The 288,358-nt window shown below is 43.5% G+C and overlaps 9 protein-coding genes, 3 long non-coding RNA genes and 1 other non-coding gene across 27 annotated transcripts; 8 read left to right on the forward strand and 5 right to left on the reverse strand.

Annotated features, from left to right (window-relative positions):
* Positions 1-8,723: 8,723 nt before the first annotated feature.
* On the reverse strand, positions 8,724-40,595 carry LOC140457209 (uncharacterized). 9 transcript variants are annotated; one of them, XM_072551297.1, is made up of 4 exons: positions 40,477-40,595; positions 30,509-30,616; positions 10,461-10,521; positions 8,724-10,296 (listed from the first exon to the last, which is right to left on the reverse strand). In XM_072551297.1, exon 4 carries the CDS (start codon positions 9,955-9,957, stop codon positions 8,863-8,865), a length of 1,095 nt encoding a protein of 364 aa, XP_072407398.1. In that variant the 5' UTR covers positions 9,958-10,296; positions 10,461-10,521; positions 30,509-30,616; positions 40,477-40,595; the 3' UTR covers positions 8,724-8,862. The 9 variants fall into 9 exon arrangements, with proteins under 9 accessions (XP_072407398.1, XP_072407391.1, XP_072407399.1 ...); XM_072551290.1 differs by having other exon boundaries at positions 8,724-10,521; XM_072551298.1 differs by lacking the exons at positions 30,509-30,616; positions 40,477-40,595 and adding an exon at positions 14,305-14,911.
* LOC140457170 (uncharacterized) lies at positions 14,423-99,545 on the forward strand. Its single transcript, XM_072551232.1, has 5 exons — positions 14,423-14,500; positions 17,350-17,512; positions 21,427-21,643; positions 26,631-27,691; positions 91,657-99,545. Exons 3-5 carry the CDS (start codon positions 21,601-21,603, stop codon positions 92,785-92,787), a joined length of 2,235 nt encoding a protein of 744 aa, XP_072407333.1. The 5' UTR covers positions 14,423-14,500; positions 17,350-17,512; positions 21,427-21,600; the 3' UTR covers positions 92,788-99,545.
* Positions 40,620-47,165, forward strand: LOC140457235 (uncharacterized). Its single transcript, XR_011953339.1, has 2 exons — positions 40,620-40,714; positions 43,318-47,165. It is a non-coding gene; the product is annotated as an uncharacterized lncRNA (long non-coding RNA).
* LOC140457202 (uncharacterized) lies at positions 72,530-79,958 on the reverse strand. Its single transcript, XM_072551268.1, has 2 exons — positions 79,797-79,958; positions 72,530-77,356 (listed from the first exon to the last, which is right to left on the reverse strand). Exon 2 carries the CDS (start codon positions 77,192-77,194, stop codon positions 75,530-75,532), a length of 1,665 nt encoding a protein of 554 aa, XP_072407369.1. The 5' UTR covers positions 77,195-77,356; positions 79,797-79,958; the 3' UTR covers positions 72,530-75,529.
* On the forward strand, positions 79,673-82,037 carry LOC140457231 (uncharacterized). Its single transcript, XR_011953334.1, has 2 exons — positions 79,673-79,770; positions 81,076-82,037. It is a non-coding gene; the product is annotated as an uncharacterized lncRNA (long non-coding RNA).
* Positions 99,546-103,950: 4,405 nt separating the features above from the next.
* Positions 103,951-169,582, reverse strand: LOC140457227 (uncharacterized). The gene is given in 4 exon segments (XM_072551363.1): positions 103,951-106,652; positions 154,935-156,095; positions 156,097-156,284; positions 169,425-169,582. Coding segments are annotated over 3 exon segments (2,202 nt in total). The 5' UTR covers positions 156,198-156,284; positions 169,425-169,582; the 3' UTR covers positions 103,951-105,712.
* LOC140457206 (uncharacterized) lies at positions 120,355-131,408 on the forward strand. Of its 2 annotated transcripts, none has more exons than XM_072551284.1 (2): positions 120,355-120,421; positions 127,393-131,408. In XM_072551284.1, the coding sequence occupies exon 2, from the start codon at positions 127,887-127,889 to the stop codon at positions 129,186-129,188; it is 1,302 nt and encodes a 433-aa protein (XP_072407385.1). In that variant the 5' UTR covers positions 120,355-120,421; positions 127,393-127,886; the 3' UTR covers positions 129,189-131,408. The 2 variants fall into 2 exon arrangements, with proteins under 2 accessions (XP_072407385.1, XP_072407383.1); XM_072551282.1 differs by lacking the exon at positions 120,355-120,421 and adding an exon at positions 126,992-127,061.
* LOC140457213 (uncharacterized) lies at positions 145,431-192,874 on the forward strand. Of its 5 annotated transcripts, XM_072551307.1 has the most exons (9): positions 147,117-148,168; positions 152,232-152,238; positions 171,006-172,420; positions 172,515-172,611; positions 177,805-177,898; positions 187,320-187,442; positions 190,165-190,268; positions 190,820-191,000; positions 191,111-192,874. In XM_072551307.1, the coding sequence occupies exons 1-3, from the start codon at positions 147,135-147,137 to the stop codon at positions 171,588-171,590; spliced, it is 1,626 nt and encodes a 541-aa protein (XP_072407408.1). In that variant the 5' UTR covers positions 147,117-147,134; the 3' UTR covers positions 171,591-172,420; positions 172,515-172,611; positions 177,805-177,898; positions 187,320-187,442; positions 190,165-190,268; positions 190,820-191,000; positions 191,111-192,874. The 5 variants fall into 5 exon arrangements, 4 of the variants coding, with proteins under 4 accessions (XP_072407407.1, XP_072407406.1, XP_072407405.1 ...); XR_011953327.1 differs by lacking the exons at positions 147,117-148,168; positions 152,232-152,238; positions 171,006-172,420 and adding an exon at positions 169,547-169,669 and having other exon boundaries at positions 191,111-192,870; XM_072551306.1 differs by lacking the exons at positions 152,232-152,238; positions 171,006-172,420; positions 172,515-172,611; ... (3 more) ...; positions 190,820-191,000; positions 191,111-192,874 and adding an exon at positions 145,431-145,488 and having other exon boundaries at positions 147,025-148,295.
* A 9,839-nt stretch (positions 192,875-202,713) lies between these two features.
* trnaw-cca (transfer RNA tryptophan (anticodon CCA)) lies at positions 202,714-202,785 on the forward strand. Its single transcript has one exon. It is a non-coding gene; the product is annotated as a tRNA-Trp (tRNA).
* Positions 202,786-215,616: 12,831 nt separating this feature from the next.
* On the forward strand, positions 215,617-220,767 carry LOC140457220 (uncharacterized). The gene is made up of 2 exons (XM_072551336.1): positions 215,617-215,773; positions 216,954-220,767. The coding sequence occupies exon 2, from the start codon at positions 217,065-217,067 to the stop codon at positions 217,854-217,856; it is 792 nt and encodes a 263-aa protein (XP_072407437.1). The 5' UTR covers positions 215,617-215,773; positions 216,954-217,064; the 3' UTR covers positions 217,857-220,767.
* A 903-nt stretch (positions 220,768-221,670) lies between these two features.
* LOC140457212 (uncharacterized) lies at positions 221,671-237,140 on the reverse strand. Of its 2 annotated transcripts, XM_072551301.1 has the most exons (4): positions 237,006-237,140; positions 235,747-235,849; positions 225,989-226,093; positions 221,671-222,966 (listed from the first exon to the last, which is right to left on the reverse strand). In XM_072551301.1, the coding sequence occupies exon 4, from the start codon at positions 222,857-222,859 to the stop codon at positions 221,822-221,824; it is 1,038 nt and encodes a 345-aa protein (XP_072407402.1). In that variant the 5' UTR covers positions 222,860-222,966; positions 225,989-226,093; positions 235,747-235,849; positions 237,006-237,140; the 3' UTR covers positions 221,671-221,821. The 2 variants fall into 2 exon arrangements, with proteins under 2 accessions (XP_072407402.1, XP_072407404.1); XM_072551303.1 differs by lacking the exon at positions 235,747-235,849.
* A 4,093-nt stretch (positions 237,141-241,233) lies between these two features.
* LOC140457171 (uncharacterized) lies at positions 241,234-251,747 on the reverse strand. The gene is made up of 2 exons (XM_072551233.1): positions 251,611-251,747; positions 241,234-243,716 (listed from the first exon to the last, which is right to left on the reverse strand). The coding sequence occupies exons 1-2, from the start codon at positions 251,745-251,747 to the stop codon at positions 242,783-242,785; spliced, it is 1,071 nt and encodes a 356-aa protein (XP_072407334.1). The 3' UTR covers positions 241,234-242,782.
* A 20,522-nt stretch (positions 251,748-272,269) lies between these two features.
* On the forward strand, positions 272,270-278,887 carry LOC140457236 (uncharacterized). Its single transcript, XR_011953340.1, has 2 exons — positions 272,270-272,678; positions 277,977-278,887. It is a non-coding gene; the product is annotated as an uncharacterized lncRNA (long non-coding RNA).
* Positions 278,888-288,358: the final 9,471 nt, after the last annotated feature.

Raw genomic sequence — 288,358 nt, forward strand, 5'->3', positions numbered from 1 at the left:
GGGTGATGGTCTAGTGGTATTATCACCCAGCTACACACTCATTCCTGTTACAAACGAAAATGTGCAATTCACCCACTTCCCGTCCCAATCTCAGATTGGGAAGGCTGTGTTTGCTCCCAGCGCAAACGTATTCAGTACATTTTTGCACGTAGCAATAAGGGTTGTACAGATTCCAGTCTCAATGCGATGGAAGGAGATGGTTGACTAAAAGGATTCCAGTTGTTCAGTAGCTGAATCCGAAGTGCGGCCCTGGTATTTCAGAGCACGCACCACATTCATGGTAGTGACCGTCTCTCACTTGGCAAGTCCAGTATTGGTAACTGCATTCCAATCGCACTTTTCAGGAAGATTTTCAGTATGCTCACACATCCCAAGATCTGCTTGATCCCAGCATGGCAAGCCAAGTACCAGATTGTTGATGCCCTTGACATGATCACAAAACACTTTGCGGGGTTCACTTTCCTCGACACTTTACCTAGCACTGTGCCTCCTTTCTTTCTGCCAGACATGGGGATTCCTAAATCAGAATACTGAAGAATGAGTGTTATGAAGCCCTGAGAAAGGCAGAGTGAGAGTAGGGAGATGAGGAGGTAATGTGAAGTTTAAACGGACCATAGGGGGAAGGACAGTCACAGACTGACAGAGGGACAGTGGCCCCTGATCTTTCAACTCTACATCCAGTTTTTTACAACACCCAAATTCAACATTTTGTTGTAATTTATTCGTAGATGTGGGTATTATTGTCCATCCCCAGCTGCCCTGGAGAGAGTGGTAGTGAGCTACCTTCTTGAAAAATAGCTGACTTTGGGGTGCAGGGACATCCACAGTGCTGTTAGAAAGTTCCAGAGTCTTGACCCTTACAAACCTTCACAGTAAAGAATAGAATCATCGAATCCCTCGTGTTGAAAGAGGCCATTTGGTCCATCAAGTCTGCACTAATCCTCCGAAGAGCATTCCACCCAGACCAAACACACAACGTATTCTGTAACCCTATATCTACCTTGGATAATCCTCCTAGCCTGCACATCGTTCGTCACTATGGGACAATTTAGCATGGTCAATCCACCTAACTTGTACATCCTTGATCTGTGGGAGGAAATCAGAGCATCCAGAGGAAACCCACACAGACGTGAGTTGAACATGCAAATTCCCATATAGACAATTATCCAAGTTTGGAATCAAACTAAGGTCTCTGGTGCTGTGAGGCAGCAGTGTTTACCACTATGCCCACCTATAGCCAGGTAATCAAGAGCTCCCATAAACTGGAAGCTTTTAATTGCTGCCTGCTATAATAAACTGTCAGTAATATTCTGACCTAAGCACAGTGGGGCATTCTAAGACAGGAAACATTGATTATAACATCTTCATCCTTTTACCTGTATTGTTCCAGCAGTTTCCAGACACCTATTACAACTGTTACAAAGCAGCCTTCACCCATCAGTGTTACTGTCTCACACTTAAGAAATGCTAAAATCAAATGAAATTCAGCATCTTGGTATTTTGCTGTAGTACTAATTTGAAATGAGCCCTATTGAGAATATTCCATTTTGTTTAATCATTTATAATCCACAATATGCATTGCTAGATCAGCTATGTATGCTTTCAAGATTTATTGTCTTCTGTAGACAGAGGTTTGCAGCAGGATAGGTGGAAGCAGAGAAGTTCGAGCTCAGCAAATATCTCTTCCCCTTTGATGCATATGAAGGCACACCAAAATTGAAATTATACACAAAAACAGACTCCTCACTTGAAATGGTATGTGGTCAGAGAGATTTGCTATCTGGTTAGTGGCATTATGAATTGCACTGCAGCAGCACAAGTGATATCTGCCACAGTTGACGCATGAAAACAAAATCCTGTCTATTGTAGAAATTAGTATGATTATTATATGAATTTCAGTGCAAGTGTAAAGATAGATATTTAGGTCGTTCATCCCAATGAATGACAGATTTTCTAAAACAATGTGTCCCTCGACGTTTTGCAGTAATCAAGGTACTGACCATTACCCAACCAACACATGCTTGCGAAGCCTATTACACAGCATCTAATATTTGATGTGATTCTGTTTTTGGACAACAATTAATTACTGAATAATTTTGAATGTGCAGGAATTATGCACATTGTGTCACACCTTTGGGTACTGGAAGCAACTGGCCCTTTTTAAATTTTAGACAGAAAGTTTGTGTACATGTACCGCAATTTTTTCAGATCAACAAAATAATACCCTGACCAGAGTCAATTTGCCTAGTTTAAAACTTAACAAAGCCTGGCTGTTTGTCAATCAGAATTGTAATGCCCTAACCAGAGTCCAACAATCACATCTCATGCAAGATAAATTTCAATTTTACCCTTGAATTTGTATTCTTGCAACATACCTTGATGAGTACAAGTTAATAATGCTTCTACAAAATGTGTCTTTTTCAGCAATATGTTCACAACAGGGAGAAATGGTACCTGTGTGTGCATGGATAGGACTTCAGCTGAACATTCAACCTGGAAAGACACAAGGATGCTCACACCAAAGAGAAACCATGGAAATCTGCAGACTGTGGTAAGGGATCCAATTATCTGGTGGAAACTCATCAACATAGTCACATTCAGAATGAGAGATTTAAAATGTAACTGCATCTGCTGACACATCAGTGAGTTTATACTGGGGACAAGCCATTCAACTGCACTTTGTGTCAGAATGGATTTGCTCAGGCAAACAACTTCCTGAGATACCAGCAAGTTCACACACAACAGCAGAGGTTGTATTCCACTGTTAATGCTGCTATTCACCACATCCAGGAATAAACCATGTATCAACACCTGCTTCCAGTTGGAATCCACATTTTCTGACATATCAACGATTCAGACTGAAATGTTAAATTGATTTGGGTCCATTTGGTTAATAGTTCAATAACAAAAGGAAAAAAAAGCCAGGGAATCTCAGTTGTGTTTTTTTTTTGTCTTTCATGTTTAACATGACCCAGTTGGAGCTCAGATAAACAATTTTTTCACAAGAAGTTGCTGTTTTGGTGGATGAGGGGAATCCAATCGACATTATCAATCTCTGTGTGTAATCTGAAAGGTGAAAAATAAAACAAAGGTTTGATAAATTTTAGGTAGAATAGAAGTTGGACCAACTAATATGGCTTAGCAAAAATAGTTAATTTATTTCTGCATGTGGTCAGACGTGATGACAAACCAAATAGGGCACACAGAGGAGTAAGGTTTAAAACAAGTAGTCACATCCCAGAGTTATAAAGAATCACACAGGACAGTGAAATGACAACACTCTCATGTGAGCTCTGCTAGGCTCAGATTAAAAGGCTTCTTTCCCATGAGAAGGTATGACACCCTAAGACATTAGGCATTAGGACAACATCCAGACAGGTTTTTACAATAAGTAAAGATTAGGTGTTCCATCAAAACAAGATTAAAGCCATAACAGTAGGTTATCTGTTCATCTCTCTTCATTCCTGAGCATATGTCCTGATTTAACAAATATCATTGATGGAATTTGATCATGACTGGGGATGAAAGAAATCATGTGTATTAAAGGTGATTGGTGCATTCAAATATCATAACATCCATGTTTAAAAAATGTATAAAATCACCTTTTCACAATAGATCAGGGCGAGCAAATACTTTGTATTCCAGCATCGGCAGGTTTTTTTTGTCTCTTCTCACAATCGGAGCAGGTGAACAACCTCTTCCCAGTGTGGATTTGCAGGCATAGTCAGTGGAGACGATTTCTTGAACCGAGACTTGCAGTAAGAGCACCTTTTCATTGTGAACACTTTGATGAGACATCAGCTCCTCGGAGGCTTTCTACTTTTTCCTGTACTCCAGGCATTTATAAGATCTCGTATCAATGTCATAAAGCCATATAGCATGGAAACAGAACCTTTTCCAGCTACTCCATAATCCCAAACTAAACTAATCCCACCTGCCTGGGCCTGGCCCATATCCGTCCAAACCTTTTATTCATGTACTTATCCAAATGTCTTTGAAACATTGTAACTGTACCTGCATCCACCACTTCTTCTGGAAGTTTGTTCCACACCTGAACCCACTCTCTGTGTGTAAAAAAAAAGTTGCCCCTCATGTCCTTTACAAATTTTTCTCCTCTCACCTTAAAAATATGTCCCCTAGTATTGAAATCTCCCACCATAGGAAAAAGAAACCTGCCATTCATCTTCGCATTTTTTTTTAAATTATGAGAATCGATATCAGGTCACCCCTCAACCTCCCAAGCTCTAGTGAAAAAAGTCTCAGCCTATCTAGCCTTTCCCTCTAAGTCACATTCTCCATTTCTGACAAATAATTTCTGAACCCTTTTTGATAATATCCCTCCTAAAACAAGGCGACCAGAATTGCACACAATATTCCAGAAGAGGTCTCACCAAAATTCTGTAAAACCTCAACGTGTGCTTCCAACTCCTATATTCAAAGGTGTGTCAATTTGCTGGTCTGTCAGCAGGTGTATTCCCTTGCTGGGAGCTGATGAATGGCTTCTCCTCAGTGTGAGAATGTCAGATCAGACTGACCAAACCTGTTCCCAACTTAGAGCACATGCTAGTGTGTTAGCAAGTCAGGACCATTTAAAGATCTTCTCACATCCAGAACATCTCAAATTCCCTCACCACAGTGAATACATCAATGCTAAATGTGTTGGGAGGATTGAGAACCTCCCTTGTCCTTGTTTATGTCTCATCAGGTGGGATGACCGGGTGAATCCCATCTGACACATGGAGCAGATAAGTAGTCTTTCTGCACTGTGAAGGCTCTCGCACTGCAGAAGGTGTAAGGAGCAAGTGAATGGTCTGTCCCTGGTGGGTGCACCAAGGAAATAAAATTTCACTAATAAAATTTTATTAGTGAAATAAAATTTCACTACATCTTCAAATTTTAAATAATTCTTACATTCAGAGCATTTAAAGGTTACTTAACCAACTGGAACAGCTGGTGGTCAGTGTAATGGGAGGATTGAGTGAACCTCTTTCTACATTGGGAGAAGCTGAATGTCCTGTGCTTAGGGAGGCATGGTTAGTAAATTGCTGAAGTTGCTCGTAGTGGACAGTGAAGAAGGTTATCTCAGAGTCCAACAGGAGTTTGATCTGATGGGCCCATGGGCCGAGGAATGGCCAATGGAGTTTGATTTAGATAAATGTGAAGTGCTGCATTTTGGCAAGGCAAATCAGAGCAGGACAAATACCTTTAATGGTAAGGTCCTGGGGAGTGTTGCTGAGCAGAGACATTGGGGTGCATTTTCATAGTTTCTTGACAGTGGAGTTGCAGGGATACAGGATAGTGAAGAAGGCATTTGGTGTGCTTGCCTTTATAGGTCAGTGCATGAAAAATAGGAGTTGGGGGGTCATATTGTGGCTGTACAGGACATTGGTTAAGCCACTATTGGAATTCTGCATTCAATTCTGGTCTTCCTGCTATAGCAGAGATGTTATTAAACTTGAAAGGGTTCAGAAAAGATTTACAAGGATGTTGCCAGGATGAGCTAAATGGTGCGATGAAGGTGTAGAAATGTACTGTACCTTTAAGAGAATGAAGGACATGGCAAGCACATTGAGTGCTGGAGAATTTACAAAGTAACATTTGGTTCAGAACAAATAGCACTGGCTGAGTTGCGAGGAGACAAAAACAAATTTGAATTCAGCCAATCAATTTAAATTATACCCCGAAAATCCCAAATCCCTCTTTAAAAGGCACCTAAGGGGCAACATTTTCATGCAGAGGGTAGTGCATGTATGGAATGAGCTGCCAGAGGAAGTGGTGGAGGCTGGAATGATTACAATATTTAAAAGGATTTAGATGGATATATAAATAGAAAGGGTTTAGAGGGGTATAGGCCAAATGGGACTAGATTAATTTAGTATATGTGGCCATTGTGGACAAGTTGGACTGAAGGGTCTGCTTCCATGCTGTACAACTCCATGACCTAATAACTTGCTGGTGCTCAGAGAGATGCACTAACTCACCGAAACACTCCCTGCAGCGGGAGTAACTGTCCAGTCTCTCCTGAGTGTGAAGGCCTATGATGCTGTTCAAGGCAGGGGTGGGAGGTCGTGGGAATGGCACCTGCCTGAACCTCTGCCTGCAATCAGAGAAACTGGACGATCTCTCATCACTGTGATCTTGCTGGAGTTGGAGCAGTTCCTCAGACATTTCAATGGTATCCCCAATGGCAGAGCAATGAAAAGGTCTCGCACCAAATTTGAACAAGTTGCAGGTTGGCTGAAGAGGTGAAGTCTCTCAACATTGCAAGCTCACTGGTCTGTCAACATACTTCCCAGCTGGGTCAACAGTAGTAGTAGTAATTGGAATCTCACCAGTTTCAAACCAAGACAGTCAAATAAATCCTTTCAGATTTACAAATGCTTCAGATCCCAATGGATCGAGACTGACGGATTTCAGCATGAGGTTTTGCTTGGTAAATTCTAGCCCTGAATGCTGAAAGACTCTATAATTATATGGTGCAGTCATCATTCTGTAAAATCAGATCACTAGGTGAGTGAGTCTATATAAATCTTACTCAGATAGACAGCTTGTTAGAACAAACCTGGGAGAAAGCAGCTCTGAACTTATCACTGGACTTTTTGTTTCCTACAATTAGAAGAAATAAGTTTGTCTATTCAAAATTACAAAAATTCGTAAAAGGTGACTTGTTGCAGTGAACTGTATTATCTCGTATAGTGAGATTGAGGTGAGCCACAGCCTGAGTCACAAATTTAAGGACAGGAGGACTGAGAAGAATAAGTTGGGGGATGTGAGAACACATGGATTCTGGAGCAAGGAGCAGAGAGAAAGAGAGAAGAAGGATTGTTTGAGACAAGGATTTGTAGATTCACAGAATAAAAGGGGAAAACAATGCTCCATAGAACAGATTATTCAAGTTCCTATCTTATACTGACAATGGTAGATGCTGTTTGCATGGTAATTGGAGGGAGGCAATTTGCTGATGAGAAACTGAAAAATCTCAATGAGATCTTGAGTTCTGATTACAGAATCCCTACAGTGTGGAAACATTAGAACGTTACATTGCAGTACGGGCCCTTCATCCCTCGATGGTTTCACAGGTCGGTGCAACAATCTAAAGCTTTTCTATCCTACATTATTCCATTTTCATCCATATATTTATCCAATGACCATTTAAATGCCCTTAAGGTTGGCGATTCGACTACTGTTGCAGGCAGAGTATCCCACACCCTTACCACTCTGAGTAAAGAAACTGCCTCTGACATCTGTCCTATAATTAATCACCCCTCCATTTAAAGTTATGTCCCCATATCACTGTCCACCCTATCTAACCCTCTGATTATCTTATCTCAATTGTCACCTCTCAACCTTTTTCTCTTTAATGAAAACCTTAAGTCCCTCAGCCTCTCTTCATAAGACCTTCCCTCCATACCAGGCAACATCCTAGTAAGTCGCCTCTGAACCCTGTCCAAAGCTTCCACGTCCTTCCTATAATGCGATGACCAGAACTGCATGCAATACCCCACGTGCAGTTGCAACATGACCTTGTGGCTCCATAACTCAATCCCTCAACCAATAAAAGCTAACAGACGGTATGCCTTCTTAACAATCCTATCAACCTGGGTGGCATCTTTCAGGGATCTATGTACAAGGACACAGAGATCTTGCTGCTCATCTACACTATCAAGAATCTTACCGTTATCTCAGTACCCTTTATTCCAGTTGCTCCTTCCAAATGGAATCACCTTAGACTTTTCCACATCTGGCCCATAAAATGTGCACTAATCCTCAAGACAGTATCCCACCCAGAAAAATCCCCCACCCTATTCCCATGGCAAATCCACCTAATCTGCATATCTTGGACTGTGGGAGGAAACTGGAGCACCAGGAAGAAACCCACACAGACATGGGGAAAACATGCAAACTCCACACAGTTGCCTGAGGGTGGAATTGAAACTAGGACCCTGACATTGCTAAACCATCCATTGTGGTGAGAGAAATGTTTGGTCTGTCTGCAGGGATAGTTTTACATCATCAGTGTGAATGGTAAACCACAATCTTGCATATCCAAGGGCAGGTGGATAACAATGCAGAGGCTTTGGTGGGAGATAGTGTGATCAACTTTGACAAAGTCTGTAGACAGGATGAGATGGACTTTTGCTTAAATCACATTGGATGTAATTTGCATCTTTATTAAAACTGCTTCAGTACTGTGACAGGGCAGAGACATGAGGTGGGGGGGGGGGTCAATCATGGAGTGCCAGGGGAAAAGGCATAGATTCAGGGAGTTGATAAAATGATCAAAGGCTTTTGGGAGGAAAGGGAGGTTGCAGATAGAGGTTGTAGGGACCTAAGGCTAATATATTGAAGCAGTGATATTGATTTCAGATTTTTTGGTGAGTGGGTGGGGGGCATGGTACCAGAAGATCAAGACCAATGAACATGGGTAAGCTGGGTGACCAGCAGTTTAGCGGGAATAGGTTGTCATACGGATAAAAATGAGCCGCAAGAGAACATGAGAGAAATATAAACTATAAAAAGGCATAGGTTCGGGACTAGTGGGAAATGTTCAAAGCTGCTGTGGGAAGCAGCAGAAACAGCTGATCATATTTTCTCAAACTTAGGTAACAAAGATGTTCCTTGAGTTCCTTGCACTTATTAGGTCAGGAAGGAAATAAGACCGGGAGAAGACCCATTCAAAAAAGTAACTTGTGTAAGCTATTAAAAAGATCTGACAACATATGTTTGTAGAAAAGAAAAGTTTTATTTGACTTTGATCCAGAAAACATTAACGCTATGAATTGTGCTCAAGTTGATTAACCTCAGCAGAAATGTAAACCAAAGACATGGTTCAGGCCTGTTTGCGACAAACAAGAAATATCCTTATTTGTGAACTCGCTGGTGACTCAGCAAATGGGATGACCGAGTGAATCCTTTCCCACATCGAGAGCAGATAAATGGCCTCTCTACAGAGTGAACTCGCTGGTGTCTTAGCAGGCTGGACGAAAGTGTGAATGCCTTCCCACACTCCAAGCAAGTGAATGGCCTCTCCCCAGTGTGAACACGCTGGTGTATCCGCAGATCAGATGAATTAGTGAATCCCTTTCCACACCCAGGGCAGGAAAATGGTCTTTCCCCATTGTGAAGTCGCCGGTGTCTCAGCAGGTGGGAGGATGAAGTGAATCCCTTCCCACACTCGGGGCAGGGGAACGGCCTCTCCCCAGTATGAACTCGCTGGTGCCTCAGCAGGGTGGCTGAGTCAGAGAATCCTTTGCCACAATCAGGGCAGATGAATGGCCGCTCCCCGGTGTGAACGCGCTGGTGTTTCAAAAGGTGGGACGAATCGGTGAATCCCTTTTCACACTCTGAGCAGGTGAACGGCTTCTCTCCAGTGTGAACGCGTTGGTGTCTAAGCAGGGTCGCTGACTGAGTGAATCCCTTCCCGCACTCTGGGCAGGTGAACGGTCGCTCCCCAGTGTGAACTCGCTGGTGGATCATTAGGTCCGATGAATTAGTGAATCCCTTCTCACACTCCGGGCAGGTAAACGGCCTTTCCGCAGCATGACCTCGCTGGTGTATGAGCAGGTGGGATGAGGTAGTGAATCTTCTCCCACAGACTGAGCAGGTGAACGGCCTCTCCCCTGTGTGAATTCGCTGGTGAACAGTGAGTTCAGACGATCGCCTGAACCCAGTCCCACAGTGAGAGCACCTGAATGGCCTCTCCTCAGAGTGAACAAGGTGATGGGACATGAGTTCCCGGGCACTTTTGTAGCACTTGCTGCAGTTTGGACATTTAAAAGGTCTCTCATTAGTGTGAACGCGCTGGTGTGTCAGCAAATGGGAGGACTGAGTAAATCCCTTCCCACACTTGGAGCAGTTAAACAGTCTCTCTCCAGTGTGACTGCGTCGGTGGGTTTCTAGCTCAGAAGGAGATCGAAATCCCTTCCCACAGTCCTGACATTTCCATGGCTTCTCCATTGTGTCGCTGTGTCATTGCAGATTGGATGATTAGTTGAAGTCTTGTCCACACACAACACACGTGCAGTCTCTCACTGCTGTGAAGCATAAGGCATTTTTAACTAGTTAAAACTCTTTCCATAGTCAGTGCACTGGAATATTCTCACTCAGTGTGAGAGAGTATTTCAATGCTTTTGTGGTCACATTGATGTTTAAAACTTTCTCCCATAAATATAATGGAGAAACACTTTATCCTGCCACACTTCAGGGGTGATGAAATCTGGTTACTGAATCACTGAGTGACTTAACCATGATGTTTTATCTGAATTTTGTATCTTCAAGTCTTTGCCTTCTCACACCCTGTAAACAGTTTACAAAGAGCATCACTAAGTACAGGATAGAAAGTGAGAACAGATTATTCCTGTTTTGCTGCAACATTTTTCTTCCTCTTGCATTTCTCCAAAACTCTGAAGTTGGTCTCCCACATTTTACCTCCACTGAGTGCAAAAATCCAACAGTCCTACCATTTCTTTGCTCCACTGTCAGTTTTCTTCCTCCTTTCAGTCTGGCTGGTTTCTCAAGGTCCTGCAGACAGAGGGAGATTGTCATTTGGCACACAGAACACAGGCATAAGCTCTTGCTTCTATGGAAGGGTCACTAGACCAGAAATATTAACTCTGATTTCTCTCTCAGATGGTGCCAGACCTGCTGAGCTTTTCCAGCAATATCTGCTTTTGTTTCCAATTTCCAGCATCTGCAGGGTTTTAAATAAAAAAGGTATAAGCCATTCAGCCCAACAAATTTGTCCCACTATTCAATCAGATCATGACTGGTCAGCTACCTCAATGCTATCCCCATCTTCCTCCACATTCTTAGTATCTTTCAAGTATTGTCTTGTACATACTCAGTGATTGATCTGCCACAGTCTGCGGGAATAGAGAATTCCAAAAGGTTCAGTAACCTCTGAAGAAATTCCTCCTCATCTAGGTCTTAAATAGCGTACCCCTTATTCACAGACTGTTCCCCCTGCTTATAGGCACATCAGCCAGGGGCAACATTCTACCTACATCCACCCTGTAAGAGTGGTGTAAAATAGAGTGAGACACAATCTCATTTCTTTAAAACACTAAAGCATATAGGCCTAGTTTCCTCAATCCCTCCTCTAAAAGCAATCCTGCTATCCAAGGTATTTGCTGCAATCACTCTATGCGAAGTACATCTTTTCTTAGATATGAATGCACAGATGTGGGTTCACCAAGGTTCTTTATAATTGTACATTAAAAACCCTCACAATGAAAGCCAACATGCTATTTGCCTTCCCTAGTTGTTTGTGGCACTTATACCTAGCTTTTCACAACTCAAAAAAAAGGTCACAGTCACACAGCCACAGAGCCTAGAAACAGGCCCTTCGGTTCAACTCATCCATGCCGGCCAAGTTTTCCAAACTAAACACAGAACATAAGAACCAGGAATAGGAGTAGGTCATCTGGCCCTCCAAGCCTGCTCCGGCATTCAACAAGACCATGACTGATCTTTCATGGACTCAGCTCCATTTACCCACACTCTCACCATATCCCTTAAACTAGTCCCACTTGTCTGCATTTGGCCCATATCCTTCTAATGCTTTCCTATTCATCAAGTCCCTTTGGAGATCAACACCTCCCACTAATTAACAAATACTCCTGCCTTTTTTTCCCACCAAAGTGGATCACTTCACACTTACTGACATTATATTCTAGATACCATATTCCTCACCATTCACGTGGCTCACACAAGTCTTCTTGAAGCTCGTTGTGTCCTCATATCTTGCATTCCTACCCAATTTGTCATCAAACTCGTGAAGTATAGCTAGTTAATCACAGAGTTCCTGAAGAATAGCAAGCAAAGCTGACTCATCTAAGTCACAAGCAGTAATATACATAGTGCCTGTGGAGTGCAGCCCGCACTGAGTACAGCAGGCACAGAATGAGCTGGAAGTCTGGCAGCTATTGGAGTGCAGGGAAAGCAAGTGTATCTTTGGTTTTCCTGTCTTAACTTTTTTACAGCGCGGTACTTCAGGAGTTGGAAGCCAGTACATGCTCAGTTTAGAAAGTCCAGACTGAAAAACAAGAAACAATATCGGATTCTGGAAATTTACAAGGGTCTTACAGTTTAAAAGGATTATGTAAGTAACCTGATTAGGACACTAGTTAGGGGACGGGCTATGAATTTTAAACAGTATTAAAGCTTAGTGTATGTAGCTGAAACAGTTACTTGTTTAATTAAGGGCCAGATAACTTTCAGATATGTGCATTAATTAAACTGTGGTAAGGAACAGGAATTAATTTTACATAATGAATTACTTTTAACTATTTAGCCCACAGACAACAGTGATACAGGAATTGTCAGCAGCTGCTGAATTTGGACATTTCTGGATCCAAAGAATGTGTTGGGAATGGTCTCCTTATCTGATGAAGGATGTTCTTGTTGCAAGGGAAATGCAGTTAATGTTTACCAAATTGATTCTTGTGATGGCAGGACTGATGAATGAGGACAGACTAAGTCAGTTATTGTTGTACTTTAGAAGAATGGGAGTGGAAGAATCTTTAGGACCAAGGTAAGGAGAACTTGCTTCACCCAGAGAGGGATGAGCCTATGGAATTCACTATTACAGAAAGTCATTGAGGCCAAAGCATTTGAGTTTTCAAGGAGGTGGTAAATACAGCCATTGCAGCTGGAAGGATCAGTTTGTAGTAAGGGACAGGAGAGTCTGACTGCCATTGAGGCAAGTACGGGTCAGGGAATACTGGAGTGCAGGAGCATCAGACCTTACAACGATGAAACAAGTTCAAGGTACTCAACTGTGTTAACGAAAGCAAGGTTTGTAAAGACGAAAGATGGACAGACTAGGACATTTTGGTCAGGATACCTTATGTGAAAAGGGGAGTATTAAGGAATGCAGTAGCAATAAGGGAAAGTATGGGGGGGGAATACACATGGTTTGGTGCAGCCAAGAGCACAATTCCAGAAGGCTATGTTAACTCTCCAGTGCCAGGTTTTGGAACATTTACTCAGCACTGGACAGGAGGCTGTAGTGATAGGATCCAGCTGTCATTACCCATGTAGATACCAAACATACAAGGAGGGTTATTAAGAAGGCTCATTTTAGACATCTGGAGAGTAAGGCACCAAATTTAAGAGCAGCACCTGAATCTCTGCATTATTACTTCAGCCCGTTGAAAATTGACAGCATTAGGCTGGTGAAATAAATACAGCATATACAGAGACTAGTATGGGAGGAGTGGGTTCCAGTTTGTAGGGCAGTAGGGGCAATGGCATCAATGGGACAGTCTGCATCAGAGTCCTGATGGGGCTAGTATTCCATGGAACCATATAACTAAGTGAAGTAGGGAGGCCTTTTAAAAGAAAACAATGGAGGTGAGGGATCCAGCTTGGGTAGATGTGGCAAATCATGGGGTAGAACAAAACAGTGAAATATTGTTTTTATTATTAAAGGTCAGAGAATGGCAGCAAGGAACAGGGAGGATAAACATTTCAGTGTACCTACAGTTAACAACTTTGTTGACACCCCCACACTAGCAAATCTACATATTTGTTGAGAATCTGCTAAGATGCAACTTTTCCATCTTGTACATGTTCTATTTGCCACAGAGCCATTCTAGTACCTCAAATCTAATGCCCTCTCTTTGACCTCAATTCTCCAGCCATGCATTCACTCAATTTTCCTTTTCCTACTCGCACTAGCATGTGGCGTTGGGAATATTCCTGCTACTATTGGCTTTTAAAGTCCTGCTTTTTACCCAATGAAAATGGAGCACCCTTTAGCGAGTTGGATGATCTCAAGCTGCATTGGTGCTGGTAGACTGTGGCTTTCCTTGACTGGTTACCTGTGTCGCTTTAATGTCCACGATAGCCCCACTCCAGGAGGCTGAGTTGTCCCATCATACCATCACCTTACGTTACGTATTTTGACTTTATTTCACCTTGCATGGTTCTTGAGTTTATATGAGTAATTATAAAAATAGATTTCTGAGTTTTAGGCTAATTTTATAGACGCTGTAAAAACAGCAGCTCCCCACCAATGAACTAATTTAGGTACTACTTATCTCAGTGAATCAATCCATTCTGTCCTGAACCAGGGTGCCGGTTATTAACGTGGACCTTTCAGATTTCCTGCATCCACAGTATTTTAGTTTTACCTGTCCCTATTCCGAGGTAGAAAGCACCTGAGCTGCAGATTCACCTTCAAAGCGCGCGACCTCCACCAAGTGCCTATACAACATCCGTACCCCTCCCGGGGAAACCAGCTCACAATGCCCAAGGGCGTGATTGACAGCAACCGAGGACCAATAGAAAGAAGGTGCATACCCGGAGCAACCAAAAGCATTCGGTCCTCCAGCCAAAGCAGAGAGCCCTTCGGAGGGCGGGGCTTGTTGGTGGAGCCGTCCCCGTCGTTGCGCATGCGCCTCGCCGACGGCACTACCCTGTAAAAATGGCCGCCGCGTACTCGGCGTTATTTGTAGAGACAGTTCGAGTAGGTGCTGTCGCTTCAGTCCTCGGACCGGTAACGTTTACTCAGAGTTTGAATATTGTTGTCGAATTATAAGTCCACTGGCGGTCTCCGTCACTCCCATCCGAGTGCAGTCACCCGCACGATTTGGGAGGCCACCTCCTCAGCGGACGTTATGGGCAGCGCCCGGCTGATGGACGGTTCTTGCGGTTTTTAATTGACAGCGGCTAGGGGCCAATCGAAAGAGGGATTGGGCTGGAGGACCAGGTGGGCGCGTCTGGTCCTCCAACCAATCAGGGTGAATGAGGGGCGGGACTAGTCCGTGTCAGAAACAAACTGCTGGAAAAATTCAGCTGGTCTGGCTGCATCTGTGGAGATAAAGCAGAGTTCACGTTTCGGGTCCAGAAAGGGAATCCTTCGCTTTCTAGCAATTTCCCAATAGCCTTGAATGTTATGACATTTCAAAGTTAAAAATCACAACACCAGGTTATTGTCCACAGGTTTATTTGGAAGTACAAGCTTTTGGAACTTTCAGGTAAACCTGTTGGACTAAAATCTGATGTTGTGAGATTTTTCTCTTTGTCCACCCCAGTCCAACACCGGCACCTCCACATCATGACATTCCAAGGGAGTCAGAGTCATAGAGATGTACAGCACGGAAACAGACCCTTCGTTCCAACTTGTCCATGCCGACCAGATATCCTAAATCAATCTAGTCTCATTTGCCAGCACTTGGCCCATATCCCTGTCAACCTTTCCTCTTCATGCACCCATCCAGCTGCCTTTTTCAAGCAGAGGGTGGTGCATGTATGGAATGAGCTGCTAGAGGAAGTGGTGGAGGCTGGTACAATTACAACATTTAAAAGGCGTCTGGATTAGTACATGAATAGAAATGGTTTAGAGGCATATGAGCCAAGAGTTGACAAATGGAACTAGATTAATTTAGGATACCTGGTCGGCATGGATGAGTTGGACCAAAGGGTCTGTTTCTGTACTGTACATCTCTTTGACTACATTCACCCAGATTGTGAAGTTTTCTGTCCTCCCAAGCATTACAATTCAGATTTCAATCACTCTCTTGGTTAACTTTATTCCTCAAATTCCCCCTGAACCTCCTGCCCTTCACCTTAAAATTAATCCCCCTTGATCTTAACTAAGGAGAACAGCTGCTTCTTATCTGACCTGTCCATGCCCCCTCACAATCTTACTCATCTCAGTCAGGACCTCCACTGCCTTCTCTACTCTAAAGCCTATCCAGTCTCTCTCCATTGCGAAAATGCTTCATCTGAGTCCACGTCCTAGCGAAGCTCCTCTGCAACTCCTGCAATCACCTTCTTCCTATAGTATGTTCCTATACCAGAACAGCACACAGTATTTCAACTGGGGCCTGATCAAAGTTTTCTACATCATACCCTCCCTGGTCTTATAATCTATACAATGACTGATAAAGGCATATGTTCCATATGCTGCCTTAACTACCTACTAACCTGTCTGCTGCCTTCAAGGATCTGCGGATAAGCACCCTAAGATCTCTGTTCTTCTGAGCTTCCTAGTAACCTGATATTCATTGAATACACCCTTATCTTGTCACTTCTTCCAAAGTGCATAACTTCACACTTGTCAGGGTTAAATTCCATCCGCTACTGATCTGTGCATCTGAACAATCTGTCTATATTTTCCTGTAATCTCAGACCTTTTTTCCTCACTATCAACCACTCAGCCAATCTTTGTGTCATCTGTAAACTAACTTATTCTCCTCCAGTTACCTTCTCATCCATATTGTTTATATTTTTCACAAAAAATAAGGGACCCAGCACTGATCCGTCTTGTACCCCACTGGATACCAGCGTCTGGCCATAAATACAGCCTTCTACCACAATCCTCTGTTTGGTTTATTAATTTGGTTTTTTAATAGTATTATTATTGTCACGTACTGAGATAAGTGTTATATTGTGTACTAACCAGACAAATCGTACCTTATATAAGTATGAAGATCTTGACCCCCGGTGGGGTCTCTTGGTTCCACGATTGGTTAGTAAGCACTCACAATCTGTCTGGCTGTTTAAGACTTCACTTTTTATTTTTTCATACAGTCAGGTGCAGAGCACCCGGAAACACAGATGTGGAACACGTCCGTATTCCTTGGAGGAGCTGCACACGACAACTTAATACAAAGACATTTTTATACTTTTCTTAAAGCAGGGTTCAGGGCGTGATCGCATAGTAGATTCAAACAATTACCAATCAATACGTGATATTGCTTCATTGGCAATTACTTGGTCCAGTGACACTAACTGGGCAACAACTATTATCCCAAGGCTTAGGTCACTTTTAGCTCACGACATAGAACTGCTGCACCTGTGCCCAAAGGTCAGCCAGAACAGTTAGTACTCTCTTGTCTTGTCAAGTTACTTATGTATTCTATAGGACGCATTGTCTGCTGATCTTTTTTTTGCAGCAGTCTGTGGTTAGATGTTTATGCAACTCTAGCAGAATTAGCAGTTTGCAGCCAAGAAGCCATTTTGTCATGCGAACTTGCATCGAGAAGCCATCTTGTTGCCGTCTAAATTACCAAGAGCATCCGTCAGACGGTTTCTCCTAGCGGCAACTAGTCAACTAGTCATGTAGGCACAGGTCATGAATTTCCATGGCCTAGCTCAGTTTGTATTCAGGTTTCAGACTCTCAAGTACATCAAGATAATAGAACAGAATGCAGAATATGGTGTTACAGCTACAGAGAAGGTGCAGAGAAAGATCAACTCTAATTAATATATGAGAAGCCTGCCTATTAGTCTGATAACATTGGGGAAGAAGCTGTTCTTAAACCTGTTGGTGTGTGTTTTCAAACTTTTGTATCTTCTGCCCGGAGGGCTTTGATTATGTTTACTGTTTTCCTAAGGCAGTGAGGAATATTGGTGGAGTCAGTGGATGGAAGGCTGGTTTTCATGATGGACTGGACTGTGTTCACAACACTGTAACTTCTTGTGGTCTTGGGCAGTGCAGTTGCCATACCAAGCTGTGATGCATCTGGATAGGATGCTTTCTATGGTACATCTTTAAAAATTGGTAAGAGTCATTGGGAACATGTCAAAGGGGGAGGGAATACAGAGCTTTAGTACAAGAAGAACAGACATAGTAAACTATAACACCGTAGTTGCATTACAGCGAAACTTCACTTAATAGACAATTGCTTAAGAAAATAGTGGGACTAATGCGGAAAAGTGGGGTTGGGGCAGACCAGCAAAAAATATCACTCCAGTTCGCTTAAAAATCACCCAAAAGTCTAACACAAAGTATATCACAGTCTGAATGAAGATTGAAATCATATTTATTGACAAAAGTAAATTTAACAAAGTACATTTAAAAAATCTAAGAAAGTTGCTGTCTGTACAGGAATCATGCTATTGCAGACAGAGGTAAGCGTTCTCGATGATACCGATCCCTAATTCTTCAGTGACGTTCTAGCCAAATCGTGCTGCTGAAACGCATGTTATCCCAGAACTACTCGAATAGCAAAGGAACCAAGACAGAGGGAGTAGGATGAGGCTGGATGATCTATCCTTTAAAGCTTGGTGTATTATAGGTCCAACATGGGAGACTGATGAAAGGAAAAGAGCATGCTATTCAGGGTCACTTGGCAGGTTGGATCCAAAATCCATGAAGGATTGACATAGTGGAAAGACATTGAAACTTCGGAGAGCTCACAGTAACAAGATACTTTTATTCTTCCCTCCTGTTGAGGATCAACGTAGTGGGTATTCATTGCTGATGCACCAGCAAGCTCCCAATAGTAAGAGGCCATTCAATTACTCAATACGTGTGAAGAGATTCAGCAAGTCACTTCATCTTGTGGAGCATCAAAACCTTCATACTTTCAAGAGAGAATTCTGCTACTCTCAGGTTGGGGGTGTAAAAATAAAATGTCCAGTAACTGCTCAGGCAGTATCCATGGAGAAAGAAAGAGTTGAATGTGACATGTCTTTGAAGCTCTCAATGAGGTGCTGGATTTTGGAAGAAGATAGAGTGAGAGGAAATGTACACATCATGGCAGAGCTGTATGGAGTGTGTAAGGACATAGGGACATAAGGACATAGGCAAGAGCCTTTCATCAACTAGGAGAAAGTGAGGACTGCAAATGCTGGAGATCAGAGTCGAGAGTGGGGTGCTGGAAAAGCATCCAAGGAGCAGGTGATTCAAGACCTGCCTTAGTTTGTCCTAGCAAAATGCAACACCTCACATTTATCTGAATTAAACTGGCCCAGTTGATCAAGATCCTACTGTATTCCTCGATAGCCTTTCTTACTATATCACCAATTTTGGTGTCATCTGCAAACATTCCTGCTATAATCTCACCTCAATCATTTACCAAGTGCTTTGCTATTAAATCTTTTATAATGGACTCTTAGTGTTTTCCCTATTAACTATGTCAGGCTAACCAATCTATAATTCCCTGATTTCTCTCTTCCTCCTTTTTTTAGATAGTGGGGTTACATTAGCTGCCCTCCAGTCCGAAGGAACTGTTTAAAGTCCATATGTTTATAAAAGCTGGAACCTCTTCCCCACACCCCCCTGCCCCCCCCCCCCCCACCCCGGCCACACCAGGGTGCGGCCTCAGGCCTCTACTGTACTCCCTGTACATCCACGACTGTGTTGCCAAATTCCAAACAAACACCATCTACAATTTTGCTGATGATACCACTGTGATAGGACAGATATCTAACAATGATGAGTCAGAATACAGAAAGGAGATCGTGGGCTTGGTGGCATGGTACAATGAGAACAACCTCTCTCAACATTGGCAAAACTAAAGAACTGATCATTGAATTCAGAAAGAAAGGAGAACAAGTCCCTATCTACATCAGTGGAGCTGAGTTTGAGAGGATGGAGGGTGACCTCCTAGTAGTGACCAGAACCGACAATCTGTTCTGGACTTCCCACATAGATGCGACACAACGCCTCTTCTTCCTCAGGTGGCTCAGGAAATTTGGCATGTTCATAAGGACCCTCACCAAATTTTACAGATTCACCACTGAAAGCGCACTGTCCGGGTGCATAACAGCCTGGTATGGCAACTGCTGTGCCCAGGACTGTAAGAAACTACAGAAAGTTGTGTGCACACCACAGGTCATCATGGAAACCAACCTTCCATCCATGGACTCCAATTACATGGCTTGTTGCCACACAAAGGCTGCCAACATCATCAAAGACCCATTGCACCCCGGTAATACTCTTCTACAATCTCTCCTGTCAGGCAGAAGATATAGAGAGATATGAGTTAAGTGCTGGCAAATGGGACTAGATTAATTTAGGATATCTGATCGGCATGGACGAGTTGGACCGAAGGGTCTGCTTCTGTGCTGTACATCTCTATGACTCTAAAATTAGGTAATTAGTATTGTAAAGTTTTAGAATAGAAACAGTAAAGATTTACTTAAAAATGAAACTTTAGTTTAAAATGCACTTTCAGCATACAAATAGCAAGGGTAGTAAACTGCAGCTGCAAGTCAGAAAGACTGTTATTTGATCTCCCAGACTGAAGTGAGAGATTGTTCTTAATTTGTCAGTGTGTCACAGAATTGTAGTAACTTTACATTAGAGTTTAAAGATTTTATAACAACACATAGAAATTAATATCCTTCCTAATCTGCCATACTGAAGTTAGTACAAAATTAGTACTGAAGAGTTCTCAGTGATAAGTATTTAGATTAGATTAGATTACAGTGTGGAAACAGGCCCTTCGGCCCAACAAGTCCACACCAACCCGCCGAAGCGCAACCCACCCATACCCCTACATTTACCCCTTACCTAACACTACGGGCAATTTAGCATGGCCAATTCACCTGACCTGCACATCTTTGGACTGTGGGAGGAAACCGGAGCACCCGGAGGAAACCCATGCAGACACGGGGAGAACGTGCAAACTCCACACAGTCAGTCACCTGAGGTGGGAATTGAACCCTGGTCTCTGGCGCTGTGAGGCAGCAGTGCTAACCACTGTGCCACAGTGCTACCCACAATTAGATTATTGCAGTGCAAATGGCAAATGTCTGGGAAGAAATATAACCATCAGACTATTGTCATCTTATTTCCCTATCCCCGTATCAGTTGAAGCAAACACTCAGAGACACAGTGTGGCTTTACCTCCTTCATCTGTATTCAAGGTCCTGGAGGGAGAGAGAACGATCACCCATTTGCACAGATACATGAGTTCTCGGTCTTCTCTTGAACAGCAGATTCTTAATGAATTATATAGTCACTTACAGGGAGCAGCCTCCAAATAAGGCAATATCTATATTGATTGGGTGACCGTTACAATCAGCAAGCATCAATAGTAAAGATTAAGCCATCGGGAATTACACAGTGGATGTTCTTAACCTTGTTAGCTGGCTTCACATAATGAATGCCTTTTGCCTTGTTAACTGGCTTTACATAAGGAATGCTTTTTCACCTCATCAACCCACTACCCTTGCCCCTCAGCACCGCATTATTTACTGCAAGTTCTTATCTGATCCAAGTCATGCGAGTTGAGCCTTTGTCTCACACAACCCAAAACTTAACTCTTTCCCTATCTGCTCATACCTGATACACTTTCTCAAGACACAATGTAAGATCCCAGAGACAAATGCTGGAGGAATCTGGTGGCCATCATGAGATTTTGGGAGAACCTAGGGCTATCCATAAACTTGTCCACCACTGATTGCGTGCTTATTGGGTTGGATTTATGGATTAGGAGACGTGGCTAACAATGACATGTAATTATTGTAATGCAAAAGATATACAAATGTTGTATTCAGCTGGAGCACTGTCACTGTCCTCCAGTCCGAGCTATATTTAAGAGGGCAAACAGTCCCCATGTGAAAACTAGATTTGGCGTGGTCTCTGGCCTCTCACACATGTGGCAAAACAACTCTGATTAAAGATCACCTGTACTGCTGAACATAGAACTTAAGACTCCTCTTTGATATTTCTCCCTACAACAGAAAGGGATTCACTTGGTGAGTCAGTCTGCAGATATACCAGTGAGTTCACACTGGGGAGATGCCATTCACTATTGTGGGAAGAAATTAAATTCAGTCATCCCAAGCACTGATACATCAGTGCATTCATATTGGAGAGAGGCCATTCCCTGGATCCTCTGATGCACTAAAACACCAATGATATGCACTAAGGAGGGATCACCAGGTCGTGAACTGTCAGGTCAGTGGAAGTAAGTGATATTTACCCTCCAGTCACCTAAATATGTTTGCTTCTGCTGTTACTCACATCTCAAACTGAACCATGTTCATTCTGATAGTTTACATTTATTAGCCATGATGTGAAGGTGCTGGTGTTGGATTGGGGTGGACGAGGTCCGGAGTCCATTGACACCAGGTTATAGTCCAACAGGTTTATTTGAAATCACAAGCTTTCGGAATGCTGCTCCTTCACCAGGTGAAGTGTCAGTTCCAACTAAACCTGATGGACCATAACCTGGTGTTGTGTGACTTCTGACATTTATTAGTACTGACGTGCATAGTTTTTGTCACTTTGCTTGAGTTTGATATCTTTATATTGGTTAAGTAAATCAGCTTTGTTTTAAACTCACAGTCTGTTAAATCCATGATTTCTCCACGATCGGAGGAGATGAAGTGAAGTCCTGTTACAGACTGGGTCTACAAATAGGGGTGTATTTACCCACACCTCCTTACAATTGAGAAGACCTATCTAGTCAAAGTCAAAAATCACACTCCGCCAGGTTATAGTCTAACGTGTTTATTTGAAAACACTAGCTTTCAGAGCGCTGTTCCTTCGTCAGGTGCTAGTGTTGGACTGTAGCCTGGTGTCCTGTGATTTTTGGACCATTTCCAGCACCACCTCTAGACTCTCCCCATCCCAGCCAGACCACTGCAGAGCAATGCGCAGGCGCAGTGCCAGACGTTGTGCAGAGCATGCGCAGACTCAACGGCAGCGAGGTGCTGGTGTCTCGGGACCGCAAACGGTGAGAATGAAGGCGGAGACAGAGGGCGTGATGGATCCGGTGGGTGAATGGGAAGGCTCCGAAAACTCGTCGCTGAAGGCGAAAATCACCAGAAATAACTGATGGATTCCCCCGTTTGCGCAGAGTGAGGGTACACAGCTTCATTCTTCATCTAGGCGCCGGTCCCCACCGCCATTTTTGTTGCTCTGCGCGCATGCTCAGACAACAGCTCCAGTGCAGCCGGCCCTGGACAGGCAAAGGTCTTGAGATTACTTTAACAGAATGGGAACAACTCCCCCCCCCCCCCACCCCCCCAATCAAACTGCTTCCCTGCCCCCATGTGCCCCAAAATTGTGGTTCAGGTCCATCCACCTGAAAACCCTCAGCAGCAACACGTGACCCTGAGGAGTCAACAGCCTTGAATTGTGGGTCAGTCGACATGTAGCAGGGTTCCTTCTGGGGCCAGGCAGCAAAGCGAGAGAATATTACGAATTTCTACCCTGGACTGACACTGATGGGAGTTTATAAGTTTCTTTTTCACCAGATTAAAAGAGAAATTTGAAAATAGGGCCCTCAAATCAAACAGCATGTCAAAATATGACAATCATTCAATACATCAGGACCTGGATATTAATGGCATTTAAGTGTAAACGTTGAGCTCCAGGTCATTAAAACTTGGAAAGCTTTTTCATTGAATTCCCATGTACACATTGTTAAAACTGTGTCCCTTAATCCTTTGTGATCAGCTAATGGGAAAAGTTTGTATTATCCACCTTATTTCTATATGCCCTAATTAGATTAGATGCCCTACAGTATGGAAACAGACCCTTCGGCCCAACAAGTCCACACCGACCTCCGAAGAGTAACCCACCCAGACCCACTCCACTAACACTATGGGCAATTTAGCATAGCCAATTCACCTGGCCTGCACATCTTTGGATTGTAGGAGGAAACCAGAGCACCCGGAGGAAACCACGCAGACACGGGGAGAATGTGCAAACTCCACACAGACAGTCGACCGAGGCAGGAATTGAACCCAAGTCCATGGTGCTGTGAGGCAGCAGTGCTAACCACTGAGCCACCGTGCTGCCCCAAAAATATGGAATGTTCCACGAATTTGTTTCTCTTTTTATCCAATGTCCTTCGAACCACCTTTCCTCCAAAGAGAACAAACCCAGTTCCTCCAATCTAACCATGAAACTGATATCTCTCAAAATAGATTTACTCTGGTAAATCTATTGTACACCCACACATTCTTCGTGATGCGTGCTGATCACAGTTTGTGTTGATGCAGATGCTCTGCATTCTACATGCCCTTTCAATATCTTTCCAGCTGCAGATTTCAGTGCTGTGCTCTGTTGCCATTGAGAGATTGTAAAGCACTGGGCCTGGTGTGACACCTGTACTGTGGACTTGAACATATGTAAATTCATTGTTCTTTTTCCCACTGTCCTACCTGATCACTTCCTAGCCATGGCAGAACTACTTTTCCTTCGGGTAGATTTGCTATGTTTAGGACTCTTCTGTTATTTTCACTCATGGTATCTGAATGAGAATGCCACTGTTGCCCATCTCCTGACCACATGCTGCTGACTTACCACCTCTATCTTCTAGTGTGATCTTTTTTAATCAGGATTTCATAGACACATAGAATCCCTACAATGTGGAAACAGGCCATTAGGCCCAACAAGTCCACGCCAACCCTCTGAAGAATAACCCTCTCAGACCCATTCACCTACCCAATTACTCTACATTTACCCCTGATTAGTGCACCTAACCTACACATCCCTGAACACTATGGGCAATTTGGCACTTATCTTTCCAAGCTTATATTGACCATTGAATTCTGCTTGCTTATTACCCGTAATTCATTCTACACACCTTAAATATTAAATTTGTTTGTCCACAAATACTGCTAATTTTAGTATTTCTTTTCAGATTTCCAGCAGCTGCAGTCGTTTGCTACTATTTTATTGCAGGCTTGCTCCCAGAACTGAGTCTAGAAACATGGACAGGCTAGTTAACAGTCAGTTTGTATTAGTATGGACATCAGTGGTTGGCTCCTCTTGATTTTTTTTCCACTGAATCTTTGAATGACTTCTTTGCAACAGAAATCTGCTAGTACCTGCTCCCGTCCCTATTGCCTAAGTGTGTTTGATCTTCTTGAATTGCTGCAGTCAGTATTTTGCAGGTGCTGTCACAAAGCTGTTAGGCAAGGAGTTAAGTTTATGCTTGTGGTGACAAAGAAGGTACAGGGACATTTGTTTAAAACAATAGTACCCTCTGTTAATATAGCACCTTTCATGTTAAAACATTCCTGTGTGTTTAGGGCAATATTTGACACTCAGCAAATATGGAAAATGTAAGTTATCAACTTTGCTGGGAGGCGCAGATGTCCAGAGATAAGATGTTGGAAAGTGTAGTTGTACAGAGGGGACTCGGTATCCTTGTCAATAAGACATGAAGAGCTGACATGCAGTTTCAGCAAAGTATTAGAAGGGCTAATGGAATGTTAGCCTTTCTTGCAAGACGATTTGAGTCCAGGAGTAGTAAAGTGTTGCTTTAATTGTATAGGGGCTTAGTTTGACCGTACTTGGAGTACCATGCGCAGTTTTGATCTCTTTAACTTAGGAAAGATATTACATTTCCTCTGTGGCCATAACGCACATTCACTAGACTTGTTCCAAAGATGTCAGGACTATCATATGAAGAGACATTTGGCAAACTGGCCTACATTCACAGAGGTTTCACAGAACGAGAGGCAATCTTATTAAAACTTACAAAAACACTTGCAATCATAGAAAGGATAAATTCAGGTAAGATGTTTCTCCTGGTTGGAGAGTCTAAAACCATTCGGCGGGAGGGGGTGGTTTGCAATTTAAATCTAAGGGGGATGTCACTTAGGTCTTTGAAGAGAATTTTGTTTAGTCAGAGGGTTGTGAATCTTTGCAAGCTCTACCATAGAGAACTGAGGAAGTGCAGTCTTTGAGAGTATGCTTAAGGTTGAGATTGATAGATTTTGGATTACCAGTTGCATACAGGATTTTGGGGTTGATGTGGATGCAAGCCATTGAAATGTTTGGTCAGATATAATCGTACTGAGTGGCAAGCTCAACAGATTAAATGTCTTACTCTGGTTTCTGTTTTTGTATTAAGGATAGATGAGCAAGGCTTTGTTCAGAGGTCAAATTTAAGGAGTGTTGTAAAAGAGATGGAGAGGTTTGTGGAGAAAATTCCATTACTTACTGAAGGCATGACTAACAAAGGTGGAGAGAATAAGAGTGGGAACAATGAGGAGGCTCGAATTTGAGGAGCACATATATGTGGGAAGGTGGAGAAGCTGGAGGATATTGTCGAGATTGTGAGGGGTGAGACAATGGATGGATTTGAAAATAGGCATGATAAATTTGAAAACACATGCTTCTTAAGCCAGAGTCTTCACTGGTCAAGAGAGGTGAGTGAACAAGATTTGGTGTGAGGCACAATGGACTGAAGCGCTTTGGGTGACCTCAAGATTACAGGGAGGTTGAATGCTGTTGGGAGTGCTTTAGAATGGAAAAGACAAAAGGTAGCAGTAGAATGATGGGAGTTTCAGTAGCAGCTGAGACTAAGGTGGAATCAAACAAAATTACGGACGTGGAAAAGGCGATCTTGGTGATGATGGAGATACGAGGGTGAAAGTTTATTTTGAAGTGAAATATTTCACCATGGTCCAGCCTTAGACAGTTGTGATGGATAGACTCGAGGGAATGGGGTTTTTAGGAGGGACTGAAGACAATGGCTTTGTTTTGTTCAGTACCTAAAAGAATGAAATTTGTGTTTATCCAGTATTGGATATCAGATGAGTCAATGCTGTGTGAGACCTGAAGGAGATGGCGTTCTTTTTACCTGCTAATCTCATCTTTCAAGTTGATTGGTCTGTCAAAATTCTGATTGATTTGTAGTTTATATAAAGTTCCTCTCCTTCATTACCAGCTGCAGCTTTTCTCTCTCTCTGTCTGTCTCACACATCTGTCCTCAGAAGAAGCCTGTTGCATTCTCCTGGACTAGATGGCAGGTACCCTTCCCTGAAGAACACTTCGTGAAAGACATTCAGTTTAGTGACAATGCATGGTCACTTTCCCCTGATGTTGGCCCCACATATGACCAGATTCGCTCAGCTCTATCACACAACATGCTATGTTTTAGTAGGTTTTCTCTCTCACTTCCTTTGTTTTTTGTTTTAAGTTAATTTCACGAGATATCAGAAGGGGAGGATATGCAGACAGAGACTTCAAACTGAACATCACATTACATCAGGATCTGGCAGAGTTGCTCAACTTATCATAAAGTATCATAGCATTTTGAACATGGAAGGAAGTAGTGCCATTAACATTGGGGAGAAACCGTACATTTGTGCTGTATGCAGACGAGGCTTCAGCCAATCATCTGGTTTGTCAAGACACAAATGCAGTCACAATGGGGAGAAACCATGGAAATGTGTGGACTGTGGAATGGGATTCAACTACCAGTCGAAGTTGGAAACTCATCGGCGCAGCCACACTGGGGAGAGGCCATTTGCCTGCCCTGAGTGTGGAAGGGGATTTACTCAATTGTCTACCCTGCTGACGCACCAGAGAGTCCATACTGGGGAGCGACCGTTCACCTGCTCCATGTGTGGAAAGGGGTTCATTAATTCAACCAACCTCCTAACACATCAGCGGGTTCATACTGGAGAGAGGCCATTCACCTGCTCCGAATGTGGGAAAGGATTCACTCGGTCATCCGACCTGCTGACACACCAAAGAACCCACACTGGCGAGAGACCATTCACCTGCCTTGAGTGTGGGAAAGGATTCACTTTGTCATCAGATTTGCTGACACACCAGCGATCTCACACTGGGGAGAGGCCGTTCGCATGTCCTGAGTGTGGGAAGGGATTTGCTCGGTCATCCCATCTGCTGAGACATCAACAAGTTCACACTGACAAGAGACCTTTCAAATGCCCAGTTTGCGGGAAGTGCTATAAAAGCTCTGGAGACCTGGTGTCCCATCAACATGTTCACTCTGACGAGAGACCGTTCAGGTGCTCTCACTGTGGGTTTGGATTCTTGAGGTCATCTGACCTCCTTGCACATCAGCGAATTCACACTGGGGAGAGGCCATTCACCTGCTCAGAATGTGGGAAGACATTTACTCAATCATCTAACATGATGAGACACCAGCGAGCGCACAATGGGGAAAGAGCCATTCATCTGTTTCGAGTGTGGGAAAGGCTTCATTCAAATGTCCAACCTACTGACACAGCAGTGACTCCATAGTTGGGGAGGACCTTCTAGATACGCAGTCTGTCAGAATTGCTGTGAAATCTTCAGAAGTGAGATCTGATCAGCACGTCCACACTGACCCAGAGACTCTGCACATATCCTCCATGCAGGGCTGAATTCAGGAGATCATCTCAACTCAGCGTGCACCATTAACTTCACAGTGAAGGAGGCTGTTTTCCTGCTCCAGGTGATGATAGGAACTTGTTTATTTACTCCCACTACAGTTATTGGATTTTTCTGTTAAGTATACCCTGAACATGACCATTTTTATTGGGAATATGTCTGCTGGTTATACTGGGTAATATTCTTTATAAGAATCAAATAAATCAGCTTCATATTAAATACAGGGTGTCAAGTCTTTCTTATCTCTGTGATATGTGTCAGTTCCTTTCAAAGGACTATCTCTTCCATCCTCTCCTCCAGTGACAAGGACGATGAGCTCATGGAGTTTCTTTAACACAAAGATTAAGACAATCTGATCTGATTCCTTCAGGGATCTACCTCGGTCTCCTGCTGACGTACCTGGCATCATAGACACTGGTCTTAAATCAATTTGCTTCACTCCATGTGATGTCAAAAAGAGGCTGAAAGCACAAGCTGATCTAGTCCAACACCAGAAACTATTTCCATGTCTGACAGATTTCAGTGTGAATCATATCATTGTTACAGCATTGAAGGAGGCCATTTGGTCTTATTACGACACAGGGTAAAGACCCCCCCCTGCCAATTTAGACCAGGAGCACAGAAAAGATCTACCCCATGCGGTAGGTAATCTGTGAAAATTCGAGAGGCAAAGAACTATCCCAAAAGTCACAATTTAAAATAACAACTAACAACTTTATTTTTTAAAGTCTAACAGAATAATTAACTGACAACTATTTACAACTCCTTTCTCTAACCTATCTTTTACTTTCCCTTCTACAATACTGGTCTGATAAAAATTCCGATTAAAATTTACAAAAAAAAATCAAATTTCAAAACCAGCCAACAGTCTCTTTGTACCTTCCTCTGTAGATTTGCTGTCCTGGTCAGTGTCGATGTTTTTTCTCTGTGCAAACTCCTTCTCCAGATAGGTACCTCTCAGAGTTCTTACTAGCAGTCTCCATCTATTGGCAGTTCTCCTCTAACTGTACAATTTGTTTAATATTAATACCCCAAAGCATTGGATCATTTCATTGGTTTTAATGTTGTCAAAATACTAAATTCAAACTTGATTGGAGTTTAGTATCTTGGGAGCTTAATTTAAACTGATTGGCTGAATTTGAATTTGTTTTTGTCTCGTAACAACCCAGGTACTGCTAGCTGCTGGACCAAATGTTATATTGTAAATTTTCCAGTACTCTGTGTGTCTCTCTATGTCCTTTGCTAGCTTTCAACTTTTAAAGATACAGTACCCCTTATACCTTCGTGACAGTCCATTGTGTCTGCATTGGTTCTGTCAACTCGTGCCAATCTCCTGCCTTTTCCCCATATCCCTACATACCATTTAGATCTAAATAATCATCCAATGTCTTCTTGAATTTTCAATTGATTCTGTGTCCACCATATTTCCAGGCAATGCATCCCACTACCTGTGGGGAGAAAGGTTTTTCCTCACACCACCTTTGCTTTGTTTGCATATTACTTTAAATCTATGCCCCTTATTTTTTTTCTTTGACAAGCAGGAAACTTGTTCGGGACAGCATGGTGGCTCAGTGGTTAGCACTGCTGCCTCACAGCACCAGGGACGGGAGTTTGCACATTCTCACCGTGTCTGCGTGGGTTTCCTCCGGGTGCTCCCGTTTCCTCCCACAATCCAAAGGTGTACAGGTCAGGTGAATTGGCCATGCTAAATTGCCAAGTCAGGGGTAAATATAGGGTAGGGGAATAGGTCTGGGTGGGTTATTCTTCGGAGGTTTGGTGTGGACTTGTTGGACTGAAAAGCCTGTAGGGAATCTAATCTAAAATCCAATCTAACCGCTTTTCCTTATCCAGCCCACTCATTTTGGAAACCTTTATTAAATTTTCTTTCAGGCTTCTCTCCAAGGAGAACAACCCTAATTTCTTTGATCTAATCGCAGAACTGAAATTTTGATTATTTGAGTTTACAAATGCATTCTCTCAGTGTATCCAATATCTTAACCACTTGACCGCAACAAATCCATATATTTGTCGATTTAAATGTTGCTAAAGAAGAAGGATATGGACCAAATGCAGGCAAATGGGACGAGTTAAGTTTGGGATACTTGCTCAGCATAGACGACTTGGACTGACAGGTCTGTTTCCATTTTGTAAGATTCTGACAGTAAAAGTCATCTTAAGCTTTGTAAAATGGGAGTACTTAATAACTGATCACTTCCCACAAAAAAAATACAAGTCAAAATTTCATGTTATATCTTTTATACTTGTTACTTGCCTTTCCTTTCATCCTCCCACTTCTGAATTTTTGAGTAGGATGGAAACAATATTTTGTTTTATGGATCAGCTGTATTTATCAGCTATTACTGCTGTCTGTCCAGTAGTTGCAACCCTTTTGTCCTCAACATGGGTATTATTATGGAAGGTAGTGAGGTTTTACATTTCTTTAAGAGGACTTCATAAATGGCTTCAACTTCTATTGCACGTACCCACTTGACAAATTACTTTGCTTAACTCTTTCAAATCGAATGTAGGTTTGCCTAAATTATTTCCTTAAATTTCAAGCTATTTTACCATATACCTCATTAACTCATTTACAATCAAAAGTTTTTTTTAAAACAGTCATAATCCCTAGAAATTTCTGACAATGAAGCATAAATTTCCAGTGCTCTGTCAGCTTACTCTGCATCGATAAAGTCCAGTTTCCTTTGGCCAATCCATTTGTCCCACTGTTTTCACGAAGGACGCGAAGAACATCTCCACATGCTTTTCCTTAAATTTTGATAGAACCTGTACAAATTCAAAAAAATTAATTACTGGACTTTATGACTCAGATTTTCTGCACTAGGGCCCACATCAGCATCTGATGTCTCTTCTTTTAAACTGCAGCATTTAAAAACCTCTACTTGGGTTCTTTCTCTTTCTCTCCCCTTTCCAATTCTAATCTGAATTTTCTCACTTCCACTTCCTACCTTTTTAATTCCATTTCCTTTCCTACTTCTGTCTCCAGCTTTTCTTCATGCTCACACTGCTTTCATGTGATTCTGATGTTTTGCCAGGAGGAGTATCTTTTCTTGTCTTTCTGCTGAATTCAAATGCTGTGCTAATGCTTTAATTGTATCTGTTTTCCTAGCTTTAGCAGGCAAATGCACACCCCACCTTACTTGCCAATTTAATTAATTGGATCTTTGGAAGTTCACTTAGTACAGTCAGGGGCAACTCTTCTAAATGCAGTCAATTCATTGCAATTTCTAGTCCACCTCTTATTTGCAATTTTGATGTTTTCTTAACTATTATCACTAATTAATACCCCAAGAAATCCTCATTATTTCTGTTTCAAAATAATTCTGAACTGCCATATATTGTTGTGACCACTTGGGAAAGTGCACAGATTCTCAAGCCTCACTCCCTTATGGTTGCGACAAAAGTCAATGATTCAATCGAAGTACACTGTTATAGACCAGACCAAAACCCCTTCAAATATATCAAGATGATAATCTAGAACCTAACTTTTATTTAAAGGCAAGTATAAGGTGCTGTGTTCCAGATGTAATTCGATTGGTTACACCACTTGGCTTTAAGCAAAACACAGTTAAAATACAAGCAAAAGAAAGAATTGTTATAATTTTAAGTATATTAGAAAACTTAACAGAACAATTGATTATTTAGCTACTGAACAGCAACTGTTCCAATATTGTAACATTCTATTCTTGACAAAGGCAAATTTAGCAAAATAGTTTGTCTGAAATGTGATGTTTCTCCTGTCCAGGAGTAAAGCACCAAGAGAAAGTTCTGGCAGAGGGAGATGTATGGCTGCTTCCGCAACCAGCTTGAAAACCCAACAACTACTGAAAGCTAAACTAGAACCCTGGTTCTGTGGGAGCCTGACTCCACCCATTCAGGCTGCTTCCATTGTTCCAACTCAAAAAAACCTAAGGCCTCACAAGTTGTTTATTGGTTTTGAGGAGACAGCTTGTTACCTATGGGTCAAAACCTCTCTTCAAAATCAAGGATAAAATACATCGCTTAAAGCCATAGTATTGTCACAACACAAAGTCCCAATATACCGTCTGATGGAACAATTTCATAGAAAACATTGACCAGGTTCCTGTACTTAACAAGAACTTCTGTTTATTGTAAATAATTATAGAAGTACTCAGCCATGAACTATCTATACCTGGCTGTACATGTTAAAACGTCCTTTAAAATCCCTCCACACAATACAGGCAGGGACAGACAAACCATGGATGTTGTGGATGCAGGAGAAAAGTACTAGGGAATCATAGTTCAAAAGCACACATCCACAGGCTGAGATGAAGTATTCCTTTTTCTTTCCCAAACCCTTGTCTTCCAAAGTCCATCCTTTCAGATCTTTGGTTCTTTGCTGAAGACATAGGAGATTTAAACTTTAATTGTTCATTTTCACAATTATTGGTTGAAGGTAATAAGATATAGCAAATGGTGGGAGAAAGTAACTGTCTGTCTCCAGGCGTGACTGAGTTGGCTTAAGCTGTCTGGAAATTTTCAGCTACTATATACTTCAGTTCTCCAGGTACCAGAGATTGTTGCTAGGCTAATGACCTTTGAAATCCACAACTAGTCACAAAGGAGCAAATGAATCAGTTACCTGTTACTGGCTGAATCTCACTTTGCACACACACTTCAGTGCCATTCTGTCGAACCTCTCCTCTCAAATTCCTCCAAAGCAACCGTGTAAACACAGCTCACAATGAGTTGCACCAGTCCTTGGTTCCAAAACAGTCCCGTTCTCATTCCAATCCACAATCAACATTACAGAAAATAAAAGGATGCAGTCTTTACAGAACCTCAACTGTTTACAATATATGTAAATGTTAAGATATAAAAGACCAAAAGGAAATTTTACCAAATTTGCTAATGAAGCAGTGATAGGTAGAAAAAAATCTAAGCTGTGAAGAGGACATAAGGAGGATACAAAAGGATACAGATAGGTTGAGTGTGTGGGAAAGACCTGTTAAATTGAGTATAATGTTGGAAAAGGTGAAATTGTCCATTTTGGAAGAAATAATTTCAAAAAAACATTATCTACATGGTGAAAGATTACAGAGCTGAGATGCAGTGGGGAATGTGTATCCTAGTTCATCAATCTGAGGAGGTTAGCACTGTAAGTAATTAGGAAAACTAACAGAATATTGTCATTTATTGTGAGGGTAATTGAATACAAAGTAGAGGGGTCACACTGGGTACTGGTGAGAGTTATATCAGATACATAAAAGGTAAGTGAGAGGCTAAAGTGGACAATGGACCGCTGGAAAATGAGGCTGGAGAAGTCCATATCGCAGTAGAGGAGGTGTTGGGATGTATTAGAATGTATGAAAGTGGATAAATCTGGTTCTGATCAGATATAGTTAAAAATCACGTAACACCAGGTTATAGTCCATCAGGTTTATTTGAAAGTAGAAGCTTTTGGAGTGCTACTCCTTCATCAGTTGGGTAGGTACATCAGACACAGAATTTATAAGCAAAAGATCAAGGTGTCATACAACTGAGGTGATGTATTAGACAAACCTAGATGGCTGTTAAGTCTTTAATCACTTGGAATGGGCATACAGGTTTTGATTAATTAATATGTAAATTCCAGAATTTCTTTCAAGTCACAGCCCCAAGGTAACTTAAGGTTTTATCAGTGGATTAAAAAAAGGTGACATCTCAGCTCAGACAATGCATTAAAGGTGTGAGGTTAGAGTCTGTCTGTATTCCAACCTGGAATTGGTTTTACTTCCAAAGTAGAAATTTATAAAATGTCACATTGACTGACTGCCTACAGATTGTGTTTTTTGAACAAAATAGAGTGTATCTGCAAATGCAAATTCACCCCATAGACTTGTATGTGTGTGTAAGTGAGAAATAGAAAGAGTGTATGGGAGAGAGTGAGATAGTGTAAGTGTGTGTGTATGTCAGTGTGGTGGAGTATATGCCTGTGAGAGGGTGTGCGCAAGTGTGTGAGAGAGAACATGTATAAGTGAGAGTGTATAATGTAGCGTCTGCATGACTTGGCCAACATTGTCCATCGCATATGCTGAAGGCAAGGATGCCCCAGGGCATGGTATATTGACAAAATCATGACAATGGACCCCGCGCAACAATCGCCAGACAGGGATGTTCCCTCCCAGTTGAAGGATACTTTAGCGGTCAAGGACATTTAGCCTCAGGTGAAGGTCCTCCAAGGCGAACTTTGGGATAATGCAACAATGCAGAGTCACTGAGCAGAGGCTGGTAGTGATATTCGGCACCATGAGGATGGCCTCAATGGGGATCTTACTACAGGTGACCCCACTACACGATACATTCTCAGACACACAATCATACACAAGCACACACACGCATACAAACTCTCTCTCATACACATGCTCTCTCTCTCACACACACATGTGGGCGGCACGGTGGTTAGCACTGCTGCCTCACAGCGCCAGAGACCGGGTTCAATTCCCGCCTCAGGCGACTGACTGTGTGGAGTTTGCACATTCTCCCCGTGTCTGCGTGGGTTTCCTCCGGGTGCTCCGGTTTCCTCCCACAGTCCAAAGATGTGCAGGTCAGGTGAATTGGCCATGCTAAATTGCCCGTAGTGTTAGGTAAGGTGTAGATGTAGTGGTATGGGTGGGTTGCGCTTTGGCGGGGCGGTGTGGACTTGTTGGGCCGAAGGGCCTGTTTCCACACTGTAAGTAATCTAATCTAATCACACACATTCACTCAAGTGCTCACAGTCTCACAGGCATATACTCCATCACACTCATGCACACACTGTATCAAGGATGCACACACACTCTTTCCTCTCTCTCTCTCACACACATACCAGCGCATGCAGACATACACTTAATTCTATGGGGTGAATTCGTAGATTGCAGAATTGTAGAATTTGAAGATGCATTCTATTTTGTTCAAAAAGTACACAATCTGTAGGCAGTCAATGAATGTGACATTTTATAACTTCCTACTTTGGAAATACAACCAGTCTGACTCCAGATTGGGATACAGACAGACTCTAATCTCACACTTTTAACGCATTGTCTGAGCTCACCTTTTTTTAATCTATTGATAAAACATTAAATTATCTGGGGCTGTGACTTGAAAGAAATTCTGGAATTTACATATTAATCAATCAAACCTGCATTCCTATTCTAAGTGATTAAAGATTTAACAGCCCATCTAGGTCTGTCTAATACATCACATCAATTGTATGACACTTTGATCTTTTACTGTGTCCTATGTACCTTTGAAGTATTCCAAAAGCTTGTCCTTGCAAACAAACCTGTTGGACTATAACCTCTTGTGTGAATTTTAACTTTGTCCAATACCGGCACCTTCACATCCTGACCAGATACATCTAATAACACTGCTAGAGGCGACAGAAGAAATTGCAGGGGTCCTGGCTGATATTTTTGCATCAGCGTCAGCCATGGGTGAAGTCTCGGAAGACTGGAGGGTAGCAAATGTTGTACCCTTATTGAAGAATGGCTGCAAAAAAAAACCTGGAAACTATAGACCAGTAAGCCTATCATCTGTGGTAGGTAAGTTACTTGAGAAAATTCTGAGATAAGATATACATGCATTTGGAAAGACAAAGTGTGATCAGGAGTGGTCAGCATGGCCTTCTGCTTGGAAGATGACCCCTCACAAATTTATCAGAGTTCTTTGATGAAGTGACCAGGAGGACTGATGAGGGCAGGCATTAGACATAGTCTGTATGGATTTCATTTCAAAGGCCTTTGATAAGGTTCCACACGGTAGGCTGCTCTGGAAGGTTAGATCACATGGAATGCAGGTGGAACTGTCTTATTGGATACAAAATTGGTTTGGTTAGAGTGAGGAAAGTTGCATCAGAAATTGCATCAGGATCTTGAGCAGTTGGGGAAGTTGGCTGAGAATTGGCAAATGTAATTTACTAGAGATTAGTGTGAGGTCTTGCATCTTGGAGAGTCAAATCAAGATAGGAGTTTCATGGTGAATGGTAGGGCCTTAAGGAGCGTATGGAACAGAGGGACCTTGGAGTTCAGGGGCATAGTTCTCTGAAAGTGGAGTCACAGGTAGACAGGGCAGTAAAGAAGGCTTTTGGCAAACTGGCCTTCATCAGTCAGGGCATTGGGTATGGAAGGTATGTTGCAGTTGTAAAGGACATTGGTGAGACCACACTTGGAGTATTGTGTTCAATTTTGGTCACCTTGCTATAGGAAAGGTGTTATTAAATTGGAAAGAGTGCACAATAAATTTACAAGGATGTTGCCGGGACTCAAGGATCTGAGTTATAGGGAGACATTGGACAAGCTAGGACTTTTATCGTTAGAATGTGAGAGGCCAAGGGGGATCTTACAGAGGTATATAAGATAATCTGAAGCATGGATAGGGTGAATGCTCTCAGTCTTTTTTCCCAGGGTTGGGGAATTGAGGACTAGAGAGCATCAGTCTAAAGTAACAGGGGAATGAATAAAAGGGAACCAAGGAGCAACTTTTGTTTACACAAAAGTTGGTATGTATATGGAATGATATGCCAGATGAATTGGTTGGGTTGGTTACATCAACAACATTTAAAAGGTATTTGGACAAATACATGGATAGGAAAGGTTAAGGAGGATATGGGCGAAGTGCAGGGAAATGGGGTAGCATGGATAGACATTTTGGTCGGCTTGGACTAGTTTGGGCTGATGGGGCTGTCTCTGTACTATAGGGCTCTATAAGTAGTAATGGGAAACAAAGAAATGTTGGAGAAACTGAATAGGTACTTTGCATTAGTCTTCATGGTGGAAGACAGCAGTAATATACCAGAGCTTCAGAAGAATCATGGGGCAGTGGTGAGTGCAGAGGCCATCACAAAGGAGAAGGTGCTGAGGAAGCTGAAATGTTTGAATGTGGCTAAATCACCCAGATGAGATGGGCTACACCCCAGTATTCTGAAGGAGAGGGCTGAGGAGATTGTGGAGACATTGGTTGTGCTCTTTAGGTAATGACTAGAGTAGGAGAGGCTGCAAAGGTGGCTGCTAAATAAGATATGAGCCCATGGTGTTTGGGGCAAGGTAATGGGTAAGGAATGGTTGACTTGCAGAAGGCAGAGAGGGTGGGAATGAAGGAGTCTTTTTCAGGATGGCAGCTGGTGACAAGTGGTGGATCGCAGGGGTTGGTGTTGGGACCACATCTATTCACGAAGTTGGCATTCACAGTCTGAATGAAAGAACCTAGGTCACCATTACTGTTTGCAGATGACACCAAGATAGGTGGAGGGGCAGGAGTGTTAAAGAACTGGGAGTCTGCAGAAGGACTTGGACAGACAAGGAGAGAGGGAAAAGAAGCGACAGATGGAATACAATGTGGGCAAGTGTGAGGTTATGCACTTTGGTAGGAAGAATGGAAGCATGGACTATTTTCTAAATGGAGAAAAACTTTGGAAATCTGAAGGACAAAGAGACTTAGGAGTCTGAGTTCAGGATTCTCTTACGAATAACATGCAGATTCATTTGGCAGTGGGAAGGCAAATGTAATGTTAGTGTTCATTTCAAAAGGATAGAATACAAGAGCAAAGATGTACTGCTGAGGCTGTATAAGGCTCTGGTTAGATTGCATTTCGAATATTGTGAGACATTTTGAGCACCGTATCTAAGGAAGGATGTGCTGCCATTGGAGATGGTTGTTATGGACCAGGCCAGTCCCCCTCAAACTATTTTCAGAAGGTAGCCTAGACCCTAACTTATTTTAAAGGCAGATGTGATGTGGATATTTAGGTGTGATGCAACTGATCAAACCACTTGGCTTTAAACAAAACAGAATTTATTTAAACACTATAGTTGAAACACAAATAAAAGAAAACAGAATGTAGAGTATGGGTAGTTCTTGAAAAACACGCCATTTGGCTATAACATTGCTGAAGAATTACAAAATGGTATTTTTGAGAATGCTTATCTCTGTTCGCAATAGCAGATTCCAGTGGGATTGGTTCGCATGCTTGTTCTGCACATGCGCCAATGTCTCTGCACCGGTCTTCGTGCCATTCTGCACATGTGCAATGTCAGCTGCTGACAGAGCAGCTTTCTGTGAGAGGTACTGCACAGAGAAAAGCTTTCTTCCATTTTTAAAATTTACTTTTGTTTTGTTAATAAATATGATTTCAACCTTCATTCAGGCTATGCTATGCTTTGTATTAGCCAATTGGATGATTTTTGAACGATGTGAGTGATATTTCTTGCTGATCTACCTAACACCTAACCCCACTTTTCCCATAGGCTCCATTATTAAGCAATTTTCTATTAAGTGAGATTTTGCTGGAACACAGCCTTGGTGTTATAAGAGAACTAACTGTAACTTAACTATTGGAAAACTTAACTGACCTGATCTTGCAACTATTACTAATTAACTGTTCCATTCCAGTAACATTCCATAAACACACCCCTTGGCAAAAAGGTAAATTCAAACATAGATTCTTACAGGCAGGAGGGAACAAAATCCAAAGAGAGATTTCAGAATAGGGTCAGAGGAGTTCTTTACTGAAGCTTGAAACTCCCCTGGACTCTCCTCTTCTGATGGCTACAGCTAAAAACAAGTTAGAAAAACTTGAACTGGGCAAACTGGCCACTCCTCTCCCATTGTTGAACAAGACTCTTTGGCATCTCTGCCTTTAGAACCTTTCTTCAAAAATTGCCTTTTTAAAGTGACAGCATTGTCACAGGTTCCAGAGGAGGTTTAGGAACTGCGAGTCTGACTTTGGCGGTGGTAAGTTGTTGACATTGATTTTGAGAGATAGGATTTATATGCATTTGGAGAGGCAAGGAATTATTGGGGATAGTCAGCATGGTTTTGTGTGAGGGAAATTGTGTCTCACAAACTTGAATCAGTTTTTTGAGGAAGTAACCAAGAAAATTGATGAGGGCAGAGCAGTAGACACTGTTTACTTGGACTTTAGAAAAGCCTTTGACATGGTTAAGCATGGTCAACTACAGGTATATAGTAAAATTAGATCACATGGGATTCAGGGTGAGATTGCCAATTGGATACAAAATTTGCTTAATGGCAGGAAACAGTGATGGTGGAGGACTGTTTTTCAGACTGGAGGCCTGTGACCAGCAACGTTCCAAAGAGATTGGTGCTTGGTCCACTTTTTTTGTCATTTATATAAATAATTTAGATAAGAATATAGAAGGCATGGTTCGTAAGTCCATGGATGACACAAAAAATGGTGATATAATGGACAGTTAAAAAGATTATCTCAGCTTACAAGGAGATCTTGATCAACTGGGCCAATGGGGTGAAGAGTGGAAGATCGAGTTAAATTTGGATAAATGTGAGTATTGCATTTTTGTACAACAAATAAAGGCAGAACCTATGCAGAGTGGTTAAGAAGGCATTTAACATGCTTGCCTCATTGCTCAGACATTTTGAGTATAGGAGTTGGGAATGTCATGTTGAGGTTGTACAGGATGATGGTGTGGCCTCTTCTGGAGAATTGTGGTCAGTTCTGGTCACCCTGTTATTGGAAGGATGTTATCATGCTGGAGAAGGGTTCAGAAGAGATTTATCAGGATGTTGCTGGGAATGAAAGGTTTGAGTTATAAGGAGAGGCTGCTTAGCTGGGACCATTTTCATCAGAGGGAGGAGGTTGAGAGGTGACCTTATAGAGGTTTGTAAAGTCATGAGGGGCATGGATAAGGTGAATTGCAAGTGGGTTTTCCTGTGGGTGGGAAATTTCAAGACTAAGGGACATGTCTTTAAGGTGAGAGGAGAAAGATTTTAAAAGGACATGAGGGGCAATTTTTTTTTACATGGAGAGTGGAGAGGAAGTGGTGAATGTGGGCACAGTTACAATGTCTAAAAGACTTTTAGGTAAGTACAAAACAGATAGGATTAGTTTAGTTTGGGATTATGTTCGACATGGACTAGTTGGACCAAAAGGTCTGTTTGCATACTGTATGACTCTATATAATAAAGATCCTGGGGATGAAGGACTTGTCGAATGTGGAATAGTTGAAGACTCTGAATCTGTACTGGAGTTTAGAAGATTGAGGGGTATCTCATTCAAACTTACAGTAAACTGAGGGGCTTGGAGAAGATGTTGTCTCTAATAGGAGCTATTAGAATCCAAGGGCACAACCTTGAAGTGAAGGGACAATCCTTTGCAACTGGCATGAGAAGGAATTTCTTCAGCTAGAGGGTGATGAACCTCTGGAACTCATTGCTGTGGAGGCCAAGTCATTGAGTATATTTAAGACGGAGATAAATAGATTTATTATCAGTAAGGGTATGAGGAGTTACAGGGAGAAGGCAGGAGAACGAGATTGAAAAACATATCAGCCACAGTCAACAGATGGAAGCCTTCATAGCCAGAATGGCCTAATTCTGTTCTAGTGTCTTAAGGTCTCTCAGTCACTTTATTCCAGAAAATGTGTGACTATAGCAGTTCAGAGAAGGCTGAGTTGTCTGATCAGGAAAGGGAGGTCAGGTTGTATTGATTGGAGTTTAGAAGAGTAAGAGCGAACTCAAATTGTAAAATATTTATGCATTCAAAAGAGATAATACCAAAGTTGAAATATGAAACAAAAAATACTACAAAAACTCAGCATAACTGAAGAAAAGCAGCTGAGATTTCTAGTTTAAAGCTTTCAAATTGTGCTGTTCTGAAATAGGAAATTAACCTTTCACTCCACATAGTTCCAGGAATACTCCCGCTTCTCATTCATTGTGATTGCTTGGAGGACCAGAAGCTTCCAGCCGGTCCGCCGACTCCGCCCCTTCTTCCTATTGGTCCCGACCTACCATCAATGACTGAGGCTGGCCGGCCCTTTGATTTGGAGCATGCGCAAGTCCGACGTTACAGCGTAGCTTGGCTCGGCCGGCCCCAGCTGGGCGGAATAAAACCAGCGAATGGATGAGGTGAGGTGGAACGGCTTCATAGATACCCTGCGCAGGCCGGAAATCATGAATAGGACGGTATCGGTGCGACATTCGAACTAGCGTGCTCCGGCTTTTTCCGGTCGAAGGCCGGACGCCCCCATGTTTAAACGAACAGCGGAACGTTGGCGCTCAAGGAAGCCCCGCCCGCTGCGCGAGTCTAGCCAAACCGTTGCACTTCGTTCTGATTGGTTGGTTCAGCGTGTTCCGGTGCCGTCAAGCCAAACCGTTGCACTTCGTTCTGATTGGTTGGTTCAGCGTGTTCCGGTGCCCTCCCGCCACGTCTATTGGTCTATACTGCCGTCAATCACACCTTTTTGTGAACATGCGCAGTGATGGGGAGGCTTTCTGGAGGGATGTGATTGTCCATGCATAGGCAAAACTTGAACATCCATTTCAAATTTCCCAGAGGTTAAAGAGTCAGTTATATTTCTCTGGGTCTGAAATCATGTGTCGGCCAGACCAAGTAAATAATGCCTTCCCTAAAGGGGAAGCTGATGGATTTTTCAGACAATCGACAATGGTCACAGGCTCTTAATTCTAACCTTTTATATTGAATTCAAATTCCACGACTTGCCATGGTAGGATTTGAACTCGGTACCCAGAACATCACCTGGGTCTCTGGGTTCATACTCAGCGGGTCTGGTAGCATCTGCAGATTTAGCAGCGTTTCACTTGTACCTCTTTCAATTTGGTCTGTTGCATTCGTTGCTGCCAGTGCGGTCTCCTCTATATCGGAGAGACTGGGTGATCGCTTTGCTGAGCACCTTCGGTATGAACGCAGTCAGGTCCCGGACCTTCCCGTGGCTTGCCACTTCAACACATAATCCTGTTCCCATGCCCACATGTCTGTCCTTTGGCCTTGCTGCAATGTTCCAGTGAAGCTCAACGCAAACTGGAGGAACAGCATCTCCTCTCCCGACTAGGCACGTTACAGCCTGCCGGTCTCAACATTGTATTCAACAACTTCAGATGATTATCCTATCTCGATTCCTCTGTTTTCATACTGCTCCGTAATTTTATTTTTTATATATTTCTTTCACTCTTCTGTACCTCTTATTTCTTGATTGTCTCTCTTTTTCTCGGTCCCCAATCTCATCACCTTTTTCCTCTCCTCTTCCCCCCCCCCCTTTGCTACCTTTCTCCCCTGTTTTCCATTTTGCCTCTGCTTCACCCATCCCCCACGTATTTTGTCACATAACACTGGCTTCAGCCTTGGTCATTCACCGCTCCTAATCTCCCTATAATCTTTCTATGCACTGTCATTATCACCTTTGCTTCTGGATCCATGACTCACCTTCTCTCAGCCTAGTATGAAGGGCTTTTGCCCGAAACGTTGATTTCGCTGCTCGTTGGATGCTGCCTGAACTGCTGTGCTCTTCCAGCACCACTAATCCAGTATTTGGTTTTCAGCATCTACAGTCATTGTTTTTACCTAGTATAAATACCTCCCTATTCCTTTTTTTAAAGCTTTGACAAAGGATCAGTTAGACTCGAAACGTCAGCTCTTTTCTCTCCTTACAGATGCTGCAAGACTTGCTGAGATTTTCCAGCATTTTCTCTTTTTTTTGGTTTCAGATTCCAGCATCCGCAGTTATTTGCTTTTATATTAGAGAGTTAACGCTTTGGGTCCACAGATCCTTCTTCACAAATTATCGTAGCCAGGAAAAGATTGGAGGATAAAAAGCAAAGAACTGTGGGTGCTATATAACACAGATGCTGCCAGGCCAGCTGAGTTTTTTCCAGTAGTTTTCTGACTTTTGTTTCTGATTTCCAGCATCTACATTTCTTTGTTACTTTTCTCTCTGGATTAATAGATGGCAATAATATCTTTCGGCCACTACCTCCCACTGCTAGAGCATAAGGCATTGGAGCAGAAATTAGGCCATTCAGCCCATTGAGTCTGCTCTGCCATTCAATCATGGCTGATAAGTTTCTCAGCCCCATTCTCCTGCTTTCTCCCCATAACCCTTGATCCCCCTGATACTTAAGAACCTATCTATCTCAGTTTTAAATATACTCAATGACTTGGCCTCCACAACCTTCTGTGGTGATGAATTCCATAGATTCACCACTCACTAGCTAAAGAAATCTCTCGTGGTCTCTGTTCTAAAAGGTCTTCCCTTTACTCTAAGGCTATGCCCTTGGTCCCTAGTCTCTTCTGCCAGTGGAAACATCTTCTCAACATCTAATCTGTCCAGACCATTCACTATTCTGTATGATTCAATTAAATACCTCCTCATCCTTTTGAATTCCGTCAAGTATAGACTCAGAGTCCTCAAATGTTTCTCATATGTTAAGCTTTTCATTCCTGGGACTATTCTCGGGAATCTCCTCTGAACATGCTTCAAGGCCAGAATATCCTTCCTGAAATATGGGGCCCAAAACTGTGCACAATTCTGCAAATGTGGTCTGACCAAAAGTGTTGTTGCCTCTCCAGCATGTGGAGGATACAATGGAGCTGGTAGCTGGCCCAGGTGGTACTGAGAGCACTGTGAAGCCAGACCCTGATCCAGAGCCATCAGCTCCTGGTCTTATAGTCATTTTTCTCTCTGTGTCTCTCTCTCTCTCTCTCTCTCTCTGAGGTACAGTGGAACAGCAGTCACCCTGGAGCAGCAAGTTCACATGAGTGGCGGGTTTGGAGGCGAACAATATTTGCCCTCTAGTTTTTGACACCCCCACCTCAGGGAAAAGACCATGTCTATTTACACCATCTATGCCCCTCATGATTTTATAAATCTCTATATAAGGTCACCCCTCAGCCTCCGAAGCTCAAAAGAAGATTGAACGTAGCCACTTCATTGAAGTTAAGTTGTTCCTTGGATTTGTGTTTTACTTGTTTTAGAAACCACCCAGTCCTATCTGATTTATATATTTGGTAAATAGGCATAAGATTAGATTACTTAGTGTGAAAACAGACCCTTCGGCCCATCAAGTCCACACCGACCTGCCGAAGCACTACCCACCCAGACCCATTCCCCTACATTTTACCCTTCACCTAACACTTCGGCCAATTTAGCGTGGCCAATTCACCTAACCTGCACATTTTTGGACTGTGGCAGGAAACCAGAGCACCCGGAGGAAACCCGCACGGACACAGGGCGAATGTGTAAACTCCACACAGTCAGTGGCCTGAGGTGGGAATTGAACCTGGGTTTTCTGGCTCTGTGAGGCAGCAGTGCTAACCACTGTGCCACCATGCCGCCACTAATCAGCTAATTGCTGATTATGTTGGACAGTGGAGTAGGGAGAACTATAACGGTTCTGATTTGCATTGTGGGTGAATTGATGTTCAAAACACATCAACATTCTTACTGCACCCACAAAGATCAGCTCAAGGGGGAGGGGGTTTCTGTACATTTTTTTTTCTGAACATTAGAAAACTAATAATTATGATTAAGAAATTAAATAGGAGGATCTCAAGAGCAGTAAGCTCAGGAGTGCTCTCCGTGCTTAATGAATATAAGAACAGGAAGATCGAGCAATTGCACTCATGGCAGTGGAACAGGTGTAGGAGGGAGAGCATCAGGTTTCTGAGCAATTGTGACCAGTTGTGAGGCAGTGAGACCTGGACAACCTGGATAGGTTACACCTCAATGGGACTGGAATGGATATCTTGCTAACAAAACTCATAAAGGCGAGTTGATGTATGTAATATATTTACTTTTTCAGAAGGCTTTTGATTGTCCTCAAAGGAGGCTAGTTAGAAAAATTAAGATGGAATTATAAGTAATCCTGTTGAAGCAGGCCATTCGGCCCATTGAGTCCGCACCAACTCTCTGAAGAGTGTCCACCCCATCTCCACAATTCTGCATTTCCCATGGCTAGTCCACCTAACCTACACATCTCTGGACATTTTGGGCAATTTATCATGGCCAATTCACCTAACCTGCACATCTTTGGATTGTGCGAGGAAACTGGAGCACCAGGAGGAAACCCACGCAGGCACAGGGAGAACATAAAAAATCTATACAGACCGTCACTCAAGGGTGATATTGAACCTCAGCACTGTGAGGCAGCAGTGATAACCAGTGAGCCACTGTGCTGCCTTGTACTGGCATGCATTAAGGATTGGCCAACAGATAGATAGAAAACAGATTAGAAATAAATCCATCGACCTCCCATTGGCAGGTTGTGATTGGTGGAGTATTGCAAAGATCAGTACTTAGGGTCTGATCACTAATCAGTGATGAGTGATTACTAAATATAAATATCAGTGATTTGGCGTTGGGGACCAAGTGTAATGTTTCCAAATTTGCAAATATTATAAAAGGCAAATGTGTAGTGAGGAGAATGTTAAGTGGAACTAAGCAGATGGAACATAATGTGAAATGTCAGGTCATCCACTTTACTAGGAAGAACAGATGCTGGATATGATTTAAAAAGAAAGGCTGGATCGACTGGGACTTTTTATTCGAGCACAGAAAGTTGAGAGATGATCTGAAAGAGGTTTGGAAAATCATGAGGGGTATGGATAAGGTTAAAGGTAGGTGTACCTTCCCTAGGAGGGGAGATTTCAATACTAGGGTTTTATTTTTAAGGTGAGAGGAGAGATATTTAGAAAAGACGAGAGGCAAATTTTTTACCTGGGGTGGTTTATTTATGGAATGAACCACCTGAGGAAGTAGTGGATGTGGGCACAGTTACAATGTTTAAAAGACATTTGGTTAAGTACATGAATAGGAAATGTTTGGAGGGATGTAGGCAGAGGGGTGGACTAGTTTAGTTTGGGATCATGTTTTGCATGGACTGGTTGAAGGTTCTGTTTCCATGCTGTGATTCTATGTGGAGTATTCTACAGGAAGATCGAGCAATTGCACTCATGGCAGTGGAACAGGTGTAGGAGGGAGAGCATCAGGTTTCTGAGCAATTGTGACCAGTTGTGAGGCAGTGAGACCTGGACAACCTGGATAGGTTACACCTCAATGGGACTGGAATGGATATCTTGCTAACAAAACTCATAAAGACGAGTTGATGTATGTAATATATTTACTTTTTCAGAAGGCTTTTGATTGTCCTCAAAGGAGGCTAGTTAGAAAAATTAAGATGGAATTATAAGTAATCCTGTTGAAGCAGGCCATTCGGCCCATTGAGTCCGCACCAACTCTCTGAAGAGTGTCCACCCCATCTCCACAATTCTGCATTTCCCATGGCTAGTCCACCTAACCTACACATCTCTGGACATTTTGGGCAATTTATCATGGCCAATCCACCTAACCTGCACATCTTTGGATTGTGCGAGGAAACTGGAGCACCAGGAGGAAACCCACCCCATCTCCACTAAAGGTCTTTAGTGTCCCTGTTAGTAAATAATTAAGACTAATATGTAAGTGTAGCAGGCTATTAAGAAGGCTCATAGAATGGTAGCCTTTATTGCATGAGGATTTGAGTACAGGAGCAGTATCACTTGTACAGAAACTTTTTTAAACCACACCTGAATTACCAAAATTCACCACTGAGAAGGACCAGGTCAGAAATCACACAGCACCAGGTTATAGTTCAATGGGTTTATTTCAAATCACAAGCTTTTGGAGCACTGTTCTAACATGGCTTCACCTGACAAAGGAGTATGCTCTGAAAGTTTGTGATTTCAAATACAGAACAACCTCAGTTTTCTGAACAAGATCTCAAGGTCCCATAAAATCATTACATCAAAGAGGCATTACCAACAATGGTGCGACGATTGTGTCTTTTGTTTACAATGATTAAAAATGAATTTGGATTACCTGTCCTGAAGAACACATGAAAACACTGCAAAAACAAAGAAACACAAGCAATTCAAGCAAAAGCGACTGGATATCTTTTACATAAGGGTTAGTTATGTAGCCCTTTACAAAAGTAAGTGCTTTATTCCAGTCACTTTAGCAGGCTGTTCATGAAAAAAAACGGCAGAGAAAGTAAACGCATGAATGAGGTGGTGCTTCTGTCTTTCTTCCAGACACTGAGTTCAGAGGAAACTGACAAATGCTCTTTGTGATTTTAGAAGCTGTTGAGGACCTTGGTTAATGCTGGGATTTCCATACTTCTGTGATGGTGAGGGTTTCCTCCTTCTCGGTTTAACTGGACTTGGCAATTTGCTCCTCGCAGCCTGAAATGTTGCTTTAGTATTATTTCCTGCTGCTAAAATACCAATATACTTCTGAACAAAACACTTAAAAATCTACAACTTGCAGAACGCGAAGATTAGTTTGTTTAAATAGCAGACTTGTCAAATTATAGATTTAAACAAACTCTGGTAGAGCACAGCGTTAGATCCTCAAGTCTCCACTGGACATATGTAGAGCGCTTAAGGAATATTTGAAGATTTGGCTCCCACCTCAATGAATTTTATTTACACAAGAAGTGATTTTATTTGTAACGTCATGAATTTTTAAGCAATATCCAGTGTTTGTACACATTTTACTGAGTGAATGAAATAAAAACTGTAAACGTGCTTTTTTAATGTTTTATGTTCAGTATGGCTTCCTTTGTTTACGATCTGATCAGTTATCCGAACAAAATATTTCCCCGTCCGTAACGTTCGGATAATCAAGGTTGTTCTGTAAACCTGTTCCAACTAAAACCTGGTGTCATGTGACTTCTGACTTTGTCCACCCCAGTCCAACACTGCCACCTCTACATCATAGAAGTACCAGGGTAACAGGTGGATGTGAACATCATCACCTCCAGGTTCCCATCCAAGTCTAACACTAGCCTGACTTGTCTGACATCCAATGCTGCATGAGCAGAAATTTTCTCCATTTAAATATTGGAAAGATCAACTCCATTGCCTTGCCACCGGCTCCATTGCCCTTCCTACAGCATGAAGACAGGCCCTTTGGCCCAAACTTGGCCTATATCCTTTTAATCCTTTCCTATCCATGTATTTGTCCGAATGCCTTTTAAATGTTGTTAATGTACCCGCCTCAACCACTTCCGCTGCCAGCTCATTCCACGTGCGTACCACCATCTGTGTAAAAAAGATGCCCCTCAAGTTCCCTTTTATTGGTTCCCCTCTAACCTTAAACAGATGCCTCATATGATCTTGTACACCTCTGTAAGGTTCCCCCTTCGGTCTCCTACACTCTAAAGAAGAAAATCCCAGCTTGTCCAATCTCTCCCTACAACTCAGACTATTGAGTCCAGGCAACATCCTTGTAAATTTCTTCTTCACTGTTTCACAAGGTGACCAAAACTGAACACAATACTCCAAGTGTGGCCTCACCAATGTCCTGTACAACTGCAATATAACTTCCCAACTTCTATACTCATGTCTGATGAAGGCCAGTATGCCAAAAGCCTCCTTCACCTCCCTGTCTACCTGGGACTCCATTTTCAGAAAACCGTGCACCTGAACTCCAGGATCCCTTGATCCCACGATACTCCTTCAGGCTCTACCAATCACCATGAAACTCCTGCTTTGATAGGACTTTCCAAAATGGAAGACCTAACATTTATCTATATTAAATTCCTTTGCCATTTCTCAGCCCACTTCCCCAATTGATCAATTAATAGAGTCATTGAGTCATACAGAATGGAAACACACCCTTCAGTCCAACCAGTCCATGCTGACCATAATCCTAAACTAAACTAGTCCCTGCTGCCTGCATTTGGCCCATATCCCTCCAAACATTTCTTAGTCATGTATTTATCTAAATCACTTTTAAACATTGTAAATTTACTCACATGCACTACTTCTAGAGATTCATTTCACACATGAACCACTCTGTGTAAATCTTTCTCCTCTCACCTGAAAAATACGCCTGAGTCTTGAAACCCTCCTTCCTAAGTAGAAGACACCTCCATTCACCTTATCTATACCCCTCATGATCTTTTAAACTTTTATAAGATCACCTCTCAACCTCCTGTGCCTATCCAGTCTCTCCTTATAAGTCAAACCTTTCATTTCTGGCAAGATCCTGGTAAATCTCTTCTGATTTAATTACATCCTTCCTATAACAGGACAACCAGAACTGGCCACAATATCCAGAAGAGGCATCACCAAGGTCCTGTATAACCTTAACATAATGTCCCAACTCCTATACTCAAACATCTGAGCAATTAAAGCGTGCTAGAAGCCTTCTTAACGACCCTATCTCAATGTGATACAAAACTTCAAAGAATTATGTACCTGAACCCCTAAGTCTTTTTTTGTTCCACAACTACCCAAGGCCCTACTTTTCATTGCAAAAGTTCTGACCTTGTTTGTATTACCAAAATGCAATAGTTCATTTATCAAATTAAACTCCATCTGCCACTCTTCAGCCCATTGACCCAACTAATCAAGAGCTATTTGTAATCTTCGATAACCTTCTTCACTGTCCACTATACCACAATCTTGTTGTCATTTCCAAACTTACTTAGTCCATCTACATCAACGGTGCAGAGGTTGAGATCGTCATGTTCTGAGAAGTGACGATAATCCCCACATAGATGTGATGGTCAAGAAGGTACAACGACACCCCTTCTTCCTTCGGCAGGTTAAGAAATTCAGCACGTCCATAAGGACCCTCACCAACTTTTATAGATACACCATAGAAAGCATACAAAGCGGGTGCATAATGGCCTGGTATGGCAACTGCTCTGCCTAGGACCAGAAGAAATTACAGAAGGTTGTGTGCACAGCCCAGACCATCACGGAAGCCAACCTTCCATCCATAGACTCCATTTACACTTCCTGATGCCGCAGAAAGGCTATCAACATCATCAAAGATCCCTCCCACCCCGTTAATGCTCTCCTCCAACCTCATCCGTCAGGCAGCAGATACAGAAGCTTGAACACACGCACCAACAGATTAAAGAACTGCTTTTTCCCTCCTGTTATTACACTGATAAATGGACTTGAGGAATCGAGGGCTTATGCCCGAAACATCGACTCTCCTGCTCCTTGGATGCTGCCTGACCTGCTGTGCTTTTCCAGCATCACACTTTTCGACTCTAATCTCCAGCATCTGCAGTCCTCGCTGTCTCCTGATAAATATACTCTCTAACTTCAAATAATGTTGATCTTGATAATACTGATCTTGCTTCACACACTGTTTGTGCAGTGTAACCTGTATTCCTCACTCTGTCCAAGCACCCTATGATCTGTATGTCTTTGCCTATTATGATCTCCTGTACTGTTCACAAACAAAGCTTTTCACTGTACTTAGGTACATACGACAATGAATAAAATCAAATCAGATCCGTTCTATATTTTCATCGAAATCGTTATATAAATGACAAGTAAAAGTGGATCCAGCACCAATTATTGTGGACCACTGCTGGTCATAGGCCTCCAGTCAAAAACAACCCTCTGTATCCTGCTGTTAAACCAATTTTGTATCCAACTGGCAAGCTCACCCTGAATCCAGTGACCTAACTTTACTAGTTACTCTACCATGCGGAACCTTGTCAAAGTCCAAGTAAACAATGTCTGTTGCTCTGCCCTCATCAATCTTCTGGGTTACTTCGTCAAAAAATCTCAGTTAAGTTTGTGAGACACTGTCTTCCTCGCACAAAGCAGAAAAGGGAAATCCCTGGGAATTACAGGCCAGTCAGTCTTACGTCAGTGGTAAGCAAGGTACTAGAAAGGATTCTGAGAGATAGGATTTATGACTATTTGGAAAAAAACATAGTTTGATTAAAGATAGTCAGCACGGCTATGTGAGGGGCAGGTCATGCCTCACAAGCCTTAATGAGTTATTTGAGGATGGGACAAGTTGATGAAAGTTGAGCAGTGGATGTGGTTTACATGGATTTCAATAATGCATTTGATAAAGTCCCCCATGGTAGGCTCATTCAAAAAGTTAGAAAGTACAGGATACAGGGGAATTTGGCTGTCCGGATACAGAATTAACTGGCCGAAAGACGACAGCCAGTGGTAATGGATGGAAAGTAATCCGCCTGGAGATAGGTGACCAGTAGTGTCCGCAGGAACCTGTTCTTGGGCCTGTGCTCTCTATAATTTTCACAAATGACTTGGATGAGAAAGTGGAAGAGTGGGTTAGTAAGTTTGCCGATGACACAAAGATCGGCGGTGTTGTAGATAGTGTCAAGGGCTGTTGCAGGCTACAACATGACTGACAGGATGCAGAGCTGGCTGAGAAGTGACAGATAGAGTTCAACCTGGATAAATGAGAAGTGATTCATTTTGGAAGGCCAAATTTGAATGCTAAATACAGACATAAATACAGGATTCTTGGCAGTGTGGAGGAACAGCGGGATCTTGAGGTTCATGTGTATAGATCCCTCAAAGTTGCCACCCAAGTTGATAGGGTTGTTAAGAAGACGTATGGTGTTTTGGATTTCACTAACAGGGGGATTGAATTTAAGAGACACGAGGTTTTGCTGCAGCTCAATAAAACCCTGGTTAGACTACACGTGGAATATTGTGTCCATTTCTGGTCCCCTCATTATAGGAAGGATGTAGATACTTTAGAGAGGGTGCAGAGGAGATTTACCAGGATTGGAGGGCTTGTCTTATGAAGAGAGGTTGAGTGAGCTTAGGCTTTTCACACTGGAAAGAAGAAGGAAGAGAGGTGACTTGATGGAGATGTACAAGATAGCATAGATAGCCAGAGACTTTTCCCCAGGGCAGAAATGGCTGTCACGAGGGGTCATAATTTTAAGGTGATTGTAGGAAGGTATAGGGGAGATGTCAGAGGTAGGTTTAACACGGGAGAGTGGTGGGTGCACTGCCAGCGATGGTACTAGAGTCAGAGACATTAGAAATATTTAAGTAACACGTGGACGGCAGTAAATTGAGGGGTGCATTGGTTAGGTTGATCTTAGATTAAAATAAATGTTCAGTGCAACATCGTGGGCTGAAGGGCCTGTACTCTGCTGTATTGTTCTATGTTTGAAAGCCATGCTGACTATCTCTAATCATTCCTTGCCTTCTAACTGCATATAAATCCCATCTTTCAGAATCATTTCTAACAACCTATCCACTACTGAAGTCAGACTCACAGGTCTGTAGTTCCCAAGCTTCTCCTTGTATCTCTTCTTAAACTAAAGCATATTTGCCACTCTCCTGTCATCCAGCACCTCACCTTAGTTATAGATGAGACAAATATTTCTGCAAGGGGCCCTACAGTTTCCTCGCCAACTTCCCACAAAGTCTTGAGTTACACTAGATCAAGTCCCAGAGATTTATCCACCTTAAATTTTCTGAGACCTTCAGCACTTCCTCTTCTGTTCTGTGAACTGCTTTTAAAATATCAGTATTTATTTCCCTGAGGTCTCTAGCCTCCATTTCTTTCTCCACAGTAATGTTAGAGCCTTGGGAAGTGTTGTCGAATAGAGGGACGTTGAGGTGCAGGTACATAGTTCCTTGAAAATGGACTCACAGGTAGACAGGATGCCCTCATCGGTCAGACAGCACTGACTCCAAGAGTTGGGATGTCGTGTTACTGCTGTGCAAGATATTGGTAAGGCCACTGGGCACAATTCTGGTCATCCTGCTTTGGGGGCAGCATGATGGCTCAGTGGTTAGCCATCTGCCCCAGGGACCAAAGTTCGATTCCAGCCTCGGGCAACTGTCTGTGTGGAGTTTGGATATTCTCCCTGTGTCTGCGTGGGTTTCCTCCCACAGTCCAAAGATGTGCAGGTTAGGTGGCCATGCTAAATTGCCCGTAATGTTAGCTGTATTAGTCAGGAGAAAGTGAGGACTGCAGATGCTGGAGATCAGAGCTGAAAATGTGTTGCTGGAAAAGCGCAGCAGGTCAGGCAGCATCCAAGAAGCAGGAGAATCGACGTTTCAGGCATGAGCCCTTCTTCAAGAATGAGGAAAGTGTGCCAAGCAGGCTAAGATAAAAGGTAGGGAGGAGGGGCGTTGGAAATGCGATAGGTAGAAGGAGGTTAAGGTGAGGGTGATAGGCCGGGGGGGGGGGGGAGAGGTCAGTAAGAAGATTGCAGGTTAGGAAGGTGGTGCTGACTTCGAGGGTTGGGACTGAGACAAGGTGGGGGAAGGGGAAATGAGGTAACTGGAGAAATCTGAGTTCATCCCTTGTGGTTGGAGGGTTCCTAGGCGGAAGATGAGGCGCTCTTCCTCCAACTGTCGTGTTGCTATGGTCTGGCGATGGAGGAGTCCAAGGACCGGCATGTCCTCAGTGGAGTGGGAGGGGGAGTTGAAGTGTTGAGCCACGGGGTGGTTGGGTTGGTTGGTCCGGGTGTCCCAGAGGTGTTCTCTGAAACGTTCCAAAAGTCTCCCCAATATAGAGGAGGCCACATCAGGTGCAGCGGATGCAGTAAATGATGTGTGTAGAGGTGCAGGTGAATTTGTGGCGGATATGGAAGGATTCCTTGGGGCCTTGGAGGGAAGTAAGGGGGGAGGTGTGGGCGCAAGTTTTGCATTTCTTGCGGTTGCAGGGGAAGGTGCTGGGAGTGGAGGTTGGGTTGGTGGGGGGTGTGGACCTGACGAGGGAGTCACAGAGGGAGTGGTCTTTTCGGAACGCTGATAGGGGAGGGGAGGGAAATGTTTCCCTGGTGGTGGGGTCCGTTTGGAGGTGGCGGAAATGACGACGGATGATACAATGTATATGAAGGTTGGTGGGGTGGTAGGTGAGGACCAGTGGGGTTCTGTCCTGGTGGTGATTGGAGGGGCGGGGTTCAAGGGCGGAGGAGCGGGAAGTGGAGGAGATGCGGTGGAGAGCATCGTCGACCATGTCTGGGGGGACAATTAGTCAGGAGTAAATGTAGGGTAGGGTAAGCTGCGTGGGTTACTCTCCAAAGAGTCGATGTGGACCTGTTGGGCCAAATGACCTGTTTTTCACACTAGGTAATCTAATCCAAAGGAAGGATGTTACTAAAGATTTATAAGCATGTTACTGAGACTGAGGGGTTTGAGGAGAGGCTGGGACTTTTTTCCTTGGAGCATAGGAGGCTGAGGGGATTATCTTGCGAAAGCATAGATAAGGTGAATAGCCAAGGTCTTTTCCCCAGTGTAGGGGAGTCAAAAACTACAGGGCATAAAGTGAGAGGGGAAAGAATCACAAGAGGTGGAGAGGCAACTTTTTAACACTGCGGGTGGTGAGTGAATGGAATGAGCTGCCAGAGGAACTGGTAGAGGCGGGTACAATTCCCCATTTAAAAGACATTTGGACAGGTGCAGGGATAGGAAGAGTTTCTACGGATATGGGACAAATGCAGGCAAGTGGGACTAGATGAGTCTAGAACACCAGGTAGGCCTTGCAGGTGTTGGGCTGAAGAGTCTGTTTCCATGTGGTATGACTCTGAGACAGATTATAGAACACAGGCCCTTCAGCCCTCAATGCTGTGCCAGCCTTTTATCCCACTCTAAAGATCAAACCTACATATCCTTCACTTGTTGATCTATAGCGAATCAGTAGTTACAGGGAAAGTGGACGTGAAGAATGTCGGATCAGCAGTACTCCTTATTGAATACTGGAGGAGGCTCGAATAGCTAAGTGGCCTACTCCTTTTTCCTATGGTATTATCTCAGCTCCATTTTAAACCACTCTCAGGAAGCTTCTGCTGATGACACTGAGATGGCTGCTGCGCATGCTCCACTCGGCCATTCTCCCCCAACAAACATGGTGGCCTTACACGCGCGACGTTGCGCGTTGCCCCGCTAAAGATGGCGACCGTTGACAAGGGCCTAGCACACAGAGCTATCGCAACCCCCCCCCCCCACTCAGTGCAAATAGGGGACCCGTAGCTCCTTTTTGAAGTTTAAAGCTTATATAATATTTCATCGAAAGCTCTCGGTCGACGCGCCAAATAGAATACTTTTCCCCCTCCCACAGAGTCTCACCGTTTATGAGTCCGTGAAATAAAACCTCCCCCGTCGCCATTACTCGCTGAGCGCATGCTCCCTGTAGTATACGGAACTGCGCCTGTGCACTGCTCTCCCATTGTGGACACTCACCTCGGAGAATGCTGGGTAAATCCTCCACTGTTGACCATTGCAGTAAGGCAATTGTGACTTGTTGCTGAATGTCATCAACTTGTGGAAGGGAAACTTGATTTGGAAAGTCTAATGATCAATCTTGAAACTATAGTGCATGCATTCTCCCATCAGCTGCCAGAAAGAAGGCAATTGGTGATGAAGCAGGAGTTAAAACAACTGGTTGGTGTTCTTGCACAGATCCCTTAAAGCGAATCGCCAGTATGAATATATGGAGTAGACGAACGCACAAGTTGGAGACAGGAGTTGCACACTCATTCACTGATCCACCATCCAATGAGTTACAGAGTCACAAAACAGTTCGGTCCAACTCGTCCATATCAACCAAGTTTCCCAAACCAAACAGGTCCCTCTTGCCTGCATTCAGCCCATATCCCATTAAACATTTCCTATTCATGTAACCATCCTTTTAAATGTCTTTAAATGTGACAACTGTACCTGCATCAACCACATCCTCTGGCAGTTCATTCCACATATGAACCACCCTCTGTGTGAAAACATTTCTCCTCAGGTCCCTTTTAAATCTGTCTCCTCTCACCTTAAAACTATGCCCCCTAGTTTTCAACTCCCCCACCTTTGGGAAAAGACTTTTGCAGTTCATCTTATCCATGACCCTCATGATTTATAAACTTTAAGGTCACCCCTCAGTCCCCGCCTATCCATATAACTCAAACCCTTGAGTCGCAGCAGCATCCTGGTAAATCTTTTCTGAAACCTCTCCAATTTAATGATATTTTTCCTACTGCAAGGTGACTAAGTTCATGGCTAATATTATCAGTGTGATCTTGCGGTACAATTGCAGCATATCTGACTCTGCATCAGAAGGCTGTGTGTTCAAATCATGTTAGGGTCACATGTTTGAATGTAACTAAACTGCCTGGGTTTTGTATCAGCTTAGAGCTTGTTGTCCACTGATTTCCAATTATCCAAATCCTTTCAGATACGGTGTAGCAGCACCAGTGATGCAGGTTCAACTCCAGCCTTGGGCAACTGTCTTTGTGGAGTTTGCGGTGTCAGTGCAGACTCAATGGGCCAAATGGCCTCCTTCTACTGTAGGGATTGTATCAACTGATGACTGAATATTCTGGTCTCTCCCAATAACTTTCTATCTCCTTCCTTACTAATCTACCACTGCCTAATAAAACATACAATGATTCTGCTTCTACTACCTATTGAGGAAGAGAGTTCTTAATAATTGTGTCTTTCTGTGAGAAAGTATTCTTTCTTATCTCTGCCTCAATAGGAAGATACTTTATTTTCCCAACAGTGATCCCAAGTTCTAGAGTTTACAAAAGGAAAATTGCACTTTGGCTATTATCACTCTTTGTTATTCATACACTTGGGTCAAATCTTTCTGCATCTTAGAAATCTGCAATTTCTCACCACTTAAATGATATATTTCTTTCTTTTATCCTTTCTGCCATTTTCTCATACTAAACTGCATTTACCAAATATTTGCCCCATCATTTAACTTATCTACTTCTCTTTTGTATCCTCCTGATGTCAAAGAACAATACAGCACAGGAACGATCTCTTCAGCGCTCCAATTCTGTGCTAATACATTTTGCCTTTCCATACTAAAGCTTCTCACAATGTTGCATTCTATCTATCTTTGTGTCCTGATCAAATGTCAAATCAAATTCTGTGAAAGCCTTCATCCAAATGATTTGTATAAATTGTGAAAAAAGTTGAGTTTCATGCTCTGGCGTATCACTTCATTACATCCTGCCAATCAGTAAAGCCCTCATTATGCCTACTCTCTGTTTCCTAATTAATAGTCATCTGTCCATACTTGCCCACGTCACCAAAACAGGACCTTTGACCTCAGAAAGAGCAGCCATGCCATTATAACAAGCAGCACCTCAACTATTAGTATCCAGTCAGATCATAATGGACTCCATCCTCGGTATCAAATTGCCATGTGCTCCTACAGATCCTGATTCCCTTAGACTCCAAAACCTTTCTCTCCAGCTGAAACTTCAATATCCTCATTGACTGATTATCTACTGACTTTTGGGTAGGAGAATTCAAATGATTGACAAAACTATCCAGTGAAGAAATGTCTCCTCACCTCAGTCTTAACTGACTGACCCATCATCTAGTGAATATGAACTCAGTTCTTGACTCTCCAGTTGGAGGAAAGCAGTTTCTTGGTGCAAATACCTGAAGTGTATTACTGCACAGATTCACGCTTGAGGCAGATCACTGGATTTATTGAGTGCAGCATTTCGACGAAAATGGTGGTTATCATGTTGGCCTGACATGTGCAGTTTCCAGTGTGAAATCTGAATGGATCAAAGCTTATGCAATTATTATTATTATTATTATTAAATAATAACTGAACACAGCATCATACAGCCACATGACTACTTCTCTACCTGAAGTGCTGGAAAATAATCTGCAATATAAGAAGAGGTGAAACTTCATGGTACACAAAACAGTAATATTATGGACCAGACCAGACCCCTTCAAAATATTTTAAGCAGGTAGCCTAGACCCTAAGGTTTTCTTATCTTAAAGGCAGACGTGAAGTGGATGTTCCTCTTGGTCAACCCACTTGGTTTTAAACAAATTAGAATTTATTGAAACACTACAGTTGCAACACGAACAAAAGAAAACAGAATTTAGAATAACTTAACTATTGGAAAACATCACCACCTAATACAACAACTATTACTAATTAACTGTTGCAATACAATAACATCCCATAAGTACCCCTTGGCAAAACGATAAATTCAAACACAGGTTCTTACAGGCAGGAGGGAACAACATCCAAAGAGAGATTTCAGAAGAAAGTCAGAGGAATTCTTTACTGAAGCTTGCAACTCCCCTGGGTTCACACACCTTGTGACTGCTACAGCTAAAAACAAATGAGAAAAAACCTGAAGTGGGAGAACTGGCCACTGGCTTTTCAGTGTTAAACGTGACCCTCTGCCTTTACAACCTCTCTTCAAACAAACCAGGAACAAAATAACGTGATAGCATTGTCACAGTAAATATTGTCAAAAATTTCCATGGTCACTCAGCAGACCTATTAGCATAGAGTCCTAGAGTAATTTAGCATGTAAACAGTCCCTTCAGTTCAAACTGATGCCCACTCAGCTAGTTCCAACTGCCTGCATTTGGTCCATCTCCCTCTAAACCCTACCCGTCCATGTACCTATTACAAAAGTTTTTAAAAATGTTGCTATTGCTTTGCCACAAACACGTTTTCTGTCAGCCCATTCCATATACACAGCACTTGCTATGAGAAGATGTTGCCCCTCAGGTCATTCTTAAATCTTTCCCCCCTCACCTTAAACCTATGCCCTCTAGTTTTCAATCCCCCATCCCTGGGAAAAAGATTATATGCATTCTTCTTATTTATGCCCCTCATGATTTTATTCACCTCAATTCACTTTATTCTCCTATGTTCCGAGGAATGAAGTCCTATCCTGGCCAACCTCTCCCTATAACCCAGCCTACTAGTCCTGGCAACATCCTTGCCAATCTTCATCACACTCTTTCCAGTTTAACTATGTCTTTCCAATAACAAGGTGACCAAATCTGTACATAATACGCCAAGCGTGGCTTCACCAACGACTTATACAACAATAACATAACATTCCAACTCCTATACTCAGTGCCTCTACCAATGAAGGCCAGCATGCTAAATACCTTCTTTACCAACCTGTCTACCTGTGACGCCACTTTCAAAGAACAATGTTCTTGTGCTCCTCGGTCCTTCTGTTCTACAATACTCTTCAGGATCTTACCATTTACTGTATAAGTCCTACCTTGGACTGACCTCACTTATCTGTGTTGAATTGGATTTGCCAATCCACAGCCCAATTCCCCATCTGATCAAGATCCCTCTGAAATTTTTGATAACATTTTTTCACTATCAACCACACCTCCTAATTTTGTATTATCCGCAAACTTACTAATCATGTCTCGTACATTCATATCCAGATCATTTATTGAGCTTGTACACTCAGCAACTGATGCCAATCTGTTTGTTGACGAAGATTAACGTCACAGCACCAGGGACCCAGGTTCGATTCCAGCCTTGGGTGACTGTTTGTGTGGAGTTTGCACATTCTCCACGTGTCTGCGTGGGTTTCCTCTGGGTGCTCCGGTTTCCTCCCACAATAAATTGCCCATAGTATTCAGGAATGTGGAGGCTAGGTGCATTAGTCATGGAAAATGTAGAATAATAGGGGAGGGGTAATGGGTCTGGGTGGGGTACTCTTCTGAGGGTCGGTGTGGACTTGTTGAGTTGAATAACCTGTTTCCACACTGTAGGGATTCTATAAACCCACCAACTCAAAGAGTGATTGATAGTAACATGCACTCCGAAAGACAAATAGAGGTGATACTGGAATTGAAACAGATGAAACTGCAGGTAGGCTGCCAAATCAATTTGTATTGATTTTCATAAGAGAGGAAAAGGAAAAAATTGCCAGGTTGGCTACAAAACTGAAGTTCAGTGCAGGTGTGGTGAGACCCTCCTTTCTTATTCAATCTGGAAAGATAACACATGAATGGGTTATTTTTAGGTGCCAGAATGTCAAAAATCACTTGAGAATATTTGGAAGACGAGTAGAGGAATTAACACCAGTGTCCTGCTCAATGGCTATCCACTGTCACATCACAAAAACACATTCTCTACTCATTCTGCCCTTACTGTCTCTGAGAGTTTGCTTGATGGATATTCCCTGCCATGTTTCTAACATTACAACAAAGAAAAAAAAGATTCCTGAAGAAGGGCTCATGTCCGAAACGTCGATTCTCCTGCTCCTTGGATGCTGCCTGACCTGCTGCGCTTTTCCAGCAACACATTTTCAACATTACAACAAAGTCAACATTTCAAAAAGGACTTCAAAGCACTTTGAGATTTTCACTGGTGGTGAAAAGCATGACATAGAGGCAAGTCTGTCTTACCACAGTCCTCTGTTTAGGTGAAAGTGAGGACTGCAGATGCTGGAGATTAGAGTCAAGATTAGAGTGGTGCTGGAAAAGCACAGCAGGTCAGGCAGCATCCAAAGAACAGGAAAATCAATGTTTTGGACAGGAGCCCCTCATCAGGAATGAGGCTGGGAGCCTCGGGGTGGAGAGATAAATGGGAGGGGGTGGGTCCGAGGAGAAGGTAGTTGAGAGTGCAATAGGAGGATGGAGGAAGGAAGATTGACAGGTGGGACAGGTCATGAGGATGGTGCTGATCTGGAAGTTTGGAACTGAGGTAAGGTGGGGGAGGGGAAATAAGGAAATTGGTGAAGTCCACATTGATGCCCTGGGGTTGAAGTGTTCCGAGGTGGAAGATAAAGCGTTCTTCCTCCAGGCGTCGGGTGGTGAGGGAGTGGCAGTGGAGGAGGCCCAGGACCTGCATGTCCTCGGCAGAGTGGGAGGCGGAGTTGAAATGTTGGGCCACAGGACGGTGGGGTTGATTGGTGCAGGTGTCCCAGTGATGTTCCCTGAAGTGCTCTGCAAGAAGGTGTCCAGTCTCCCCAGTGTAAAGGTGTCCAGGTCTCTCCCACTGCATCAGGAGCAACGGATACAATAAATGACAGTTGTGGAAGTGCAGGTGAAACTTTGATGGATGTGGAAGGCTCCTTTGGGACCTTGGATGGAGGTGAGGGGGGAGGTGTGGGCACAGGTTTTGCAATGCCTGCAGTGGCAGGGGAAGGTGCCAGGAGGGGAGGGTGGGTTTTTGGGAGGCTTGGACCTGACCAGGTCAGGTTGGAGGTCTGATCTCCATCCAAGGCCCCAAAGGAGCCTTTCACATTGTTCAAAGTTTCACCTGCACTTCCACGAATGTCATTTATTGTTGAGAACATGCAGGTTCTGGGTCTCCTCCACCGCCACTCCCTGGGGAGAAGGTAGTTGAGAGTGCAATAGGTGGATGGAGGAAGAGGTGAAGGTGATAGGTCTATCACCTTTACCCCTTTCTCCAGCCACCTATTGCAATCTCAACTACCTTCTCCCCAGCCCCACCCTCTCCCATTTATCTCTCCACCCCAAGGCCCCAGCCTCATTCCTGATGAAGGGCTCCTGCCCAAAACGTCGATTTTCTTGCTGCTCGAATGCTGCCTGACCTACTGTGCTTTTCCAGCACCACTCTAATCTTGACAGTCCTCTGTTTACTGACCCTCATCCATGGACATGGTTTCTCACTATCTGCTGTGTCAAGCTCACTGTTACCCCATTCCCCATCTCCATCATTTCAATGGGGCCATGGAATGTTTGTTTAACCTTTCTGCTCTAAAGGAGCAATCCTGGAGTCTGCATCCTCTCCATAAAACTGAGTTCATTCATCCCTGGCAGTGGATATGGGGGCTCAGTGGCCCCACTGCGCTAAGAACCCAGGTTCAATTCCAGCCTTGGGTGACTGTCCGTGTGGAGTCTGCATATTCTCCTCATTTCTGCTGTCATAAAGCTAATCCCTTTTTTTCTAAAAGCTGTCCCTTGGCTCAAGGAGACTCTGTCCTTGATTTTTCTCAGGAGGTAATAAACGGGGCTGGGCTCCAATCAGTCTGGTGTGGTACAGAGATGAAAAGGATTTTGAGAGGCCTTTTGTTTATATGTAAACAGATGGGTCTTCAGGTCAAAGTGGTCATGCTTTAGAAGTGACCTCTATAAATAGAGAGGAGTGGTCAGCTCTTTAGCTAGCTGAGCTGAGCTAAACAGTTTTTAATTCAGTCCTGAACTGGGAAGTTCAACAGGAGCTGTGTGGAGACTCTCGCTCCTTTCTGCCCCTCAACTTCAACCTGTAAGCATGTGTTCCATTTATGCTGGTTTTTAAAGGGAGTTTGCTTATTGGGACTGTTGTGTGTATTCAGAATAGTGTAATTAAGTTGAGCTGGATAGGTTGAGTTCTGTGGGGGATCATTATTCTGTTCTTTGTGTTTCATTGTGTAATTTTGTGAATAAAGATTTTGTCTGTTTTAAAATCTAGTAGTCAACCTAGCTATCTTACTCCAGGTAGTTTTCACTGTATACCTACCAAAACAAATTGCAAAGTTAGGTCTAGGCCTACCTGCTTAAGACTGTTTTGAGTGTTCTGGCCCAGTCCATAATACTGCTGGGTGCTCCAGTTTCTTCCCACAGTCCAAAGGTATGGTAGTGACCATGCTAAATTGTCTGTAATGTCCAAGGGTGTGCAGGCTGAGTGGATTAGAGTCAAAATTAGAGTGGTGACGGAAAATCTGATTCCTGATGAAGGGCTTTTGTCCAAAACATCGATTTTCCTGCTCCTCAGATGCTGCCTGACCTGTTGTGCTTTTCCAGCACCACTCTAATCTTGACTCTGATCTCCAGCATCTGCAGTCCTCACTTTCGCCAGGCTGAGTGGATTAATCAGGGTAAAATGCATGGTTACATGGATATGGTAAAGAGCTGAGTTTTGGTGGGATACTCCTTGGAGGGCCAGTACAAACTCGATGGACTAAACTGCCTCTACCCGCACTGTAGGAAATTTTATACTGCAGGCTGAAGGATGTGGTGAGATTTTTGGAAAATATTATCCGTTGGCAGGTGGAAACATTGAAACAAAACAAAATAGTCAGTCTGTAGCTTGTGAACCTTTCAAATCTCTTTGTGAATCAGACTCGAAGAAGAGTGAAGGGTGATCTGTCTGATTGACCACAGCTAGTCAAGTCACCTTTCCCTTCTTTAAGATGCTGACATTGTTGGCAACTTTACCTGATCTGAGACATTGAAAGAACCAGGATTAATTGACAAGATCAGGAATTTAAACTGAATCTCGGCTGTGAAGTGATCAGATACGTGGCAACAGACAAGAAGCAGAAGTGCAAGAAGGAGATGGTTCCAGTTGTAGGAGAGCTGGATCCCAATGACATGGATGACTGCAGTGAATGGGATCAGAAGAGTAAACTGATAGAGGATGATTATCATTCCTGGAAGAGACCATCTGGAGCTTGAACTCCCTGACTTCTGAAGAAGAGTCACTCTGTCTGTCTCTGCAGATGCTGCCAGAATGGCTGAGTTTCTCTAGCATTCTCAAAATCTGTTTGAGGGAACCTTGTAGATTTCACTGCCTCAGTTTCTGCAGTGCAGTGTCTCAATTTGTTCCATTATGAACTTAAAGGTTGGTGGATTGAGTCAATTTAAGGATGAGGCCTTCACCGTTTCAGCGCATCAGCATTCAACACCAAGAAAGGCTAAATACTGCGGATGTCGGAAATCTGAAACAAACACAGAGAATGCTACAGAAACTCAGCAGATCTGGCAGCATCCGTGGAGAGAAAAACAGAGTTGATGTTTCGAATCTGGCATTACTCTTCTTTAGATCTGGTATGCCTTTCTTCAGTTCTGAAAAAGAGTCATACAGACTCAAAATGTAAACTCTGTTTCTCTCTTCACTGAGTTTGCCAGATCTGTCATAATTCACCAGCATTCTCTGTGTTTGTTTCAGCATTCACTGTCGCACAGTTTTGGATTGTCATGGAGACTTTGGCTGCAAGAAAATGTTCCCCATCGCTTGTTAGTTCTGCCGTTGTCCAGTAAATTTCTTCCCGTTTTCTTCAAATGAATATTCCTTCAAATATGTTGAGAAAATAATTAGACCTCACACTTATGTGCATCCAAGCCACTAGAAATCTATGAAATGATTCGACCAAATCCTTCAATGATTCACTCTTCCTCAGGTTCAAATGAAGCAAGACAGGGACAAGCTGAGATACAATCCCTCCAATACTCTGCTGCCAACAGAAAGTGATGCCTGCACCTGCACCCAGTAAGTTATTGCCCATCCCTGGGACGCGATGAGACCCCAACATGGGCCAAATCTCCCATTCACTGAGCACAGGTTCAGAACAATGCAGGGAGATTACATCAAGCTCACTAAACCTCCAAGTAGCATTAACGCAGTCCCCGAATGAGAATGACAGATAAAACTCACAATTTTCTAAATCATTTCACTGCAAAATACTTTCCTTTTGTTTTTGAAAGCTGATAGGTGAATCTGACAATTAACACCCTCTGATTTGTGCTATCAAGAGACTTGTTTTCCATCGTTTATCAGTCAAGTTCTGTGTGAGCTTCTGAAGGATGTGCAGGTTATTGAATCCCAGAGGAAACATGAGCTAGGGTGAAATCAGTGTACTTCCACTGTGTGGCATGAAGAAAGTCAAATGTTCCTGAATTTAAAAAAAGGACAAGAGCATTGAGGATACAAAATTAACTGAACAATAGGAGACAGAGAGTAATGGGTTAAAGGACAATTTTGGGTTGGCAGAGGTTTGTAGTGGAGTTCCCCAGAGGTCAATATTGGGACCACTGCCTTTCCTGACATAAATGATCTAGTTCTGGATGTGCAGTTGACAATTTCAAAGTTTGTAGATCACACAAATCTTTGGGACAAAAACTCTGAAGAAGCAATATAAACATTTAAAAGGCATCTGAGTAGGTATAGGAATAGGAAGGGTTTGGAGGGATATGAGCCAAGTGCTGGCAAATGGGATGAGATTAATTTCGGATATCTGGTTGATATGGACGAGTTGGACTGAAGCGTCTGTTTCCATGCTGTACAACTCTATGTGACTCTAATATAAATCAAAAGGGATTATTTTGGGGCAGCATGGCGGCTCAATGGGTTAGCACTGCTGCCTCTCAGCACCGGGGTCCCAGGTTCGATTCCAGCCTCAGGCGGCTGTCAGTGTGGAGTTTGCACATTCTCCCCGTGTCTGCGTGGGTTTCCTCCAGGTGCTCTGGTTTCCTCCCACAGTCCAAAGGTGTGCGGGTCAGGTGAATTGTTAAATTGCCCGTAATGTTAGGTGCCTTAGTCAGGGGTAAATGTAGGGGAATGGGTCTGGGTGGGTTGCTCTTCGGAGGGTCGGTGTGGACTTGTTGGGCCGAATGGCCTGTTTCCATACTGGAAGGAATCTAAAGGAATCTAATTCTAAAGAGTGTATGGAAGCAGAGAGGTCTAGCTGTAAATGTACACAAATCACTGGCAGTGACAGAACAAATGGAGAGATTTGTTAATAAAGCATACAGAATCCTAGCCTTCATTAATAGGAATCTAAGAGTACACAAGGAGGGAATTTACGATGAACTTAAATTGGACTCGTTAGACTTCAGTTGGAGTATTGCATACAGCTCTGGGTGCTACATTATAGGAAAGATGTGAATGGATTGGAGAGAGTGTGGAATAAGTTTATGAGGTTATTCCAGCATTGAGAAACTTTAGTGATGACGGAGAATTGGAAAAGTTGTGTCTGCTGTCTTGCAGAAGTGATGGTTAAAAGGAGATTTTCTAGAAATTATCAAAATCATGAGTGGTCTGAACAGAGTAGGTAAAGAAAAAACTGTCCCTGTTTGTAAATGAGAACCAGAGAGCACAGGAGCAGCCAGCAAATGGTACTTCATGTTTGTGGACTCAATTCCCGCAATCATTAACCAGATCTTGACTGATTCCCCGGCCTCAGAGAAACACATTTCCCGAGCGTAAAGGTTTATGTTTCAGATGGGACTCTCGAAGAGGAATACCTTCTGCACATATTGTATCCAAGCATCAACAACCAGCACCAGAAACATGTTTGTCTTACAACTTTGTTGACATAATCTGAACACTTGGGATGGATGTGGGTTGGAAACAAAATATAAGAAAGGGTACTGAGGAAAATAGTGAGCTAAAATGTAAGTGAGGAACAGAAATGGGTTCAGCTGGATGGATGAGCAGTACAAATGAACATGGGAGGAGAAAACTAAACTATTCAGATATTTTAATAAAATAGGTACATGTGTGTAGCAGTATGAAATACACAAACAATGCCTTCTACTCTCAGCAGGCACGGCACAGATCATATTTATCTACTATTTTACAACCATCATACAGGTAATTGTTCAAAGACACTGATGTACATTGGTAAAATATGTATTACCATTTTATTTGGATGAACATTATACCATATGACTGAGAGTAAACTGAGACACAAGCAGAGCCTGTCTTAATATGAGAGTATTAATACCCAAGTGAAGCAATTCAGGATACTTTTATTATGATAAAAAGGTGATATATAAAAGCACTGCATTGTTGTTGACTAGGGAGTGATTCCATTCTCTGTCTCAGCTGGAAACTCATGGACACGTTCACACCAGGGAGAGTATTTTCACTAGCTAATTCTGTAAGTAACTTATTCAACTCCCCCATCTCTAGAGAGAGAAGCACAGTCGCATTGGAGAGATACCATTCAGGTATTTTGCAAGTGTGAAATGATTTACTTCATTTTCCCACCTCCAAACCCGCTAACTTTGAATGTTTAAAGGATTTGACGGATAATAAACACCTTCAAACAGGATTGAATCTATTAAACATTCAGTAATTCATTCCTGCATCTCTCCTACTGAGACGCAGTGAGTTTACATGAGTTTAGGCTGATATTTGTGTCATTTTAGGGACTCTTTCTTCCTGACTGATAATGGTAGGTCCATATAGATAGGTTTCTTGTTAAAAAAATATTCAGAGGTTTGGTTTTGCTGGCTAGGCCAGCATTTGCTGCCCATTCTATTTTGCCCTCCAGGTGGTGATACGTTGCCTGCTTGAACCACTGCAGTCCATTTTGTATCAATACACCCACAAAATGCTGTTAGCAAGGGAGTTGCAGTATTTTAACTAAAGGAACAGTGACATATTTCCAATGATGAGTGAGTGGCTTGGAAAAGAACTTGCAGATGGTGTTGTCCTCATGTACCTACTGCCCTGGTCCTTCTGGATGGTAGTGATCATGGCTTTGGAAGAGGCTTTGGTGAATTCCTTCAGTACATCTTGTTGCTCCTACTGAACATTAGCAGTAGTGAGGAATGAATGTTTAAGGATGTGGTGACAATCAAGTGGGCTGCTTTGTCCTGAATGGTGTCAAGCTTCTTGAGTGTTATTAGAGCTCCACTCATTCAGGCAAGTGAAGAATATTCTGCCACACTTGTACCTTGTGGACAGTCTTTGGTGAGTCAGGAATCAAGTTACTTGCTGCAGGATTCCGGACTTCTGTTAGAGCCAGATAATTCTGAGGTAAAAATTGTCTTGTAACTTTATTATAGAATCCTCTAATCTCAATATTTATCTTATGAAAGAAAGTAAATTATGATAAATAATTCACACTTCCCATGGCAGGGTCTTTCCCCGGTATTCCCGTGGTGAGGAAACTCCTGTATCTCCAGACTACGAAAATGAATTGCGGGCGTAGAATCAGACAGAGCTTGGAATGGAGTCAGTAATGGCAGGGAAGAGGTTTTTTCCACAAACAGTAAGAGAATGGCGGCCGAAAGGAGGGTTGAGTCCAGACAGTAGTTGGGAAACCTTCATAAAGGTGTCTGCAATACGCAAGCAGGGATAAACAGTTTCTCAGCCCCTCAGTTTGCAGCAAGCAAAGGCCACAGCTGCCAGTAAGCAAGCCCATTAATGGCTGCCATGTGTGGCTGCCAACTTTATAGGGAGCAATGTCTCTGATGATGGAAAAAGTTTGCCGCTTGTTGTTATATGAGACTCACAGGTACTAGTTTTACCACAACTGGAAGTCTGTGAACATTGGAGGCAACGCAGAGTATGTTCACCAGGCTGATCACACATATAGAGGGAGTTTCTCATGGGGAGAGGTTGGGTACTTATCAGAGTTTAGAAGAATGAAAGGTAACCTGATTGAAACATGCAGGACTGGGGACTCGACAGAGATGATGTGGAAAGGCAATTTCCCCTTGTGAGAGAGTCTAGGACCAGAGGGAATAATTTCAGTGTAAGTGGTTACCCTTATAAGACAGATGTGAGGAGTTAATTCTTCTGCCAGAGGGTAGCGAATCTGTGGAATTCTTTACTGCAGAATGCTGTCAAGGTTGTGTCATTGTGCATATTCAGGACTGAGACTGATAGTTTTTAATCCATAAGGGAATCAAGGGTTAAGTGGGAAATGCGGGAAAGTGGAGTTGACAATCATCAGATCAGCCTTGATCTCATCGAATGGTACAGATTTGATGGGCTGAATGGCCTATTATTGCTCTTATATATAACGGACAAATGCTAATTAGTACAAATCCTACCAAGGCGGTTGATGGAATTTAAATTCAACCTAAATCCAATCTCAACAATAGTGACTAGTGAAACTATCTTTGATCTTTGTCAAAGCCTTTGGCCTAGCAAGCCCAGTCAAGGGGAAATTAGGCACGGACAGCTGCTGACCTTGCCCACATCCCATTGTAGAATAAAGTTCATTCTGAGGAGTTTCACAGGAATGATAGTAACCAATACTGGAGATGTATTAGGAGATATCAGGGCAGATGACTTTGTATTCTTGAGATTTGGAAAAGTTTATCGATTTCACTTCCAATTTTCACGCCTCCCTCACTTTCACCTGGTCCATTTCTGACACCTCCCTCCTCCTCCTGAAAACATCTGTTTTCATTTCGGGGATAGACTGGCCACCAATATCCACTACAAACTCACCAACTCCCACAGTTACCTCCACTACACATCCTCACACCCTGTAGATATTCTATTCCATTCTCCCAATTCCTCTATCTTCGTTGCATCTATTCTGATGATGTCAACTTCAATAAGGGAGCCTCTGAAATGTCCACCTTCTTCCTCAACTGAGGATTCCCCAGCACTGTTGTTGGCAGACCCTGAGCCAGGTCCAAACTATCTCTCATACTTTGACCTTCACACCCTGTCTTCCCTCCCGCAACAGCAACAGGGTGGCCTTTGTCATAGAGTCATAGAGATGTAGAGTATGGAAACAGACCCTTCAGTCTAACCCGTCCATGCTGACCAGATAGCCCAACCTAATCTAGTCCCACCTGCCAGCACCCGGCCCATATCCCTCCAAACCCTTCCTATACATAAACCCATCCAAATGCCTCTTAAATGTTGCAATTGTACCAGCCTCCACCGCTTCCTCTGGCAGCTCATTCCATACACGCGCCACCCTCTGTGTGAAAAAGTTGCCTCTTAAATCTCTTTTATATATTTTCCTTCTCATCCTAAACCTATGCCCTCTAGTTCTGGACTCCCCGACCACAGGGAAAAGACTTTGTCTATTTATCCTACCCATGCCCCTCATAATTTTGTAAACCTCTATCACCAACCATCCCACCAGCATCCACATCCTGAGGATCGTTGGCTTCCATTTTCATGACTTTCAGAGACTTGCTACCACCAGATACATGTTTCCCTCCCGTCCTTTGTCAATCTTCTGCAGGCACCAAGTGCAGGAAGGGATTCACTCAGTCATCCAGTTTGCTCATCCACCAACAAATTCACATTGGGGAGATACCGTTTACCTGCACTGAGTGTGGGATGGGAATCACTCAGTCACCCAAACTACTGACACATCAGAGAATTCACACTGATGAGGGACCATTCAGATGCTCCCAGTGTAAGATTGGGTTCAGGTGCTTATCTGAACTCAGCATACACCAGTACTCTCACACCAGAGAGAGGCCATTTACTTGTATTTTGTATGGGAAGGGATTTACCAATTCATCCACCTTGCTAAGACACCAACGCCCTCACACTGGGAGGAGGCCATTCGTCTGCTCTGACTATGGGAAGGGATTCACTCAATTATCCAGTCTGCAGAGACACCGGTGAATTCATACCAGAGAGAGGCCATCGATCTGCTCAGAGTGTGGGAAAGGATTCTCCCATTGAAACAATCTTCTGAGACATCAGCAAAAACATCCAGGTGAAAAGTTGTTCATCCATTCCAAAGGATTCAGTCAATTGTCCAACGTTGTGACACACCAGCGAATTCACACGGACAAGAGGCCCTTCAAATGTTCAGATTAAGGAAAGTGCTATGAAACTTCAGGGGAATTGATGTCTCACCAACGCACTCACACTGAGGAGAGATTATTCAGGTGCTGGGCTCAAGGCATCATCTCAACTTGCTGCACACCAGCAAGCCCACACTGGGAGAAGCCATTCACCTGCTTTGAACCAACAACACTGAAGAAATGATTATATTAGATTAGATTCCCTACAGTGTGGAAACAGGCTCCTCAGTCCAACAAGTCCACATTGACCCTCCGAAGGGCAACCCACCCAGACCCATTCCCCTGCATTCACCCCTGACTAATGCACCTTACATTACGGGCAACTTAGCATGGCCAATTCACCTGACCTGCACATCCTTGTTCTGTGGGAGGAAACCAGAGCACCCAGAGGAAACCCACGCGGACACGGGGAGAATGTGCAAACTCCACACAGACAGTTGCCCGAGGGGGGAATTGAACCCAGGTCTCTGGCACTGTGAGGCAGCAGTGCTAACCCATTGAGCCACTGTGCTGCCCATTGGTGAAGTATCTCCAAAAAAAAGACGGTGAGGGATTTGGAGTAGAGCCTGCAGGTGGTAATATTCCCGTGTCTCCCCTTGTACTGACAATCAAACAAATGCTTTGTCCTGAAATAAAAACAGAAGTTGCAGAAAAAAGCACAGCAGGTCTGGGGCAGAATCTGTGAAGAGAAGTCAGAGTTAATACTTCAGGTCCAGAGACCCTTCCTTAGAACTGACAGTAGCTAGGAAAATGTGGATTTTTATGCAGAAGATAGGGTGGAAGAGGGGATAAGAAATAAATGATAGGTGGGGATAGAGCCCAAAGAGAGAGAAAACCAGTTGGACAGACAAAGGAGTGGATAACGATCTGGTTAGGAGGATGAATAGCTATTAATGGGGACAGGAGGGTTTGAGTTATAAGGAAAAAGTAGATGAGTTGGGGAAAAAAAGAGAACTAGGGAGAAATGAGATGATGAATAGAGGGATGAATAAAGGGATGAATAGAGAAATGAGGGATAAATAGAGAAAAATTAAACAATAAAGTATAGACAGAAGAGACATTGAACAGCAGATAAGGAAATATTACATTTTTTATAGTTTCAAAGTGCATGACAGCCAGGGAAGTCCCAGCATATAAGAGGCTGGATGGGCCGAGACCTTTTTTTCCCTGGAGTGTTCGAGGCTGAGAAGTAACCTTATAGAAGTTTGTAAAATCATTAAGGGCATAGATAAGGTGAATAGCCAACGCCTTTTCCCCCAGAGTAGGGAATACCAAATCTAGAAGGCCTGGCTTTAAGTTGAGACAGGAAAGATTTAAAAGGGACCTGAGGGGGAACTTTGTTCCCCACAGAGGGTAGTGTGTATATGGAATAAGCTGCCAGAAGAAGTGCTAGAGGTGGGTACAATCACCCTATCTTCTACAACACTTAAAAGACATTTGGACAGGTACATGGATAGGAATGATTTAGAGGGATATGGGCCAAGTGTGGGCAACTGGTTGGCAGTGACGAGTTGGGCAAAAGGGCCTGTTTCTGTGCTGCACATGACTCTATTGTCAAATAGTTGTCAGTATTGTAGCTGTCTTGAAACAGCATAGCTAGGGACACAAGAAGCTCTGGTGTCCTGTCAGGGTACATTGCCTTTGCAGTGTCCAATGCCTCCAGTTGTTCTTGGCCTCACAGCAAGTGAATTGAATTGGCTGAAGACCGGCAATGGAGATGCTGAGGACCTCTGGAGAAGGCAGAGATTTTTTTTTCATTTTGTGGGATGTTTAATCACGAGCTGACCAGCATCTATTGCCCATCCCTAGTTGTCCTTGAGAAGATGGTAGTGAGCTATGTTCATGAACTGCTACAGTCCACCTGCTGTGGGTTGACCCACAATACCATAACAGAAGGAATTCCAGGATTTTGACCCAATGACAGTGAAGGAATGGGGATATATTTCCAAGTCAGGATGGTGAAGTGGTGGTGTTCCCATACATCTGTGTCGGTGGGGGAGGCAGCAGATTCTTGTGGATGTAGTGCCAATCAAGCAGGCTGCTTTATCCTGGATGGTGTCAAGCTTCTTGAGTGTTGTTGGTGCTGCACTCAGCCAAGCAAGTGGGGAATATTCCATCACACTCCGGCCTTGTGCCTTGCAGATGGTGGAAAGGACTTGAGGAGTCAGGTGTGAGTTAACTTGCTGTAGTATTCCTAGCTTTTGACCTGCTGTTGTTGCCACTGTGTTTATGTGGTGAGTCCAGTGAATGCCTGGTCAACGATAACCCCAAGGATGCTGATAGTGGGGGAACTCAGTGGTGGAAACACCGTTGAATGTAAAAGGCCGGTGGTGAAAATGACTCTTATTTGTGATGGTCATAGCCTAGCATTTGTGTGGCATGTTACTTGCCACTTGTCAGTCCAAGCCTGGATACTGTCCAGATCTTGTTACATTTAAACATGCACCTTTTCAGTATCTGCAGAGTCACTAATAGTGCTGAACATTGTGCAATCATTGGCAAACATTCCCACTTCTCACCTTATAATGTAGAGAGGGTCATCGATGAACTGTGGTTGAGCAGAGGACACTACCCTGAGGAACTCCTCCAGAGATGCTCCGGAGTCGAGATGACTGACCCCCAACAACCACAACTAAGTTCTTATGTGTCAGGTATGATTCTAACCACTGGATACCCATTAGTTACCATTGCAAATGTTTCAGCCTTACATTTTGCACTTAAAAGCTGAGCTCTCACATCTTGTTGAGGGCTTTTGTTGCTTCCACCTCCAGAGAGTCGTTCAATTGTCACTTCATGACTGGACATAGTAGGACTGCAGACCTTACTTTGCCCTGTCTACAACTTGTTGCTCATGTTGTTTGGCACACAAATGATCCTGTTCTGCAGCTTCACCAAGCTGACGCCTCATTTTTAAGCATTCCAAGAGTGCAGCTCTTGGTATGCCCACATGCACTCTTCATCGAAGGAGAATTGATCCCCTGGATTGATGGCAACGGCAGGGCATGAGATTGCAAATTGTACTGGTACAATTCTGCTGATAGCCCACAGTGCCTCATGAATACGTTTCTTTGTTCATTCTGTAGACTCTAAATATTGCTCCTTTTGATTTCAGACACCACATAAATCAAGCTCATCGCAACAGATTGTCGTCTACTGACTTTATTAATAGCAATTCAGTAATACAAACAGAAGATAGTTAAGCACCCAAAGCACAAGGCAAACAGTGAATTCTGTGCCCTCACCAAATGTATAACAGCTAACCCACCTGGAAACAGAGATAAAAATTGAGGTGGACAGCCCATTGTGGGGTATACATTCAAGCTGTAAATGATTTAATCATCTTCTGTGGCTGCTCTCATACCTGAAGATTATGATCTGAGATCAGCCTCGACATCCACAGAACTGATGCATCATGTAGTTGTAATTGGTACTGGAGGAATTTCTGCAGTGTCGTGTGGTTTGTATGAATCTCCTTGCTGTTGTTTTACTCTGATAGTGTTGTCCATTGAATGACAGCGTGGGGGATTTCAAAACTATGGGCATATGTTTAAGGGGAGAGGAGAAAGATTTAAAAAAAGACACGAGGGCCAACATTTTTACACAGAGTGTTGTGTGTGGATTGAACTTCCAGAGGAAGTGGTGCTTGCGGGTACAGTTACAATTTTTAGAAGTCATTCGGATAATTACAAGACTAAGAAAAGTTTGGAGGGATCTGCACCAAGTGCAGGCTGTTGGGACTAGTTTAGTTTAGGATTATAGCTGGCATGGATCAGTTGGAACAAAGTGTCTGTTTCCATGCAGTATGCATTTTGGAAAGGCAAGAAGCTTGTTGCTAAACCAAGAGCTTGGAGTGCAGGTTCATAGTTCCTTGAAAGTAGTCACAGATAGTGAAGATGGGCACTTGGTATGCTTGCCTTTATTTGTCAGAGCATTGGGTCTAGGGGTTGAGAAGACATGTTGCTGCTGTACAGGACATTGGTGAGGCTACGTTTGGAATACTGTGTGCAATTCTGGTCTCCCTCCTACAAAAAAGGTTGTTGTGAAACTTGAAAGGGTTCAGAAAAGATTTACAAGGATATTGCCAGGGTTGGAGGGTTTGAGCTTTCGGGAAAGGCTGAATAGGCTAGGGCTGCTTGCCCTGCAGCGTTGGAGGCTGAAGGGTGACCTCACACAGGTTTATAAAATCATAAGGGGCACGGATAGGATAAATAGACAAGGTCTTTATCTGAGGTGGTGGAGTCCAGAGCTAAAAGGATAGGTTTAGGAGGAAATGACAAAAAGTTAAAAGGGACCCAAGGGGCTGGGACAATTACAACATTTAAAAGGCATGAGGATGAGTTACAAATAGGAAGTGTTTAGAGGGATATGGGCCAAGTGCTGGCAAATGGTGCTAGTTTAATTTAGGATATCTGGCCAACATGGATGAGTTGACCAAAGGGTCTGTTTCCGTGCTGTACATCTCTGGGACTTCTGAGGGATTCTGTAATCAGCCATATAGGTGACATGATCTGCTTAAGTTAGATTTCCTGGAGAGTGGTTTTCATGCTGTTGAACCCAGCACAAGGGAAACCCTCACTGTGATTTTTTTTTTCTCCTGCCATCCCAATAGTCCTCAGCCATCTTTTGAGGAAATGTTCTCAAGCTTTGATGTGGCCCTTTAGCAGACCCAAGATTCTGCCCTCCCCACCCTGCTGTCTGGTGCAATGTCCTGATGGCATTTGGTTTTGGTCTTCAGCTTAATGTCATGAAGTCTCCAGCCACTAGCAGAAATAATATTGTTTGCATTCAGAGCTCAATTACACACAATTACATAATACAGGTAGCACAGAACTGGACATTTGGCCCAACCAATTCATCCTGTGTACACATTCTACTTGATTCTCCATCTTTCCTTATTTAAAGATACCATTATATCTCTCCTTGCTGTTTCCTCCTCTTGTGCTTGTCCAGCTTCTCCTTAAACACATCACACTATTCACTTCAACCACACTGTGGGAGCAAGCTTCACATTCTCCCCAGTTGGAGAGGAAAACTACCTCTGAATTTTCTTCTGGGATTTCTTGAGTGATTATCTTGTATTGATGGCCTCTCGTTATTGCCTCCCTCACAAGGAGAAAGATTCTCTCTATTTTCTTTCTAACAAAACCGTTTATTATTTTAAAGACCTTTATTAGGTCACCACTTCAGTCTTGTTTTGGCAGGAGACTTAGGGTTAGCTCTTTAATTATTTTCTGATCTGCGAATGCACACGTCTGGCATCATCCTTCCCAAACTTCTCTGCATTCCCTTGGGTGCCTCCACTAACATTTTCATTATATAACCTCCATAACTGTAAGTAGTGCTCTAAGTCTGGTCTAAACAAAATTCGAAACAGGTGAGGGACAATTTCACTACTCTGCAGTTTCACAACACTCGACATAGGATGCGAGCCTCTTTAATGCATACCCACATTTCAGAACAGCAAGGTCCCATTCAGACAAGGTTCAAAATTGTCCATTACAAGCAACAGAGTAGATCAGGAACAAACTGGCTGCAGGTCTCAGTTCAGTACACTGACTGGATGTACATTGAAACCAGGTTTGCAGGTGTGGTGTTCTAGTCACACATTCAAGATGCAGAGATACTGTGAGGCACACATGACGTCCAGTAGATGATATGAGGTATAGGCTGGGGGTGATCTATGGAAGGATTTACATTATATTCTCTGGAGACTAATGTTAAAAGAGACACCCTAAGAGGTGTCAGGAGCTAGAACTGTTGGTGAGAATAACTAAAAGGGACAAGATCTAAAATAATCTAGATTCAAAAGGAAAAAATCTTCAGCCATGGGATATGGGCATCACCAGCCAGCATTTATTACCATAACTAAAATGTCCAGAGGGCAGTTAAGAGTCAGCCATTTGCTGTGGGTCTGCAGTCATATGTAGGCCAGACCAGGTAAGGATGTTAGTTTCCTTCCTTAAAGGATCATTAGTGAACCAGTTGGGTTTTTCGACAATTGGAAATGGTTTTGTTGTCATCATTTGACTCCTCATTCCTGATTTTTGTTGAGTTCAAAATCCACCATCTTCCAAGGCAGGATTCGAACTTGGCTCCCCAGAGCACTACTGGCTTCTGGATTAAAAGTCAAGCAATAATACCACTCAGCTAACACCTCCCTTGATCTGTCTCACAGCAGCAAGAACAGAATCGAGCTCTGCCTCAAACACATGAATTTGCTGGTGTTTCAGGAGGCTGGATGGCCGGCTAAATCTCTGTTTGCACAAAGAGCAGGTGAGCTGCCTCTCCCTGGCATGAACTCTGTAGTGTCTCTGCAGGTGGGATGGATCAGTGAATCCCTTCCCACACACAGAGCATTTAAACGGCCTCTCCCCACTGTGACTACGTTGGTGTCTCACAAGGTGGGATGAATAAACAAACCCCTGAGCACACACGGGACAGATGTATGGCCTCTCCCCGGTGTGAATTCGCTCGTGTATCTTAAGGTAGGGCAAACGAGGGAAACGCTTCCCACATACAGCACAGAGAAATGGCTTCTCCCCCGTGTGAACTCGCTGGTGTGCTTCGAGCTTAGATAACTGAGTGAAATTCTTCCCACACACAGGGCAGATGAGCGTCTTGTGAACCTGCTGGTGTCTCACCAGATTGTGTGACTGAGCAAATTTCTTTCCACACTCAGGGCAGGTGAACGGCCTCTCCCCAGCGTGAATACGTTGGTGTCTCTGCAATCTGGACAACAAAGTGAATCCCTTCCCACATGTGGTGCAGGTGAACACCATCTCCCTGGTGTGAATAAGACGGTGTTTCTGCAGGTGGTGGAAACGAGCAAAACCCTTACCGCACACACCACAAATGTAAGGTTTCTCCCCAGTGTGAACACGTTTGTGAACCAAAAGGTGACACATCCGAGGGAAACTCTTCCCACACACAGAGCAGATGAATGGCCTTTCCCCGGTGTGAACCCGCTGGTGTGTCAGCAGGATAGACGACTGACTGAATCTTTTCCCACACACGGAGCAAGAAAACGGCCTCTCTCCTGTGTGAATACGTTTGTGCATCAGAAGGTAGGTTGAACGAGTGAATCTCTTCCCACATACACAGCATGAAAATGGCTTCTCTCCAGTGTGAACACGCTTGTGTGTTGAAAGGTCAGATGCCCGATTGAATCTCTTCCCACATGCAGAGCAACTGAATGGCCTCTCCCCGGTATGAATCCGTTTGTGTGTCAGGAGGTGGAATGGATGAGTGAATCTCTTGTCACACACGGAGCAGAAAAACAATCTTTCCTTGATGTGCGTGGTCTGATGGTTCAAGAGATGAATCTTTCTTTTAAAGGTCTTCTGACATTTAGAACATTTAAAAGGTCTCTTAGCAGAGTGAACCAGTTGGTGATTAATGCAATGGGAGGCCTGAGTGAATCTCTTCCCACAGTGGAAGCAGCTGAATGGCCTGTCCTTGGTGTGAACTTGCTGATGCTCAGCGAGATCCTCTGGCCCAGTGAAAACCTCCCGACAGTGAGAGCAGCTGAACGGTCTCTCGTGAATGTGAAGGAGCTGATGCTCCCCGAGACAGGACAACAGACTAAACCTCTTTCCACAGTGGGAGCAACTGTACGGCCTCTCATCAATGTGATTTTTGACTATTTCCTTAGAGGATTCAAAGATGTCCCCAGGTTCAGAGCGTTGAAGATGCCTCTCAATGTGATCAAGTTGGTGTGCCCGTAGGTTGGATGAACAACTAAAGCTCTTCCCACACACAGAGCAGGTGAACAGTCTCTCGCTGTTGCGAGCTCGCTGGCGTGTCAGCATGTTTCCCTGCTGCGTCAATCCCTTCCAACAGCGGCCTATCACCAGTTTCTAGCTAAGCCTGTTATTATCTCCCTTCAATCGGCAAATCTTGAGATTCAAGAGACCATCTTGACATGAGGCTTGGGTTGACTTTCCCAAGTGCAAACGTTCTCTTCCAATATCCTGTAAAAGGAGTTTGCAAGGAATTACACAGAACATCCAATATACAATCAGGGTTTTACTTAGAAACACAGAATTATAGTATATTACAGTATAGAAGAATATAGAAAATAAGAGCAAGAGTAGACCATTCGACCCCCTGATCCAGCTTGGCCCTTCATCAAGCAATATACCCTTATATTGCCCTGCCACCCCCCTCCCCCTCCACTCTGATACTTTTATCCTTTGAGCCACAGAGCTATATTGAAAACACAACATTTTAGCTTCAGCCAGTAGTGAATTCCACTGGCTGACCACTCTCTGGATAAGGAAATTGCTCATCTCAGTCGTAAAATGTTTGCCCATTACCCTTAATTATGACCCATGGTTAGAGACTCCCTCACCATCAGGAACATTCTTCCTACACCTAACCTGTCTCATCCTGTTAGAGTACTGTAGATTTCGGAGATCTTCTCTCATTCTTCTAAACTCCAGTGAATATAATTCTGACCAATTCAATCACTCCTCATATGTCAGTCTTGCCACCCCAGGCATCAGTGTGGTAAACCTTTTCATTCCAAAAATTTTCAGTCTCTCTCATCTGTGTTGGAATGTCCATTCCACCTGAACCTACTGACATCTCAGACTTTCAGATAATCGCAATGGTTTCCTGCAATAGTGAGTTCCACATTTCAATAACTAAGGAAAGAAATAAATTCTATTGATGCATCAGTCTCTCTTGTGAATTCATGGCTCCCTATTGGATTCTCCAAGGTGTGGAAGCATTTCAGCTATATGGACCAGTCCAAACTATTCAGAATTTTCAAAATGTACATAAAAGACAAATATTTGTTTTTAACTTTACTGTGTCTAAATACTCTCCTCCTCAACTGCTATAAATGACTCTGTTAAATCACTTTTAGGCAAACGTGAGGACTGCAGATGCTGGAAACCAGAGTTTGGATCAGAGAGGTGCAGGAAAAGCACAGCAGATCAGGCAGCATCCGAGGAGCAGGAAAATCGACGTTTCGGGCAAAAGCTCTTCATCAGGAATAACTCACTTTTTAGATTAGAATCAGTCTAAACATTATGGCACAAACAGAGAACACAGGGGGCTAATAGAGTCATAGAGATGTACAGCATGGAAACAGACCCTTCGGTCCAACCCATCCATGCCGACCAGATATGCCAACCCAATCTAGTTCCACCTGCCAGCACCCGGCCCATATCCCTCCAAACCCTTCCTATTCATATTCCCATCTAAATGCCTTTTAAATGTTGCAATTGTACCAGGTTCCACCACTTCCTCTGGTAGCTCATTCCATACACGTACCACCGTGTGTGTGAAAAAGTTGCCCCTTAGGTCCCTTTTATATCTTTCCCCTCTCACCATAAACCTATGCCCTCTAGCTCTGGATTCTGTGACCCCAGGGAAAAGATTCTATTGATCCTATCCATGCCCCTCAATTTTGTAACCTCTATAAGGTCACCCCTCAGCCTCCGACGCTCCAGGGATAACAGTCTCTCCTTTTAGCTCAAATCCTCCAAACCTGGCAGCATCCTTGTAAGTCTTTTCTGAACCCTTTCACGTTTCACAACTTCCTTCTGATAGGAAGGAGACCAGAATTGCACGCAATATTCCAACAGTGGCCTAACCAATGACGTGTACAGCCGCATTAATACCTTCAACATATTATCTGGCTAACACCAATTGTTACAAAAGTTAAAAATCACACAACACCAGGTTATAGTCCAACAGGTTTAATTGGAAGCATACTAGCTTTCGGAGCGACGCTCCTTCATCAGGTGATGAAAGCTAGTGTGCTTCCAATTAAACCTGTCGGACTATAACCTGGTGCTGTGTGATTTTTAACTTTGTACACCCCAGTCCAATACCGGCATCTCCAAATCATGACCAATTTACAGTTAACCTGAGAATGTTAACTTTAAAAAAAAAGTTGTGATTTACATATGAAAGAAGTGAAACTGTCATAGTACTCGAACAGATAAAAGACTCAAACAAACAATCAAGGTATTTTTCAATGTATAATTTCAGTTACATCACACTGTAAACTTTTGCTATAAATTCTGTGTCTTACAATTGTGCCCTCCACATACACCTGATGAAGGAGCAGCACTCTGAAAGCTAGTGTGCTTCCAATTAAACCTGTTGGACCAAAAACCTGGTGTTGTGTGATTTTTAACTTTGTAAATCCCTAAAAAACACACTTGTCCCATTCCAGGGGAAAGTATGCTCAACATTCTCTGACCCAGCGCATGCGCCCTGCAGCGCGCCGCCTCTACAAAATGACAGCCACGCATGTGCCACACCACATTAAGATGGCGGCTGCGCTTGCGTCCTCCTCCCGCAGAGCCCCGGTGGAGGCGGCAGTCAACGCGGGGGCCTGTCAGTGAAGAAGCCGCGGACCACGTCGCAGGTTGGTGAAAACAAGCGACCGGCTACCTCGACTGGGGTCGAAAGCGTACGTCGGGTGTTTGTTACGGATTTTCAGCCCACGCACTCCGGGCACAGGCTCCGCCGAGGCCTTTCTCCGAGAGACCTGAAGGGCGAACCTCTTCCCGAAACCGACACGCGCACTGCAGCGGCGCGTGGTGCACATGTGACCAACGGCGGCTCCGGGCCAATCGGACGAGGAGGCGTGCCGGGAGGACCGGGCTGGGGAGACTGGTCCTCCAACGAAATTGATTGAATGAGGGGGGCGTGGCTGGAGGACCGAAATGGGTGATTGGTCCTCCAACGAATTAGATTTGAACGACTTGGGGGCGGGGCAGAGCCCGCCGCGCTCTCATTGGCCGAGACCTTCCTTTATTTGGTTCAGATGCCAGGATGAAAGTGGGTCTTCCTGGTTGTGGCTTTAAAGGCTGGAGCACGCGTTTCGAAACTTGGGATTGAGAGAAAAAAAAAGGGGAATATGATGAGACAAACGCACAAATATTTCAAAGGCCGATTTAAGAGAATATTGGTTAGACAAAGCGACTAAATAAAAACCGAAAGAACTGCAGATGTAATTGGCCATGCTAAATTGCCTGTAGTGTTCAGATGTGTAGGTTAGGTGCATTAGTTTGGGGTAAACGTAGAGTAAGAGGGTAGGGGAATGAATCTGGGAGGGTTAATCTTCAGTATGGCCTTGTTGGGCCAAATGGCCTGTTTCCATACTCTAGAGATTGTTATTCTGTGAAATCAGAAACAAAACCACAGTCCAAAGATGTGCAGGTCAGTTGAATTGGCCATGCTAAATTGCCCGTGGTGTTAGGTGAGGGGTAAATGTAGGGGTATGGGTGGGTTGCGCTTCAGCGGGTCGGTGTGGACTTGTTGGGCCGAAGGGCCTGTTTCCACACTGTAATGTAATCTAAAACCGAAGTTTTGGAGAACATGTGCTGCAACCGACAGGGTACCCTTCTATCATTCAGTATTTCCCAGGAGCTGAAAAATTACGCCATGACCTGCAACACATTATCAATGAGGATGAGCACCTCACCAAGACCTTCCCCACACCTCCACTACTTGCCTTTAAACAACCGCCAAACCTCAAACAGATCATTGCTTGTAGCAAGCTGCCCGGCTCTCAGGACAACTCCATACAACCCTGTCACGGTAGGCGCTGTAAGATGTGTCAGAGTGTGGACATAGATATCACCATTACGTGTGAGGACACCTCCCACCATGTACGTGGCAGGTACTCATGTGACTCAGCCAACATTGTCTATCTTATACGTTGTAGGCAAGGATGCCCTGAGGCATGGTACATTGGGGAAACCGAGCAAAGGCTATGACAACGGGTGAATGGGCACCGCACAACAATCAACAGACAGGAATGTTCCCTCCCACTTGGGGAACACTTCAGCGATCCAGGATATTCATCCTCGGACCTTCGGGTGACCATCCTCCAAGGTGGACTTCGGGATAGGCAGCAGAGAAAAGTTACCGAGCAGAGGCTAATAGCTAAGTTCGATACACATAGGGAGGGCCTCAACCGGGACCTTGGGTTCATGTCACATTATAGGGGATCACCATTGCACTATACACACATACAGATACTCCTACACACACATTCACACACTCTCACACATTCACAGGCACTCCTATACACACACATACACAGACGTGCACACAGACACCCACACACACCCTTACAGACACACACACTCACACATGCCCCCCCTCACAGACTTAAGACGCTCTGCATTCACTACACACACATGCACTTTCTCACACTCACAACCCCCAACCCAGACAGACACACACACACAAAGACCCACATGTACACATATATTTTGTGGGATGAATTTGTACTTGCAGGGTTACATTGTACTTTGCCCAAAAACTGCATGAATTCATGTTATCTCACTTTTTAGATTAGAATCAATCTAAACATTATGGCATAGACAGAGAACACAGGGGGCCAACACCTTCAACATATTGTCAAGCTATCACCATTGTTAACGGCTAATCCGAGAATGCAACTTTTTACAAAAGGGTTTTGTGATTTTCACATAAAAGAAGTGAAACTATCACTGTATTCTAACAGATGAAAGACTTAACAGACAATCAATTTTTCAATGTATAATTTCAGTTACATCACACTGTAAATTCTGTGTTAGGATTGAGCCCTCCACTATCACCTGATGAAGGAGCGATGCTCTGAAAGCTAGTGTGCTTCCAATTAAACCTGTTGGACTATAACCTGGTGTTGTGTTATTTTTAACTTTGTACACCCCAGTCCAACACCGGCATCTCCAAATCACAGCTTCCTCTGAGGAAGGGTAACTGGACCCGAAGCATAATTCTGATATCTGTCTACAGATGCTGCCAGACAGCTGAGCTTCTCCAGCAATTTCCATTTTTATTTGTAGACAAACAACAAATGAACTGGCAGGAAAGTGAGGGCAGTTTGATTTGATTACCCACAGTGTGGAAACAGGACCTTTGGCCCAACAAGTCCACACCGACCCTCCGAAGAGTAATCCACCCAAACCTCTTTTCCCTTTAACTAGTGCACTCAATACTATGGGCAGTTTAGCACCTAACCTGCACATCTTTGGATTGTGGGAGGAAACTGGAGCACCTGGAGGAAACCCATGCAGACACGGGGAGAATGTGCAAACTCCACACAGACAGTCGCTTGAGGTTGGAATCGAACCTGGGACCCTGGGGCTGTGAGGCAGCAGTGCTAACCACTGAGCCACCCGTGCGAAGAGTAATTCTGTCCTCATATGAGGAAAAAAGGAATGCCTCAATATGTGTTAATATCGTCCTTGTGAGTAGAAATGTTTTTGGTTTTTGGAATGGAATGTCAAATTCCATTCAGTTAATTGTATTTTTTTTTAATTCATCCGTTTATGAAATGTGGGTGCAGCAGGTCAGGCAGCATCCAAGGAGCAGGAGAATCGACGTTTCGGGCATAAGCCCTTCTTCAGTATGCCCCTACAATACAACCTCCTTGTCCAAATATAGGCATCACTGACAATTTCATACCACAGTCCATCAGACAGATGTAGACACTTTGTGAATGTCTATTCCGTATTTGGACCTCTCTCATTCCAGAGCTATTTGGTCCTGTCCAATTCATGAGAACTCACTCCGACTCTCTGTAAACCTGAAGCATCAATTTCTTTAGTCCAACACAGCAGATCAAATTTCTTCTCACATCCTTCCTTTTTGAACCAAACACCACCAATCTTTCTTTAGATCACAGCTCCACTATCATTTTCCCCCCTAAAAACCTTAGGGCTTTCATACTTCTAAGACTCTAAACTAGGTTAAAAGTGGCAGCATTATTTAGAAACCTGCAGGCAAAATAAGCCAAAAGGAGATTAAACAACCTGTATTTTGCCTTAAACTGAAACCAAAATTCACATGTATAGCACATAACAAAGACAGTTATATCAAGTATTATTCAGCAATTTGTTACCGATCTCCCAGCCTTCAGAAAGTACCATCCATATTGATTTCAGGCTATTCCAGCTCTCCGCTCCAATCTTATTTACCTAATTTCACGATGGAATACCTAAGAGAAAATACCTGAGCTTCTAAAAAGATCAGAATCAGAACACAAGCCCTCGATCTGCCTCCAGGAATAAATCTCAAAATGCTATCACCAACGTGTGAAAAACTGTCAACTTAGAATCACTAGATTTGCTCTCACGATTCTAAATTGTTGACACGTCGTCAATCCCTATGGTTTAGGTAAATGTTCCTGCGGGAATTTCAAGATTCTGTAGCTTTCACTATTTGCCTGCATCCACCTTGTAGGTATATCCTCAATACAGGTTCTCTGTCTCACTTTTACATAAAAGGCACTCTGTCTGATACTGTTGATAGAATCCATTACATTAAAGTCAGTTCCGATGTGGAGTGTGCCTTAATGATTTACAATGGCCATGTTGTTCTGTTGTCAAATCTCTGAGTATGGCTGGGACATGCTGTTCAGGGCAGCTCCACCATGCATTTCCACATTTTATTCTTCAGGGGCTATAAATCATATCTGCTTTCTAACACTGCTTTCCCAATATCATGCTACAAGTGGCATCTGATACAAACCACTCATGACATTTAGGTAACCTTTGTCAGAAGTCCAAGGAAGTTATCAGTTTGAAGATCTTTGCTTAACTCCATCAGCAAGGTTCTAGTACCTCAGGTAGTGGCTGGACAATCACATCGTTTCTTATGATGTTCTAAATGAAGCAAACATTGCCAAAAGAAAGCTATCTATTTATTAATCTTGTTCATACTTTCCTGACTTGAATACACATGTTCCATTGAACCATACACATGCTGAGTTATTCAAATTCCCATTTGCTGGTGCGAATTTTTTTATTCAAAGTGGGCTATTATATCTCATTCTCATTTTACCTCACAAATTTAGGAGCGTTCTTTGATGAAGCGACCAGGAAGGTTGATGAGGGTAGGGTGGAAGACGTAGTTTATATGGATTTCAGTAAGGTCTTTGATGAGATTCCACAAGGGAGGCTGTTCTGTAAAGTTAGATTGCATGGAATCCAGGGGACTTGGCAAATTGGATACACAATTGGTTTGATGGTAGGAAGCAGAGGGTAATCGTGGAAGGATGCTTGTCAGACTGGAGGCCTGTGTTCCTCAGGGGTCGGTGCTGGGCCCATTGCTGTTTGTTATTGATATCAATGATTTGGATGAGAATGTAGAAAGCATGAGTAAGTTTGCAGATGACACTAAAATAGGTGGTATCATGTCAATGAGGAAGGTTGTCAGAAATTGCAGCAGGACCTTGATCAGCTGGGGAAGAGGGCCGAGAAATGGCAAAAGGGGTTTCATATAGATATGTGTAAGATGTTGCATTTTGGAAAGTCAAATCAAGGTAGGAGTTTCATGGTGAATGGTAGGGCCTTAACTGAGGGACATTGGAGTTCAGGTGCACCGTTCTCTGAAAGTGGAGTCACAGGTAGACAGGGCAGTGAAGAAAACGTTTGCCACACTGGCCTTCATCAGTCAGGGCAGTGAGTATAGAAGTTGGGGAGTTATGTTGCAGTTGTACAGGACATTGGTGAGACCACACTTGGGGTATTGTGTTCATGGTTGGTCACCTGGTGGCACAGGCACCTGGTGCCTCACAGTGCCAGAGACCCGGGTTCAATTCCCGCCTCAGGTGACTCTGTGTGGAATTTGCACATTCTCCCCGTGTCTGCATGGGTTTGCTCCGGTTTCCTCCCACAATCCAAAAATGTGCAGGTTAGGTGAATTGGCCATGCTAAATTGCCCGCAGTGTTAGGTGAAGGGGTAAATGTAGGGGAATGGGTCTGGTTGGGTTGTGCTTTGGTGGGTTGGTGTGGACTTGTTGGGCTGAAGGGCCTGTTTCCACACCGTAAGTAATCTAATCTAAAAAAAACCTTGCTATAGGAAGGATGTTATTAAACTGGAAAGAGTGCAAAAGAAATTGACAAGCTTGGACATTTTTCTTTAGAGTGGAGGAGACTGAGGGGGATCTAATAGAAGTGTTTAAGATAATGTGAGGCATGGACAGGTGAGTACACTCAGTCTTTATCCCAGGGTTGGGGAATCGAAGACTAGAGGACATCAGTTGAAGGTTAGAGAGGAAAAAATAAAAGGGCAACTTTTTTGATGGGCTTCTTGATGGGCAACTTTTTTACACAGAGGATGGTATGCATATGGAATGAGCTGCCAGTGGAAGTGGTTGAGGCAGGTACATTAACAAGGCATTTGGACAAATTCATGGATAGGAAAGGGTTAGAAGGATATGGGCCAAGCGCAGGGAAATGGGGTTAGCATTGATGGACGTTTTGGTCAGCATGGACCAGTTTGGGCCAAAGGGGCTTGTCTTTGTGTCGTAGGACTTTATGACTCTATTCCGGGTTATGTTACATGGTATTCAACCTGACACCAAAGTGTCGCATCAAAAGAAAAGCTGCTGTCCCTTGGAATGGTGCTGGAGGCTGAGGACAGAGAGGTCAAAGTGGGAGCAGGGTGGAGAATTAAAATAACAAGTGACTAGAAGCTCTGGGTCCAGCTTGCAGACTGAACAGAGGTAATAAAACGATCATCCAATCTGCCCAATATAAAGATCACTTCGTGAGCGATGAGTACAATCATCAAACTACAAGAAAGATCAGTATATCACAGTTTAGTCTTATCTCTTAAAGTGTTGAGAATAGCCTGAAGAATGATGCTTTGCTTTGCAGAGTGGATTCTAAGATATTATAAATAATTATAATATAGAAATAGTGTTATTTTATGAAATAAAGAAATTGTCAGAATAATAAATTCGTTCCTAGTTATAAGGATATGTAATATCAACGGAAATAAACACTAACTCTGAGTGAAGATGTTTCAGTCCTGTCCATGACAAACTGCAAAATAAACCCCTGCAGTCACTGGTGAACTCACTGGTTTCTTACTGGGTTGGAAAATGGACTAAATTTCTCTTCAAGTGCACAGAACAACCTTTTCCATTGTGAAAACACTGATGAATTAGGAATGTGTAGAGATGCTGATGTTGGGCTGGGGTGGACAAAGAATCAGAAGTCACACAACACCAGGTTACAGTCCAAAAGGTTTATTTAAAGTCACAAGCTTTTGGAGTGCTGCTCCTTCATCAAGTGAAGTGGAGGGAAGAGCACAGGCACAGTGTATATATCTTTATATATATTAAAGAGAAAGATAATGGTAAGCTAATTCCAGATAATCAACAAATAATACAAGTAAGGTGAGTAGTGTTGGCAGTGTCTTTTTTTGTGTTTCCCTCCACTTCACCTATGAAAGAGCAGTGCTCCAAAAGCTTGTGACTTTAAGTAACCCTGTTGGATTATAACCTGGTGTATGGGAAATGATAGATTTCCCAAGCACCAGCTGCTTTTTGTCCTCTTGGGCTTTGTTGGTTTGGGAAGGTCTGTTTAAACTCTGTACACAGACTATTCCCTGTTTTCCATCTCTATCTCTTGTTTCTTTCTCCCCCTCTTCACGGCAGCCAGAATCTCTATGACCCGACCAGGTGGCAGGTTCCCCTCCCTGAATGACACTAGTGAACCAATTGCATTCTTGTGACAACCCTTTCATGAACACTTTGTCCTCATGCAGCCCCACGAATGACCAAATTCATTCAGCTCAATTTTTCAACCTGCCTTTGTGCTTTTGTCGTATTGTATTTGCTTGCTGCATTTGTATGTTAACTAAGTGATTTGTGTACAGCAGCACCAAGTGTGCCATCAGAACCGTTCAAGTATCCAACAAAATTTTGTATGAAAGTAATGAAGACATTGTTTCATCTTAAACAGTGTTTTATGCAACCAAACTTAAACTCCTAAAACCTGTGAAAATTAATCCTCAAATTAAAAGTATGGTATTGGCCTTTGGTTGGAAAATATGTATATTCCAATCAGACGTGGCTAAAGCGCACAGTTGAGATGATGTGAGAAAAGCGGACGCATTGTGGAATTGTTTGGTTCATTGAAGTCTGCTGTGTTCTTGAAAAGGTTGTTAACTGTTGATGTATAAGGATATTCAGGTTCCCCTGCATGAAAAACATTTCCAATCTCTCACCATTAAACTGCCCCACCAGACTGAATAACTCATTAAATTGTCGTCCATCTCCCATATTCCAACCCACTTAATCGACCTTTCCATGGGATCATAGACTCTGTGGCTGAGGCCCTATTTCAGAGCACGATGAAAAATGGTAAAGCTGGCTTCGAAACCTGCTTGGATCTGCATCATAGGGATACACAAAGTAGAGCAGGTTTTCAAAATCAGGCCATTCATGAGATAGGAGAAAGTGAGGACTGCAGATGCTGGAGATCAGAGCTGAAAATGCGTTGCTGGAAAAGCGCAGCAGGTCAGGCAGCATCCAAGGAGCAGGAGAATCGACGTTTGGGCATGAGAAGAGCTCATGCCCGAAACGTTGATTCTCCTGCTCCTTGGATGCTGCCTGACCTGCTGCGCTTTTCCAGCAACACATTTTCAACCATTAATGAGATAAGCAACTAACCAAAGAGGAAACTATCACAGGACCTCTGCCATTTCCACCACCTATAGACAGATCCCACCACCAGTGATTGGGTCCCTCCCCATCCCTATCTGCTTTCTATAAAGACCATTCCCTCCATGACTCTCGTCAAGTCCATGCACCACCCCACCGTCCCCTCTTGGCACCTTCCCCTGCCACTGCCTCCCCCCCCTCCGATTGGTTGGAAGAACAAACAACCCTCCAGCTCCGCCCTCTCTTCGTATTGGTTGGAAGCTACCGTCAATCACCACGACGACCCCGAGCTCGGCATGCGCAGTGAGGAGCTGAAGCGGGAATACCAGTGGTCGGTTGGAAATTCGTCGTGGTGGTCGTGGTGGAGGAGGAACAAACCTTTCGGTGATCTGGCGAGAGGCTTCACACAGACTCAGTGTAAGCCTTAAACCCCGAATAATAAGCTCCCAGTTCGGCGTTCACCCAGAGCGGGAGCCAGTGGCGGGTTCTCGTCAGGAAACAGGCCCAAGTTAACGGCCGCCGAGGGCTCAGGCGTATCACCAGCCGCCATGCTGCTTTGGACCGTATGCTGCACAGCGCATGCGCAGCCCTCACCTTCATGGCTTGGCAAAAACTGAATGATGGTCCCACAGGAGCAATAAACGAGAGAGAGAGAGAGAGAGTGTCTGGGGAAACTCATTGGGTTGTTATAAAATGGGAGGCAAGGGGTCCAGTCAGCAGCAACACTAACCATTTCTATCTATACAATGCCTTTGACATAATAAACCACCCTGGTGAACTTCACAGCCAGGAGGTAAAACGAATAGTTACTTGGAGGGTCAGGAGGTACCTGTGCAGATGATCACACACTTGGTGATCGAAGAAGGGTTAAGAGAGAAAAGTTAGGTTTAAGGAGGGAATTCCAGCACGTATGGTGGCACAATGAAAATTCGGATTGTGCAAGAGTGTCAGATTTATCAGAGGAGAAGTATCTTAGAGGCTTGTGGAGTTACAGCACAAGGAGGGGTAAGGAGTGGAGATGTTGCTGTATAGGTCAGTGAGTACAGGAATGATGGGAATTGCTGTGAGTTACCAACAACAAAATTTTGGATGACTTCAAATATCTAGAGGGTAATGTGGGAGACCAACAAGGGTTGCATTGGGACAGCCAAGCCCGGAGGTAATGAAAACATGAATAAGGGTTCCTGCACCAGATTCATTGAGGAGAAAGTGAGGACTGCAGATGCTGGAGATCAGATCTGAAAATGTGTTGCTGGAAAAGCGCAGCAGGTCAGGCAGCATCCAAGGAACAGGAGAATCGACGTTTCGGGCATCAGCCCTTCTTCAGGAATTCCTGAAGAAGGGCTGATGCCCGAAACGTCGATTCTCCAGATTCACTGAGTCAGGAATAAGGTTGGATACTATTATTGAGGTGTAAAGAGGTGATCTTAGTCATGGCACATATGATCAGAGGCTGTGAACAGGCTGGCAGAATTTCAGTGTTCCATGGAGAATGATGGAGGCAGGAGCTGGGAATGGAAATTGGAGCAGGGATTGCTAACAGTGGTGTTTATCTTGTGCAAGGTTTGTGAAGGTTTGTAGCTCAGGTTGAGATTTAGGGTGTAGGTTTGCTCGCTGAGCTGTAGGTTTGATATCCAGACGTTTCATTACTTGGCTAGGTGATGTCGTCAGTGGCGACCCCCAAGTGAAGCGAAGCTGTTTTCTCCTGCTTTCTATTTATATTTTTCTCCTGGATGGGGTTCCTGGGGTTTGTGGTGATGCCATTTCCTGTTCGTTTTCTGACGGGTTGATAGATAGCATCTAGATCTATGCGTTTGTTTATGGCGTTGTAGTTGGAGTGCCAGGCCTCTAGGAATTCTCTGGCATGCCTTTGCTTAGCCTGTCCCAGGATAGATGTGTTGTCCCAGTCGAAATGGTGGCTTTTTTCATCCGTGTGTAGGGCTACGAGGGAGAGAGGGTCGTGTCTTTTTGTGGCTATCTGGTGTTAGTGTATCCTGGTGGCTAACTTTCTTCCTGTTTGTCCAATGTAGTGTTTGTGGCAGTCCTTGCATGGAATTGTGTAGATGACCTTGGGTTTGTCCATGGGATGTACTGGGTCTTTTAAGTTTGTTAGTTTCGGTTTGAGAGTGTTGGTGGGTTTGTGTGCTACTAGGATTCCGAGGGGTCTTAGTAGTCTGGCTGTCATTTCTGAAACTTCTTTGATGTATGGTAAGGTGATTAGGGTTTCTGGCTGTGTTTGGTCTGCTTGTCGTGGTTTGTTCTTGAGGAATCTGTGCACTGTATTTTTTGAGTATCCGTTCTTCTCGAATACGTTGTATAGGTGGTTCTCCTCTGTTTTGTGTAGTTCGTCTGTGTTGCAGTGTGTGGTGGCTCATTGGAATAGTGTTCTGATACAGCTTTGTTTGTGTGTGTTGGGATGGTTGCTGGTGTAGTTAAGTATTTGGTCAGTGTGTGTCGGTTTTCTGTATACGCAGGTTTGTAATTCTCCGTTGTCCGTTCTTTAGACTGTGACGTCCAGGAATGCGAGGTTGTCGGTTTCTTCCTCCTTGGTGAACTTTATGCCTGTGAGGGTGTTGTTGATGATGTTAAATGTCTCTTCTATCTTGTTTCCTTTAGTGATGACAAATGTGTCATCTATGTAGCGGACCCAGATTTTTGGTTTGATGGTTGGTAGGGCTGTTTGTTCTAATCTTTGCATTACTGCTTCCGCTATGAATCCTGATAGTGGAGATCCCATGGGTGTGCCATTGGTTTGTTTGTAGACTATGTTGTTGAAAGTGATGGGATCTCTGCTACAAACCTGCGTATACAGAAAACCGACAAACACTGACCAAATACTTAACTACACCAGCAACCATCCCAACACACACAAACAAAGCTGTATCAGAACACTATTCCAACGAGCCACCACACACTGCAACACAGACGAACTACACAAAACAGAGGAGAACCACCTATACAACGTATTCGAGAAGAACGGATACTCAAAAAATACAGTGCACAGATTCCTCAAGAACAAACCACGACAAGCAGACCAAACACAGCCAGAAACCCTAACCACCTTACCATACATCAAACCTACACCCTAGGTGTTTAATTTCTCAATGTTTAATTAGACTTGCTCAGAAAGAGAATCAGAATCATAATGGCTCATGAGACTAATTCCAGGTTTTTAGTTTTTGAGAGGGACAGGAGGAACGACTGTTTCTCAGTTCATTTAATGCTTATGCGGTCACTTTTAGATATGAGACTGTTGTCTACTATTCTGTAATGTTGGTCAGGGACCTTTTATATTCATGTTCTGCCATGATTTATGATTGAAGTGAATTATCAAACTTCTCTCTAGTCATACATATGTTAAAGAGTACAGAAAAGTATTTCCAGTGCTTTATTGGATTTTAGCAGAGAGCTGAAGGTGAGTGTGTGGGTTGGGGATTTGGAGTTTTGGTGAAGCGAGTGGGGAAAATGGTGTATAGAAACTCATTGGCTGTTCTGGATTTCTCTCCTGTACTTACAATGATGACTTTTGTAAACTTCTTTTACAGAAATTAGAAGGATGGGATTGGACATTGTGCCAAGATCTGACAGTCACTTGGTTCATCAGGACCTGAATATTACCAGTCTTTGAATGTGTTTATCTGATCTGTCAGTGGAAAATGATTTCAAACATCTGTATGGCCGGAAAAGCGTCAAGACACATATGCAAGTGAGAGTTTTCCAGTGCACTGACTGTGGAAAGTGCTTTAGACCGTTACACAGCAAGAAAAAAACAACAGTGCATCATTCACAGTGGGGAGAAATTGTACATGTGTTGAGAGTAAATGAGGCTTCAACTGATTGTGCAACCTGGAGAGTCAAAAGGATGCTTGCACCACGGAGAAACCGTGGAAATGTGGAGACTGTGGAAAGAGATTTAATTATCCATCAAGGCTAGAAATTCATCGACATAGTCACACTGGAGAGAAACCGTGGAAGTGTGGAGACTGTGGGAAGGGATTCAATTATCCGTCCCAGTTGGAAATCCATCGACGCAGTCACACCGGTGAAAAGCCATGGCAATGTGGAGTCTGTGGGAAGGGATTCAGTTACCCATCCCAGCTAGAAACACATCGGCGCAGTCACACTGGAGAGGGGCCCTTGACCTGCTTTGATTGTGAGGATAGATTCGTCGATGCGTCCAATGTGCTGACAGATGAGCAACTTCATGCTGAGGTGAAGCCGTTCAGCTGCACTGACTGTGGGAAGACGTTCAGGCAGTCAGCCAGCCTCACTGTCCACCAGCGGGTCCATACTGGGGAAAGACCATTTATCTGTTCTGTGTGTGGGAAGACATTTAGGCAGTCAGGTGACCTCATTGAACACCAACGAATTCACACAGGGGAGAGGCCATTCACCTGTTCTGTATGTGGGAAAGGATTCACTCAGTCATCCAATTTGCTGACACACCAGCGAGTTCACACTGAGGAGAGGCCATTCATTTGCCCTTACTGTGGACAGAGGTTCAGGCACTCGGGCACCCTCACTGTACACCAGCGAGTTCACACTGGGGAGAGACCATTTATCTGTTCTGTGTGTGGGAAGGGGTTCACTCATTCATCCCATCTACTGACTCACCAACGGGTCCACACTGGAGAGAAGCCATTCACCTGCTCCGTGTGCGGGAAGGGATTCACCGATTCGTCCACCCTACTGAAACACCAGCGAGTTCACACCGAGGAAAGACCGTTCAGCTGCACCTACTGTGGTAAGAGGTTTAGGCAGTCATCTGACCTCATTGTACACCAGCGGGTTCACACAGGGGAGAAACCATTCACCTGCTCCGTTTGTGGGAAGGGATTCACTGATTCATCCAACCTGCTGAAACATCAACGAGTTCACACTGGAGAGAGACCATTCACTTGCTCAGAGTGCGGGAAGGGATTTATTGATTCATCCCAACTGCTTAGACACCAGCGAGTTCATGAGTGACTGAGCGGATATATTTTTGCTATTAATAGTCTTCTTTCAGCATGTGGAGAAGTTCCTAAGTGAAACTACAGAATGAGACCGTTTGACCAATTGTGATTGTACTGGCTTCTGAAAGAGTTAACCAGCTGTTTGATTCACCAGTCCTATTTCAGTAGCTCTCTAAATTCATCACTTTCAAATGTATATTCGTTTTTGAAATCTCCGACGGAATCCACCTCCAGCACAGCCCCAGACTGCATTCTAAATCCTAAAAGTTCTGAGTAAAGACGTTTCTCCTCCTTTCACCCCTAGCTGTCTTGCTGACAGTCCTGAAATTGTGACCATTAGTTACAGACATAACAACTAGTGGAAACAGAATATCCTCCTTTATCCTGTCAAAATTGTTTACGATTTTGAAAAATCTCAAGGTCACTTATTAATCTTTTCTGGTCCATGGAGAATATGCCCAATTTCTCTAATATTTCCTTGTATCTAAAATCCCTATTTCTGATATAATTCTAATATATATTCTTTGAACTCTCTCCAAATTCTTCATTTAATAAAGTGTCCAGAACTGGAAGTACCTGTGGTCTGATTGATGATGTGTAGAGGTGTAGCATCACTTCCTTGCTTTTATACTCTAGGCTTCTATTTATAAACCCAAGGATCATAAAAGTCTATTTAACCACCGTTTCCCCTCACCTGGCCGCTTTCAAAGAATTGTCTGTGTCCCTCTGCTCCTGCACTCTCCTTAAAGTTGTATCAATGAGCTGGTATTGTATCTGTTTCTTCTACCAAAATGCATGGCCTCTTATTTATCTGCCAGATAGATCTCTGCCCATTTGACCAATTTGTTAATGTTCCCCTGAAGTTGCTCAGTATCAACCTCTCAATTCAGTATTCTCCCTGGCTTAGTAGCATCAACAAATTTAGAGATTTTGCCCTCAACGCACATTTCCGAATCATTTATATAAATCAGATAAAAGCAAGGGTCCCAAACCATTCCTTGGGGAGCACTACTTTCAATTCATCTCCAATTGAGAAATACCCATCCATACCTACCCTCTGTTTTCTAACTTTTAGCCAACTTCTAAACCACACTGCCAAGGATCCATCAACCCCAAACATTTCTAATTGCTAGCCAACTCAACTTGTGGCGCCATATCAAATGCTTTCTCAATGTCCAAACATACTACAACCATAGCACTGCGCTTACCCACCAAAAAAAATTGTAAGACATGACCTGCACTTGACAAAGCCATGTTGGCTGTCTAATATTAAATTATTTTTCTTTAAATGCATATTTACCTTATTCTGTATTGTGGCCTCCCATCAGTTTTCTCACTATTGATGTCAAGCTGACAGGTCTGTAGTTTACTGGGTTATTCTTTGCTCCTTTCTTAAACAGCAGTGTCATATTTGCAATCCTTTGGTCCCTGGCCCTTATCCTTGTTCAGAGGGACCTAGAAAATTTCTGTCAGTGGTTCTGTGATTTGCTCTGTTACTTCTCTCAGCGATTTAGGATGAATCCCATTTGGGCCTGGCATCTTCTCTATTTGGAGTGCTGCCAATCTTTTTAGTACCTCTTCCTAATCTATGACTATAATGATCAGTTTCTCAACATTCATATTTTGCCTTGGCCATTGTCAACATTTTTGAATTTGCTAAAGACAAAAGGAAAATATTCATTTAGTACCTCTCCAATACTCTTTGATTCAGTAAGTAGTTTACCCTGCTTATTCCTTATGAGCCCCATTCTATCCTTCACTAATTTTTTACTCTTAATATATTTGAAGAACATTTTACTATTTGGTTTAGCACAGTCTGCCATCTTTTCCTCATGCTTCCCCTTAGCTTCCATTATTCCAGCCTTACCATCTCTCTTGCTTTTATCAGTCTACTGTGTATTATATGCCTCCTTTCTCTTCCTTATTTTCTCATTAATATCCTTATTAATGGTACTCTAACTTAGAATACCCTGTACTTATTTCTCATGGATATGTACCTAGCGTGCACCCTCTTCATCTCTCTTTTGAAATTCTCCCTATTTTTCATCCATTGTTTTATCACCCAAAATGCATTTACAATCAATGTGCTCCAGTTCAACTTTAGAATCCCTCAAATCTACCCTGTTCCAGTCTGGAATCTTAATAATTCACCGATTTTCATTGTTTTCCAACTTAATGTTGAACCTTTACTATGATTGCTATTCCCCAAATACAAATATAGAACGTTACAGCACAGTACAGGCCCTTCGGCCCTCGATGTTGCACCAACCTGTGAAAATAATCTGATGCCCATCTAACCTCCGCCGTTCCATTATTGTCTCTATGTATATCCAATACCCCTATAAATGCCCTCAACATCAGCAATTCTACTACTGTTGCAGGCAGGCCGTTCCACGCCTCTACTACTGAGTAAAGAAACTACCTTTAATACCTGTCCTAAATCTATCACCCCTCAATTTAAAGCTATGTCCCTCATGTTAACCTTCACCATCCAAGGAAAAAGGCTCTCACTATCCACCCTATCTAACCCTCTGATTATCTTATACGTGTCGAGTAAGTCACCTCTCAACCTTCTTCTCTCCAATGAAAATGGCCTCAGTTCCTTCAGCCTTTCCTCGTAAGACCTTCCTTCCACACCAGGCAAAATCTCCTCTGAATCCTTTCCATAGCTTCCACATCCTTCCTGTAATGCGGTGACCAGAACTGCATGCAATACCTCAGAATGTGGCCTTACCAGTGTCTTATACAGCTGAAGCATAACCTGGTGGCTCCTAAACTCAATCCCCCTACCAATAAACACCAACACACTATATGCCTTCTTAACAACTCGATTGATCTGAGTGGCAACTCTCAGAGATTTATGCATCAGGACACAGATTGCTGTTCATCTGCACTGCCAAGAACTTTACCATTAGCCCAGTACTCTGCATTCCTTTTATTTCTTCCGAAGTGAACTACCTCACACTTGTCCGCATTAAACTCTATTTGCCACTTATCAGCCCAACTCTGTATCTAATCTATGTCCCTCTGTAACCCATAACATCCTTCAGCACTATCCACAACTTAGTGTCATCTGCAAAGTTACTAATCCATCCTTCTATGCCCATGTCCAGATCATTTATAAAAATGACAAACTGGTGGCCCCAAAACCGATCCTTGTGGCACACCACTGGTAACAGCTCCAGGATGAACATTTCCCATCAGCCACCACCCTCTGTCTTCTTTCAGCTAGCCAATTTCTGATCCAAACCGCTAAATCACCTTCAATCCCGAAACTCCTTATTTTGTGCAATAGCCTACCGTGTGGAATCTTATCAAATGCCTCACTGAAGTCCATATACGTCACATAGAACAACAACACATAGAATCACTACAGTGTGAAAACAGGTCACTTGGCCCAACCAGTCCACACTGCCCCTCTGAAGTGCACCCCACCCAGACTCAACTCCTCCCTCCCCCCCCCCCCCCCCCCCCCCTTCAAACCCTGCATTTCCCATGGTTAATCCATCTAACGTACACATATCTGGACACTACAGACAATTTAGCATGTACCCAATCCACCTCACCTGCACATAAGACCATAAGGCATTGGAGCAGAAATTAGGCCATTCAGCCCATTGAGTCTGCTCTGCCATTCAATCATGGCTGATAAGTTTCTCAACCCCATTCTCTCACTTTCTTCCCATAACCCTTGATCCTCTTGATACTCAATAACCTATCTATCTTAGTCTTAAATATACTGATTGACCTGGCCTCCACAGCCTTCTGTGACAATGAATTTCATAGATTCCCCACTCACTGCCTGAAGTTTCTCCTTATTTCTGTTCTAAAAGGTCTTCCTTTTACTCTAAGGCTGTGCCCTCTGGTCCTAGTCTCTCCTATGAATGGAAACATCTTCTCAACATCTACTCTGTCCAGGCCATTCAGTATTCTGTATGTTTCAATTAGATACCCTTTCATCCTTCTAAATTCCATCAATTTATAAACCCAGAGTCCTCAAATGTACCTCATATGTTAAGCTTTCCGTTCCTCGGAACATTCTTGTGAACCTCTTCTGAACATGCTCCAGGGCCAGTGCATCCTTCCTTCCAGAATAAATATTCAGCAAGATCATCTTTCCTGTTTCTCATTTCAACCATATAGATTCTAATTCAGGAACTGCGTGTTGTTCAAGGGCAAAAGTACTACCTTTGACTAAGACTGCTGCACCTCCTCCCTTTTTATCCACACTGTTTCTCCTCAAAGCCTTACAACTTGGGATGTGAAGGATCCAATCCTTTTCTGGCTTGAGCCACATTTCTGCCAATGCTAATACGTCATATCCCATCAGAGCGACTTCTGCTTCTAGTTCCCCAATTTTGTTCACTACATGCATTTACATGCCTATAATTTAACCTTGCCCTATCTCTCTTCTTTGAAAGGTGACCATTGTTTTGGTCTATTGTCAACACTTAAGCCTTCCCTCACTTCCTTTTCCATTTCTCTTTTGCCTCCTGTGGCACTTCATAAACTAGGCCCATTAGTCAATCCACCGTCGCTGTCTGACAAGTCTATATCCCCTCCCTTTACAATATTTACTCTCTCAGCCAAGAAATTAGTTCCTTTTCTGCTCAGATGAAGTGTATCTCTTCTGAACAGCTTTCTCCTTTCCCAAAAGTGGCCTCAATATCTCAAAAATCTAAATCCTTCCCATCTACACTAATTAAAGCGTTTAACTCCGTGGTTTGCCTTTGGTCCAATTTTTGAATACTTGTCAAATAACAGGGGATGACTGATGCAGTCCTAGAGAGAAAACAAGCACATCATAATAGTCTGTGGATTGTAGAAGCATGAGAGACTTTTCAAAGAGGGTAAAAAAGGTAATGTTAAATTGAACTAGGTCCAGAATCATCTGGAAAATATCAACATGCAGGTGAATGGAGAGTTGGAGAATCTTTACATTTCATGTATGAATTTTTGTTTGAGCCATCTGTACTTCTGACGTCAAATATTTACCATTGTGAGAGATGACCTTCAGATGAGTAGGTGAACTATGTCAATAGTTGTCACATTTTACCAGAACAGTTTTGGCATTTATTGTTAAGGCAGTTCAAGCATTTGTGCTGCTGATTATCATCATTTCAGTTGCTTTTTCTGTGGTGTGCAATCAAGATATTTGGGAAACAAGCACATGGCTCAGAAATAGCTGAGTTAGTCAGATCAGTTTTGAGAAATTTGATGCAAGATGTTTAATTAATATGTCAATTAATTTTAGCACTTGAATTTCAAAATAATGGCATATGATTTCTGTTTGTGAACTGTTTCTTTAAAGTAAAAAGCTAGGTCATACATTCCTTTGGGTGACCTAATCCAGAGAGCAGGAAGCCCCTGGAGTCTAAATTTGACATTATTTTTATTGAATTGAACTAGCTTTGTTGTCACGTGCAATTGAACAAGAGCATGAAAGATTTGCAGTGTCGTTGCTTACAGTGCCATCTTATATACAAGATACCTAGATACAGATTAGATTAGGTTCCCGACAGTGTGGAAACAGACCCTTCGGCCCAACAAGTCCACACCGACCCTCCGAAGAGCAACCCATTCCCCTGACTAATACACCTAACACTACAGGCAATTTAGCATTACCAGTTCACCTGACCTGTACATCTTTGGACTGTGGGAGGAAACCAGAGCACCCAGAGGAAACCCATGTAGACACAGGGAGAATGTGCAAACTGCACACAGACAGTTGCCCTAGGTGGGAATTGAACCCGGGTCCCTGGCGCTGTGAGGCAGCAGTGCTAACCACCAAGCCCCCCCCCCCCCTTAAGTATTTGATTAAGTATTAAGATACTTAAGTATTTGGTATAGAATTGAAAGAATAATAAATAAAAGTCCAGCACAAGAATAACATTTTTGAAGTACTCAAGTTACAATCCTTTTCACCCAAGTCTGTGCCGGCACCTAGCTTCCAGATCACAACAGGACTTGACTCCCCACTGCCTGTAGTCTGGGTTTCACCTCCCCATGACGACTTCTGGTCTGGGACTTGCCTGCTTGCCCCGGCCTGCATTCTGGGACTCTGGCCTCCCACGGCAGGAAAGTCCATCTGGGACTTTCCTCCTGCACCAACCTCCGATTGGAGCTGCCTCCTCCATTCCTCTCCAAGTAAATCAAAAGTTTGAAAAAGAAATCCAGAAACGAGAATAAGAACAGGTGGAACAGAGGAGCTCTGGCTGGAGTATCCTATGCCAGGAAAATATTGTTTAGAACTGGCTGACTGTCGAAGGCCATTAGTTTGTGTTTGGTTCAGAATATTCAAAGACTGATTTTGTTTTCCTTCAAAAACTCAGAGATTGAAAGCCTTTAGAGCAGTTCAGAGGAGACCTGACTGAGGTCAGAAGAGTGTTTCACCTCTCTACTAGAAAGGGGATTTTCAGGGAGGTTTAGGAAATGAATTACTCAGTAGAAAACTTTGGTATGTTTCAACAGGAATGTTTGATTAGTAATCTACAGGTTATTTGAAGCAGAGAAGGCCTGAGCTGTCAGTTTCGTGAGTAATGGATAAAGACCCCATGGGTTCACTAGATAGAAATTGGGGAGAACCAGTAAAATTGAACTTAAAAATTTGGAATAAAGATGTAATATCTGGATTTTTAATTGTGGTGAAGCAATGGTGTTGGAAAACAGGTTGAAACATTTTGAGATTTGTTTTATCTGTTCTAAAAGCTTGGTTTGTATTTTTTTGTTTGCGGCTTTTGTGTAATAAACTTATGTTTTGTTGTTAAAGAAGCTGTGCAGCCTCATGTGACTTGTTTCAGTGACTAACCACCAGTAAAACACAATGGAAAAAAAACTAACCAGTTTCATTTTGAAATCTGACTTGTCCAGACATAGCACCAATTGGGATCATAAAAATCAAGAGGATAGCCCCAGAGCAGAGGCTGGCGTGGGGAGCGAGTCTCGGAGGAAACTTACCTTGGAGCAGCTGACAGGAGGTGTGGAGCGGACTGGAAGCTTGGAGTGGAGTGGGCACAGTTATTGGACTGGGGTCTGGTGCGGGTGGTCAGATCTAAGATAGTGCCATAAGAGATGACATTGTAAAACTTTTTGCTGTACTCTTATACTTCTGTACTCGAGTACGTGACAGTAAAGAATATTCTAATTCTCTAACTTGGCTGTCCCACAGAAGACAGAGTATTGTGGTGAAAGTGTTTTTTCAGGTTGGAAGTCCGTGACTAGTGGTGTTCTGCAGAGATCTGTTCTGGGACCTCTGTTTATGATACATATATAAATGACTTTGATAAAAATGTAGATGGGTGAGTTAGTAAGTTGGCAGATGATACAGTTGTGGATATTGTAGAAAGTTGTCAAAGGTTACAGTGGGATATAGATCAGTTGCAGATATGGATAGAGAAATGGCAGATGGAGTTTAATCTGGATAAGGGTGAGGTGCTGAACTTTGGGTGATTGAATGTTAAAATATACAGTTCCTGGAAGGACCCTGAACAGCATTGATGTACAGAGGAATCTTGGGGTTCAAGTCCATAGCTCCCTGAAAGTGGCCATGCTTGGATGGTAAAGAAGGTCTATGCTAGCCTTTATTGGTTAGGGAATTGAGTACAGGAGTCAGGATTGCATGTTGCAGCTTTATAAAGCTTTGGTTAGGCCAAGGTTGCATTCAATTCTGGTTGCCACATTATAGAAAGGATAAGAAGGCTTTGGAGAGGGTGCGGAAGTGTTTTACCAGGATGCTGTCTGGATTAGAGAGAATGATCTATAATAAGAGGCAAGAAAATCTCAGATTGTTTTATCTGGATCAGCAGAGGTTATGGGGAGAGTTGATAAAAGTCTATAAAATTATGAGATGCATAGATAGGGTTGATGGTCAGAATATTTTTTCCCAGAATTGAAATGTCTAATAGTAGGGGGTATGCATTTAAGGGGTGGGGGGGTAGGACTTCAAAGGAGAGACAGTTTTTTTTAAGAGAGTAATAGGAGTCAGAGAACATACTACTAGAGGAGGTGGTGGTGGTGGAGGCAGATACGATAGGGCATTTAAGTGATTTTCAGATAAGCACATGAATATGCAAGGAATGGAGGGATATGGACCAAGGGCAGGCAGAAAGCATTAATTTAATTTGGTGTCATGTTCGGCACAACATTGTGGGCCGAAGGGCCAGTTCCTGTGTTGTACAGCTGTTTGTTCTATGTTCTCAAGGTGGATATCTGTTAAAAAAAAACCCAATTATGTTATAAAATCTTAAGAAATTATAAGGAAAAGTTCACTTCCCCTTTCTTTTCACTTATGAAAAATATTTCTTGTGACAAATCTAAGAGTGTAAACCTGCGACCTCTGGCAAGGACATGTCTTGTCCAGACTCTGCCACAAGACAAATTTGATAGTGTGTGGGAGTATCATGATCCATGTAAAAACCAACAGTATCTGAGTGCAGTTTAATCAGGATGATTCTGCAAACAATCAGCCATGAAAGGACTTTATGAACTTCCAATGGAAATAGGAGAGAGAATCTTGAATACCTGTCCCTTGCAGGTTGAAAGGGAGAAGGTACGAATCTCAGATGCTCTTCTCAACTGGAATGAAGGCAAATATTAGAATTTGAAGACAAAGCTAGCTACAATAAACTTGGACAATTGATTAATGTAGATGCAACAACAGACTTTTAAGGAATTATTTTAAGAATGTTAAAATCACCCAACACCTGGTTATAGTCCAGCAGGTTTATTTGAAAGTACAAGCTTTGGAGTGCTGCTCTTTCAAGCGCTAGCTGCAAAGATTCCAAATAAACCTGTTGGTCGAAAATATGGTGTGAGATTTTTAACTTGGTTCACCCCAGTCCAACACCGGCACGGCCATGTCATATTTAAAAACACTCAGCAAAGATTTATCCCATTTAGAAAGTCTCTGTAGCTTAATTAAGGGTAGTATCAAATTAAAACTCTGCAAGAGGTAAAGAGTAAGTAATGCTAGTGTTGGTCCTCTGTAAAACAAGAATGGGAAGTTTGATAATGGAGAACAAGAAAATAGCAGAGGTATTGATCAAGTATTTTGTGACCCTTTACTTTGAGAATTGAAAATCATGAAATTAATGTGTGGGAGCAATCTACAACAGTCAGTCATCAGGAAGAAGGCACTAGGAGACTATTAGACCAAAAGGTAGACAAATCCCCAGTAGTAGATGGCCTACAGCCTAACATCTTAAAGGAAGTTGCAGCAGATAGTGGATGTCTTGGGTATAATTGTCCAATGTTCCAGTTTGGAAAATAGCCATTATAATGCCTTTAGTCAAGAAAAGGGGTAGCAGAAAGCAGGAAACAATAGGACTCTTGGCCGAGTGACTGTCTTTGGGAAATCACCAGAATTTATTACTAAGGAACAAAAACTAATTGCTGGAGAAACTCAGCAGATCTGATATCATCTGTGAGACAAGGCAGAGTTAACAGTTTAGTGACCCTTAAGAATGGAAGGGTCACTGGACTAGAAACATTAGCTTGGCTTTCTCTCTACAGACATTGCCTGACTTGCTGAGTTCCTTCAGCAGTTTGTCTTTTGTTTCAGAATTCCAGCATCTGCAGCTCTTTAAACTATACTAATCCTATTTTCTAGCTTTTAGCCCTTAGCCCTGGAGGCTAATGGCAATGCAAGTTTGTATCTAAAATAAATGCAATGCACTTTCAAAAAGAATTAAAGTTACTGGACCAGAAGATATGGCATAATAATAATAAACATATTCGTGCAACTAAATGTTTGACTGGCTAACAGGAAGCAGAGCTTAGGAATAAATTGATCTAGTCCAGGTAGGTAAGCCTTAACTATAGACTGGAAGATGTACATTTGATGGGAGCACAGCTCACAGTAGTGTACAGCCAGTGGGACATCTTTTTTACCTTTGTAAATACTTCACATCTGTTGATTTTTGAGCTTGGGGGTGGAGGAGATGCAACTTTGGCGATGGTAAAACTAAATGCTTTCAAGATCCTATCGTACAGAACATGGATTTCATTTTCCCAGGCTATTTGGAGTTCACAATGTGGCCGACCAAATGTTTACTTGCACCAAACAGCTGTTAACAAGCCTCTCCTTCTATATTAATGGAAACTTCAAGAAAGTTGTGAGTTAACATCTGCCTTAAAATGGTGGATTCAAAATGAAGTCACTGTTTTAAGCTGTTATGTCAAAGTCACACATGAACAATGTATTTGTACACAGATGTGTACATTTCCTTCCATTGTGCGCATCAACTTAATATAACCCAGCAGCAAAGCCTTTTGTGCTTAAAAATAATTTATTTCACACACTTGCTCTGAAAGTAAGTAATGAGCAAACTATACAATCCACATATACATATGCACAAATATGAATTGAAGTGAATCAATTGCTTGATTCAGGTCTGGTATTTTAAATTAAGTGTAGTGTTTCTGAAGTGAATGTCTGAAAACTTCAAGATTGTGTCAGCAGCTATGATGACTTCCAACATCAGATTGCATGAAGTTGTTTTCACAGGTAAGCTTAACAGTTGGAGCAGGATAAGTGACCAACATCTGTTGTTTTTACTTTTATGGCACTGCATGTGGGGCCATGGCTGTCTGGTTAATTACAATAAGTCCAATCACTGGGTTTGTTTGTTTTCTCTCTGGCCCTGATCCAAGCTTTTTCTCTGAAGATGTTTCAAGACCTCCCACCTCATGATTTTCAAGGACTTTCTTTTATTCATTCATGGGAGGTGGGCTTTGCTGGCTTTGAATTCTGGTCCCACGTCACTAACTGAGTCTCTGGTTTAATTGTCCAGTGATTATATCACCTCGCCTCAGTACAGGCAGCTTTTCCTGTCTTTTCAATACCTTTGGGAGGCAACCTAGATCATGTTCCCAAATCAAACACGTGGTAATGCCATTATTGTTTTGAATTCTTTTTGACTGCCTACAGTGTTCAAAGAAGCCAAGGACTTTCACATCTTAGAAGTCCTTACAAATTAATGCCTTTTGTTTTGAAGGAAACCATCATGACAATGAGTTTTAAAATTTACCCACATGGAAATGCTCACTGAATTTCAAAGTTCTTCATGCCTGTGAAGGCCTCTTTGTAATCCACTTGCAACCTTTCTGGAACTTTACAAACATTGCAGTTGTAAGAAGTTAGATGACCCTTTGCAGTCCAACAATGGTCTATGTTCAGTTTTGAAAGAGAACAGTTTTATTTTGCAAATTTTGTTACATAATAACAGCACACCAGCACCACAGTTATTTTCAAACTGGGAACATTAGGTATTTAACTTTCAGTCAGCAACAGATCAGGGGTAGTTTATTTACTTAAGAGTAGTAGGGGTGTGGATCAGCCTGCCTGCAACAGTAGTAGACTTGCCGACGTTAAGGATATTTAAATGGGCATTGGACATACATATGGATAATGATGGAACAGTGTAGGTTAGATGGGCATCAGATTAATTTCACAGGACGGGACAACATCGAGGGCTGAAGGGCCTGTACTGCGCTGTATCGTTGTGTTCTACATAAATCCCTGACTTGACAGCCTGTTTCCACCGTTCACATTGTTCTTCTTGACTTTAAATACAGCTGTCAAGGTGCTTCTAAGAAAAGAGCAGCTGGAACATTTTTCTTAAACACCTCAGGATTAATCCAGATGGGGACTTTCTCATCTGTATTTGCTGACAGCAAAGACTAAAATGGCATTTGTCCCTCTCAGCATAGTGCTGAGGGACCACGTCCAGGCTTAAGTTGTGTTCCTGCTGTACAATCCTACCACCAGATGAGCCTTAAACAATAGCTGCAGAAGACAGAATTCCAGAAATGTGTTCACACCAAATGTGTTCACTTCTGTTGATGATTTGACATTTATCCAGACACTGAACTCCAGCATAGTTACTGGGATTATCAATAGAAGTCAACTCAAAAGGTAAGAATGAACAGCACTAACAACAGAGTACAACCCCTGCAATCACTGAAGTATTGTGCTAGGATCGAAGATGACTGAGTAAATCTCTTCCCACACATGTGTGATTATGTTACTGTGTCAACAGGTGCATTTTACTTTTACAACCCTGCCTATAGAACATTAACTTTTTTTTAAAAAAAGAAGTGTGGTCAAGTGTTTGGAGGTGGGATGACTGAGTGTACAGAAATCCTCCCCTCAATGTGAACGTGTTGCTGGATACTGATATCACACAATGCCCAAGTTCAGTCCTTTAGTGGGAGGAGCTGAGCAGTCTCCTGTCACTGTGAATGCATTAATTACAAATCAACTCCATGGAGATTTTTTAACCCATCCTGCAATCCTGATGTTTAAAAGACTTTTTCGGTGTGAACTAGCCGATGAGCCAACAGGTTAGTCGAATGAATGAATCCTGCCTCCCACACATGAAGCAGGCTAAACACCCGTTGATCTGTATGTCCTTGAACATTATGATGTTATGTACTGCTTGCAAAACAAGACTTTTCACTGTACTTAGGTACGTGACAATAAATCAAATCAATTCAAAACAAAAATCAAAGCTCTCCCCAGTGTGAACTTGGTGCTGATGTAGGTTGGACAATCGCTGAACTTCTTCCCGCAGAAAGAGCAGACAATTGGGTACATAGCTGCAACATGAGACAATACAGGTTTCCAAACCCCTTCCATCCAGAGTGAACTGGCTGGTGTGTCTGAAGACTGGATGGAGCAAGATTTGAGTTTCGAGACAATTGTTGGTGGAGGTGAGGATGGAGGTGACAGGGAGAGGGAGTGCCCTTCAAAAGGAACTAAAGAGATATTACAAAGATTTGACACACTGTGGGTTTAACACAAAACCAAATATGTTTGACTTTTATCTAGGGTATTAATCATTATAACTAGGCTGGAATTTGTTAACATCAATAGAAATGGACTCCAATGAACATAGTTCAGTCTGGACATAATTAATTGCAAATTCTAAATACTGCAGTTATTCATGAACCCGCTGGTGTCTCAGCAGGGCAGTTGAATGAGTAAATGCCTTTCCACACTGGGAGCAGGTGAATGGCCTCTCCCCTGTGTGAATTCGCTGGTGTACAGTGAGATTAGATGATCGCCGGAACCCAGCTCCACAGTGAGAACATCTGAATGGCTTCTCATCAGTGTGAACACGTTGATGGCGTGTCAAGTCCCTAGAACATTGAAAGCACTTCCCACAGTCTGTGCATTTAAAAGGTCTGTTGCCAGTGTGGACTCGCTGGTGACTCAGCAAGTTGGATGCATCAGTAAATCCTTTCCCGCACTCTGGGCAGATGTATGGTCGCTCCCCAGTGTGAACTCGCTGGTGTGTCAGCAAGTTAGATAACCGAGTGAATCTCTTCTCGCACTTGGAGCAGGTGAACGGCCTCTCGCCGGTGTGAATGCGCTGGTGTGTCAGCAGGTAGGATGACCGCGTGAATGCCTTCCCACAATCTGAGCAAGTGAATGGTTTCTCCCCAGTGTGAACTCGCTGGTGTATCAGCAAGGTGGATGAATGAGTGAATCCCTTCCCACACTCCAAGCAGGTGAACGGTTTCTCCTTTGTGTGAACTCGCTGGTGTATCAGTAGGTCAGATGACTGAGTGAATCCCCTCCCACATTCAGAGCAGGTGAATGGTCGTTCCCCAGTGTGAACTCGCTGGTGTCTCAACAGGGTAGATGACTGAGTGAATCCCTTCCCACACATGGAGCATGTGAATGGTCTCTCACCAGTATGAATTCGCTGGTGTAGAGTTAGTTCTGATGGCTGAGTGTATCCCTTTCCACACTCCGAGCAGGTGAACGGTCTCTCCCCGGTGTGAAGCTGTTGATGTCTCAGCAGGGTGGACGACTGAGTGAATCCCTTCCCACACTCTGAGCAGGTAAATGGTTTCTCTCCAGTGCGAGTTCGCCTGTGAATAATGAGTTCAGATGACTCCCTGAACTGAGTCCCATAGTTAGAGGACCCGAACGGTCTCTCGTCATTGTGAACAGATTGACGAGACATAAGTTCCCCAGACTTTTGTAGGAACTCCCACAATCTGGACATTTAAAAGATCTATCTTCACTGAACTCACTGGTGATCCAGCAGATAGGATAATGAGTGAACTGCTTCTCACGCTTGGAGCTGGCAAATAACTCCTCTCCAGAGTGACTGTACCTGTGTGATTCCAGCTCAGATAAGTATTGAATTCCTTCTCACAGTTCCCACTTTTCCATCACTTCTCAAATAAATTTGTGTCTTGACATTCCAGATGACTAGCTGAACACAAAACACATGTTTAGTTTCCCCCACTGTGATTGGTGTTTTTTCCTTCCCTGATATTCAGGTTGTGATCATTTGAGAAAGTGTCAGATTCCACGGTGATGTTTGGTTGGAGTTTCCTGACTGAACATCCTCCACTTCCAATACCCTGTGAAAGTGATTCAAAATACAGAACATGAAGTGACAGCATCCTCACAAAGGCAAGCTGAGTAATTGACAGAATCTGTTCGTTCACACGAGGAGAAAGAACTAGGAGCAGGAGACGGCAATTCAGTTCCTCGAGTGGCTTGCTAGACCATTTGAGAGGACAGTTCAGAGTCAACCACATTGCTGTGGCTCTGGAGTTACATGTAGGCCAGACCAGGTGAGGAAGGCAGATTTCCTTCCCCAAGGACATCAGTGAACCAGATGGGTTTTTCCGAAAATTGACAATGGATCTGTGGTCGACTCTTAATTCCAGATTTTTTTTTATTGAATTAAAATTCGGCCGTCTGCAGTCGTGGGATCCAAACCCAAGTCCCCAGAACATTATTCTGGGTTTCAGGATTAATAGCCAAGCAATAATACAACGAGGCCATCACCTCCCCACTACATTTAAGTAATATCCTAATGCAGCTCCTTTTGTGGGTGTTGGAATGATTGCTCCTGCAGCCATAAATCTTCTCAAAAATCGCAATCTGTTTCTGGACCATGACCTCACCATTGAACATCAGGCCATAGTCAACTATGGTCACCAACCTCATTTCATCCAGTGATCTCCCCCCTCCACTGCCTCCAAACTGATAACCCCCCCAACCCCAAACAGCTCGCTTCCACCTCCTTCCTAAAATCCATAAACAGGTGTGTCTGGGCAGACCCATTGTTTCTGGCTGCTCCTGCCCCACAGAATTCTTCCTACCTTGAGTTGGTCTTTTCTCCCCGGTCCAGTCCCTGCCCGCCTACTCCTCTGACACTTTACACCAGTTTCCAGTTTGTGGGCTCTAGCCATCTCCTCTTTATCATCAACATGCAATCCCTTGACAAGTCCATCCCCCAGCAGAATGGTCTCAGGACTCTCCGCTTCTTCCTGGAACAAAGGCCTGAACTGTCCCCACTCACCACCAGCGTCCTCCACCTAGCCAAGTTTGTCCACACCACGAACAATTTTTCCTTTAACTCCTCTCATTTTAGTCAGGTCAGAGTGATAGCCATGGGTACCTGCATGGGCTCCAGTTATAATTGTCTCTTTGTGGGGTACGTAGAATATTCCTTGTTCCATCCTATACCTACCCCTCCCACAGCTCTTTCACCAGTACAGAGGAAACTCGATTATCCGAAGGCCACGGGTGGAGGGTATTTCGTTCGGTTAATGCTGAATAACATAGTTTAGCCACGCATCAGGACCTTGCGATCTTGTTCGGATAATCCAAAATTCGGATAATTGGAAGCTGGATAATTGAGGTTCCTCTGTATGTCTTCCCTCTCTCGTCCGGAATTGGAAAAGTCTAAGAGTTCTGCTTCCAATTTCTACCCTGCTCTCATCTTCACCTGGGCCATCCCCTACTCCTTCCTTCCTCAACATCTCTTTCAATTTCTGGAGAAAAGCTGGCCACCAATATCCATTATAAACCCACTGACTCGCACCATTACTGTGACTAAATATCTTCACACTCTATTTCCTGTAAAGACACGACTGCATTCTTCCAATTCCTCTAATCTCTTCTGTTGGTGCCAATTTCGACAAGGGAGCTTCTGAAATGTCCACCTTCTTCCTCAACTGAGGATTCCCCAGCACTGTTGTTGGCAGCGCCCTCAGTAGAGTCCAATTCATCTCCTGCACTTCGGCCCTCACCCACTCTCTTCCCTCCTGCAACAGCGATTGTTCTTCTTATCCTCATGTACCATCTCACCATCACACCCATATAGAGGATCATTAGCTGCCACTTCTGCCACCTCCAGCGAGATGCTACCACCAGACGCATGTTCCTCTCCCCTCTCTTGTCAGGCTTCTGCAGGGACCGTTCCCTCCAGAACATTCTGGTTCACTCCTCCTTCACTCCCAACAACCCCCACAGCCCCACGGCACCTTCCCCTGCAACTGCAGAAGATGTAATACCTGTCTGTTTACCTCCTCCCTCCTCAGTATCCAAGGGCCCAAATACACCTGACAGGTGAAACAGTGCTTTACCTACACTTTACACAATCTAGTCTACTGCATTCGCTGCTCACAATGTGTTGTCTTTTACATTGGGTAAATGAAGTGTAGACTGGGCGACCGCTTCACAAAAGACCTATACTCTGCCCACAAAAAAAGACCTTGAGCTTCCAGTTGCCTGCCACTTCAACACACCACCCTGTTCGCTGGCCAACATTTCTGTCTCAGGATTGCTTCATTGCTCCAGCGCAGTTCAGGGCAAGCTGGAAGAACAGCACATCATTTTCCACCTGGGAGTCTGCAGCCTTCTGGACTCAATATCGAGTTCAATAAATTTAGGGCTAGAGCTCTCCCATCTCCTGACCCTGACCCCTACGCAACAAGCCTTGTTATCACACTGTCTGCTATTACATACAGCCTGTCCATTAGTCACCAACACGATCTCCATTAACAGCTGTTCACCCTCCTAACCAGACTGTTATCCACTCCAATTGTTCTTCTCTCTCTTTGGGCTCTACCTCCACCTATTGCTTACTCCTTACCTCCCTCCCCCATCAAATCTTCTGCATATATACTGCCATTTTCCGAGCTAACATCAGTTCTGAGGAAGAGTCACTGGACCCCGAAACCCCTGATTTCTCTCTACTGGTGCTGCTGGACTTGCTTCATTAGAGACAAATAAAACTGCAGATGCTGGAATCCAAAGTAAAAGAGCAAGAGGCTGGAAGAACACAGCAAGTCAGGCAACATCAGGAGGTGGAGAAGTTGACGTTTCGGGTGTAACACTTCTTTTCCAATAGCTTCTGTTTTTGTGCCTTGGAGACATGAGGCAGGGCACAAGGAAGTGGGATCTGGAATGCAGGATTGGCCTTTTGTTTCTCATTGGGATGCTGGAACTCAAAAGGTAATATTACAGCTTGATGGACAGGTAGTCTCCAGCTTAAACCACTGTCAGGAACTTGCTCCCTGCACTTTGGCAAACTGACCCACTAATATGATGGCAACACCTACATGCTCGCCCCCAACCCAAGTGGCGGCCGCGCATGTGCACTGTCACTCGCTGCCCCCGATAAACATGGCGTCAGCGCATGTGCACTGTCTCTCGCTGCCCCCGACAAACATGGCGGCCACTCGCCGGGGCCTAATGGTAAGGAGCTGCGACCCCGACTTGTGCAAACGAGGGGCCGATACATTAGTTTCCGCGTTCGCCGCTCGCAGAATATCATTACGCACCCTCTCGGTTCACTCGCCGAATCCATCGTTTCCTCTATCCCCCACCGCTCATTCTAACCCCGTCTGGATCTGTGAAGAAAACCGCCGCATCGGCGCCATTATTCGCTGCAGCATATTCCGCAGAGGCTTCGGAACTGCGACTGCGCACTGATCTCTGCATTGTGGAGAGGGGAATGCTGGGTCATGCATGTACAATCAAAGGAAATTGTAGCACACTCTCTGTAGGAAATGTGTAATGATAAAGATATGAAACAAGGCATACTAAACAAAAACTGTCTGCATGGACTTTCCATTAACCGCCAGAATGAAGGAAATTGGTGCAAAGTCGAGAGTTAGTAAAACAAAACTTTAAGACTCATTTTATAAACTCACAGGTATTGGAATGAATGAATGAGTGAATCCATGCTCATAAGCAGAACATTGAAACAGTCTCTGATAGGAATACATTGAGTATTATGTACCAGCGGTAAAAGACAGGAAAGTGGAGCTGAGGATGATCAGGTCAGTCATGATTTTATTAAACGGCAGAATGGCTGACTTCTGCTTCTCCGTTTGATGGTCTTCAGTGAATTCCTAAAACTCTCAACACTCCAGAAGAAAATATTCCTCCTTATCTCTCTCTCTCAAATTTCCCGTCATTTCAAAACAGACCCTGTTTTAGATTCTCCCACAAGAGGAAACCTCGTGTCCAATGACTTTTCATCTTTAATTTTAAATAAGGAGACCAATAAGGCATATCGTATTTCTGACTTTTATCTTATTACTTTTCTGTTCAAGTCCCCCTGCAAGAAACAATGGCATTCTATTAGCTTTCCTAATTACTTCACTTGCTGTATCTGCATACGGATTCCTATAAGACGTAGGAGTGGAAGTAAGGCCATTTCAGCCCATCGAGTCTACCCAGCCATTCAATCATGGCTGATGGGTTTTTCAACACCACTTATCTGCACTCTCCCCATCGCCCTTAATTTGTTGCGAGATCAAGAATTTATCAAACTCAGCCTTGAAGATGTTTAACATCCCTGCCTCCACTGCGCTCCATGCAATGAATTCCACAGGCCCACCACTCACTGGCTGAAGAAATATCTCCTCATCTCCGTTCGAAATTGACCCCCTCTAATTCTAAGGCTGTGCCCACGGATCCTAGTATCCCTGCCTAACAGAAACAAATTCCCAGCCTTCTCCCTTTCTAAGCCATGCATTATCTTGTATGTTTCTATTAGATCTCCCCTCAACCTTCTAAACTCTAATGAATACAATCCCAGGATCCTCAGCCATTCATCGTATGTTAGGCCTACTATTCCGGGAATCATCTGTGTGAATCTCCACTGGACATGCTCCAGTGCCAGTATGTCCTTCCTGAGGTGTGGGGCCCAGAATTAGACACAGTATTCTAAATGGGGCCTAGCAACAGCTTTCCAAAGTCTTAGTAGCACATAGCTGCTTTTATATTCCAACCCTCTTGAGTTAAATGACAACATTATGACACAGAAACAGACAATCAAACCAAATCAGCCCTTCAAACTCTGTATTTGCAAAACAGTAAAACAAAAGCTTTCAAAGTCCCTCCAAATTCACCCCAAAAGTTTGTAACCAGATTTTCAAAACAACCAACCTCAGAATCTGCAAATAATCAATTCTAATCACCAGGTCTATAGTTTAAACAAAACATTTTAGATTTAAACCTATGATTTTAAACCCAATAGCCTTTGTTTTCATCCCCATTCACACAAAACACATACAGGCAAACAAAAACAGTTAAAGGACAAATAAAAGAAAATAACAAAATTAGTCAATTACTTAAGTAGTTTTTAAGATGTATGGTTCCAGACATTGACCAGGATCACCTTTTCAAGCTCACTGAAGATGTTGGTGATACTTATGTCAATTTCTATTCACTGAACTTTCACGAGCTAATAATGGAAGCTGAGGCAGGAAGCTTTCAAATCTTTGTGCCGTCACAGTCAGAAACATTCTCCCAGCAAGTCCAAAACCTTGTTCAAATTCTTGGCTCTCCCTGCCAGATTGCCTGTCTTCCCCACAAGGTCCCAGTTAACATTCAACATTTGCCATCTGCATAAGCAGAAGCAGAGAATAATCAAGAAAGCCAATGGAATGCTGGTCTGGAGGATTGGAGTACAAAAATGCAAACGTTATGCTGCAATTATGCAAAATCTGGTTAGATCCAACTTCAAATACTGTGAGCAGAATGGGACATTACATTTTAAGTAGGATATATTGGACTTGTAGGGAATACAGCATAGGTTCACAAGAATGATATCTTGACTTCAGCGATTATGAGGAGAGGTTATACAAATATGGCCTGTTTTCTTTAGAATTTAGAAGGCATTTGACAGGAAAAGGCAGGGTAAACTACTCCCCCTGGTTGGTGATTCTAGAACTAGAGGAATGAGAATTGGGGCCTGACCGTTCAAGGGAGCATTTCTATACACAGAGGTGGCAGATCTTTGGAACTCCTCCACAAATGGATGCTGGATCAGTTGTTAATTTTTAACACTGAGACAGATAAATCTTTGTAAAGCGGAGGGATTAAAAGATATGGGCCACAGACAGTATATGGACTTAGGACACAGATTAATTATTATGAAAATGGCAGTGACAGTGAGTGAGATCATTCGTGTATTTTAGGAAGATTCATGAAAAGTCTGCACTGAACGTAAGGAATCTCCACCTTTGTATTTCGCACAGAAGTGACCAGTGGAGTGCTGGGTCCACTACTTTTCATCACTTATATAAATGATTTGGGTGTGAGCCTAACAGGTGTAGTTAGTAGGTTTGCAGATGACACCAAAATTGGAGGTGTAGTGGACAGCAAAGAAGGTTACCTCAGATTACAACGGGATCTTGATCAGATGGGCCAATGGGCTGAAAAGTAGCAGATGGAGTTTAATTCAGATAAATGCGAGGTGCTGCATTTTGGGAAAGCAAATCTTAGTAGGACTTATACACTTGATGGTAAGGTCCTAGGGAGTTTTACTGAACAAAGGGACCTTGGAGTGCAGGTTCATAGCTCCTTGAAAGTGGAGTCGCAGGTAGATAGGATAGTGAACAAGGCGTTTGGTATGCTTTTGTTTATTGGTCAGAGTACTAAGTACAGGAGTTGGGACATCATGTTGCTGTTGTACAGGACATTGGTTAGGCCACTGTTGGAATACTGCATGCAATTCTGGTCTCCGTCCTATTGGAAAGATGTTGTGAAACTTGAAAGGGTTCAGGAAAGATTCACAAGGATGTTGCCATAGTTGGAGGATTTGAGCTATAATGAGAGATTGAATACTGTTTCCCCTGGAGCATCAGAGGCTGAGGGGTGACCTTATAGAGATTTATAAAATCATGAGGGGCATAGATAGGATAAATAGACAAAGTCTTTTCCCTGGGGTGGGGGAGTCCAGAACTAGAGGGCATAGGTTTAGGGTGAGAGGAGAACGATATAAAAGAGACCTAAGGGGCAACTTTTTCACACAGAGGATGCTACGTGTATGCAATGAGCTGCCAGAGGAAGTGGTGGAGGCTGGTACATTTAAAAGGCATCTGGATGGGTATATGAATAGGAAGGGTTTGGAGGGATATGGGCCAAGTGCTGGCAGGTGGGACTAGCTTGGGTTGGGATATCTAGTCGGCATGGACGGGGTTGGACTAAACAGGCCTTTTGGCCCAAGTCGTTCATCCCGACCAGGTTTCCTAAACTGAAGTCCCATGTGCCTGAGGTTGGCACATATCCCTCTAAAACTTTTCTGTCCATGTACCTGTCCAAATGTCTTTCAAATGTTGTAATTGTACTCTCCTCAGCCACTTCCTCTGGCATCTATTCCAAAAATTGTCCCTCAAGTGTCTTGTAAATCTTGCCACCAACGCCCCCCCCCCTTACTTTAAACCTATGCCCTCAAGTTTTGGACGCCCATACTCTTGGCTATTCACCTTATCTATGCTCCTTGTGATTTTATAAATGTCTTTAAGGTCACGCCTCAGCCTCCTGTAAAGTCAAAGTCTCAGCCTATCCAGACTTTCCATATAAGTCAAACCTTCCAGTCTTGGAAAATTCCATGTAAATCATTTTTGTATCTTATCCGGTTTGATAACATCCTTCCTACATCAGGGTGACAGAATTGTACGCTGTACTCTAAATGTGGCCTTACCAACGTCTTGTATAACTCTAACATGATGGTTCAACTCCACCCTCAGTTATCTGACTGATGAAGGCAAGCATGCCAAATGTCTTCTTCACCACTCTGTCTACCTGTGACACCACTTTCAAGGAACTAATACCTGCATCCCTATGCTTCTCTGTTCAACAACACTCCCCTGGACCCTACCATTAACTGTGAAAGTCCTGCCCTGGTTTGTCTCAGCAAAATGCAACACCTCACATTTATCTGAATTAAAACTGCATCTGCCATTCTTGGCCCATTATTCCAGTTGATCAAGATCCCATTGTACTTTTAAATAACCTTTACTGTTCACTACACCACTAATTTTGGCGTCATCTGCAAACTTACTAACCATGCCTTTTATATTCTCCTCCAAATCGTTTATATAAATGATCAAGTGATAAATGAGAGGAGAAATAATTAATGGAAACTATAACAAACATCCTTGAATAGAAAATAATTTTCTAATAACAATTTCATTATAAGGTTGTTTACATTCGAAAAGTGTGGGCGCTGGAAAAGCTCAGCAGGTCAGGCAGCATCCACAAGACATAAGCACTTCATCAGGAATGTGTGGGGAGGACGGGTGCTGAGAGATAAATGGGAGGTGGGAGTGGTGCTGGGGGGAAGGTAGCTGAGAAGGCAATAGGTAGTTGCAGGTGGGGGGGGGGTGATGGTGATTGGTCAGAGGGGAGGGTGGAGCAGATAGTTGGAAAGGAAGATGGAGAGGTAGGACAGTGCAAGAAGGTGGTGTCGAGTTAGAGGTTTGGACCTGGGATGAGATGGGGATAGAGGAGATGAGGAAACTGGTGAAATTGATGTTGATGCCATGTGGTTGGAGGGTCCCAAGACAGAAGATGAGGTGTTCTTTCTCCAGGTGTTGGATGGCTTGGATTTGGTGGTGGAGGTGGCCCAGGATTTGCATGTCCTTGGCGGAGTGGAAGGGGTAGCTGAACTGGTTGGCCATAGGGTGGTGGGATTGGTTGGTGCGTGTGTCCCAGAATTGTCCTTGGTCTTCTTCTACATTGGAAACGGAAATTAAGAGCACAGCTTTCTGCAGAAGCAGCAAGCAGGCATGAACCACCTAAAGTCATAATTTAAATACTATCTGATCTGCATGGATCCCTGACATCTGCACCGTTAATGTCCAGCTGCCTAATGCTCAGTGTATCATTCTCCTTGATATACAGGCCAGTGCTAGATGGGTTGGCAAAAGTTGACTTAAGGACTGGAATGCAGCTTGGCTGACCCGACCTGAATGGATGTTCGATGTCTTACGTAGATTTTGGGAGTTGGAACTTTCTCACTGAGGATATGCAGTAAGTTAGATTGTAAAGAAAACATAATTGATATGAATTAAATTAGCTTTACTGTCACGTGTACTCAAATGAGTATGGTGAAAAGTTCACAAGTCGCCACTGACAATGCCATCTTAGGTGCAAAGTACCTAGGTACAGATTCTTCAATACAAGTTCTTAGGAAAGAAAATCAGAAAAAGAGAAATAACAAGTCCAGTCTTGCAGATCATGGGAATAAATTTGAAAATAGAGAAATAAAAAATTCAGAGCAACCATCCTTCCAACCCAGTCCACTCTCAAGGTCAATGAAATGATTCTAAATGTAATTACAAGCATTGGCCATTGGAAACATATAAAGGAACTTCATCTCCAAAAATATCCTAGCCATGTTTAGATGATGGAAACTGAGCCGGAGTACAGAGGGAAAGAGAAACAGACAAGAGAAAGAAAACTCTCTTTTCAACAGCTCCAACAACACTCAAGAAGGTTGACATAATCCAGGAGAAAGCAGTCACAAACATCCATTCCCTCTACCACTGACACTCAGTAGCAGCACTTTCCAAACCCATCACCACTTACACCTAGAAGGATGGGACATGAGATATATGGGAACACTACATGCAAGTTCCCCTCCAAGCCACACACCATCCTTGCGTGGAAACATATTGCTGTTTTTTCATTATCGCTGAGTCAAAATTCTGGAATTCCCTCCAACAGGTCTTCCTCAGCTCATGGACAGCTGTGATTCAAGAAGGCAGCTTCCTACCACCTTCTCAAGGGCAACGAGTGACGGCTAAGTATTGTTGACCCAGCCAGCACCACCCAAGTGAATAAAACAAAATCAGCAGGCCATTTGACTCCTTGAACTTGCTCCACCATTTCATTGTTCATGGTTAATGTAACCATGGCTTCAATCTTCCTTCTCGTCTGCCCAATAACCAATAACTCAATTGTTCATCAAGATTTTATCTATTTCTGCCTCAAATGTATTCAGTGACACCTCCTCAATGCTTCTCTGGCAGCAAGTTTCAAAGACCCTTGAGCCTTCCAAAGACAGTATTTCTTCATCTCCATCTTAAAATAAAAGCCTCTTTACTTTCAACGGTGCCCTTCTTATCCAAGGCTTCTCCTTGAGGGCAGATATTCTTTCAGCATTCTGCCAGTTATGTTCCCTCAGGATCTTATTCGTGTCAATAAGATCACCATTCATTCTTCTGAACTCCAATTGATATTGGCTTGCTAAACTCACCCATCCCAGTGAGTGAACCTTCTTTGAACTGCTATTAATGTAGCATTCTTTCTAAAATAGGGAGAACTAAACTGTACATAATATTCCTGATGTGACCTGACCAATACTGTGTACAACTATAACAGAACATCCATGCTTTTCTCTCTCCAAGGAAAATGTCATACTTTGCTAATCGATTTTTGTTTTAATCTTGCATTTAACACGACAATTCACATAAATTATCAAATGCAAAGAAAGAATAAGCTTTATACACTGTCTGAGGAGAGAGTGCTGATTGGATCACGAGTTCATTCTTGATTGGCAGAGGGTCTGCCATAGAAAATGCACCAGTTATATGATGACTGACAGTTAAATGTGAAGATTAAAAACTGCCAATTCAGCAAAACTGCTAGTCATAATTAACTGACGCATTCTTCATGGCAAGCTCCACCAAAGTCCAATTGTCAATGAATTAGCACTCTTCCCCTACAGTATATAAACCTGGTTCAGCATACTGGATCTATAAACTTAAAATACAGGATGACTTGAACTGTCACAGAGTCATACAGCATGGAAACAGACTCTCTGGCCCAACTTGTTCATGCCAACCAGGTTTCCTTAACTGAACTAGTCTCATTTGCCTGCACTTGGCCCAAATCAGTCTAAACATTTCCCATTCACGTATCTGTCCAAAAGTCTTTAAATGTTGTAATTCTTCTAATGCTAAGGTGTTGTAATTTTTTAACCTGTTCAGCCACAAAGTGTACTGGAAAACTGCCACAGAAAGCACTATAGACTTCGTTGCAACTTCTCTAGTTTTTTTTCAAAGGCAAATGCAGAGTGTTATATCAAAAGTTTGAAAATATTTCAGTGCCAGTAGTATTCTAAAAATAAACGTGGTAGAATAGGGAAAAGAAAGGATAAAAAGAATATTTTCAATTTACATTGATATTTCTTGTGAATTGTCCTGATGACTGCAAGACAGAAAGCTTTAACAAAATGCATTCTTTTTTGCAATACTCCACTTCTACAGAAATATTTGATGACTTGAATCCCTATTTTTCTATTCCCTTACTTTAGCAATAAACAAAAATATTTTATTCGTCTTCTCAATGACTTGCTGTACCCACATATTGAACTTTTTTGACTCATGCCAGGATATTCAGATTCCTCCATATCTTGGAGTTCTGTCATCCATTTAAAGACTTTTGCTATTTTTCTATTCTTTCTGCCAAAATGGACAAGTTCTCAATTTCCCATGTGTCACTCCTTATGCACAACCTTGACCTTTTTCAAACTCTCTCTATCCTCCACAAAACTTATTTATTTTCCTGATCAGCGCTGTGGCATCAGAAAAACTAGCAACCAATAATTTGGGCCCTGCATCCAAGTCGTGAAAAAAAGTTGTAAATAGTTGAGGTTCCAGGAACAATCCATGTGGCGGTCTACTGGTTCTATCCTCGAGGAGAAAGTGAGGACTGCAGATGCTGGAGATCAGAGCTGAAAATGTGTTGCTGGAAAAGCGCAGGTCAGGCAGCATCCAAGGAGCTGGAGAATCGACGTGTCGGGCATGAGCCCTTCTTCAAGAATGAGGAAAGTGTGTCCAGCAGGCTAAAATAAAAGATAGGGAGGAGGGACTTGGGGGAGGGGCGTTGGAAATGCGATAGGTGGAAGGAGGTCAAGGTGAGGGTGATAGGCCGGAGTGGGGGTGGGGGCAGAGAGGTCAGGAAGAAGATTGCAGGTTAGGAAGGCAATGCTGAGTTCAAGGGATTTGACTGAGACAAGGTGGGGGGAGGGGAAATGAGGAAACTGGAGAAAGCTGAGTTCATCCCTTGTGGTTGGAGGATTCCTAGGCGGAAGATGAGGCGCTCTTCCTCCAACTGTCGTGTTGCTATGGTCTGGCGATGGAGGAGTCCAAGGACCTGCATATCCTTGGTAGAGTGGGAGGGCGAGTTGAAGTGTTGAGCCACGGGGTGGTTGGGTTGGTTGGTCCGGGTGTCCCAGAGGTGTTCTCTGAAACGTTCTGCAAGTAGGCGGCCTGTCTCCCCAATATAGAGGAGGCCACAATTGCATTTCTTGCGGTTGCAGGGGAAGGTTCCGGGAGTGGAGGTTGGGTTGGTGGGGGGTGTGGACCTGACGAGGGAGTCACGGAGGGAGTGGTCTTTTTGGAACGCTGAAAGGGGAGGGGAGGGAAATATATCTCTGGTGGTGGGGTCCATTTGGAGGTGGTGGAAATGCCGACGGATGATACAATGTATATGGAGGTTGGTGGGGTGGTAGGTAGGGACCTGTGGGGTTCTGTCCTGGTGGCGATTGGAGGGGTAGGGCTCAAGGGCGGGAAGTGGAGGAGATGCAGTGGAGGGCATCGTCGATCACATCTGGGGGGAAACTGCGGTCTTTGAAGAAGGAGGCCATCTGGGTTGTACGGTATTGGAACTGGTCCTCCTGGGAGCAGATGCAGCAGAGGCGAAGGAATTGGGAATATGGGATGGCGTTTGTACAGGGGGCAGGGTGGGAGGAGGTGTAGTCAAGTCGATGTGGCCTCCTCTATATTGGGGAGACAGGCTGCCTACTTGCGGAACGTTTCAGAGAACACCTCTGGGACACCCGCACCAACCAACCCAACCACCCCGTGGCTCAACACTTCAACTCCCCCTCCCACTCCACCGAGGACATGCCGGTCCTTGGAGTCCTCCATCGCCAGACCATAGCAACACGACGGTTGGAGGAAGGGCGCCTCATCTTCCGCCTAGGAACCCTCCAACCACAAGGGACGAACTCAGATTTCTCCAGTTTCCTCATTTCCCCTCCTCCCCTCACCTTGTCTCAGTCAAATCCCTCGAACTCAGCATTGCCTTCCTAACCTGCAATCTTCTTCCTGACCCCCACCCCACTCCAGCCTATCACCCTCACCTTGACCTCCCTCCACCTATCGCATTCCCAACGCCCCTCCCCCAAGTCCCTCCTCCCTACCTTTTACCTCAGCCTGCTGGACACACCCTCCTCATTCCTGAAGAAGGGCTGATGCCGGAGCCGTCGATTCTCCTGCTCCTTGGACGCTGACCGACCTGCTGCGCTTTTTCCAGCAACACATTTTCAGCTCATAACCATCAGCTCCACTTTCCTTTCACCCTCGAATCCCTTACCGATATTCAAAGTTGTCTCTCTCTCAGCCTTGAATAAACTTAGTGACCGAGCCTCAATAGCCCGCTGTGATTGAAAATTCCACGGATTCACTACCGCCGGATGAAGAGCAGAATTGTTTGGGGGGGGGGGGGGGGGGAAGGCTGCAACTGCTGGGAATCTGGAACTAAAGACAGAAAATGAGGACCAAAGGGGAACTTTTCCACCGCAGTGAGTATTTGTAGCAGTCTCTACGTTTACTTCAGGAACAGCAGCAATGAAAAATTTTCTGGATCTTCCAGAATTTGGATAAGCGGCCGAGGTTCAGACCTTCCTCGGATTTGGAACTCGAAGTGCCCTCCGCTCCGAACTGTCCTCACGCCAAGATGGCGGCCAGTTGCCCGGGTAACCGGCGTGGGCGGAATACCCTCCCCACCACCACCCCCCCCCCCCCTCGTTCACTCCGATTGGTTGGAGGACCGTTCTTTCCGGATCGGTCCTCCAGCCCCGCCTCCTCATTCACTCCCGACTGGTTGGAGGACTATCCGCTCCATCGTAGTCCTCCAGGCCCGCCTCCTCGTTCACTCCCGATTGGTTGGAGGACTAAGCCCTCCAGCCCCGCCTCCTCGTTCACTCCCGATTGGTTGGAGGACCCTGCCCTCCAGCCCCGCCTCCTCATTCACTCCTATTGGTTTGAGGACCAACCCCTCCAACTGGATCCTCCTGCCCTACATCCCCCCCCCCTCATTCACACTGATTGGTTGGAGGAAGCCCCGCCTCCTCATTCACACCGCTTGGATGGAGGACTAGCTGGTTAATGCTTGGTCTTCCAGTTCTCAGTCATTAATCGCCCGGGCTCCATTGTTGTGATTTGGAGATGTCGGTGTTGGACTGGGGAATACAAAGTTAAAAATCACACAACACCAGGTTATAGTCCAACAGGTTTAATTGGAAGCACTAGCTTTCGGAGCTCCGAAAGCTAGTGCTTCCAATTAAACCTGTTGGACTATAACCTGGCCCCATTGTTAAATTGCAACACGCGCGGTTATCGGTGCTGGACCTGGATGGAGATGGTGATTGCCATCTCGGGGTCCACTCTCAAAACCCACAACTAGAAAGTCCTGATCCCGTGTCTGCACCTAGAGGCCGTCGGGATTTAGATTGGGGGTCCATCATTGTTTAGGGCAAAAAAAAAGCCCTGTTAATGATCCGAAAGGAGGGCGACAAATAAGAGTTTTAGGGAAATCAAATGTAAAACAAAGAACTGCGCACACTAGAGCTCTGAAACAAAATCAGAATTTGCTGGAGAATTCGAGAAGGAGCAAATTACTGCGGATGTAACCTGTACTGAAAACAACAACTTCTGGAGATCACAGCGCGTCAGACAGCAGCCATGAAGACAGAACAAGCTAGCGTTTTGAGTCCAGATGACTGCATCATAGCTGAAGTGAAGTGTGGAGATGGCAGCATTTATGCTACAGTTGAAGCACGACGTTGGAAGGTGTGCCGGTGGTAAATTAGAGTGCTGGTGGAGAAAATACGTGGATAGTTCAGATTAAGTGATCGGAATGTGAGAAGGGCAAACACTTTGTTGAACACTGATCGCTTAACCCGAACTATCAACAACTTTTCTCCACCGGCACTTTATCCTAACCACTGCCACCTCCCACCCTCCGACTCAACATAAATGCTGACCCCTCCAGACTTCACTTGGGGTCTGTTGAAGAGTCATCTGGCCTTGAAAAGTTGACTTGCTCTCTCTCTCTCTTATTGAATGCTGTCTGACCCACTGTGACCTCCAGCATTTGTTGTTTTCAGTTAACATTTTGAGTACTTCATTTTATATGGTGCCTTTCTCAGAATGAACCATCTCCATGCACTTCACTGGAAAGTCGCAAGACAAACGTTGACACTGAGACTCAGAGATATTAGGACAGGTGACCAGAAGGTGGATCAAAAGGGACGTTTTCAGGAGTATTTTAAAATAGAGAAATTGAGGTAGAAAGGTGGAGGGATGTCATTCCGGAGCTTCCGGCTGACGAGTAAAGACACAACCATCAATTGTGAAGTAACTAAAAGTGGGAATACTCCAGAAATCCACATTAGGGAAGCACAGATACCTCAGAGGGTTGCGGGATTGGAGAAGATGACAGAGATAGGGAAGACCACAGGATGTCGAAACACAAGTAGAATAGCCATCCAATTAAGTCTGCTCTGCATTTCAATGAGATCATAACTCATCTGATGATTCTCAACACTGTCTTTTCCCCATAATCCACAATTCCCTTATTGATTAAAAATCTATCTATCTCAGCATTGGATACATTTAATGACCCAGCCTTAACAGTCCTCTGTGGCAAAGAATTCCACATATTCTTTTCCCTCAAATAAAAGAAATTCCACCTTGTTTCTGTTAGAAATAGGTAACCCTTATACTGAGATGATGTCCCTGGTTCTAGACTCAACCTTTTCCATATCTATCCTGTAAAGCCCCTAAGAATTTTATATGTTTCAATAAAATCTCTTCTTTTTCATCTGAAGTCCAATAAGTACAGGCCCAAAAGCAAATATTGCTGGAGAAACTCAGCAGGTCAGGCAGCATCTGTGAGAGGAAGCAGGGTCAGTGTTTTGAGTCCAACATACACAACCTCTCCTCATTAAATAACTACACACAGACAACACATACTCTATGTTGTGTGAACTTCTTGATGGAGTCATAGTCATAGTCTTTAAATAACGGAGTGAATTGATCCTTACAACAGAGGAGGTGAATAGATCATCCACTGTGACTTGCTGATGCAAAAGCAGGTTGAATGACTGAGTGAATATCTTCCATCATACAGGGCAGATGAACAGACTATTCTTGGTGTGATAATTTTCCACCTTGGATGGGTTACAAAATCCCTATACTTTTGTGTGTGTGTGTGTTAGTTACAGTTCCTTTTGTTGAAGGTCAGGTTAATGACATGGTTAATTAATGGAAGATTCTGGGCTTTTAATGTACAGGTAGTAGAGTGATGGTTGCAGATGCTCTTCCTGATGAAGGGCTTATGCTCGAAACGTTGATTCTCCTGCTCCTTAGATGCTGCCTGACCTTCTGTGCTTTTCCAGCACTATACTCTCGACTTTTAAAGTACAGCCGTGGATTAGAGAAATTAAAGAAATTATGAACAATCTGCATAAATATTGATTTGGCCTGAATTTTAATATTTTGCTGAATCACCACTTTTTAAGAGGAGACAAAGGCATTCCTAAAAATTGTTCCACTACTAAGGAACTTCAGTTATGTGGATATATTGGAGATACCAGGACTTTACTCCATGAAGAACAGAAAGTTAAGAGAAGATTCAGTACAGGTGTTCAGAATCATGAGATCATAGAATCCCTGCAGTGTGGAAACAGGCCGTTTGGTCAAACAAGTCCACACCGACCCTCTGAGGAGCAACCTACCTAGACCCATTCCCCTACCCTATTACTCTACATTTCCCCTGACTAATGCACCTCACTTCCACATCCCTGAACACTATGGGCTAATTAGCATGGGCAGTTCACCTAACCTGCACATCTTTGGACTGTGGGAGCGAACTGGAGCAACCAGAGGAAACCAACACCGACACGAGGAGAATGTGCAAACTCTACACAGACAGTTGCTCGAGGCTGGAATCAAACCTGGGTCCCTGGTACTGTGAGGCAGCAGTGCTAACGACTCAACCACTGTGCTGCCCAACGTTGGGATAATGAAAATAGAGAGAAAGTGTTCTTGCTGGTGGAAGTGTTGAGAACCAGAGGAGACCAGTTTAAAATAATTGACAAAAGAAATGATGCTGATATGAGAAAAAAAAATTGCTTCACTGAGATCTGCACAGCACTTCCTGAGAATATGGTGGAGGCAGATTCACTTGAGGCTTTTAAAAGAGAATTGAACAACTATCTGAAGAGAACAGAAGTATAGGGCCAAATTAGAAAAATGGGCCTAGGTGTATTGCTATTGCAGAGAGTTGACATAGACACAGTAAGTCAAATGCCTCCCTCTGTGCTGTAACCAGACCCAGGAAATGAAACTATTGGTATTGGTTCTTCAGGTGTTTCTGGCCCTCAATAACCCCAATCCTGCCCAACATCTTTCTGGTTTCCAGAATTGGAAACCATAGTACACTGGAGACACAATGGTTTCAACCCATTTCGTGTGGACTTAGCAAAACACCTTGCCTACTGTCTTCTATTATTCATAAAGCCCAATGAAAACTCAGATTTAATGTTGATTTACTTCACAACTTTGTCAGACATGTATGCACAATATGATTGTTCATATTTTGCAACCAGCTTTGCTTCATTGAGTCTGGCCCTCTCTCTATACATATCCAGCCTGCAATATTCAAAAGGCTTGGCCAACAGAAAATATTGCACTGGAAACAAAAAATGCTGGAAATCACAGCAGGTCAGATAGCATCCATGGAGAGAGACCAAGCTAATGTTTCAAGTCGAGAAGACTCTACATCGGACCACTTTGCCTTGACAATAAATATATTCTTATTTTATGTTCAACTGACCACATTTACAAATGCCTAGCATTGTGTAGATAGTCAACAGTGAAATATGACAGGTATTGGAAACCTGAAATAGAAATAGAAAATTCTAGAAATTCCCACCAGGCCAAGAATCAATGTTTCAGATCTACAATGTGCACAGTTTAAGATTAAAGAGTCACTGACATTTGCATAAATACTGTTCAATGTATTGAGCAATTTAATACTTCCTATTTCTATTGAAGTAAAAATAACCCATTTTATCAGCCCTCTAAAAAGCAATCAAATTTATTGATAGCTTACCATTTCACTTGCATGAAATCTGCTTTGGCACAACATTAAGCATGAATGTCAAAATAAGTTAAGATATGAAGCAACTTGCTGAGCAACAAAAAAGTCTCAAAGCAATACTTTTTTTGAATGTGATTCAATAAATATATCCATTAAGAAATGGCCAAAGAGTAGAGTTAGCTTTAAAAAACACCCTTAATATGTAATGGTAGGGAGAGACAAACTGGGCTCCAAATCCCCAGAGAATGGGATGGGGCTGGAAAGCTAAGGAGTTGGATCTAACTAATGCTGACTTCTCATTTGGCTCTACTGGTGCACACTCCAAGTTGTGCGGTGTTCATTAAAAAAGTGGATGTTAGAAATTAGATGCCTTTCAGCCTGTGTTTCCTTCTCTCCGAGTTTGATGTGTGATTAGGTTTTTGTGGAAGGAGGACGATGAAAGGCAGAACTTGCTTGTTGTGTCCACATGTGTGTACAGCCCAATGTCTCTGTGTGTGTCTTGTGGGCATTCAGTTCAGTACCAGTACAGATTGTGTATATACACAGACACACTCTGTCTCTATCTCTCTTTCTTCCATGCCCTCTCACATACGTTCTCGTTCACTCTCTTGTAGGCATTCCCTTGCACACAGTCATATTTACTTGCATGCATGCATGCACACACACTCTCATTTATGCATTTACTCTTCTGCCTCTCCATTACCAGACAGGAGATTGATTTGGGAAGGACTTAGCCAGGTCCACATAAATTAATTGAAAACTTATTTTTCATTTTAGTTTTATTTCAGTTTGAAGTATTATTCATATGGTTAATTCAAATTAAAATGAAATGAATTTGAACTGGAAATGTAGAGGCAAAAAGCATTCGATGGGATATGCATTTAGTCAATACAGAGAAATATTAAGGTTGGAGCAGGAGAGAAATAATAATGATAATGGTCCATTAGTATAGCCTGTCATATTTGAACAAAGCTAAAGCAATGCTAAAATCATTGCAATAAATCAGAGGGAATTGTATAAGTAGGAAATAAAATTAAAAACTCTTGAAACTTATCTGCAATTTCAGTGCTCTGCATTGGGGTGAAATAATTATCAATACCCAAGAACGTGCTCTGAAAACAACAAGCAGTGTCTTCAGTGGGCCAGCACACGCATGAAAGGTCAGTATCGTGGCCTTGGGTGGACTACATCATTTGGTATGCACCCTGGCTGTGAAAACAATGGTCACATGGACTTGAGCTCTCACTCGAGCACAACAGGACCTCAAGCACGAGAATCTTGCCACTGAGCAGGGTGCCGCCACACTCTTGTTTGAAAGCATATTGAGGTATGAGGCAACCACTGCAGGCATGCTCTTTGGTGATCAGAACCATATGTATGCCCTCTCCTGATTGGAAACACTCAATGATACAACAACATCATGGGTCTGTAGTGCACTAATGCAGGAGAGGCTGTTTTGTTCCTTATTGATATTATGAACTTATGCCCCAGTGCAAGTTTGGGTGATTGAGCTGAGAAGACAGAATCAGTAAGTGGTCAAGAAGATGTGAAGAATCAAAGATTCGCCAGGGAGTGGATTAATAAACTCGGGGTGCTGCACAAATCTCAAGTGTAACCCCAATTAGATTGATTAAATTGTAAGCAAATATACGCTCACTTCTTTGTTTTAGTTTCATTAAGTACTGATTGTCAATGTGGTACTTCTCAGAAGTTTTCTCACCGCTGTCTGCTCATGTTAACATGATCTCCTATCAGACGAATGTGTTTCTCTATTTCACAAAGTTTATAAACATCTCAGCTGTCCGTCATGTCCAGTTGGTCTATCCAGAATTCCCCACGTTGCAGAGAGCGACTGGCAATTACCGGGAGGGTGCAGGTTAATGGCGTTTTGTTTACCCAGACCGCCCTGCGCTGCAGAAAACCCCCTATCAGTGACTACGGTAGCCCAGTGCGCAAAGTAGAAGCAGTCTGTGCTCTGAGCATGCTCAGTGTCAGTCATGGAGACAGCATGAGGAGGAGCGGACGGTCCGGTGTCATGACGAGATTGAGGAAGGGTAAGGGTGGAAACCGCGGCACTGAGTCCTGGTAACATTATCAATTCCTGGAGGAGGCCCCCTGAGGCACCGAATAGGAATCTCTAGGCGTGTTTACTCAGCGGGCGGGCTTTCTGACCGCCATCTTGTGAGTGGGTGTCAGGGATCCGGGGCACGATCTCCCGAAGTGGTCCCGGGTTACCTAGGCAACTGTTCGGTCGCCATCTTGGTGAGGGAATGACCCTGGCAACCGGCGGCCATTTTGTTGAGGATGTCAGGTCTTTGGGGACATAATGAATGGGAATCTTTAGATATGTCTTTTCTGATTTTTTTTTCAATCCTGTATTTACAGACTGGAAAATGTAATCGAACACCACATCAAGATGTTACAGTCACCCCATTCAGCAGGACCTGAATATGATTGGATTTTGAATATGAAAGGAGAAATGTCTGATGCTTTGCATGTGGGGAAATATTTCATACCTGAGGATGATTTGGCAAAACACTGAAACTATCACACACCCCAGAATGAGACTGTTCTGGTGCAAAGGCTGTGAAAAGAGCTTTAACCAGTTAACCTGGTCTGACTGAGTGTTCCAGTGCACTGACTATGGAGAGAGCTTTAGTGAATTACACAGCCTGAAAAAAATCACAACACTCACAGTGTGGAGAAAATATCAGTGTTGTGTCCTTAAAAAAAAGCTTCAACTGATCGTTCGATCTGGGGAGACGCAATACTGGATTAGTGGTGCTGGAAGAGCACAGCAGTTCAGGCAGCATCCAACGAGCAGCGAAATCGACGTTTCGGGCAAAAGCCCTTCATCAGGAAACAAGAACACTCAGAGCATGGAGAAACGATGGAAATGTGAGGACTGCGGTAAAGGATTTGATTATCCATCTCTGCTGGAAATTCATCGACGCAGTCACACAGGGGAGAGACCATTCATCTGTTCTGTGTGTGGGAAGGGATTTACTAAATCATCCAGCCTCATGTACCATCAGCGAATTCACACTCAGGAGAAGCCATTCAGCTGCACTTACTGTGGAAAAAAATTCAGGCAGTCATGCAACCTCACTGCACACCAGCGAATTCATACTGAGGAAAGGCCATTCAGCTGCACTCACTGTGGGAAAAAGTTCAGGCAGTCTTCAAATCTCACTGCGCACCAACTAATTCACACTGGTGAGAAGTCATTCATCTGCTCTGTGTGTGGGAAGGGATTCGCTCAGTCATCAGGACTTTGGTCCCACCAGCGAATTCACACTGGGAATAAGTTATTCAGTGACACTTCCTGTACAAGGAAGTTGAAGTCTTCAACTGGCCTCACGTCACAAGATGATCCTAGAGAGAAGCCATTTATCTGCTCTGTGTGTGGAAAGGGATTTAGTCAGTCAGGTAGCCTCCTGCTACATCAGCGAATTCACACTGAGGAGAGGCCATTCAGCTGCACTCAGTGTGGGAAGAGGTTTAAGCATTCAAACACCCTCACTGCACACCAGCGAATTCATACTGGGGAGAAGCCATTCACTTGCTCCAAATGTGGAAAGGGATTTGCTCAGTCATCCAACCTGGTAGTGCACCAACGAATTCACGCTGAAGAAAAGCCATTAAACTGCACTCACTGTGGAAAGAGTTTCAGGTCTTCATCCAATCTCATTGCACATCAGCGCACCCATACAGGGGAGAGAAGGTTCATCTGTTCTGTGTGTGGGAAGGGATTCACTCAGTCAGCCAGCCTCATGTTACACCAGCGAATTCACAGTGGGGAAATGCCGTTCAGCTGCACTCAGTGTGGAAAGCAGTTCAGACATTCATCCACCCTCAGTGCACACCAACGGGTTCATACTGGGGAGAAGCCATTCATTTGCTCCGTATGTGGGAAAGGATTCACACATTCATCTGGCCTTTGGTCTCACAAGCGAGTTCACACTGGGGAGAGGCAATTCAGCTGCATTGCCTGTGGAAAAAGATTCAGATCTGCATCTGATTTGAATGTACACAAGCGAGTTCACACTGGGGAGAGGCCATTCACCTGTTCTACTTGTGGGAAGGGATTTACTCTGTCATCCAATCTGCTGACACATCAGAGAATTCATAAGCGTCAACAGAGTTTGAATTCAGCTGTTAATCACGTTCAAGATTTATAGTTGAAATAGTTTTTGATAATGTCTCTGTTGATGTTAACAATCCTGATAAGTGGATCTGTTCCGATTTTTGGGGCTGCAGTGTCCTTTTTAAAGGAACTTGATTACAATACACTTATCAACTTTTACTTTAAACTTCTATTGATCTTTGGTGCAAACTCTCGAACACAGTGTCTGAGAACACACTGATGAACATTTCCAATTAGACAGTGTTGACTAATACTTGGTGACAGTTCTTACAGACTTGCACAGAGCAGCATTTTGAAAGTATATCGTTTAGTGTACCTTGACAATTTCGTGAGACATTTTACAGAAAAATAAAAGCTTTATCGATCAAGATCATTAGTGATGAAACTTGCAAGTTTCTGAATTCAATCATTTTCGACACAGCAGCAGCAGCAGCAGCAATGTTTGGTAAAAATAGGACCCACAACAAAGAATGGTCTGTGTCCTGTTCACTAGATGTGACTTGTCATTGAAGCAAAAAGCAAAACTGACCTGATGCACAACATCAACCCGATATGCTAGAACATTCACCTGAAAGTCGCCAAAATGACTGTGCGAAGTCTGGAGAGCTACTGTGCAAAGAACATGTCAAGGAATCCAAACTGCCTGTGACAGTGGAAGTCCACGTGCTGCATTTGGGGTCAAGTGGAGCTACAAGGTTGCCTCCCTGAAATCGGTAGTTACTTAAATTCTTACCGACAGATGTAAGTATCCCAGTGGATTGTACGCATCTTTGAGTTGTACCCCTCTGAGATTGCACATTTCCCAGTTTTGTTTGGCATTTTCAGCAGCTTCCTGTCATCCTTGACAAGGAACCCTCATCGCTTGATTTCGAAACAGCCCTTGATTACACAGCAAGCAGAGGATGTAACCATAGCTGAATTGCTTAAGCACAAAAGTCTGATCTATTTCTGCACATTCACAACCACCTATTCTCTGGGCAAGTGGCAACACCCCGAAAAACCCTGTCTATTCAAGATGGAGGGAAGCTGATAGCATGAACGCGTAGGCCACTTAACATGATCTCTGTCACGGGGAAGCCATTCGAAGCAATCATTAAAGAAACTACAGTTTTGCACTTGGGGTCATAAAATCCAGCGTGGAAGCAGGCCATTTGACCCATTGAGGCTCACCAATTCGCCAAAGAGTATCCTACCCAGACACCATTTTGCATGGTTAATCCACCGAGCCTGCATACTTTGGGCAATTTAGCGTGGCCAATCCACCGAATGTGCACATCTTTGGACTGTGGGAGGCAACTGGAGCACCCGGAGGAAAAGCACAAAGACACAGAGAGAATGTGCAAACTGCACATAGACATTTATCTGAGGGCGGAATTGAACCCGGTTCCCTGACGCTGTGAGGCCTCAGTGCTAGCCACCGTGCCACCACTTCGAAAACAAAAATCAGGAAGACTCAGCAGACTTCATGAAAAGAAAATCATGTTTGATTAATTTATTGGAGTTTTTGAAGGAGTAATTACCATGCCGTCGATAGAAGGGTTTGTGTCCATGTACTTAGATTTCAAGAAGGTATTTGGTGACGTGCTATATTGACGGTTACAGCAGAAAGTACAAGCTTGTGGACGTGACACATTAACATGGATGTAAGATGGTCTTCTGCCAGCCAGCCACAGTATAAATAAATGAAATTTTTTTCCGATTAGCAGGATGTGATGAATAAATTTCTGTACAGGTCTGTGCTGGGCACTCAACATTTTGCAACTTAGGTTTGTGACGACGTTGTCACTTTAAGAGATTATTTTGTCCTGATTTTGTTTTTGAAGAGAGGTTGTAGGGCAGAGGAGCTGAGCCACTTGAACAAACAGCTTGAGTCTTCTTGAGTTTTTTTTAAAATAATCTGAATATGTGTGGCCAGCTCTCACAGATTAGGGATGTTTGGGTTTTGGTTTTTCATTAGCATCTGAAGCTGTTGGAGGCTTCAGTGAATGTCTCCTGGCTGCTATTGTCTGAATTTTCTCTTGACATTTTACCTTCCTAGATTGGAGAGCTACATGTGAGAATCTGTGTCTGAATTTTCTCTTTTTTTTTGCCAAGGGGTATGTTTATGGGATGTTACAACATTGGAACAGTTAATTAGTAATGTATCTATTATTCTATTAGTAATGTATCTATTATTCTGTTAAGTTTTCCAAAAGAGTTAAGTTATTCTAAGTTCCTCTTACTTTGGTTTAAATAAATTGTGTTTTTTGCTTCACATTGACTCATCTGACCAGTCAAATTGCATCTGTAACAGGCTCTTCACATTGACCTTTGAAAGTAAGAAAAGGTTAGGGTCTAGGCTACATTCTTAAAATATTTTGAGGGGGGTCTGGCCTTGTCCATAACAAATCAATGAGGTAGCTGAGAAAAGTGAAGGAATGGTAGTTATATCGCAGACAATACCAAGATAGTTGGAAAATGTGCTGTGTAAAAGACATAAGGAAATTACGGATGGAACTAGCTAGGTTGAGTCATAGAGTTGTACAGCATAGAAACAGACCCTTCAGTCCAACTCGTCCATACTGACCAGATATCCTCAGTAATTTAGTCCCATTTACCATCATGTGGCCATTATCCCTCTAAACCCTTCCTATTCATGTACCAATCCAGATGCCTTTTAAATGTTGTAATTGTACCAGCTTTCTCCACCTCCTCTGGCAGCTCATTCCATACACACACTACCCTCTGTGTGAAAAAGTTGCCCCTTAGGTCCATTTTAAAGCATTTCCCCTCTCACCTTAAACCACTGCCCTCTAGTTTTGAACTCCCATACCCTGGCAGGTGGAGCACAATGTGGAAAAATACCATGTTGTTCACTTTGGCAGGAAGAATAAAAAGGCAGAGTATTACTTAAATGGAGAAAACTGTAGAATTCTGAGGTGCAGAGGGCTTTAGGTGTTCTGGTCCATGAGTCACCAGTAGTTCGTGTGCAGATAAAATATATCATCAAGAAGGCTACTGGGATACTATCCCTTATTACTAGAGGAATTGAACATAAAGGCAAGACTGTTTTGCTACAGTTGTGATGTGGAGGTGCTGATATTGGACTGGGGTAGACAAAGTTAAAAATCACACAACACCAGATTATAGTCCAATGGGTTGATTTGGAAGTACTAGCTTTCGGAGTGCTGCTCCTTCATCATGCTACAGTTATACAGGGCTTTTGTGACACAACATCTTGAATACCATGTGCAGTTTTGGTTTCCTTATTTGAGGAAGGGTCTGAATGTCTTCGAGGTGGTTCAAAGGATCTTTACTAGATTGATCCTTGGAATGAGCAGCTTGTCTTATGTTAGAAGGTTGGACAGCCTTTATGGCTTGTTTCCACTGGAGTTTCGATGAGTGAAATGTTATTTCATTTAAGTGTAAAAGGTCTGAATGAGATGGACGTGGAAAGGATGTTTTCTCTTGTGGGTCAGTCCAGAACTAAGATTTTAAAATTAAAACATCGCCTTTTCAGGACTGAGATGAGATTTTCTTTTAGTCTCTGAAGGTTGTCCAACTTTGGCACTCTCCCCTCAGAATGCGATGGAGACCAGGTCATTGGTTATTTTCAAGCTGGAAGTGGATAGATCCTTGTTAGGCAGGGATCATGGTATTGAGGGTTAATGGGAATGTGGATTTGAAACAGAGACCGATCAGGCCAATCTCAACGAATGGTAGAGCAGGCCCAGGTGCCCATATAGTCAACTACTGCTTCTGTTTTTTATGTTGATGTGAAAAGTCTTTTCATATCTATAGGATGTGCGTATGCAAAAGTTATTGCATCATAGAAAAGAATGGTGTTAGAGAGGAATTGCAACAGCAGGTCAGCTCTCATCGTAGGTCCTTCAATGGGCTCGCATTTCAAAAACTCCAGTCACTTGTGGAGTGACTTCATCCAGAAACACAATGTGGTTTCAGTGCGGGCAAGTTAACAATGAACAGGATCTTCTCTGTACACCAGCTACAAGAGAAATTTACAATTTGGCGCTTACATCTAGAATGCTACCAGCTTCTGTGCTGAATAAAGTGAAATATAATTATTGAGTGAAAGCAAATCTTTAGGAGTAGATTCCAAAATACATGTTAATTAGGGTAGCACAGTGGCTCAGTGGTTAGCACTGCTGCCTCACAGCGCCAGGGACCCAGGTTCAATTCCAGCCTTGGGCGACTGTCTGTGTGGAGTTTGCACGTTCTCCCCGTGTCTGTGTGGGTTTCCTCCAGGTCCTCCGTTTTCCTCCCACAATCCAAAGATATGCAGGTCAGGTGAATTGTTTGTGCTAAATTGTCCATGGCGCTCAGTGATGTGTAGGTTAGGTGCATTAGATTAGATTAGATTCCTTACAGTGTGGAAACGGGCCCTTCGGTCCAACAAGTCCACACTGACCCTCCGAAGAGCAACCCACCCAGACCCATTCCCCGAACTAATGCACCTAACACTATGGGCAACTTAGCATGGCTAATTCACCAAACCTGCACATCTTTGGACTGTGGGAGGAAACCGGAGCACCTGGAGGAAACCCACGCAGACACGGGGGGGAATGTGCAAACTCCACACAGTTGCCCGAGGTCCGGGGTAAATGTAGAGTAGTAGGGGAATGGGTCTGGTTGCGTTACTCTTTGGAAGTGGGTAGGGGCCTGTTGGGCTGAAGGGCCTGTTTCCATGCTGTAGGAATTCTATGATTCAAAGGCACCAAGATGTTTGATTCCAGAAGTTATGCTTTAACTTAAAGTGTCATCTGTATCTCTCAAACTGGAAAACTCCAGGCTGTCCAACTCTTTCTTTTTAGCTCTGGGGAGGTCAAAGCTTTTGTATCCCTGTGAAAGTGAGCTTTCTTAATTTCATTCTTTTTGACAGACATTTGGAAAATTTCCTGAAGCAAAAACAAAAGAGAAAAAAGCGCAAAGCAAAGTATTAAATAGAATTGGTAAAATAAATGATTAACATGTACGTTGGTTCTTCTTTGGTCTGAAAGTGAGGCTAGGTCACACAATTGTCTGCTTTTATGAAAGTTTAATTGCATACAAGCAGAATAGTTGAATTGAATTTATTGTCACCTGTACCGAGGCACAGTGAAAAGCTTTGTCTTGTGAGCAATACAGGCAGATCACAGAGTTAAGTTGCATAGATAAGCAAGTAACAAGTAAACAGCAGCAAAAACAAAAACACAGGTACAGGCGAATGTTAAGAGTTTGTGAGTCCATTCGGTATTCTAACAACAGTAGGGTAGAAACTGTTACAAAACCGGCTGGTGCGTGTGTTCAGGCTTCTGTACCTTCTCCCCGATGGTAGAGGTTGTAGAAAAACATTGCCAGGCTGGGATGGATCTTTGAGAATGCAGGTGGCCTTTCCTTGACAGCGGGCCTGGTAGATGGATTCTATAGATGGGAGGTTGGCCTTTGTGATTGTCCGGGCCGAGTTCTCTGTAACTGTCTCCGATCTTGAATGGTACAGTTGTCATACCAGGTAGTGATACATCCAGACAAAATGCTCTCGATGGCGCACCTTTAAAAGTTGGTCAGGGTATTCGCCGTCATGTCAAATTTCCTCAGCTGCCTGAGGAAGAAGAGATGTTGGGCCTTTGTAACCAGTGCGTCCACATGAAGAGTCTAAGAAAGCCTGTTGTGGATGACCACTCCCAGGAGCTTGACACTTTCCACTCGTTCCACCTGTTAATGTGTAGGGGGGGACATGAGTAACATCCTGCCTGGAAGTCGGTACTGAGTTAATTGGTTTTGCCGGCATTGAGAGCTAGGTTGTTCCCCTCAAAGGTGGTGATGATTTGAACTAAATACATGAAATAAAATTAAAATGTAGTACAATAGTATGAGTAAAATAAAATGAAGGTTCACTTTTACATTTCACTTTCACTTTTACATCAACCTCCCTCGATGAAAAAGTTAAAAAGGGTGGAGTTTGGTGCAAACTTTAATATCAAGGCTGAAACTTACCGTTGAAATCAAACATTTTGAAACATTTTACAATTCTGCATGCATTTTGTAACTCATACTTGGAGTTATTCTTATTCAGTTAACTTTTTTAAAGATTAGATTACTTACAGTGTGGAAACAGGCCCTTCGGCCCAACAAGTCCACACCGACCCGCCGAAGCGCAACCCACCCAGACCCATTCCCCTACATTTACCCCTTCACCTAACACTACGGGCAATTTGGCATGGCCAATCCACCCTAACCTGCACAATTTTGGACTGTGGGAGGAAACCGGAGCACCCAGAGGAAACCCATGCAGACACGGGGAGAATGTGCAAACTCCACACAGAGAGTCGCCTGAGGCTGGAATTGAACCCAGTTCTCTGGCACTGTGAGGCAGCAGTGTTAACTGCTGTGCCACCGTGCCGCCCATAATATAATGGTTTACTTGCCCCATCACAGACACCGACAGTATTTTAGATTAAATTATCAGCTGTAGACTTCTCTTGTAGATGATATGAGAAGATTAATCCCACTATTGATCTGTTGGCTGTTTTAAAATTTGGCTTTATTTGATTTGTTATTTTTCTTGCCAAAGTGTTGAGAACAGGAGACACGAGTGTTATTTCCAAAATGATTGCAAGTCCTGTCTCTGATCTACAAACACCATATTACATCAATATTAGATCAGCCATTAAAGTTCCTTCAGCACTCCTAAATGAGAAGGAATGAGTTAATGGCATATTCCACTTATATAAGATGGAGAATATTATACCAACAAGTGGGAATTGGAATGATTCAGTTTGAGTATACTTTGATGGGATAGATCAGTGTGAAAAGGTTCCTCATGATAGGCGGATGGAGAAGGTGAAGTTGCGTGGGGTCCAGGATGTACTAGCTAGATGGATAGAGAACTGGCTGGGCAGCAGGAGACAGAGAGTCGTAGTGGAAGGGAGTTCCTCAAAATGGAGAACTATGACCATTGGTGTTCACAGGGATCCGTGTTGTTTGTGATGTACATAAGCGATCTGGAGGAAGGTATAGGTGGTCTGATTAGCAAGTTTGCAGATGATCGGTGGAGTAGCAGATAGTAGCAGTCAGAGAATGCAGCTGAAGAAAGATAGATTGGAGAGTTGGGCATAGAAATGTCAGAGTTCAATCAGGGCAAATGCAAGGTGTTGCATTTTGGAAGATCCGATTCAAGAGTGAACTATACAATAAATGGAAAAGTCCTGAGGAAAATTGATGTACAGAGAGATCTGGCTGTTCAGGTCCATTGTACTCTGAAGGTGGCAACGCAGGTCAATATGGTCAAGAAGGTATACAGCATGCTTTCCTTCATTGGACGGGGTATTGAGTACAAGAGTTGGCAGGTCATGTTACAGTTGTATACGACATTAGTTCAGCCACATTTGGAATACTGTGTACAGTTCTGGTCGCCACATTACCAAAAGGATGTGGAGGCTTTGGAAATGATGCAGAGGGGGCTCACCAGGATGTTGCTTGGTATGGAGGGTGCTAGTTTTGAAGAGAGATTGAGTAGATTAGGATTATTTTCTTTAGAAAGACAGAGGTTGAGGGGGTGACCTGATTGAGGTTTACAGAATCATGAGAGGTATAGACAGGGTGGTTAGTAAGAAGCTTTTTCCCAGAGTGGGGGACTCAGTCACTCGGGGTCATGAGTTCATGGTGAGAGGGGAAAATATTGAGAGAGATATATGTGGAAAGTTCTTTACACAGAGGGTGGTTGGTGCCTGGAGCACGTTGCCAGCGGAGGTGGTAGAGGTGGGCACGGCAGCGTCATTTAAAATGTATCTAGACAGATACATGGATGGGTAGGGAGTAGAGGGATACAGATCCTTAGAAAATAGGCAACAGGTTTAGATAGAGGATCTGGATCAGCGTGAGCTTGGAGGGCTAAAGGTTCCTATGCTGTAATTTTCTATTTTCTTCATTCTTTGATATCGCTGTTTGTTCTCAGAAAAGTTAGGAAAGCATTGATCTGATGAGTAAATTGGTATCTATTTTTGTATTCTGGCCTCCCAACTTGTTGGGAAAACCAAATTTGATTGGGCACTATTCAAGACATCAGATCCATACAGGAGGAGATTAGCACATACCTCCAGACTGACACCCTCTTGATCTTGACCTGAAAAACCAAGAGTGACTTGTGTCAGATGCATCAATGGCATGATGTTGAGATGCCAATGTGAGCTTGCAGATAATTAACATGGGAAAATATGTGGTTGACCTGCAAGGAAAAATAGGTCCTCGACATGTTTAATATTGACGACAGAACAGCACTGATTGATTTATATCGATCAAAGATTCAGATAACATTTTGAATGATCAAGGCATTGACACATACTCCACAGGGAAACTGGCATTAAGCTGATCAGGAGTGAATTAAACACTCTAATTTCTGTCAGAACGAGTAAAATTAAAGAGGGGCATCAAATCTAGATTGTGAAAATTTCTATGAGGTGGTTGCAGGTGAACAGAGAACTTGAGAATCTTTAAGTTCCACATGTGAGCTTCGTTTAAACCGTTTATACTTATGACATGATCTAGAATTGTGTGAGATGATATGCAGGTACGGAGAATGAATCAAAATTGGTAGTTATCATACTGGAGATGTCTTGACATTTATTCTTGGAACCAGCTCAAGGGTTTCTGTTCCTGATTCTAATCATTCTGGTAAGTTATCTGCAGTATGAGATCTGGAACTTAGGAAAACAAGCTCATAGTTTAGAAACAGCTGGGTTAGTCAGAAATCAGTTGCAAGAAGTCAATAAAGATATTCCAAGTTTTGAAGACATGACGTACCCATTTTGAAACATTAACTGTTTCTCTCTCCCCAGATGCTGTCAGCCTACTGAGGTTTTCCAGCATTCTGTGTTTGTTTCAGTATCCACAGTATTTTGCTTTCAAAGGATATTTCCTTTTCCATGTTGAGGGATTTGTAAGAAATTGCTATCTAATACGGAAGCAGAATCTGAAAAAATCAATTGAATATTACAGGAATAGCTCCCTCTGTCACTTGTGAAGAAGGTTTCTTGCATTGACAAACTTTGATGGTGTACGTATGTTATCTTCAAAGGAAGTGTCCCTCACTCACGCCCTGCCGTAAGACGAGTTTTATAGGGTGAGGGATCTAGCATAAGTTAAACAGGATGTCCCAGCAAACAATGAGACCGGGTGCTCCAGTTTCCTCCCACAGTCCAAACACGTGCGGGTTAGGTGAATTGGCCATGCTAAATTCCCTGTAGTGTTAGGTGAAGGGGTAAATGTAGGGGAACAGGTCTGGGTGAGTCGCTCTTCGGAGGGTCGGTATGGACTTGTTGGGCCGAAGGGCCCGTTTTCACGCTGTAAGTAATCTAATCTAATCTATGTAATCTAAAATGACTCCATGGACTTCTGAGGGGAAAAGGAGGGATTGGCTCTTGTGAATGATTGACAGAAGGCTCCCAAAAATAAACTAAAGTAACAGGAAAGAGGGAAAATTTGCACAGGAAAGGGCCTTGCACTGGAGATCAGCTTTGTCCTTTGCACAGTGGTTAGCTCTGCTGCCCGGGTTCAATTCCCGCCTCAGGCAACTGTCTGTGTGGAGTTTGCACATTCTCCCCGTGTCTGCGTGGGTTTCCTCCCACAGTCCAAAGATGTACAGGTTAGGTGAATTGGCCACGCTAAATTGCCCATAGTGTTAGGTGAAGGGGTAAGTGTCGGGAAATGGGTCTGGGTGGGTTGCTCTTTGGAGTGTCGGTGTGGACTGGTTGGGCTGAAGGGCCTGTTTCCACACTATAGGGAATCTAATCTAATCTAATCTTCTATACATTGAAAGCAGATCATTCCAAGGTGGCCACCACTTCCAGCCACAGAGATCAGCATCCACCTGATCCGAGATCAGGAGACTATTCTAGTGAGACTGCTGCTTCCAGTCCCAGGGATCACTGCCCTCTTACTTGTGCCCATACATTTGTCGAATCTGGGATCAATATACCATTCTTACCCATTGTGGGTCATATGTCTTTTCTGCTTGTTAATAAACTGCTTTAAAATCACCAATGATTCTTACTCTTTTCTTTAGGTAATCTGTGACTCCCAGACTGAAATTTTACATTTGCACACTCGTGGAGAGGTATCAGTGAACTTAATCTATTGTATAATTTAAGGTGTTTGTTTACAGCATTAAAGAATTGCGACAATGCAGAAGAAGGTCATTTGATCTATTATGAATACACTGGCTTTTTGAGCTTTCAACATGTTCCAGAATTTTGACCCAGCGACACTGAAGGAACAGTAGCGTGATTCCAGTTTAGATTAGATTTTAGATTACATTACAGTGTGGAAACAGACCCTTCGGCCCAACAAGTCCACACTGACCCGCCGAAGCGCAACCCACCCATACCCCTACATTTACCCCTTATCTAACACTATGGGCAATTTAGCATGGCCAATTCACCTTACCTGCACATCTTTGGACTGTGGGAGGAAACCCACGCAGACACAGGGAGAACGTGCAAACTCCACACAGTCAGTCGCCTGAGGTGGGAATTGAACTCGGGTCTCTGGTGCTGTGAGGCAGCAGTGCTAACCACTGTGCCACCATGCTGCTTAGGTTGGTGGGAACGGGAACTTGCAAGTGGTGGTGTTGCTGTGTAGCTACTCTTGTCCTTCAAACAGTAAGTCGCTGCGGTTTTGAAAGTGCTGCCTCAGGACACTTAGTGAATTTCTGCAGTGCATTCTGTAGATGGTACACATTGCTGCTAGTCAGTGTCAATGATGGAGGGATTGAATGATTGGAGACGTGGCACCACACAAGGGAGATTGCTTTGATCTGGATGGTGTCAAGTTTCTTGAGTACTGCTGGAGCTGCACTCATCCAGGAAGGGGAGGGGGTGGTATTCCATCACACTTCTGATTTGTGCTTGTAGATGGTGGACACACATTTGGAAGTCAGGAAGTGAGTTACTCACTGCAGGATTCCTGGCCTTTGACCTGCTCCTGTAGCCACAGTATTCATATTGAGAGTCCTGTTCAGTTTCTGGTTAAAATGTAGGTACTTAGTAATGGTAATACCATTGAATGTGGTTAGAATCTTATTGGTAATGATTATTGCCTGACACCTTTATGGCACAAATATCATGTGCCACCTGTCTGCCACCATGGCTGCAGTAATTGTCCTTATTGTAGTTCAAGAAAGTTCTGATGGGATGGCATAGGTTAATAAGCTATCAGTCTCGGGAAGAGAAAACTGACTTGAAAGGCTTGTTGTAACAATATGAGGACATATGTAGGAATAGAATCGGGAGGACGAATACTATAGTGTATGAGGTTGGTGTAGGGAATGCTGTTCTGATAAACAACTTCCCTACAGGCTAAATCCTCTCATAGCAGCACAGGACAGAAGCAAGTCGAAGCGATGTTTCAAGAAGACATCATCAAGCCAAGTCAGAGCATGTGGAGTTCACCAGTCATGTTGGTTCCGAAGCCTGATGAAAAGATGGCTTCATTCTTTTCTCTCTTCTAAATCTTAATGGCATTATTGCGTGATAATAGGCATTATCTATTATTCCTAGGTATTTAATGTGAAGTTATACCTTTCATACTGATTTTGCATACATATATAACATTGGACAGTGCTGGTCTTAGCTACACATTTTTTATTAAACCCATGGTAATGCATCTGCAATAACATTTTTATGACCTGCAACATATACAATTTGTAAATTAAAAGTCTGTAACATAAGACCACAACAAAATAGTTTCATACTTTTGTCTTTTCTGTCTGTTCCAAAAAAGGTGAGAGCATTATGGTCTGTGTACACAACAATCTCTGAAATCCTCTCTGTCTACTTTCTGTACTCACCAACTTTAAGGGCATTTAAATGGTCCTTGGGGATAAACCTATAGATGATAATGGAATAGCGTAGGTCAGTTGGGCTTCAGATTGGATTCATAGGTCGGCGCAACATCGAGGGCCAAAGGGCCTGTTCTGCGCTGTAATGTTCTCTGAAACATTGTTCATAACAAACAAATGGTATAAGGCCAGTACCAAACTCAATAACTTTTTTTTCAATGGTGGAGCATTTTCTCTGGTGGATGTTGAGTTTCTTTGAAAAATAACCAAGTGGCCTTTCAATTCTGCCATCATCCTCCTGCATCAATACAGCTCCCCAATCTTTACATCGCTGGCGTCAACCACGACTTTAATGGGGTTTAGAAAACTTGGTGTGGCTAAAACCGGTGCAGACGTTAACACTTTAAATTCTCAAATGCCTCCTGGCATTGTTCTGTCAACCGAAATTTTGTGTTCTTCTTTCGCAAATCTGTCAGCGGTGCCACCACGCTACTTAAGTTTGGTACAAAACTTTTGGTAGAACCCACTCAATTCCAAAAACAAAAGTTAATTTGTTCATTTTTGGAGTTAGATAAATAAATTGTTACTTGTTAATTATAGAGTGGGTGAAAGAATTCCATCTCATTTAACCACTTGTTTACAACAGATTAGGGGTAAAAGGTAGGTTATATCACATTTCACACTTGTTTCATTAGATTATGAGGCAAAGCAATCTTTTCTGGGTGTTTCAGTTTTATTTATCAGAGGTATGTTGACTGCTGCTTTGTAACAGTTGTGCCGGAGAGGGTGCAGAGAAGCTTCACCAGGATGTAACCTGAGATGAAAAGTCTCTGTTACGAGGAGAGACAAGATAGACTGTGTTTCTTTTCCTTGGAACAGAGGAAGCTGAAGGGGGCATCCAGTTGAGGCACACAAAATTACAAGAGGCATAGATAGAGTAGATCATGAGAATGTTTTCCCCATGGCAGATGTATCTAAGATCAGAAAGCATATTTTTAAGGTGAGGACTAAGTGGTTTAAAGGAGATCTGAGGGAAAACAATCACGCACAGATTGATAGAACTATGGAACATACTACCTGAGAGGGTGGTGGAGGCAGGTACTTCCACAACATTTAAGAAGCATCTGGATGAGGACTTAAAATGCCAGGACACAGTAGACTGTGGACCAATTGCAGGTAAATGGGATTAGTCTATTTTGGTGTTTGTTGTTGGGCTGAAAGGCCTGTTTCTATGTAGTATGACTCAATGTTTCCCGGCAGCGCATTCCAGACTCTAATTGAGTCATAGAGATGTATAGAAATGGAAACAGAACCTGTGGTGCCAAGAATCATGTCTTTAATCCTATATTCAGCATTCAAGTTCAACCTTCCAAAAATGCATCACTTTGCATTTATCCAGGTTGAACTCTATCTGCCATTTCTCAGCCCAGCTCTGCATCCTGTCTATGTTGCGCTGCAGCCTACAATAGCCCTTGATACTATCAACAGCACCTCCAGCCTTTGTGTCATCGGCAAATTTACTAACCCACCCTTCAACCTTCTCATCCAAGTCATTTATAAAAACTACAAAGAGCAGAGGCCCAAGAACAGAGCCCTGCAGGACACCACTCACCACTGACCTCCAGGCAGAATACTTTCCATCTACAACCACTCTTTGCCTTCTGTCAGCCAACCAATTCTGAATCCAGACAGCCAAATCTCCTTGTATCCCATACCTCCTGACTTTATGAATGAGCCTACCATTGGGAACCTTATCAAATGCCTTGCTGAAGTCCATATACACCACATCCACTGCTCAACCTGTCTCGTCACCTCCTGAAAGAACTCAATAGGATTTGTGAGGCATGACCTGCCCTTCACAAAGCCATGCTGACTGCCTTTAATCATGCTATGCTTTGCCAAATAGTCATAAATCCTATCCCTCAGAATTCTTTCCAAAACCTTGCTGACCACAGATGTAGGACTGACTGGTCTGTAATTGCCAGGGATTTCCCTATTACTCTTCTTGAAAAGAGGAACAACATTCACCTCCCTCCAATCCTCCAGTACAACTCCCTTGGAGAGTGAGGAAGCAAAGGTCTTCATCAGCGGCTTAGCAACCTCCTTTCTTGCTTCCCGGAGCAACCTAGGATAAATCTGGTCTGGCCCTGGGGACTTATCAATCTTAATGTTTGCCAAAATTTACAGCTCAGCAATTGCATCAATCTTGATCTGTTCAAGCCGGTTTCCCAGTTCCTCAAAGTTCCCATTCACAACAAGGTCCCTTTCCTTAGTGAAAACCAAAGCAAAAAACTCATTTAGGGCTTCCCGTATCTGCTCAGACTCCACGCACAAGTTCCCTACGCTATCCCTGATCAGCCCTACCTTCTCCCTGATCATTCTCTTATTCCTCAAATATGACTCTTGCCAAGCATTTTTCTTGTCCCTTCCTGGCTCTCCTCAGTCCATTTCTGAGCTCCTTTCTAGTAAGCCTGTAATCCTCTAAATAACTAAAATCGATTAACAATAGAAATTTCTGGAAAAGCTCAGTAAGAACTGTGGAGAGAAATTAGAGTTAACGTTTTGAGTCTGGTGACCCTTCGTCTGAGCTGATCAAAACTGATTGTAGCTAAGAAAACATTGGTTTTTATGCAGAAGAAAGGGTAGGGGGAAGAGGAATAAACAATAGGCAGAGATAGAGCACAAAGAAAAGGAAGATCAGTTGGACAGATAAGTGATCACTCTAGGAGAATGAATAACTACAAATTAGGACAATTAGTGGCTATCAATAGGCTCTGTGTGCTAGCAGACCATGTTGGCGAGACAGGACACCAACTTACAGAATGTTTCAGAGATCATTTCCAGGACAAATGCACCAATCAACCTCACCGCCCTCTTACTGAACACTTAACTCACACTACTACTCTGCCAAGAACATGCAAGTCCCGGGCCTTCTCCACTGCCAAATTCAAGCTGCCTGGTCTGGAAGAAGGACACATCATCTTTCACCTTGGGACCCTCCAACCACATGGGATCAATGTCCATTTCACCAGTTTCCTCATTTCCCCTCTCCCCACCTTATCCCAGACCCAACCCTCCACTCAGCACTGCCCTCTTGAACTGTCCTACCTGTCCATCTTCTTTTCCACCTATCTGCTCCTTCCTTCATTCCAACCTGCCATCATCACCCATACCTTCATCTACCTATCAAATTCCTAGCTACCTTAACCCCAGCCCCAACCCCAACCCCTCCCATTTATCTCTCAGCTCCCTCCCCACATTCCTGACGAAGAGCTTATGCTTGAAACGTCGACTCTCCTGCTCCTCAGATGCTATCTAACCGGCCGCTGTTTTCCAATGCCACACCTTTTGACTCTGACATGTGATAACAAGGCCTGATCTGTGGGGTGGGGGTAAGGATATGGGAGAAGGTGCCTCAAACCCTAAATTTTTTTTACTCAAAATTGATATCTAGCCCCATTTGTCAGCATTTGGCCCATATCCCTCTAAACTCTTCCTATTAATATACCCATCCAGATGCCTTTTTAAAATGTTGTAATTGTACCAGACTTCATCACTTCTTCTGGCAGCTAATTCCATATACGCACCACCCTCTACCTGAAACTCAGCGGATTTGGCAGTATTTGTGGAGAGAGAGCAGATTCCATTGCGTTGAAACCACGTTCCCCTTCGTCCGTCTGTTTTGTTCACGTTGATTTGCTGTCAGCACAGCCAATCCATTTTCTGCTTTTCACACTGTCTTTTAACACCTATTCTGCATTTAATTACCATCATTTACCTTTTTGTTTGTGGGCATCTTCACCACTTGTCCTGCTTGTTCCTCCTATCCGTTTGTTAAAAACTTAAAAGCCACCATTTTTCAGCGCCTTTCAGTTCCGAAGTCATATTGGACTTGAAACGTTAACTCTGTTTCGTTGTCCGCAGATGCTACCAGACCCGAGTTTCTCCAGCTCTTTCTGTTTTTAATACTTGCCGTGCCTGCCCTGTCATTCCTTTAAGTCAGCCCTTGAATTGTTTGTAACGCGCACGTTACACCGTGTTCCCACATTTCAGTAACTGAAATGTTATGCAATATGCTGAACCACTTAACACAGACACTCCAATTTTTAGGAGAAAGTAATGACTTCAGAAGCTGGAGATCAGAATCAAAAAGTGTGGCGCTGGAAAAGCAGAGCAGGTCAGGCAGCATCCGAGGAGCAGGAGAGACGACGTTTCGAGCATAAGCTCTTCATCAGGAATTTCTGATGAAGGGCTTATCCTCCACTTTTTATTCTGATAAAATGTTACTTTCTAATTTTATGATTCGATTCTCCGACTCCTGTTCCTACTCCATAACTAAAAAAAACAATCAAATAACCACAAAAAAAAACAGAGCCGCCAATGGCGAAGGTAGTACCCAGCAGCCTCCGCGGTGGTGAATACGCCGTATTCACACAATGGGAAAGCGGTGCGCAGTCGCAGCACCTAAGCATGCGCAGAATGGGCAATAGCGGTAGTTCTTTGTTTCTCGGATCCGCAAACGGTAAGAATACGGCGGGGTGGAACGAGCGATGAATCCAGTGGGCACTCGGGCGTGATTCGTAAATGTGTTTTGGAAGTCTCCATCTAATCCCGATAAGGAATTTCTTTCCCCCTTTCCTGGTGTGCATTGAAATGGGCCGCAGCTACCAGCGTAGGTCCCCGGTTGCCGGCCGCCATCTTTATTAGGGGCATTGAGGGCTGGTCGCACCCTCACCGCCATCTTTGTAGGGGGGCGATGTTCTCAATGACTGGGGAGCATCAGCTCAGAACAATAGCTGAGACTGGCTCAGTTGCCTGATTGGTGAGGCAGCGCTGCGGTACACAAGGAAGGGAAAGGACGCAAATCCCGCACCCCAGTTCGCTCTAGCCATGGTAGGTCCTGCTCCAAAGATCTGCAACCCACATGAACAGCGACAGCAGGGTATTTGCAGAGGATTTGAAGGCAGGAAACTCAAACCGCCCAGCACATCGAAATTAAGTGGCAGTGTATTCACCACAACCTGGGTATTATCCACCTTTGAGTGTAAACATCGACTTCCTAGTCGTTAGCGCTCACACCAACAAACCTCTTCCTCACGTCCCTCTGTGGAGTTCTGTCCTATTTATGATCAGGTAATGGGAAGAACATTCCTCATTTGCTTTATACTGAACAACCAAAGTTGGATACACCCTTCAAATGCCCCCCTCAATCTTCTTTTCTCCAACCTGACAAGATCTTGCCAATAACATTCTTCATCCCTTGAACCATGAACATTGGTGGTGATGGTGTGAGCCTGTTATTGAAAACTCATAAACAAAAACACATGTTGCTGGAAAAGCTCAGCAGGTTTGGCAGCATCTGTGAAGTTAAATCAGAGTTAAGGGTTTGGGTCCAGATACCCATCCTCAGAATGTTAACTCTAATTTCACTTCACAGATACTGAGCTTTTCCAGCAACTTCTGTTTTTGTTTCTGATTTACAGCATCCACAGTTCTTTTTTTGAAAACTCACGTTATGGTGAAATATTTTGCCTGATTGTGAATAGTGTAATTAAGTCTCGTGCAGATACCAGGGAGAGTCAGTGATCAGGGAGTGGAGTTCATAGTGGGGACTGAAAACAATGGCTTAATTCTTTCCAATATTTCTGTTTCTACTGTACTGGATGTCACACAGATCTGTACAATGTGTAACATTGTGATAAATTTAGTGATGATATAGTTAACATAAACCTTCTGCCTTCGTCCTTCTAGGAGGTTGAGAGTTTGGCTTATAAAAGCCCTCTTATTCATCTTCTGCTTTTCCCAATTATCTCTGACTCTTTCTGTCTCCACCCATTGATGCAAAAGTCTTCTGTGAGTCCAGACCAAATGACAGGGTTTCTTGCTGGAAGGACATTCGTGAATCAATGATTTTCTTACGATAGTTGTCCCAACCTTTATGTATTACATTTTCTAGTTGTGGTTTCAGAAACTACCATATTTAATCAGCTCAATTTAATAATTTTTTTTGTGGGCTTCTCTCTCATTATCTTTTTCCTGTTTTCAATCAATTTCACAGGACATCAGAAGAGGACAATTTGCAATTAGGAAATTCAAACTGAACATCACAATGGGATTTGATAAGAGTCTTCTATTTTCTGGTAACCTGAAAATCAATGCATTTTGAACATGGAAGGAAAAAGCACCATTTGCACTGGGGAGAAACTGTACACGTGTTCTGTATGTGGACGAGACTTCAGCCGATCATCTGGTTTATCCAGACACAAGTGCAGTCAGACTGGGGAGAACCTGTGGAAATGTGAGGACTGTGGGAAGGGATTCAATTACCCATCTGACCTGGAGACACATCAGCGCAGTCACACTGGGGAGAAACCGTTCACCTGTCCTCAGTGTGGGAAGGCCTTCACTCAGTCATCCACCCTCCTCAAACATCAGCGTGATCACAATGGCCACAGGCCATTCACCTGTCCTGAGTGTGGGAAGGGATTCACTCAGTTTTCCAACTTCTTGGGTCATCAGAGAACTCACACTGGGGAGAGGCCATTCACCTGCACAGAGTGTGGGAAAGGATTCACTCAGTCATCCCACCTGATGGCACACCAGCGAGTTCACACTGGGAACAGACCTTTCACCTGCTCCGAATGTGGGAAGGGAAGCTCTCAGTTATCAGATCTGCTGAAACACCAGCGGGTTCACACTGGTGAGAGACCATTCACCTGCTCTGAGTGTGGAAAGGGATTCACTCAGTCATCGCACTTGCTGAAACACCAGCGAGTTCACAGTGATGAAAGACCATTTGAATGCCTGCATTGTGGGAAGCATTTTAAAAGTTCTGTGGAACTGGTGTCTCATCAACGGGTTCACAGTGACGAGAGACCTTTTAAATGCCAAGACTGTGGGAAGTGCTTTAAAACTTCTGGGGAACTGGTAACCCATCAACGCGTTCACACTGACGAGAGACCGTTCAGATGCTCTCACTGTGGGACTGGGTTCAGGAAATCATCTCAACTCACTGTACACCAGCGAATTCACACTGGGGAGAGGCCGCTCAGCTGCTCCAACTGTGGGAAGAGATTTAATCATTTGTCCAATCTACTAAAACACAAGCGTATTCACACTGGGGAAAAGCCATTCACCTGCTCTGAATGTGGGAAAAGATTCACTCAGTCTTCCCATCTATTGAGGCATAAGCGAGTTCACAAGTAACTACCGTGATTGGGTTTGGCTGTTAGTCACACCTGAACCATGTTAATTGGGGTGTATTTCTGTGGATGTTTAACAGTTCCTGCTGTTAGTGTTCTGGATAAAGTGAAATAAATTAGTTTTGTGTGAAACATATAACTGTTTTGTCTTTTTAATATCTCTGATACTGGTCATTTATTGTTGAAGGACTCTCCCTCTCCCCCTACATCCTCACTTCCACCAACAAGAGCTTCTTTGTTACCAAGGATGAGAGAATCTGATCAGCTGCCTTTGTCCCTTCCCTCCCCTCCACGTGCACTGGGTCAAACTCTCTCTGAAGTTCCTTTTCATCCAAGTCCTGATCTTGCATCTTTCTTTAGTTTCTGTCTGTCTCCTGTCTTGACGAGTCCTGTCCTGTCAGAGCTCAGCTTGTTCATGAGACCAGTTGGTCTTATTCCCACGAAACTGCCACCATCAGGTTTTCCATGTTTACAGATAATTTTCGTTGTCCTGTCTGTATTATTTCTGTCCTCTCTCCTTTGGATCCAATGTCATCAACTGTCCTCAGAAATATAACCCTGAAACCTACCTTCACTGTCCCATCTCCAGCCTTCCCTTCTTTTCCTTGGACTTGACAATCCCCAAAGATCTATCTTTGGCCTCTCCTATTTCTCTCTTGTGGGTAGCACAGTGGCTCAGTGGTTAGCACTGCTGCTTCACAGCACCAGGGACCTGCGTTCAATTCCAGCCTCGGGTGACTATCTGTATGGAGTTTGCACGTTCTCCCCATGTCTGCGTGGGTTTCCTCTGGGTGTTTCAGATTCTTCCCACAATCCAAAGATGTGCAGGTCAGATGAATTGACCATGCTAAATTGTCCATAGTGTTAGGTGCCTTAGTTAGGGGTAAATTTAGGGGAATGGGTAGGTTACTCTTTGGAGGCTCGGTGTGGACTTGTTGGACAAAATGGCCTGTTTCCACACTGTAGGGAATCTAATCTAATGTCTACAAGCTGGCATCAACCAAAAGCACTATGCAGTTTTCACGTGAAGATCAAAACCACCTCGCTCTACCCCTCTCAATTCCTCTACCGTTATTAAATTATCAGACAGTTCATCCCACATCTGCTACCAATGAGCAGAAATTTCCTCTGACTGAAAATCAGGAAGACCAAGCCATTGTCTTTGGTTGCCACTGCAAATTCTATTCCCCAACTACTGAATCCATTCCTTTCCCTTGGGACTGTTTGAGGTTGGACAACATTTAGTACTGGTGCCATGTTTGAGCTCACAATGTACTGTACTCCTGTACTTTAATACATATAAAACCTAATTCTAATTTAAGATGAGTTTCTGAACATTTGTCCACATCATCATTAACACCATAAGAAATAGGAAAGAAGCAGGCCATTCATCAAATTAAGATTTACCAGAACGTTGCTGGAAATGGAGGGTTTGAGTTATAAGTATAGGTTGGGACCTTTTTCACTGGAGCATAGGAGGTTGAGGGGTGACTATAGAGGTTTATAAAATCACAAGGGGTATAGGTAAGGTGGATAGCTGGTGTCTTTTCCCTAGGATGTGGCATTTCAAAACTAGGGGGCATATCTTTAAGGTGAGATGAGAAGCTTTAGGGAAGACATGGGCAATTTTTTTTACACAGAGTGATTCGCATGTGGAATGAACTTGCAAAGAAAGTGGTGGATGTGGGTACAGCTAGAACATTCAAAAGATATCTGAATAAGTACAGGAATAAGAAATGTTTGGAGGGATATGAGTCAAGTGCAGGCAGGTGGGACTACTTTAGTTTGGGATTATGATTGGCCTGGATTGGTTGGACCGAAGAGTGTGTTTCTATGCTGTATGATTCTGAGTCTGCTCTGCTATTCAATTAGATCACATCTGATCAGATAATCCTCAACTCCACTTTCCTGTCTTTACCCCATAAGCTTTGATTTCCTTATTGATTTAAAAACTGCCCATCTCAGCCTTAATGAGTGAGCCTGTACAGCCCTCTGCAGTAAAATATTCTACAAACTCATGAGTCTGAGAGAAAAACCTCCTCATCTCTGTTTTAAACAGCTGACTTATTCAGAGATTCTGTCCTCTGATCTGAGACTGTCTAATAAGGGGAAAAATCCTTTCACCAACAACCCTGTGAAGTCCCCTGAGGTTTCAGTTACATTCCCTCGTCAATTCCAATGAGTACACACCCCACCTCCTCAACTCTTCGCATAAGATAGTCACTCCATGCCCAGTGCACCTTCTCCAGACTGCTGTCAATGCCAGTATACCTTTCTTTAAATAAGATGCCCAAACTGTTCACAGTATTCCATCTGTGGTCTGACTATTGCCTTATATAGTTTTTGCAAAACCTCCCCTTCACTCCATTCTCTTTGCAATAAAGGCCAACTTTCCATTTACCTTCCCTATTAACTGCTGAAGGTTTTGTGATCTATGGCTTGAGGATTCTCAAATCCCTCTTTGCTGCAGCTTCCTGCAGTCTTTTTCCATTTAAATACTTAACACATTTTGATCTCCATATTATATATTGTACCTCCATTAGGGGACAGACAGGTGTTTATGTGGCTGTAAGTGTGACTCCAGGATGGTATGTTGCCTGGTTCCAGGGTCTCAGAGCAGCTACTGAGCATTCTTTTAGGAGAGGATAAGCAGTCAGAGGTCATGATCCATGTTGGTACCAATGAGTTGGGTAGGAAGGGGGAGCACAGCAATAGGAGGATAAGGAAGATGAATGCATGGCCAGAAGGATGGCACAGGAGAGTGCATTTTAGATTCCTGGGACACTGGGACTGGCTTTTGGGGGTGATGGCAGCTGCACAAGTCAGACGGGTTGCAGCTAAATAAATATAGGACTGAGTTACTTGCAGGGCATTTTAGAAAGCACTATCTGGAAGGCTTTAAAGTAATTTGGTAGGGGTGAGGGAACTAAGGGAGATTAGAAGAGAAGACAAGAGCTCACAAAATACTTAAGAGAAGAAACTGGCACTAGAATTGATAGTAGCAAGTGACTGTGCATGTACGTGAATAACATGCAAGGGTACGGAGATAAAGCAGGAGATTGGCACTAGCTAACTGTGCTCATTTAACGATGCTGGGAAAATGTGTCAGATGGCCTCCTTCTGTGCTAAAACACTTCTGTGATAACGTTGCTTTTCTGCACCTGATTCCAGCTCATCTGCTGCTGAAACATCTCATTCATGTTTGTGTTACCTTCAAACTTAACGATTCCAACATATTCTCAACCAGCCTCTCACATTCACCCCACCCCAAAGATGTGAGATCATCCAAATCTCTGCTGCCCATTTTGCCTTCTAACATCAAATCCCATTCATCCCCTGTGCTTGCTGATTTCTGGTCAAGTAGATTAGATTAGATTCCCTATAGTGTGGGGACAGGCCTTTCGGCCCAACAAGTCCACACCAACCCTCTGAAGAGTACCCACCCAGACCCATTTCCCTCTGACTAATGCACCTAACACTATGGGCAATTTAGCATGGCCAATTCACCTAACCTGCACATCTTTAGACTGTGGGAGGAAACCGGAGGAAACCCACGCAGACAGCCACCTGAGGCAGGAATTGAACCTGGGTCCCGCGAGGTAGGAGTGCTAACCACTGAGCCATCATGCCATCCATTTAAGGTAAGTCCCCTTAAGGGCTGCTCTCAGAGATAGAGGCAACTGGAGATGGTTTAGCTGGAGGGTCACCATGCCTCAGGCAAGGGAAAGAGTCCTTCAAGGTTTCTTCGGCCAGCACAGGAATTGAACCCATGCTGTTGCTGTCACTCTGTATCACAAACCAGCCATTTAGCCAACTGAGTAACCAACCATTCCTTGATAAAGTCTCAGTTTATAATTTGCATCCTTCTTTTCAAATCCTGCCTCCTCCCCCAAACTGGTTTTGCATCTCCCCATCTCCAAGATGCAGAGAGTAAAGGGGTTAATGCAGGTCAGGGTGTATATCCACTTCCTTAACCCTGTGAGGCAGGGGACAGCAGGGTCAACACAGCTCAACATGTATCTCTCCATGGCCTCACTCCTTCTTAACACTGGGATGTTGGGAGTGAAGAGGTTAAAAAAGCTCAGACTGTTTCTTTCCATAGCCCCATTCTTTCCTATCATTTTAATGAGGGGAACAGAGAGCTTAAAACAGCTCAGACTTTATGCCTACATTGCTTTGCCCCTTCCCATTCCTATGATGTGGGTAATGAGGGGTTAATAAAGTTCAGGCTGTGTCTCCCTATGGCCTTGCCGCTCTCTATCCCTGTGATATGGGGATGAGGAGTTAATACAGCTTGTTGTATTTATACAGCCTGCTCTTTATGTAATCGGAGGCTTGGACTGATGACAAGACAACAATACAACACAGCACAGAGACAAACCTGTGCCAATTCCTATTCCTTATTTAGACCTGCTACTTATTACTCTTACGCAGTATCTATCCCTCTGTTTGCCTCACATTCAAGCGTCTATCATGATAGATCTTAAACCATGCTGAGGTGCCTGCTTCCACCACCTCCACTGGCAATGCATTCCAGGCACCCACCACCTTCCGGGTGAGACGTTTTCCAAGCACTTCACCCCTAAGCTTTCCCGCCTCACCTTCAACCTGTGCCCTCTTGTAGTTGACCTTTCCATCCTGGGAAAAAGCCTTTGATTATCCACTCTATTTATGACTCTCCTCCCTTTGTGGATCTCTATGGGGATGCCCCTCAGCCTCCATCTTTCCAATCCGAGATAAATCCAACTGCTCCTCATAACAAAAACCCTCCAGAGCAGGCAATATCATATTAACCCTACTCTACACCCACTCCAAAGCATCCACGTCCTTCTGGTAGTGTAGCAACCAGAACTGCATGGAATATTCCAAATGTGGCCGAACTAACGTTTTGTACAGTTGATACATAACCATGAATATATCAATGGTGTTGGCAGAGGTGAAGGACCTTGTGTGTCAGATTGTCAAATATTGTATGCACTCTCACATGTTATTGAGGTCAATACACTCTATGCTAAAATAAACTGGACCTGAAGCTTGAGAAGTAAAGGTTTTAGATTGTAGTCAGTAAGGTTAAATTGGAGTAAGGCAGTAATTGGTGGCACGGTGGCTCAGTGGTTAGCACTGCTGCCTCACAGTGCCAGGGTGCCAGGTTCTATTTCACCCTGGGTGACTGTGTGGAGTTTGCACATTTTCCCATTGCCAGTGATGGGTTTCCTCTGGGTGCTTCAGTTTCCTCCCACAGTCCAAAGATGTGCCGGGTGAATGGATTGGCTAAGCTAAATTGCCCATAGTGCCCAGGAATGTGCAGGCTAGGTGGATTAGCCATAGGAAATGCAGGTTTAGAGAGATGGGTTGGGTCTGGGTGGGATGCTCTGTGGAGGGGTGGTGTGGATGCAATGGGTCAAGTGGCCTATTTCCACACTGCAGGGATCCTATTAGAAAGAAAGAAATCATTCTTCGCTGAAACTGAAAACTAGAATAGCATTGAGTTATGCTAGAATGCAACTGATAGTTGGGAACATCCTGAACACTTTTGGAAAGTTTATATACTCGCAACTTCTGGTGCACTCTTCAACAATCCCCAGATTCCATCATAACCAGCCTGCTTTCTCTCTCAGACTCTCAGTCATTTCCTGTAATATTTCAATGTCTCTGTGCGCTCCTGGTCTCACTTGGAACCTCTTCACCTGTATTGAACTCAGACTGTTATTCCTCCACCACTGCGATCCCATTCCTAAAACAGCTTGTAAAATTTAAGATCTAGGAGCCTCTGGTTCCCCAAGAAGAGGGATTGATCTCATGAATGATTCAAAAGTGGTTTATTAAGAATCAACAGTTTAATGTGAGAGGCAAAACATGACCTGTCACAGATGAGAATGGTTTTACCAGTCCTGGAGGACAAACCGCCAGATGGTGCAGAAAGACTGCTGCTCTATGTAGCTGGTGGCAGTGTCTCCTGTGAGCCAGAATGTACGTGTTGAGTTAAAGCCAGTTTGGATCATTTTGAAAGATTTTTCCTCGAGAATGTGTTTATGCCTTTACACAGTCCTAAACTCCAACTCTATAGGAGTTGGAAATGTCTCGTTTCAGGGCCTGTACTGCAGTCACATCCTGGACAGACAGAACAAGCCTGCCCTGCATCTGTCAGACAGCAAACTGCTATGGAAGCTTTCTTCACAAGACAATGACCGAACATGTAATTACCAATACATTTCTAAAAATGTTATCACTGTATTAAAGTTATTAGAATATTCTCACAGAATATTACTGGAACTAAATTTGTCTCCACTTTCATGTGGTTTCTCGATCAGGTGTAAGAGTGAACATTTGGAGATTCTCAATTCTCCAATTCCCATTCACTTTCTTTCTGGTGGATAATGGGAGGAGACCAACAGTTGAAATGTGCAAGGTGGTTAGAATTGTCAGCAAGGATTTGTAGCACATTCTAATTCTATTCGGCAGAATCTCTCAGACACATTGTGAAGTTCATGGTGAAATCAATTTAAGATTAAAAGTTCAGAATATTGCTGTGACATAATTTCTGCTGAGTGTCCCTGAGGTTGGGGAATGATCACAAACAACAGTTTTTAAAGGGACACTGCAACATCCGACAAGGCATAGATCCTGAATATTGAACTCCAGTCCAGTTAGAGGGCTGGTTAACATCAGCAGAAACAAACACCAGTGGTCAGAATGAACGTCCAGGATGTATTGAACAGTGACAATAACAGCAGAAACCAATACATTCAGTCACTTGTGACCTCGCTGGTGTCTCAGCAGGTGGGATGACTGAGTAAACGCCTTTCCACACTTGCAGGTGAACGGCCTCTCTCCAGTGTGAACTTGCTGGTGTGTCTGCAGGTGGGATAACTGAATAAATCCCTTCTCACACTCACAGCAAGTGAATGGTCTCTCCCCAGTATGAACCCGCTGGTGCGTCAACAGGTAAGATAACCTAGTGAATACCTTCCCGCACTCAGAGCAGGTGAACGGCCTCTCACCAGTGTGAACTCGCTTGTGCACACCGAGGTAGGATGAAGATCTGAACCTTTTTCCACAGGAGGTGCAGCTGAATGGCTTCTCCTCAGTGTGAATTTGCTGGTGTGTCTTCAGGTTAGATGATCGAGTAAATCCCTTCCCACAGTCAGAGCAGGTGAACGGTCTTGCCCCAGTGTGAACGCGCTTGTGCACACTGAGGTAGGATGAAGAGCTGAACCTCTTTCCACAGGAAGTGCAGGTAAACGGCCTCTCCTCAGTGTGAATTTGTTGGTGTTTTAGCACATCAGAGGTTTGTGAAAATCCTTTCCCACATACAGGGCAAGTGAATGGTCTCTCTCCAGTGTGAGCCCACTGATGTATTTGCAGACTGATTGACAGAGTAAATCCCTTGCCACATGAGGAGCAGGTGAATTGTCTCTTTCCAGTATGAACTCGCTGGTGTCTCAGCAGTTGGGAAAACTGAGTGAATCTCTTGTCACACTCTAAGCAGGTGAATGGTTTCTCCTTTGTGTGAACTCTCTGATGTGTCAGTAGGATGGAGGACTGCATGAATCCTTTACCACACTCAGAGCAGGTGAACGGTCTCTCACCAGTATGAGTGCGTTGATGGATCAGCAAATTGTGGGACTGAGTGAACGCTTTCCCACACTCAGAGCAGGTAAATGATTTCTCTCCAGTGTGAACACGCTGGTGTCTCAGCAAATTTGATGAACGAGTAAATTGTTTCCCACAAACAGAACAGGTGAATGGCCTCTCCCCAGTGTGAACACGTTGGTGTGCAGTGAGGTTGGCTGACTGCCTGAAACGCTTTCCACAGGAACTGCAGCTGAATGGCTTCTCCTCAGTGTGAATAAGTATGTGTTTCTGAAGACTAGATAATACTGTGAAACCTTTCCCACATATAGAACAGCTAAATAGCCTCTCTCCAGTGACTGCGCCAATGAATTTCCAGCTGGGATGGGTAATTGAATCCCTTCCCACAGTCTCCACATTTCCACGGTTTTTCCATGGTGTCCTCGGGTCTCTCCATAGTGGATGATTGATGTAAGCCTCATCCAAACACAGAACTCATGTAGACATTAGGTTTCCTTCCATATGTAAATCCTCTCCCAAGACTCTATGGAGTGGGGAAGAGAAAGGAGATTACAAAGTCATCTGTCGGTGCAGAATGGATATTCCAAACAGACAATTGCAGTGCCTCTGCATCATTGTTTTCCTCTTGTACTCCCAAATTTGGAAGAATTGCCTTCAAAGGAAGCAAAGGCGTTGTTGTAATGTCACTGAGCAAGCTAATGTTCTGGAAACATGGGTTCAATTCCCACTAGAACAGGCAGTGAAATTTTGATTCAATACCAAGCTGGCCTAACCTCTGTCAACTGTTGTAAAATCACATCAGATGCACTAATGTCCTTTAGGGATGGAAATCTGCCATCTTTTGCCAATCTGGTCTACATGTGACTCCAGACCCACAAAGTGGGTGGTTTCACCACCTTCTGGACACTGAGGGATGGACAACTAAACACAGGCCTGACCAGAGATAACCACATCCAATTAACTCAGGAAAAACTCTCTCAAAACAAATAAACTGTCGGACAATTCTTCTCAGTTTAACAAATTTGAGCAACTACAGACAATCAGATTTGTTTCTGGAACCTAATTATTCCTATCCCTCCCAGCTCCTGTCAAGATGATGACCACGCCTGCGCCCTCTGGATTAACGCGTCAGACAATTTCCGCACACGCGCTAGCGCCAGGGTGATTGACGGCGGAGTCAGACCAATAGGGAAAGGGGAACGGGCAGGTATCAATAGGGTCCTTCAACCAACCAATCAGAGTGCAGGCTGCAAATGGAGCATGCGTATTGTGCGAGTGCTGGAGACGGATCGGAGCGCTCGGTGTGGGCTTTAGAAACTCCCGGAGCCCCTCCTTTTGCAGGTCAGGGATGGATTTACACACAGCAAACCTCAACTGAGAGAAAGGTTTGTTTCACCCAGTCTCTCTGTCAACTCCTTTTAAAGGAAATTCAGTGGAGGTCCTGTGAGCCTGCTTTGCTAATCAATATAGCAAAGGGTGATCTTCTATTTCAGTGATGTGGGGAAGGTTAAAAATCACACAACACCCAGGTTACTGTCCAACAGGGTTGTTTGGAAGAACTAAATTAAATTCTGTGTCTTATGATCCTGCTCCACAGCTACCCGATGAAGGAGCAGCGCTTCGAAAGCTAATACTTCCAAATAAACCTGTTGGACTATGACCTGGTGTTGTGTGATTTCTCTTTTCAATATCATAGAGTCATATTGTTTGGAAGCAGACCCTTTGGTCCAACTCATCCATGTTGATCAAGTTTCCCAAACTAAATTAGTCCCACTTGCCTGTGTTTGGCCCGTATCTCTCTAAACCTTTCCTATTCGTGTAATTGTCTGAATATCTTATAAATTTGGAACTGTATCTGTCACTACCGTTTCTCTTGCTTTTTCCCCTTAGGAGGGGGTACAGGTACAGGCAGCTAGGATCAAGGGAATCCCTGGAGGTATCTGGGGGATACAGGAGTTTATTGAAGAATGAAATCAGGAGGGCAAAAAAGGGGCACGAGATAGCCTTAGCTGAGAAGATTAGGGTGAATCCAAATAGGTTCTTCAAGGATATTCAAGGAAAAATAATAACGAGAAAGAGAATAGGCCCCCTCAATGACAGATGTGTATGGGACCGCAGGAGATGGGCGATATTCTCAATGAATATGCCTTCTCTGTGTTTACCACGGAGAAAGACATGAAGACTTCGGGAAGTTAGAGATGATATTTTGAGGACAGTCCATTTCACAGTAGGGGTGGTGTTGGACATATTGGAATGTATAAAGATGGATAAATCTCGTGGTCCTGACCAAATATATCTAAGAACACTGCAAGAGAAGAAATTGCAGGGTACCTGACTGATATTTTTGCATAATCGTTAGCCACAGGTGAGATCCTGGAAGATTGGAGGGCAGTAAATGTTGTGCCCTTATTCAAGAAGGGCTGCAAAGAAACACCTAGGAACTACAGACCAGGAAGCCTAACATCTGTGATAAGTACATTACTTGAGAAGATTCTGAGATAAGATATCCAAGCATTGGGTAAGACAGGGTTTTGTGCATGGGGGATAATGCCTCACAAATTTGTTAGAGTTCTTCGATTAAGTGACCCAGAAGGTTGACGAGGACAGGGCAGTAAACATAGTCTATATGGAGAAAGTGAGGACTGGAGATGAGAGTCGAGAGTGTAGTGCTGGAAAAGCACAGCTTCCTGATGAAAGGCTTATGCCTGAAACATCGATTCTCCTGCTCCATGGATGCTGCCTGACTATATGGACTTCAGTAAGGCTTTTGATGAAGTTCTTACAGGTAGGCTGCTCTGGAAGGTTACATTGCTTGGAATCCAGGGGAAGCTGGCAAATTGGATACACAATTGGCTTGATGGTTGGAAGCAGAGGGTAATAGTGGAAGGATGCTTGTTGGACTAGGGGCCTGTGAATAGTGGAGTGCCTCAGGAGTCGGTGATGCTCCCATTACTATTTGTTATCTACAATTGCAGTAAGGTACCCCTACTTCTGAACTCAAATCCTCTTGCAATGAAAGCCAATAAACCATTTGCCCTCATAACTGCTTGCTGCACCTGCCTATCTACTTTCATTGACTGGTGCATAAGGGCACCCAGGTCCCTATATAGTTTACATTTCCTGATATTTCACCATTTAAATAGTACTCTTACTTTCTGTTTTCACACTAAAATATATAAATTCACATTTAGCCACCTTATACTGCATTTGTCAGGTGATTTCCCACTCACTCAACTTGTCTAAATCACCTTGAAGCCTCTTTACATTCTCCTCACAATGCACAATTCTGTATTGTCAGCAGACTTGGAAATATTGACTTTGCTTTTCTCATCCAGGTCAATTATAAACATTATAAATAGCTGGGGCCCAAGCACTGATTCTTGTTGTATACCATTAGGCACTTGGAAAAAGACTCACTTATACCCATGCTGTGTTTCCTGTCTTAACCAACTCTCAACCATTGCCATTATATTACTGCTATCCCATATGTTCTAACTTGTCCAGTAAGAGATCTTATCAAAAGCCTTCTAAAAATTTAAGTGCACTATATCCACTTGTTCTCCCTTATATATTCTTCTCGTTAAATCCTCAAAAATCTCCATTAGATTTCTTAAACATGATTAGCCTTTCATAAACCCATGCTGGCTTTGCACAATCTTGTTAATGCTTTCCAACTGTTTTGTTGTCACACTTGTTTTATAGTAGACTCTTAACATTTTCCCCACTGGTGTTAGGTTAATTGGTCTGTAATTCTCCATGTTCTTTCTCTCTCCCTTTTTAAATAGTGGGGTTACATTTTCTGCCTTCCAATCTGTGGGAAATGCTCCAGAGTCTATAGAATTTTGGGAGTTAACTGCTCAAACATCCATTATTTCCAGTGCCACTTCCCTTAGTACTCTGGGATGTATATATAATGCCCTGGTAATTTGACAGACCCATTAATTTCCCGAGCACTATTTTCTTTCTAATACTGATTTCCTTCAACTCTTCTCCCTCACTAGACCCTTGGTTCCCTAATATTTATGGGAAGTTATTTGTGTCCTCTTTTGTGAACACAGAATCAAAGTACGCGTTCAATTCTTCAGCCATTTCTTTGTGGCTCATCATAATTTCATCTGCTTCTGGTTGTAAAGGACTTGCATTTGTCTTTACTAACATTTTTCTCTTCACATATTTATATTTAGAGAGAGTAACCTCAAACCACACATCACATCAAGATCTGATAGAGTCACTCCATTCACCAGGACCTGAATATCATGGCCTTTGACCAAGGAAGTAAAAAGGTTTATCTGTTGTGCTATGGGAAAAGATTTGAGATCAGTGTAACTGGAAATGCCCCAGGAAATTCAAAATCTTGCCCAATCATGCCTGGACAAATATTTTTTTAAAAATGGTGTAAGTACTCAGTAGGTCAGGTAGCACCTGTAGATGAAAAACAACATTAATAATTTAGGTCAACATGACCCTTTGTCAGAACAGAAAACCTATGTTCACTTTTCAGCACAATATCTCAGGAAGGATATACTGTACTGGCTCTTGGGTCAGAGCACTGAGATAGACTCCATATATCATTGGGGTTTGAGAAAGAAATTATGATTCAGGGACATTATAGCACAGAATGAGGGCATTCTGCCCTTGAAGTCTCCATAGCACAATCCAGGCTGTCACATTCCACTCAATTCACAATGCCCTACAAGGTTATTTCCTTGGGTATGTATACAATGTACTTGAGAAATCATTGACCACTTTCTGAGACCACCTCTCTCTTAGGCAGAGAGTTCTGGGTACTTCCACTTGTTGCATAACAAACATCCTCTCATCTTCTCCCAAAAGCCTTTAGATTAGATGAGATTACATTAGTGTGGAAACAGGCCCTTCGGCCCAACAAGTCCACACCGACCCGCCGAAGCGTAACCCACCCATACACCTACATTTACCCCTTACCTAACACTACAGGCAATTTAGCATGGCCAATTTACCTGACCTGCACATCTTTTTGGACTGTGGGAGGAAACCGGAGCACCCGGAGGAAACCCAAGCAGACACTGGGAGAACGTGCAAACTCCACACAGTCAGTCGTCTGAGGCGGGAATTGAACCCGGGTCTCTGGCGCTGTCAGGCAGCAGTGCTAACCACTGTGCCACCGTGCCACCCTTGTAGGGTGACAAGGTGGTACAGTAGTTAGCATTGCTGCCTCACAGTGTCAGGGACCTGGGTTCAACTCCAGCCTCAAGTAACTATCTGTATGGAGTTTGCATGCTCTTCCTGTGTCTGTATGGGTTTCCTCTGGGTGCTCTGGCTTTCTCTCACAATTCAAAGATGTGCTGGTTAGGTGAATTGGCCAGGCTAAATTGCCCAGTGTTGAGGGATGTATAGGTTACGTGTATTAGTCAGTTAAATGTAGAGTAATAGGGTAGGAGAATGGGTCTGGATGGGTTACTCTTTGGAGGGTTGTTGTAGACCTTTTCGGCCAAATGGCCTGTTCCCACACTGTAGGGATTCTATGATCTGTCTTCCATAACCCTTGGCCCATCACAGAATGAACATAATATTTTGTCTACCTCAAATAACTCTGTCAAAATCTTGCAGATCTAAAGTGTGCAAACTGAACTGGGCTCTGGGTATGTTCTAAACAGAGCTTTATAAAAGGTCTGCACTTTTTTTTCCCCTGCTTTTGTTCTCAACATCTCTATTTGTGACAAAATGTCCTGCTACTTTCAAAAATCTGCACACGTCAATCTCCCAGTCCCTGTGTCTTTGCACTCGTTATCTCTCTGCGTTTTATATTTTTAACAACAAGTTTTTAAAAACCAAAACACCTGCGGATGCTGCAAATCTAAAATGAAAACAGAAATTGCTGGAAAAGCTCAGCAGGTTTGACAGCATCTGTGCAGAGAAATCAAACACTTTGAGTCTGGTGAAAGGGTCACTGGATCCAAAATGTTAACTCTAATTTCTCTTCACAGATGCTGCCAGACCTGCTGAGCTTTTAAGTTTTTTAAAATTTCAGTTGAAGGTTGATTTCCCTGGAATTTAGTATATTAAAGCTTTGATTATATTAATTGGGAATGCAACATTAGAATGGAACTATTATTATGAATCCACCAATCCACATTGAAAAAAAAAATCTCCTTGACCCCACTCTCCACTATTCTTGAAAGGTAGCTCACCTTCTCTGACCTTCCCTTGCCCTCAAAACTTCTGACATTTGATCCCCCCCCAACAACCCAAGGATTTATCACTGGCACCTACTAATTCTCATCAATACACTGCCACAACATATGACGAGTGGTGTACCTCAGGGGTTGGTGCAGGGCCCATTGCTGTTTGTAATGTATATCAATGATTAGTAAGTTTGCAGGTGACAATAAAATAGGCAGAATTGTGGACAGTGAGAAAAGGTGATCAGAAATTGCAGCAGGACCTTGATCAGCTGGGGAAGTGGGCTGAGAAAAGGCAAATGGAGTTGTATACAGATAAGTTGTGAGGTGTTGCATTTTGGAAAGTCAAATCAAGGTCGGAATTTGATGGGAAGTGGTAGGGCCTTCAGGAGTGTAGTGGACCTTGGAGTCCAGGTGCATGGTTCTCTGAAAGGGGAGTCCCAGGTAGACAGGGCAGTGAAGAAGGCTTTTGGAGCACTGGCCTTCATCAGTCAGGGTATTGAATACAGAAGTTGGGAAGTTATGTTGCAGTTGTACAGGACGTTGGTGAGGCCGCACTTAGGAAAGGCTGAGGCACTTGGGACTTTTCTCATTGGAGAAAAGAAGGTTTAGGGGAGATTTGATAAAGGTGTACAAGATGATTAGGGGTTTAGATAGGGTTGACAGTGAGAACCTTTTTCCGCGTATGGAGTCAGCTGTTACTAGGGGACACAGCTTTAAATTAAGGGGTGGTAGGTATAGGACAGATGTTAGGAGTAGATTTTTTACTCAGCAGGTTGTGAGTTCATGGAATGCCCTGCCAGTAGCAGTGGTGGACTCTCCCTCTTTATGGTCATTTAAGCGGGCATTGGACAAGCATATGGAGGTTATTGGGCTAGTGTAGGTTAGGTAGGCTTCGGTCGGCGCAACATCGAGGGCCGAAGGGCCTGTACAGCACTGTATTTTTCTATGTTCTATGTAAAACTGTGTTCAATTTTGGTCACTTTGCTGTAGGAAGGATGTTATTAAACTAGAAAGAGTGCAGAAGAAACTTACAAGGATGTTGCTGGGACTCGAGTCTGAGTTATAGGGAGAGATTGGATAAGCAAGGACTTCCTTCTTTAGAGCGTAGGAGACTGGGGGGGGGTGGATATCTTATAGAAGTGTATAAGATCATGAGAGACATGGATAGGGTGAATGCACTCAGTCTTTTTCCTAGGGTTGGGGAATCGAGGACTACAGGACATCAGTTTCAGGTGAGGGGAAAGAATAAAAGGGAACCCAAGGGGCAACGTTTTTACACAGTGGGTGGTACGCATATGGATTGAGCTGCCAGTGGAAGTGGGTGAGGCGGGTACATTAACAACATTTAAAAGGCATTCGGATAAGTACATGGACAGGAAAGGTTCAGAAGGGTATGGGCCAAGTGCAGGGAAATGGGGTTAGCGTGGATGGACGTTTTGGTCAGCATGGACCAGATTGGGCCGAAGTGCCTGTCTCTGTGCTGTGGGGCTTGGTCTGTAAGACTCTAAAGCACCACAATAACTTTCTGTACACTGAAAAAGTCCAGCTGTCCTCACCACTATCCTCTCTATTTTCCACTTTGCTAAATTAGCAGGCTGTTTATCTGACATACAGTGTTGACTAAAGATATATTTTCCACATTATAATTTGGAAGGTTAAAGCTATTGTCTCTAATCGCAACTTTTTAAAAAACTGTTCCTTCATGACAGAGTCCAGCCCTCTCCTAGAACTGTGCGAGGCTGGCCCTGTGGTCAGGGTAGTAGGAGGATGCAGTGAATATCTTCCTATTCAGAGTTCATGGGTGAATCAGCATGTTACCTGTTGTGTCAATTTCAACAGGAAGAGAACCATCTCCTACCACTTTATCCACTGGTGAAGAAGAGATTCACCAGGATGTTGTCTTAGGTGGAGCATTTCTCTTACGAAGAGAGATTGGATAGACTGAGATTCTTTTTGTTTGAGCAGAGAATGCTGAAGGGAGATCTGATGGAAGTATACAAGGTTCCGAGGGGCTCAGATAGGGTAGATAGGGAGAAACATTTCTACTTAGTACAGGGGCCATAATGAAGGGCACAGTCTTAAGGTAAGGAATAGGAGGATAAGAAGGGGTTTAAGGAAAATGTTTTTCCCCACAGAAGTTTGTGGGTATGTGAAACTCACTGCCTGAAAGGACGGTTGAGATAGGAACCCTCAAGACATTTAAGAATTATTTAGCTAAGCAGTTGAAATGATATAGTACACACGACTACAGGACAAGTGCTAACAAATTGGATTAGAATAAATGGATGTTTGCTGACTTAGAGTCATAGTCATAAAGTCATAGAGGTTTACAGCACAGAAACAGACTCTTGGGACCAATTCATCCATGCTGACCAGATATCCCAACTTATGCGGACACAATGGGCGGAAGGGACATTTTTCATGCTGTAAAAACTCTATGATTCTCATCAGTTTCCAGCTGAGAGTCCCAATCACACCAATCTTTGAAATCTCTTCCCGCAGGAACAGACAAAGACTTTTCTGTCCATACAGAAAGGCTGATGATATTATGTAGAACACTATGAACCCAGTGACTGTCAGCTTTAGACATGATAGTTTCCTGTATGTGAATCCTCTCATTAAGAAAAGTCCTTTGTATAATTACATCCCAGGATTTTAATGGAAACAGTTAGAGCTAGTGTATCACTGGTAATGATCTTGTAAGAATCCTTAGATTCTGAAAAAAAATTCCAGAAGGTTAGAAAACTGCCAAGAAAATACCCTTATTCAAAAAGAGAGACAGAAAAGCTAACTATTGGCCAGTTAGTTTAATATCTGTCATTCTGAAATATTAGAGTATATTACAAAGGATGTATTAATATAGTATTTAGAAATGCATAATATAATCTCTCTTGGACAGAATAACAGATCATTGTTGAAACCAAAAAAGTGAGGAGGTACAGCGAATATTCTAACTGGATTCCCTTTCAGGATCAGCAAGTACTTGTTGACTAAATGCATCAGTCAGTCAGATTGCACATTAACTGAATTAATTAGCTTTGATGGAACAGCGCCTTTTGTTTGAACTGTTTGCATTTTATAAATTAGAAATTTGCATGACACACATGCAAATGATTACATATGTGGTGAATGATTACTGACTTACATTGACTTTGAGAACCTAGTTGGTTGAAATCATGGAGGGAGCCTCCCTCGAACAATGAATCAAGGATAGCCAATTACAACTTGGTTCTGTCATTGCATTACAAATGATCAAAGTTATCAAATTAAATCATAAAACTATTCAGCTGTAGCTTTCACCTGTAGTGTCTCTCTGCTGATATAAATGATCTGCAACTGAGAGTGTGGGCGAGTTACTAGCAGGAAGGAAAGCAAAGTTAATGCTGTTTACTTGTCCACCGGGAAGTCTACAGTTTCATATCTATAAGTGAGAGTCACAGCTGGTATCACACATTTAGTCCTTACTTTTTTTTACCTCTGTGTCCCTTTTTCAACAAATATCTTAATGTTGCCTGAATTTATGGCTGCAAAGTTCAAGGTACCATCTCATGGGTGTGATGATGCTGTCACTTCAAAAAGGTTAGTTTGTTCTTGGTATTTTTAAAGAGAGGTTGAAAAGGTAGACGTGACAAAGAGTCGAGAGAGTTTAACAATGAAAGGAGTGTGTTTTATTTTTTTTAGCTGTCGCAGTGACAAGATGTGCGAGTCCAGAAGAGCTGCAAGTTCCACTATAGGATTCTTCTGACTTTCTCTGAAATCTCTCTGGATGTTGCTCCCTCCTGCCTATAAGAATCTCTGTTTGAATCTACCTTTTTTTGTCAAGGGGTGTGTTTATGGGATGTTACTGTGGAACAGTTATAGAGTCATAGAGATGTATAGCATGGAAACAGACCCTTCGGTCCAACCCGTCCATGCCGACCAGATATCCCAACCCAATCTAGTCCCACCTGCCAGCACCCAGCCCATATCCCTCCAAACCCTTCCTATTTACATACCCATCCAAATGCCTCTGAAATGTTGCAATTGTAGCAGCCTCCACCACTTCCTTTGGCAGCTCATTCCATATACGTACCACCCTCCGTGAAAAAGATGCCCCTTAGGTCTCTTTTATATCTTTCCCCTCTCACCCTAAACCTATGCCCTCTAGTTCTGGACTCCCCGACCCCAGGGAAAAGACTTTGTCTATTTATCCTATCCATGCCCCCCATAATTTTGTAAACCTCTATAAGGTCACCCCTTAGCCTCCGACGCTCCAGGGAAAGCATCCCCAGCCTGTTCAGCCTCTCCCTGTAGCTCAGATCCTCCAACCCTGGCAACATCCTTGTAAATCTTTTCCTGAACCCTTTCATTCCGATAGGAAGGAGACCAGAATTGCACGCAATATTCCAACAATGGCCTAACCAATGTCCTGTACAGCTGCAACATGACCTCCCAACTCCTGTACTCAATACTCTGACCAATAAAGGAAAGCATACCAAACGCCTTCTTCGCTACCCTATCTACCTGTGACTCCACTTTCAAGGAGCTATGAACCTGCACTCCAAGGTCTCTTTGTTCAGCAACACTCCCTAGGACCTTACCATTAAGTGTATAAGTCCTGCTAAGATTTGCTTTCCCAAAATGCAGCACCTTGCATTTATCTGAATTAAACTCCATCTGCCACTTCTCAGCCCATTGGCCCATCTGGTCCAGATCCTGTTGTAATCTGAGGTAACCTTCTTTGCTGTCCACTACACCTTCAATTTTGGTGTCATCTGCAAACTTACTAACTGTATCTCTTATGCTCGCATCCAAATCATTTATGTAAATGACACAAAGTAGAGGGCCCAGCACCGATCCTTGTGGCACACCACTGGTCACAGGCCTCCAGTCTGAAAAACAACCCTCCACCACCACCCTCTGTCTTCTCCCTTTGAGCCAGTTCTGTATCCAAATGGCTAGTTCTCCCTGTATTCCATGAGATCTAACCTTGCTAATCAGTCTCCTATGGGGAACCTTGTCGCACACCTTACTGAAGTCCATATAGGTCACATCTACTGCTCTGCCCTAATCAATCTTCTTTGTTACTTCTTCAAAAAACTCAATCAAGTTTGTGAGACATGATTTCCCACGCACAAAGCCATGTTGACTATCCCGAATCAGTCCTTGCCTTTCCAAATACATGTACATCCTGTCCCTCAGGATTCTCTCCAACAACTTGCCCACCACCGAGATCAAGCTCACCGGTCTATAGTTCCCTGGCTTGTCTTTACCGCCCTTCTTAAACAGTGGCACCACTTTTGCCAACCTCCAGTCTTCTGGCACCTCACCTGTGACTATCAGTGATATAAGTATCTCAGCAAGAGGCCCAGCAATCACTTCTCGAGCTTTCCACAGCGTTCCCAGGTACACCTGATCAGGTCCTGGGTATTTATCCACCTTTGACCGTTTCAAGACATCTAGCACTTCCTCCTCTGTAATCTGGACATTTTGCAAGATGTCACCATCTATTTCCCTACAGTCTATATCTTCCTTATCCCTTTCCACAGTAAATACTGATGCAAAATATTCATTTAGTATCTCCCCCATTTTCTGTGACTCCACACAAAGGCCGCCTTGCTGATTTTTGAAGGGCCCTATTCTCTCCCTAGTTACTCTTTTGTCCTTAATATATTTGTAAAACCTCTTTGGATTCTCCTTAATTCTATTTGCCAAAGCTATCTCATGTCCCAGTTTTTCCCTCCTGATTTCCCTCTTAAGTATACTCCTACTTTCTTTTTACTCTTCTAAGGATTCACTCGATCTATCCTGTCTGTACCTGACATATGCTTCCTCCTTTTTCTTAACCAAACCCTCAATTTCTTTAGTCATCCAGCATTCCCTATACCTACCAGCCTTTCCTTTCACCCTGACAGGAATATACTTTCTCTGGACTCTCATTATCTCATTTCTGAAGGCTTCCCATTTTCCAGCCATCCCTTTACCTGCGAACATCTGCCTCCAATCAGCTTTCATAAGTTCTTAACTAATACTGTCAAAATTGGCCTTTCTCCAATTTAGAACTTCAACTTTTAGATCTGGTCTATCCTTTTCCATCACTATTTTAAAACGAATAGAATTATGGTCGCTGGCCCCAAAGTGCTCCCCCACTGACACCTCAGTCACCTGCCCTGCCTTATTTCCCAAGAGTAGGTCAAGTTTTGCACCTTCTCTAGTAGGTACATCCACATACTGAATCAGAAAATTGTCTTGTACAGACTTAAGAAATTCCTCTCCATCTAAACCTTTAATTCGTAATAATTACTGTAGCAGATCAGTTAAGTTTTCCAATAGTTAGATGCTGTTTTATTTTGTTATTGTTTGAACTGCAATGTTTAAATAAATTCTGTTTTGCTTAAAGCTGAGTGGTTTGACCAGCTGCACCACACTTGGAACACCCACTTCACATTTGCTTTAAAATTAGAAAAAGTTAGCAATTGGGGCGGCGCGTCTGGCCTGGTCCCTAACATGGGTGATGAGCATCATTACTTGTAGGAGTTGAGTAATCAGCCATCCTAACTTGTACTGTCACACCAAAGGTTTGAGCATGTGAACTCCAGGTTCCTCTGTTCCTGCAACCATTTTTAAGGTTAGGCATGTTCTTAAAGAGTGGCAGAGTTGGCTCAAGTTGCCAAACGGTACATTCCTATTTTTTCCATCTTATTGTACTGTTTAGAATCATAGAATCCCCACAGTGTGGAAACAGGCCATTTGGCCCAGCAAGTCCACACCGACCCTCTGAAGAGTAACCCACACAGAGCCATTCCCCAACCCTATTACTCTACATTTCACCTGATGAATGCACCTAACCAACACATCCCTTAACACTATGGGCAATTTAGCATGGTCAATCCACCTAATCTGCACATTTTTGTACTATGGGAGGAAACCAGAGCACCCAGAGGAAACCCACACAGACATGGGGAAAATGTGCAAACTCCACCACAGACAGTCGCCTAAGGCTGAACTCGAACCCTGGTGCTGTGAGGCAGCAGTGCTAACCACTGAGCCGCTTTGCCACCGTGCTGTAATTGTACCAGCCTCCAACAGTTCATTCCACACAATGTACCACCTTCCGTGTGGAAAAAAAGTTACAACATTTAAAAGGCATCTGGTCACTCGGGTGTTTCTTTGCTTCCTGGTGGTGGAAACTGAATAAAGATTCGTGCACCTTGTGTCTCACACATGCACACACAACATGGGTGCTGGGGAATAAATAAGCACTCCTGCAGTTAGGCAGTAATGTGGGGGTAATAGAAAAAAGTTCTAAAATAGAAGAACAAAAATTTAAAAAGGATGTATCATCTTGTATTAAACTGCATCTACCATGTACTCTCCCATCTCAACAGTCTCTGATCCAATTAAACCTGCTGGAGTATAACCTGGTGTGTGGTTTTTAGCTGTCAATCCTAATTGTTGTCTTCCATGGAGAAGTCCCGCCCACATTCAGTCCGATTGGCTGGAGGACCGATGACACCCACCTGCTCCTCCAGGCCCGTTCCCTCTTCCTATTGGTCTGGAGCTGCCGTCAATCAGTCGGGCCCGCACATCGCAGGTGGAGGCATGCGCAGTGCTGGCGCTGGGGCTGCGCTTAGGTGGCCTCGTGGAAATGTCTGAAATACAGTGGAAGCCGTTGGGCTGAGAGAGAGTTGGGATGGAGTCAGCGGGCGTGTCGGGAACCTCCATAACAACATTGAGACTTTCAACTCCAAACGAGAAGCGAGCGGTAGGACCTTTGAATCAGCGGCGGCTGCTCGGGTTTTTTAATCTCTCGGACTGAAGGCCCCGGGTGAACAACGGCCATCTTTACAGCGAAGGGCGCATGCGCAGCGTTGTTCCCGTGTTAGCCCCGCCCTCCTTGTGCATTCTGATTGGAGACACGTTTACCAATAATGGAGTAGAGTCTCCGCCATCATTGATACGATTGGTGTAGAGGTTCTGTCATTCATTCCCCAGGCGTTGCGAGCTGGAGCATGTGCAGTGAGATGGCCCACAAAGGGAAACTGGCGCAGGCCATTCGGGCCATCAAAGGCTACTGCGTTGTCGTGGCTGATTTTCTATCTCACAACGCTACTATATACCTGGTCTGTCCACGCTCCTTTACCCTCCTAAAAGAAAAAGTCATTTCTGAAGTATATTCAGTGACTCCACTGCCTTCTGTGGTGATTATTACACAGGTTCACCATTATCTGAGTGAAGACATGTTTCTTAATCTAGTCCAAAATGGCCTACCATGCAGACTGAGACCTCTTGGACTGGACCCTCCCCGGCCAGGTTAGAGATGATCCCTACACGCAGCCTGCCCAGGCTTGTCAAGGGGTTTATATGAGTCAATGAAATACTCTCCGTATCTGACTACAGGCTTCATGCATAGGTGGGGTGCCACTTGTTTTTCACCTCTGCAGCCAACTGAGAGAGTGATGAAATTAGCCGCTGGTCTGGAGGGGTCAGATATACTTTGTGGAGCTGCACCCCCTGATTCGGAGTAGACATCTGCTTGTTCACAACCGTGACTCTTCATCCTCCCTCCTGGGAACAGGCCGAGGGGAATGATCCGTTTCCTGTTTCAGCAAGTGGAGGATGGTTTAAATCACACAATAGGGGGTTGAGGGCCAGTAAGTAAGATGGTACATTGTAGAGGAGGAGCACAATAAAGATCTGAGATCATTGGTGAGGAAAGAAACCCGAGGAGGTAGATGGGAAGGATACCCACACAAATCTCAAGTCAAACTTAGTGATTTTATTCTCAGGCTGCAGACGAGCTTGGGAACTGAACCCACGTAGAGGAAAGAGATTGAAAAATCTGGGAGTTGCGGACACAAATAGTGGCGATGGATTTCAGCAGGGAGGAGGGAGCGTGTATGGAATAGGGATTTATAACTTCCTTTACAGTTCAATCATTCTCTCTTACTCTTTCAAATCAATTTCACAGGCTTTTGAAATATTTACCCAGGAAACCCAAAACAACCATCACTTAATTGACAGGATCACTCACTTTACCATAAGAAGACTACTGTACAATTGTGAACATGGAATCAAACCGCACCATTCAAAAGCATGAGAAACCATACACCTGTTGTGTGTGCGGCCGAGGCTTCAGCCATTCATCTGGCCTGTCTAGGCACAAGCGCAGTCATACTGTGGGGAAGCCATGGAAATGTGCAGACTGTGGAAAGGAATTCAATTACCCATCAGAGCTGGAAATTCATCGCCGCAGTCACACTGGCGAGAGGCCATTCACGTGCTCTGCCTGTGGGAAGGGGTTCACTGCATTGTTCGGCCTCCAGTCCCACCAGCGAATTCACACTGAGGAGAAGCCATTCATCTGCGCTTTCTGTGGGAAGAGGTTCAGGCAATCATCTGCCCTTACTGTACACCAACGAGGACACACTGGGGAGAGGCCCTTCACCTGTTCTGTGTGTGGGAAAGGATTTACTCATTCATCTGTACTATTGAAACATCAGCGAGTTCACACTGGAGAGAGACCATTCATCTGCTCTGAGTGTGGGAAGGGATTTGCTCAATCGTCCCAGTTGCTAACTCATCAGCGCATTCACACTGGAGAGAGACCATTCACTTGCTCCCTGTGTGGGAAGGGATTCACTCAGTTAGCCAATCTGTTGACACACGAGAGGGTACACAAATGATTATAAGGATTGGATTCTACTATTATTGTTGCTGTTAATCACTCCCAGGACTGAACTGTGTACCTTGTGACAATTAGACTTTGTTTCTGCTAATAATAAACCCTATAGATGATTGTCTTCCCAAGATGCAATGTACCTTTAAAAATCGCCGTCTTCTGATCTTTCCCCACAATTCATGGCATTTCATCAGAAATGATTTTAGAACGATGTTATGAACTTTTACTTCAACTCTAAATTGATCTTTCGTATGAATTTTACAATTCAGTGCCAGAAAGGTTTCACTGATTAACATCTCGAATCAGAATGTGCTGATGAATCGTTGCTGACAATTCTGACTGACTTGCACGTTCCACACAGCAGGCCCTCCATTATCCAAGAGAAAGAAAGGAGAATTGTTGGAGAATCAAGCGTATCCGTTAGAAATTAACACGAGAAATAGGATTAGAGCATGGACATTCAGCCCTTCAAGCTTGCTATGCCACTCAACAGGATTATTATTTTCTACTTCATTTTTCTGCACTATCCTTATTTCCCTGGATGTCTTTAATATGTAGATATCCAAAGATCTCAGTCTTGAACACATACTCAATGAATGAGTCTGCACAACCCTTTGAAGCAGAGAATTCCAAAGATTACCATTCAGAGTGAAGATATTCCTCCTCACCTCCATCCTTTATGGCCTGTGCCTTTTCTGAAACTGTGTCCCCTCGTTCAATTGTAAGCCCTGAAACAAAATAACCATGCTGTATAACTATGATTCTAACAATACTTTGATTACGAAGAATATTAGGCCAATTATTTCACAATCCATACATGAAGCAACTAAATGGGTAAGAGTTAAAACTGGCTGCCAAGAGACTGGAAAGAGATTTCACAATGATCCATGTTGGCTTCAACCCAATTCTCACATTCTGTCTCACACAGTAACTATTAGAAGAGACACTGCCATCAGCTATAGAGATCAACATTCTGCATTGTCTTTCATTCTCTGGAATCGGAAAGCTGTTCTCATCTGTCATGGGTTCGTATGTCTTTCTTTCTGGCTGTTTAACTCCTATATCATATTTAATCTGTTCTTAATAAACCAGTTTGAAATCACTTATGAGCTCTACCCCTTTTACAGTAATCTGATACTCCTGGACCTTAATTTTGCAAATAGTTTAGGACTGAGATCATAGTGGTGGAGATCAGAGGCCTGAGAAATAACAATCTCAGTTACACACAGGTGGAGACATTCCTAAGGAAGGTCAGGTGTGTACAATGACATTGGCACAATACAGGAAAGACGGATGGGACAGTCTGAGAGAGGAAACAGGTACGCAGCAGGGCAGAGGTTTCCTGAGAACTGTAGAAGAGTTTGATGGGGATTATGCGTATATTCTTGATGGGCTGTGTAATGAAGTGCAGAAAGGCAAAATGCATTTGAAGAAGGCGCAGATTCGTTGGGCCGTGGCGCATGTGAGAATGTGTCACAGTGGAATATAAGGGAGAGAAGTTGTAAAAAGAAAGTGGTTGTCAGGAAAACATTGCTGTCCTGAACCATCAGTTACCCTGGGAACAAGAAGCACATGACAGAGAATTATACAGGTTTAACAAAAAGGAGCAGACACTTATCAACAGAATACCAAACTGTGTGAGGAGTTAGGAGAAGCAAGATCTGGTCACTATGGACTAATTGGACCAAAGGGTCTGTTTCTGTGCTGTACATCTCTATGACTGTAGAAGCAGAACACCCCCTGAATTTTGTTCCAATTCAAGAACTTCAGACACAGCTCAGCCAGCAGGAGGCAATGTCTCCAAAACAAGTGCAGGTAACCTATGGGCCTTGATGGGACAATATAGTACAGTCAGCTCCCCCTCTCCAGTGTGTGTGTGTGTGTGTACATACTGGGGTGAGAAGACAGGTCACCACTTTGACCCTGGACAGCGTCTGGTCCCCTGTGTATATTGTTATCACAGTCCATATAGAATCATACAGCTCGGCAACGGACTCTTCGGTCTCACCAGTCCATGCCAAACATAATCCGAAATTAAATTAGTTCCACCTGCCTGCTTCTCGCCTATATCCCTCGAAACATTTCTTATTTGTGTATGTCCCCAAATGTCTTTGAAATGTTATAACTGTACTCACATCCACCACTTCCTTCAGTCCAACCCGTCCATGCTGACCAGATATTCCAACCCAATCTAGTCCCACCTGCCAGCACTCAGCCCATATCCCTCCAAACCCTTCCTATTCATATATCCATCCAGATGCCTTTTAAATGTTGCAATTGTACCAGTCTCCACCACTTCCTCTGGCAGCCCATTTCCATACCCGTACCACCCTCTGTGTGAAAACGTTATCCCTTTGGTCTCTTTTATATCTTTCCCCTCACACCCTAAACCTATGCCGTTTAGTTCTGGACTCCCCCACCCCAGGGAAGAGACTTTGTCTATTTACCCTATCCATGCCCCTCATGATTTTATACACCTCTCTAAGGTCACCCCTCAGTCTCCGACACTCCAGGGAAAACAGTTCCAGCCTATTCAACCTCTCCTTAAAGCTCAAATCCTCCAACCCTGGCAACATCCTTTTAGTATTTTCTGAACCCTTTCACAACATCCTTCCAGTAGGAAGGAGACCAGAATTGATAATGTTTTCCACTGAGATCCAGTAATTTAAAGTATTTAACGATAAAATGTACATATTAAGATGTAAATGAGATCAGTCTCTATTATTCGTTGAAGGTGTGGCTTGCCTGACCTTGATCGCCCCTTTCTGAATTGAAGGAATTGAAAACCTGGAGCCAAATCCAACAGCTGCGATAGTTTCTGGAGTTGAATAGTTGGTGGTTGCCCCCACAGGTGGACTCAAGAGAGCAGTTCTTGGCGGTGCATGAAACCACCTTTGTCACCCTGCAGCTTGTGGCTCCTGACAACTTGATTCAGGCCTGGAATCCTGGAGCTGTTTTGTCCTGGATACTGTTGAGAAATAGTGGCTGTTTCTAAGAACTCTGACCCCTGGTGGTCAGATGGTTCTCCTCAAAATGGCTATCCTCAGCCAGCTTTTGTCACAAACAAAATGGCTGCAAATGTTAACTTTGATTAATCATTGTTCCACAAAGCAAAGTCAGTTATACTGGAATTCCTTGTCATATACCTTGTTCCAGACTACAATGGCTGTGAGTGATAGGGCCATACAGCTTGGAAACAGTCCCTTCGGTCTAACTTACCTATACTGACAAAGTTTCTGAACTAATGCTAGTCCCTTTGGCCCATATCCTTCCAAATTCAAATGTCTATTAACTGTTATAACTATATCCGCATGCGCCACTTCCTCTGGCAATTAATTGCACGTACAGACCACCACCTGTGTGAAAAAGATGCCTGTCAGGTCTCTTTTATATCTTTCCCCCCTCACCTTAAAAATATGCCCCCCATTTTTGAACTCCCCCAACCAAGGGTCTTCAAAAGGTTCATCGTTACTGAAATTCTTGACCCTTTCAGATTAAGTCTTAAGATAACAATATCTCATTGGTTACTTTTGATTGCAGTTGAATGTGCAAGAGAAGTCACATGGCCTTTGAGAGCCACTCATAAGAGTCCTTGTGTCCATTTGAAAGGTGAAGTGGTTTTCCCTGAGTTTTGGATGATGAATTGTTGTGTATATTTAAGATGGCAATTAACTGATGATTGGCTGCAAAAGGGATATCAGCATAATTTGGGAAGGTGGAACTGAGTCCACAACCAATCAGCAATGTTCTTACTGAATGGTGGAGATGACTCGAGAGGTCAAACAGCTTTCTCCTGATCCTTAATACTCTGTTCCTATGTCCCATGAGAAGATTGTTGTGTAAGGGGAAATCGAATACTTGACCTGACTCGGCCTCAATTCAATCAAGTTTAGAAAAATGGAAGGAAATCTGACAGAAACATAGAAAGTTTGCAATTAATGACAGGGTAGATGCTGAAAGAACATTTGGTGTGGAATCGAGGATTTTGGGGGATATGAGGAGGGAGGGAGAGGTGACAATCCCAGAATAAGGGGGTGAGGGCCCTGTCACCCCACCCTGCTGGAGAATCCTCGGCTGAGGAAGAAGGTGGACATTTCGGAGGCCCACTGCCTTCCATAGGGACTGTTCCCTCTGGGATTCCCTCATCCTTCTCCAATCCCAACACATCCCCTCAGCCCCACGGCACCTTGCTCTGTAAAGTCAGAAGGTGTAACCCAGGCCTGTGTACTTCCTCTTTCCTCACCATCCAAGGCTCCGAACACACCTTCCAGGTGAAGCAGCACTTTACCTGTATTCACTCAATCTAGTCCACTGCATTTGCTGCTCACAATGTAGTCCCTACACTGGGGAAATGAAGCGCAGACTGGGTGACCGCTTGGCAGAACACCTACATCGCTGGACTGTCAACCCAGAGATCCAGGGAATGTCCTGGGGACCTAGGTTCAAATCCTGCCACAGCAGATGGTGGAATTTGAATTCAGTTAAAAAACAGCCAAATGGTGGCCACGAGACCATTGTCAGAAAAACCCATCAGGTTCACTCATGTCCTTCAGGGAAAGGAAACTGCCATCGTTACCCTTCAGAGAACATCTCTGGGGCACACACACTGGACAACCCCACCGCCATGTGGCCAAACACTTTACCTCTCCTTCCCACTCCACCAAGGACATGCACGTCCTGGGCCAACTCCACCACCAAATTCTATCCTTAAGGAAGAACCCCTCATCTTCTGCCTCGGGACCCTCCAACCACACAGGATCAGTGTTGATTTGACCAGTTTTCTCATCTCCTCTCCCCCCCCCCCCCCCCCCCCCCCCACTTTATTCCAGATCCAATCCTCCATCTTGGCATCCCACCTAACCACCAAACCCCCCCCCCGAACTGTATTACCAATCCATCTACCTGCTGCACCCTCCTCTCCGACCTATCACCATCATCCCCACCTTCATCTACCTATCGCACTCTCAGCTACTTCACCCCCAGCCCCAATCCCATCCCATTTAACTCTCAGCCCCCTTGGGCCGCCCCCACATTCCTGATGAAGAGCTTATGCTTAAAACGTCGACTGTCCTGCTTCTCAGATGCTGCCTGACCGGCTGTGCTTTTCCAGCGCCACACTTTTTGACTCTGATCTCCAACGTCTGCAGTCCTCACTTTCTCCTGCCATCCTTACCTGGTCTGGCCTACGTGTGACTCCAGACCCACGGCAATGTAGTTGACTCTTAACAACCCTCTGAACAATTAGGGATAGGCAATAAAAAGTATCCTTTCCCTGTGTGCTGAACATTTAAGGTTAGTATTTTCATGTGTAAGAGTGTGCTGACTGGAGATCAAATCTGCTGAACTTCTAACAAATCGAGAGCCCTGCAGGTCTGGCAGCATCTCATAGAGTCTTAGAGATGTAGTGCATGGAAACAGACCCTTCGGTCCAACCCGTCCATGCTGACTAGATATCCCAACCCAATCTAGTCCCACCTACCAGGACCTGGCCCATATCCCTCCAAACCCTTCCTACTCATATACCCATCCAAATGCCTTTTAAATGTTGCAATTGTACCAGCCTCCACCACTTCCTCTGGCAGCTCATTCCATACACGGACCACCCTCTGTGTGAAAATGTTGCCCCTTAGGTCTCTTTTATATCTTTCCCCTCTCACCCTAAACCCTCTAGTTCTGGATTCCCCAACCCCAGGGAAAATACTTTGTCTATTTACCCTGTCCATGCCCATCATAATTTTGTAAACCTCTGTAAGGTCACCCCTCAGCCTCTGACGCTCCAGGGAAAACAGCCCCAGCCTATTCAGCCTCTCCCTATAGCTCAAATTCTCAAACCCTGGCAGCATCCTTGTAAATGTTTTCTGAACCCTTTCAAGTTTCACAACATCTTTCCAATAGGAAGGAGACCAGAATTGCACGCAATATTCCAACAGTGGCCTAACCAATGTCCTGTACAGCTGCAACATGACCTCCCAACTCCTGTACTCAATACTCTCACTGATAAAGGAAAGCATACCAAACGCCTTCTTCACTATCCTATCTACCTGTGACTCCACTTTCAAGGAGCTATGAACCTGCACTCCAAGGTCTCTTTGTTCAGCAACACTCCCCTAGGACCTTACCATTAAATGTATAAGTGAGAATAGAGTTAATGTTTCAAGTACGATATAACTCTTCAGAACTGCTTTCCTCTGCATTTTTAACCTTTTGAATATTGACAGGTGGGGAAACAGAGTCGATTGTTCTGCACACATGAATATCTGAGAAGACTCTCCAGTGTGATATACTGGGGAAGATCCTTCACACTTGCTGCTGGTGAGTAGTCTTATGGTAGGATTTTATCTGTGAGATTCTAGCTGAAACTAGGGTCTTAAAACCTTCTGGTAATGAGTCCTACATTTGCGTTCATCACCATCAAAAACCAGATTCTTTAAACGTGAAATACAAACTGAAGATGCTGGAGTTTTCACCAAATCTTCCTCCACCTTTGGAAAGAGAAATCTAGAGTCTGCGACCTTTCAACAAAAGCGTATTCCATTCAAGAACAGATCTGAAACGTTAACCCTGTTTTGGAATCAACAGATGTTGCCAGATATGTGAGTGCTTGGAGCATTTTCTGGTTTTATTTCTGTCTCAAGAAGTTGGTTCTGAATTTCAGTTAGGCGGTCTGAGTCATCTTATCATCTCATTTACTGATGCAGTAGTATAGATGTACGAGAGGGAGAGCATTCAGATGCTTCACAAACGAGAAAAGGTTTCCCCAATTTCTCAGCCTATTGATACTCTCATATTAAAAGTTCAAGATTAAGACTAACTATTATTTATTCCTGTCCATTCACAAGTGGAATTATCATCTAATTTTCTAACCCCTCACACCATTTCATATCTTTAAAGCCTAAATCACAACTACCCTCAGTCTGCCTTTTAGAGAGAACATTTTCAACTGGTTTGAAATTTTTTAACTTAATAGCATAATTTCAACAAACCTTTCTAACAGCTTCTCCAGTTGTCCTAGATCCATCTTGTAATATGGAGCTAACCTGAATATCAAACTCACCATTGCTGCCAAAGCCTGTATGTTGGAAACATCAGTACTGAGGTGAAACAGATGTCTGCAGTTTTGGGTTCTTTATCACCATCCCGTGTTTCAGTTATTTTTCGATGAGCTGAAATGAACAGACCCAACAAGCTTGTGTATGGGCTGAAAAGTAACAAATGGAGTTCAATCTGAATAAATGCCAAGGTATTGCATTTTGGTCCAACAAACAGGGACAGGACATATACAATTCATAGTAGGGCCTTGAATAATGTTGTAGAACAGAGGGACGAAGGGGTTAAGGTACATAATTCTTTGAAGTTTTTGTCACAGGTAGACAGGGTGGTTAAAAAGATGTTTAGTTCACTTATCTTCATTGTTCAGACCTTTTGAGTGTCGGAGTTGGGAACGTCATGTTGAGGTTGTGCAGGACATTGGTGAGGCCTCTTCTGGAGTACTGTGTCCAGTTCTGGTCGCCCTGTTATAGGCAGGATATTATTAAGACAGAGTGGGTTCAGAAGAGCTTTACCAGGATGTTGCTGGGTATGGAAGCTTTGAGTTACAAAGAAAGGCTGGAACGACTGGGACTTTTTCACTGGAGTATAGGGTGTTGAGAGGTGATGTTATAGAACATAGAATAATACAGCGCAGAAGAGGTCGATTGGCCCTTGACGTTGCACTGACCTGTGAACTAATCTAAGCCTATCCCTTTACACTATCTCATCTTCTTATCCAAGGATTGTTTAAATACCCCTGCTGTGGCTGAGTTAACTACATTGACAGGTAGTGCATTCCACGCCCTTACCACTTCCTGAGGACAGAACCTGCCTCTGACATCTGTCTTAAATCTATCACCCCTCAATTTACAGCTATGCCCCCTCATACAAGGCAACGTGCAATTCTGGTCTCCTTCCTATCGGAACGATGTTGCGAAACTTGAAAGGGTTCAGAAAAGATTTACAAGGATGTTGTCAGGGTTGGAGGATTTGAGCTATAGGGAGAGGCTGAACAGGCTGGGGCTGTTTTCCCTGGAGCGTCGGAGGCTGAGGGGTGACCTTATAGAGGTTTACAAAATTATGAGGGGGCATGGATAGGGTAAATAGGCAAAGTCTTTTCCCTGGGGTGGGGGAGTCCAGAACTAGAGGGCATAGGTTTAGGGTGAGAGGGGAAAGATATAGAAGAGACCTAAGGGGAAACTGTTTCACCCAGAGGGTAGTACATGTACGGAATGAGCTGCCAGAGGATGTGGTGGAGGCTGGTACAGTTGCAACATTTAAGAGGCATTTGGATGGGTATATGAATAGGAAGGGTTTGGAGGGATATGGGCTGGGTGCTGGCAGGTGGGACTAGATTGGGTTGGGATATCTGGTCAGCATGGACGGGTTGGACCGAAGGGTCTGTTTCCATGCTGTACATCTCAATGACTCAATGACTCTCACTGTCTACCCTATCTAATCCTCTGAACATTTTGTTTGTCTCTATAAAATCCCCTCTTCCCCATCTTCTCTCCAATGACAACAGGCCCAAGTCCTCAGTCTTTCCCCATAAGACCTTCCCTCAGATCAGCAACACCTGGTAAATCTCTTCTACACCTTTTCCACATGCTTTCCCTTTCCAATGCTTCCACATCCTTCCTGTAATGGAGCGATGTGAACTGTACACAATATTCTAAGTGCGGATGCACTAACGTTTTGTACAGTTGCAGCATGACATCACGGCTCCGGTACTCAATCCCTCTACCAATAAAACCTAACACACTGTATGCCTTCTTAACAGCACTATCAACCTGGGTGGCACCTTCCAGGGATCTATGTACATGGACACCAAGATCCCACTACACACCCACACTACCAAGAATCTTTCTGTTGACCCAGTACTCTACCTTCCTGTTATTCTTCCCAAAGTGCATCACCTCACATTTAGCTGCATTGAACTCCATTTGCCACCTCTCAGCCCAGTTCTGCAGTTTATCCAAGTCCCCCTGCAACCTGCAACATTCTTCCACACTGTCCACTACTCCACCAACTTTAGTGTCATCTGCAAACTTACTAACCCATCCATCTATGCCTTCATCCAAGTCATTTATAAAAATGACAAACAGCAGTGGTCCTAAAACAGATCCTTGTGGCATGCCACTAGTAACTGGACTCCAGGCTGAGTATTTTCCATCAACTATCTCTCCTCTTACAGAGAGCCAGTTTCTAATCCAAACTGCTGAATCACCCTCAATCCCATGCCTCTGCATTTTCTCCAAAAGCTGACCATGTGGAACCTTATCAAAGGCTTTACTGAAGTCCACGTATACCACGTCAAATACCCTACCCTCATCCACATGCTTAATCACCTTCTCAAAAAACTCAATGAGATTTGTGAGACACGACCTGCCCTTGATGAAATCATGTTGACTATCTCTAATCAAATTGTTGCTTGCTAGATGATTATAAATCCTATCTCTTATAATCCTTTCCAAAACATTTCCTACAACAGACATAAGGCTCACTGGTCTATAATTACCTGGGTCATCTCTACTGTCCTACTTGAACAAGGGCACAACGTTTGCAATCCTCCACTCCTCTGGTACTAAACCTGGAGACAATGAAGACTAAAGATCAAGACAAAGGAGAAAGTGCTCTGAGGGCGGTGGCTGAAGAAATAAGGGAGGCGTTGGTTGTGATCTTACAAAAATCACTGGAGTCAGGGAAAGTCCCAGATGATTGGATAATCGCTGTTGTAACCCCCTTGTTCAAGAAAGGATCAAGACAAAAGATGGAAAATTATAGGCCAATTAGCCTAACCTCGGTTGTCGGTAAAATTCCAGAATCCATCATTAAGGATGAGGTTTCTAAATTCTTGGAAGTGCAGGGTCGGATTAGAACAAGTCAGCATGGATTTAGTAAGGGGAGGTCGTGCCTGACAAACCTGTTAGAATTCTTTGACGAAGTAACAAGTAGGTTAGACCAGGGAAACTCGGTGTATGTTGTCTATCTAGACTTCCAAAAGGTCTTTGATAAGGTGCCTCACGGGAGGCTGCTGAGTAAGGTGAGGGCCCATGGTGTTCGAGGTGAGCTACTGGGATGGATTGAGCATTGGCAGTCTGACAGAAGGCAGAGAGTTGGGATAAAAGGTTCTTTTTTGGAATGGCAGCTAGTAAAAAGTGGTGTCCTGCAGGGTTCAGTGTCAGGGCCACAGATGTTCACTTTATATATTAATAATCTGGATGAAGGGACTGGGGGCATTCTAATGAAGTTCGCCGATGATACGAAGTTAGGTAGTACTGAGGAGGTGGGAAGGCTGCAGAAAGATTCAGACAGTTTAGGGGAGTGGTCCAGGAAATGGCTGATGAAATTCAACGTGAGCAAATTTGAGGTCCTGCACTTTGGGAAAAAGAATACAGGGACGGGACTGTTTTCTAAACGGTGAGAAAATCCGTAAAGCCAAAGTACAAAGGGATCTGGGAATGCTAGTCCAGGATTTTCTCAAGGTTGACTCGCAGGTTAAGTCCGTGTTAAAAAAGCAAATGAAATGTTGTCATTTATCTCAAAAAGGTTGGAATGTAAAAGTGCTTCTGCGACTTTATAAACCTCGAGTTAGGCTCCATTTAGAATACTGTGTCCAATTTTGGGCTCCACACCTCAGGAAGGACATACTGGCACTGGAGCGTGTCCAGCGGAGATTCACACGGATGATCCCTGGAATGGTAGGCCTAACATATGATGATCAGGTGAGGATCCTGGGATTGTATTCAGTAGAGTTTAGAAGGTTGGGGGGAGGTCCATTAGAAACTTAGAAGCTCAGAAAGGGTGGTCGCTGGGAAGGTGTTTCCGTTAGGCAGGGAGACAGGACCCGTGGGCACAACCTTAGAATTAGAGGGGGTCAATTTAAAATGGAAATGAGGAGGCATTTCTTCAGCCAGAGAGTGGTGGGCCTGTGGAATTCATTGCCACAGAGTGCAGTGGAGGGCAGGGCATTGGGTGTCTTCAAGGCAGAGATTGATAAATTCTTGAACTCGCAAGGAATGAAAAGCTCCGGGGAGAGTGGGGGTAAGTGGAGTTGAAATGCCCATCAGCTATGATTGAATGGCAGAGTGGACTGGATGGGCTGAATGGCCTTACTTCCACTCCTATGTCTAATGGTCTTATATTACCTCAGAAGACGAGTCCTCGTCAAAAGTTCTTTTCAACTACCGTTAAACTGTCCTTGACTAACAAAGTCACACCTCCCCATCTTTTACCACCTTCCCTTATGTTAATGAAAGATCTAAACCTGGAACCTGCAACGTCTATTCCTGACCCTGCTCTATCAATGTTTCCGAAATGGCCACAACATCAAAGTCCCAGGTACCTATCCATGCTGCAAGCTCACCTACCTTATTCTGGATACTCCTAGCGTTGAAGTAGACACACTTCAAACCTGCTTACTGGCTGCCAGCACACTCCTGTGACCGTAGAATCCTATCCATGTCCTCCCTACTCTCATCCTCCTGTGAACTGCAACTACACCACAGGTTCCTATCCCCTTGCTGAGCTAGTTTAAATCCACCTGAATAGCACCAACAAATTTCCCCCCCAAGGGTATTAGTACCCCTCTGGCTCAAGTAAAGACCATCCTGTTTGTAGAGGATGGCTTCCCCAGAATGACTCCCAATTACCCATATACCTGAAACCTTCCCTCCTGCACCATCCTTGAGCTACATGTTCAGTTGATATCTCTCCCTGTTCCTTGCCTCGCTATCACGTGGCACAAGTAACAAACCAGAGATAACAACTCTGTTTGTTCTAGCTAACAGAAGTTTATAAAATCATGAGGGCTGTAGATTGGGTTAATGGCCCATTATTAAGGACTTTATAGTGGAGCATTTAGAAAGCTGTGTCAGGATCAGAGAGAGTCAGTGTGGATTTATGAAGGAGAAATCATGCTTGACAAATCTGTTGAAATTCTATGAAGCTATACTAGTAGTGTTGATAAGGGGGAGCCAGTCAATGTGGTATATTTGGAGTTTCGGAAAACCTTTGAGAAAGTCCTACATAAGAGATCATTGTGCAAGATTAACGCACATGGGATTGGGGGAAGTGTATTGAAATGGACAGAAAACTGGTTGGCAGAGATGAAACAAAGAGTTGGAATTAACGGGTCCTTTTCAAATTGATGGGCAGTAACTAGTGGGGTGGCACAGGGATCGGTGCTGGGTGCCCAGCTATTCACAGTATGTATTAATGATTTGGACGAGGGAACAAAGTCTAACACCTCAAACTTTGCAGATGATACCAAGTTGGCTGGGAGGGTGAACTGTGATGAAGACGCAGAGATTTTTCAGCATGATCTGGACAGGTTGGGTGAGTGGGCACATCAATGGTAGGTGCAGTATAAGTTGGATAAATGTGAGGTTATTCACTTTGGAAGCAAAAATAAGAAGGCAGATTGGCTGTACATTGGGAGAGGGGAGTGTGCCGTGGGACCTGGGTGTCCTGGTGCACCAGTTGCTGAAGGTAAGCATGTAGGTGCAGCAGGCGGTAAAGAAGGTAAATGGTATGTTGGCCTTCACTGTGAGAGGTTGAGTACAGGAGCAGGGATGTGTTATTGCAGTTATACAGGGCCTTGGTGAGGCCACATCTAGAACATTATGCACAGTTTTGGTCTCCTTTTCCAAGAGAAGATGCTTGTGCTCTCAAGGGAGTGCAGCGACGGTTTATCAGGCTGATCTCGGGGATGGCGGGACCGACGTATGAGGAGAGATTGACAAAGTCCGGATGTGTTTTCACTGGAGTTTGGACGAGTGGACGGGGGGGGATCTCATAGAGACTTATAAAATTCTAACAGGACCAGACAAGATAGATGCAGGGAGGATGTTTCTGATGGTGGGTGTGTCCAGAACCAGGGGTCGCAGTCTGAGGATTCAGGGGTAGACCATTTAGGATGGAGATGAGGAGACATTTCTTCACCCAAAGAGGGGTGAGCCTGTGGAATTCATTACCACAGGAAGGAGTTGATGCCTAAACATTTAATGTATTCAAGAGGTGGCTAAATATAGCTCTTGGAGTGAGTGGGGTCAAAGGTTATGGTAAGAATGTAAGACTAGGTTATTGGGCGACCAGCCATGATCGTGATGAATGGTAGACCAGGCTGGAAGGGCCTATCTTCTATAATTCTATGTTTCTGTTGAAGCTGTCTTTTCCCCAGGTTGGGGGACTTCAAGACTGGGGGGAGCATATGTTTCAGCTAAGAGGAGAGAGATTTAAAACCAAAATCAAGGGCAAATTTTTCTCCACAGAGAGTGCTTTGTGTGTGGAATGAACTTCCTGAGGAAGTGCTGGATGTGGGCACAATTACAATGTTTAAAAGGCACTTAGATAAGTACATGAATAGGAAGGGTCTGGAGGGATATGGGCCAGGAGCAGGCAGGGGGGACTAGTTTAATTTGGGACTATGTTCAACATGGACTGGTCGCACTGAAGAGTCCGTTTTCATGCTGTGTGACTATATGGCCTGTGACAATCCATAGAATTGTCTTTTACCTAGACATTGAGGTGGAGTAAACAGAAAATGCTGCAGTGAACAGGAGGGCTGCTTTCACTCTTAACCTGTTAACCATCTTGGTCAGAATAACTTGTCAAAGAATAATTGAAATTCAGCACAGTAACGCTGTAATACAAATAGTTGGTATGATTATCACAACTGTCTCCATTGACTACACTCAGACACCAGAAGACTGAGATTCAACAATGCATAGACTTCCATTTCTACAATGCGTTTCACCACCAGGGGCCAGCTCAAAGCACTTTGCTGCCAATGAAATGTTTTTTTTTCAAATGTGCAGATTGTTAAGATGCTATATCCACTCAGCAAACTCCCCCAAACAGCAAGGGCAGAATGAGTGGAGTTTTTGTGTTGATGATTGAGGGGTGACCATTGACCAGGGCAGTGACAAGAGCTTCCCTATTCATTTTCCAGATAGTCCTATGGAAGTTTTGACATTCTGCTGCTTTGGTCCTGCTGTCTTTCCACCCTTACTAAGAAAGGATTGGTCTCCTCAGACGACTGCACCTCAGCTTCCTCGTCTAATTGGCAGTTTTTCCATTTCTTCAATTCTAAGGCTGATAACAAATGGATTCTGCAGCCTGTCTGCCATCTCTTCCATTTCAATTCCAGTGCTGCTTCGGTCTGTCTTTAGAAGCACACACAACCATCAATCGCTCTTTCAGGTTAACCTGTGCCAAATGGATTTGTTACAATCCCTGTGTGAACAAGCTGCTGTCACATCTGCCGAGTGACTATTGAATATTTTTATAACTTTTGCTGATTTGTGGGTCAAGAAACTTCACCTCTTTTTGTTTTCCAGGTCATTTTTTTCCGGAATTGAGGAAGAGAAGCAGTCAGTTAGCTGTATTCAGCTAATATTTAACAGCAAATAGTTAATGGTCCTTTAATCTCGAATCAAGCTCAGATTTACTTGGGGTGTCAGGCAATTTTTGATAATCATTACAAATTAAAAATACAGCACCAGGCAAGCCAACAGCAGCCTGCCTGGAATTCGAATGTGCATGGTCATCCAGTTCTTCAGGTCTTTGATTCTAAGGGGCTGATTCCCCTGGCTGCAACATTTGCAACTGGGCTTATGTCCTCTGTATAATAGGTCAGTCTGTTAGAATGGAGGTGAGGAGACGTATCTTCACTGGCATGGATTTGAAGTACTCTCTAGCGCACTGGTCTGTGGATCCTCAGTTGATGAGTTTATTGACAGTTGAGCTGGACAGTTTTTTGAATTGAATTCTGGTCTCCCTGTCGTAAACTCGAGGGTGCAGGAAAGATTTACAAGGATGTTGCCAGGGTTGGTGGGTTTGAGCTACAGGGAGAGGCTGACTAGACAGAGGCTATTTTCTATGGAATATCGGAGGCTGAGGAGTGACTTGTAGAGGTTTATAAAATCATGGAGGGCACGGATAGGATGAATAGCTAAGGTCTTTTTTTTCCCCCAGGGTTCAGGAGGGCATAGGTTTAAGGTGAGAGGGGAAAGATTTAAAAGGGACCTAAGGGGCACTTTATCACACAGAGGGCGGTGCATGTATGCAATGAGCTGCCAGAGGAAGTGGTGGAGGCTGGTACATTTACAGCATTGGGTGGATACATGATTAAAAAGGGTTTAGAGGGACATGGGCCAAATGCTGGCAAATGGGACTAGATTAATTTAGGATATGCATGGATGAGTTGAATTGAAGGATCAGTTTCTGGGCTGTCCAGGGCAGGAAGAAAAATTGCTACTGAGGCAGGGGTCCATCACAATTTGATGAAAACTATTTGAGTTAGTGGCTGATCATAATGGCATTAATCAGCAATTATGAGGCATATCATGTTCTGGGTGCAAAAGGCTTAATCATGACACAGCAGTGGGTGAATCTTATATAAATGAATTTAATCAATAAATACAGATGTGGATATCAACCCTAAAAGCCTATCTGATTCATTAATGCTCTTGAGAGCGGGAAACGAACCATTCTGCCTATGTGTGGTCTACATTTGACAATTGATTCAGAGCAATAGAGTTAATCCTTTGCTGTGTTCTGATGTGGTCCAATATGTTGTCAAAGAAAAAGAATGTCAATAAAGCCTGAGTTCTTTTTTTTTCTTTTTTTTTCTTTACCCCCACACTACTGCCTAATCTTGAGGTTATTTTTTTTTCTCCTTTTTTTTTCTTTTTTTTTGCAGGTGTGAGACACAGTGAAAGACACGAGGTGCATGAATCGTTATTCAATTTCCACCATCAGGGAGATAGGAAAACACCCGAGTGGCCAGTGACAAGCACTGCCCTTCACATCAAAGGGCAATGCTGTGAGTTCTTAAATGGCTGCAGATTGTGTTTCATTTGTGTTGCCATTCAATACCCATGCCAGTGAAGATAATTGTTGACATGAATTGTCATATTTCCAGATTCCAAGCTCTTATCTGGTTCTATTGCTGGCAATGTTTGCTTCAACCCCCATTCTGTCCCCAGACCAGTTTTTCCTTTATCTTTCCTCGGTTAGTCCTGAACGACTCTGCCTCTTGGCCATTGTCTTGCACAAAGCTCGACTGAAGAACATGGCCATTTCCTATTTAGCTCAGCACCTGTTTAACTCTTCCAGGTTCTCGCCCACAATCCTGAGATGGAGGGTCTCCTGAAGGTTCCCCCCTCTCCGGGTGAATTGCCAGAGAAGTTACCGATACCAGGAAAAAAAAGGTTCACCTCTGTCCGAGTGTTCTAGAACATTCCTCCCGAACACAGTCATTGAAGTAGCATGTTCAGTCGAGTGTTGGGTGGTGGTTTCACTTTGCCCAGAAGCAATGAGCTGCAGTTTCTTGGTACTCAATTCAGGCCCACAGTAGTTCCACAAATTGCCATCTGTTGTGTTTTCAACGAACACTGTTTAGTGTTAGAATCATAGCATCCTTACAGCTTGGAAGCAGGCCATTTGACCCATCGATTATGTACTGACCCTCCAAAGAGCATTGCACACAAGCACTCCCCCCTCACCTTCTCCCTGCACTTCCCAAGGCCCATTCTCCTCACCTGCACATCTTCGGGCTGTGGGAGGGCACGAGCGCTGGGAGGAAACCCGCACAGAGTCAGGGAGAATGTCTGTTTCTGCGCAGGCAGCTGCTCAAGTGGAATCGCACCAGAGTTCCTGGCCCTGTGAGGCAGGAGTGCTAACCACTGAGCCACCATGTTGTAAAAGGATAAATTCAAAACCCGTTTACCAGTTTAAAAAAGACAAGCTTCTATGTTCTCCAAGTGTGACAATTTCGTTGCACTTTTAAGCCAATTTCCATTAACCCCATCTTCTCCGTCAGGAAAGGAGGGAGCCGGGCTAGTTTGGGATTCAAGCCTGGAGTCTCTCGCAATCTCATAGCTAGCGTGAAGGAGGAATTATACCTCGTGACAAATGAGCCAAAAGCTGGCAAGAAAATTGAACCAATGCCTGCTCTTTATTGCTGCCCAAATGAGAGCAACCATCCTTCTGAGAATCGTACCACAGCCAGAGTCATGGGAAATGAGACAGAGTTCATGTTTCACATGCGCGACCTTTAATCAGAATCAGAAAGAGTTTGAGTTGTGATCAGTTTGAAGCCTGAAAAAGGAAAAGAGTAAAATAAATGTTACAGCCAGTAATATAACTGAATCCTGGGGGGATAAAATGACAGTATAATCTGTGCTGCATAAACTCCTTATGTTTCAGCCACTCAGATTGAGGTTATTCAGCCCCTCGTGTTCTTGAGAATTCTCTGTCAGAGTGATAAAACATGATGATTCAAAGAACATATGTCATGGAGTGGCTCAGTGGTTAGCAGTGCTATCTCATGGTCCCAGGTTTGATTCCAGCCTCAGGCGACTGTCTGTGTGGAGTTTGCACATTCTCCCCGTGTCTGTGTTGGTCTCCTCCGGGTGCTCCGGTTTCCTCCCACAGTCCAAAGATGTGCAGGTTAGGGTGAATTGGCCAGGCTAAATTGCCCCATAGTGTTCAGGATGTACAGGTTGGGTTCGTTAGTCAGGGCTAAGTATAATGTAGGGGAATGAGTCTGGATGGGTTACTCTTCGGAGGGTAGGTGTGGACTTGTTGGGCTGAAGGGCCTGTCTCAATACTGTAGGGATTCCATGAAAGCTGCGATTGGTCTGTAAAGAGCCTGATTCAGAGATGAGGTCATGTTCTTCACCTGAACATGGAGATTCATTGGAATTTCACAAGAGGCTGAGGAATGAGTGGTCAGAGTGGGGGCCAGTCATTCTGATCTAGTGTTGACTACGCAGCAGCTTAAAATCCACGTAAGCAATAATATTACAGAAGCTGTTATTCATGTGGACCACGGTCAATTGTTTCAATTTCGCAGACAGTATATCACAAAATTTTAAGACAATTTTGTTGGGTCAAAGACCGTATGTACACAATTTAAAAATAATCTCGATGACAAGGAAAGACAATTTCATCAGAAAGCACAGGAGAAACTCAGCAGGCCTGACAGCATCCACAGAGAGAAAAACAGATTAATGTTTCACGTCCAGCGACCCCTTGTCAGAAATAAAAGCATCTTTTAATATCTTTCCTGAACAGTCCGGCCCTAATTCTCAGACCATGTCCTCTAGTTCTTAAGCCACCGATCAGTGGGATTAGTTTATCTTTAATCATCCTGTCTTTTCGCATTAACATCTTGAAGACATCAACCAGATCACCCGCTTTACCTTTTAAATTCTAGAAGGAACAGGTCTAAACTGTGTAATCTCTCCTCATAACTTAATCTTTGAAGTCTAGGTGAACCTCCATTGCACTCCCCCCCCCCCCCCCCCCCCCCCACCAAGTCCAATGTATTCTACGTATATCTATCCGGTGTGGTGCCTGGATCTGCTCAGCATACCCCAGTGGGTCTACCAGAGTTTTGAAAATCTGCAGCAGACCGGTTGAGTTTCTCCAGCAATTTCTGTTTGTATATCTTTCAGAGCCTTTGTCAGAACTCAGTTCTTTATCAGGTCTGACAAAGGATCACTGGGCGCAAAATGTTCATGGTTTTTCTCTCTGCACAGATGCTGCTGGAGATGCCGAGTTACTATGGCAGTGATACTTCCCTGGGATTGAATGTCTGTGAAGAACACTTCCGGGAAAAGGATCTTTCAAAAACGTGTCTGGTGTATGCATCTTTTGTTTGTTTTTTTCCATTTGTGGAATATATTTGTGTGCGTTTCTGAAAGACCATTGTCACAGAGAAACATAGAAAATTGGAGGAGGAGGAGGAACCCTCCCAGCCTGTTCCACCATTCAATATGATCATTGTGGATCATCAAACTCAGTATCCTGTTCGTGCTTTCTCCCATACCCCATGATCCTCTCAGCCCTAAGAACTAGAGCCAACTCCTTTTGAAAGCATTCAATGTTTTAACCTCGACCACTTTGTGTGGAAAGGATTTCCACAGGCTCGCCACTTTCTGAGTGAGAAAATGTCTCTTCACCTCACCTCTAAGTACCTAACCTTAGACCGTGCCCCCCTTGGTTCTGGGTTCCTGCATTTAAATCCCTCCTGCATTTACCTTGTCTAGTGCTGTTTGAATTTTATAGATTTCTATGTGAGTGACTGACCACTGCAGTCACCAAAGCAGAAAGCTCAAAATGATCTACCGTGCTAGTGAATTGAACTGACCAACAGTTGGGATTATAACATATTCTCTTATAATTCTCTTGCAGTCTGGATGGTGGTCAAGGTGGCTTCATTCTCTATTTTGGTGAAGATCAGAAGCAATGATATCTGCTTGTCCCATCTGCCTCACCCAGCCTGAGACTTGCCCTCACTAAATCAGCTGAAAATAAATCATTTTGGCAGCTGTCGGGAAATTAGAATCATCATGAGTTTGTTGGTGATGTAACGGTGAGGGTGATTATAACCATGAGAATGTCAATGGTTGTGTTTTCAAACCTTTTTCTGATGGCTTTTTACGCTGCGTACAAATAACTCAACTGTGTCTGGAAATGTTTCAGGTTGAGTCGTACCAATCCCAGTCGTGATGCGATGGAGGTGTCTTTGCTGATGATAGGACATGTCCAATATTGCAGGTCTGACTTCAGTGTCAGGATCTGTGTTGCAGATAGCGGTTCTAATTTCTCGAGAATGTAAAGACACGCGACAGGTTGGCCAGCAGCGCACATCTGATCATTTGGCCAAGTTTAAGGTGATGGACTACTAATTCAACGTGCACTGTACTTCTGGGCTCGACTGTTTTTAAAGTTGCTGTTAATTGCTTGTTTGACTTTTTCATAAGGCAGGTACTGATCTCCACGTTAATGCCATTGACTTTTTACTTAATTCACTCATGGACGTGAGCATTGCTGACTGGTCAACATTGATGCCCATCCTTCGATAAGGTGGTAATGAGCTACCTTCTTGAACACTGTGCAATCCATGTGCTTTAGTTAGGCCATGGTGCTGTTCAGGAGAGAATTCCAGGCTTTTGACACAGTGACGGTGAGGGGGTAGTGACATATCTTCAAGTCAGGATGGTGTTTAGCTTGAAGGAGTACTTGTTCACGTGAATCTGCTGCCCTTGTCCTTCCAGATGGTCATGGGTTTGGAAGTGCTCGTCATGGCCTGAATATCGAGCATTAAAAGTTGATCTCATTGATATGTGTATGACAACTAATTTTTTTTTAAAAAAGTCATTCACAGGGATGTTGGCAGTGCTGGCTGGGCCAGTATTTATTACCCATCCCCAATTGCTGTGAAGGGGTTTGAATTTGAACCACATTGCTGTGGGTCTGGACTTCATGAGAATGGCCTCAGGAATGAAAAGCTTAACATACGAGGAGTGTTTGAGGACTCTAGGTCTATACTCGATGGAGTTTAGAAGGATGGGGGTGGGGGAGGAATCTAATTGAAACATTCAGAACACTGAATGGCCTGGACAGAGTGGATGTTGGGGAGATATTTCTGTTGGGAGGACAGACTTGGAACCAAGGGCACAGCCTTAGAGTCAAGGGAAGACCCTTTAGAACAGAGATAAGGAGAAACTTCTTCAGCCAGAGAGTGGGGAATGTATGGAATTCATTGCCACAGAAGGCTGTGGGGGCCAGGTCATTGAGTATATTTAAGACAGAGATAGGTAGGTTCTTGAGTATCAAGATTAGAGTGGTGCTGGAAAAGCACAGCAGGTCAGGCAGCATCCGAGGAGCAGGAAAATTGATGTTTCAGGCAAAAGCCCTTCATCAGGAAACACTGAACACTGTTTATCAAATCAAAATTACTGGTGTCCACTCAAGGATGCAAAGATTCAGTGTGAGAAGCCAAGCATAAATTGTTCATCATGGGGTTTAAGCACACACTCGCCTCTCTCTGTGCACCACTTCATTCAGTTGTTAACACCTTTGTCCTGATCCAAATTCCTTTCTGCTCACTGGACACATTTAAACGGACCTTTATTAAACAGCAGGAGTGTAAAACCACAGTGTGACAGCCCCTCTTCAGGTTAACAATAAGAATGAATGTTCAAAGTTCGTGAGAAGATTTGTAGCTCGGGTGCTCGTTGTTGTGGTTCTATTCGCCGAGCTGGGAATTTGTGTTGCAGACATTTCGACCCCTGTCTAGGTGACATCCTCAATGTTTGGGAGCCTCCTGTGAAGTGCTTCTGTGTTGTTTCCTCCGGCATTTATAGTGATTTGTCTCTGCCGCTTCCGGTTGTCAGTTCCAGCTGTCCATTGCAGTGGTCGGTATATTGGATCCAGGTCGATGTGCTTATTGATTGAATCTGTGGATGAGTGCCATGCCTCTAGGAATTCCCTGGCTATTCTCTGTTTGGCTTGTCCTATAACAGTAGTGTTGTCCCAGTCGAACTCATGTTGCTTGTCATCTGAGTGTGTGGCTACTAAGGATAGCTGGTCGTGTCATTTCATGGCTAGTTGGTGTTCATGGATACGGATTGTTAGCTGTCTTCCTGTTTGTCCTATGTAACAATCTTACCGCAAATTCAACCCAAACTCTGGGTCAGATATGTAGATAACACCTTTGTAATCATTAAAAACACAGAAATAGAGAACACACACCGGATCATCAATGCCACACTCACAGGAATCAGATTCACTAGAGAGGAAGAAAAGGACAACCAACTCCCATTCCTAGACGTGATGGTACAGAGAACATCTAACGGAGAATTCACCACAAAGGTTTACAGGAAAGCCACACACACACAGACCAAGTCCTGAACTACGAAAGCAACCACCCCAACACACACAAAAGAGGTTGCATCAAGACACTGTTCAAAAGGGCCACAACACACTGCAGTACACCAGAACTGCAAAAAGAGGAAGAAGAACACCTCTACAATGTATTCGCCAAAAACGGATACCCCCACAATTTCATCAACAGATGCCTAAGGGAAAGACAACGGAACGAGGACATGCCGCAACCCAAAGGACTAGCCACACTACCATATATCAAGAACATTTCTGAACTGACAGCCAGACTACTGCGACCACTAGGACTCATAACAGCACACAAACCAACAGCCACTCTCAGACAACAACTCACCAGGATGAAGGACCCGATACCCAGCATGAGCAAAACTAATGTAGTGTACAAAATCCCATGCAAGGACTGCACAAAACACTACATCGGTCAAACAGGAAGACAGCTAACAATCCGTATCCATGAACACCAACTAGCCACGAAACGACACGACCAGCTCTCCTTAGAAGCCACACACGCAGATGACAAGCAACATGAGTTCGACTGGGACAACACTACTATTATAGGACAAGCCAAACAGAGAATAGCCAGGGAATTCCTAGAGGCATGGCACTCATCCACAGATTCAATCAACAAACACATCGACCTGCACCCAATATACCGGCCACTGCAACGGACAGCTGGAACTGACAACCGGAAGCAGCAGATTCAAGCCACTACAAATGCCGGAGGAAAGATCACAGAAACGCTTCACAGGAGGCTCCCAAACACTGAGGATGTCACCTAGACAGGGGACGAAACGTCTGCAACACAAATTTCCAGCTCGGCGAACAGAACCACAACAAGAATGAATGTGTTTGTAAAATGCAATGGGAGACAATGAGTTCAGTTCCACTGTTTTGTTAATGCTGCCCTCTGCTGATTGTTGTTTGAGCTACAGGCAAAGCGACCTGGAATTTAATGCCGTGTGGGTTTATTTGCAGGACTTCTGCAGAGTAATTCTGATATTGGTTCTCTGGCCACATGGGTGTTTTTCTGGTGGTGCAAATATTGAATAAATTATTTTGCACAAGGTGTCTTCTCTGAGTGCCTGAATGTACATACACGCAACCTGGCTGTTGTGGGGAAAGATAAGCTGTACTGCTGTGCAACAGTAGTGTGGGGGTAACAAAAAAAAGATTCTGGGATATTATAACACACAAATTCCTAGGAGTGACGATAACTGACAATCTGTCCTGGACTTCCTGCCTGGATGTGAAGGTCAAGAAGGAACAGCGCTTCTTGTTCCTCAGGTGCCAAATTTTACAGATGCACCATTGAAAGTCCGGGTGCACAATGGCCTGGGGAACTGCTCTGCCTAGGACCGTGCAAAACTACAGAGGGTGGTGTGCACATCCCAGACCATCACTGAAGCCAAGCTTCCATCCATGGACTCCATTTACATGGCTCGCTACTGCGGAAAGGCTGCCAACATCATCAAAGACCCATTCTGCCCTGGTAGTGCTTTCCTACAACCTCATCCATCAGGGGCAGCACAGTGGCTCAGTGGTTAGCACTGTCTCCTCACAGCGCCAGGGACCCGGGTTTGATTCCCGCCTCAGGCGACTGTGTGGAGTCTGTACATTCTCCCCGTGTCTGCGTGGGTTTCCTCCCACAGTCCAAAGATGCGCAGGTCAGGGTGGATTGGCCATGCTAAATTGCCCATAGTGTTAGGTACTTAGGTACCCGCTATACTTAGGTACATGTGACAATAAATCAAATCAAATCAAACAGCACAAAATCCTGGAAGAGAAATCGCTGGAGGCTCTCCTCACTTTTATTTGGTTGTCCAATCATCCCCTAATGGGGAAAAGTCAGATCCCAGAGTGAAACCTAGCTTGATAGATCTGGAGATTATATTTTCTTCTATCATGACCATGGTTATTAGTCATTGAACATGGAGGCACATGTGTCACTGTACACATAAGCCACAAATGTTCTTCAACAAAAGGGCACAAATTTATTGCACAAAGAATGGAAATGAAAACAAAGTGATATGTATATGTATATGTGTGTCTATGACAACTAATAAAGATCTTAATATAAACCACGTTTTCAACTTATTTCCCAGCAATACCTTTTAGAGCTACTCAATCCCAGAGAATCCCTCCTATCTCAACTCCTTAATTTCTTATCTCATTACTCTCAGTTCTATGTTCTGGCCTGCAGAGAACTTCTTTTCAAGTCGACTTAGAAGAAAATGGCAATTTTTAAATTCCGAAGGTCTAAATCTCTTTCCAGTTCTGACAATTTGAAAGCTTCCATTGAAATGTTCACAGATGCGAGGTTTCATAAGCTGAAACACTTACGCTGGGATTCATAATTCTGTCTCTGGTACACTGAACCTTCTGGGAGAGCAGTGCTGGCTGAAGTTGGTGGGGAATTACCGTAATGTGTCCCGTGGATCTGACATGTTGAAAGTAATGTGTACAAACTTCACCACATTGCTTCTATCACAGGAAACCTACTACTTATTATCCAGATCAATCTGAATTTACAATAAAAATCATCTCAGGGTGTCAGGGAATTGGAGAAGATAATTGGTCCCCACCCATTGAGGATCTAAAATTTGAATTTAGGCAACAAAAATATGTAGATTTTTTATTATAACAAAATGGTTTCTCGATTTAAAAGAACACTATAAAATGGCCTGTGAACCATACTGCTGATTTGCAGAATTACGTTGCAGTTCAAAGATAAGAGAGTTTTCATAAAATGAATACTGACACATTAATTGACCATTTGAACTAACCTTGATCTGATACATGGCATGACAATTTACATAAATAAGGAATCCTTCTTAAAAAGTACCATTGGACAGCCTGTCTTTAATCAGATCACCATATTACAGTTGCTTGGACTTTCTTGTAATTAAGAACCCTTTCCCAGGGAATATCATTGGATTAACTTGCTGTAAATCATGTAAATATGTGATTGGTCTTTCTTGTGATTAAGGTTATATTATTATTTTAAAAACATATAAATAATGTGTAATTTTCAAATGTAATTACGCAACTTCACCACGGAACACAGAAGCTTCAATCTGTGTTGCTGGATAGAATTGCGTCAAGGTATCTTAATTCAATAAACTAACGACCCTTGCTAACTTGAATAGATCACATTTTTCGATTCTTTTGACTGATCTCTAACCAAGAAGCCCCTCTTGAGGGGTCTTGGATCTTCACTATGACCTCCCACCTTCCAAGAAAAGGACTGTGCGTTTGAGGGAAAGGACTTGGCTGGTGTGAGTGGCAGTTTTGCTTTGTATAACAGTAGAAGCACATTGAGACTGTAGAATGATGCAGACCAGAAGTGATGTTCTGTCCATTAAATCTGTACCACCAAAGATAAACTACAAACAACATAGATCCGTGAAGGATTCCATGATGGTCCTTTCTCTGTTCCGCAATGATTCCGCTGTTTTCTGCAAAAAAAAGTACTTCCTTTAGTAAAACGATGATAAGGGGGTGAACATTTGCTTTGCTATATCATAACGCTAAGAGGCACCAGGTTAATATTCTCTCAGAGTTGAAAGTCTGATGCTGGAAAAGCACAGCAGGTCAGGCAGCCTCCGAGGAGCAGGAAAATCGACGTTTCGGGCCTGAGTCCTTCATCAGGAATGAGGTTGGGAGCCACAGAAGTGGAGAGGTAAATGGGGGAGGCGGGGTGGGGTGGGGCTGGGGAGAAGGTAGCTGAGAGTGTGATGGGTGGATGGAGGTGGGGTTAAAGGTGATACGTCAGAGAGGAGGGTGGGGAAGATAGGTGGGAAGGAAGATTGACAGGTGGGTGAACTTGGGGAGTACGGTGAGAGAGGGACTCACTGAGATCTTTGTAGAGAGAGGAGGAGAACGTCTTCAAGGTAGACATCCTTGGAAGAGGCTTCGTAGTAAGGTTGAAATCAACTGGGAGAAAATGGGGTCTGCAGATGCACTGTCTTCCCTGTCTCCTAATATTCTCTCAGGCAGAGTACATATTGGCTGTGCACTGGGACAGAACACAAAATTCCAACCATCAATACTCTGTGAAAACTAAGTACTCCGTGGATATGAGCATTTCTGCCTCCAGTTGTGATGTACTCTTCTGAGTGTGTCCTGGCTGTGTAAAAATACCCTTCATCTAACGGCCCACATTCTGTCGGTCCAGCTCTGATTTCACTTGGAACCTCAAAGCTGACACAGCACAGCAAAGGAGAAGTCTTCCAATTTTCTGATCTATTTTCAAGTGGACCTATCTCCTACACGATGCCATCGACATGAACTTGTGCAACCTTGGCCCCAGTGTCAATATGTGATGTTTATTCCAGATGGTTGGAGTTACAGGAAAACAGGAAGCTAATCAAAATGGAGATTGCAGTAACAGTCTAGGCAGTGGTTCATGCACATTCGCAGCAATAATGGGAAAATGCAAATAGCAGAGGATAGATTTAATCCATCGGCCTTTGTCCCCAGCACACTCCCACTGCTCCACTGTGCTACCATAGTCTGACACTTTTTGCATGGGCTTTCTGTTTTCTGTCAGTTGGAAGGTGAGCACACGTTACAACTCTGGCTTCACAATTCAACTGTGTCACACCACACAGATGGTAAGAGCCTGGAAAATAGATACCCAGACGGTGCAAAGCACCTTCAGAACACACACAGTGACAAACAAAATACCATGCTCCAAGATGGAGTGTGATTTTTTTACATGAAAGGGTTGTCTATATTACATAAAGACGCCCCCTTGTGTTGGAAAAATGAATTTCCTGCAGTGTAGCTCTGATGACCATAGAGTCATGGAGATATACAGCACAGAAACAGACCCTTTGGTCAAACCTGTCCCTACCCAACCCAATCTAATCCCACCTGCCAGCATCCGGCCCATATCCCTCCAAACCCTTCCTATTCATATACCCAACCAAATGTCTCTTAAATGTTGCAATTGTACCGGCCTCTACCACTTCCTCTGGTAGCTCATTCCATACACATACCATCCTCTGCGTGAATAAGTTGCCCCTTAGGTCTCTTTTATATCTTTCCCCTCTCACCCTAAACCTATGCCCTCTTGTTCTGGACTCCCCCACCCCAGGGAAAAGACTTTGCCTATTTATCCTATCCATGCCCCTCATGATTTTGTAAACCTCCAACCCTGGCAACATCCTTGTAAATCTTTTCTGAACCCTTTCAGGTTTCACAACATCCTTCCTATAGGAAGGAGACCAGAATTGCACGCAATATTCCAACAGTGGCATAACCAATGTCCTGTACAGCCGCAACATGACCTCCCAACTCCTGTACTCAGTACTCTGACCAATAAAGGAAAGCATACCAATTGAATTTATGACCAGCTTATCACAATACTAAGAGGCACTACCATACTAACTTCTGTAGCAGCGTGGCATAATGGAACCATGTTAGGTCCATCAACCTGAATTCAAAGTTCACCAGCGCGCTGTACAATGTATTTGCTGCTCCTGCAGTCAGATCTCAATAGCTTTCCCCAATATCTTCCTCAGCTTTCCCCTTCCAGTAAACACTTCAAACCTGAACACATTTATCATGTGTTTCTACTCTCACATATCCTTTGTAATGCCCGAGCTGAAACAGGTATGATGGACTGATTGGATTTGGATTTGATTTATTGTGGTCACATGAACCTAAATACAGTGAAAAGCTTTGTTTGTGAGCAGTACAAGAAGATCATAGTATAGCATGCAAGGACATACAGGTCATAGGGAACTTAGACAGAGTGCAGCATACAGATTACACTGCACAGAAGGTGCGTGAAGCAAGATCAACATTATTTGAAGTTAGAGAGTCCATTAATCAGATTGGCCTTCATTAGCTCTCTCACTCTGGCCTGTTCTGTGTGAAGTGCATCTGCCCAATCCCCATAATGTTCTGCATTTCCCCAAAATCGTTCTCCCTGTGACCCGCATTATCGAGAAGGATGTCAAGGGATCTTCAATGTTGTTGTGTAGTTTCCTGTTGTGCAGATGTATTGTTGGTTGTGCAAATATGAGCTGAAAATGTGTTGCTGGAAAAGCGCAGCAGGTCAGGCCTGACCTGCTGCGCTTTTCCAGCAACACTGCCTGACCTGCTGCGCTTTTCCAGCAACACATTTTCAGCTCTGATCTCCAGCATCTGCAGTCCTCACTTTCTCCTGTGCAAATATGACCTTTGTCTAGCTCCCCATAATCACTCAGAATTACAAATTTGCCATGTGGAATGTAAAGAAAAGGAAATCAAGTGAGGGCAGTTTTCACAGAGCACTATGATTGAACACTATGTTGGCTCTAGAGTTTTGTGAAGAGCCTGATCAAATCAGTCAATTGGCTGAAAAATGGTAGATGGAGTTCAATCTCTGAGGAGAGGCTGAACAGACTGGGGCTGTTTTCCCTGGAGCGTCAGAGGCTGAGGGATGACCTTATAGAGGTTTATAAAACCATGAGAGGCGTGGATAGGATAAATAGACAAGGTCTTTTCCCTGGGATGGGGGAGTCCAGAACTAGAGACCATAGGTTTAGGGTGAGAGGAGAAAAACTTAAAAGGGACCTCGGGTGTGACTTTTTCATGCAGAGAGTGGTGCGTGTATGGGATGAGCTGACAGAGGAAGTGGTGCAGGCCGGTGCAATTACAACAGTTAGAAGGCATCTGGATAGGTATATGAATAGGAAGGGTTTAGAGGGATATGGGCCAAGTGCTGGCAAATGGGACTAGATTAGGTTACGATATCTGGTTGGCAGGGATGAGTTGGATGGAAGGGTCTGTTTCTGTGCTGTACATATCTATGACTGCATGTATAAATGAGAGGTATTGCATTTTGGTACACCAAACAAGGGTAGGGCTTATACATTCCTGAAGAAGGGCTTATGCCCGAAACATCGATTGTCCTGCTCCTCGGATGCTGCCTGGCCTGCTGTGTTTTTCCAGCACCACACCTTTCAACTCTGGTCTCCAGCATTTGCAGTCCTCACCTTCTCCTCGGGCTTATACATTGGTGAGGCCTCTTCTGGAATACTCTGTCCATTTCTAGTCACCCAGTTATAGGAAGGAGATTATTAGGCTGGAGAAGGTTCAGAAGAGATTTACCAGGATGTTCGCAGGAATGGAAGGTTTGAGTTATAAAGAAAGACTGGATAGGCTGGGACTTTTTTCACTGGGGTGTAGGCTGTTGAGAGGCGACCTGATAGAAGTTTATAAAATAATGAGAGGTCTAGATAGAGTTGATGGTAGTTGTCTTTTCCCTAAGATGGGGGCACATTTTTAAGGTGAGAGAAGAGAGATTTAAAAAAAGACATGAGAAGAGATTATTTTACACAGGATGGTTCCTGAGGAAGATCTTTTCACTTTTGTAGACAGTTGATCGCAAAATTTTAAGACTGGGATTTAATCCACCTGTATAGAATTTTAAAATAATCTCGATAACAAGGAAAGACAATTTCATCTGAAAGTGCAGGAGAAACTCAACAGACCTGACAGCGTTTGCAGAGAGAAAAACAGAATTAATGTTTCATGTCTATTGACCCTTTGTCAGAAATAAAAGAAAGATCTGCAGGACACTCACTGGACTTGAAACATTAAATCTGTTTTCCCTTTCCAGATAGGATGATAGAGATAGGAGTATGCCATTCAGCTCCTCAAAAACCTTTCACCATTCAGTGAAATCATGGCTGATTTGGGGCCTAACTCCATGTACCTACCTTTGGCCCATGTATTTTAATATGTTTGCTTAAAATTTATTTTAAAAGAACATCTCACACTTCAAATGACCAATAAATCAACATCTATTGCCATTTGTGGAAGACAGTTCCAAACACCTCCCATACTTTGTTTGTAGAAGTGCTTCCTAATATCTCTCCTGTACAGTCTGGCCCTAACTTTCACTCTATGTCCCCCAGTTCTACAATCCCTAACCGGTGGAAATAGTTTATCTATCCTACTTTTTCCTGTTAATATCTTGAAGGCTTTGACCGGATCATTCCCTTAACCTTCAAAACTCTGGAGGAAACAGGCCTAATTATTTAATGTTTCTTACTAACTCAATCCCTGAAGTCCAGGTATAGTCCTTGTATACCTCTGTTGTACTTCTTCCAAGTCCAATATGTCCTTCCTAGATCAGCTCAGAGTATTCTAAGCGGGTCTGGTCAGAGTTTTGAATATCTGTGGCAGACTTGTTGAGTTTTTCCAGCAATTTTTATTTGTGTGTCTTTCGGACAGTTGGCCAGAACAAAGTCCTTCATCAGTTGTGACCAAGGGGTCACTGGACACAAAACTTTAGCTCTGTCTCCACAGAATGCTGCAGGAGCTGTTGAGTTTCATGTCACATTTCAGGTGACCACCATTGCACTATACACACACACAGACACTCCAACACACAGACACTCTCACAGGCACGCCTATACACGCATACACACATATACACAAACGTGCACACAGACACCCACACACACTCTTACAGACACACACACTCCCACACTCACACATGCACCCCCTCACAGACGTAAGACACTCTGCACTCACTACACACACATACACTTTCTCACACTCACAACCCCCAACCCAGACACACACACATACAGACAGACATGCACAGATATATTTTGTGGGGTGAATTTGTACTTGCAGAGTTACATTGTACTTTGCTCAAAAACTGCATGAATTCATGTAGAACTCTGAGCTCAAAAACTGCATGAATTCATGTAAAACTCCGTTATCTCACTTTTTAGATTAGAATCAATCTAAACATCATGGCATAGACAGAGAACACAGGGGGCTAACACCTTCAACATATTGTCTAGCTATCACCATTGTTAACAGCTAACCGGAGCATGCAACTCTTTAAAAAAAGGGTTTTGTGATTTACACATGAAAGAAGTGAAACTATCACTGTATTCAAACAGATGAAAGGCTTAACAGGCAACCGATTTTTCAATGTATAATTTCAGTTACATCACACTAAATTTTTGCTGTAAATTCTGTGTGTTAGGATCGAGCCCTCCACTATCACCTGATGAAAGAGCGTTGCTCCGAAAGCTAGTGCTTCTAATTAAACCTGTTGGACTATAACCTGGTGTACACCCCAGTCCTACACCGGCATCTCCAAACCATGAGTGTCTCTGGCTCTTTCTAGTTTGACATAGCAGTGATGCTTCACTGGTATTGAATATCCGTAAAGGATACTTCTGGGGGGGAAAGATTCTGTTTTTTTTTACTTTCGTTGTTATACTAAGATCTTTTGAACGTATCTGGAAGTTTCTTGTTTAATTTGTGGAACATAATTTGTGCACTGTTTTGAAAGACCATTGGCATTTTAAAACAAATATCTTTGGTAGCATTTCATACAACCGGTTGGAATATATACCAAGTAGGCTGATTGCTGGTCGTATGAGCTTGTGGCGCAACGGTAGCGCGTCTGACTCCAGATCAGAAGGTTGCGTGTTCAAATCACGTCAGGCTCAATGCAGCTGCAGTTTTACAGTTGTTTGTCTTGGGGCTCGACATTAATTTGAAAAAGCGCAAGTTTATCGTCCTAGCTTTCACCTGCATTGCAACCATTTAATGCGAGAGCAGTGTGAAATGCCAAAAATGACGGGAACTAACACTCATTCGCCTCCCTCTGTGCACCGCTTAGTTGAGTGGTTAATAGCTTTTTCCTGATCTTTTATGACTCAATTATAAACAACCATCACTACTTTTCAATCCAAAAGAGAAAATGCTGGAAAATCTCAGCAGGTCTGGTGGCAGCATCTGTAAGGAGAGAAAAAAAAACTAAACTCTTACAGATGCTGCCAGAGAAAAGAGATTTTTCTCTCCTTACAGATGCTGACAGACCTGCTGAGATTTTCCAGCATTTTTCTCTTTTGGTTTCAGATTCCAGCATCCGCAGTAATTTGCTTTTATTGTTTTTCAATCAACCGGGAGATTTCAGCTCTTCCTGTTGTAGAGTGACAGTGAGTTCAGAAAGGAATGTTTCCAAATTACAAGCAATTTCCTTCTGCTCAATGGACACAGTTAAACTGATCTTTATTAAACACCATTCCGACGGCCCCTATTCACATGAAAGATGAGAATAAATTTTATAAAATGCAATGGAGGGCAATAAGTCCAGTTCCAACGCTTTGTTAATTCTGCCCTCTGCTGATTGTTGTCTGAGTTACAGGCAAAGGCCCAGAAAATTAATGCCATGTGGATTTATTGGCAGGACAACGATGGAAAGACTCTGGATATGGCCTTATTTTATGTTGTATCTGAATATAAGATATAGGAGCAGATATTAAGCCGTTCAGCCCATCTAGTCTGCACTGCCATTTGATCATAAGTAGACAAGGAGGGAACTGGAGGAAGTTAAATACAATGACTGCAGATGCTGGAAACCAGATTCTGGATTAGTGGTGCTGGAAGAGCACAGCAGTTCAGGCAGCATCTAAGTAGCTTCTTGGATGCTGCCTGAACTGCTGTGCTCTTCCAGCACCACTAATCTGGGAGTTGGAAGAACACAGCCAGCCAGGCAGCAGCAGGAGCGGGAGAAGTCAACGGTTTGGGGGTAACCCTTTATCAGTCCTGACTTCTCCCCCCTCCTGGATGCTGCCTGGCTGGCTGGGTCCTTCCAGCCTCCTGCTTGTCTACGTTGGATTCCAGCATCTGTAGAGTCAGAAGGAATGAGCTTGCATGACCATCACCTGCGCTGTGTCAGATCTGAGCTTCCGGGTAAAATAAAGAGCTGGGCCAACAGAATATAGGGAGTTAGACAAAGTTCATATTTAAGCAGCAGAGAATTCTACAGGCTCACCACTCTCTGGGTGAAAACATTCCTTTTCATCGCAGTCCTAAATAGCCTAGCTCATATCCTTAGACTGTGCCCCCTAGATCTTAGCTTCTGGCTCATTGGCAACAACATTCCTATATTTACTTTGTCTCGTCCTGTTAGAATTTTATAGGTTTCTAGGTTAAGTGGCTGACCAATGCAGTCAACAAACTGTAAAAATATCTCATTATCTATAAGATTTATCTATAAACATATCTATCAAGCCAGGTTTTGGTGTGGAATTGGACTTCCCTGGGATTATAGCATATTGTCTTATACCTCTCTTGCATTCTGTAAAATGGTCAATTTGGTCTCATTTTCTGTTTTCGTGACATTCAGAAGCAGTGATCTCTGTTTCTCCCAATATATCTACCATCCTGAGACTTCAACTTGGGAACATATCTAGAGCAACCTCCTCTTCTGGAACTGAATTGTCTACACTTTTCCACGGTCTGCTTTCAGACCCTCTTTCAAACCAAAACGTTTGAGAAGCACTGCCCATTCGGCCATTTTACCATACCAATGTGTAAATATTTACTGAAAAACTCCCTCTACTGCCAGCAAGTCTAAGTAATAGGAACAATGGGTCTGCTTGGAAACCAGCAGACTCCCACGAAAACAATTTAAATGAATCACGAACCTGACAGAACAAAATATTTCAAGGGACAGCACAGCAAACAGCTTGAGCTTGTAGCATGAGAGTAGCATGTTAAACTCCAGACCATGAAGTTGTGTGTTCAAATCCTATCCAGCTCAAGCTGCGTTTCATTGATTTGTTCTGTGGTCTGGTTAACTTGACATTAGTTTTACAACAAAACACTTGTTTATCAACACTTACAACAACAAAAAAATGACGTGGTGGTGCTGTTGGCGGACAAAGTTAAAAATCACCCAACACCAGGTTATAGTCCAACAGGTTTATTTGGAAGCACTAGCTTTCAGAGCACTGCTCCTTCATCAGGGAGCTAGTGGAGCAGGATCGTAGCACACGGGATTTATAGTGAAAGATCACATACAACAATAATCTAGGTTCATTCAATATATCATATCAGTTGCAAACATGACACTGTGATCTTTTGTGATAAATTCTGTGCTTTATGATCCTGCTCTACAGCTCCTTGATGAAGAAGCAGCACTCCGAAAGCTAGTGCTGGTAAAGCTGAGACTTTATTTCACTGGAGTGTAGGAGGTTGAGGGGTAATCTTTATAAAATCATGAGAGGCATGGGTAAGGTGAATAGCAAAGTTAATAGAGATGTACAGCACGGAAACAGACCCTTTGGTCCAACTTGTCCATGCCGATTATATATCCGAACCTAATCTAATCCCATTTTTCAGCACTTGGCTCATATCCCTCTAAATCATATACCTCCTATTCATATACCCATCCAGATGCTTTTTAAGTGTTGTAATTGTACCATGTTCCACTACTTCCTCTGGCAGCTCATTCCATATACGCACCACCCTCTGCGTGAAAAAGTTGCCTCTTAGGTCCCTTTTACATCTTTCCCCTCTCACCCTAAACCTATGCCCTCTAGTTCTGGACTCTCTCACCTCAGGGAAAGTACTTTGTCTATTTATCCTATCCATGCCCCTCATGACTTTATAAACCTCTATAAAGTCACCCCTCAGCCTCCGACGCTCCAGGGAAAACAGCCCCAGCCTGTTCAGCCTCTCCCTGTAGCTCAAATCTTTCCCTTTGGGTTGAGGATTTCAAAACTAGAGGCCATAATTTTAAGGTGAGAGAAGAAGATTTAAAAGGGACCTGAGAGGCAACTTTTCCACACAGAGGGTGGCTGTTCTCGGGAATGAACTGCCAAAGGAAGTAAGAAGTGCAGGTACTGTTACAACATTGGAAAGACATTTGGACACATAGATGAATAAGTTTAGAAGGATATGGGCCACATGCAGGCAAATGGGACGAGCTCAGTTTGGGAAACTTGGGTCAGCATTGTTAAGTTGGAGCAAAGGGTCTGTTTCCTTTCAGTATGACTCTGTGACTCCCTCGCAACCACTTGGGGAGGGAGGGATCAGTGTCACACATGCGCCCAAAGTAAGCCTTGTTAACTACAAAATTTCTTCAAATGTCTTTTCATCAGAGCCAGAGAAAGATGCAGAGCTGGTGGGAAATAGAGAATTGTAAACCGGAAACCCTTCCCTCAGGAAAATTAATATGGGAGTTTTCTGTGCGGCCTGTTTGGTTTCCACGGCTCATCTTCACACAAGAAACGGTTTTCTGCTATGGGGATCAGCAAAGGCTGATCCCCCTCCATCCACGCATCAATGAATTTAATATGCATCGGGATGTCAAACACTTCTTCCAATGCTTCTGCCTCTGAGCTTCCTCTTACAATCCCACCCACCTTCCGGGGACCCCTTCAATCGCCTCCAACACACTCCAAACCATCATCTCCCAGACCAGACAGAACCTCATCACCTCAGGAGATCTCCCACCCACAGCTTCCAACCTCGTAGTCCAGGAACCCCGCCCCACCCGGCTCTATCTCCTTCCCAAGATCCACAAGCCTGACCACCCGGCCGGCCCATTGTCTCAGCATGCTCCTGCCCCACCGAACTCATCTCCACCTACCTCGATACTGCCTTATCCCCTCTAGTCAGGAACTCCCCGCATACGTTCGAGACACCACCCACACCCTCCACCTCCTCCAAGACTTCCGTTCCCCCGGCCCCCAATGCCTTATCTTCACCATGGACATCCAATCCCTCTACACCTTCATCCGCCATGACCAGGGCCTCCAAGCCCTCCGTTTTTTCCTCTCCAGACGTCCCCAACAGTACCCTTCCACCGACACTCTCAGTCGTTTGGCTGAACTTGTCCTCACCCTTAACAATTCCTCCTTCGAATCCTCCCACTTCCTCCAGACCAAAGGGGTAGCCATGGGCACATGTATGGGCCCCAGCTAAGCCTGTCTCTTTGTTGGCTACATAGATCAGTCCATCTTCCATAATTACACCAGCACCATTCCCCACCTCTTCCTCCACTACATTGATGACTGCATTGGCGCCACCTTGTGCTCCCGCAAGGAGGTTGAGCAATTCATCAACTTCACCAACACATTCCACCCTGACCTTAAATTTACCTGGACCATCTCTGACACCTCCCTCCCCTTCCTGGACCTCTCCATCTCCATTAATGACGACCGACTTGACGATGACATTTTTTACAAACCCACCGACTCCCACAGCTACCTGGATTACACCTCTTCCCACCCTACCTCCTGCAACCTCCGCCTCCACCGTATTTGCTCCCAGGAGGACCAGTTCCACCACACAACACACCAGATGGCCTCCTTCTTTAGAGATCGCAGTTTCCTTTCTCACATGGTTAAAGATGCCCTCCAACGTGTCTCGTCCACATCCCACACCTCCTCCCTCAGACCCCACCCCTCCAACTGTAACAAGGACAGAACGCCCCTGGTGTTCACCTTCCACCCTACCAACCTTCGCATAAACCAAATCATCTGCCACCTCCAAAAAGACCCCACCACCAGGGATATATATCCCTCCCCACCCCTTTCCGCTTTCCGCAAAGACCATTCCCTCTGTGATTACCTGGTCAGGTCCACGCCCCCAACAACCCACCCTCCCGTCCTGGCACCTTCCCCTGCCACTGCAGGAACTGTAAAACCTGTGCCCACACCTCCTCCCTCACCTCTATCCAAGGCCCTAAAGGAGCCTTCCACATCCATCAAAGTTTTACTTGTACATCCACTAATATCATTTGTATCCGTTGCTCCTGATGCGGTCTCCTCTACATTGGGGAGACTGGGTGCCTCCTAGCAGAGCGCTTTAGGGAACATCTCCGGGACACCCGCACCAATCAACCACACCGCCCTGTGGCTGAACATTTCAACTCCCCCTCCCACTCTGCTGAGGACATGGAGGTCCTGGGCCTCCTTCACCGCCGCTCCCTCACCACCAGATGCCTGGAGGAAGAACACCTCATCTTCCGCCTCGGAACACTTCAACCCCAGGGCATCAATGTGGACTTCACCAGTTTCCTCATTTCCCTTTCCCCCACCTTACCCCAGTTCCAACCTTCCAGCTCAGCGCTGTCCCCATGATCTGTCCTACCTGCCTATCTTCCTTCCTAACTATCTGCTCCACCCTCCTCTCTGACCTATCACCTCCATCTCCAACCCCATTCACCTATTGTACTCCTTGCTACCTTCCCCCACCCTCCTCGCTGACCTATCACCTCCATCCCCACTCCCATTCACCTATTGTACGCTTGGCTATCTTCTCCCCCCCACCTTCCCTCCACTCTGGAGGCTTCCTGCCTCTATTCCTGATGAAGGGCATTTGCCCAAAACGTTGATTTTCTTGCTCCTCTGATGCTGCCTGACCTGCTGTGCTTTTCCAGCACCACTCTGATCTAAACTCTGGTTTCCAGCACCTGCAGCCCTCACCTTTTGCCTGGTTTTCTGCTAGGGCCGAGCAGCTGCTACAATCTGACATGACTGTCCCAGATCGGTGGAATCCCAGCAAAGCACTTGCTCAGTTCCACTCTCAATGGACCGGAGCTGCAGGGTTGCACAGAGCTCACATGGGAAGGCAGGGTGAAACATCGGCCATGAATTTTTCACTCAAGATTAGGGTGGTGCTGGAAAAGCACAGCAGGTCAGGCAGCGACCGAGGAGCAGGAAAATCAACGTTTCGGGCAAAAGCCCTTCATCAGGAATGAGCAATCACCAATTTCCTGGAATCAGATTGGTAAAGTTGAATATGAAAGTTTTGCTGCAATTGTGTTAGTTTTAGTGAGCACACAAATAGAATTTGGCGCAGTAATGATCTCCTAAACCAGGGAGGGAAATACTTGCCTTCGAAGCCATCTCAGGAATGTTTACTGGATTCATTCCAGGGATGAGGGGACTGTCCTCCAGTAGCAACACACCTTAAACAGGAGAGACTAGAGAATGCCTTCGTTAATAAATGAATCTTCCAGTAGTGTTTAGTTTCGGGACATGATCCACAAAGGGGACACAAACATATAAATTATAGAGTCATAAAGAGGAAACAGACCCTTTGGTCCAACCTGTCCATGCCGACCGGATATCCCAACCCAATCTAGTCCCACTGGCCAGCACCTGGCCCATATCCCTCCAAACCCTTCCTATTCATATACCCATCGAGATGCCTTTTAAATGTTGCAATTGTACCAGCCTCCACCACTTCCTCTGGCAGCTGATTCCATACACGTTCCACCTTCTGCGTGAAAAAGTTGCCCCTTAGGTCTCTTTTATATCTTTCCCCTCTCACTGCCCTCTAGTCCTGGACTCTCACCCCAGGGAAAAGACTTTGTCTATTTACCCCATCCATGCCCCTCATAATATTATGACCCTCTACAAGGTCACCCCTCAGCTTCTGCTTTGGAGTGAAGAACCAAATCCAGTTGATTCTGATTTTAATGTTCCTCAAATTAAACTGAGTAATGAGGGAGCTCTCAAATATTGGGGTAAATTATTCAGTTTCCTTCCAGAGGAGACTCAAAGTTACCTGGAAGAGTTATTACTATCACATGGAGAGTTATGTGGGAATAAGCTGGGAAGTACTAACATGATTATGCATGATGTAGAAATAGGAAATGCTGTTCCAATTAAGCAACATCTTTATAGGCTTAACCCTCGAACATTGGCACAGGTTCAGGAAGAGATTGAAAACATGCTCACATGAGATGTGATCAAAGTGAGTTGCAATGAATAGAGCTCAACCATAATGATGGTGCCAAAACCAAATGGTATGTATTGATTATAGCAAACTCAATGCCGTTATGAAGTCTGATTCATATCCTATTGCATGGCTGGAAGACTATATTGAGAAGGTAGGACAAGAAGCTTATATTTTGAAGCTAAACTTATTTGAGGGGTACTTCATCTGAGAGCACGAAGGAAATTTCAGCATTTGTGACACCAAATGGACTTTCCTCGCATAAAGTTATCCCACGTGGTTTGTAAAATGCACCAACTACTTTTCAAAGACTAATCAAAAAGGTCATTTTGGGATTACCCAAATGTGTGGTGTACATGGATGGTCTGGCGATTTTTAATCGCACATGGAAGAAACATTTGGAGCATCTATCAAAATTGTTTCATCAAATACAGAAGGCGGGCTTGGTGATAAACCTGGTTAAGAGGGAGTTTGCAAAAGTCCAAGTCACGTTCCTAAGCCATATCTTTGGACATGGATAAATGTCCCCATGGGATGTGAAAACAGAGAGTACTGGGGAGTTTCCCATATCGTTGATGAAAAGGGAAGTGCTACAATTCCTGGGACTGAATGGTTTTTAATCAAAAATTCATTCCAAAGTTTAGCAGAGACGTTACTCCACTGACAGAGTCGTTGAAGAAATGCTGAAAATTACAGAGGATGGTAGAACATCAGAAGGCATTTGACAGCCTGAGAGCTGTGTTAACTACAGCCTCAGTGTTAGCCACATCCAATTACAAATGGCAAAGCCATTCAAGGCGGCTATTGATATGAGTGATTTGGATACTGGTGCAGTACTCTTGCAAGAAGACGATGAGAAAGTCGAAAGACCTTTTGGAGATTTTTCCAGAAAGTTGAATATTCATCAACAGGAATATTCCACAGTTGGGAAGACCTTGAGTTTGATGTTGATGTCACAACATTTCAATATTTATGTTGTCAATAAATGTGTCTGGGACAATTGTACTCATACTGATCAAAACACCTTAACATTTTTGGAAATTTTTAAAGGTTAAAATACCTAGATAATTCAGATGAAGTTCTTTGCTCCAGTCATTTCATTTGAAAATTAAACACACGGTAGGATGGGGGAAGATAATTACCGATACATTCTCATGAAGGAAAACAAAGGTGTTCAGTGGTGGAAGAAATGGACTGTAATATTGAATATTTGCATTAGTCAATGTATATGTATTGTAGTGGACTAATTGTGTACGACTAAAGATCTTTTTAAATTATGCCATCTTTGTTTATTGTGGTTCATCCTTTTCAGGGATTAGTGAAGCGACCATGGCTTTGAGGGGTGCATTTTGTCATTTTTATTCAGAGAGATTTTGAGCCAGGGGTATAGAGTTGTCTCTTCAAAACCAACAAAAGTAAACAGCTTGTGAGGCCCTGGGTTTTTTTTAAAAACTTGAAACAATAGAAGCAGCATGAATGGGTGGCATCAGGCTCCCATAGAACCATGATTTTAATTTAGTTTTTAATTGTTGGGGGTTTGAAGTTGGCTATGGAAGCTGTTTCATCATTCTCTGTCAGAGCAGATAGCTGGAGTTCGCTTCCGCTGCCAGAATTTTCTGTTGGTGTTCTATTCTCCTGGACTGGGGAAAAAAAAACACTGCATGTGAGACAGTCTATTTTACTGAATTTGCTTTTGCCAAGGGAGTGTTTATGGGATATTATCATATTGGAACAGTTGCTGTTTAGTGGTTAAATAATCTACCATTCTGTTAAACTTATACCAATTCTTCTTTCTTTTCTTTGTGTTTTCACTGGGTTTAAGAATGACACAGTGGTTAGCACTGCTGCCTCACAGCGCTAGAGACCTGCGTTCAATTCCCACCTCAGGCGACTGACTGTGTGGAGTTTGCACATTCTCCCCGTGTCTGCGTGGGTTTCCTCCAGGCGCTCCGGTTTCCTCCCACAGTCCAAAGATGTGCAGGTCAGGTGAATTGGCCATGCTAAATTGTCCGTAGTGTTAGGTAAGGGGCAGATGTAGGGGTATGGGTGGGTTGCGCTTCGGCGGGGCAGTGTGGACTTGTTGGGCCGAAGGGCCTGTTTCCACACTGTAAGTAATCTAATCTATATTTTTATTAAAGTCAAGTAATGTGACTAATCGAACTTAATCTGGAACACAGCACCTTACACGTGTCTTTAAATAAGATATAAAGCTAAGGTCTAGGCTGTATCCTCAACACATTTGAAGGGGGTTTGGTCTGGTCCATAACAATAGCCTGTTCCCCAGATGGCTCCAGAACTTACTAATCTTAAAACTTGTATCCAATATGGACCAGTTAAAAAAAAGGTTTCTAGGTTACCTTTGGAAATCAGATTCACGGTCCACACAAAGATTGAAGTCACCCGTGATTATTATGGTTTCTAATGTCTAATGTTAATACCTCATTAACTCTTCCTGTGGGCTCTGTCCTACACCGAAATACTCTTAGGAGGCTCATAAGTTATTACCACCATTTTTCTTGCTTCTGCTGCTGTATCATCAACAAATAAACTCAGCGAATTCCTGTCCTTGTCAATCTCCATTTTTATTGATGAAGTTTCTATCGATATGCTTGTGAAATATTGTCTTCCCTGATAATTAAATTTCAAAACGAAGATGCTGCTGTGAAGAATATCATTAAGAATTGCCAGCAAAGATTCATCAGCACCTTCGAATCGGAAATTCTTATCCTTCAGTACAGTCTTCACATCGCCATGATTTCTCCATTGCGTCTCTGCCCTTGTCTCTATGCGCACTGGATTACCAGGTTAAACTTTTTCCCTGCTGTTGCCTTTCACAACGTGGAACTGGTTGAAACTCTTCCCACAGTCAGAGCAGTGAAACACTTTCTCTGTGACATATGCACCTCGGTGGTTTTTCAGTCACGATGCTGTTTCAGGTCTGTCCCCACAGACAGAACAAACACACAGTTCTCCTTCTGTGTTCCAAAGCTGAAGGCATTCTGTTCCTGACGAGTCAAGCGACTCTGTCAGAGCTTGATGTGATCCTTGTGTTAGATTTTCTGTCTTTAAATCCTCCCTTTCTCATACCCTGCAAGCAGAGTGTGGAAAAATCATCTCTGTAAGTTCAGAAATTCAGGACAGGCAGCTCCCGTCTGTATTCAAAATGCTTTGCTGTATTCAGATTTTTTTTAGATTAGATTCCCGACAGTGTGGAAACAGGCCCTTCGGCCCAACCAGTCCACACCGACCCTCCAAAGAGTAACCCACCCAGACGCATTTACCCTCTGACTAATGCACCTAACACTATGGGCAATTTAGCACGGCCAATCCACCTGACTTTATCATGGTTCTTCAGCCTAAAATGTCCAACCCAACACACTCTCTCTCTTTCCTCTGCTGAAATCTGGACCGACTCCACCAAGATCATTATTTCTTTGCTCTTCTGTTAGTTTTCTCACCCCCCCCCCCCCACCCCTCTCCCTGCGTTCAATTCTCCAGCTTCTGTGTTCAATTCAACCATCACTTACTGCCAGGAAGTATGGCGAGATTTAACTGGGGCATTCAAGAATGCATTAAATAATGACTTGAACAGCAACAACATGTTGCTGGAGCAAAGGCAAGAGAATATCAGTAAGCCAGAACGCTCATTTGGAGAGCAAGCTAAGAGACTATGGGGGAAATGAAGTTTTCCTGTGCCACAGCATCTCTGTAACCCTCTCACTGTTGGGAATGTACATAAAGAAAGAATACAACATGACGCAATATTTTAGAAACCATTGCATGTGGATAACAAAGATAATGTAAAATTATAAACTTTTTTCGAAAAAGTATAAATAAATCTTAGAGAATAAACATGTTAACGTTATAGAAGAGGAAAGCAATGTCTGTGTTCGCTTGCACAATGGTTTTGGATGTTCGCACCCAGATAATACACACAGTGAAATTGAAATTCTGATAGATCAGATCCTATGCAACATTGTTTGAAGATCCTGACTGCAAATCCTCCCAATTCTCTCTACTCCTGGCTGGAATCTGCAACCTGAAACTCAGAATGGGGCTAAAAAGGCAGAGTCTAATATACGTACAGTCTCACACACATAAATACAGTGTAGTCCATATACATAGTCTAACACAGAGTTTAATTTAGATAAATGCGAGGTGCTGCATTTTGGGAAAGCAAATTTTAGCAGGACTTATACACTTAATAGTAAGGTCCTGGGGAGTGTTGCTGAACAAAGAGACCTTGGAGTGCAGGTTCATAGTCCCTTGAAAGTGGAGTTGCAGGTAGATAGGTTAGTGAGGAAGGAGTTTGATATGCTTTTCCTTTATTGGTCAGAGTATTGAGTACAGGAGTTGGGAGGTCATGTTGCGGCTGTCCATTGGTTAGGCCACTGTTGGAATATTGCATGCAATTCTGGTTTCCTTCCTACTGGAAAGATGTTGCGAAACTTGAAAGGTTCAGGAAAGATTTACAAGGAAGTTGCCAGAATTGGAGGATTTGAGCTACAGAGAGAGGCTGAAGAGGCTGGGGCTGTTTTCCCTGGAGCGTCGGAGGCTGAGGGGTGATTTTGTAGAGGTTTACAAAATCATGAGGGGCATGGATAGGATAAATAGACAAAGTCTTTTCTCTGGGGTGGGGGAGTCCAAAACTAGAGGACATAGGTTTAGGGTGAGAGGGGAAAGATATAAAAGAGACCTAAAAGCAGAGGGTGGTACCTGTATGGAATCAGCTGGCAGAGGATGTGGTGGAGGTTGGTACAATTGCAACATTTAAAAGGCATTTGCATGGGTATATGTATAGGAAGGGTTTGGAGGGATATGGGCCGGGTGCTGGCAGGTGGGACTAGATGGGGTTGGGATATCTGGTCAGCATGGATGGATTGGACTGAAGGGTCTGTTTCTGTGCTGTACATCTCTATGACTCTATGACGTGCAAATACAGTTTAATACACACAAGTATAATGAAACTCTCAACAACCCACAATCTCGCTATTATCAAGTGATGATTTGGAGGTGCCAGTGTTGGACTGGGGTGTACAAAATTTAAAATCACACAACATCTGGTTATAATCTAACAGATTTATTTGGAAGCACTAGCTATCGGAGCGCTGCTCCTTCATCAGGTGATTGTGGAATATAAGATCGGAAGACACAGAATTTATAGCAAAAGTTTACAGTGTGATGCAACTGAAATTATATATTGAAAAACAATCCAGATCTTTTTCAATATATAACTTCAGTTGCATTCACACTGTAAATTTTTGCTATGAATTCTATGTATTACAATCTTATATTCCTGAACCATCTGATGAAGGAGCAGCGCTCCGAAAGCTAAAGCTTTCAAATAAATCTGTTGGATTATAACCAGCTGTTGTGTGATTTTTAACATTTATCAAGTGAGTGAGACGGAATTTCTGAACGTCCCCCCACGTAATCTTAGTGAAATCTCCCTTCAGGGAAAAAAAGGTCCTGCTTTCCATCTGCAAATTCCGCTAAAAGAAGTTTACAAAAGCCATTCTTGGACGTCTAGGTCAGAAATTCATGATTTCACCTCCTGTTTCCTGAACCTTAACTGGGAGCGTACGTGCCCTGCAGTATTTCCCTGCCCTCAGTGATTCTCTGGGGCCAGTTTGCAATATGCCCAGTTCAGACCGCACCGCCCCCGTGTCTGATTGACACCACAGTGTGCAATAGCAAAGTAAGGTGGGACTGGACACCATCGGATGGTCCTCCAACCAATCAAGTCCAACAAAGAGACCACGTGCTCTCTCGCCACCATTCCCCCACCCCCAGGATCCTTGGAGTTTCAGGAGGGGGAAGACGGTGTATGGGGACAAACAGCCGAGTGCACTAACGGAACCAGTGGGAGGAGACATAAATATCCGGAGGGCATCCAAACCAAAGTTAGAGTCTCCAGCTCCCGCGTTTGTAACAGACGGTTGGACCGTCAAACAGGTGTGAGCATTCTTCCTTTCTCAGTTGTATTAGGAGGGGACTTACACCCAGCAAACTCAGACAACAGCAATGATTGTCTGTTCTGAAGTTTTAACCTTGAACTGACAGCGATTCTCTTTGTCAACCAATTCAAACATCAGCATGACTGGAAATGGGGAAAGGCCAAATCAAGGAGGGATTGGTAAACACCAGCGAGAGTTTTAATTGAGGAGCTGTTTGACTTAAGATACTGTGCAGGCTAGGAAGGGCAGTGATGACTGGGGAGTGAACAAGACTATGGATATAGACAGAGGAGATTCACATCATCTCAAGTTTCAGATTGAAATGGCTGGTCTGGGAGACAAGAGTTGATCTGTATTCAGAGGGAGATCAGATATCAGAGCTGTGACCAGGCTGGTTCAGCCTCGGTTGGCAACAAGAGGGAAAGAGTCAGTGACTACGGATTGAAGACAATGGTTTCATTCTTTGAAATACAAAAATAGGATAAATTTCTGCTCCTCTACAATGGATGACACAGAAGTCAGGAAGGTGGGTGACTTGGAGGTGGCAGTGGTTTACATACATCTGCCAACCTGATCCTTTTGCGTGGTTGAATTGGAAAAGGTTTGGGAGATTCTGATTGATTTGGGAGAAAGTGAGGACTGCAGATGCTGGAGCTCAGAGTCGAAGAGTGTGGTGCTGGAAAAGCCGGTCAGGCAGCATCCGAGAAGCAGAGTTGAGCAGTTTCGGGCATAAGCCTTTCATCAGGAATCCTGATTGAGTTGTGACTATATATATATATATAAAACACTCTTTTTGCAAAGTGTCTCTATTGCACAGTCTTATTTTCTTTCTCCTCCTATTGAGACCAGACTCAATTAGTGAGGAAGGAGTTTGATATGCTTTCCTTTATTGGTCAGAGTATTGAGTACAGGAGTTAGGAGGTCATGTTGCGGCTGTCCATTAGTTAGGCCACTGTTGGAAAGACTCCTATGGTAGGACCAGGTGACTGGTTCCCTTCCCTGATGGTCATTTGTGAACCAGTTAGTTTTTTGTGACAATTCTACTAGCTTTTATGGCCATATTTTCCTTATGTTCATCACACAAGTTACTGAATTCATTGAGTCTAACAGTCTGCCTTTGTGTTTTTGCAGGTTCACTCACACATACGTTTATTTTCTGTTTTCAATCTATTTCACAGGGTTTTAGAAAAGGAGGATTTGCAGTAAGAAAACAGAAACTTAACCTCACATCCGGATCAAAAGGAGTCACCTGATTTACTGTAACTGGAATATTATCGTGGGTTTTTAACATGGAAACCAAAATCACAGTTGACAATGGGGAGAAACCATACACGTGTTGTTTGTCTGGACGAGGGTCCAGTCAGTCGTCTTACCTGTCAGATTATGAATGCAGCCATCTTAGGGAGAAACCATGGAAATGTGGGGACTGCGGGAAGGGATTCAGTTACCCAGTTCAGTTGGAAATTCATCAGCGCAGTCACACTGGGGAGAGACCATTCACCTGTACAGAGTGTGGGAAGGGATTCTCTACCTCGTCTCACCTGCTCACACACCAACGCATTCACACTGGGAATAGGCCGTTCACTTGCTGTGTGTGTGGGAAGGGATTCACTCAGTCATCCAACCTGTTAACACACCAGCGGCTTCACACTGGAGAGAGACCATTTTCCTGCTCTGTGTGCGGGAAGGGATTCACCATTTCAGCTCACTTACTGAGACACCAGCGAGTTCACACTGACGAGAGACCTTTTAAATGCCCAGACTGCGGCAACCACTATAAAAGTTCTGGGGAACTGATGTCCCATCAACGTGTTCACACTGATGAGAGACCATTCAGGTGCTCTCACTGTGGAGCTGGGTTCAAGCAATCATCTGACCTCACTGTGCATCAACGTACTCACACGGGAGAGAGACCATTCACCTGCTCCACGTGTGGGAAAAGATTCAATCAGACATGTACCCTTCTGAGACACCAGCGAGTTCACACTGGGGAGAGACCTTTTAATTGCACCGAGTGTGGGAAGAGATTTGGTCGTTCCTCTACCCTACTGAGACACCAGCTAGTTCACAAGAAATTATAGTGACTGGACTCTACCAACACAAACAGAACTATGTACATGAAGGTATGTTCTGGCTGACATTCACTTATTGTGGTCAATACTCTGATAAAAAGCAAGTAAAATCAGCTTGATATGAAACCGGCCTGGTTACTCTTTGTAATCTTTCTTCACATCCAATGAAGTGGAAATCATAGAAATTCTGTCACTAAGATTGGGACCCATTTAACACCTTCAACATTCACTCACTACAAATGCACAGGGTGTACCATCTGCCAAAATGCATTGCAGCAACTCACCAAAGATCCTCAGACAACACCTTACAAAACTGCAGCTTTTGCCACCCAGAGGGAGAACAGCAGCAGATGCAAGTTCCTGTCCAAGCCACACAACCAGACTTGGAAAGATATTGACCTTTCCATTGCTGAGTCAAAATCCTGGAACTCTCTCCTAGAACAGCACAAATGTTTTACCTATAACCCTCTGAACTACAGCAGTTGAAGCCAGTTCACTATCACCTTTTTCTGGGCAATTAAGGATTGGCAATGATGCTGGCCTAGTCAGCAATGCAATAGTCTGTGAATGAATGAGAAAAAAGGCAGCATTTTTTTCATATCTGAAACCAATTGCAGGATCTAGCTCCGGAAACTTGCCACCGAATTTCCTTTTTCCTAACACTGATATTCCCATAAATTCTTCCTGAATCAAACTAACAAATGTTGAAATGTTTGCTCCGTACACTGATTAAATAAATCGCAATTGTTTCTGAAGGTTACTACAGAATCTGCTTCTACCATTTGCTATGTTCCAAGTCATCATAACTTGGTCAGTAAAATAATCCTTCATCTTTACCCTGGAATTTTAAATCATTTTTTCAGAAGTTGTGTTCTGTGGTCACCAAACTCTCTGCCAATGGATACAACTTCTTCATGAAAGATGCCCACAAAAACTAGACCACTATTGAGTCACACCTCATCTCTGCTCTGAGGAGAATAGTGCTAGCTCCTCTGGTTTCACTGCCCCTCATTTCGGATACTATTTTGGCAACGCTTTCTCCTGCTCCCTCTCCAAGGCCTTGATATCTCTCGTGAAGTGTGACATTCAGAAGTAATTACAAGATTTTTCCTGAGGATGAACCAGTGATTTTTAAAGGTTCTGTACAACTTGTTTTTGACCTCCATTATTACAGCCAGGGAGAGTTTGTGTTTTTTTTCCCCAAAGATCAATTTGTCCTGTCACATTAAATAATGTGTACATCTCCACTCCCAGGTCACTTTGTTCTTGCACTCTAATACTCCAATTTAGTTTATTCTCCCTCATCTTACTCTTTCTTTAAAAATCCACAGTTGTGGATCACTTTGGGATGTCCTGAGGGTATGAAAGATGTTGAATGAACACAGGGACTTTTGTCTTTTACTGGGATTTTAACTTGTAGATTTTCTTTAAACCCGTGCTGAACTCATGATTATCAAAGTGAGCTACTTTACTGCAGAGACAACCTCAGCTGAGAGTCGGTGATTGAAGAGGAAAGATCCTAGACCCTGGTTCTTCACGGGTTCACTGCAGACCTGACAGGTAAATCAGCAACATTCTCAATCAGGATACCACAATAAACGCTACACGCTGTCCTCAAGGGAGCTCTGCAGCTGCTGTGGGATCACCAGTCCCGACTCAACTAACACCAAAAAACATGATCAGTCAGTCACTTACCTGATGGCTGTTTGTGGAATCATATCATACAGAAACTGGCTGCTGTGAAATTGAACAACTTGAATATACGTACCACGTGTTTCATATATTAAACAGCCCAAGGTGCTTCAGATGAGTTTCCTAAGGCAACATTTGATGCCGAGTTCCCTTAGGCAAGATTTGCGAAATAGCCAAGAGCTTGTTTGAAAAGGCAGATGTGAAGAAACATTTTTAATCAGGAGGGAGCTGTAAACGTTCAGGGAGGAAATGTCTGAGCGTCGCACAGAGGCACGGCCACCAATGGTGGAAGAATTAACATCAGAGATTCGAAGTAAATCAGGATGACGGGAGCACAGATAGTGGATGAGAGACTGAGATAACGGATAGTGAGGGACACGACCAGGTGTAGATATCACGGAGAGTGAGATTACACAGATAGATAAGGGCATGACCAGGATATCTCAGAGAATGAACTGACTATGAAAGACTGGTCAGAAATGTATTGGAATAATCCAGTCTGAAGGTAACGTGGACATGAATGAGATTTTCAGCAGCACATGAGCTGAGATGGGGCACAAATAAATGTTATGGAAAATGAAATACATGGTATTAGCAATAACCTAGACACTGATGCTCACTTTAGGTTCTGGCAGACTATTCAACTCCTGACCTCGTTAAGTCTTCATTCAAACACAGACAAAAGAACTTGAATCCCAGAGGTGAGTTTGGAATGACTGTTCTTGAGTTCAAGGCTGACTTTGACAGAATGTGACATCAAGGGGCTCAAGCAAAACTGGAGTCAATGGGAATCATTGCGAAAACCCTTGGTTGGACCCAGCACAAAGAAAGATGATTGTGATTATTAAAAGTTAGTCATCTAAGCTCCAGGACACCTCCGTTGGAACTCCTCAGGGTAGTGTCCTCAGCCCAACAACCTTCATCAATGACCTTCTCTCCATCACAATGTCAGAAGTGGGATGCTAACTCATGTGGTATTGTTCTATGTTAGACTATAAGGTTAAATAGGAATTTCTATCTTCACAGTACAATTAAAACAGCAGACTACTTGAGATGAATCTTCTACACCATAAAGGCTGAGAACAGCCAGAGGTTTCCAGAACTAGATTAATTGAGGATATCTGGTCGTGTGGATGAGTTGGACCGAAGGGTTTGTTTCCATACAGTACAGCTCCGGGAGTCTAAAGATCTTGGACCCATAAAGGATTAACCACTTGAGACACGTGTATGTGGGTGTGTCGGGGGGGGGGGGGGGCGCTACCACACTGCCGCAAAGCCTGTCATCTGCAATGCACAACTCAGGTGTGCAGTAGAATACTCCCCAGTTTCCTGAATGACTCCAGCTCCAACAACATGCAGGAAGCTTGACACTACCAAGGACAAACTATGTACATGAATATTTATTTTCTCCACTGATGATGCCCTCCGTAGCAGCATGGCGTACCATCTACAAGATGTAGTGAAGAAATTTGCCAAGGTTCCAAACACAAGACCATTACCACAAGTGCAGCAGATACATAAGAACGCCATCACCTGCAAGTTATGCTCCAAGCCACTCACCATCCAGACTTGGAAATGGAGTGCCAATTCTTCACTGTTGCTGGGTGAAAATCTTGAATTCCCTCCCTAAAAGCATCACTGGAGGAGCTACAACAAATGGACTCCAGCAGGTCAAGAAGGCAGCTTACCACCACCAAGAGTGGGCGGCACGGTGGCACAGTGGTTAGCACTGCTGCCTCGCAGCGCCGGAGACCCGGGTTCAATTCCCGCCTCAGGCGACTAACTGTGTGGAGTTTGCACGTTCTCCCCGTGTCTGCGTGGGTTTCCTCCGGGTGCTCCGGTTTCCTCCCACAGTCCAAAGATGTGCAGGTCAGGTGAATTGGCCATGCTAAATTGCCCGTAGTGTTAGGTAAGGGGTAGATGTAGATGTAGATGCAGATGTAGGGGTATGGGTGGGTTACGCTTCGGCGGGGCGGTGTGGACTTGTTGGGCCGAAGGGCCTGTTTCCACACTGTAAGTAATCTAATCTAATCTAATCTAATCTAATCTAATCTAAAAAAAGAGCAACCAGGAATGCAGGTCTAGTCAGTAACGCCCACCTCCCATGAATGAGTAAACAAGGCTTAAAACATTGCAATTAACACAAAACTGGTTTATTTGACTACAATCCAGAACATTAACACTCGTAATAGGGCTAGAACTTATTCCCATCAGCAGAAACAGATGCCAATGAACATGGTTCACGCTCCAATAAGATTAATAGTAAAATCTAATCACTGTAGTTACTTGTGAACTCGCTGGTGTCTCAGCAGGTGAGATGACCGTGTAAATCGCTTCTCACACTGAGGGCAGCTGAATGGTCTCTCTCCACTGTGAACCTGCTGGTGTATGAGCAAGGTAGATGACTGAGTGAAGCCCTTCCCACACTCGGAGCAGGTGTATGGCCTCTCCCCACTGTGAAACCGCTGGTGGATCAACAGATGGGAGGATTGAGTGAATCCCTTTCCACACTCGGAGCAGGTGTATGGCCTCTCTCCACTGTGAAACCGCTGGTGTGTCAGCAGGCTGGATGACTGAGTGAATCCCTTCCCACAATCAGAGCAGGTGAATGGCCTCTCCCCGGTGTGAACGCGCTGGTGTTTTGTCAGATCAGAAGACCAAGTGAATCGTTTCCCACACTTGGAGCAGGTGAATGGTCTCTCCCCAGTGTGAACCCTTTGGTGTCTCAGCAAGCTGGATAACTGAGTGAATCTTTTGCCACACTTGGAGCACGTGAATGGTCTCTCTCCAGTGTGAGTGCACTGGTGTATAGTGAGGTTAGACGGTCGCTTGAACCCATTTCCGCAGTGAGAGCACCTGAATGGCCTCTCATCGGTGTGAACATGTTGATGGCGCATCAGTTCCCCAGAGCTTTTAAAGCTCTTTCCACAGTCGGAACATTTAAAAGGTCTTTCATCTGTGTGAAGTCGCTGATGGCGCCGGAGTTCCCAGGAATTCTTGTAGCACTTTGTGCAGTCTGGACATTTAAAAGGCTTCTCGCCAGTGTGAACTTGTTGGTGTCTCAGCAGAGTGGATGAATCGGTGAATCCTTTCCCACACTCCGAGCAGGTGAATGGCCTCTCCCCGGTGTGCCGGCGGAGATGGGTTTTCAGCTCAGACGGGTAACTAAATCCCTCCCCACAGTCCCCACACTTCCATGGCTTCACCCCATCGTGACTGCGCTTGTGTCTCGACAGACCGGATGACCGGCTGAAACCTCGTCCACACAAAGAACATGTGAATGGTTTCTCCCCGCTGTGAATGGGGCTTTTCCCCTCCATGTTCAAAACCAATGATAGTCAGGTTACGATAAACTGGGAGACTCCGTCCAAACCTGTTTTGATATTTGGGTTCAGGTTCCTGACTGTAGATCCTCTCCTTTTAAACCCTATGAAATTAGTTGAAAATAGAGAGAGAGAAAAAAAAACGGGATTGAGAGGGAACTCACAAAATCTGTGAAATTGAGCAGAATTAATCTGGGAACTTCTGGGGCCAGCACTAGTGAAAACTGACCATGAAAGCTATTGGATTGCATTAAAAACCCAACTGGCTCACTCATGTCCTTCAGTAAAGGGAACTTGCCGCCCAGCCTGGAGCCACACAATATTCTATGTGAGAACAGAGAGAGTGAGAGCAAGGCGGGAGAGGAAAGAGAGGAATTTTATCTATCTGCAGATTGACCAGAACTCTGACAAACTTCCAAACCCTCAACTTCCACCACCTAGAAGGACCAGGTGGGCAAGGGTATACAAACACAATCACCACTAAGTTCCCTCAAACTCACACACTGTCCTGACTTTCCTAACGTTAAGCACTGGCTCAGCAGTAATTTCCTCCATTTTAATCTTGGGAAGACTACAGCTATCCTGCTACAAACACCACTCCCTCTCTTGCAACTCCATCCCTATTCCTGTCCATTGTGTACAGTCTAGTCCAGTACTGGACAATGTCATATTTCACCCGAGGATCAGCTTCTAACCATCTGCTGTTTAGGTCAGGGTGGTGCTGGAAAAGCACAGCAGGTCAGGCAGCATCCGAGGAGCAGGAAAATCATCAGGAATTCCTGATGAAGGGCTTTTGCCCAAAACGGCGATTTTCCTGCACCTCGGATGCTGCCTGACCTACTGTGCTTTTCCCCAGCGCCACTCTCATCTAAACGCTGGTTTCCAGCATCTGCAGTCCTCACGTTTGCCTTGTTGATTCTAACCATCTGCTCCAGTCTCACCACCTCCAAGATATTTGTGCTCTTCTAATTCCAGCCCCCTTGACATTCCTGCTTTTATTTGTTCCACCTTGAATGGCTGAGTCTTCAGTTACCAAGACCATAATTTCTGGAATTTACTTCCTAATCCTCTCCCTTTTTCTCTTCTTCATTTTCCTCCTTTGACATCCTCTTTAACATCTACCTCTCTCACCAGGTTTTTGGTCACCTGTTCCAATTTCCATTATGTTGCGGTTGTACAGGACACTGGTGAGGCCTCTTCTGGAATACCGTGTGTAGGTCTGGTCACCCAGTTACAGGAAGGATATTATTTAGTTGGAGAGGGTTCAAAAGAGATTTACCAGGATGTTGTCAGGTATGGAAGGTTTTAACTGGAGCATAGGAGGTTGAGAGCAACCTGGTAGAAGTTTATATAAAAAAAAGAGGTACAGATAGAGTTGATGGTAGTTGTCATTTCCCTAAAATGGGAAATTTCACTAGGGGACACACTTTTAAGGTGAGAGGACAGAAACTTAAAAAAAGACAAAATAGGCAATCTTTTTACACAGCGGGTGGTCCGAGTGTGGAATGAACTTCCTGAGGAAGTGGTGGATACAATTACAGTGTTTAAAAGGCATTTGGCTAAGTACATGAATAGGAAAGGTTTGGACGGAAAATGGGCTAGGAGCAGGCAGGTGGGACTAGTTTAGTCTGGGATAATGTTTGGCATGGACTGGTTGGACCGAAGGGTCTGTTTCCGTGCTATCTGACTCTATCTCCTCTGGTGACTCAGTGTCAATGTTACTTTCTATTAGTCTGCTGAAATAGCTTCTATTACACGAAAGGTGCTAATCAAATGCAAAGTGTTGTTGTTGATTTGGGCATAAACTGCTATTCATTCCTCATTACTGGGGGGAAATTCTGGAATTCCTGCTGTAACAGTTCTGAGAGAGCACCTGAAACTGTTATGAAATTGCCTCATTCTTAATTTTGTTTTGAGGATTTGTGTTTGAAGCACTGTGGACAGTGGACATTAGAAAATGGCGTATTTCACAATTTGTTTTTTTGAAGAAAAACGTGTGAGAAACAGCACATTTTCTTTGACGACATTTCTTAAGCTATCTGCTTCGGACGTTTACTGCAAATCACATGCGTCTGAGTTCTTGGATGTTGGGAGTTAGCTTTTTTTTTCACTGTTGGTGAACAGCCTGGTTATAGAGATACTCTCAGTTCGTTCTTGCCTTTCTGAGAGAGCCATTTTTTGAGGATTCAGCATTATAACTGAGACACTGAACCAACTGTCCTCTGAAAAGGCACCAAAAGTAACTATTTTTCCTGTTTCCTGCATCTGCAAAGGCCTGTGTTTAGTGACACCCATCTATATGTGTCAAGATACTGACTAAAAACCATCTTGAACATTTCTTACTTTATCCTTTTTACCATCATGAACTTGCAATTAGTTTCTCTGTTCTAATTACCTTGTGTATGCGTGTTGGGTTTTTTTTTGAAGGATAAATACTTATTCTGTAATGTTTCATACTGTGTGTTAATCAAATTTGTTAATCACTGCGAGATAAATCTCGTTTTTGAAAATAAATCAATTGTTTTATTGATTCTGAAGAAGGGTCACTGCATCCAAAACACTGACACTGCCTTCTCTCTACAGATGCTGCTAGATCTACTGAATTTGCAAGCATTCTCTGGTTTTGTTTCAGATTTCCAGTGTCCACAGTTCTTTGTTTTTTTAAAAAATGTCAATAGTTTTACTGTTTAGCAAATAAATATGGTTGATGAATTTGTATTTTAAATTGAACGTAGGCAAAGTATAAAACAGGCCATATCAGGAACTGGGCAAAGCTTTGAAATTGATGTGATTGGTGAGGTGGTGGCTCGAGAGAGAGAGAGAGAGAGACACACACACACACAGGCACACTCTCCAACCCTGGGTATTCCACACCAGATGCTGCAGTAGTTCAAGAAGGTGAAACACCATCTTCTCTATGGGCAACTGGGGAGTCACTATGTCTACTGGAATTCTTTGCCAAACAACAGGGAAATGAAAGAAGCTGATTCACTCCTGTGGAGAGGCAGGATAGGTGCAATGGGCTGAATAGTCTCTTTCTGTATTGTAATCATTAAATGATTCTATGATTCAATGAAAGGGGATTCGCACTTGGGACCAGGAACAAATTCTGCAACCAACACCCACCTTCACACAAACCAGCACTTCATTGCCCTGTCTATATTTCCAGTCTCGGTTCATTGAACAACGCCTGCAACCAAATCATAGCGAAATACTGCAGCTCCTAGAAATCTGCAATTAAAAAAAAACAGAAAATGCTGCTGTTCAGACAGTATCAACGGAAGAAGAAATAGATTTAAAAATTGGGCATCAGCAGAATCAGTTAGGGTAATGAAAATGTTGAAGAACTTGATGGTTTTTACAAACTCAGAAACGAATCAGAAATGGACTATTATGCAGCACAAACAATCCCTGACTTTAAAACATACTGTCAGAAAATAGAGTTGGCAAGAAGGCAGTAGAGGAACCTTGATTATCCGAATGACACGGGTAGGGAGTATTTTGTTCGGATGATCGAATACCGGATAACACAGTTTAGCCAAGCATCAGGACCTTGTGATCTTGTTCAGATAACACAAAATGTGGATAATTGACATTCGGATAATCGAGGTTCCTCTGTATATGGTTGAAAATAACAGTGAAGTACTCAACTACAATAAGCCCAACACTTGCAACAGAGGACATACGACAATGATGGAGAGGCACAGATGTCAAAAAGAGCAATGGCTTGACGTGAATGGAGATTCCCCGGAAATGAGTCACACCAACCCTGCAGCCATGAAATCTCTCAGATATAACACAGTGCAAACCTGAAACCTCTGCATTGTCGATGAATCGTGAAAATTTGAAACAATTGCACCAATTTCTGTTTTAAAATGCCTTATTCGAGCTTACAGGCCGGAGAGACAATGTTGCAAAGTTACCATCTGTGGGATTATGACTGAACACCTCGAATCAGATTCCCCAATAAATGCAGTTGGAATGATATCAGAAGCACTGAAGTCAGGGGAAGATCTGACTGTTCAGGAACTATTCCATGTACAGTGAGGATGTCACCACACAACTGTCAGCACATGATGACATCATACACATAAACACAATAAAAAAGGGTGTGTGCAAACCAGTGATCACCATCCAACATGAAGGATGACGAATTTGAGAAGGTGGGTGGGATGATAAGTTAGTTTACGGATGAGACAAAGATTGGCCAGGTGGTTTACAGTGAGGAGGAAGGTGGAAGGTATTGGGCTACAGGAAGATATACTTACAGATTTATTAGATGAGCAAATCATTAGCAGATGGAATTTAACCCTGATTATTTTGAGGTGATGTACTTTGTAAGAGGGGACGTGTCAGAGGGACTACTCAATGAAGAGCAAGACATTAGAAAGCTTGGAGAAACAGAGGAATGTGGGACTGCTTGTCCACAGATCCGTGAAGGTGGCAGGACAGATTACTAGGGTAGTAAAGGGGGAAAACAGGGCTCTCGCCTTTATCAATGGTGGCACAGATTATAAAAGCAGGAAGGTTATGTTGGAGTTTTACAGAATGGTGATTTGGCCACATAGAGTCATGGAGCTGGAAGGATGAAAATAGACCCTTCAGTCTAACTCAGCCATGCCAACCAGATATCCTAAATTAATTACGTCCCATTTGCCAATACTGGGCCACATCCCTCTAAACCCTTCCTATTCATAAACCTAGCCAGATGCTGTTTAAATGCTGTAATTCTACCAGCTGCCATCACTTCCTCTGGCAGCTTGTTCCATATATGCACCAACCTCTGCCATGTAGGTCCCTTTTAAATGTTTCCCTCTCACCTTAAACCTTTGCTCTCTAGTTTTGTACTCCTCTACTCTGGGGAAAATACCTTGGCTATTCACCCTATCCATGCCCCTCATGATTTTATAAACTAGGGAAAATAGTGCCACCCTTAGCCTCTCCCTTTAGCTCAACCCTCCAACCCTGGCAACATCCTTGTATGTTTTTTCTGAACCCTTTCAAGTTTCACAACATCTTTCCCATAGCAGGGAGACCAGAATTAAACACAGTACTCCAAAAGCAGCCTAACCAATGTCCTGGACATCCGCAACATGATCTCCCAACTCCTATACTCAATGCACTGACCAATAAAGGCAAGTATACCCAGCCCCTTCTTCACTGTCCTGGCTCTGGGGCACAGTGGGAAAGAGTAAAGCAAAACAGGACGTTAGTGATAGGAAACTCAATAGGGGGACAGACAGGAGATTCTGAGGCTACAAATGGGAATGCAGGATGGTGTGTTGCCTCTCGGGTGCCAGGATCCAGGATGTTTTGGAGTGGCTGCAGAACATTCTCAAAAGAGAGGGTGGGCAGCCAGAAGTCACTGTGCACGTTGGCACCGATAACATAGGTGGAAATAGGGATGAGATCCTGCACAGTGATTATAGAGAGCAAGAAAAAAAGTTAAAAACCTGGGCTTCGTCAGTGGTAATCTCTGGATTACTTACCGTGCCACATGCTAGTGAGGGTAAGAACAAGAGGATATGGCAGATTCATGCGTGGCTAAGGAATTGGTGCAGGGGGCAGGGATACAGATTTTCAGATCATTGGGATGTTTACTGAGGCAGAGGGGATCTGTTCAAGAGGGACAGATTACATCTGAACTGGAGGGGGACCAATATCTTGGCGGCCATGTTTGCTAGTGCTACAAGGGAGGGTTTAAACTAGATTGGCGGTGGGGGGGGTAATAATTCTCAACAGCAGGGAGGCACGTGTGAGGCTGGAAGGAAATACAGTCATCAGAAATAGTAAAGTGAAGAGACAGGTCTGGCTGGAACACAACCGGGAGCAAGGAATGCCAGTTGGATTAAATTGCATCTATTACAGTACAGGAAGGCTGACAGGTAAGGCCGATGAACTCAGGGCGTGGGATAGGTACCTGGCACCAGGCTATTATAGCCATTATGGAAACATGGCTAAGGGAGGGACAGGACTGGCTGCTTTATGTGCCAGGGTACAGGTACTTTAGGCAGGTCAGAGGGGGTGGAATGGGGGGAGGGTGGAATTCCATTTTTGATTAAGGTGAGTATGACAGCAGTAGTCAGAGATGAAATAATTGAAGAGTCATCCAGTGAGGCTTTGTGGGTGGAGCTCAGAAATAAGAAAGGGCTGGTGATGTTACTGGGGTTGTACTATAGGCTCCCACATCGTCAATGGGAATTAAAGAAAGAAATATGCAGGGAGACTGGGGAGACTTGCAGGAGAAATAGGGTTGTCAAAGTAGGGGTTTTTAATATTCCTAACATAGACTGGGACTGCCATAGCATTAAGGGCTTAGATGGGGTGGAATTTGTTAAGCGCGTTCTGGAAAGTTTCCTCAAGCAGTATACAGAGGGTCTTACTCGCGAAGGGGCAAAACTCGACTTACTCTTGGGAAACAGGGCAGGACAGGTGACTGAGGTGGCAGTGGGGGAACACTTTAGGACCTGTAACCCTAGTTCAAATAATTTTGAAATAGTTATGAACAGGGACAAAACTGGTCCACAGGTTCAAGTTTTAAATTGGGACAAGGCGAATTTTGATGGAATGAGAAAGGAGCTTGAAGGGGGTTGATTGGAGTAGTTTGTTTACAGGCAAAGGGATCGCTGGCAAGTGGGAGGCCTTTAAAAGTGGGAGAGCTGGGGTCCAAGGTCTATATGTTCCTGTGAGGTTGAAGGGCAAGATGACAGGAATAGGGAATCCTGGATGGCAAGAGGTATTGAGGCTCTGACCAGAAAAAGAAGTGTGGTTTAGGTACAGGCAGGTGGGATCAAGGGAATCCCTGGAGTTACACAGGGGATACAGGAGTTTACGAGGGCAGTAGACGTAGTGTATATAGATTTCAGTAAGGCCTTTGATAATTTTCCACAAGGTACCCTGCTTTGGAAGGTTAGATCACATGGAGTCCAGGGGGAGCTGGCAAATTGGGATACACAATTGGCTTGATGGTAGGAAGCAGAGGGTAATGGTGTAAGGATGCTACTGGAGTGCCTCAGGGGTCGATGCTGGGCCCAATGCTGTTTGTTATCTGTATCAATCATTTGGATGAGAATGTACGAGGCATCATCAGTAAGTTTGAAAATGACACTAAAATAGACAGTATTGTGGACAGTGAGGAAAGTTCTCAGAAATTGTAGCAGGACCTTGATCAGCCAGGGAAGTGGGCCAAGAAATGGCAAATGAAGTTTAATACGGACAAGTGTGAGGTCTTGCATTTGGAAAGTCAAATCAAGGCAGGAATTTCAAGGTGAATGGTAGGCCTTAAGGAGTGTACTGGAGCAGAGAGACCTTGGAGTTCGAGTACACAGTTCTTTGAAAGTGGATTACAGATAGACAGGGCAACGAAGAAAGCTTTTGGTACAATGGCCTTCATCAATCAGGGCAGTGAGTATCGCAGTTGGAAAGTTATGTTGCAGTTATACAGGACTTTGATGATGCCGCACTTGCAGTATTGTGTTCGGTTTTGGGCACCTTGCTTTAGGAAGGACGTTATTTAACTGAAAAGAATGCAGAAGAAATTTACGAGGGTGTTGCCAGGACTCATCAGTCCGAGTTACAGGGAGAGGTTGGGCAAGCTCGGACATTTTTCTTTAGAGCATAGGAGACTGAGGGGCTATCTTATAGAAGTGTATAAGGTCATAACAGACATGGATAGGGTGAATGCACTCAGACTTTTTCCCAGAGTTAGGGAATGGAGGACTGGAGGGTATCAGTTTAAGGTTAGAGGATAAAGAATAAAAGGGAACCTGAGGAGCAACCTTTTTACACTGAGGGTTGTATGCATACGGAATGAGCAGCAAGCAGTAGTTGTTGAGGTGGGTACATTAACAACATTTAAAAGGCATTTGGACAAATACATAGATAGGAAAGACTTAGAAGAATATCGGCCAACTGCAGGGAAATGGGTTGAGCGTGGATGGACATTTCGATCGGCATGGACCAGTTTGGGCCAAAGGGCCTGTTTTCGTACTGTAGAACTCAATGACTCTATCTGGGACTCCACTTTCAGGAACCATGAAACTGCACTCCAAAGTCTCTTTGTTCAGCAACACTCCTCAGGACCTTGTCATTAAGTATACAAGTCCTTCCTTACCTGCCTTTCCAAAATGCAGCAAGTCACATTTATCTAAAGTAAACTCCATCTGGCACACTTGGCCCTTCTGATCAAGATCCCAACGCACTTCTTCGCTGTCCACTGCACCACCAGTTTTGGTGTCAGCTGCAAACTTTTTAAGCATAACTCCTACTTTTACATCCAAATCATTTATATAGATGACAAAAAGCAGTGGATCCAGTACTGATCTTTGTGGCACACGACTAGTCACAGGCTTCCAGTTTGAAAAGTGACCCTCTATCACCACCCTATGTCTCTTATCTCTGAGCCAGTTCTGTAACCAAATAGCTAGTTCTCCCTGCATTCCATGTGATTTGACCTTGTTAACCATGAAACACATTACAGAAGCCTATGTAGATCATGCCCACCGCTCTACCTTCATCAATCCATTTCATCACTTCTTCAAAAGCTCAATCAAGTTTGTGAGACGTGATTCCCCACACACAAAGCCATGTTGACTGTCCCTAATCAGTCCTTGCCTTTCCAAATACATGTAAATCTTGTCCCTGAGGATCCGCTCTAACAACTTCGAGTCACAGAAATGCACAATGCAGAAAAAGACCCTTCGGTCCAAATCATCAGATATCCTAAATTAATCTACTCCTGTTTGACACCATTTGGCCCATTTCCCTCTAAACCATTCTTATTCATATACCCATCCAGATGTCTTTTCAATGTCATAATTGTACTAGCCTCCACCACTTCCTCATCAGCTCATTCACCACTTTGTGTGAAAAAGTTGCCCCTTCAGTCCCTTTTAAATCTTTCCCCTCACCTTAAACCTATGCTCTCTAGTTTTGGACTCTGCACCTGGGGCAAAGAGTTTGTTGATTCACCCTATCCATGTCCCCTCATGATTTTATAAACCTCTATAAGGTCACCCCTCAGCCTTTGACACTCCAGGGAAAACAGCCCCAGCCTGTTCAGCCTCTTCCTTTCGCTCAAACCCTCCAAACCTGGCAACATCCTTGTAGATCTTTTTCGAACCCTTTCAAGTTTCACAACATCCTTTCTTTAGCAGGGAGACCAGAACTGTATCCGGTATTCCAAAAGTGGCCTAACCTGCACACTACTGATTTCAGCCTCACCAGTTTATCTAAAACCCGAGAAAACTCTAAATCAGAAATGAAAACAGATATTGCTGGAAAAGCTCAGCAGGTCTGGCAGCATCTGTGGTGAGTAATCAACGTTAATGTTTCATATTGTTCTGACAAGGGGTCACTTGATCTGAAACGTTAACTCGGATTTCTTTTCACAGATGCTGCCAGATCTGCCAAGCTTTTCCAGCAATTTAATTTTGTGACCTATCTATAGTTCCCTGGCTTTTCCTTACCACCTTTCTTAAATAGTAGCACCGTGTTAACCAACCTCCAAAATGTCCGACACCTCACCTGTGGCTATCAATGATACAAATATTTCAGCAAGGGGCCCAGCAACCACAAGTTCTCGAGGATACCTGATCAAGTTCTGGGAATTTATCCCCCTTTATGTGTTTTAAGATGTTCAGCACCTCCACCTCTGTAATATGGACTTTTTCCAACATGTCATTATTTATTTCCCCAAATTCTCTAGCTTCCATATCCTTCGCCACAGTAAACACTGATGCAAAATAATTAGCGACAGTGACCATGGCTTTGTGCAGGGCAGGTTAGGTCTTACTAACTTGACTGAATTTTTTGAGGAGGTGACAAAGGTGATCGATGAGGGTACAGCAGTAGATTATGTTACATGCATTTTAGTAAGGCTTTCAACAAGGTTCCTAATGATAGACTCATCCATAAATTTAAGATGCAAGGGATCCACGGTGACTTGGCTGTTTGTGATTGAGAATTGGTTTGCCCATAAAAGACAGAAGATAGTGGTGGAAGTGTGTTTTTCTGACTGGAGGTCTGTGACTGGTGGTGTTCCACAGGGATCCGTACAGGGGCCTCTGCTGTTTGTGATATATATAAATGACTTCGATGTGTGGATTAGGAAGTTTGCAGACAATACAAAGATCAGTGGAGTTGTGGACAGTGTAGAAACTTGTTAAAGGATTCAGTGGGATATAGATCAGTTGCAGATATGGGCGGAGAAATGGCAGTTGGAATCGAATCCAGTTAAGTCTTACGTACTGTAGGTTGGGAGATCAAATGTTAAGGAAATATACAGTTAATGGCAGGACACTGAATAGCATTAATGTACAGAAGGATCTTGGGGTTCAAATCCATAGCTCTCTAAAAATGGCCATGCAAGTACAGAAGGGAAAGAAGGCGTACATAGCATTCTTGCCTTTACTTGAGTACAAGAGTCAGGAGGTCACGTGCAGCTTTATAGGACTTTGGTTCGGCCACACTTAGAGTACTGTGTTCAATTCTGGTTGCCGCAGTACAGGAAGGATGTGGAGGTTTTGGAGAGGGCGCAGAGGAGGTTTACCAGGATGCTGCCTGGATTAGAGAGTATGAGCTATAACGAGAGGCTAGAGAATCTCAGGTTGTTTTCTTTTGAGTGGCAGAGGTTGAGGGGAGACAATAGAAGTTTATAAAATTATGAGATGCATAGATATGGTTGATGGTCAGAATCCTTTGCCGAGTTGAAATGTATCATATACATTGAAATGTGTAATGGGGGCATGCATTGAAAGTAAGAGGGGGAAAGTTCAAAGGAGATGTGAAGGGCAGCTTTTTTTACACAGAGATTGGTAGGAGCCTGGAATGGTGGTGGAGGAGGCAGATACAATAGGGGCCTTTAAGGGACTTGTAGATAAGCTCATGAATATGCAAGGAATGGAGGGTTTTGGACCAATGGCAGGCAGAACAGATCAGTTTCATTTGGCATCATGTTCGGCACAAAATCGTGGGCCAGTCTCTGTGCTGTACAGTTCTGTGTCCTAAAATACTCACTTAGTATCTCCCCCCACTTCCTCACATTGGTGGGCTTGCTGATCTTTAAGATGCCCTGTTCTCTGCCTTGTTTCTCTGTTTTCCTTAATGTATTTGTAGAATTCCTTTGGATTCTCCTTAACCGTGTTGGCCAAAGCTATTTCATGTCCCTTTTTGCCCTCCTGACCTCCCTATTAAATATACTCCTACTGCACTCCTACTGCCTTTATACTCTTCTTGGGATTCATTCAACCTCTGCTGTCTAGACCTGACATATGCTTCCTTCTTTCTCTTAACCAAACCCTCACTTTCTCTAGTCATCCATCATTCCCTATACCCACCAACCTTGCCCTTCACCTGAACTGCAACATATTGTTTCTGGACTCTCGATATCTCATCTTTGAAGGCTTCTCACTATTCAGCCCTTCATGTGCAAATATCCACCTCCTACCAATTTTTAAAAGCTCTTGCTTAAAACTGTTAAAATTGGCATTCCTCCAATTTAGAACATTAACTTTTAGATCCAGTCTATCCTTTTCCATTACTATTTTAAAATGAATAGAATTACGATTACAGGCCCAAAGCGCTCCCTCATTGACACCACAGTCACCTGCCATGCCTTATTTCCCAAGAGTAGATTGAGTTTTGCTCCCTGTCTAGTAAGTTCATCCACATATTGAATCAGAAAATTTTCTTGTAAGCACTGAACAAATTCCTCTCCATCCTTGCCTTTATCACTATAGCAGTCCCAGTCTAGTTTGGAAAGTTAAAATCCCACTCTATTGTTCTTACAGATACCTGAGGTTTTCTTACAAATTTGCTTCGGAGTTGCTTGATGAATATTTGAGGGAGGGAGTCTATAGTATAATCCCAATAAGGTGATCGTCCCTTTCTTATTTCTGGAGTACTGTGTGCGAAATAACTCTACCGAGGCTTGTTCCCTGTCACCAAGTCACCTGTATTGACACACGAACAGTCCTTGACTGTAGTCCTGCCTCAAGCAGAGTCAGGCACCGGAGTGACAATATCTCTGACACGCAAACTTTTTGTGTCAGTTAGGGCTCCTTGATTGAACCAGAGTACCAGCGCCGATCAGGGAACGTATTCTGTAATGACCAGGTGGCTGACCTCATTACAATCACTGCAGTGTGCAGTTCTGGTCACCACACTATAAGAAGGATGTGATTGCATTGAAGGATATTCACCAGAATGTTGCCAGGGATGGAATATTTCACCCATGAAGAGAGGCTGGATAAGCTCAGGTTTGGAGCAGGGGAGGGGAACCTGATGGAGATGAATAAGAGGATGAGGAGTATGAACAGGACGAATAGAAAACATCTATTCCCTTCATTGAAGGGGCAACAACAATGGGCATACTTTTAAAGTGAAAGGCAGCAGGATTAGAAGGGATTTGAGGAAAATCTTTTTCACCCAAAGAGCGGTGGGGGTCTGGAATGCGCTTGAGGTGGGAAACCTCACAATCTTTAAATAGTACTTGTATGAACTCTTGAAGCACCCTGACATGCACAGCTCTGGGCCCAATGCAGGTAAGTGGGACTAATGCAGGTAGTTGTATGCTTCTGACAGTGCAGATCTGATGGACTGAAGGGCCTCTTCTCTACTGTATGATTCTATGAGGTGAGGGTCCTGGAGAGGGTGCAGAGGAGATTTATTGGAATGGGTTGGGGGCTGAGGAATTTTGGTTGCAAATTTAAATTGGAGAAACTGTGGTTATTCTATTTGCAGCAAGGGACTGTGGCAAAGTTCAAATAGGTTTAGATAAGGAGATAAAGAAAAGTTGATCCTATTAGCTGATTGTAAGAAGAGAGTGGAATATGTGGAAGAAGTGGTATGCAGCGTGTGACCATAAGCTAATATTCAATGCTTACACTGAAAATCTGATAACACCCAGTTCCTAATGAAGTGACTAACTCAGATCTTGATTTGACGTTTAATTTTCAGCTTCCTTTCTGAAAATCCTCTTCCAGTATCCTGCAAAAGAGATTTACAAAAACCATCACTCCCAGGCCAGGACAGAAATTCAGAAGGGTCAAATATTTCTTTAGGTTTGAGTTTGTTATATATAAATCCTCCCATTCTGACACCCCCAGAGGAAGACCGTTGAACCTCTAACCCTGTCACTCTAGGAGAAAAATTGACAAGATTCTCTTCTCCTGTATCCTCATCCAGATGGCCATACATGTATTCTGTTCCGCATTTCCTCTTTTTATCATCAGCTGTTCTGGGTCATGATTTTTTTTGCTGTGGATCTTCATATTACTGATCACAGCTCAGATCATTCAGGCAGAACACTGGCTAGCATTATTGCCTCACAGTGCCTGGGAGCTGGGGTTGATTCCATTGTTGGGGGAGAAAGTGAGGACTGCAGATGCTGGAGATCAGAGCTGAAAACATGTTGCTGGAAAAGCGCAGCAGGTCAGGCAGCATCCAAGGAGCAGGAGAATCGACGTTTCGGGCATAAGCCCTTCTTCAGAAGAAGGGCTCATGCCCGAAACGTCGATTCTCCTGCTCCTTGAATGCTGCCTGACCTGCTGCGGTGATTCCACTGTTGGGCAACTATCTGTGTGGAGCTTGCACATTCTCTCTGCATATGCATGGGTTTCCTCTGAGTGCTCCAATTTCCTCCCAGAGTCCAAAATCGTGCACTGGTCATGCCAAATTGCTCATAGCGTCCAGCGTTGTGCAGACTGGTGGGCGGGGGGGTGGCGGCGCCATCGTAAATGCAGGGTAGGGGTTGGGATGGTCTTTGGAGGGTCGGTGTGGATGCCATGGGCCGAATGGCCTGCTTCCAAGGTGTAGGCATTCAATGACACAGGGAAACTAGAGATCATGATTTGCCTCTCTTTGCTTCTCTACCGACGCTCTGCTTCATCAGCAATACACTGCAACTCAAGGATGTATGGCAGCTTCGTGGACAAATTGTGGCCATTCTGAAACTGGTCCTTGGAATGTCAAAGTCATTGACACAATTGCCCCCCAAAAAGATGGCGGCCGCGCATCCTTCCCGGCATACATTGCTCCCAACAAAAATGGCGGCCGTTAGCTCGGGCCTAACGCTGGAAGCCGCGGCCTCACTCTGTGTAAACAAGTGGACCAGAAAACCTATTTCGAAGAGGCTGGGACTTACGCAACGTGTTTAATAAACCTCCCCATCCATCAACCGGGTCCATCGCTCCCTCGGCACCGCCTTTTTTCTCATCGTTGACGGAGCCGACATAAACGCTTTCACCCATCGCCCGCAATCACTCCGCGCATGCTCCATACACGCCAACACAGTGCGCATGCGCGTCTGCTGTTGGGTCCCAAACCAAGAGCTGGGAATGCTGGGTAACAGAGAACATGAGCAAGAGGGCTATGCATGGGGAGAAAAGCAAGCCAACGTTTCTAGTCTAGGTGACTCTTCATCAGAGCTGAGGAGAAGTGTGGAGGAAAAAAAAAGATGTTGATAATGGCAGAACAACGATGTGTCCAACTGCTAGATTGGAAAGAGCAGACAGCCCCACTAGAGTGGGGAATGGGTGAGGGGACATGGTGTCAGAGAATATAACCAGTAAAGCTAAAAGAAAGTGCATGAGTGGGTTCATAATGAAGGTGTTGAACTCAATGTTGAGCCCAGAAGTTTGTAAAGTGCCTAGTTTGAAGATGAAATGTTGCTCCTCTAGTGGTGCCATGATTTGTTGGAGCATTGTAGTATGCCGAGGACAGATTATTTAGGCATGCAAGCAGGACGCTGCGTCAAAACGACTATTTACTGGAAGGTTGGGGGTCATGCTTGGTGCATGGGCCGAAGATATTCAGCAAAGTGGTCACCCAGTCTGTTTGATTTCTCCAATGTAGAGTAGGCCACATTGGCTGCAGAACATACAATACACAAGTTTGGAGGAGGTACAGATGAAATGTTGCTTCACCTGGAAAGACTGTTTAGGTCCTTGAATGGGGAGCAAGGAGGAGGTAAAGGTGCAGGTGTGGTTACATGGGAAGGTACTGTGGGAAGGGTGGGGCACGGAAGTTAATGTTGGTGATTGAAGAATGAACCCGTTCCTTTGCTTACTTTTAGTTTTTCTTGTTACTTTCTCTGTCACCATATCTCCACCTCCAGTAAGACTGTCAGTTCTTTCCATTCTGGCAGGTGGACATACCATTGTTCTGCCCTTCTCACATTCTGATCACTTAAGCTGAACTAACAACATCCTTTTCCCCCAGCACTCCAACCCTGCCCTCCCCACTATTGCGTAAGTGCTGCTTCCTCCACACTTCCCTTCAGCTCTGATGAAGAATTATCTAGACTCAAAACATTAGCTTGCTTTCTCTCCATGAATGCTGCCTGACCCGCTGCGATCTCCAGGTCAATTTGTTTCCAATATAGATTGAAGCATCTGCAGTAATTTGCTCCTACCTGTGCTGGGTAACAGACCTGGCACTGAAGACTTGATGTCTTGTAACGTGATTTATTTTTGTTGTATTTCAGTACAGGCAGAGGCAGAGAAAGCTAAATGAAAAAACTAGGCATCAAATTTGACTAGAAGCTGTCAGCAGGGCGACAATCCATCAAGTGAGCCACACCTCCTCTATTGAAAATCCTTATTATGATATATATATAAACGGTGCAACATCCTGGGGATTACAACTGACCAGGAATTGTTTGCATCAGCAATATAGATAATGTGGCTACAAAAGTAGGTCAGAAGCTCAGATATTTCGGGGCAAATAAATCACCTCCTGTCTCCTAATACCCATCCATCATCATCAACTATGTGATCAAATATTCTCTGCTCATCTTGAACAATGCAGCTCCAACAGCATTCAAGACGACACCATCTAGAACAAAATATGGATGGATTGCCAATCCCTCGATTCCCTCCAACACCAATGCACAGTAGCAGCACATTTTAGCATGTACAAAATGTACTGTAATAACTCACTGAGGCTCTTAAAACACACCTAAACCCACAACCACCACCACCTAGACAGAGTTCCATAGATTCAAGATAGTGTCACTACCTGCAAGTACCCGTCCAAGCCATACACCATTCTGACTGAGAACGATATCACTCACCCTTCACTGACACTGAGTCAACATTTTGGTATTCTCTTTCTCACAGCACTAACCCTAATTACCCAATCCACCCTCCTAGTGCTGTACATCTAGATCATTCAGATTAATTCAGCTAAATTTTACAATTTGCCTTTGTGTTTTTATGAAATCTTTCTCACTTTTTTTTCTGTTTTAAATCAATTTTACAAACCAAGTAATTGGGACGATTTTCATTGTGAAAGTCAAGCCATCAGGATTTGATGAAGTGTTTAATTCATTGTAATCTGAATAGCGTAGCATTTCAAAACTGTAAGAAAACAGCCAGTTCACAAGTCTCATCACACTGAGGAGACACCCGGCCATGTGGGGACTGAGAAGGGATCAAGTTACTCATCAAAGCTGGAAATGCACTGATGTGCACACACTGTGAATAAGCCATTCAGCTGTTGAGTGTAGGAAGTGATTCATTCAATTATCCATCCTGCTGACCCACCAGCGACGTCTACCTGGGGACAAATCATTCAACTGTTTAATGTAGAGGAGGGAATTTCCTCATTGATCCCACCTGCAGACACACAAATTGATAATGTTCACTTTGAGCGTGGGGAGGAATTCATTGTCAGATAAACTGCTTGAAACATACTGGTTAAAATATCTCTTTTAAGTGCCCAGACTGTGGGAAATACTGTGCAGGTTCTGAGGACCTGATGTCTCATCAGTGTGTTTCTCGTTGTGGTACTAAGTTCAGGTGACAATTGCTACTCACCGCAGGCTGGCAAGCTCACAATAGGGAGAAATAGTTCACTTTGCTCATGTATGGACACAGATTCATCTAGCCATCCATTCGCCTGAAACACCACCGAAATCATACCAGGGAGAGATCACTGATCTGCCTAGAATGCGGCAAATGCTTTAAAGGTTCCAGGGAACTGATGTCCCATCAACATATTCAGATTTGTTCAGGGGCTGCCATGAGGGACTATGTCAGCAATAAATGGTCCATATACAAACCATTCCATCTGACAGAGACTCGTGAGCAGTTAGGAAATGATAAGAAACAGTGAGGAATGATCAACGGATATTTTTTACATGATGGAAGGTTTGAGTTGGAGTTCCCCTGTGGTTGGCGTCGAGACCCTTTCCTGACCTGTTGTTAATCTGAAATTTTGTCCAACGCACAATTTCATACTTTGCAGACAGTAGGAAACTTGGGAGAATAGTAAGCTCCGAGGATGGTGAACAACCTGAAAATAATACTGACAAATTGGAGGAGTTGAAGTTCAGAAAGAACATGGACGGTACAAAATCAAGGGTAAGTACTCTACAGGGAGCATTAGCAGAGGGTCCTAGATGTAAGTGTGCATCAATCATTAAAGATGGCAGCACAGATAAGGAGAGCCATTAATGAAGCTGATGGTATCCTAGATCTTGTTATTCGCAGTATAGATTAGAAGAGGTTATGTACAGCTTATGTAAGGCACAATTGAGACCTCAGTTGGAGTATTATGTACAGGTCTGGGTGCCCCACTTCAGGAAGAATAAGAACTCATCGTAAAAAGTGCAGAAGAGCTTTACAGGAATGGTTCCAAGGATGAGGAATTTGTTATAAAGACAGTGTGAAGAAATTGGGAGTGTTTTCATTACAGAAGGTTAAGAGATTTGATTGAAGTTTTCAAAATCAAGAGGGTCTGGATGGAAACGGTTTCTGCTTAGACATGGATTGAGAACTGAAGGGCATAGCTTGAAAGTGAAATGCAAAAGCAGCAAATGCAAAGGTTCAGAAACCTTGTTCACAGCTGATAGTTAAGGTCTGGAATGCACTGCCTGCAAATGTGGCAGTGTCAACTTTAACCAAGACATTCAAGAGGGGGAATCAGATAATGAATAGCAATAATGTGCAGGGCTAAGTGGACAGGCAAGAAAATGACACTATCGTGTTGTTCCTTTGGACAGCCTGTGCAGATACAATGGGCAGACTGATCTCCGAATGCATCACAACAATTGAGATTCCGTTTTGATCTTTCAATGCAATCTGCTGCCGGGCTCTTCAGTCCACACAGCCTGATCAGGTTCACCACCTAGATCAGTCATATTGTGATGGAGGGCAAGCCTGTTACAAAGCAGGAATCAGAACACAGCAGTTAAAAGTAGCTACTCAAGGATGTCAAAGATTGGAAAGTGGTGTTCCACAGGGAAAAAAATGAATGCTCAGTTATTGACAATTTACATGAGAATGAGCATCAGAAATATAAACCCCAATTTTACAGCGTGGGAACAGAATTTCAGTAAAACCACAAACAGAAATTTAAAATTAATAAAATGTGGTGGCACAGTTCATTACATCTTTAATTCAATTGCTAACTGAACAAATCACAAAGAAGTGATAAACTGCTTTATTTATTAATTGATTATTATATTTAAGAGGTAAAGTTAACACTGAGGAGGACTACTATAAAGTCCTGGTTACTGACATGTACACATCAATACAGTGAGGAATTCTTGGTAACAAGCTGCAGATCCCAATTTATTTGGTGATCAAACATCCATTGTATCATTGCACCAGCATTTAAAGCTCCTGTGAACTCTTCAATTTGCTATTAATATGCACCGATTGATCCATTTTTCTTATTCATTCATGAGATATGGGCATCGCTGGCTAGGCTGGTACTTAATGCCCAGCCCTACTTGGTCAGCAGATGGTAGATGAAGTGGTAGAGGTGAGTATAATTATAAATTTAAAAGACATTTGGACAGGTTCATGAATAGGAAAGGTTTAAGGGATGCGGGCCAAACACAGACAAACGGGACTAGAAAGTTTCAATTTAGGAAACTTGGTCGGCTTGGACAAGTTGGACCGAAGAGTCATAGAGCAACAGACCCTATGGTGATGTTGAGCTTCCTTCTTGAAATGCTGCAGGTCATATGGTGTAGGGACACTCACAACACTGATTGAGGGGGTGGAGTTCCAGGAGTTTGACCCAGCACAGTGAAGGAACAGCAATTTACTTCCAAGGCAGGATGGGCGAGTGTCTCATAGGGGAACTTGCTGGTGCCGATGTTACCACGTATCTGTTACCTTTGCCCTTCTAAAAGGTAACAGTTGCAAGTTTTGAGGTGAGTTACTCACTGTCGAATTCCCAATCTCTGACCTATTATTGCTAAACGTCAAAAGCACTATATAAATACAAGCAGTTGTTGATGCGGGTTTAAAACACATCAAAAACTTCACCGATGATCGTCCTCATTTTTAAGGTGGAAACGTAATCCTGCCGTTTCAGTTTAGTCAGGAACACTGCACAGCTTTACACCAATCTCTGATTTAACAGAGTGTGTCCACAGAAACACAGCTATAATGGAGCTTCTCCTCTATTTTGTGGAGGTCGGAATGATGATAGTTACAAAACAGAAATCAGAGGCTGGATTCACAGGGGCTTTGGAACAGTATTTCCATCCATTGATGCTCTGTGGCTTTTCACATCACACAGCCTGATCTTGGTAAACGTGAAAATATATTATACAGAAGCAACTGTCACATATTGCTTCCACACCTTCAAATTAATCCACAAGGGGTCTTTGTTGCAGTGAAGAGATGAAAAAGACTAAAATACCGTCCCTCCCAGTGTGACTCTGAAGGATGATGGCCAGGCTGATATTCTGTTCCTGTTCTACATTCTTTTCCCGAGCTCCCACACAGGTGGGAGAGAAAAAAAATTAAAACAATGCGTTTGATATTTATCCAGAATAATAAGCAGCAAACTATGTTTATTTTGTTTTCAAAATCAGTATAAAGAAACCAACTTGTCAGAATGAAAGAATTCAATCCTTAACATGGACAACAGTAACAATAACTGCTGAAACCACCCCGGTCATCATTTGTGAATTCGCTGGTGTGTCAGGCAGGAGGATGACTGTGTGAAAGCCTTCCCACACACAGAGCAGGTGTATGGTCTCTCTCCAGTGTGAACTCGCTGGTGTATCAGCAGATCCTTTTTGCATTTAAAGGTCTTTTCACAGTCAGAGCACTGGAAAGGTCTATGATCGGTATGAACAAGTTGATGTGTCAGAAGGTGGGATGATCGAGTAAATCCCTTTCCACATATGGAACAGATGAACGGCCTCTCCCCAGTGTGAACACGCTGGTGAATCAGTAGGTCAGATGAATTGGTGAATCCTTTCCCACACAAGGTACAGGAGAACGGTCTCTCCCCAGTGTGAATGCGGTGATGTGTCAGCAGTTTGGATGGTCGATTAAATCCTTTCCCACAGATAAAGCAGGTGAACGCACTCTCCCCAGTGTGAGTGCGCTGGTGTTTCAGAAATCTGGACAGTCGGTTAAATCCTTCCCCACAGAAGGTACAGGAGAATGGACTTTCCCTCGTGTGAATTTGCTGGTGTTTCAGCAGGTAGGACGACTGAGTGAATCCCTTCCCACACACAGAGCAGGTGAAAGGCCTCTCTCCACTGTGAGTTTGCTGATGCCTCAGAAAGTTCGACGACTGACTAATTGCCTTCCCACATACAGAGCAAATGAGTGAACTTTGCTCAGTGTGAAGTTGCTTGTGTCTGAGAAGGTTGGATGAATGTGTGAAGCCCTTCCCACACACAGAGCACGTAAATGGCCTCTCTCCAGTGTGGCTGCGTTGATGAATTTCCAGTTTTGATGGGGAACTGAATCCCTTCCCACAATCGCCACATTTCCACGGCTTCTCCGCGGTGCTGGTGTCCTCGTGTCTCTCCAGGTTGGATGATCGATTCACACCTCCTCCCCACACAGTTTCTCCGACTGTGAGTGCTGTGATGTTTCTTCAGACTTTGCAATCAGTTAAAACATTGCTCCTTGAATATCAAATGTTCAGTGATACACAGTCACTGCTGCACTGAGTGGATCGGTCAGATTTTGATGGGATATTTGGTTTGAGATTCGTATCTGCAAAGTCTTCCTTTCAAAGATCCTACAAAAGGAGTTTACAAAAGTCAGTTCAGGATAGAAATACAGAACAGCAAATTTGAGATTTTAACCACTTTATCATGCTAATGGTATGTGGGTGTCAGAGGTAAGGCCATTAATTGTTGTCCATTCTAACAGATTGGATTAGATTAGATTACTTACAGTGTGGAAACAGGCCCTTCGGCCCAACAAGTCCACACCGACCCTCTGAAGCGCAACCCACCCACACTCATTCCCCTACATTTACCCCTTCACCTAACACTACGGGCAATTTAGCATGGCCAATTCACCTAACCTGCACATTTTTGGACTGTGGGAGGAAACCAGAGCACCTGGAGGAAACCCACGCAGACACGGGGAGAAGGTGTGGAGTTTGCACAGTCAGTCGCCTGAGGCGGGAATTGAACCTGGGTCTCTGGCGCTGTGAGGCAGCAGTGCTAACCACTGTGCCACCATGCCACCCCGGGCAGAGAAGTTGGTATGTGTAAAGTTGTAAAATGTGGAAAGCATTGAACGGTCCCTTTAAAAGATGTTTTTTTTCTGTGCTTAGCATTAAAACTGATTTGTAGCAGCAGCCTGAGTTTGCCAATACACAGAGCACTCAGACTGAAACATTTCATATCAAAAGGTCGAGCAGAAATTTTATCAAGGCAACAGGTTTTGAATTTAGCCAATCAATTTAAATCAGGCCCTTAGCTACCAAAAACTCATTAAATTTAAATCTGATGGTTTTGACAACCTAGGACCAATCCAATTGTAAAAATCGATAGGTCATCAAGACTAATAAAAGGAGGGAGCAGTTGAAAAATTGGCAGAGCTAACTGCCATCTGCCAGAGTTAACAGCTCTCAGCTCTTAGAGAAAGCACCATCCATATACCACGGTACTGCGGCACATCATCTATAATCCTGACAGAACAATCTACAGAGAAAGCACTCCTGACAGAGAGAGCTTGATGAAAGAAAGCACAGAAAATTCCAGAAGACACGTAATCTGGCTGTAATTTCAAGAGACTATATTATGGGGTTTTTTTTGTATATGAGTGGAATTCTTGTTTATTGGAACAGCATACCATAAATGTCTTGTTTTATTCGGGAATTATTAGTAGTTAGAGAAGATTTATTTGGTTTGTTACTAATTTAGTTAGGTTGTTCACTGTTAAGAGTTAGATAGATAAATTGTGCACTTGTTGATTGTGAAGTGAATGCCAGAGATTTCTTCTACTTAACCACTAAAAGTTGCTGAAAAAAATGGATTATGCACCTTCTCCCACTCCTTTTCATAGATTGTAGGGTGAAGTGCTCCCCTTTCAGGTGATTTGGTTTTAATTCCCAGAGAAGATGTCAACCTCGGCTTTGTAACAGAATGGGGGCTTGGGTCCGAAACCTGGACAGATTTGAAAGGATTTAAGGTACGATAGGTCCCAGACTTGGGGATTAGTGGTCTAGATCTATAGATAAAACTTAAGTGGGAAGTGGAAATCTGTTTAAATTTGGTTGCTTGTTGTTGGTTCAATCAAAAGTGGGGAAATGGCTCTTAACATTGCTAAAGGGGTTGAAGATGCTTCCCAAATTTGCTAAGGAAGTTTAGAAAGACAGAAGAATATGACCCTTGCAGAATTAGGCAAAAAGGCTAAAATTGGGCTTAACTCGGGTAAAATCAAAGCTGAAATTATAACAGAGTTAGCCAAGTATTTAGACACACCAAGGAAACAGTCAAGTGCAGTGGAATTAGAAAAAAAAAATTGAATTCCAAATGAGACAACTGGAGTTAGAAAATGAGCTTAAAAGGTTGGAGTTAGAAGAGAGCAAAAGAAAGGGAAAGAACCACTCCTGCAAAGGGGGAGAAAAGGAACGAACCACTGCTGCAAAGGGGGAGAAAAGGAACGAACCACTGCTGCAAAGGGGGAGAAAAAGGAAAGAACCACTCCTGCAGAGGTAAGGAAGAATATGTTCAATTTAGAAAAATGAATCTGAAACCTGAAGCAAAGAGACTTTAAACTACAGGATAGAAGTGAGGATGAGCAAACTCATCTTGGTCAACGGCCTAGTAGGGGTATACACAAACATTAACAACATTTGATGAAAAAAGATGAGGAAGCCTTTTTCATTTCCTTTGAACTGGCCAGAGATTGTGTGGTAATATTAATTCATACCAAGGTAGTAGGCAGGGCAAGTGAGGTGTTTGCAGTGCTGTCAGAGATGTCAGGAGAAGAAGAAGATGTAAAAAAGGCAATTTTGAGTGCCTTCGAATTGGTACCAGAAGCATATTGGTAACGGTTCAGAAATGTAAGAAAGGAACCAGGTCAGAGTTATCTCGAGTTTGAATGAATTAAACAACAGGTGGATGAGAGCATTCAAGATAGAAGACATATGGGATCATCGAGATATTATTCTGCTGGAGGAGCTTAAAAACTCATTTCCAGAAGTGACAAGAACACACGTTAAGGAACAGCAAGTTCAAAGAGACAGAAGAGCAGCAGCGATGACAGATGGGTACGGATTAGTGCACAAATTGACATCCAGCTTCCAACAGCGATTTCATTCTGTGAAGGATACCAGTTGGGAAAGAGAGAGATCCTTCAATGACAAACAAAAAGTAGATCATACTGGGAACAGTTTACCACAGGTGAAAAAAGAAACCAAAGAGGGTGAAAAAGAGGTGAAAGACCTCAGGAGACTTCAGTGCAATAAGGTGGGACACATAAATTCAAGATTTACTCAATTAGAACAGGAAGACTAGATAAAGAAGTTAAAATATTGAGAGATATGGGAGCTTGTCTGTCTCTAATAGTAAGAGATGAAAATATTCAAACTCCTTCTGAAATATTGCCTGAGAGAGTGGTAATCTGTGGAATAAGTGGAGAGAGGAGTAGTGTTCCCCTGTTTAAGATAAAGCCACTGAGTCAAATCAAGACTTGGGAAGTGATAATGGAAGTGATAGAAAACTTGGCTATTCCAAGATTAAAGTTTATTCTTGGAAATGATATAGCAGGATCACAGGTGGGAGTGATGCCCATTGTAGTGGAAAAGCCAAATGAAATCCAGGGAACTAAGGAGTTAAAAGAAAAATAACCTGGAATTTTTCCAGACTGTGTGGTGACAAGATCTCACAGGAATAAGTTAAAACAAGAAAGGAAAACAAAAGAGAAAGATGAAGGAGTTGAGGTCCAGTTAGCTAACACTCTGTTTGATGAGATGACAAAGGAAAAAACCAGATTAGCATGTGTTTAGTTCTGACAGATTAATGGAGTTACAACAAAAAGGTGAGACAATAAAGGATTTATATCACACAGCCTACTCAGAAAAGGAATTTGAGTGTATTCCAGAATGCTATTACCTTAAGGATAAAACCTTTAGGTGGAAATGGAGACCTTGGCAGGTTACTGCAGGTAAGACAGAGGCGAAGGTTCACCAGATTGTGTTGTTGGTAGAATACAGACAGGAAGCATTGCAGGTAACCCATGAATTAGCTGTAGGAGGTTCAGCTCGGAGTGAGGAAGACTCAGGCTAAGATACATCAGCATTTTTATTGGCCTGGATTACCTAAAGATGTGGTTGAATTTTGCCATACGCGTCATATGGTAGAAAGACCACAGGCAGTGATAAAACCAGTGCCTATGATGCCAATTTGTGCATTTGAAGAACCATTCACACGGGTTATGATTGATCATATAGATTCCCTCCCTAAAACCAAAAGTGAGAATCAGTATTTACGAACCATAATGGATATTCTTCCGGGTTTCCGGAAAAAACACTATTACTGAACGTCACGGCAAAAAAGGTTAGGAAAGAGTTTCTTACTTTTATTTTTAACCCTTATGGACTATCCAGGGAGGTTCGGCCAGACCAAGGGTCCAGTTTTACTGCCAAAGCGAGGAATCAAATCCAGAAGATTTGGACTTTGACATGCCTAAGAATAAATTGACTAATGAGGAAATCCTGAAGGAATGGGACAAGGTAGTGAGCGATCTCCCAGGAACAGAGAATTGATTTTAAAAAAAGGCTGTGACGACCAATGCCACAGTACACGGGGTTTGTAAGTTGGGTGGGAGGGTGTACTGTCACAAGGATGCAGAGATCCTTCAGCATGATCTGGACAGTTTGGGTGAGTGGGCACATCAATGGCAGATGCAGTATAATTTGGATAAATGTGAGGTTATTCACTTTGGAAGCAAAAACAAGAAGGCAGGTTACTACCTGAATGGCTGTACATTGGGAGTGTGCAGTGGGACCCGGGTGTCCCTGTGCACCAGTCGCTGAAGGTAAGCATGCAGGTGCAGCGGGCAGTAAAGAAGGCAAATGGTATGTTGGCCTTCACTGTGAGAGGTTTTGAGTACGGGAGTAGGGATGCGTTGTTGCACTTATTCAGGGCCTTGGTGAGGCCACACCTAGAATATTGTGTGCAGGTTTGGTCTCCTTTTCTGAGGGAGGATACTCTTGCTCTCAAGCAAAGGTTTATCAGGCTGATCCTGAGGATAGTGGGACTGATAAAAAGGAGGAGAGATTGACTGGGTTAGGATTGGTTCTGCTGGAGTTCAGATGAGTGAGGGGCGATTTCATAGAGACTTATACCATTCTAACAGGACTAGACAGTGTAGATGCAGGGAGGATGTTCCTGATGGTGGGTGTGTCGAGAACCAGAGGTCAAAGTCTGAGGATCGGTGAGGATCATTTAGAACAGAGATGAGGAGACATCTCTTCTCCCAAAGTAGTTCTGATGCCAAAACATTGAATGTATTCAAAAGCAACTAGATATAGCACTTGGAGTGAATGGGATCAAAGGTTACGGGGGAGAAAGCAGGATTAGGCTATTGAGTTGGATGTCAGCCATGATCGTGATGAATGGTTGAAGGGCCGAATGGCCTCCCCCTGTTCCTATCTTCTACGTTTGACATAGGCAATGCTGGTTTGATAAAACAACACCCCTACCAGCTTAATCCTCTCAAAGGAGGACAGGTTCAGAAGGAAGTGGAAGCGATGATCCAAGTTGACATTAGAGATAAATTAAATCAAGTGGAGTTTGCTGATCATGTTGGTCCTGAATCCTGATAGCACTTAATGATTCTGCATGGATTATCAGAAGGTCAACGCTGTGGCAAATTCTGACTTGTACCCAATTCCAAGGCTGAAGGATTGTGTGGGGAAAAAGTGAGTCGAGCCACTTACATCACAAAGTTGGACTTACTTTGTGGCTACTGGCAAGTACCATTGTTGGAGAAAGCAAGTTTCTGCTTTTGTAACCCAAAATCAACTTAGATTAGATTAGATTACTTACAGTGTGGAAACAGGCCCTTAAAGTAATGTCCTTTAGAATGGAAAATGCACCAGTCACTATTCAAAGGCTTATGAACAGAGCTGTTGCCGGATTGACTAATTGTGCCGTCTACATAGATGACTTAGTGAGCTTTAGCCATTCGTGAAAAGATCACATGAAGCATTTCGCAGAACTCTTTGAGAGACTACAGAAGGCAAAGCTGATCATAAACTTGACAAAAACAGATCTTGTGAAGGCAGAATTGACATTCTTCTGGCACAGCATTGGATACGGTCAAATGACATCGAGGAACAATCCTTGAAGAAGGAAGTATAACAATTTTTATGACGGAGTGGATTCTACAGGAAATTTTTAACCAAACTTTAGTACCATATTGGCACCATTGTCAGATTTGTTGAAAAATAGCACAAAATTTCCAAGGACAGAGCAATGCCAGGAGACGTTTGAGAATTTAAAAGTAGTTTTAACCACTGCATCAGTTTTAGCTATGCCAAATTTCCTGAAACACTTTAAAAGTCACCATCGACACAAGCGATGTAGGTGCTGGGAGTTATTTTGTGACAGGAGGAACTGGTTACTTTTCAAATAAACTCAATATTCACCAGAAAACTTCTGAAAATGAATTATTGAGTTCGGTAATGGCCTTGCAACATTTTAATGTTTACGTTGCAAGCAACGTATCAGAGATGACTGTGCATACCGATCATAATCCTTCAATATTTCTACAATGGTTTCAGGATAAGAACACATTTTGTTGGAGTCTCAAGTTACAAGCATTTAATTTACAGATTGTACATATTGCAAGTTGCAAAAATATTAATGCAGATTTAAAAGAAAAATGTGTATACAAGGTAGGAATGGTAGTGTTTCATGTTGTGCCTAAATAGAATTTGTATAAAATGTATAACCGTAGATTAATGATCAATGGATCTAGTAAAACGGAGTTAAGGTTTTAAGAGAGAAAAAAAGGCCATCTTTTCATAATGATGGTTCATTTTTTTTCTTAAGGGGGAGGTGTTGTGAAGTTGGTGTGTGTAAAATGGGGAAAAGCATTGTACAGTTTCTCTAAAAGATGGTGTATTTTTCTGTGCTTAGCATTAGAATAGATGTCTGGCAGCAGCTTGAGTTTGCTAGTACACAGAGCACCCAAATTGAAACATTTTGTATTGAAAGGCAAAGCAGCAGTTTTATCAAAGTAACAGGTTTTGAATTTAGCCAAAAATGTAGTAAATTTAAATCTGGTGGTTTTGACAACCTAGGACCAATCCGATTGTAGGTCATCAAGGTTATAAAAGGAGGAAGCAGATTGAAAAATCAGCAAAGCTAACTTCCACCTGTCAAAGTTAACAGCTCCCATCTCTTAGAGAAAACACCATCTATATACCACGGTACTGCAGCACACACATTTAAACTCCTGATAGAAGAATCTACTGTTAAAGCACTTCTCACAGAAGAGGAATTGACGGAGAAAGCACAGAAAATTCTAGAAGACATGTAACCTGGCTGTAATTTGAAGAGACTAAATTATTATTTTTTGTATACAAGTGGACATGTACTTACTGGAACAGCATACCATTAGAGTCTTGTTTTATTAGTTAGTAGCTAGAAGGGATTTATTTGGTTTGTTACTCGTTAGGTTGTTCACTGTTAGAGTTAGATAAATTGTCACTCGTTAATCGTGAGGGGAGAATCAGGGATTTCTTTTACTTAACCACTAGAAAAAAACCGAATTACACCCCTTCTCACGGACATTTTAAACAGATTATGGTTTGTGTGATTTGGTTTTAGTTCCCAGAGGGGAGGTCAACCTCCACTTTATAACCCACCATGGCAGATGGTGAAATTTGAATTCAATAAATATCTGGAATTAACAGTCTAGTGATGACTGTGAATCCATTGTCAAGAAAACCCATCTGGTTCACTAATGTCCTTTAGGGAAGGAAACTGCCATCCATACCCAGTCTGGCCTCCTACATGCGACTCCAGACCCACATCAATGTGGTTGATTCTTAACTGTCCTGCTTGTGATTAGGGATGGGCAATAAATGCCGGTCTAGCCAGAGATGCCCCCATCTCATTGCAGTCCCTGTGGTGTGCATGCAACCACAGTGCTGTTAATGAGTCCTTAGAGTTTCAGTGATTGAGGAGTGGCAATACAGCGCCAAAGTCTTACTTCTGTTGGCGAGGATAAGGAAGCTGAAGGTGTCCTGAGGAAGTCCTGCAATGGTATCACGGGACTGAGATGATCGACCTGCAACATCCACTTGCCTTTGGGCAAAGTCTGACTCCGGGCAGAGATTTTTATCCTGTATTCCCACGACTGTACTAGGCCTCTTGATGCAACACTCAGACAAATGCTGCGGCGATGTTCAATGCAGTCACCTTCACCTCACCCCCGGAATTCAGCTCTTTTTGTCTGTGTTTGGACCCTCCCTCTGTCTGTCTCTAAGACAACTCCTCTTTCAGCCCTCACCTCCGCCTCGACCGAGTACATCTCCTGACAAAGGGACGGTCCACAATGCCCTGCGCCCGGACCGATGAGCATGCGTACTTGGTGCGAGCCGGAGCGCTGTCCTGAGCGCTCGGCATTGTGGGAAATGCGACCGCCATTACTATGTCAGCACCCACCAGCCCCAGCCTCCGCAAATGTTCCAGCTCGAAAGACTGTTATCCTTCTCGTACATTAAAAAAAAATCGAATAGGGAGAAAATAAAGTGAACATTTCAAAGTATTTGTCCCACTAGCCAGGTTTTGAGTACGTTTTATTTCCTAAACCTGAAGCACAGAGAGGAATAAAACCGTTTATAAACCATGACGTGGGGGTGCCGTTGTTGGACTGGGGTGGTCAAAGTTAAAAAGAAAATCACACAACAGTAGGTTATAGTCCAACAGGTTTATTTGGAGCTTTCAGAGCACAGCGCCTTCATTGGGTAGCTAGTGGGCAGGATGATAGGACACAGAATTTACACTATATTACTATAAATTCTCTGTCCTATGATCCTGCCCCACTAGCTACCTGATGAAAGAGCTGCGCTCTGAAAGCTTGCACTCCCAAATAAACCTGCTGGCTTATTAATTAAACTGCATAATATATTACTGCTTGCAGCAAACCACGTGGGAATCATCCACTTCTCTGTTGGAGCCAAGAAAAAAACTGCCAGTTATACAGGAGCAGTATAAAATATTTAATACAGATAGCACCCACTCTCCGAAAGTAGAGCGTTTCCAGGAAACTTTTCGTAAGACGATAATGGTGTAAATGCATGATTTATATGGGAAAAAGTATCGCCTTTTTTTTCGTAAAAGTGAAAATTCTCTTCGGATTCATAAAAACAGATACAAATGTAGGTCTTTCGTAAAAAAACAAAATTACATAAAGTGAACATCCGAAAAGCAGGGGATACCTGTACTACGTAAGGTACAGAAATACAAATGATTCCATATCTATCCTAAATTATTTGTCACATCAGCAAGAAGTGGTTTGATTGGTCCAGTCATCCTATGTGCAACATTGTATTCAATGATGATTTTTGTTTATCTTGTAAAACATTAACTTTAAATTATAACACTTCTTTCTAACTCAACCACATAATCAACCCTTCCAATAAAGGGCATTTCTTAAGGCTTTCCACCATATTTTGAGATGAACCGAAATGGTGATTTACTTATATTTCATGTAATTTAATGACTGTACCTGATGCTCATGATTCAGCCTGGTATATATTGGGAAGATCAAACACAGATATAGCCACTTTGCAACTTCAAAATCCCTTCAGTTTCCAAGCTGGCCCCTTAGCTTCTGGCCATGTGTCATTTTAATTCTCTGTCCTAATCCAACACTGCACTATCCCAATAAAGCTCAGTGGGAGTTGGGGGAACAGCTCTTCTTTCAATTTGACTCTTTACAACCTCTGAACTCAGCAGTTTCTGCGGCAAAAGGCAGTGGTCAGAACCTGGAATTTTCAACCTGAAAACAAGATGGTATCTGATCCTGAAGAAATTTTGAAAGTTGACATGTATTTGAAAATGTGGCACTTACAGGGTTACAAAATACAAGTGGATGGATGGGGCTAAAATAACAGCACTTTGAAAGAAGTAGCACAAGTGCAAATTGTTGAATGGCCTCCTGGTTGTAAGATTCTATCTTTTGAGGAGTTGGTCATTCTATTCATTAAATGTGTTCCACCCTCTACTTTATTTGCAGGTGTTTCCTAATTCACTCCTGAAACATCACACTAGGGAGAAACAAATGAAATGTGGGCACCATGGGAAAGGATTAAATTCTAAGTTCAGTTGCAATCTCATCAGTGCAGTCACACTGGAGAGAGGCCATTCACTTGCTCTGAGTGTAGAGAAAGACTCACTTTGTCATGCAATCTATTGGCTCACCAGTAAGTTCACACTGACCAAAGACCTTTTACATGTCCACACTGCGGCAAGAGCTTTAAAAGGTCTGGGCAATTGATGCGTCACCAACTTGTTCAGCCTGACGAGAGACTAATCAGGTACTCTCACTTGGAGGCTGAGTTCAGGCAATTATCTGGCCTCACACTGAGGAACACCCATTCACCTGTACAGAATGTGGGAAGGGATTCATTTGGTCATCCTGCCTGCTGACTTATCAGGCTTTATACTAGGGAGAGGCCATTCACCTGCCAGAGTGTGCAAAAGCATTTACGCAGTCATCCAAACTGCTAACACCAGTGATTTCACACTGGGGAGAGCCCATCCATCTGCTTCTTGTGTGCGAAGAGATTTGCTAACTCATCCACTCTGCTGAGGCACCAGCAAATTCATAAATAACTGCTGTGATTGGGCTTTTCTGTTAATCACGTACAGGCCGGAATTATATTCACTTTCTTTGCCAAGGTTAAAAACACCAACTCATTTTTAGGGAATATTATTCTGGACAAAAGTCGTATCAGCTCAGTGTTAAATGCGTAGTGTGTTAAATCTTTACAATATCTCTGACATAAGTTATTTCCTTGTGAAGGACTTTCCCTCTCTCCTCTCTCCTCCATCCTCACCGCCAACAAGATTTGATCTCTTAAGAGGATGTGACAAGGAAGGTGGAGAAAGAAGACAAGATATATATTTGTGCAAGGACTGCACAAAACACTACATCGGATAAACAGGAAGACAGTTAACGATCCGTATACACGAACACCAACTAGCCACGAAACGACATGACCAGCTATCCTTAGTAGCCACACACACAGACGACAAGCAACATGAATTCGACTGGGACAACACTACCATTATAGGGCAAGCCAAACAGAGAACAGCCAGGGAATTCCTAGAGGCATGGCACTCATCCACAGACTCTATCAACAAACACATCGACCTGGACCCAATATACCAGCCACTACAGCGGACAGCTCGAACTGACGACTGGAAGCGGCAGAGACAGGCTACTATAAATGCCGAAGGAAACAGTACAGAAGCGCTTCACAGGAGGCTCCCAAGCACTGAGGATGTCACCTAGACAGGGGACGAAACGTTTGCAAGACAAATTCCCAGCTCGGCGAACAGAACCACGACAACATTTAAAAAGCATCTGAATGGGTATATGAATAGAAAGGGTTTGGAGATATATGGGCAGGTGCTGGCAGGTGGGACTACATTGGGTTGGGATATCTGGACGGCATGGTCGAGTTGGACCAAAGGGTCTGTTTCCATGCTGTGCATCTCTATGACTCTCTGACTATGATTTTCCCAGCAACCCTTTCTGGTCTTGATCTTTATGATGTGTGTTTTCACTGATCGAGGTGGTCAGTAAGGAAGGAACTCTCCGATGCTGCAAGTCTCTCTCACTTAGTTTCTCAGTTTACGTTATTAGGAACCAGATAAAGTTTCCAAATATCAGTATTTCTGAATACTTTATAATCCCAAAAAGCTGAACTGTTAACTGTTTCCCAAACACTTGATCCAGCTCGATTTCAATCCAGTCTAAAGATCCTCTGGCTGTCAGCAATTCAATTTCATTGACGAGAAGTGGGCCATGAAAATTCATGAAATCCTCCCCTTTCTTTTCAGACCTTTGTGTTTTTTTTAAAAAAGTAATCTCTGCAGTATTCTTTGTATTGTTTGAGTGTGCCTTTCAAGGGAATATAGTTCTTATCCCCGATTATAACTCAGATGTTAATTAGAGTTTGCTATCAGCTTTACGAGTTCCTTGTTTTATAATCAATGGATTATTTCGTTTGAAAGGAGCCTGGTGAAAGTGTCCTTTAGTCTGCATAGTAGTACAGTCAGGAATTAATGACTGCTTTGGTGAACAAGTCAATGCATCTACCCAGATAATGTAACTGGTAGTGTAATAGAGTTGTAGTGTAATTGATTACCCCAGCACATTCCTACTGTCACAGTGTGAACAACAGTCTAACCTCCTTCCTTCAAGAGGGCTACCCTTGCATTGGGAACCATTCAAAAAGAGGTTCAGGAAGCCAATTACTGGGATGAAAGGATTATTATATGAGGAAAGGTCTGGGCTTGTAGCCATTGGAGTTTAGAAAAAGGAGTGTGGTGATCTCATAAAACATAAGATTTTGATAGCCGGTTAGCTGCTGAGAGGATGTTTTCACTTGTGGGAGAATCTGGTGCAGAGAAACTGTTTAAGAATACAGTCTTTGGTTTAAGCCAGAGATAAAGAGGAGTTTCTTCTCTCAAAAGGTTGTTTATGCTTGGAGGCTGGGTTATTGAAAATATTCAAAGGTGGGCAGACTTTTCATCAAAAAGGGACACGCAGTGAGATCAGTCATAAATTTATTGGATGGTAGAGCATGGTCGATGGGCCCACTCCTATTTCTCATGCCCTGACTAATCCATTGTTAACTTCCTGTGATCTACAGCTTTCATTCTTAATATCAGGAACTCCCTTTGAGAAAATATACAATGTATGAGCAGGTAGGGAAAGAGTTAAGTTTTGGGTTGCGTGAGACAAAGGCTCAGCTAGCATGACTTGGATCAGAAAAGAACTTGCAGTAAACAATGAGGTGCTGGAGGCAAGGGTAGTGGGTTGACGAGGTGAAAAAGCATTCCTTATGTAAAGCCAGTTAACAAGGTTAAGAACATTCATTGTATAATGCCAGATGGCTTAAACTTTACTATCAACACTTGCTGATTGTAATGGTCACCCAATCAATATGGATGCTGCCTTATTTGAATGCTGTTCCTTGTAAGTGACTATAGAATTCATTAAGAACTTGCTGTTTGAGAGACGACTGAGAACTCATGTCTACGTGCACATGGACGATCGTTCTCTCTCTGTCCAGGGCCCGGAATAAAGATGAAGGAGGTAAAGCCATACGGTGTCTCTGACTGTTTGCTTCGACACATAGAGCGACAGGGAAATGGGACGACACATTAGTTTTTGTATTATCTCCTAAATTTCTTATTCAGATGCATACATCTCAACTGCATCAATGATTTAAGTCAGGAATGAAGGTCGCAGGACTAAGCCCAATGCAACTTCACTGGAAGCAATCATCCTGTTTTATAAACAAACACCCAGTGACCATCATTCACTACTTCCTCCCATCAAGTAAACTTTGGATGCAAGTTGTAACTTGTGCTTGGATCTCGTGAACTTTACTTTTATGCTCAATCTGCCACATAAACTTTCTAGACCTTTCAAAAGGAACGGAGATAAATACATTCAAGAAAAGGGAATGGAAACGAGCTGAATGACTGAGATAAAGTCAGTGAAGGAGAGGAGGAGAAGCCCGTAAAGCATAAACTCCAGCACAGACCAACTAGAGCCTGTTGCCGTTAGCTATTATCAGTTCTAAAGAAGCCTAAGAAAATCTGGTACACAAGCTGAAGACAGGATTGGGAAGTGGGGTGGAGCCCAGAGTGACCACAGCTAGTTTGACAATCCTCAACTCTAATTTCCCACCTTATCCCAATAACCCTGATTCCCATATTGTGGACACACTACAAGTGTTCAGTGACAGAAGAGCTTTTAAATGTCTGATTTCAGGAAGATGTATGAAGGTTTTGTGGAGCTGATGTGTTTTTGATGCGTTCGCACCGAGAAGAGATCATTCAACTACTCCCACTGCTTCATAGGATTATGTTAACTCATTGTCAACCAGCACATTCACACTGTTGAAAGAACTGTCATCTGTTCAGTTTGGGAAAAGATTCAAAGCAGTCATCCACGTCATTAAGCAGCAATATGCTCATTTTGAAACAAAAACCTTTCAAATTTTGTGATCAGGGATTTAAAAGCAAAATAGATGTGATGTCTTTCTTACAAACCCATTGACAATGAGAAGCTGTTCATCTGTTTTATATGTTCGACAATTGTCACTCAGCTCACTAACTGAGACACTTGTGAGTTCAAGTGACAGCAGCAATTGCATTCTACTGTTAATCACAGTCAGGAAGGATTATGAGCGGCATGGTGCCTCAGTGGTTAGCACTGCTGCCTCACAGCACCAGGGATCCAGGTTCGATTCCAGTCTCGGGCCACTGTCTGTGTGGGGTTTGCATAATCTCCCAGTGTGTGTGTGGGTTCCCTCCAGGTGCTCTGGTTTCCTCCCACAGTCCAAAGATGTGCAGGTGAACTGGCCGTGCTAAATCGCTCAGTGTTAGGTGCAATAGTCAGAAGTAAATGTTGACAATAGTGTAGGGGATTGGGTCTGGGTGGGTTACTCTTCTGAGGGTCGGTGCGGACTTGTTGAGCCAAACGGCCTCTTTCCAAATTGTAGGGATTCTCATCAAAATGTTGTAACATTTGAGTTTTGCTTCTGCTGATGTTAATAATCATTGTAACTGGGCTGCAACTTGATATTTTGGAGACATGGTTAATAATTCAGCTGTCGATTTTCCTCTCCCATCTGAAAGTTTAACATCACCTGGCTAGAAAGGATAATCTGTGGAGGGATCGTTGGCAGGTACAGAGCTTCAGCCTGCACACAGCCCTTCAGAGTCACATTGAGAGGGACAAATATAGTGATCTTTCTCATCTCGCTTCTCTGACAGCAAAATCCCCATCTGAGTTAATCCTGAAAATGTAGAAAAAATGCTTCCCAGCCGCACTTTTCAATGGTTCTGACTCAGGCACAGAACAGAAAGCTACTTTATAATTATGCTTCGAGTCAGGAAGAACATCAATGAATGCTGGAAATCTGCTGCCAAATCAAGATTTGGTGTCAAACAGTGATCTGTTCCTGACAAAGTAAAACAACAGGTTTAAATTGCTGGTATAAAACCGACTGTAGCCCTTACATGCAACAACTACATTAAGGTTGGTGCTGACTTAAAATAGACCTGTTTGAAATAAATTGTTTAAAATCTGCATTAAAATGGCATGAGATGGAGGAGTTCACAGGAGCTTGTAAACCGCAGGTACAATTATACAATAGACGTTTAATCCACATAGATAGAACAACCTGTCTTTCTAAAGAATTCCCTGTTTTATTGTGAGAGATATCAGAAAAAAAAGAAAAACACACAGTCTGCCCATCAGATGCTTCTGTGCATGGTTTTTAGTAAACAATGATGCTGTGACCTCTTCAATGTGTCAGCAGGCTGGATGGATAAGCAAGCCCCTTCCCACGAGGGACAGATGAATGGCCTCTCCTCAGTGTGAACTCGGTGTTTCCCCGACTAAAGAATCCCCAATCAGTACTGCACTTCCTTTCTCCATCCTCCTTCTTCAACACTCCCACTCCCACAACCCATGCTACAATCAAGCTGCTTATGGTGCCAGAAACGTGGATCTGACTGTATTCCTCTGAGGCATCAATACCCTCACCAACATCCAAAATAATGGTTGGTGAGTCAGATCCATGACTGTCTGTTCATTCTGGTCTGTCTGGGGAGGTTACCTATTCTCTTCTTCCCACTTGTCCCTTGACCACCGTGGGTGGCACGGTGGCACAGTGGTTAGCACTGCTGCCTCACAGCGCCAGAGACCCGGGTTCAATTCCCCCCTCAGGCGACTGACTGTGTGGAGTTTGCACATTCTCCCCATGTCTGCGTGGGTTTCCTCCGGGTGCTCCGGTTTCCTCCCATAGTCCAAAGATGTGCAGGTCAGGTGAATTAGCCACGCTAAATTGCCCGTAGTGTTAGATGAAGGGGTAAGTGTAGGGATATGGGTGGGTTGTGCTTCGGCGGATCGGTATGGATTTGTTGGGCCGAAGGGCCTGTTTCCACACTGTAAGTAATCTAAGTAAATCTAAGTAAATGTGCTATTCATGTAACCCTCAGCCTTGCGAAAACAGTCATAGTCATGGAGTTGTGCAGCATAAAAACAGACCCTTGGTCCAACTCGTTGATGCCAACCAAATATCCAAAATTTATCTAGTTCCATTTGACAGCATTTGGCCCATATCCTCCTAAACCCTTGCTCTTCATGAATCCATTCAAACACCTTTCAAATATTGTAATTGTACCAGCCTCCCAGCACCTGCTTCCATCCATGCACCATCCTCTGCGACTTCCCTACATCTGGGGTAAAGACATTGGCTTTTCAGCCTATCCCCTTCATGATTTTATTAACCTCTGTAAGGTCACCCCACAACCTTTGATGCTCCAGGCCAAACAGCCCCAGCCTCTCCACATAGGTCAAACCTTCCAATATCAACAACATCCTTGTAAATCTTTACTGAACCCTTTCAAGTGTGACCACATCTTTCCTACTGCAGTTGAGACACCAGAACTGAACACAGTATTCCAAAAGTGACTTGACCAATGTGCTATACAGCTGCAACATAACATCCCAACTCCTATACACAATGCTCTGACCTATAAAGGAAAGTGTACCAAATGCCTTGTCTACCTGTGACTCTACTTTTAAGGAACTATGAGCCTGCACCTCAAGGTCTCTTTGTCTGGCCACTCTCCCCAGGATCCTACCATTAAGGGCATAAGTTTTGCCCCAATTTGCCTTACCAAAACGCAACACCTCATATTTATCTGAATTAAACTCAATCTGCCACTCTGTGATCCATCTGATCAAGGTCCCATTGTACTATGAATAAAATTCTTCACCGTTCACCATACCAAGGATTTTGTTGCCATCTGCAAACTTATTAACCATGCCTCAGATTTTCATATTCAAAATCACTTATGAAAATGATAAAAAGCAGTGGACCCAGCACCAACCCTTGCTGCACACTGCTGGTCACAGGCCTCTGGTCTGTAAAGCGACCCTTCATCATCACCCTGTCTGTTACCTTCAAGCCAATTTTGTATCCAAATGGCTAGCTCTCCCTCACCTTGCTAACCAGTTTCCCATGCAGAACATTGTCGAACATCTTACTGAAATCCATATAGACAACATCCGCTGCTCTGCCTTCAAAAAAGATATTCAAGCAAGTTAGCAAGTCACGATTTCCCACACACAAAGCCATGTTAACTATCCCTAATCAGTCCTTGCCTTTCCAAATATATGTAGATCTTATCCCTTAGAAACCCTTCCAACAACTTACACACCACTGACATCATGCTCACCAGTCTGTAGTTCCCTGTCTTTTCCTTACCTTGCTTGAATAATAACACCACATTAGCCAGTTTTCTGGCATCTCGTCTGTGGCAATTGATGATAGAAACAGCTCGGCAAGGGGCCTAGCAATCAACTTCCTTAGCTTCCCACAAGGTTCTGGGATACACCTGATCAGGTCTCAGACATTTATCCACCTTTGCATTTGAAGATGTGCACCATGTCCTCTAATGTAATATGGACACTTTGCAAGACACCACTATTTATTTCTGAGTTCTCTAGCTTCCATATCCTACTTGGCGTAAATACAGACACCACAATGTCTCTAAGTGCTGCTCAAGCTCTGAGAACCGAAGGTCTAGCTTCTGCAGCTGGGAGCACTTGCTGCACGTGCTCATCTAGGACACTGGCAGCATCCAGGCCTACCCACATATGAAAAGCTGCACATTCCACTTGGCTGGCTTCTCCTGATACCTCAAACCTATAATTCACGCTTTGTTTGTTAAACTTCCTACTCTCGCACTAAGATTATGAAAAGGTTAACTGTAACTAAGTTCCCACTCATCCAACTCTGTTGGGATAAGAAAGGGTTAATCAGTAGTTGCCAGGTGCCCAGTACTCACCAGTCTGGAGTCTCTCTCACCTCTTGAACTTATGCCATCAACAGGAGCTGCACGGAAGGTTCCTGCAGCTTCCAGTTCCTGTGTCCCATCCTGCCTCTGAGATTCATGGTGTGTCAAGACTAGGCCCGAGTCTGCGCCATGCTAGATTTATAAGTTTACCAATGACTGTATCTCCACCTTTCCGGCTGCTGCTACGGGGTTTCCTGACTGCGGCTAAGTGCCCTGCTGAGACTAGATCCAAATCCGCACTGTGCTAGATTTACAGACTTACCAGTTTTTTGTCTAATTTCATTCATGGGATGAGGACGTCAATGGCTAGGCCAGTATTAATTGCCAATCCCTAATTGCCTAGAGGGCTATTGAGAATCAAACATGTTACTACCGGTTGGGAGTAACATGTAGGCCAGACCCGGTAAGGATGCCGGTTTCCTTCCTTAAAGGACATTAATGAACCAGATGGGTTTTTCCAACAATGGATTCATGGTCAGCATTAGAATAATTCCACATTTTCATTGAATTCAAATTCCATCATCTGCCATGGCAGGATTTGAACCCAGGTCCCCAGAACATTACCTGGGTCTCTGGATTAACAGTCTAGCGATAATACCACTAGGCCACTGCCTCCCCCGACTGTGTCCCGGCCTTCCCCGCTGCTGCTGCGGCATTTCCCGACTGCTGCTCCAAACTAAGTGCCCTGGAAAGACTAGGTTTGAATCCGCACTTCATTAGATTTATAGGCTCACCAGTTGCTGTGCCCCCGCCTCCCAGCTGCTGCAGCTGGCTTTCACAACTGCTAAGTGCCCTGTAAAAGCTCGGCCCTAATCTGGACCACACTTACCGGTTACTGCGTACCTGCCTTCTCAACTGCTGCTGCGGGGTTTCACCACTGCTGCTCTGTAAAGACTAGGCCGGAATCCGCGCTGCACTAGATTCATGGGCTTACCAGTTACTGTGTCCCCGCTTTCCTGGCTGCTGCTGCAGCATTTCCCGACACTGCTCCGGCCTAGGTGCCCTGTAAAGATTCAGACGTGAATTTCTAATTGTGGATTGTTGCTGGGTGAAAATTCTGTAAATTCTTATGAAAGCATTGTGGTTGTACCTTCACCAGCTTGTCTGCAGCAGTCGGTAAGAAGGAAACCACCATGTTCTCCCCATCAAAATTTAGATTAGACAGATGGACTCATCGCTGATACCCATATCCCAAGAATAAAGCAAATGCTGTCTTTTTAGAAGACACCACAGATATACCTATGAAAACAATGTGCTTCTTCTAATGCAGTGTAGGGACAGTGTCCATTTAGAAAGCAATTTTCCCAAGAATCTCCCCTTAAAGTCTCACGTTCGAATTTGTTGGGCCCTTCTGTGTTCCACAGTACTCTGGGTTAAACCCTGCAACTTCTGCTTCATTTCCGTTCCAGCTCAAACTGGTCTTGCATCAGAGTGAATTGACTCTTAATTGGTCTGTGGTTCCTAACTGGCTCATATTAAAATAAAAGCAAAACAGGATGGCTTCCCTGAAGGAACTGCTAGGCATGAAGGTGACCCAGAGCAAACACATCTGTGCGAGATGCTGGCATCTTGAAACACTGAATGTCGGAGCAGGAGCATGTTGTTCGTCTTTCGAGTTCTGCTCTACCTTCAGTACGATCATCGGTGATCACCAAACTCAGTACAGTGGTGCCTCAGAATCCGAATTCAATTCATTCCAGGAGGCTGTTTTGGATTGGATTGCGAAAAGTTCGGATTCCCAAACTATTTTCCCCATAAGAAATAATGGAAAGTGAATTAATCTGTTTCCGGACCCAGAAAAAAATTTACAAAACACTCTTAACTGCAAATACACATGGTTAAGTAAGGTGAGTAAGTGACCCAAATATCAAGTAATAATAATAAAAGCAAGAAATAAATGTACTAACATGAAAATAACTTCATCTACCTTAGTGAGGACTGCTAATGGTGAATGCACTTATTTGCTTCACTGCTCTTCTTGGGTGCAATGATGAATGCACAAGGGTGATAATTAAAAAAAAACACAAATCAAGGTGAAAACACAAGATAAACTAGTGATGGACACACGAGAGATGCTTTCACGACTATTTCCCGGGACAAACTGAACAAATAATGTGCAACCCGAACGGCACGTGGTGTTCGGGATTCTGAAAATGTGTCCGGATTTTAGGGCAAAATTTCCTCGAAATAATTGTTCAGATTCCAAGTTGTTCGAACAATAGGGCGTTCGGATTCCGGGGTCACCACTGTACTTGGTTCCTGCTTTCGCTGCACACATTTTGATCCTTTTAGCCCCAAGAACAAGATCTAACTCCTTTCTAAAAACTCAGAATTTCAGATCTGAGATGGGTAGCTGGAGTTTGAGGGGGAGATATTGTGCCACATCAATGAGCAGGAATCAAATGGTTGCCCCATTTACTTACACAGCAGCACAATCATTCAGATATTTCACCTGTGTGAAAGGATTTCCTTAGTTCCCCACCTGTAAAACTTCAAAAAGTTTCATCCACAGTCAGCACACTCTTATGAGAATCACAATGTTTAATTATTCCTCTCTCACTTGTTCACCCTACTCGGTAAGACCCAAATCATCTCACATCTAACATAGAATCCCGAAAGTGTGGAAGCAGGCCATTTGACCTACTGGGTTCACACCACCCCTCCAAGGAGCATCCCTCCCAAACCCAGCCTCCATTTACCCCCAAGACTAATCCTGTACATCCCTGGACACTACAAGGCAATTTAGCATGGCCAATCCACCTAATCTTTGTGACTGTGGGTGGAAACCAGAACACACAGTCAGTTGCCCAAGGCTGGAATCGAACCCGGTTCCCTGGCACTGTTAGGCAGTGGTGCTAACCATTGAGCCATTGTGCTGCCCCATGTTTGTTTGGAGTTGTCCTGCTGTTAATTACACTCAAAAACAATGGTGGAGGGTCTGTGTACTTTGATTGCTGTATCAATTGATTCAGTAATGCTCAATGGACAATGGGATACCAGTGGATATGGTGTATCTGTATTTCCAGAAGGCATTCAACAAGGTGCTGCACAAAAAGCTGCTGCATAAAATAAAGGTGCAAGGCATTATGGGTAATGTATTAGTATGGGTAATGTATTAGCCTGGATAGGAAGTTAGCTAACAGAAAGTAAAGTGTGGGATAAATGGATGTTTTTCTGGCTGGCAATCAATGGCTAGTGGTGTGCCTCACGGATTAGTGTTACAAAGATGATTTAGAGTTGGGGACCAAGTGTAGTGTGTCAAACTTTGCAGACAATACAAAGATGTGTGGTAGAGCAAAATCTGCAGAGCGATATAGAGAGGTTAAGTGAGTGGGCAAGGGTCTGGTAGATGGAGTACAATGTTGGTAAAGTGAGGTCACCCATTTTGGAAGCAATAACAGCAAAATGGACTATTATTTAAATGGTGGAGAATTGCAGCAGGCTGCTGTGCAGAGGGACCTGGGTGTCCTTGTGCATGAATCACCAAAATTGGTTTGCAGGTGCAGCAGATAATTAAGGCGGCAAATGAAATATTATAATTTATTGCTAGAAGAACGGGGTTTAAAAACAGGGAGGGAGAAAACAGAAATTGCTGAAAACACCCAGTAGGGTCCGGCAGCATTTGTGAAGAGAAACCAGAGTTAATTTTTCTGGCCTGGTGACCCTTCCTTAGAATTCAAAACATTTCCAGCAATTTCTGTTTTTGTTTCTGATATAAAGCATCCACAGTTCTTTTGGTTATTAAAAATAGGGAGGCTTTGTTGTGTTGGTGAGGCTACACTGGAATACTGTGTGCAATTTTAGTCTCCTTACTGGCGAAAGGATATACTGGCACTGGAAGCGATGCTGAGAAGTTTCACTAGATTGATTCCGAAGGTGAGAGGGTTGGCTTATGAGATTCAGTAGACTGGGGCTATACTTAATGGAATTTAGAAGATTGGTGGGGTAGGGAAGTCTTATAGAAACATAACATTATGAAATGAATAGATCAGGTTGACGAGGGGGGAACGTTTCCACTTATGAAATGAATAGATCAGGTTGACGAGGGGGGAATGTTTCCACTGGCAGATGAAAACCAGAATTAGGAGTCACAGCCTCAAAATAAGGGGAAGCAGATTTAGGACTGAGTTGATGAGGAACTTCTTTGTCCAAAGGATTGTGAACAAAGAACAAAGAAAATTACAGCACAAGAACAGATGCTTCAGTCCTCCAACCCTGCGTTGATCCAGATCATCTATCTAAAGGTGTTGCCTCATTTCTAAGGATCTGTATCCCTCTGCACCTTTCCCATTCATGTATCTGTCTAGATCTATGTTAAAAGATGCTATCGTGCCCGTCTCTGTCACCTCTGCTGGAAACACCTTTCAGACATCCACTACCCTCCGTGTAAAGAACTTTCCACACATATCTTCCTTAAACCTTTTCCCTCTCACCTTGAACTCGTGACCCCTAGTAATTGAATCCCACACTCTGGGAAAAAGCTTCTTGCTATCCATCCTGTCTATACTTCTCATGATTTTGTAAAGCTCAATCAGCTTCCCCCCCCCCCCCCCCCCCAACCTCCGTATTTTTAATGAAAATAATCCTAATCCACTCAATCTCTCTTCATAGCTCCATACCAGGCAACATCCTGGTGAACCTCCACTGCACCGTCTCCAAAGCATCCACATCCTTTTGGGAATGAGGTGACAGAACTGTACACAGTATTCCAAATGTGGCTGAACCAAAGTCTTGTATAACTGTAACATGACCTGCCAAATCTTGAACTCAATACCCTGTCCGATGAAGGAAAGCATGCCATATGCCTTCTTGACCACTTGTTGACCTGCATCGCTACCTTCAGAGTACAATGGATCTGAACACCCAGATCTCTCTGTACATCAATTTTCCCAGGGGTTTTCCATTTACCATATAGTTCGCCCTTGAATTGGATCCTCCAAAATGCATCACCTTGTTTTAATAGAATTTAATATAGATAAGTGTGAGGTCTTGCATTTTGGAATGTCAAATCAAGATTAGAGTCTCACGGTGAATGGTAGGGCCTTAAGGAGTCCTGTGGAAGAGAGGGACCTTGGAGTTCAGGTGCACAGTTCACTGAAACTGGAGTCACAGGTCGACAGGGCTGTGAAGGAGGCTTTTGGCACATTGACCTTCATTGGTCAGGGCACTGAGTATAGAAGTTGGGAAGTTATGTTGCAGTTATACAGGACTTTGGTGAGGCCACCTTCGGAGTATTGTGTTCAGTTTTGATCACCTTGTTATAGGAAGGGTGTTATTAAACTGGAAAGAGTGCAGAAGAAATTTACAAGAACATTGCCAGTACTCAAGGGTCTGAGTTATAGGGAAAGGTTGGACAAGCTAGGACTTTTTTCTTTTGAGGCCAGGAGACTGAAGGGGAAATCTGATAGAAGTCTGTAAAACCATGAGAGGCATGGATAGGGTGAATGCACTCAGTCTTTTTCCGAGGGATCGGAATTGGGCAATTGACGACTAGAGGGCACCAGTTTAAGGTTAGAGGGGAAAGAATACAAGGGAACCTGAGGGGAAACTTTTTTTACACAGGGGTTGGTACGCATATGGAATGAACTGCCAGAAGTGGCTGAGGTGAGTACATTAACATTTAAAAGGCAGTTGGACAAATGCACGGATAGGTAAGGTTTTGAAGGATGCGGAGGAGAAAGCAAGGACTGCAGATGCTGGAGATCAGAGCTGAAAATGTGTTGCTGGAAAAGCGCAGCAGGTCAGGCAGCATCCAAGGAGCAGGAGAATCGACGTTTCGGGCATAAGCCCTTCTTATTCCTGAAGAAGGCCTTACCCCCGAAACGTTGATTCTCCTGCTCCTTGGATGCTGCCTGACCTGCTGCGCTTTTGAAGGATATGGGCCAAGTACAGGGAAATGGGGTTAGCATGGATGGACATTTTGGATGGCATGGACTAGTTTGGACCAAAGGCCTGTCTCTGTGCTGTAGAACTCTATGACTAGAATGGTCAAGTTGTCTTATGACGAAAGGTTGAGCAAGCTACATTTGTATCTGCTAAAAGTTAGATAAATTACAGATGGCTACTTTCCCTGGAGCTTCGGAGGCTGAGGGATTGGGGTTTATAAAATCATGAGGGGCCTGGGTAGGGGAAATGAAGAAGGCCTTTTCCTTGGGGTGGGAGTGGGTCCAAAACTGGAGGGCATAGGTTTCTGGTGACAGGGGAAAGATTTAAAAGGTACCTAGTGGGCAAAGTCATCACGCAGTAGGTGGTGCACGTATAGAATGAGCTCCCAGAAGAAGTGGTGGAGACTGGTACAATCACAAAATTTAAAAAGGAATCTGGATGAGTATATGAATAAGAAGGGTTTATGGGGATATGGGCTAAATGCTGGGACTAGATTTATTTAGGATAGCTTGTTGGCATGGATGAGTTGGACCGAAGGGTCTGTTTCTGTGCTGTATATCTCTGTAAATTGATTAAAACATACAAGAGATCCTAACTGGCATTCACAGAGTGGACGTGAAAATGATGTTTCCTCTTGTGGGATAATCTAGAATTAGATCACATAACACAAGGTTATAGTCTAACTGGTTTACTTGGAAGCACTAGCTTTTGGAGCACGGCTTGCTCTGAAAGCTAGTGCTTCCAAATAAACCTGTTGGATTATAACCTGGTGTTGTGTGATTTGTAACTTTGACCACTCCAGTCTAACGCTGGCTCCTCCACATCATGCCTAGAATTAGATGACACTGCTCAAAAGTAAGGGTTCGTGTTGAACCAATCTCCTCGAATGTTTCAGGAATTCAACTTTTAGCATTGATAAGGAGGCAGTGGATGTGGTTTACTTGGGATTGGGAATACAGTGTTGATGCGGATACTGAACTGGCTGGCAGACAGAAAACAAACTGCAGGAATAAACAGGTCTTTTTTTTTTGAATGGCAGACAATGCTCAATCTGGTACAGCAGGGATAAGGTGCTTGGACCCCAGCTATTCACAATCTACATTAACGATTTAGATGAGGAAATTTAAATGTCATATCTCCAAGTTTGTAAATGACATGAGGCTGGGTGAGACAGTGAATTGCAAAGTCGATGTGGAAATGTTTCAGTGGGATTTGGAATCGGGGGAGTGGGCAAAAATGCAAGGCAGGTGAAGGATAATGTCGATAAACAGGAGGTTATCCAATTTAATCACAAAAACAGGAAGACCAATTGTCATCTGAATGGGGATAGGCTGGGAAAGGGGGATGTTAAATTAAATCCGGTGTTCTTGTACACAAGTCGCTGAAAGTAAGCATGCAGGTGCACCTGGAGGTGAAGAAGGCAATTGGTATGTTAGCCTTCATAGGGAGAGGATTTGAGTACAGGAGCAGGGATGTCATTCTGATATTGTACAGGGTGAGACTACATTTGGAGTACTGTGTGTGGGATTTTGGAATATTTATCTGACAAAGGACACTCTAGCTATGGAGGCTGAACAACAAAGGTTTGCCAGATCGATTCCTGGGATGTCAGGACTGACTGTATGAGGACAGAATGGATTGTCGGATCGAAACACACTGAGGTTGAAAAGAACGGGGGAAATGATCTCACAGAAACCAATAAAATTTTACAAGGACTGACAAGGTAAATGGAGGAAGATTGCTGTCAATGGCCTGGGAGTCGAGAATCAGGGGTCCTAGTTTAAGGATATGGAGTAGGCTGTTTAAGACAGAGATGAGAAAAAGAATTCTTTACTCAGAGTGGTGAGCCTGTGCTTTTCTATGGCAGCAAGGCCAGTTAAGGCAAACACTGAATGTTTCCAAGAAGACAGATATAGCTCTGAGGGTTAAAGGGATCAAAGAGTATGGGTTTAAAATGGAATAAGCTGAGTAGAATGAACAGCCATGATCACACTAAATAGTGGAGCGGGATCAAACACTACAAGGGCCTACACCTGTTCCTATTTTCTACATTTCTAGTCTGTTCAAGGTGGGATAGAAAAAAAATGAAGTGATTGTAACTGAGACACATATCAGCACAACCTCATCACCAAAGGATGAAAATCCTGTAACTCCTTACCCAACAGCAATCTGGGAGTAGCTTCACCACACAGACTGTAGCAGTGGACACTTTTCCATCGATCTCAGTCACTGGCATGTGCACAAGTGTCTCCCAAGAGCATACTGCATATAACCTGCAGCAAACACAGCAATGATTTAACCCAATAACCTTTGTTTTCAGCCCCATTCACACCAAAGACAGATAAATAAACAATTAAGAGCTAAATCGAGAGTTAAAAAAAAAGCAAAACTGACCAGATTACTTAATCAGTTTCCATAATGGATTGTTTCACAGGTACATAGGATTTTTAAGTCTTCATGCTGAAACATTAACAACCAAACTCCTTTTATAGACAACAGACAATAGGTGCAGGAGTAGGCCATTCTGCCCTTTGAGCCTGCACCACCATTCAATATGATCATGGCTGACCATCCTTAATCAGTATCCTGTTCCTGCCTTATCTCCATAACCCTTGATTCCACAATCCTTGAGAGCTCTATCCAACTCTTTCTTAAATGAATCCAGAGACTGGGCCTCCACTGCCCTCTGGGGCAGAGCATTCCACACAGCCACCACTTTCTGGGTGAAGAAGTTTCTCCTCATCTCGGTCCTAAATGGTCTACCCCGTATTTTTAAGCTGTGTCCTCTGGTTCGGCACTCACCCATCAGCGGAAACATGTTTTCTGCCTCCAGAGTGTCCAATCTTTTAATTATCTTATATGTCTCAATCAGATCTCCTCTCAGTCTTCTAAACTCAAGGGTATACAAGCCCAGTCGCTCTAGTCTTTCAGCATAAGGTAGTCCAGGAATTGACCTTGTGAACCTATGCTGCACTCCCTCAATAGCCAGAATGTCTTTCCTTAAATTTGGAGACCAGAACTGCACACAATACTCCAGGTGCGGTCTCACCAGGGCCCTGTACAGCTGCAGAAGAACCTATTTGCTTCTATACTCAATCCCTCTTGTTATGAAGGCCAGCATGCTATTAGCCTTATTCACTACCTGCTGTACCTGCATGCTTGCCTTCATTGACGGCTGTACAAGAACACCCAGATCTCTCTGTACTGCTCCTTTACCTAAATTGATTTCATTTAGGTAGTAATCTGCCTTCCTGTTCTTGCCACCAAAGTGGTTAACCATACATTTTGTCCACATTAAACTGCATCTGCCGTGCATCTGACCACTCACCTAACCTGTCCAGGTCACCCTGTAATCTCCTAACATCCTCCTCACATTTCACCCTGCCACCCAGCTTAGTATCATCAGACAGCCGCAGTTCAAAAACTCCAGCCGTCACTTATGTTTGATCATATCCTATCCCAGCCTTGCTGGTAGGAGTTGTCAGACACTGACCTTATTAATGGCCAAAAGAGTCTCCAGAGTTTTTGATGAAGAACCAACCTGCAATTAACTTTCAGGTCTGGCCTCCGAAACAAACACAATCTTGTTTGCTCTTTTTAACACATAATGCTGCTCACAGTCCAGAGGTCATCTTCAGCTCTCAGATTCAAACCAAAAATGATTTTTAACAAAAATATCAGCAAGGGTTCTTACACGTGCTCAGTAGAAAGACTTTTAACCAGTGACAGAGTTTGAGTGAGTAGGACACTGATCATTGTAGTTTAGAACAAAGAGATTGAAGCAAATCAGATTCTGAAAGGGTTTAACAGGGTAAATGCTGAGAGGATGTTCCCTCTCATTGAAGAGTCCAGGACCAGAAGGCACAGTCTCAGAATAAACAGCACCAATTTAAAACTAAGATGAGGAGGAATTTCTTCTGAGGGCTCAGAGAGCTGTAGGGGCAGAATCCTTGTATATATTTAAGGCTGAGATTGATTCTTCTACTGATCAAGAATCAAAGGTTACAGGAAAAATGCTGGAAAGTGGACATGAGAAATGCCAGATCAGACACAATCATATAGAATGGCACAACAGACCTGAGGGGGCATACAATCTACTCCTGTTCCTCTTACATATGGTCTACCAGTAGACTGTAGAAAGAGCTAGAACAAGTTACACAGCCTGAGTGAGTGTGTTCCAGTGAACTGACTGTGGAAAGAGTTTTAACTCAGACTGACATAAAAAAAAAATCACACTGCACACAGTTCAGAGAAATTATATGGGATGTTCTGTCCATTGGATGAGAATTTATTTGATCATCCGGCCAGGAGAGACAAAAGATACCAACAGTGTGGAGATACCAGGACAATGACAGGATACAATTAACTGCCTGAGCTGGCCACACTATGGTACAGTCACACTGGGGACAGAGCATTCACCTGCTCCATGTGCAGGAAGGATTCAGCTGCTGAGACGCCCGAAGGTTACAGTAGTTGGATTCTTGTGGGATGGTTGCTTTTTAATCACGTTAAGCTTCACGTCCCCTTCATATTAGATTTTTAACCACACTAAAGCCTCCCACCGGAAACAATCAATGAAACCGCAGAACCACAGATGGATACATTGGGGGGGCGGGGCGGAGTAACACAGCCACGCCCACTCAATACGTCACCACAACCATCACGCATGCGCACCGCCGTTGACCAGGACCGGTTTCGAGGAGAACGCCTGGAGGTTTGCCTGACTCGAGGCCCATATCTGGGGCTTGAAACCTAATCTAGGCAATCACGAAGCCTTCTCTTTACGCCAAACACTGCCCTCATCTTTAACCTTCACTCACCATCTGCGGATGTGAAAGACGAGCATTCCCCCTCCCCGGCCATCGCTCGCAGTACCACTTCACGCTCTCCCACCAGGCCCCGCTCGATTGATGACCCCCCTCTCGACCAATAGCAAGCAGGGGGCGGGACCGCAAGTGCAAGCTGATGCACCGGCCTTCCAAACAATTGGAGGAAACAAGGAGATGGGCGGGGCGCTCCAACCAATCCGAAAATAGGGGGGCGGGCCGAGCCGATCGGCCGTCTGGAGGAGTGAGGGGCGGGGCTACTCTTCCAACCAATCGGTGAAAGAGAAGGCGGACATGGAACAGTGAGCGCATGTGCAGTCGGTGTGCTGGAGCCAGAGTATTGTGGCCTGGACGGGAGGAGGAATGCATTCTGTGCACTCTCGTTTGTACATCTCATTCACCGCCTTGCCATGGAAGGCTGTGGATGCAACGGCATTGAGTGTGTATTTAAGACTGAGGCAGATAGATTCTGGATTGTCAAGGGGATCAAGGGTTCCGGGCAGAAAGCGGGAGAGTGGGGTTCAGAAACTTAACAGCCACGAACTGAATGGCCGAGCAGACTCGATGGGCTGAATAGCCTAACTTCTGCTCCCACGTCCTATGGTCTTACGCATTTCGGATCGTTCCTTCCAACCAGACATCCCAGCAAAAATCTTAACAGAGTCACTCCATTCACCAGCGCTTTATCATCAATCAGCACGGTGATAGGTTGGTTTGTTGGGTCTGTGGGAAAAGACTTTCCGAGGTTAGTGCCACTGGAAAGCTTTGAGAAATTCAAAATCGTGTGCAAAGCAGCCCCGGAGAATATGGCTTGGTACGACTGTTGAGCTTGGAGAGACTGTGGACCTTCCTGGGGGACCAGTGCAGATTTGCCTGTGATTGCTGGACTCCAGGGTTATATTATGAACTGAGGTTGCGGCATGGTGGCACAGTGGTTAGCACTGCTCACAGCGCCTGAGACCCGGGTTCAATTCCCGCCTCAGGTGACCGACTGTGTGGAGTTTGCACGTTCTCCCCGTGTCTGCGTGGGTTTCCTCCGGGTGCTCCGGTTTCCTCCCACAGTCCAAAGACGTGCAGGTCAGGTGAATTGGCCATGCTAAATTGCCCGTAGTGTTAGGTAAGGGGTAGATGTAGGAGTATGGGTGGGTTCCGCTTCGGCGGGGTGGTGTGGACTTGTTGGGCCAAAGGGCCTGTTTCCACACTGTAAGTAATCTAAATCTAAAAAAAAATCAGTCTTAGATTCATTACGGCACAGAAAGAAGTAATTTAGCCTATTTCATCAATGCCAATTTACAGAAATGCAGTTTCTCTAATTCCCATTGCTCTCCCCAAAACCCTGCAAGTTTATTTCCCTTAAATGCTTGTCTAATTTTCTTTTTGAAGCCATTGATTCTCTTCAGAGGAATGTATAGTACCAATCATTCTGGGGAGAAGAAGAGCTTTATTCCCCTCAGTTGGCTATTAGTATATAATATATTAGTCTGGAGATATAAAGGTTCCTGGTTGAATCCCAGGTCTTACCAGTCAATTTTGGGCAGCATGATTGGTTCCTGCGCTGTGGGGCAGCAGTGCAGAGTTTGATTCTACCCTTGGGTGAATATCTGTTTGGAGATTGCATGTACTCCCTCTGACTGCATGGGTTTCCTCCAGGTACTCATATTTCCTTCCATGGCCCACAGAATGGCAGATTAGGTGGATTGTGGTCCTTAAAATTGCCTGATACTGTCCACAGATGTATAGATTAGGTGGGTTAGCCATGGTCAAAACCCCATGTGGTATTACTGAGATGTGTTAATTGGGGTGAGTATGTGTAGCATGCTGTAAGGAGGGTTAGTGCAGATTCTGCGCTGTAAGGATTCTTGATTCTATTTCTTGCCCATACTGGAGACGGTTGGGCCTAATATACTACCCAACCTTTCACAATTTACATAAATCACTTCGATGAGAGGATTGAAGGCAATGTAGCTAAAGATGGATAGAAAACCATGTTGTGACCAAGACATGAGGTTGTATGGGCAAAATATCTTGCAGCTGGAGTATAATGAGGAAAATGAGAAGTCATCGTTTTTACAGGAAGAGTAATAAACAGCAGGGTATTCCTTCAGTGGATAATGACTGCAGAATTCTGAGGTGCAGAGGGATTTAGGGTTTACAGAGTATGAGTCACAAAGTTCGTATGAACATTTGGCATGTAATCAAAGTTAATGGGCTGTATCCTTTATGATGACAGGAATCTAACATAAATCTAAATGTTCTGCTTCATTTTATAGGAAATTGGTGAGATCACAACTGGATTACTGTGTGCAGGCTTTGATGGTCTTTTGTAAATTTATTGGAAGTGGTTAAGGGGAGGTTTATGAGATTGGTACTGGAATCAGCAGGTTGTCCAAGAAAGACAGGTTTGGAAGGCAAAAAAGCAAAGGAGGTGGGTTAGAACTGCTGACTGAAACAGGAAATTAATGTGATTGTGAGCAAGGATATAGGCTCTGGTGAAGTAGAATCTGTGTGGGTTGAGCTTAGAAACATCAATTGGCAGAAAATGATAGGACGGTTGGATATAGATGCCAGTATGCCATAGCAATATTGAGGACAGCATTCAAATGGCAATTAGAGGTGCAAGTAAAAATGTTAGGGCTGTAATTATGGGGGACTTTAATCAGCATATAAATTGGGCAAATCAAGTCAGTAGCAATACAATAGAAGGGTTCTTAGTGTGTATATGGAACAGTTTAATGTATCAATATGTTGAAGAAGCAGATGGTATTGGGTAACAAGAAAGGAAGAGTGACCACAAAAGGATAGAATTCTTCATTAAGATGATGGGTGATGCTTTCTCTGTGACTGAGACTGTAACAAAAGAAAGAAAATGATAATAGTACTGGTGTGAGTTAATTGTGATAAATTGTGGACCAATATTTAAATAGAGGATGGGAGATGGGTTTTGGCAAACATTTAAAGAACGCATGGACAAGCTACAAAAGGTATTCGTCCCAGTTTGGCATAGAGTCATAGAGCTGTACAGCATGGAAACAGACCCTTTGGTACAACTCGACCAGATAGCTGAAATTAATCTGGTCCTATTTGCCAGCGTTTCACCTGCATCCCTCTAAACCCTTCCTATTCTTATACCCATCCAGATGCCTTTTACTTGTTGTAATTGTACTAATCTCCACCTCTTCCTCTGGCAGCTCATTCCATACACTCACCACTGTCTGCATGAAAAAGTTGCGCCTTATGGCCCTTCTAAATTTTTCCTCTCTCATCTTAAACCGACGCCATCTAGTTTTGGACTCCCCCACCCCAAGGAAAAGTCCTTGTCCATTCACCCTATTCATGCCCCTCATGATTTTTATAAACCTCTACAGGGTTCCCTCTCTGCCTCTGACTCTCCAGGGAAAAAAGTTCCATCTTATTCAGCCTCTCAGTGTAACTCAAACCCTCCAACCCTGGTAACATCCCTTCTAAATCTTATCTCTTTCATGTTTCACAACATCCTTCCCACAGCAGGGAGACCAGAACTGCATGTAGTCTTCCAAAAATGCCCTAACCAATGTCCTATACAGCTGCAACATTTTCTCTCAACTCCTACATTCAATGCACTGACCCATAAAGGCAAGCATACCAAATGTCGCCTTCACCATTCTGTCTACCTGTGACTCCATTTTCAAGGAACTATGAACGAGCATTCCAAGATCTCCAAGCATTCCCCAGGACCTTACCATTAAGTGTATAAGTCCTGCCCCGAATTGCTTTTCCAAAATGCAGCACCGTACCTTTATCTAAATTAAACTCCATCTGCTATTGCTCAGCCCATTGCCCCATATCTGATCAAGACCCTGTTGCAACCTTCTTCACTGTCCACTACACCTCCAATTTTAGTGTGATCTGCAAACTTACTAATCATACCTCCTATGTTTACATCCAAATCATTTATATGAATAACAAAAAGCAGTGGACCCAGCACTGATTCTTGTGGCACATTGCTGTTCACAGGCCTCCAGTCTGAAAAGCAACCCTCCACCACGCTCTTATTCTACCTTCGAACCAGTTCTGAATCCAAATGGCTAGTTCTCCCCATATTCCATGTGATTTAACCTTGCTAACCAGTCTCCCATGAGGAACCTTGTCAAACACCTTATTGAAGTCCATACGGTCACGTCTGCCACTCTGCCCTCATCAATCCTCTTTGTTACTTCAAAAAACTCAATTAAGTTAGTGAGACATAATTTCCCACACACAAAGCCATGTTGAGTATCCATTATCTTGCTTTTCCAAATATATGTAAATCCTGTCCATTAGATTCTCTCCAACTGCCCACCACTGATGTCAGACTAACCGGTCTATACTTCCCTGGCTTTTCCTTACCACCTTTCTTAAATAGTGACACCATGTTAGCAAACCTCCAGTCTTCTGGCGCCTCACTTGTGGTTATCCAATATACAAATATCTCAGCAAAGGGCCCAACAATCACTTCCCAGCTTCCCACAGAGTTCAAGGGTACACCTGATCAGGTCCTGGGGATTTACCCACTTTTATGCGTTTCAAGACATCCAGCACTTCCTCATCTGTAATATGGATGTTTTTCAAATGAGACCATCTATTTCTCCACATTCTAGAACTTCCAAGTCCATCTCCACAGTAAACACTGATGCAAAATACTTGTTTAGAATCTCCCACATCTCCTGCGGCTCCATACATAGGCTGACCTTTGAGGGGCCCTATTCTCTCTCTAGTTACTCTTTTGTCTTTAATGTATTTACAAAAACCTTTTATTGCCAAAGCTATCTCATGTCCCCTTTTTGCCCTCCTGATTTCCCTCATAAGCATACTCCTACTGTCTTTATATTCTTCTAAGAATTCTCTCAATCTCTCCTGTCTCTACCTGTCATAAGCTTCTTTCTTTTTCTTAACCAAAATCTCAATTTCTCTAGTCATCCAGCATTCCCCACACCTACCAGACTTTCCTTTCACCTTAACTCTGAACCCTCATTATCTCATTTCTGAAGGCTTCCCATTTTCCAGCCGTCCCTTTACCTGTGAACATCTGTCCCCAATCAGCTTTGAAAGTTCTTGCCTAATACCGTCAATTGCCTTCCACCAATTTAGAATTTCAGCTTTTAGATCTAGTCTATCCTTTTCCATAACTGTTTTAAAATTAATTGACTTATGGTCGCTGGCCCCAAAGTGCTCTCCCACTGATACCTCGGTGACCTGCCCTGCCTTATTTCCCAAGAGTAGGTCAGGTTTTGCATCTTCTCTAGTAGTTTGTTTGCTGAGTTGGAAGGTTTGTCCTCAGATGTTTCATCACCATACTAGGTAACATCATCAGTGAGTGTCCAGTGAAGCACTGGTGTTATGACCTGCCTCCTATTTGTGTGTTTTGGTTTCCTTGGGTTGGTGGTGCCCCTTCCTGTTCTTTTTCTCAGAGGGTAGCAAATGGGGTTCAAGTCAATGTGTTTGTTGACAGAGTTCCAGTTATCATATGTCATTCCAACCAGAACTCTGTCAACAGACACATTGACTCGGACCCCTTGAAAACGAACCTTCCAGCTCAGCGAGCAAATGTACATCCGTGGGTGTTAATATTCTGCAGATGAAATAAATTCCCTTTGTCTTACCCACAAGTGTTTTGAGTCTCTTAAATGTCTATAACATGAGACTGTTCCTTTTCAAGCACTCTCCCTCTCTCCAAGTCCTCCAGCTTCACGTCCCAAAAACAAGAGCAAACTCATGGAGCTGTTTTGTCAGGAGAATGAAGACAATCTGACTAGCTGCCCCTACTGCTTCCCTCTCTTTCACTCTCCCAATGAGCCAGATACCCCCTGAGGGTCCCCAGTTTCTCAACATTCAGTCCTATTTACATCTCATATTCTACATTTTACTAATACTAGAATTGTCCAACTTAATTATTTCTGGGAAACATATTGTATCCTCCTCTTTGAAGACAGATACGAGTACTTAGAATCTTTACTTTTTCTATATTTCCAATTATGAATAGACCCACATTGGTTTTGACAATCTTTTCATTTTTGTGTACTTACAGAAATTTTGACAATCCACTCAACAGCTTTTTCCAGATCAGTTGAGGAGGGATCTGCATTCAACTCAATCAGGATAGGCAATTTACAAGTTCGCTGATGACACCACGTAGTCGGTCAAATCTCAGATGGTGACGAAACAGACTACAGACAGGAGGTGGAAGACCTGGAAAAATGGTGCACTGAGAACAACCTAGCTCTCAATGCCGGCAAAACCAAGGAGGCGGGATGTTACTCATGCCCCCCCACACATTAACAGCACAGAGGTAGAGTGAGTGGAGAGTGGCAAGCTCCTGGAAGTGGTCATCAACAACAGGCTTTCTTGGACCCTTCATATGGACGTACTGGTTACAAAGGCCCAACAACGTCTCTTCTTCCTCAGGCAGCTGAGGAACTTTTGCATGATGGCAAATACCCTTGCTAACATTTATAGGTATGCCATCGAGAGCGTTCTGTCTGGATGTATCACTACCTGGTATGGCAACTGTACCATTCAAGATCAGAGACAGTTACAGAGAGTGGTGAACTCGCCCAGACAATCACAAAGGCCTCCCATCTATAGAATCCATCTACCAGGCCCACTGTCAAGGAAAGGCCGCCAGCATTCTCAAAGATCCATCCCACCCTGGCAATGTTTTTCTACAACCTCTACCATCGGGAGGAAGAATCAGAAGCCTGAATACACACACACACCAGCTGGTTCCAAAACAGTTTCTACCCTACTGTTGTTAGAATACTGAAGGGCCTCACAAACTTGTAGCATTTGCCTGTACCTGTCTTTTTGTTTTGCCCTGTTTACCTATTATTTACTTATCTATGCTATTTAAATATGTGATCTGCCTGTATTACTCACAAGACAAAGCTTTTCACTGTGTCTCGGTACATGTGACAATAAATTCAATTCAATTCAGTTCAACTGCAGTAAAGTATCAAATGGAGACTGAAGGAATATCTGTTTCACAGGAGTACAGCTCAGAGTAATGTTCAACCCAGTGAGGCATTTGCTTATTTCTCTCCCTGTGTACTTCACCATCTGTCATTTTCAGGCAGGGATAATGTTGGTGATGGTTGTACCGAGTTATCTCTCAATCGCATCACACACAGCACATAGATTTCAATCAGCAAAGGCAGTTTGGATTTCTTTGCTCAAATTGAACCAGGGTTTATTTGCACCATATTCACCTGCAATATACATGACTATCTTGGCTCCTTTAAGTAAAACTGTTTTTTTAGCTGTTGGGTTTATGTTGTATATCAGGGGGCTTTAGTATTTGCTTCAGGGATAGATGCCATCTCTGCTGAGTAGGTCTGAATTCAGTCTTTATTTTGAGTTCTACATTCACCAAATATTGGGAAACGTGTCAAAAGTTATTGAACCCAGCAACTTCCAAATTTCATCACTATCAATGTTGATGAGTGCAATGTTTATTGATGTCCCCGGAAAATATTTCATTATTTTGCTTCATTTCAGTCCATAATGAAGGGGTCCCTGTGAAGAATATACAAGTCAGTAAGAATTGTCAGCAACAATTAATCAGCACTTTCTCATTGGAGGAGTTTATCAGTGGAACATCTCAGTGATTGAATTGTAGATATTGTATTCAGGATTGACTGAACAAAGGTTCGGAGCAGTGGTGTAATCGAGTTCAGGGAAATGACTGTAAGTGGGAGAGGTGGTCGTTTAAAAAACAAACATTGCAACACTGAAAAACAGCGATACATCCACAATATTAAGCTCCATCCAGTTATAGGAGATGTTAACAAACTAAACATAGTCAATCCTAGGCGTGATTAATAGAACCAGTATGCAAAATCTAAACATATGAACTTGCTGATGTGTCAGCAAGTGGTATGACTTGAGTGTATCCTTTCCCATATGCAGAGCAGGGGAATGGCTTCTCTCCAGTGTGAGAGAGGATTAGATTAGATTAGATTCCCTATAGTGTGGAAACAGGCCCTTTGGCCCAACAGGTCCACACTGACCCTCCAAAGAGTAACTCACCCAGACCCATTCCCCTACCCTATATTTACCTCTGACTAATGCACCTAACACTATGGGCAATTTAGCACGGCCAATTCACCTGACCTGCACATCTTTGGATTGTGGGAGGAAACCGGAGCACCCGGAGGAAACCCACACAGACACGGGGAGAATATGCAAACTCCACACAACAAAGAAGGGAAGTCAGGGACAACAAAGCAAAAGAGAAAAAAGCATATAATGTGGTGAGGATTAGAGGCAGCTAGAGCATTAGGAAGCCTCTAAAAACCAGCAGAGGATAACTTAAACAAAAAAAAACAATGAGGAGAAATGAATAAGCAACCAGTAATATAAAAGAAGACTGCAGGAGTTTTTAAAAAAATCTATAAAAGGTTACAGAGAGAAAGAATAACATTGGACCACTGGAGAAATAGTAATGGGGAACAAAGAAATGGTGGAGGGACTGAATAGGTACTTTGCATCGGTTTTCACAGTGGAAGACACCAGCAGCATATGTGAATTAAGAGAGGCATGGGGCAGAGATGAGTATTATGGCCATCACTAAGGTGAACATGCTGGGGGAAGCTGAAAGGTCTGAAGGTGGATAAATCAAGATGACCAGATGGACTACACCCCAGACTTCTGAAGGAGATAGCAGAGGAGACTGTAGAGGCATTGAGGTGATTTTTCAGAAATCACTGGCATCAGGAAGGATTCTAACTGACTGGAAAATGGCTAATGTAATATCCCTGTTTAAGGAAGGAGGGAGGAAGAGGCAGGAAACTATCGGCTGGGCAGCCTGACATCAGTTGTTGGTAAGGTTTTAGAGGCCATTTCAATGACTGCAGATTCATTGGCAGTGCATGGCAAAATAGGGCAGAGTCAGCACAGCTTTGTCAACGAGGGGGCATGCCTGACAAATTTGTCAGAATTCTTTGAGGGGGTAATAAACAAGTTAGACAAAGGAGAGCTAATGGATCTTTTTGGATTTCCAGAAGTCCTTTGACAAGGTACCACTCAGCAGGCTGCTAAATAAGACCAGAGCATGGTGTTAGTGGCAAGGTAAATGATTGGCTATGTGGTAGAAGGCAGACAGTCAGAATAAAGGGGTCTTTTACTGGATGGAAGCTGATGACTCATGGACTTCCACAGGGGTTGGTGTTGGGATCACAACAATTCACATTATGCATTATGGACAAAGGAACTGAGGGCAGTGTTTCTACATTTGCAGATGACACAAAGGTGGAGAGACAGATCAGGTTGAGGAAGAGGGAAGGCTACAGAAGGACTTGGACTTGCTAGACAAGTGGGAAAAGATGTAGCAGATGGATACAATGTGGGAAAGGATGAGGTGATGCACTTTGGCAGGAAGAATAGAGGCATGGACTATTTTCTAAACAGGGAAAGGATTCAGAAATCTCCAGCACAAATTGGCTTTGGAGTCCTAGTTCAGGAATTAATTTAAGGCCAACATGCAGGTTCAGTTGGCAGTTAAGAAGGCAAATACCATTTTAGCATTCATTTCAAATAGTCTAGAATACAAAGGCAGACTGCATTTGGAATATTGTGAACAGTTTTGAACCCTTACATTATTGAATGTATTCAAGAGAGATATTGATAGGTTCTTGAGTGGTAGCAGGATCAACAGTTATGGGAGAAGGCAGGAGAAATGGGTTGAGAAACACATTAGCCACGAACAAGCAGTGGAGCAGACCCAATAGGCCGAACAGACAAATTCTGCTCCTATATCTCACGGTCTTCTGGTTATTATGTGTGACTTCAATCTGCACATAGACTAAGCAAATCAAATCACTTACAATACCATAGAGGAGAAATCCCTGAAGTGTGTACAAGATGGTTTTCTGGATTGATACGTTGAGAACCCAAATGGAGGACAGGCCATCCTTGACTGTGAACTGTGTAATGGCTTGGAGTAGGTTAGATCAGTTGGCTGGATGGCTGGTTTGTGATGCAGAATGACACCCACAGCACATACTCAATTCCAGTACTGCCTGAGGTCACTATGAAGATCCCATGTTCTTAACCTTGTTCCTTGCCTGAGGTGGGATGACCCTCAGGTTAAAGCATCATTAGTTATCACTCTCCCTCTCTCTCCAGTGAGAGAGCAGTCCTCTGGTCTTCTGGGACTAAGATACCTTTAATTTCAAAATTTTAGTTGTGTAATGAGAAGAGAAGGATTGGCAATCTAGCCATGTGAGGCCCCTTGTGGAAAAGTTAAGAACTCTTTATTAAGCTGGAAAGTGACAGAGTTGATTCTAAGGCTATGGGCCAAAATCGAAATAGAGGAAATTATGATAGTATGAGACAAACAAGCTGGCTACAATAAATTAAGGAACATAATTAAAGGATTGACAAATATTTAAGAGTATTTGGAGGAACTGCAGCTGTTGTTCATTCCTATCTGACACTAAATAAAATGGGGAAAGTGTGCCGACCATGGCTAACAAGAGATATTAGGGACAGTACAGGATCCAAGGAAGAGGCATACACTTTGGCTAAAAAGAGCAGCAGATCTGAAGACTGACAGCCATTCAGATTTCAGCTAGAGTGGACGAACAGACTGATTAAGAAGGGAAAAATAAAGTATACGAATAAACTTGTGAGGAACATACAAACTAATTATAAAAGCTCCTAAAGAGATATGAAGAGACAAAAAGATTAATCAAACAAATCCCTTACAGTCAGAAACAGGGGAAGTTAAAATATGAGTTATGGACTAGGCCAGACCACTCAAAACATTAGTAAGCACACAGCCCAGACCATAACGTTCCAACTTGTTTTGGTAAGTGTACAGTGAAAATTACCTGGATTAAGTTCGCGAGGTTGACTCTCAGGTTTTAAAATAAACAAAAATTGATTCACAAGATTACACAATGAAACACAATGAATAGAATAAAGAACCCCTACGAACTCAGTCTATCCAAACTAGACTTAATAATGCTGTTGCAAATGTACATAACATTCCCAATAAGCAAATCCCCTTTAACAACCAGTACAAAATGTAATGATGCTTACAGGTTGAAATTAGAAGGGCAGAAAGAGGGAGACCTTGTTCATACAGTCCACTGCTGAACTCAGAACTAGTTGTGGACTGAACTAAACTGCTTGGCTAGAGAGCTGATCACTCCCCCTTCATTATACAGGTCACTTCTAAAACATGACCACTTTGGCCTGAAGTCTCATCTGTTTACATATAAACAAAAAGGCCTCTCAATACCCTTTAATCTCTGCACCAAACCAGCCTAATCGGCATCGAGAATGGTTTATTACCCCTCTGGATAAAAACCAAGGACGTTGAAAAAAGGAACAGCTTTTAGAAAAAAGAAATTGGCTTTGTGACATATGGAATAAAGAGGTGGCAGACTAATTAACTGCATATTTTGATTCTGTCATCACAAAGGATGACAAATAATATCCCTAAAATGCTGGGGAGCACATGAGAAGGAGGGAAATGAGTATCAGTAGGGAAATGGTATTGGGAAAATTGATGGGATTAAAAACCAACAAATCCCAGCACCTGGTAATTTATATCGCACAGTAGACAACAAAGTGGCCCATGATATAGTGGACACATTCTGAAACTAGGGGTTTGAATCTAAACAGTGGATATTATGGTGATCTTTCAAGATTCTCTTTTGAATAATTCCCATGAATTGGAGGGGAGCCATTATTTAAAAAATGAGGTAGAGAGAAAACCGGAAGTTATAGACTGGTTAGCCCAACACTGCAAAGCAGTGACAGGATTAGACAGAGTCTGTTAGCATGGATGTATGAAAGGAAAATCATGCTGGACAAATCTGCTGGAATGTTTCAGGAATGCAACTTCTGGAGTTGGTAACGAGGCAGTGGACGTGGTTTACTTGGACTTTGAGAAGACATTCAGGAGGACCCACATAACAGAGTAACATGTAAAACTAAAGCAAATGGAATTGAAGGTAGTGTATTGACACGAATACAGAACTGGCTGGCAGACAGGAAATAAAGAGTCAGAAGAGACAGGTGATTCTTTGAGTGGCAGCCAGCGACCAGTGTGGTACTGCAGGGATCAGTACTTGAACCCCAGCTATTCACAATACATATTAGTGATTTCGATGAGGAAACTTCAATGTAACATTTCCAAGCTTGTCGATGATCTGAAACTGGGTGGGACCGGGAACTGTGAGAAGGGTGCGAACATGCTTCAGGTGTGATCTGGAGTTGAGCGGGTGGGCAAAAATGCAAGGCAGCTGCAAGTTAATATGGATAAATGGGAGGTTATCCGCTTTGATTGCAAAAACAGGAAGACAGATGATTATCAGAATGGCAATAGGTTGGACAAGGGAGAGGTGAAATGAGACCTGGTGTCCTCGTACTCAAGTGACTAAAAGCAAGCATGCAGGTGCAGACGGAGGTGAAGGTGGCAAATGATATGTTAGCCTTCACAATGACAGGATTTGAGAACAGGAACAGGGATGTCGTGCTGAAATTGTATAAGGTCGTGGTGAGACCCACCTGGAGTATTGTGTGCAGTTTTGGAATACTTGTGAGATGAATGATCTTCTGGCTATGGAGGCTACCAGACTGATTCCTGGAATGGCAGGACTGATATAGGAGGTCAGAAAGGACCGGTTAGGACAAAATTCACTGGGGTTGAGAAGAATGAGAGAAGATCTCTCACCAATGAATGGAATTCCAATGGGACTAACAAGGTAAATGCAGGAAGGATGCTCTCAATGACTGGGGAGTCCAAAACCAAGAAGTTACAGTTTAAGGACATGGGGCAGGCCATTTAGGATTAAGATGAGGATACAGGTCATTCTGCTGTAACGCATGTTTCGCTAATGTGAATTCGCTGCAACGTGATTGATGAATTGGGGACACTGTTTCCAAAGTGCAAACTTTTAAAACATGTGTTGGCTGTAACACGATTAGATCGCCAACACTTTGAGCAGTGTTTCTAAAGCGTGATTTTTCTATCATGTGGGGTTTCACAAGAACGCGACCAGTGTGTTATAGGACAGCTACCTCTACAGTTCTTTAGTCAGAGACTGGTGAGCTGTGGGATTCCCTGCCACAGAGAGTAATTTAGACCAAAACATTGAATGTTTCCAAGAAGAAGATATAGTTCTGAGGACGAAAGGGCTCAAAGGGTATGGGTTTAACAAGCTACGGAGTAGGATGATCAGCCATGATAACACTGAGTCTCAGAGCAGGATCAAATGCCACAATGGCCTACTCCTGTTTCTATTTTCTATGTTTCCATTTTGTTAAAGGTGGGACATAAAAACAAAATGATTGTAACTGATCCAGATATTAGCACTACCTTATCACCACTGAATGAAAATCCTGCAAGTCCTCACCAGTAGCAATCTGGGAGTAGCTTCACCACATGGACTGCAGCAGTCCAAGAAGTTCAAAGAGGTGCAGTATGATTTTGGCTGCTCTGTCTCGTTTTCTATCCAGTTATCAAATTGTTGAATGTTCTGAGAAAATAACAGTAATGTAGGAAGTGAGAAAATAATTCTAGACGTTTGCTGAAACTGTTTACAGTCACTTGACTTAGAAATTGGATAATGGTTTACATTCCTGTTAACAACTCAGTATTGTACAAAGCCTTTCCATCCATTGTTTAAAATGTTTAATTGAACTGACAATTTACGTTAGCTTTATTTTCATTTTAATACCTCCTTTATCTGTGTCTCTCAATTAGTCGAGTGGAGGTTATGAATAAAGATAATAATTAGAGATTTTCTTTAAAGCACAGATATTGATTAGATTGCCGAGCTATTTACATTTGTTTTCTCAAGTTTTTTTTTTGCTCTATAAACTTGGTGTCTAAGATGTTATTCATATGGGGTGGGGGGTGGCGGGAGTGGTTGAGAGAAACAATGGGCTAGGATCTTGTGGCATGATGTGGGGACAGTGGCCCTATTTCCAATCCCAACCCCCGCTCGCTTCTCTCCCTCCACTCTCTGCTCTGCTCTCTCAGCCTTTTTCACTTTGGCAGCAAGCTCAGTGCCAAAGATGTGCACGTGGACTCTTTTCTGCCAACCTAGGCACTAGCACGCACAAGTCTCCCAAGAGCTGACTGCACATACTTGTCGGCAAATACAGCAATGATTCAACCCAATAATCTTTGTTTTCAGTCCCATTCACACACCAAAGACAGATAAACAGTTAAGGGATAAATTAATAAAAATAAAAGAAAACTGAGCAGATTTCTTAAGCAGTTTCCAAGATGCATTGTTTCACAAGTACGCAGGATTTGTCAAACCTTCTTCATGCTGTAACATTAACAGCCAAACTCCTTTTCTCAGTGGTCCAAAAACTCCGGCCTTTCCTTCTGTTTGATCATGTCCTCTTCCAGGCTTGCTGACACCAGTTCCCAGATACTATCCCAGATACTAACCTCATTGATGGCTAAAAGAGTTGCCAAGAGTTTTTGACCAAGAACCAAGCTGCAATTACATTCCAGGCCTGGCTTCAGAGACAAACAATTGCTTGTTTGTTGTTTTCCTCTGGGAAGCTAGGGAGGAGATAGCGGAGCCATTGGCCTTGATTTTTATGTTGTCGTTGTCTATGGGAATAGTGCCAGAGGACTGGAGGATAGCGAATGTGGTCCCCTTGTTCAAGAAGGGGAGTAGGGACAGCCCTAGTAACTATAGGCCAGTGAGTCTCACTTCTGTTGTGGGCAAAGTCCTAGAGAGAATTGTAAGGGATAGGATTTATGAACATCTGGATAGGAATAATGTGATCAAGGATAGTCAGCATGGTTTTGTGAAGGGCAAGTTGTGTCTCACAAACCTTATTGAATTCTTTTGAGAAGGTGACTAAGGAAGTGGACGAGGGTAAAGTAGTAGATGTGGTATATATGGATTTTAGCAAGGCGTTCGATAAGGTATCCCATGGTAGGCTACTGCAAAAATTACGGAGGTATGGCATTGAGGGTGCATTCGAGGTTTGGATTAGGAATTGGCTGGCTGGAAGGAGACAGAGGGTAGTAGTTGATGGTAAAGGTTCATCTTGGAGTGCAGTTACTAGCAGTGTTCCACAAGGATCTGTTTTGGGACCATTGCCGTTTGTCATTTTTATAAATGACCTGGAGGAGGGGCTTGAAGGCTGGGTGAGCAAGTTTGCGGATGATACGAAAGTCGCGGGAGTGGTGGACAGCGAAGAAGGATGTGGCAGGTTACAGCGGGATATAGACAAGTTGCAGAGCTGGGCAGAAAGGTGGCAAATGGAATTCAATGTAGCTAAGTGTGAAGTCATTCACTTTGGTAGGAGTAACAAGAAGATGGATAACTGGGCTAATGGTAGGCTACTTGGTAGTGTGGATGAGCAGAGGGATCTTGGTGTCCATGTACACAGATCTCTGATAGTTGCATATTCTCCCCGTGTGTGTGTGGGTTTCCTACAGGTGCTCCAGTTTTCTCCTACATTCCAAAGATTGTAGATTAGGAGAATTGGCTTGTGCTAAAATGCCCATAGTGCTTTAGGTGCATTAGTCACGGGTAAATGTAGGGTAGGGGAATGGTTCTGAGTGGGTGAGTCTAGGGAAGGTCGGTGTGGACTTGTTGGTCCGAAGGTAGGCCTGTTTCCATACTGTAGGGAATCTAATCTAAAGTCCTTCCACAGTCACTGCACTGTGTTAGAACCCTTGCCAATTATAAAACTATCATTTTTGATTTGAATCTGAGAGCTGAACGGTGACCTCTGAACTGTGATTGATTAATTGGTAAATTCCAGAATTTCCTTCAAGTCATTGCCCCAAGATCAGACAATGCATTTTAGGTGTGAGGTCTTGTTCCAAGTCTGTTTGTATATCAAACTGGCATCAGACTTGGGGCGGTGACTTGAAAGAAATTCCGGGATTTACCTATTAATCAATCAAAGCCAGCACCTCCATTCTAACTGCTTAAAGCTTCATAGCCATCCAGGTTTGTTCAATACATCTGCATAAGTTGTATGACTTTTTGATCTTTTACTTATAAATGCTGTGTCCAATGTACTTTCTCTCACTAGCTGCCTGAGGAAGGAGCGGGGGGCTCTGAAAGCTTGCGGGTTCAAATAAACCTGTTGGACTATAACCCAGTGTCGTGTGATTTCTGACTTTGTCCACCCCAGTCCAACACTGGCACCTCCACACAATCGGAATGAGTGAGGGGTGGGGCTAGTTCACCAATCAATCGTGAAAGAGAAGATGGGTATAGAGTTGTGACTAGGGCACGTGCCAGAGGTGTGCTGGAACCAGGACCATGCTCTCCAGACTAGGTTTTCTGTCCACTCGTTTTGCTGCAGATTCAATGGGAAGCATTTCCTGCTCATTAATTCCAACAAACTATCATCACAAGATCTAACAGAGTCACTCCATTCACCAGCTTCTCACTATCCTTGGTCTTTCACCGT

This window comes from Chiloscyllium punctatum, chromosome 31 (genome assembly GCF_047496795.1).
Source record: "Chiloscyllium punctatum isolate Juve2018m chromosome 31, sChiPun1.3, whole genome shotgun sequence".
NCBI lineage: Eukaryota > Metazoa > Chordata > Chondrichthyes > Orectolobiformes > Hemiscylliidae > Chiloscyllium > Chiloscyllium punctatum.

What these genes read in the sequence shown, in the direction of transcription:
- LOC140457202 (XM_072551268.1), bottom strand. Translation starts at nt 77,194, where the DNA reads ATGCTGACACGCCAGCGAGCTCGCAACAGCGAGAGACTGTTCACCTGC.
- LOC140457212 (XM_072551303.1), bottom strand. Translation starts at nt 222,859, where the DNA reads ATGGAGGGGAAAAGCCCCATTCACAGCGGGGAGAAACCATTCACATGT.
- LOC140457206 (XM_072551284.1), top strand. Translation starts at nt 127,887, where the DNA reads ATGGAGAAACGATGGAAATGTGAGGACTGCGGTAAAGGATTTGATTAT.
- LOC140457209 (XM_072551297.1), bottom strand. Translation starts at nt 9,957, where the DNA reads ATGGAGAAGCCATGGAAATGTCAGGACTGTGGGAAGGGATTTCGATCT.
- LOC140457220 (XM_072551336.1), top strand. Translation starts at nt 217,065, where the DNA reads ATGGAAACCAAAATCACAGTTGACAATGGGGAGAAACCATACACGTGT.
- LOC140457171 (XM_072551233.1), bottom strand. Translation starts at nt 251,747, where the DNA reads ATGGCGGTCGCATTTCCCACAATGCCGAGCGCTCAGGACAGCGCTCCG. An exon ending in TGTACTCGGTCGAGGCGGAG is followed by an intron (nt 243,717 to 251,610) that starts GTGAGGGCTGAA and finishes CAAAGTCTGAAG; the next exon opens with AAACATCACAGCACTCACAG.
- LOC140457213 (XM_072551307.1), top strand. Translation starts at nt 147,135, where the DNA reads ATGGAAGGAAAAAGCACCATTTGCACTGGGGAGAAACTGTACACGTGT.
- LOC140457170 (XM_072551232.1), top strand. Translation starts at nt 21,601, where the DNA reads ATGATATGCACTAAGGAGGGATCACCAGGTCGTGAACTGTCAG. An exon ending in ACCAGGTCGTGAACTGTCAG is followed by an intron (nt 21,644 to 26,630) that starts GTCAGTGGAAGT and finishes TTTTGTTTTAAG; the next exon opens with TTAATTTCACGAGATATCAG. An exon ending in TCCAACCTACTGACACAGCA is followed by an intron (nt 27,692 to 91,656) that starts GTGACTCCATAG and finishes GGCTTCAACTGA; the next exon opens with TTGTGCAACCTGGAGAGTCA.